At 46.0% G+C, this 288,358-nt stretch overlaps 4 protein-coding genes across 5 annotated transcripts; 2 read left to right on the forward strand and 2 right to left on the reverse strand.

Moving 5' to 3' along the window:
- Positions 1 to 60,282: 60,282 nt before the first annotated feature.
- Positions 60,283 to 202,348, reverse strand: LOC134983512 (oocyte zinc finger protein XlCOF6-like; the record flags this gene model as incomplete). Its single annotated transcript, XM_063949170.1, has 2 exons — positions 60,283 to 63,238; positions 201,281 to 202,348. Coding segments are annotated over 2 exons (2,238 nt in total), but the record flags the coding sequence as incomplete, so codon positions are not given.
- On the reverse strand, positions 63,156 to 96,280 carry LOC134983528 (zinc finger protein 583-like). The gene is made up of 6 exons (XM_063949183.1): positions 95,972 to 96,280; positions 81,565 to 81,748; positions 79,116 to 79,194; positions 78,895 to 78,996; positions 72,936 to 73,418; positions 63,156 to 63,643 (listed from the first exon to the last, which is right to left on the reverse strand). The coding sequence occupies exons 1-6, from the start codon at positions 96,148 to 96,150 to the stop codon at positions 63,243 to 63,245; spliced, it is 1,428 nt and encodes a 475-aa protein (XP_063805253.1). The 5' UTR covers positions 96,151 to 96,280; the 3' UTR covers positions 63,156 to 63,242.
- On the forward strand, positions 145,389 to 151,004 carry LOC134983525 (gastrula zinc finger protein XlCGF26.1-like). Of its 2 annotated transcripts, none has more exons than XM_063949179.1 (2): positions 145,389 to 145,593; positions 148,928 to 151,004. In XM_063949179.1, the coding sequence occupies exon 2, from the start codon at positions 148,969 to 148,971 to the stop codon at positions 150,919 to 150,921; it is 1,953 nt and encodes a 650-aa protein (XP_063805249.1). In that variant the 5' UTR covers positions 145,389 to 145,593; positions 148,928 to 148,968; the 3' UTR covers positions 150,922 to 151,004. The 2 variants fall into 2 exon arrangements, with proteins under 2 accessions (XP_063805249.1, XP_063805250.1); XM_063949180.1 differs by having other exon boundaries at positions 148,931 to 151,004.
- A 47,411-nt stretch (positions 202,349 to 249,759) lies between the features above and the next one.
- Positions 249,760 to 256,568, forward strand: LOC134983513 (oocyte zinc finger protein XlCOF22-like). The gene is made up of 4 exons (XM_063949171.1): positions 249,760 to 249,785; positions 250,805 to 250,892; positions 251,031 to 251,478; positions 255,142 to 256,568. Exons 1-4 carry the CDS (start codon positions 249,760 to 249,762, stop codon positions 256,566 to 256,568), a joined length of 1,989 nt encoding a protein of 662 aa, XP_063805241.1.
- Positions 256,569 to 288,358: the final 31,790 nt, after the last annotated feature.

Raw genomic sequence — 288,358 nt, forward strand, 5'->3', positions numbered from 1 at the left:
GAATGTTAGTAAATATACCCCTAAGTCCTAACCTGACTCCATCCCCTCACATCCTGTAACCCTGAATAACTCTGCTGTTCTATCCTTATATATGTGCAGAAACATGCTATAAACTGCACATAGCAACCAGAATATAGGTCTCAAGTAATTGCACTTCTGGTTACCAAACACTAAGTCCTAACCTTACTCCATCCCCTCACATCCTGTAACCCTGAATAACTCTGCTGTTCTATCCTTATATATGTGCAGAAACATGCTATAAACTGCACATAGCAACCAGAATATAGGTCTCAAGATATTGCACTTCTGGTTACCAAACACTAAGTCCTAACCTTACTCCATCCCCTCACATCCTGTAACCCTGAATAACTCTGCTGTTCTATCCTTATATATGTGCAGAAACATGCTATAAACTGCAATTAGCAACCAGAATATAGGTCTCAAGATATTGCACTTCTGGATACCAAACACTAAGTCCTAACCTTACTCCATCCCCTCACATCCTGTAACCCTGAATAACTCTGCTGTTCTATCCTTATATATGTGCAGAAACATGCTATAAACTGCACATAGCAACCAGAATATAGGTCTCAAAATATTGCACTTCTGGTTACCAAACACTAAGTCCTAACCTTGCTCCATCCCCTCACATCCTGTAACCCTGAATAACTCTGCTGTTATATCCTTATATATGTGCAGAAACATGCTATAAACTGCAATTAGCAACCAGAATATAGGTCTCAAGATATTGCACTTCTGGATACCAAACACTAAGTCCTAACCTTACTCCATCCCCTCACATCCTGTAACCCTGAATAACTCTGCTGTTCTATCCTTATATATGTGCAGAAACATGCTATAAACTGCAATTAGCAACCAGAATATAGGTCTCAAGATATTGCACTTCTGGATACCAAACACTAAGTCCTAACCTTACTCCATCCCCTCACATCCTGTAACCCTGAATAACTCTGCTGTTCTATCCTTATATATGTACAGAAACATGCTATAAACTGCACATCGCAACCAGAATATAGGTCTCAAGATATTGCACTTCTGGTTACCAAACACTAAGTCCTAACCTTACTCCATCCCCTCACATCCTGTAACCCTGAATAACTCTGCTGTTCTATCCTTATATATGTGCAGAAACATGCTATAAACTGCAAATAGCAACCAGAATATAGGTCTCAAGATATTGCACTTCTGGTTACCAAACACTTATTCCTAACCTTACTCCATCCCCTCACATCCTGTATCCCTGAATAACTCTGCTGTTCTATCCTTATATATGTGCAGAAACATGCTATAAACTGCACATAGCAACCAGAATATAGGTCTCAAGATATTGCACTTCTGGTTACCAAACACTAAGTCCTAACCTTGCTCCATCCCCTCACATCCTGTAACCCTGAATAACTCTGCTGTTCTATACTTATATATGTGCAGAAACATGCTATAAACTGCAATTAGCAACCAGAATATAGGTCTCAAGATATTGCACTTCTGGTTACCAAACACTAAGTCCTAACCTTACTCCATCCCCTCACATCCTGTAACCCTGAATAACTCTGCTGTTCTATCCTTATATATGTGCAGAAACATGCTATAAACTGCAAATAGCAACCAGAATATAGGTCTCAAGATATTGCACTTCTGGTTACCAAACACTAAGTCCTAACCTTACTCCATCCCCTCACATCCTGTAACCCTGAATAACTCTGCTGTTCTATCCTTATATATGTGCAGAAACATGCTAGAAACTGCACATAGCAACCAGAATATAGGTCTCAAGATATTGCACTTCTGGTTACCAAGCACTAAGTCCTAACCTTACTCCATCCCCTCACATCCTGTAACCCTGAATAACTCTGCTGTTCTATCCTTATATGTGCAGAAACATGCTATATACTGCAAATAGCAACCAGAATATAGGTCTCAAGATATTGCACTTCTGGATACCAAGCACTAAGTCCTAACCTTACTCCATCTTCTCACATCCTGTAACCCTGAATAACTCTGCTGTTCTATCCTTATATATGTGCAGAAACATGCTATATACTGCAAATAGCAACCAGAATATAGGTCTCAAGATATTGCACTTCTGTATACCAAACACTAAATCCTAACCTTACTCCATCCCCTCACATCCTGTAACCCTGAATAACTCTGCTGTTCTATCCTTATATATGTGCAGAAACATGCTATAAACTGCAAATAGCAACCAGAATATAGGTCTCAAGATATTGCACTTCTGGTTACCAAACACTAAGTCCTAACCTTACTCCATCCCCTCACATCCTGTAACCCTGAATAACTCTGCTGTTCTATCCTTATATATGTGCAGAAACATGCTATATACTGCAAATAGCAACCAGAATATAGGTCTCAAGATATTGCACTTCTGGTTACCAAACACTTATTCCTAGCCTTACTCCATCCCCTCACTTCCTGTAACCCTGAATAACTCTGCTGTTCTATCCTTATATATGTGCAGAAACATGCTATAAACTGCACATAGCAACCAGAATATAGGTCTCAAAATATTGCACTTCTAGATACCAAACACTAACCTAAGTCTTAACCTTACTCCATCCCCTCACATCCTGTAACCCTGAATAACTCTGCTGTTCTATCCTTATATATGTGCAGAAACATGCTATATACTGCAAATATCAACCAGAATATAGGTCTCAAGATATTGCACTTCTAGATACCAAGCACTAAGTCCTAACCTTACTCCATCCCCTCACATCCTATAACCCTGAATAACTCTGCTGTTCTATCCTTATATATGTGCAGAAACATGCTATAAACTGCACATAGCAACCAGAATATAGGTCTCAAGCTATTGCACTTCTGGTTACCAAGCACTAAGTCCTAACCTTACTCCATCCCCTCACATCCTGTAACCCTGAATAACTCTGCTGTTCTATCCTTATATATGTGCAGAAACATGCTATAAACTGCACATAGCAACCAGAATATAGGTCTCAAGATATTGCACTTCTGGTTACCAAACACTAAGTCCTAACCTTACTCCATCCCCTCACATCCTGTAACCCTGAATAACTCTGCTGTTCTATACTTATATATGTGCAGAAACATGCTATATACTGCAAATAGCAACCAGAATATAGGTCTCAAGATATTGCACTTCTGGTTACCAAACACTTATTCCTAACCTTGCTCCATCCCCTCACATCCTGTAACCCTGAATAACTCTGCTGTTCTATCCTTATATATGTGCAGAAACATGCTATAAACTGCAAATAGCAACCAGAATATAGGTCTCAAGATATTGCACTTCTGGTTACCAAACACTAAGTCCTAACCTTACTCCATCCCCTCACATCCTGTAACCCTGAATAACTCTGCTGTTCTATCCTTATATATGTGCAGAAACATGCTATAAACTGCAAATAGCAACCAGAATATAGGTCTCAAGATATTGCACTTCTGGATACCAAGCACTAAGTCCTAACCTTACTCCATCCCCTCACATCCTGTAACCCTGAATAACTCTGCTGTTCTATCCTTATATATGTGCAGAAACATGCTATAAACTGCAAATAGCAACCAGAATATAGGTCTCAAAATATTGCACTTCTAGATACCAAACACTAACCTAAGTCTTAACCTTACTCCATCCCCTCACATCCTGTAACCCTGAATAACTGCTGTTCTATCCTTATATATGTGCAGAAACATGCTATATACTGCAAATAGCAACCAGAATATAGGTCTCAAGATATTGCACTTCTGGTTACCAAACACTAAGTCCTAACCTTACTCCATCCCCTCACATCCTGTAACCCTGAATAACTCTGCTGTTCTATCCTTATATATGTGCAGAAACATGCTATAAACTGCACATAGCAACCAGAATATAGGTCTCAAGATATTGCACTTCTGGTTACCAAATACTTATTCCTAACCTTACTCCATCCCCTCACATCCTGTAACCCTGAATAACTGCTGTTCTATCCTTATATATGTGCAGAAACATGCTATATACTGCAAATAGCAACCAGAATATAGGTCTCAAGATATTGCACTTCTGGTTACCAAACACTTATTCCTAACCTTACTCCATCCCCTCACATCCTGTAACCCTGAATAACTCTGCTGTTCTATCCTTATATATGTGCAGAAACATGCTATAAACTGCACATAGCAACCAGAATATAGGTCTCAAGATATTGCACTTCTGGTTACCAAACACTAAGTCCTAACCTTACTCCATCCCCTCACATCCTGTAACCCTGAATAACTCTGCTGTTCTATCCTTATATATGTGCAGAAACATGCTATAAACTGCAAATAGCAACCAGAATATAGTTCTCAAGATATTGCACTTCTGGATACCAAGCACTAAGTCCTAACCTTACTCCATCCCCTCACATCCTGTAACCCTGAATAACTCTGCTGTTCTATCCTTATATATGTGCAGAAACATGCTATAAACTGCACATAGCAACCAGAATATAGGTCTCAAGATATTGCACTTCTGGTTACCAAACACTTATTCCTAACCTTACTCCATCCCCTCACATCCTGTAACCCTGAATAACTGCTGTTCTATCCTTATATATGTGCAGAAACATGCTATATACTGCAAATAGCAACCAGAATATAGGTCTCAAGATATTGCACTTCTGGTTACCAAACACTTATTCCTAACCTTGCTCCATCCCCTCACATCCTGTAACCCTGAATAACTCTGCTGTTCTATCCTTATATATGTGCAGAAACATGCTATACACTGCAAATAGCAACCAGAATATAAGTCTCAAGATATTGCACTTCTGGTTTCCAAACACTAAGTCCTAACCTTACTCCATCCCCTCACATCCTGTAACCCTGAATAACTCTGCTGTTCTATCCTTATATATGTGCAGAAACATGCTATAAACTGCAAATAGCAACCAGAATATAGGTCTCAAGATATTGCACTTCTGTATACCAAACACTAAGTCCTAACCTTACTCCATCCCCTCACATCCTGTAACCCTGAATAACTCTGCTGTTCTATCCTTATATATGTGCAGAAACATGCTATAAACTGCACATAGCAACCAGAATATAGGTCTCAAGATATTGCACTTCTGTATACCAAACACTAAGTCCTAACCTTACTCCATCCCCTCACATCCTGTAACCCTGAATAACTCTGCTGTTCTATCCTTATATATGTGCAGAAACATGCTATAAACTGCAAATAGCAACCAGAATATAGGTCTCAAGATATTGCACTTCTGGTTACCAAACACTTATTCCTAACCTTACTCCATCCCCTCACATCCTGTAACCCTGAATAACTCTGCTGTTCTATCCTTATATATGTGCAGAAACATGCTATAAACTGCACATAGCAACCAGAATATAGGTCTCAAGATATTGCACTTCTGGTTACCAAACACTAAGTCCTAACCTTACTCCATCCCCTCACATCCTGTAACCCTGAATAACTCTGCTGTTCTATCCTTATATATGTGCAGAAACATGCTATAAACTGCAAATAGCAACCAGAATATAGGTCTCAAGATATTGCACTTCTGGATACCAAGCACTAAGTCCTAACCTTACTCCATCCCCTCACATCCTGTAACCCTGAATAACTCTGCTGTTCTATCCTTATATATGTGCAGAAACATGCTATAAACTGCACATAGCAACCAGAATATAGGTCTCAAGATATTGCACTTCTAGATACCAAACACTAAGTCCTAACCTTACTCCATCCCATCACATCCTGTAACCCTGAATAACTCTGCTGTTCTATCCTTATATATGTGCAGAAACATGCTATATACTGCAAATAGCAACCAGAATATAGGTCTCAAGATATTGCACTTCTGGTTACCAAACACTTATTCCTAACCTTGCTCCATTCCCTCACATCCTGTAACCCTGAATAACTCTGCTGTTCTATCCTTATATATGTGCAGAAACATGCTATATACTGCAAATAGCAACCAGAATATAGGTCTCAAGATATTGCACTTCTGGTTACCAAGCACTAAGTCCTAACCTTACTCCATCCCCTCACATCCTGTAACCCTGAATAACTCTGCTGTTCTATCCTTATATATGTGCAGAAACATGCTATAAACTGCACATAGCAACCAGAATATAGGTCTCAAGATATTGCACTTCTAGATACCAAACACTAAGTCCTAACCTTACTCCATCCCCTCACATCCTGTAACCCTGAATAACTCTGCTGTTCTATCCTTATATATGTGCAGAAACATGCTATAAACTGCACATAGCAACCAGAATATAGGTCTCAAGATATTGCACTTCTAGATACCAAACACTAAGTCCTAACCTTACTCCATCCCCTCACATCCTGTAACCCTGAATAACTCTGCTGTTCTATACTTATATATGTGCAGAAACATGCTATATACTGCAAATAGCAACCAGAATATAGGTCTCAAGATATTGCACTTCTGGTTACCAAACACTTATTCCTAACCTTGCTCCATCCCCTCACATCCTGTAACCCTGAATAACTCTGCTGTTCTATCCTTATATATGTGCAGAAACATGCTATAAACTGCAAATAGCAACCAGAATATAGGTCTCAAGATATTGCACTTCTGGTTACCAAACACTAAGTCCTAACCTTACTCCATCCCCTCACATCCTGTAACCCTGAATAACTCTGCTGTTCTATCCTTATATATGTGCAGAAACATGCTATAAACTGCAAATAGCAACCAGAATATAGGTCTCAAGATATTGCACTTCTGGATACCAAGCACTAAGTCCTAACCTTACTCCATCCCCTCACATCCTGTAACCCTGAATAACTCTGCTGTTCTATCCTTATATATGTGCAGAAACATGCTATAAACTGCAAATAGCAACCAGAATATAGGTCTCAAAATATTGCACTTCTAGATACCAAACACTAACCTAAGTCTTAACCTTACTCCATCCCCTCACATCCTGTAACCCTGAATAACTGCTGTTCTATCCTTATATATGTGCAGAAACATGCTATATACTGCAAATAGCAACCAGAATATAGGTCTCAAGATATTGCACTTCTGGTTACCAAACACTAAGTCCTAACCTTACTCCATCCCCTCACATCCTGTAACCCTGAATAACTCTGCTGTTCTATCCTTATATATGTGCAGAAACATGCTATAAACTGCACATAGCAACCAGAATATAGGTCTCAAGATATTGCACTTCTGGTTACCAAATACTTATTCCTAACCTTACTCCATCCCCTCACATCCTGTAACCCTGAATAACTGCTGTTCTATCCTTATATATGTGCAGAAACATGCTATATACTGCAAATAGCAACCAGAATATAGGTCTCAAGATATTGCACTTCTGGTTACCAAACACTTATTCCTAACCTTACTCCATCCCCTCACATCCTGTAACCCTGAATAACTCTGCTGTTCTATCCTTATATATGTGCAGAAACATGCTATAAACTGCACATAGCAACCAGAATATAGGTCTCAAGATATTGCACTTCTGGTTACCAAACACTAAGTCCTAACCTTACTCCATCCCCTCACATCCTGTAACCCTGAATAACTCTGCTGTTCTATCCTTATATATGTGCAGAAACATGCTATAAACTGCAAATAGCAACCAGAATATAGTTCTCAAGATATTGCACTTCTGGATACCAAGCACTAAGTCCTAACCTTACTCCATCCCCTCACATCCTGTAACCCTGAATAACTCTGCTGTTCTATCCTTATATATGTGCAGAAACATGCTATAAACTGCACATAGCAACCAGAATATAGGTCTCAAGATATTGCACTTCTGGTTACCAAACACTTATTCCTAACCTTACTCCATCCCCTCACATCCTGTAACCCTGAATAACTGCTGTTCTATCCTTATATATGTGCAGAAACATGCTATATACTGCAAATAGCAACCAGAATATAGGTCTCAAGATATTGCACTTCTGGTTACCAAACACTTATTCCTAACCTTGCTCCATCCCCTCACATCCTGTAACCCTGAATAACTCTGCTGTTCTATCCTTATATATGTGCAGAAACATGCTATACACTGCAAATAGCAACCAGAATATAAGTCTCAAGATATTGCACTTCTGGTTTCCAAACACTAAGTCCTAACCTTACTCCATCCCCTCACATCCTGTAACCCTGAATAACTCTGCTGTTCTATCCTTATATATGTGCAGAAACATGCTATAAACTGCAAATAGCAACCAGAATATAGGTCTCAAGATATTGCACTTCTGTATACCAAACACTAAGTCCTAACCTTACTCCATCCCCTCACATCCTGTAACCCTGAATAACTCTGCTGTTCTATCCTTATATATGTGCAGAAACATGCTATAAACTGCACATAGCAACCAGAATATAGGTCTCAAGATATTGCACTTCTAGATACCAAGCACTAAGTCCTAACCTTACTCCATCCCCTCACATCCTGTAACCCTGAATAACTCTGCTGTTCTATCCTTATATATGTGCAGAAACATGCTATATACTGCAAATAGCAACCAGAATATAGGTCTCAAGATATTGCACTTCTGGTTACCAAGCACTAAGTCCTAACCTTACTCCATCCCCTCACATCCTGTAACCCTGAATAACTCTGCTGTTCTATCCTTATATATGTGCAGAAACATGCTATAAACTGCAAATAGCAACCAGAATATAGGTCTCAAGATATTGCACTTCTGGTTACCAAACACTTATTCCTAACCTTACTCCATCCCCTCACATCCTGTAACCCTGAATAACTCTGCTGTTCTATCCTTATATATGTGCAGAAACATGCTATAAACTGCAAATAGCAACCAGAATATAGGTCTCAAGATATTGCACTTCTGGTTAGCAAACACTAAGTCCTAACCTTACTCCATCCCCTCACATCCTGTAACCCTGAATAACTCTGCTGTTCTATCCTTATATATGTGCAGAAACATGCTATAAACTGCACATAGCAACCAGAATATAGGTCTCAAGATATTGCACTTCTGTATACCAAACACTAAGTCCTAACCTTACTCCATCCCCTCACATCCTGTAACCCTGAATAACTCTGCTGTTCTATCCTTATATATGTGCAGAAACATGCTATAAACTGCAAATAGCAACCAGAATATAGGTCTCAAGATATTGCACTTCTGGTTACCAAACACTTATTCCTAACCTTACTCCATCCCCTCACATCCTGTAACCCTGAATAACTCTGCTGTTCTATCCTTATATATGTGCAGAAACATGCTATAAACTGCACATAGCAACCAGAATATAGGTCTCAAGATATTGCACTTCTGGTTACCAAACACTAAGTCCTAACCTTACTCCATCCCCTCACATCCTGTAACCCTGAATAACTCTGCTGTTCTATCCTTATATATGTGCAGAAACATGCTATAAACTGCAAATAGCAACCAGAATATAGGTCTCAAGATATTGCACTTCTGGATACCAAGCACTAAGTCCTAACCTTACTCCATCCCCTCACATCCTGTAACCCTGAATAACTCTGCTGTTCTATCCTTATATATGTGCAGAAACATGCTATAAACTGCACATAGCAACCAGAATATAGGTCTCAAGATATTGCACTTCTAGATACCAAACACTAAGTCCTAACCTTACTCCATCCCATCACATCCTGTAACCCTGAATAACTCTGCTGTTCTATCCTTATATATGTGCAGAAACATGCTATATACTGCAAATAGCAACCAGAATATAGGTCTCAAGATATTGCACTTCTGGTTACCAAACACTTATTCCTAACCTTGCTCCATTCCCTCACATCCTGTAACCCTGAATAACTCTGCTGTTCTATCCTTATATATGTGCAGAAACATGCTATATACTGCAAATAGCAACCAGAATATAGGTCTCAAGATATTGCACTTCTGGTTACCAAGCACTAAGTCCTAACCTTACTCCATCCCCTCACATCCTGTAACCCTGAATAACTCTGCTGTTCTATCCTTATATATGTGCAGAAACATGCTATAAACTGCACATAGCAACCAGAATATAGGTCTCAAGATATTGCACTTCTAGATACCAAACACTAAGTCCTAACCTTACTCCATCCCATCACATCCTGTAACCCTGAATAACTCTGCTGTTCTATCCTTATATATGTGCAGAAACATGCTATAAACTGCAAATAGCAACCAGAATATAGGTCTCAAGATATTGCACTTCTGGTTACCAAACACTAAGTCCTAACCTTACTCCATCCCATCACATCCTGTAACCCTGAATAACTCTGCTGTTCTATCCTTATATATGTGCAGAAACATGCTATATACTGCAAATAGCAACCAGAATATAGGTCTCAAGATATTGCACTTCTGGTTACCAAGCACTAAGTCCTAACCTTACTCCATCCCCTCACATCCTGTAACCCTGAATAACTCTGCTGTTCTATCCTTATATATGTGCAGAAACATGCTATAAACTGCACATAGCAACCAGAATATAGGTCTCAAGATATTGCACTTCTGGTTACCAAACACTAAGTCCTAACCTTACTCCATCCCCTCACATCCTGTAACCCTGAATAACTCTGCTGTTCTATCCTTATATATGTGCAGAAACATGCTATAAACTGCAAATAGCAACCAGAATATAGGTCTCAAGATATTGCACTTCTGGTTACCAAACACTTATTCCTAACCTTACTCCATCCCCTCACATCCTGTAACCCTGAATAACTCTGCTGTTCTATCCTTATATATGTGCAGAAACATGCTATAAACTGCAAATAGCAACCAGAATATAGGTCTCAAGATATTGCACTTCTGGATACCAAGCACTAAGTCCTAACCTTACTCCATCCCCTCACATCCTGTAACCCTGAATAACTCTGCTGTTCTATCCTTATATATGTGCAGAAACATGCTATAAACTGCACATAGCAACCAGAATATAGGTCTCAAGATATTGCACTTCTAGATACCAAACACTAAGTCCTAACCTTACTCCATCCCATCACATCCTGTAACCCTGAATAACTCTGCTGTTCTATCCTTATATATGTGCAGAAACATGCTATATACTGCAAATAGCAACCAGAATATAGGTCTCAAGATATTGCACTTCTGGTTACCAAACACTTATTCCTAACCTTGCTCCATTCCCTCACATCCTGTAACCCTGAATAACTCTGCTGTTCTATCCTTATATATGTGCAGAAACATGCTATATACTGCAAATAGCAACCAGAATATAGGTCTCAAGATATTGCACTTCTGGTTACCAAGCACTAAGTCCTAACCTTACTCCATCCCCTCACATCCTGTAACCCTGAATAACTCTGCTGTTCTATCCTTATATATGTGCAGAAACATGCTATAAACTGCACATAGCAACCAGAATATAGGTCTCAAGATATTGCACTTCTAGATACCAAACACTAAGTCCTAACCTTACTCCATCCCATCACATCCTGTAACCCTGAATAACTCTGCTGTTCTATCCTTATATATGTGCAGAAACATGCTATAAACTGCAAATAGCAACCAGAATATAGGTCTCAAGATATTGCACTTCTGGTTACCAAACACTAAGTCCTAACCTTACTCCATCCCATCACATCCTGTAACCCTGAATAACTCTGCTGTTCTATCCTTATATATGTGCAGAAACATGCTATATACTGCAAATAGCAACCAGAATATAGGTCTCAAGATATTGCACTTCTGGTTACCAAGCACTAAGTCCTAACCTTACTCCATCCCCTCACATCCTGTAACCCTGAATAACTCTGCTGTTCTATCCTTATATATGTGCAGAAACATGCTATAAACTGCACATAGCAACCAGAATATAGGTCTCAAGATATTGCACTTCTGGTTACCAAACACTAAGTCCTAACCTTACTCCATCCCCTCACATCCTGTAACCCTGAATAACTCTGCTGTTCTATCCTTATATATGTGCAGAAACATGCTATATACTGCAAATAGCAACCAGAATATAGGTCTCAAGATATTGCACATCTGGTTACCAAACACTAAGTCCTAACCTTACTCCATCCCCTCACATCCTGTAACCCTGAATAACTCTGCTGTTCTATCCTTATATATGTGCAGAAAAATGCTATATACTGCAAATAGCAACCAGAATATAGGTCTCAAGATATTGCACTTCTGGTTACCAAACACTAAGTCCTAACCTTACTCCATCCCCTCACATCCTGTAACCCTGAATGACTCTGCTGTTCTATCCTTATATATGTGCAGAAACATGCTATATACTGCAAATAGCAACCAGAATATAGGTCTCAAGATATTGCACTTCTGGTTACCAAGCACTAAGTCCTAACCTTACTCCATCCCCTCACATCCTGTATCCCTGAATAACTCTGCTGTTCTATCCTTATATATGTGCAGAAACATGCTATATACTGCACATAGCAACCAGAATATAGGTCTCAAGATATTGCACTTCTGGTTACCAAGCACTAAGTCCTAACCTTACTCCATCCCCTCACATCCTGTAACCCTGAATAACTCTGCTGTTCTATCCTTATATATGTGCAGAAACATGCTATAAACTGCACATAGCAACCAGAATATAGGTCTCAAGATATTGCACTTCTGGTTACCAAACACTTATTCCTAACCTTACTCCATCCCCTCACATCCTGTAACCCTGAATAACTCTGCTGTTCTATCCTTATATATGTGCAGAAACATGCTATAAACTGCAAATAGCAACCAGAATATAGGTCTCAAGATATTGCACTTCTGGTTACCAAACACTAAGTCCTAACCTTACTCCATCCCCTCACATCCTGTAACCCTGAATAACTCTGCTGTTCTATCCTTATATATGTGCAGAAACATGCTATAAACTGCACATAGCAACCAGAATATAGGTCTCAAGATATTGCACTTCTGTATACCAAACACTAAGTCCTAACCTTACTCCATCCCCTCACATCCTGTAACCCTGAATAACTCTGCTGTTCTATCCTTATATATGTGCAGAAACATGCTATAAACTGCAAATAGCAACCAGAATATAGGTCTCAAGATATTGCACTTCTGGTTACCAAACACTTATTCCTAACCTTACTCCATCCCCTCACATCCTGTAACCCTGAATAACTCTGCTGTTCTATCCTTATATATGTGCAGAAACATGCTATAAACTGCAAATAGCAACCAGAATATAGGTCTCAAGATATTGCACTTCTGGATACCAAGCACTAAGTCCTAACCTTACTCCATCCCCTCACATCCTGTAACCCTGAATAACTCTGCTGTTCTATCCTTATATATGTGCAGAAACATGCTATAAACTGCAAATAGCAACCAGAATATAGGTCTCAAGATATTGCACTTCTGGTTACCAAACACTTATTCCTAACCTTACTCCATCCCCTCACATCCTGTAACCCTGAATAACTGCTGTTCTATCCTTATATATGTGCAGAAACATGCTATATACTGCAAATAGCAACCAGAATATAGGTCTCAAGATATTGCACTTCTGGTTACCAAACACTTATTCCTAACCTTGCTCCATCCCCTCACATCCTGTAACCCTGAATAACTCTGCTGTTCTATCCTTATGTATGTGCAGAAACATGCTATATACTGCAAATAGCAACCAGAATATAGGTCTCAAGATATTGCACTTCTGGTTACCAAGCACTAAGTCCTAACCTTACTCCATCCCCTCACATCCTGTAACCCTGAATAACTCTGCTGTTCTATCCTTATATATGTGCAGAAACATGCTATAAACTGCACATAGCAACCAGAATATAGGTCTCAAGATATTGCACTTCTGGATACCAAACACTAAGTCCTACCCTTACTCCATCCCCTCACATCCTGTAACCCTGAATAACTCTGCTGTTCTATCCTTATATATGTGCAGAAACATGCTATAAACTGCACATAGCAACCAGAATATAGGTCTCAAGATATTGCACTTCTAGATACCAAACACTAAGTCCTAACCTTACTCCATCCCATCACATCCTGTAACCCTGAATAACTCTGCTGTTCTATCCTTATATATGTGCAGAAACATGCTATATACTGCAAATAGCAACCAGAATATAGGTCTCAAGATATTGCACTTCTGGTTACCAAACACTTATTCCTAACCTTGCTCCATTCCCTCACATCCTGTAACCCTGAATAACTCTGCTGTTCTATCCTTATATATGTGCAGAAACATGCTATAAACTGCAAATAGCAACCAGAATATAGGTCTCAAGATATTGCACTTCTGGTTACCAAACACTAAGTCCTAACCTCACTCCATCCCCTCACATCCTGTAACCCTGAATAACTCTGCTGTTCTATCCTTATATATGTGCAGAAACATGCTATATACTGCAAATAGCAACCAGAATATAGGTCTCAAGATATTGCACTTCTGGTTACCAAGCACTAAGTCCTAACCTTACTCCATCCCCTCACATCCTGTAACCCTGAATAACTCTGCTGTTCTATCCTTATATATGTGCAGAAACATGCTATAAACTGCACATAGCAACCAGAATATAGGTCTCAAGATATTGCACTTCTAGATACCAAACACTAAGTCCTAACCTTACTCCATCCCATCACATCCTGTAACCCTGAATAACTCTGCTGTTCTATCCTTATATATGTGCAGAAACATGCTATAAACTGCAAATAGCAACCAGAATATAGGTCTCAAGATATTGCACTTCTGGTTACCAAACACAAAGTCCTAACCTTACTCCATCCCATCACATCCTGTAACCCTGAATAACTCTGCTGTTCTATCCTTATATATGTGCAGAAACATGCTATAAACTGCAAATAGCAACCAGAATATAGGTCTCAAGATATTGCACTTCTGGTTACCAAACACTAAGTCCTAACCTTACTCCATCCCCTCACATCCTGTAACCCTGAATAACTCTGCTGTTCTATCCTTATATATGTGCAGAAACATGCTATAAACTGCAAATAGCAACCAGAATATAGGTCTCAAGATATTGCACTTCTGGATACCAAGCACTAAGTCCTAACCTTACTCCATCCCCTCACATCCTGTAACCCTGAATAACTCTGCTGTTCTATCCTTATATATGTGCAGAAACATGCTATAAACTGCAAATAGCAACCAGAATATAGGTCTCAAGATATTGCACTTCTGGTTACCAAACACTTATTCCTAACCTTACTCCATCCCCTCACATCCTGTAACCCTGAATAACTGCTGTTCTATCCTTATATATGTGCAGAAACATGCTATATACTGCAAATAGCAACCAGAATATAGGTCTCAAGATATTGCACTTCTGGTTACCAAACACTTATTCCTAACCTTGCTCCATCCCCTCACATCCTGTAACCCTGAATAACTCTGCTGTTCTATCCTTATATATGTGCAGAAACATGCTATATACTGCAAATAGCAACCAGAATATAGGTCTCAAGATATTGCACTTCTGGTTACCAAACACTTATTCCTAACCTTGCTCCATCCCCTCACATCCTGTAACCCTGAATAACTCTGCTGTTCTATCCTTATATATGTGCAGAAACATGCTATAAACTGCACATAGCAACCAGAATATAGGTCTCAAGATATTGCACGTCTGGTTACCAAACACTAAGTCCTAACCTTACTCCATCCCCTCACATCCTGTAACCCTGAATAACTCTGCTGTTCTATCCTTATATATGTGCAGAAACATGCTATAAACTGCACATAGCAACCAGAATATAGGTCTCAAGATATTGCACTTCTGGTTACCAAGCACTAAGTCCTAACCTTACTCCATCCCATCACATCCTGTAACCCTGAATAACTCTGCTGTTCTATCCTTATATATGTGCAGAAACATGCTATAAACTGCACATAGCAACCAGAATATAGGTCTCAAGATATTGCACTTCTGGTTACCAAACACTAAGTCCTAACCTTACTCCATCCCCTCACATCCTGTAACCCTGAATAACTCTGCTGTTCTATCCTTATATATGTGCAGAAACATGCTATAAACTGCACATAGCAACCAGAATATAGGTCTCAAGATATTGCACTTCTAGATACCAAACACTAAGTCCTAACCTTACTCCATCCCATCACATCCTGTAACCCTGAATAACTCTGCTGTTCTATCCTTATATATGTGCAGAAACATGCTATAAACTGCACATAGCAACCAGAATATATGTCTCAAGATATTGCACTTCTGGTTACCAAGCACTAAGTCCTAACCTTACTCCATCCCATCACATCCTGTAACCCTGAATAACTCTGCTGTTCTATCCTTATATATGTGCAGAAACATGCTATATACTGCAAATAGCAACCAGAATATAGGTCTCAAGATATTGCACTTCTGGTTACCAAACACTTATTCCTAACCTTGCTCCATTCCCTCACATCCTGTAACCCTGAATAACTCTGCTGTTCTATCCTTATATATGTGCAGAAACATGCTATATACTGCAAATAGCAACCAGAATATAGGTCTCAAGATATTGCACTTCTGGTTACCAAACACTTATTCCTAACCTTGCTCCATTCCCTCACATCCTGTAACCCTGAATAACTCTGCTGTTCTATCCTTATATATGTGCAGAAACATGCTATAAACTGCAAATAGCAACCAGAATATAGGTCTCAAGATATTGCACTTCTGGTTACCAAACACTTATTCCTAACCTTACTCCATCCCCTCACATCCTGTAACCCTGAATAACTGCTGTTCTATCCTTATATATGTGCAGAAACATGCTATATACTGCAAATAGCAACCAGAATATAGGTCTCAAGATATTGCACTTCTGGTTACCAAACACTTATTCCTAACCTTGCTCCATCCCCTCACATCCTGTAACCCTGAATAACTCTGCTGTTCTATCCTTATATATGTGCAGAAACATGCTATATACTGCAAATAGCAACCAGAATATAGGTCTCAAGATATTGCACTTCTGGTTACCAAGCACTAAGTCCTAACCTTACTCCATCCCCTCACATCCTGTAACCCTGAATAACTCTGCTGTTCTATCCTTATATATGTGCAGAAACATGCTATAAACTGCACATAGCAACCAGAATATAGGTCTCAAGATATTGCACTTCTAGATACCAAACACTAAGTCCTAACCTTACTCCATCCCATCACATCCTGTAACCCTGAATAACTCTGCTGTTCTATCCTTATATATGTGCAGAAACATGCTATATACTGCAAATAGCAACCAGAATATAGGTCTCAAGATATTGCACTTCTGGTTACCAAACACTTATTCCTAACCTTGCTCCATTCCCTCACATCCTGTAACCCTGAATAACTCTGCTGTTCTATCCTTATATATGTGCAGAAACATGCTATATACTGCAAATAGCAACCAGAATATAGGTCTCAAGATATTGCACTTCTGGTTACCAAGCACTAAGTCCTAACCTTACTCCATCCCCTCACATCCTGTAACCCTGAATAACTCTGCTGTTCTATCCTTATATATGTGCAGAAACATGCTATAAACTGCACATAGCAACCAGAATATAGGTCTCAAGATATTGCACTTCTGGATACCAAACACTAAGTCCTAACCTTACTCCATCCCATCACATCCTGTAACCCTGAATAACTCTTCTGTTCTATCCTTATATATGTGCAGAAACATGCTATAAACTGCAAATAGCAACCAGAATATAGGTCTCAAGATATTGCACTTCTGGTTACCAAACACTTATTCCTAACCTTACTCCATCCCCTCACATCCTGTAACCCTGAATAACTCTGCTGTTCTATCCTTATATATGTGCAGAAACATGCTATAAACTGCACATAGCAACCAGAATATAGGTCTCAAGATATTGCACTTCTGGCTACCAAACACTAAGTCCTAACCTTGCTCCATCCCCTCACATCCTGTAACCCTGAATAACTCTGCTGTTCTATCCTTATATATGTGCAGAAACATGCTATAAACTGCAATTAGCAACCAGAATATAGGTCTCAAGATATTGCACTTCTGGTTACCAAACACTAAGTCCTAACCTTACTCCATCCCCTCACATCCTGTAACCCTGAATAACTCTGCTGTTCTATCCTTATATATGTGCAGAAACATGCTATAAACTGCAATTAGCAACCAGAATATAGGTCTCAAGATATTGCACTTCTGGTTACCAAACACTTATTCCTAACCTTACTCCATCCCCTCACATCCTGTAACCCTGAATAACTCTGCTGTTCTATCCTTATATATGTGCAGAAACATGCTATAAACTGCAAATAGCAACCAGAATATAGGTCTCAAGATATTGCACTTCTGGTTACCAAACACTAAGTCCTAACCTTACTCCATCCCCTCACATCCTGTAACCCTGAATAACTCTGCTGTTCTATCCTTATATATGTGCAGAAACATGCTATACACTGCACATAGCAACCAGAATATAGGTCTCAAGATATTGCACTTCTGGTTACCAAACACTAAGTCCTAACCTTACTCCATCCCCTCACATCCTGTAACCCTGAATAACTCTGCTGTTCTATCCTTATATATGTACAGAAACATGCTATACACTGCAAATAGCAACCAGAATATAGGTCTCAAGATATTGCACTTCTGGTTACCAAACACTAAGTCCTAACCTTACTCCATCCCCTCACATCCTGTAACCCTGAATAACTCTGCTGTTCTATCCTTATATATGTGCAGAAACATGCTATAAACTGCAAATAGCAACCAGAATATAGGTCTCAAGATATTGCACTTCTGGATACCAAGGACTAAGTCCTAACCTTACTCCATCCCCTCACATCCTGTAACCCTGAATAACTCTGCTGTTCTATCCTTATATATGTGCAGAAACATGCTATAAACTGCAAATAGCAACCAGAATATAGGTCTCAAGATATTGCACTTCTGTATACCAAACACTAAGTCCTAACCTTCCTCCATCCCCTCACATCCTGTAACCCTGAATAACTCTGCTGTTCTATCCTTATATATGTGCAGAAACATGCTATATACTGCACATAGCAACCAGAATATAGGTCTCAAGATATTGCACTTCTGTATACCAAACACTAAGTCCTAACCTTACTCCATCCCCTCACATCCTGTAACCCTGAATAACTCTGCTGTTCTATCCTTATATATGTGCAGAAACATGCTATATACTGCACATAGCAACCAGAATATAGGTCTCAAGATATTGCACTTCTGGTTACCAAACACTAAGTCCTAACCTTACTCCATCCCCTCACATCCTGTAACCCTGAATAACTCTGCTGTTCTATCCTTATATATGTGCAGAAACATGCTATAAACTGCAAATAGCAACCAGAATATAGGTCTCAAGATATTGCACTTCTGGATACCAAGCACTAAGTCCTAACCTTACTCCATCCCCTCACATCCTGTAACCCTGAATAACTCTGCTGTTCTATCCTTATATATGTGCAGAAACATGCTATAAACTGCACATAGCAACCAGAATATAGGTCTCAAGATATTGCACTTCTGGATACCAAACACTAAGTCCTAACCTTACTCCATCCCCTCACATCCTGTAACCCTGAATAACTCTGCTGTTCTATCCTTATATATGTGCAGAAACATGCTATAAACTGCACATAGCAACCAGAATATAGGTCTCAAGATATTGCACTTCTGGTTACCAAACACTAAGTCCTAACCTTACTCCATCCCCTCACATCCTGTAACCCTGAATAACTCTGCTGTTCTATCCTTATATATGTGCAGAAACATGCTATAAACTAGAGATGAGCGGGTTCGGTTTCTCTGAATCCGAACCCGCCAGAACTTCATGTTTTTTTTCACGGGTCCGAGCAGACTCGGATCCTCCCGCCTTGCTCGGTTAACCCGAGCGCGCCCGAACGTCATCATGACGCTGTCGGATTCTCGCGAGACTCGGATTCTATATATGGAGCCGCGCGTCGCCGCCATTTTCACACGTGCATTGAGATTGATAGGGAGAGGACGTGGCTGGCGTCCTCTCCATTTAGATTAGGGTTGAGAGAGAGAGAGATTGCTGTGATACTGTAGAAGAGAGTGCAGACAGAGTTTAGTGACTGAAGACCACAGTGACCACCAGAGACAGTGCAGTTGTTTGTTTTATTTAATATATCCGTTCTCTGCCTGAAAAAAAACGATACACACAGTGACTCAGTCACATACCATATCTGTGTGCACTGCTCAGCCCAGTGTGCTGCATCAATGTATATAAAGCTTATAATTGTGGGGGAGACTGGGGAGCACTGCAGTGCCAGTTATAGGTTGTTATAGCAGGAGCCAGGAGTACATAATATTATATTAAAATTAAACAGTGCACACTTTTGCTGCAGGAGTTGCACTGCCAGTGTGACTAGTGACCAGTGACCTGACCACCAGTATATATAATATATTAGTAGTATACTATCTCTTTATCAACCAGTCTATAGCAGCAGACACAGTACAGTGCGGTAGTTCACGGCTGTGGCTACCTCTGTGTATGCACTCGGCAGGCAGTCCGTCCATCCATAATTGTATATACCACCTAACCGTGGTTTTTTTTTTTTCTTTATAGTCGTCATACTAGTTACGAGTATACTACTATCTCTTTATCAACCAGTGTACAGTGCGGTAGTTCACGGCTGTGGCTACCTCTGTGTCGGAACTCGGCAGGCAGTCCGTCCATAATTGTATACTAGTATCCAATCCATCCATCTCCATTGTTTACCTGAGGTGCCTTTTAGTTGTGCCTATTAAAATATGGAGAACAAAAATGTTGAGGTTCCAAAATTAGGGAAAGATCAAGATCCACTTCCACCTCGTGCTGAAGCTGCTGCCACTAGTCATGGCCGAGACGATGAAATGCCAGCAACGTCGTCTGCCAAGGCCGATGCCCAATGTCATAGTACAGAGCATGTCAAATCCAAAACACCAAATATCAGAAAAAAAAGGACTCCAAAAGCTAAAATAAAATTGTCGGAGGAGAAGCGTAAACTTGCCAATATGCCATTTACCACACGGAGTGGCAAGGAACGGCTGAGGCCCTGGCCTATGTTCATGGCTAGTGGTTCAGCTTCACATGAGGATGGAAGCACTCAGCCTCTCGCTAGAAAAATGAAAAGACTCAAGATGGCAAAAGCAGCACAGCAAAGAACTGTGCATTCTTCGAAATCCCAAATCCACAAGGAGAGTCCAATTGTGTCGGTTGCTATGCCTGACCTTCCCAACACTGGACGTGAAGAGCATGCGCCTTCCACCATTTGCACGCCCCCTGCAAGTGATGGAAGGAGCACCCGCAGTCCAGTTCCTGATAGTCAGATTGAAGATGTCAGTGTTGAAGTACACCAGGATGAGGAGGATATGGGTGTTGCTGGCGCTGGGGAGGAAATTGACCAGGAGGATTCTGATGGTGAGGTGGTTTGTTTAAGTCAGGCACCCGGGGAGACACCTGTTGTCCGTGGGAGGAATATGGCCGTTGACATGCCTGGTGAAAATACCAAAAAAATCAGCTCTTCGGTGTGGAAGTATTTCACCAGAAATGCGGACAACAGGTGTCAAGCCGTGTGTTCCCTTTGTCAAGCTGTAATAAGTAGGGGTAAGGACGTTAACCACCTCGGAACATCCTCCCTTATACGTCACCTGCAGCGCATTCATAATAAGTCAGTGACAAGTTCAAAAACTTGGGCCGACAGCGGAAGCAGTCCACTGACCAGTAAATCCCTTCCTCTTGTAACCAAGCTCACGCAAACCACCCCACCAACTCCCTCAGTGTCAATTTCCTCCTTCCCCAGGAATGCCAATAGTCCTGCAGGCCATGTCACTGGCAATTCTGACGATTCCTCTCCTGCCTGGGATTCCTCCGATGCATCCTTGCGTGTAACGCCTACTGCTGCTGGCGCTGCTGTTGTTGCTGCTGGGAGTCGATGGTCATCCCAGAGGGGAAGTCGTAAGCCCGCTTGTACTACTTCCAGTAAGCAATTGACTGTTCAACAGTCCTTTGCGAGGAAGATGAAATATCACAGCAGTCATCCTGCTGCAAAGCGGATAACTGAGGCCTTGACAACTATGTTGGTGTTAGACGTGCGTCCGGTATCCGCCGTTAGTTCACAGGGAACTAGACATTTTATTGAGGCAGTGTGCCCCCGTTACCAAATACCATCTAGGTTCCACTTCTCTAGGCAGGCGATACCGAAAATGTACACGGACCTCAGAAAAAGACTCACCAGTGTCCTAAAAAATTCAGTTGTACCCAATGTCCACTTAACCACGGACATGTGGACAAGTGGAGCAGGGCAGGGTCAGGACTATATGACTGTGACAGCCCACTGGGTAGATGTATGGACTCCCGCCGCAAGAACAGCAGCGGCGGCACCAGTAGCAGCATCTCGCAAACGCCAACTCTTTCCTAGGCAGGCTACGCTTTGTATCACCGGTTTCCAGAATACGCACACAGCTGAAAACCTCTTACGGCAACTGAGGAAGATCATCGCGGAATGGCTTACCCCAATTGGACTCTCCTGTGGATTTGTGGCATCGGACAACGCCAGCAATATTGTGCGTGCATTAAATCTGGGCAAATTCCAGCACGTCCCATGTTTTGCACATACCTTGAATTTGGTGGTGCAGAATTTTAAAAAAAACGACAGGGGCGTGCAAGAGATGCTGTCGGTGGCCAGAAGAATTGCGGGACACTTTCGGCGTACAGGCACCACGTACAGAAGACTGGAGCTCCACCAAAAACGCCTGAACCTGCCCTGCCATCATCTGAAGCAGGAGGTGGTAACGAGGTGGAATTCAACCCTCTATATGCTTCAGAGGTTGGAGGAGCAGCAAAAGGCCATTCAAGCCTATACAACTGAGCACGATATAGGAGGTGGAATGCACCTGTCTCAAGCGCAGTGGAGAATGATTTCAACGTTGTGCAAGGTTCTGCAACCTTTTGAACTTGCCACACGTGAAGTCAGTTCAGACACTGCCAGCCTGAGTCAGGTCATTCCCCTCATCAGGCTTTTGCAGAAGAAGCTGGAGACATTGAAGGAGGAGCTAAGACAGAGCGATTCCGCTAGGCATGTGGGACTTGTGGATGGAGCCCTTAATTCGCTTAACAAGGATTCACGGGTGGTCAATCTGTTGAAATCAGAGCACTACATTTTGGCCACCGTGCTCGATCCTAGATTTAAAGCCTACCTTGGATCTCTCTTTCCGGCGCACACAAGTCTGCTGGGTTTCAAAGACCTGCTGGTGAGAAAATTGTCAAGTCAAGCGGAACGCGACCTGTCAACATCTCCTCCTTCACATTCTCCCGCAACTGGGGGTGCGAGGAAAAGGCTCAGAATTCCGAGCCCACCCGCTGGCGGTGATGCAGGGCAGTCTGGAGCGACTGCTGATGCTGACATCTGGTCCGGACTGAAGGACCTGACAACGATTACGGACATGTCGTCTACTGTCACTGCATATGATTCTCTCACCATTGATAGAATGGTGGAGGATTATATGAGTGACCGCATCCAAGTAGGCACGTCACACAGTCCGTACTTATACTGGCAGGAAAAAGAGGCAATTTGGAGGCCCTTGCACAAACTGGCTTTATTCTACCTAAGTTGCCCTCCCACAAGTGTGTACTCCGAAAGAGTGTTTAGTGCCGCCGCTCACCTTGTCAGCAATCGGCGTACGAGGTTACATCCAGAAAATGTGGAGAAGATGATGTTCATTAAAATGAATTATAATCAATTCCTCCGCAGAGACATTGACCAGCAGCAATTGCCTCCACAAAGTACACAGGGAGCTGACATGGTGGATTCCAGTGGGGACGAATTGATAATCTGTGAGGAGGGGGATGTACACGGTGATATATCGGAGGATGATGATGAGGTGGACATCTTGCCTCTGTAGAGCCAGTTTGTGCAAGGAGAGATTAATTGCTTCTTTTTGGTGGGGGTCCAAACCAACCCGTCATTTCAGTCACAGTCGTGTGGCAGACCCTGTCACTGAAATGATGGGTTGGTTAAAGTGTGCATGTCCTGTTTATACAACATAAGGGTGGGTGGGAGGGCCCAAGGACAATTCCATCTTGCACCTCTTTTTTCTTTTATTTTTCTTTGCGTCATGTGCTGTTTGGGGAGGGTTTTTTGGAAGGGACATCCTGCGTGACACTGCAGTGCCACTCCTAGATGGGCAGGGTGTTTGTGTCGGCCACTAGGGTCGCTTATCTTACTCACACAGTCAGCTACCTCATTGTGCCTCTTTTTTTCTTTGTGTCATGTGCTGTTTGGGGAGGGTTTTTTGGAAGGGACATCCTGCGTGACACTGCAGTGCCACTCCTAGATGGGCACGGTGTTTGTGTCGGCCACTAGGGTCGCTTATCTTACTCACACAGTCAGCTACCTCATTGCGCCTCTTTTTTTCTTTGCGTCATGTGCTGTTTGGGGAGGGTTTTTTGGAAGGGACATCCTGCGTGACACTGCAGTGCCACTCCTAGATGGGCCCGGTGTTTGTGTCGGCCACTAGGGTCGCTTATCTTACTCACACAGTCAGCTACCTCATTGCGCCTCTTTTTTTCTTTGCGTCATGTGCTGTTTGGGGAGGGTTTTTTGGAAGGGACATCCTGCGTGACACTGCAGTGCCACTCCTAGATGGGCCCGGTGTTTGTGTCGGCCACTAGGGTCGCTTATCTTACTCACACAGTCAGCTACCTCATTGCGCCTCTTTTTTTCTTTGCGTCATGTGCTGTTTGGGGAGGGTTTTTTGGAAGGGACATCCTGCGTGACACTGCAGTGCCACTCCTAGATGGGCACGGTGTTTGTGTCGGCCACTAGGGTCGCTTATCTTACTCACACAGTCAGCTACCTCATTGCGCCTCATTTTTTCTTTGCGTCATGTGCTGTTTGGGGAGGGTTTTTTGGAAGGGACATCCTGCGTGACACTGCAGTGCCACTCCTAGATGGGCACGGTGTTTGTGTCGGCCACTAGGGTCGCTTATCTTACTCACACAGTCAGCTACCTCATTGCGCCTCTTTTTTTCTTTGCGTCATGTGCTGTTTGGGGAGGGTTTTTTGGAAGGGACATCCTGCGTGACACTGCAGTGCCACTCCTAGATGGGCACGGTGTTTGTGTCGGCCACTAGGGTCGCTTATCTTACTCACACAGTCAGCTACCTCATTGCGCCTCTTTTTTTCTTTGCGTCATGTGCTGTTTGGGGAGGGTTTTTTGGAAGGGACATCCTGCGTGACACTGCAGTGCCACTCCTAGATGGGCCCGGTGTTTGTGTCGGCCACTAGGGTCGCTTATCTTACTCACACAGTCAGCTACCTCATTGCGCCTCTTTTTTTCTTTGCGTCATGTGCTGTTTGGGGAGGGTTTTTTGGAAGGGACATCCTGCGTGACACTGCAGTGCCACTCCTAGATGGGCACGGTGTTTGTGTCGGCCACTAGGGTCGCTTATCTTACTCACACAGTCAGCTACCTCATTGCGCCTCTTTTTTTCTTTGCGTCATGTGCTGTTTGGGGAGGGTTTTTTGGAAGGGACATCCTGCGTGACACTGCAGTGCCACTCCTAGATGGGCCCGGTGTTTGTGTCGGCCACTAGGGTCGCTTATCTTACTCACACAGTCAGCTACCTCATTGCGCCTCTTTTTTTCTTTGCGTCATGTGCTGTTTGGGGAGGGTTTTTTGGAAGGGACATCCTGCGTGACACTGCAGTGCCACTCCTAGATGGGCACGGTGTTTGTGTCGGCCACTAGGGTCGCTTATCTTACTCACACAGCGACCTCGGTGCAAATTTTAGGACTAAAAATAATATTGTGAGGTGTGAGGTATTCAGAATAGACTGAAAATGAGTGTAAATTATGGTTTTTGAGGTTAATAATACTTTGGGATCAAAATGACCCCCAAATTCTATGATTTAAGCTGTTTTTTAGTGTTTTTTTAAAAAAACCACCCAAATCCAAAACACACCCGAATCCGACAAAAAAAATTCGGTGAGGTTTTGCCAAAAAGCGGTCGAACCCAAAACACGTCCGCGGAACCGAACCCAAAACCAAAACACAAAACCCGAAAAATTTCAGGCGCTCATCTCTACTATAAACTGCAAATAGCAACCAGAATATAGGTCTCAAGATATTGCACTTCTGGTTACCAAACACTAAGTCCTAACCTTACTCCATCCCCTCACATCCTGTAACCCTGAATAACTCTGCTGTTCTATCCTTATATAGGTGCAGAAACATGCTATATACTGCAAATAGCAACCAGAATATAGGTCTCAAGATATTGCACTTCTGGTTACCAAACACTTATTCCTAACCTTACTCCATCCCCTCACATCCTGTAACCCTGAATAACTCTGCTGTTCTATCCTTATATAGGTGCAGAAACATGCTATATACTGCAAATAGCAACCAGAATATAGGTCTCAAGATATTGCACTTCTGGTTACCAAACACTTATTCCTAACCTTACTCCATCCCCTCACATCCTGCAACCCTGAATAACTCTGCTGTTCTATCCTTATATATGTGCAGAAACATGCTATAAACTGCAAATAGCAACCAGAATATAGGTCTCAAGATATTGCACTTCTGGTTACCAAACACTAAGTACTAACCTTACTCCATCCCCTCACATCCTGTATCCCTGAATAACTCTGCTGTTCTATCCTTATATATGTGCAGAAACATGCTATAAACTGCACATAGCAACCAGAATATAGGTCTCAAGATATTGCACTTCTGGTTACCAAACACTAAGTCCTAACCTTACTCCATCCCCTCACATCCTGTAACCCTGAATAACTCTGCTGTTCTATCCTTATATAGGTGCAGAAACATGCTATATACTGCAAATAGCAACCAGAATATAGGTCTCAAGATATTGCACTTTTGGTTACCAAACACTTATTCCTAACCTTACTCCATCCCCTCACATCCTGCAACCCTGAATAACTCTGCTGTTCTATCCTTATATATGTGCAGAAACATGCTATAAACTGCAAATAGCAACCAGAATATAGGTCTCAAGATATTGCACTTCTGGTTACCAAACAATAAGTCCTAACCTTACTCCATCCCCTCACATCCTGTAACCCTGAATAACTCTGCTGTTCTATCCTTATATATGTGCAGAAACATGCTATAAACTGCACATAGCAACCAGAATATAGGTCTCAAGATATTGCACTTCTGGTTACCAAGCACTAAGTCCTAACCTTACTCCATCCCCTCACATCCTGTATCCCTGAATAACTCTGCTGTTCTATCCTTATATATGTGCAGAAACATGCTATATACTGCACATAGCAACCAGAATATAGGTCTCAAGATATTGCACTTCTGGTTACCAAACACTTATTCCTAACCTTACTCCATCCCCTCACATCCTGTAACCCTGAATAACTCTGCTGTTCTATCCTTATATATGTGCAGAAACATGCTATATACTGCACATAGCAACCAGAATATAGGTCTCAAGATATTGCACTTCTGGTTACCAAACACTTATTCCTAACCTTACTCCATCCCCTCACATCCTGTAACCCTGAATAACTCTGCTGTTCTATCATTATATATGTGCAGAAACATGCTATATACTGCACATAGCAACCAGAATATAGGTCTCAAGATATTGCACTTCTGGTTACCAAGCACTAAGTCCTAACCTTACTCCATCCCCTCACATCCTGTAACCCTGAATAACTCTGCTGTTCTATCCTTATATATGTGCAGAAACATGCTATAAACTGCACATAGCAACCAGAATATAGGTCTCAATATACTGCACTTCTAGATACCAAACACTAAGTCCTAACCTTACTCCATCCCCTCACATCCTGTAACCCTGAATAACTCTGCTGTTCTATCCTTATATATGTGCAGAAACAGGCTATAAACTGCACATAGCAACCAGAATATAGGTCTCAAGATATTGCACTTCTGTATACCAAACACTAAGTCCTAACCTTACTCCATCCCCTCACATCCTGTAACCCTGAATAACTCTGCTGTTCTATCCTTATATATGTGCAGAAACAGGCTATAAACTGCACATAGCAACCAGAATATAGGTCTCAAGATATTGCACTTCTGTATACCAAACACTAAGTCCTAACCTTACTCCATCCCCTCACATCCTGTAACCCTGAATAACTCTGCTGTTCTATCCTTATATATGTGCAGAAACATGCTATAAACTGCACATAGCAACCGGAATGTAGATCTCAAGATATTGCACTTCTGGATACCAAACACTAAGTCCTTACCTTACTCCATCCCCTCACATCCTGTAACCCTGAATAACTCTGCTGTTCTATCCTTATATATGTGCAGAAACATGCTATATACTGCACATAGCAACCAGAATATAGGTCTCAAGATATTGCACTTCTGGTTACCAAACACTAAGTCCTAACCTTACTCCATCCCCTCACATCCTGTAACCCTGAATAACTCTGCTGTTCTATCCTTATATATGTGCAGAAACATGCGATAAACTGCAAATAGCAACCAGAATATAGGTCTCAAGATATTGCACTTCTGGTTACCAAACACTTATTCCTAACCTTACTCCATCCCCTCACATCCTGTAACCCTGAATAACTCTGCTGTTCTATACTTATATATGTGCAGAAACATGCTATAAACTGCACATAGCAACCAGAATATAGGTCTCAAGATACTGCACTTCTGGTTACCAAACACTAAGTCCTAACCTTACTCCATCCCCTCACATCCTGTAACCCTGAATAACTCTGCTGTTCTATCCTTATATATGTGCAGAAACATGCTATAAACTGCAAATAGCAACCAGAATATAGGTCTCATGATATTGCACTTCTGGTTACCAAACACTAAGTCCTAACCTTACTCCATCCCCTCACATCCTGTAACCCTGAATAACTCTGCTGTTCTATCCTTATATATGTGCAGAAACATGCTATAAACTGCAAATAGCAACCAGAATATAGGTCTCAAGATATTGCACTTCTGGATACCAAACACTAAGTCCTAACCTTACTCCATCCCCTCACATCCTGTAACCCTGAATAACGCTGCTGTTCTATCCTTATATATGTGCAGAAACATGCTATAAACTGCACATAGCAACCAGAATATAGGTCTCAAGATATTGCACTTCTGTATACCAAGCACTAAGTCCTAACCTTACTCCATCCCCTCACATCCTGTAACCCTGAATAACTCTGCTGTTCTATCCTTATATATGTACAGAAACATGCTATAAACTGCACATAGCAACCAGAATATAGGTCTCAATATACTGCACTTCTAGATACCAAACACTAAGTCCTAACCTTACTCCATCCCCTCACATTCTGTAACCCTGAATAACTCTGCTGTTCTATCCTTATATATGTACAGAAACATGCTATAAACTGCAAATAGCAACCAGAATATAGGTCTCAAGATATTGAACTTCTGGATACCAAACACTAAGTCCTAACCTTACTCCATCCCCTCACATCCTGTAACCCTGAATAACTCTGCTGTTCTATCCTTATATATGTGCAGAAACATGCTATAAACTGCACATAGCAACCAGAATATAGGTCTCAAGATATTGCACTTCTAGATACCAAACACTAAGTCCTAACCTTGCTCCATCCCCTCACATCCTGTAACCCTGAATAACTCTGCTGTTCTATCCTTATATATGTCCAGAACCATGCTATACACTGCAAATAGCAACCAGAATATAGGTCTCAAGATATTCCACTTCTGGTTACCAAACACTAAGTCCTAACCTTACTCCATCCCCTCACATCCTGTAACCCTGAATAACTCTGCTGTTCTATCCTTATATATGTGCAGAAACATGCTATAAACTGCAAATAGCAACCAGAATATAGGTCTCAAGATATTGCACTTCTGGATACCAAACACTAAGTCCTAACCTTACTCCATCCCCTCACATCCTGTAACCCTGAATAACTCTGCTGTTCTATCCTTATATATGTGCAGAATCATGCTATAAACTGCAAATAGCATCCAGAATATAGGTCTCAAGATATTCCACTTCTGGTTACCAAACACTAAGTCCTAACCTTACTCCATCCCCTCACATCCTGTAACCCTGAATAACTCTGTTATTCTATCCTTATATATGTGCAGAAACATGCTATAAACTGCACATAGCAACCAGAATATAGGTCTCAAGATATTGCACTTCTGTATACCAAACACTAAGTCCTAACCTTACTCCATCCCCTCACATTCTGTAACCCTGAATAACTCTGCTGTTCTATCCTTATATATGTACAGAAACATGCTATAAACTGCAAATAGCAACCAGAATATAGGTCTCAAGATATTGAACTTCTGGATACCAAACACTAAGTCCTAACCTTACTCCATCCCCTCACATCCTGTAACCCTGAATAACTCTGCTGTTCTATCCTTATATATGTGCAGAAACATGCTATAAACTGCACATAGCAACCAGAATATAGGTCTCAAGATATTGCACTTCTAGATACCAAACACTAAGTCCTAACCTTGCTCCATCCCCTCACATCCTGTAACCCTGAATAACTCTGCTGTTCTATCCTTATATATGTCCAGAACCATGCTATACACTGCAAATAGCAACCAGAATATAGGTCTCAAGATATTCCACTTCTGGTTACCAAACACTAAGTCCTAACCTTACTCCATCCCCTCACATCCTGTAACCCTGAATAACTCTGCTGTTCTATCCTTATATATGTGCAGAAACATGCTATAAACTGCAAATAGCAACCAGAATATAGGTCTCAAGATATTGCACTTCTGGATACCAAACACTAAGTCCTAACCTTACTCCATCCCCTCACATCCTGTAACCCTGAATAACTCTGCTGTTCTATCCTTATATATGTGCAGAAACATGCTATAAACTGCACATAGCAACCAGAATATAGGTCTCAAGATACTGCACTTCTGGATACCAAACACTAAGTCCTAACCTTACTCCATCCCCTCACATCCTGTAACCCTGAATAACTCTGTTATTCTATCCTTATATATGTGCAGAAACATGCTATAAACTGCACATAGCAACCAGAATATAGGTCTCAAGATATTGCACTTCTAGATACCAAACACTAAGTCCTAACCTTGCTCCATCCCCTCACATCCTGTAACCCTGAATAACTCTGCTGTTCTATCCTTATATATGTGCAGAACCATGCTATAAACTGCAAACAGCAACCAGAATATAGGTCTCAAGATATTCCACTTCTGGTTACCAAACACTAAGTCCTAACCTTACTCCATCCCCTCACATCCTGTAACCCTGAATAACTCTGCTGTTCTATCCTTATATATGTGCAGAACCATGCTATAAACTGCAAATAGCAACCAGAATATAGGTCTCAAGATATTCCACTTCTGGTTACCAAACACTAAGTCCTAACCTTACTCCATCCCCTCACATCCTGTAACCCTGAATAACTCTGCTGTTCTATCCTTATATATGTGCAGAAACATGCTATAAACTGCACATAGCAACCAGAATATAGGTCTCAAGATATTGCACTTCTGGATACCAAACACTAAGTCCTAACCTTACTCCATCCCCTCACATCCTGTAACCCTGAATAACTCTGCTGTTCTATCCTTATATATGTGCAGAAACATGCTATAAACTGCAAATAGCAACCAGAATATAGGTCTCAAGATACTGCACTTCTGGATACCAAACACTAAGTCCTAACCTTACTCCATCCCCTCACATCCTGTAACCCTGAATAACTCTGCTGTTCTATCCTTATATATGTGCAGAAACATGCTATATACTGCAAATAGCAACCAGAATATAGGTCTCAAGATATTCCACTTCTGGTTACCAAACACTAAGTCCTAACCTTACTCCATCCCCTCACATCCTGTAACCCTGAATAACTCTGCTGTTCTATCCTTATATATGTGCAGAAACATGCTATAAACTACAAATAGCAACCAGAATATAGGTCTCAAGATATTGCACTTCTGGTTACCAAACACTAAGACCTAACCTTACTCCATCCCCTCACATCCTGTAACCCTGAATAACTCTGCTGTTCTATCCTTATATATGTGGAGAAACATGCTATAAACTGCACATAGCAACCAGAATATAGGTCTCAAGATATTGCACTTCTGGTTACCAAGCACTAAGTCCTAACCTTACTCCATCCCCTCACATCCTGTAACCCTGAATAACTCTGCTGTTCTATCCTTATATATGTGCAGAAACATGCTATAAACTGCACATAGCAACCAGAATATAGGTCTCAAGATATTGCACTTCTGGTTACCAAACACTAAGTCCTAACCTTACTCCATCCCCTCACATCCTGTAACCCTGAATAACTCTGCTGTTCTATCCTTATATATGTGCAGAAACATGCTATAAACTGCACATAGCAACCAGAATATAGGTCTCAAGATATTGCACTTCTGGTTACCAAGCACTAAGTCCTAACCTTACTCCATCCCCTCACATCCTGTAACCCTGAATAACTCTGCTGTTCTATCCTTATATATGTGCAGAAACATGCTTTAAACTGCAAATAGCAACCAGAATATAGGTCTCAAGATACTGCACTTCTGTATACCAAGCACTAAGTCCTAACCTTACTCCATCCCCTCACACCCTGTAACCCTGAATAACTCTGCTGTTCTATCCTTATATATGTGCAGAAACATGCTATAAACTGCACATAGCAACCAGAATATAGGTCTCAAGATATTGCACTTCTGGTTACCAAACACTAAGTCCTAACCTTACTCCATCCCCTCACATCCTGTAACCCTGAATAACTCTGCTGTTCTATCCTTATATATGTGCAGAAACATGCTATAAACTGCACATAGCAACCAGAATATAGGTCTCAATATACTGCACTTCTAGATACCAAACACTAAGTCCTAACCTTGCTCCATCCCCTCACATCCTGTAACCCTGAATAACTCTGCTGTTCTATCCTTATATATGTGCAGAAACATGCTATAAACTGCACATAGCAACCAGAATATAGGTCTCAATATACTGCACTTCTAGATACCAAACACTAAGTCCTAACCTTGCTCCATCCCCTCACATCCTGTAACCCTGAATAACTCTGCTGTTCTATCCTTATATATGTGCAGAACCATGCTATAAACTGCAAACAGCAACCAGAATATAGGTCTCAAGATATTCCACTTCTGGTTACCAAACACTAAGTCCTAACCTTACTCCATCCCCTCACATCCTGTAACCCTGAATAACTCTGCTGTTCTATCCTTATATATGTGCAGAACCATGCTATAAACTGCAAATAGCAACCAGAATATAGGTCTCAAGATATTCCACTTCTGGTTACCAAACACTAAGTCCTAACCTTACTCCATCCCCTCACATCCTGTAACCCTGAATAACTCTGCTGTTCTATCCTTATATATGTGCAGAAACATGCTATAAACTGCACATAGCAACCAGAATATAGGTCTCAAGATATTGCACTTCTGGATACCAAACACTAAGTCCTAACCTTACTCCATCCCCTCACATCCTGTAACCCTGAATAACTCTGCTGTTCTATCCTTATATATGTGCAGAAACATGCTATAAACTGCAAATAGCAACCAGAATATAGGTCTCAAGATACTGCCCTTCTGGATACCAAACACTAAGTCCTAACCTTACTCCATCCCCTCACATCCTGTAACCCTGAATAACTCTGCTGTTCTATCCTTATATATGTGCAGAAACATGCTATATACTGCAAATAGCAACCAGAATATAGGTCTCAAGATATTCCACTTCTGGTTACCAAACACTAAGTCCTAACCTTACTCCATCCCCTCACATCCTGTAACCCTGAATAACTCTGCTGTTCTATCCTTATATATGTGCAGAAACATGCTATAAACTGCAAATAGCAACCAGAATATAGGTCTCAAGATATTGCACTTCTGGTTACCAAACACTAAGACCTAACCTTACTCCATCCCCTCACATCCTGTAACCCTGAATAACTCTGCTGTTCTATCCTTATATATGTGGAGAAACATGCTATAAACTGCACATAGCAACCAGAATATAGGTCTCAAGATATTGCACTTCTGGTTACCAAGCACTAAGTCCTAACCTTACTCCATCCCCTCACATCCTGTAACCCTGAATAACTCTGCTGTTCTATCCTTATATATGTGCAGAAACATGCTATAAACTGCACATAGCAACCAGAATATAGGTCTCAAGATATTGCACTTCTGGTTACCAAACACTAAGTCCTAACCTTACTCCATCCCCTCACATCCTGTAACCCTGAATAACTCTGCTGTTCTATCCTTATATATGTGCAGAAACATGCTATAAACTGCACATAGCAACCAGAATATAGGTCTCAAGATATTGCACTTCTGGTTACCAAGCACTAAGTCCTAACCTTACTCCATCCCCTCACATCCTGTAACCCTGAATAACTCTGCTGTTCTATCCTTATATATGTGCAGAAACATGCTTTAAACTGCAAATAGCAACCAGAATATAGGTCTCAAGATACTGCACTTCTGTATACCAAGCACTAAGTCCTAACCTTACTCCATCCCCTCACACCCTGTAACCCTGAATAACTCTGCTGTTCTATCCTTATATATGTGCAGAAACATGCTATAAACTGCACATAGCAACCAGAATATAGGTCTCAAGATATTGCACTTCTGGTTACCAAACACTAAGTCCTAACCTTACTCCATCCCCTCACATCCTGTAACCCTGAATAACTCTGCTGTTCTATCCTTATATATGTGCAGAAACATGCTATAAACTGCACATAGCAACCAGAATATAGGTCTCAATATACTGCACTTCTAGATACCAAACACTAAGTCCTAACCTTGCTCCATCCCCTCACATCCTGTAACCCTGAATAACTCTGCTGTTCTATCCTTATATATGTGCAGAAACATGCTATAAACTGCACATAGCAACCAGAATATAGGTCTCAATATACTGCACTTCTAGATACCAAACACTAAGTCCTAACCTTGCTCCATCCCCTCACATCCTGTAACCCTGAATAACTCTGCTGTTCTATCCTTATATATGTGCAGAACCATGCTATAAACTGCAAATAGCAACCAGAATATAGGTCTCAAGATATTCCACTTCTGGTTACCAAACACTAAGTCCTAACCTTACTTCATCCCCTCACATCCTGTAACCCTGAATAACTCTGCTGTTCTATCCTTATATATGTGCAGAATCATGCTATAAACTGCAAATAGCAACCAGAATATAGGTCTCAAGATATTCCACTTCTGGTTACCAAACACTAAGTCCTAACCTTACTCCATCCCCTCACATCCTGTAACCCTGAATAACTCTGCTGTTCTATCCTTATATATGTGCAGAAACATGCTATAAACTGCACATAGCAACCAGAATATAGGTCTCAAGATATTGCACTTCTGGATACCAAACACTAAGTCCTAACCTTACTCCATCCCCTCACATCCTGTAACCCTGAATAACTCTGTTATTCTATCCTTATATATGTGCAGAAACATGCTATAAACTGCACATAGCAACCAGAATATAGGTCTCAAGATATTGCACTTCTGTATACCAAACACTAAGTCCTAACCTTACTCCATCCCCTCACATTCTGTAACCCTGAATAACTCTGCTGTTCTATCCTTATATATGTACAGAAACATGCTATAAACTGCAAATAGCAACCAGAATATAGGTCTCAAGATATTGAACTTCTGGATACCAAACACTAAGTCCTAACCTTACTCCATCCCCTCACATCCTGTAACCCTGAATAACTCTGCTGTTCTATCCTTATATATGTGCAGAAACATGCTATAAACTGCACATAGCAACCAGAATATAGGTCTCAAGATATTGCACTTCTAGATACCAAACACTAAGTCCTAACCTTGCTCCATCCCCTCACATCCTGTAACCCTGAATAACTCTGCTGTTCTATCCTTATATATGTCCAGAACCATGCTATACACTGCAAATAGCAACCAGAATATAGGTCTCAAGATATTCCACTTCTGGTTACCAAACACTAAGTCCTAACCTTACTCCATCCCCTCACATCCTGTAACCCTGAATAACTCTGCTGTTCTATCCTTATATATGTGCAGAAACATGCTATAAACTGCAAATAGCAACCAGAATATAGGTCTCAAGATATTGCACTTCTGGATACCAAACACTAAGTCCTAACCTTACTCCATCCCCTCACATCCTGTAACCCTGAATAACTCTGCTGTTCTATCCTTATATATGTGCAGAAACATGCTATAAACTGCACATAGCAACCAGAATATAGGTCTCAAGATATTGCACTTCTGGTTACCAAGCACTAAGTCCTAACCTTACTCCATCCCCTCACATCCTGTAACCCTGAATAACTCTGCTGTTCTATCCTTATATATGTGCAGAAACATGCTATAAACTGCACATAGCAACCAGAATATAGGTCTCAAGATATTGCACTTCTGGTTACCAAACACTAAGTCCTAACCTTACTCCATCCCCTCACATCCTGTAACCCTGAATAACTCTGCTGTTCTATCCTTATATATGTGCAGAAACATGCTATAAACTGCACATAGCAACCAGAATATAGGTCTCAAGATATTGCACTTCTGGTTACCAAGCACTAAGTCCTAACCTTACTCCATCCCCTCACATCCTGTAACCCTGAATAACTCTGCTGTTCTATCCTTATATATGTGCAGAAACATGCTATAAACTGCACATAGCAACCAGAATATAGGTCTCAAGATATTGCACTTCTGGTTACCAAGCACTAAGTCCTAACCTTACTCCATCCCCTCACATCCTGTAACCCTGAATAACTCTGCTGTTCTATCCTTATATATGTGCAGAAACATGCTTTAAACTGCAAATAGCAACCAGAATATAGGTCTCAAGATACTGCACTTCTGTATACCAAGCACTAAGTCCTAACCTTACTCCATCCCCTCACACCCTGTAACCCTGAATAACTCTGCTGTTCTATCCTTATATATGTGCAGAAACATGCTATAAACTGCACATAGCAACCAGAATATAGGTCTCAAGATATTGCACTTCTGGTTACCAAACACTAAGTCCTAACCTTACTCCATCCCCTCACATCCTGTAACCCTGAATAACTCTGCTGTTCTATCCTTATATATGTGCAGAAACATGCTATAAACTGCACATAGCAACCAGAATATAGGTCTCAATATACTGCACTTCTAGATACCAAACACTAAGTCCTAACCTTGCTCCATCCCCTCACATCCTGTAACCCTGAATAACTCTGCTGTTCTATCCTTATATATGTGCAGAACCATGCTATAAACTGCAAATAGCAACCAGAATATAGGTCTCAAGATATTCCACTTCTGGTTACCAAACACTAAGTCCTAACCTTACTTCATCCCCTCACATCCTGTAACCCTGAATAACTCTGCTGTTCTATCCTTATATATGTGCAGAATCATGCTATAAACTGCAAATAGCAACCAGAATATAGGTCTCAAGATATTCCACTTCTGGTTACCAAACACTAAGTCCTAACCTTACTCCATCCCCTCACATCCTGTAACCCTGAATAACTCTGCTGTTCTATCCTTATATATGTGCAGAAACATGCTATAAACTGCACATAGCAACCAGAATATAGGTCTCAAGATATTGCACTTCTGGATACCAAACACTAAGTCCTAACCTTACTCCATCCCCTCACATCCTGTAACCCTGAATAACTCTGTTATTCTATCCTTATATATGTGCAGAAACATGCTATAAACTGCACATAGCAACCAGAATATAGGTCTCAAGATATTGCACTTCTGTATACCAAACACTAAGTCCTAACCTTACTCCATCCCCTCACATTCTGTAACCCTGAATAACTCTGCTGTTCTATCCTTATATATGTACAGAAAAATGCTATAAACTGCAAATAGCAACCAGAATATAGGTCTCAAGATATTGAACTTCTGGATACCAAACACTAAGTCCTAACCTTACTCCATCCCCTCACATCCTGTAACCCTGAATAACTCTGCTGTTCTATCCTTATATATGTGCAGAAACATGCTATAAACTGCACATAGCAACCAGAATATAGGTCTCAAGATATTGCACTTCTAGATACCAAACACTAAGTCCTAACCTTGCTCCATCCCCTCACATCCTGTAACCCTGAATAACTCTGCTGTTCTATCCTTATATATGTCCAGAACCATGCTATACACTGCAAATAGCAACCAGAATATAGGTCTCAAGATATTCCACTTTTGGTTACCAAACACTAAGTCCTAACCTTACTCCATCCCCTCACATCCTGTAACCCTGAATAACTCTGCTGTTCTATCCTTATATATGTGCAGAAACATGCTATAAACTGCAAATAGCAACCAGAATATAGGTCTCAAGATATTGCACTTCTGGATACCAAACACTAAGTCCTAACCTTACTCCATCCCCTCACATCCTGTAACCCTGAATAACTCTGCTGTTCTATCCTTATATATGTGCAGAAACATGCTATAAACTGCACATAGCAACCAGAATATAGGTCTCAAGATACTGCACTTCTGGATACCAAACACTAAGTCCTAACCTTACTCCATCCCCTCACATCCTGTAACCCTGAATAACTCTGTTATTCTATCCTTATATATGTGCAGAAACATGCTATAAACTGCACATAGCAACCAGAATATAGGTCTCAAGATATTGCACTTCTAGATACCAAACACTAAGTCCTAACCTTGCTCCATCCCCTCACATCCTGTAACCCTGAATAACTCTGCTGTTCTATCCTTATATATGTGCAGAAACATGCTATAAACTGCACATAGCAACCAGAATATAGGTCTCAAGATATTGCACTTCTGGTTACCAAACACTAAGTCCTAACCTTACTCCATCCCCTCACATCCTGTAACCCTGAATAACTCTGCTGTTCTATCCTTATATATGTCCAGAACCATGCTATACACTGCAAATAGCAACCAGAATATAGGTCTCAAGATATTCCACTTCTGGTTACCAAACACTAAGTCCTAACCTTACTCCATCCCCTCACATCCTGTAACCCTGAATAACTCTGCTGTTCTATCCTTATATATGTGCAGAAACATGCTATAAACTGCACATAGCAACCAGAATATAGGTCTCAAGATATTGCACTTCTGGTTACCAAACACTAAGTCCTAACCTTACTGCATCCCCTCACATCCTGTAACCCTGAATAACTCTGCTGTTCTATCCTTATATATGTGCAGAAACATGCTATAAACTGCAAATAGCAACCAGAATATAGGTCTCAAGATACTGCACTTCTGTATACCAAGCACTAAGTCCTAACCTTACTCCATCCCCTCACACCCTGTAACCCTGAATAACTCTGCTGTTCTATCCTTATATATGTGCAGAAACATGCTATAAACTGCACATAGCAACCAGAATATAGGTCTCAAGATATTGCACTTCTGGTTACCAAACACTAAGTCCTAACCTTACTCCATCCCCTCACATCCTGTAACCCTGAATAACTCTGCTGTTCTATCCTTATATATGTGCAGAAACATGCTATAAACTGCACATAGCAACCAGAATATAGGTCTCAAGATATTGCACTTCTGGTTACCAAACACTAAGTCCTAACCTTACTCCATCCCCTCACATCCTGTAACCCTGAATAACTCTGCTGTTCTATCCTTATATATGTGCAGAAACATGCTATAAACTGCAAATAGCAACCAGAATATAGGTCTCAAGATATTGCACTTCTGGTTACCAAGCACTAAGTCCTAACCTTACTCCATCCCCTCACATCCTGTAACCCTGAATAACTCTGCTGTTCTATCCTTATATATGTGCAGAAACATGCTATAAACTGCAAATAGCAACCAGAATATAGGTCTCAAGATATTGCACTTCTGGATACCAAACACTAAGTCCTAACCTTACTCCATCCCCTCACATCCTGTAACCCTGAATAACTCTGCTGTTCTATCCTTATATATGTGCAGAAACATGCTATAAACTGCAAATAGCAACCAGAATATAGGTCTCAAGATATTGCACTTCTGGTTACCAAGCACTATGTCCTAACCTTACTCCATCCCCTCACATTCTGTAACCCTGAATAACTCTGCTGTTCTATCCTTATATATGTACAGAAAAATGCTATAAACTGCAAATAGCAACCAGAATATAGGTCTCAAGATATTGAACTTCTGGATACCAAACACTAAGTCCTAACCTTACTCCATCCCCTCACATCCTGTAACCCTGAATAACTCTGCTGTTCTATCCTTATATATGTGCAGAAACATGCTATAAACTGCACATAGCAACCAGAATATAGGTCTCAAGATATTGCACTTCTAGATACCAAACACTAAGTCCTAACCTTGCTCCATCCCCTCACATCCTGTAACCCTGAATAACTCTGCTGTTCTATCCTTATATATGTCCAGAACCATGCTATACACTGCAAATAGCAACCAGAATATAGGTCTCAAGATATTCCACTTCTGGTTACCAAACACTAAGTCCTAACCTTACTCCATCCCCTCACATCCTGTAACCCTGAATAACTCTGCTGTTCTATCCTTATATATGTGCAGAAACATGCTATAAACTGCAAATAGCAACCAGAATATAGGTCTCAAGATATTGCACTTCTGGATACCAAGCACTAAGTCCTAACCTTACTCCATCCCCTCACATCCTGTAACCCTGAATAACTCTGCTGTTCTATCCTTATATATGTGCAGAAACATGCTATAAACTGCACATAGCAACCAGAATATAGGTCTCAAGATATTGCACTTCTGGTTACCAAACACTAAGTCCTAACCTTACTCCATCCCCTCACATCCTGTAACCCTGAATAACTCTGCTGTTCTATCCTTATATATGTGCAGAAACATGCTATAAACTGCACATAGCAACCAGAATATAGGTCTCAAGATATTGCACTTCTGGTTACCAAGCACTAAGTCCTAACCTTACTCCATCCCCTCACATCCTGTAACCCTGAATAACTCTGCTGTTCTATCCTTATATATGTGCAGAAACATGCTTTAAACTGCAAATAGCAACCAGAATATAGGTCTCAAGATACTGCACTTCTGTATACCAAGCACTAAGTCCTAACCTTACTCCATCCCCTCACACCCTGTAACCCTGAATAACTCTGCTGTTCTATCCTTATATATGTGCAGAAACATGCTATAAACTGCACATAGCAACCAGAATATAGGTCTCAAGATATTGCACTTCTGGTTACCAAACACTAAGTCCTAACCTTACTCCATCCCCTCACATCCTGTAACCCTGAATAACTCTGCTGTTCTATCCTTATATATGTGCAGAAACATGCTATAAACTGCACATAGCAACCAGAATATAGGTCTCAATATACTGCACTTCTAGATACCAAACACTAAGTCCTAACCTTGCTCCATCCCCTCACATCCTGTAACCCTGAATAACTCTGCTGTTCTATCCTTATATATGTGCAGAAACATGCTATAAACTGCACATAGCAACCAGAATATAGGTCTCAATATACTGCACTTCTAGATACCAAACACTAAGTCCTAACCTTGCTCCATCCCCTCACATCCTGTAACCCTGAATAACTCTGCTGTTCTATCCTTATATATGTGCAGAACCATGCTATAAACTGCAAATAGCAACCAGAATATAGGTCTCAAGATATTCCACTTCTGGTTACCAAACACTAAGTCCTAACCTTACTTCATCCCCTCACATCCTGTAACCCTGAATAACTCTGCTGTTCTATCCTTATATATGTGCAGAATCATGCTATAAACTGCAAATAGCAACCAGAATATAGGTCTCAAGATATTCCACTTCTGGTTACCAAACACTAAGTCCTAACCTTACTCCATCCCCTCACATCCTGTAACCCTGAATAACTCTGCTGTTCTATCCTTATATATGTGCAGAAACATGCTATAAACTGCACATAGCAACCAGAATATAGGTCTCAAGATATTGCACTTCTGGATACCAAACACTAAGTCCTAACCTTACTCCATCCCCTCACATCCTGTAACCCTGAATAACTCTGTTATTCTATCCTTATATATGTGCAGAAACATGCTATAAACTGCACATAGCAACCAGAATATAGGTCTCAAGATATTGCACTTCTGTATACCAAACACTAAGTCCTAACCTTACTCCATCCCCTCACATTCTGTAACCCTGAATAACTCTGCTGTTCTATCCTTATATATGTACAGAAACATGCTATAAACTGCAAATAGCAACCAGAATATAGGTCTCAAGATATTGAACTTCTGGATACCAAACACTAAGTCCTAACCTTACTCCATCCCCTCACATCCTGTAACCCTGAATAACTCTGCTGTTCTATCCTTATATATGTGCAGAAACATGCTATAAACTGCACATAGCAACCAGAATATAGGTCTCAAGATATTGCACTTCTAGATACCAAACACTAAGTCCTAACCTTGCTCCATCCCCTCACATCCTGTAACCCTGAATAACTCTGCTGTTCTATCCTTATATATGTCCAGAACCATGCTATACACTGCAAATAGCAACCAGAATATAGGTCTCAAGATATTCCACTTCTGGTTACCAAACACTAAGTCCTAACCTTACTCCATCCCCTCACATCCTGTAACCCTGAATAACTCTGCTGTTCTATCCTTATATATGTGCAGAAACATGCTATAAACTGCAAATAGCAACCAGAATATAGGTCTCAAGATATTGCACTTCTGGATACCAAACACTAAGTCCTAACCTTACTCCATCCCCTCACATCCTGTAACCCTGAATAACTCTGCTGTTCTATCCTTATATATGTGCAGAAACATGCTATAAACTGCACATAGCAACCAGAATATAGGTCTCAAGATATTGCACTTCTGGTTACCAAGCACTAAGTCCTAACCTTACTCCATCCCCTCACATCCTGTAACCCTGAATAACTCTGCTGTTCTATCCTTATATATGTGCAGAAACATGCTATAAACTGCACATAGCAACCAGAATATAGGTCTCAAGATATTGCACTTCTGGTTACCAAACACTAAGTCCTAACCTTACTCCATCCCCTCACATCCTGTAACCCTGAATAACTCTGCTGTTCTATCCTTATATATGTGCAGAAACATGCTATAAACTGCACATAGCAACCAGAATATAGGTCTCAAGATATTGCACTTCTGGTTACCAAGCACTAAGTCCTAACCTTACTCCATCCCCTCACATCCTGTAACCCTGAATAACTCTGCTGTTCTATCCTTATATATGTGCAGAAACATGCTATAAACTGCACATAGCAACCAGAATATAGGTCTCAAGATATTGCACTTCTGGTTACCAAGCACTAAGTCCTAACCTTACTCCATCCCCTCACATCCTGTAACCCTGAATAACTCTGCTGTTCTATCCTTATATATGTGCAGAAACATGCTTTAAACTGCAAATAGCAACCAGAATATAGGTCTCAAGATACTGCACTTCTGTATACCAAGCACTAAGTCCTAACCTTACTCCATCCCCTCACACCCTGTAACCCTGAATAACTCTGCTGTTCTATCCTTATATATGTGCAGAAACATGCTATAAACTGCACATAGCAACCAGAATATAGGTCTCAAGATATTGCACTTCTGGTTACCAAACACTAAGTCCTAACCTTACTCCATCCCCTCACATCCTGTAACCCTGAATAACTCTGCTGTTCTATCCTTATATATGTGCAGAAACATGCTATAAACTGCACATAGCAACCAGAATATAGGTCTCAATATACTGCACTTCTAGATACCAAACACTAAGTCCTAACCTTGCTCCATCCCCTCACATCCTGTAACCCTGAATAACTCTGCTGTTCTATCCTTATATATGTGCAGAACCATGCTATAAACTGCAAATAGCAACCAGAATATAGGTCTCAAGATATTCCACTTCTGGTTACCAAACACTAAGTCCTAACCTTACTTCATCCCCTCACATCCTGTAACCCTGAATAACTCTGCTGTTCTATCCTTATATATGTGCAGAATCATGCTATAAACTGCAAATAGCAACCAGAATATAGGTCTCAAGATATTCCACTTCTGGTTACCAAACACTAAGTCCTAACCTTACTCCATCCCCTCACATCCTGTAACCCTGAATAACTCTGCTGTTCTATCCTTATATATGTGCAGAAACATGCTATAAACTGCACATAGCAACCAGAATATAGGTCTCAAGATATTGCACTTCTGGATACCAAACACTAAGTCCTAACCTTACTCCATCCCCTCACATCCTGTAACCCTGAATAACTCTGTTATTCTATCCTTATATATGTGCAGAAACATGCTATAAACTGCACATAGCAACCAGAATATAGGTCTCAAGATATTGCACTTCTGTATACCAAACACTAAGTCCTAACCTTACTCCATCCCCTCACATTCTGTAACCCTGAATAACTCTGCTGTTCTATCCTTATATATGTACAGAAAAATGCTATAAACTGCAAATAGCAACCAGAATATAGGTCTCAAGATATTGAACTTCTGGATACCAAACACTAAGTCCTAACCTTACTCCATCCCCTCACATCCTGTAACCCTGAATAACTCTGCTGTTCTATCCTTATATATGTGCAGAAACATGCTATAAACTGCACATAGCAACCAGAATATAGGTCTCAAGATATTGCACTTCTAGATACCAAACACTAAGTCCTAACCTTGCTCCATCCCCTCACATCCTGTAACCCTGAATAACTCTGCTGTTCTATCCTTATATATGTCCAGAACCATGCTATACACTGCAAATAGCAACCAGAATATAGGTCTCAAGATATTCCACTTCTGGTTACCAAACACTAAGTCCTAACCTTACTCCATCCCCTCACATCCTGTAACCCTGAATAACTCTGCTGTTCTATCCTTATATATGTGCAGAAACATGCTATAAACTGCAAATAGCAACCAGAATATAGGTCTCAAGATATTGCACTTCTGGATACCAAACACTAAGTCCTAACCTTACTCCATCCCCTCACATCCTGTAACCCTGAATAACTCTGCTGTTCTATCCTTATATATGTGCAGAAACATGCTATAAACTGCACATAGCAACCAGAATATAGGTCTCAAGATACTGCACTTCTGGATACCAAACACTAAGTCCTAACCTTACTCCATCCCCTCACATCCTGTAACCCTGAATAACTCTGTTATTCTATCCTTATATATGTGCAGAAACATGCTATAAACTGCACATAGCAACCAGAATATAGGTCTCAAGATATTGCACTTCTAGATACCAAACACTAAGTCCTAACCTTGCTCCATCCCCTCACATCCTGTAACCCTGAATAACTCTGCTGTTCTATCCTTATATATGTGCAGAAACATGCTATAAACTGCACATAGCAACCAGAATATAGGTCTCAAGATATTGCACTTCTGGTTACCAAACACTAAGTCCTAACCTTACTCCATCCCCTCACATCCTGTAACCCTGAATAACTCTGCTGTTCTATCCTTATATATGTCCAGAACCATGCTATACACTGCAAATAGCAACCAGAATATAGGTCTCAAGATATTCCACTTCTGGTTACCAAACACTAAGTCCTAACCTTACTCCATCCCCTCACATCCTGTAACCCTGAATAACTCTGCTGTTCTATCCTTATATATGTGCAGAAACATGCTATAAACTGCAAATAGCAACCAGAATATAGGTCTCAAGATATTGCACTTCTGGATACCAAACACTAAGTCCTAACCTTACTCCATCCCCTCACATCCTGTAACCCTGAATAACTCTGCTGTTCTATCCTTATATATGTGCAGAAACATGCTATAAACTGCAAATAGCAACCAGAATATAGGTCTCAAGATATTGCACTTCTGGTTACCAAGCACTATGTCCTAACCTTACTCCATCCCCTCACATTCTGTAACCCTGAATAACTCTGCTGTTCTATCCTTATATATGTACAGAAAAATGCTATAAACTGCAAATAGCAACCAGAATATAGGTCTCAAGATATTGAACTTCTGGATACCAAACACTAAGTCCTAACCTTACTCCATCCCCTCACATCCTGTAACCCTGAATAACTCTGCTGTTCTATCCTTATATATGTGCAGAAACATGCTATAAACTGCACATAGCAACCAGAATATAGGTCTCAAGATATTGCACTTCTAGATACCAAACACTAAGTCCTAACCTTGCTCCATCCCCTCACATCCTGTAACCCTGAATAACTCTGCTGTTCTATCCTTATATATGTCCAGAACCATGCTATACACTGCAAATAGCAACCAGAATAAAGGTCTCAAGATATTCCACTTCTGGTTACCAAACACTAAGTCCTAACCTTACTCCATCCCCTCACATCCTGTAACCCTGAATAACTCTGCTGTTCTATCCTTATATATGTGCAGAAACATGCTATAAACTGCAAATAGCAACCAGAATATAGGTCTCAAGATATTGCACTTCTGGATACCAAACACTAAGTCCTAACCTTACTCCATCCCCTCACATCCTGTAACCCTGAATAACTCTGCTGTTCTATCCTTATATATGTGCAGAAACATGCTATAAACTGCACATAGCAACCAGAATATAGGTCTCAAGATACTGCACTTCTGGATACCAAACACTAAGTCCTAACCTTACTCCATCCCCTCACATCCTGTAACCCTGAATAACTCTGTTATTCTATCCTTATATATGTGCAGAAACATGCTATAAACTGCACATAGCAACCAGAATATAGGTCTCAAGATATTGCACTTCTAGATACCAAACACTAAGTCCTAACCTTGCTCCATCCCCTCACATCCTGTAACCCTGAATAACTCTGCTGTTCTATCCTTATATATGTGCAGAAACATGCTATAAACTGCACATAGCAACCAGAATATAGGTCTCAAGATATTGCACTTCTGGTTACCAAACACTAAGTCCTAACCTTACTCCATCCCCTCACATCCTGTAACCCTGAATAACTCTGCTGTTCTATCCTTATATATGTCCAGAACCATGCTATACACTGCAAATAGCAACCAGAATATAGGTCTCAAGATATTCCACTTCTGGTTACCAAACACTAAGTCCTAACCTTACTCCATCCCCTCACATCCTGTAACCCTGAATAACTCTGCTGTTCTATCCTTATATATGTGCAGAAACATGCTATAAACTGCACATAGCAACCAGAATATAGGTCTCAAGATATTGCACTTCTGGTTACCAAACACTAAGTCCTAACCTTACTCCATCCCCTCACATCCTGTAACCCTGAATAACTCTGCTGTTCTATCCTTATATATGTGCAGAAACATGCTATAAACTGCAAATAGCAACCAGAATATAGGTCTCAAGATACTGCACTTCTGTATACCAAGCACTAAGTCCTAACCTTACTCCATCCCCTCACACCCTGTAACCCTGAATAACTCTGCTGTTCTATCCTTATATATGTGCAGAAACATGCTATAAACTGCACATAGCAACCAGAATATAGGTCTCAAGATATTGCACTTCTGGTTACCAAACACTAAGTCCTAACCTTACTCCATCCCCTCACATCCTGTAACCCTGAATAACTCTGCTGTTCTATCCTTATATATGTGCAGAAACATGCTATAAACTGCACATAGCAACCAGAATATAGGTCTCAAGATATTGCACTTCTGGTTACCAAACACTAAGTCCTAACCTTACTCCATCCCCTCACATCCTGTAACCCTGAATAACTCTGCTGTTCTATCCTTATATATGTGCAGAAACATGCTATAAACTGCAAATAGCAACCAGAATATAGGTCTCAAGATATTGCACTTCTGGTTACCAAGCACTAAGTCCTAACCTTACTCCATCCCCTCACATCCTGTAACCCTGAATAACTCTGCTGTTCTATCCTTATATATGTGCAGAAACATGCTATAAACTGCAAATAGCAACCAGAATATAGGTCTCAAGATATTGCACTTCTGGATACCAAACACTAAGTCCTAACCTTACTCCATCCCCTCACATCCTGTAACCCTGAATAACTCTGCTGTTCTATCCTTATATATGTGCAGAAACATGCTATAAACTGCAAATAGCAACCAGAATATAGGTCTCAAGATATTGCACTTCTGGTTACCAAGCACTATGTCCTAACCTTACTCCATCCCCTCACATCCTGTAACCCTGAATAACTCTGCTGTTCTATCCTTATATATGTGCAGAAACATGCTATAAACTGCAAATAGCAACCAGAATATAGGTCTCAAGATATTGCACTTCTGGTTACCAAACACTAAGTCCTAACCTTACTCCATCCCCTCACATCCTGTAACCCTGAATAACTCTGCTGTTCTATCCTTATATATGTGCAGAAACATGCTATAAACTGCAAATAGCAACCAGAATATAGGTCTCAAGATATTGCACTTCTGGATACCAAACACTAAGTCCTAACCTTACTCCATCCCCTCACATCCTGTAACCCTGAATAACTCTGCTGTTCTATCCTTATATATGTGCAGAAACATGCTATAAACTGCACATAGCAACCAGAATATAGGTCTCAAGATACTGCACTTCTGGATACCAAACACTAAGTCCTAACCTTACTCCATCCCCTCACATCCTGTAACCCTGAATAACTCTGTTATTCTATCCTTATATATGTGCAGAAACATGCTATAAACTGCACATAGCAACCAGAATATAGGTCTCAAGATATTGCACTTCTAGATACCAAACACTAAGTCCTAACCTTGCTCCATCCCCTCACATCCTGTAACCCTGAATAACTCTGCTGTTCTATCCTTATATATGTGCAGAAACATGCTATAAACTGCACATAGCAACCAGAATATAGGTCTCAAGATATTGCACTTCTGGTTACCAAACACTAAGTCCTAACCTTACTCCATCCCCTCACATCCTGTAACCCTGAATAACTCTGCTGTTCTATCCTTATATATGTCCAGAACCATGCTATACACTGCAAATAGCAACCAGAATATAGGTCTCAAGATATTCCACTTCTGGTTACCAAACACTAAGTCCTAACCTTACTCCATCCCCTCACATCCTGTAACCCTGAATAACTCTGCTGTTCTATCCTTATATATGTGCAGAAACATGCTATAAACTGCACATAGCAACCAGAATATAGGTCTCAAGATATTGCACTTCTGGTTACCAAACACTAAGTCCTAACCTTACTCCATCCCCTCACATCCTGTAACCCTGAATAACTCTGCTGTTCTATCCTTATATATGTGCAGAAACATGCTATAAACTGCAAATAGCAACCAGAATATAGGTCTCAAGATACTGCACTTCTGTATACCAAGCACTAAGTCCTAACCTTACTCCATCCCCTCACACCCTGTAACCCTGAATAACTCTGCTGTTCTATCCTTATATATGTGCAGAAACATGCTATAAACTGCACATAGCAACCAGAATATAGGTCTCAAGATATTGCACTTCTGGTTACCAAACACTAAGTCCTAACCTTACTCCATCCCCTCACATCCTGTAACCCTGAATAACTCTGCTGTTCTATCCTTATATATGTGCAGAAACATGCTATAAACTGCAAATAGCAACCAGAATATAGGTCTCAAGATATTGCACTTCTGGATACCAAACACTAAGTCCTAACCTTACTCCATCCCCTCACATCCTGTAACCCTAAATAACTCTGCTGTTCTATCCTTATATATGTGCAGAAACATGCTATAAACTGCAAATAGCAACCAGAATATAGGTCTCAAGATATTGCACTTCTGGTTACCAAGCACTATGTCCTAACCTTACTCCATCCCCTCACATCCTGTAACCCTGAATAACTCTGCTGTTCTATCCTTATATATGTGCAGAAACATGCTATAAACTGCAAATAGCAACCAGAATATAGGTCTCAAGATATTGCACTTCTGGTTACCAAGCACTAAGTCCTAACCTTACTCCATCCCCTCACATCCTGTAACCCTGAATAACTCTGCTGTTCTATCCTTATATATGTGCAGAAACATGCTAAAAACTGCACATAGCAACCAGAATATAGGTCTCAAGATATTGCACTTCTGGTTACCAAACACTAAGTCCTAACCTTACTCCATCCCCTCACATCCTGTAACCCTGAATAACTCTGCTGTTCTATCCTTATATATGTGCAGAAACATGCTATAAACTGCAAATAGCAACCAGAATATAGGTCTCAAGATATTGCACTTCTGGTTACCAAGCACTAAGTCCTAACCTTACTCCATCCCCTCACATCCTGTAACCCTGAATAACTCTGCTGTTCTATCCTTATATATGTGCAGAAACATGCTATAAACTGCAAATAGCAACCAGAATATAGGTCTCAAGATATTGCACTTCTGGATACCAAACACTAAGTCCTAACCTTACTCCATCCCCTCACATCCTGTAACCCTGAATAACTCTGCTGTTCTATCCTTATATATGTGCAGAAACATGCTATAAACTGCAAATAGCAACCAGAATATAGGTCTCAAGATATTGCACTTCTGGTTACCAAGCACTATGTCCTAACCTTACTCCATCCCCTCACATCCTGTAACCCTGAATAACTCTGCTGTTCTATCCTTATATATGTGCAGAAACATGCTATAAACTGCAAATAGCAACCAGAATATAGGTCTCAAGATATTGCACTTCTGGTTACCAAACACTAAGTCCTAACCTTACTCCATCCCCTCACATCCTGTAACCCTGAATAACTCTGCTGTTCTATCCTTATATATGTGCAGAAACATGCTATAAACTGCAAATAGCAACCAGAATATAGGTCTCAAGATATTGCACTTCTGGATACCAAACACTAAGTCCTAACCTTACTCCATCCCCTCACATCCTGTAACCCTGAATAACTCTGCTGTTCTATCCTTATATATGTGCAGAAACATGCTATAAACTGCACATAGCAACCAGAATATAGGTCTCAAGATACTGCACTTCTGGATACCAAACACTAAGTCCTAACCTTACTCCATCCCCTCACATCCTGTAACCCTGAATAACTCTGCTGTTCTATCCTTATATATGTGCAGAAACATGCTATAAACTGCACATAGCAACCAGAATATAGGTCTCAAGATATTGCACTTCTAGATACCAAACACTAAGTCCTAACCTTGCTCCATCCCCTCACATCCTGTAACCCTGAATAACTCTGCTGTTCTATCCTTATATATGTGCAGAAACATGCTATAAACTGCACATAGCAACCAGAATATAGGTCTCAAGATATTGCACTTCTGGTTACCAAACACTAAGTCCTAACCTTACTCCATCCCCTCACATCCTGTAACCCTGAATAACTCTGCTGTTCTATCCTTATATATGTCCAGAACCATGCTATACACTGCAAATAGCAACCAGAATATAGGTCTCAAGATATTCCACTTCTGGTTACCAAACACTAAGTCCTAACCTTACTCCATCCCCTCACATCCTGTAACCCTGAATAACTCTGCTGTTCTATCCTTATATATGTGCAGAAACATGCTATAAACTGCACATAGCAACCAGAATATAGGTCTCAAGATATTGCACTTCTGGTTACCAAACACTAAGTCCTAACCTTACTCCATCCCCTCACATCCTGTAACCCTGAATAACTCTGCTGTTCTATCCTTATATATGTGCAGAAACATGCTATAAACTGCAAATAGCAACCAGAATATAGGTCTCAAGATACTGCACTTCTGTATACCAAGCACTAAGTCCTAACCTTACTCCATCCCCTCACACCCTGTAACCCTGAATAACTCTGCTGTTCTATCCTTATATATGTGCAGAAACATGCTATAAACTGCACATAGCAACCAGAATATAGGTCTCAAGATATTGCACTTCTGGTTACCAAACACTAAGTCCTAACCTTACTCCATCCCCTCACATCCTGTAACCCTGAATAACTCTGCTGTTCTATCCTTATATATGTGCAGAAACATGCTATAAACTGCAAATAGCAACCAGAATATAGGTCTCAAGATATTGCACTTCTGGATACCAAACACTAAGTCCTAACCTTACTCCATCCCCTCACATCCTGTAACCCTGAATAACTCTGCTGTTCTATCCTTATATATGTGCAGAAACATGCTATAAACTGCAAATAGCAACCAGAATATAGGTCTCAAGATATTGCACTTCTGGTTACCAAGCACTATGTCCTAACCTTACTCCATCCCCTCACATCCTGTAACCCTGAATAACTCTGCTGTTCTATCCTTATATATGTGCAGAAACATGCTATAAACTGCAAATAGCAACCAGAATATAGGTCTCAAGATATTGCACTTCTGGTTACCAAGCACTAAGTCCTAACCTTACTCCATCCCCTCACATCCTGTAACCCTGAATAACTCTGCTGTTCTATCCTTATATATGTGCAGAAACATGCTAAAAACTGCACATAGCAACCAGAATATAGGTCTCAAGATATTGCACTTCTGGTTACCAAACACTAAGTCCTAACCTTACTCCATCCCCTCACATCCTGTAACCCTGAATAACTCTGCTGTTCTATCCTTATATATGTGCAGAAACATGCTATAAACTGCAAATAGCAACCAGAATATAGGTCTCAAGATATTGCACTTCTGGTTACCAAGCACTAAGTCCTAACCTTACTCCATCCCCTCACATCCTGTAACCCTGAATAACTCTGCTGTTCTATCCTTATATATGTGCAGAAACATGCTATAAACTGCAAATAGCAACCAGAATATAGGTCTCAAGATATTGCACTTCTGGATACCAAACACTAAGTCCTAACCTTACTCCATCCCCTCACATCCTGTAACCCTGAATAACTCTGCTGTTCTATCCTTATATATGTGCAGAAACATGCTATAAACTGCAAATAGCAACCAGAATATAGGTCTCAAGATATTGCACTTCTGGTTACCAAGCACTATGTCCTAACCTTACTCCATCCCCTCACATCCTGTAACCCTGAATAACTCTGCTGTTCTATCCTTATATATGTGCAGAAACATGCTATAAACTGCAAATAGCAACCAGAATATAGGTCTCAAGATATTGCACTTCTGGTTACCAAACACTAAGTCCTAACCTTACTCCATCCCCTCACATCCTGTAACCCTGAATAACTCTGCTGTTCTATCCTTATATATGTGCAGAAACATGCTATAAACTGCAAATAGCAACCAGAATATAGGTCTCAAGATACTGCACTTCTGTATACCAAGCACTAAGTCCTAACCTTACTCCATCCCCTCACACCCTGTAACCCTGAATAACTCTGCTGTTCTATCCTTATATATGTGCAGAAACATGCTATAAACTGCACATAGCAACCAGAATATAGGTCTCAAGATATTGCACTTCTGGTTACCAAACACTAAGTCCTAACCTTACTCCATCCCCTCACATCCTGTAACCCTGAATAACTCTGCTGTTCTATCCTTATATATGTGCAGAAACATGCTATAAACTGCAAATAGCAACCAGAATATAGGTCTCAAGATATTGCACTTCTGGTTACCAAACACTAAGTCCTAACCTTACTCCATCCCCTCACATCCTGTAACCCTGAATAACTCTGCTGTTCTATCCTTATATATGTACAGAAACATGCTATAAACGGCACATAGCAACCAGAATATAGGTCTCAAGATATTGCACTTCTAGATACCAAACACTAAGTCCTAACCTTACTCCATCCCCTCACATCCTGTAACCCTGAATAACTCTGCTGTTCTATCCTTATATATGTGCAGAAACATGCTATAAACTGCAAATAGCAACCAGAATATAGGTCTCAAGATATTGCACTTCTGGATACCAAGCACTAAGTCCTAACCTTACTCCATCCCCTCACATCCTGTAACCCTGAATAACTGCTGTTCTATCCTTATATATGTACAGAAACATGCTATAAACTGCAAATAGCAACCAGAATATAGGTCTCAAGATATTGCACTTCTGGTTACCAAACACTAAGTCCTAACCTTACTCCATCCCCTCACATCCTGTAACCCTGAATAACTCTGCTGTTCTATCCTTATATATGTGCAGAAACATGCTATAAACTGCACATAGCAACCAGAATATAGGTCTCAAGATACTGCACTTCTGGTTACCAAACACTAAGTCCTAACCTTACTCCATCCCCTCACATCCTGTAACCCTGAATAACTCTGCTGTTCTATCCTTATATATGTGCAGAAACATGCTATAAACTGCACATAGCAACCAGAATATAGGTCTCAAGATATTGCACTTCTGGTTACCAAACACTAAGTACTAACCTTACTCCATCCCCTCACATCCTGTAACCCTGAATAACTCTGCTGTTCTATCCTTATATATGTGCAGAAACATGCTATAAACTGCAAATAGCAACCAGAATATAGGTCTCAAGATATTGCACTTCTGGATACCAAACACTAAGTCCTAACCTTACTCCATCCCCTCACATCCTGTAACCCTGAATAACTCTGCTGTTCTATCCTTATATATGTGCAGAAACATGCTATAAACTGCACATAGCAACCAGAATATAGGTCTCAATATACTGCACTTCTGGATACCAAACACTAAGTCCTAACCTTACTCCATCCCCTCACATCCTGTAACCCTGAATAACTCTGCTGTTCTATCCTTATATATGTGCAGAAACATGCTACAAACTGCACATAGCAACCAGAATATAGGTCTCAAGATATTGCACTTCTGGTTACCAAACACTAAGTCCTAACCTTACTCCATCCCCTCACATCCTGTAACCCTGAATAACTCTGCTGTTCTATCCTTATATATGTGCAGAAACATGCTATAAACTGCAAATAGCAACCAGAATATAGGTCTCAAGATATTGCACTTCTGGTTACCAAGCACTAAGTCCTAACCTTACTCCATCCCCTCACATCCTGTAACCCTGAATAACTCTGCTGTTCTATCCTTATATATGTGCAGAAACATGCTATAAACTGCACATAGCAACCAGAATATAGGTCTCAAGATATTGCACTTCTGGATACCAAACACTAAGTACTAACCTTACTCCATCCCCTCACATCCTGTAACCCTGAATAACTCTGCTGTTCTATCCTTATATATGTGCAGAAACATGCTATAAACTGCACATAGCAACCAGAATATAGGTCTCAAGATATTGCACTTCTGGTTACCAAACACTAAGTCCTAACCTTACTCCATCCCCTCACATCCTGTAACCCTGAATAACTCTGCTGTTCTGTCCTTATATATGTGCAGAAACATGCTATAAACTGCAAATAGCAAACAGAATATAGGTCTCAAGATATTGCACTTCTGGTTATCAAACACTAAGTCCTAACCTTACTCCATCCCCTCACATCCTGTAACCCTGAATAACTCTGCTGTTCTATCATTATATATGTGCAGAAACATGCTATAAACTGCACATAGCAACCAGAATATAGGTCTCAAGATATTGCACTTCTGGTTACCAAACACTAAGTACTAACCTTACTCCATCCCCTCACATCCTGTAACCCTGAATAACTCTGCTGTTCTATCCTTATATATGTGCAGAAACATGCTATAAACTGCAAATAGCAACCAGAATATAGGTCTCAAGATATTGCACTTCTGTATACCAAACACTAAGTCCTAACCTGACTCCATCCCCTCACATCCTGTAACCCTGAATAACTCTGCTGTTCTATCCTTATATATGTGCAGAAACATGCTATAAACTGCAAATAGCAACCAGAATATAGGTCTCAAGATATTGCACTTCTGGTTACCAAACACTAAGTACTAACCTTACTCCATCCCCTCACATCCTGTAACCCTGAATAACTCTGCTGTTCTATCCTTATATATGTGCAGAAACATGCTATAAACTGCACATAGCAACCAGAATATAGGTCTCAAGATATTGCACTTCTGGTTACCAAACACTAAGTCCTAACCTTACTCCATCCCCTCACATCCTGTAACCCTGAATAACTCTGCTGTTCTATCCTTATATATGTGCAGAAACATGCTATATACTGCACATAGCAACCAGAATATAGGTCTCAAGATATTGCACTTCTGGTTACCAAACACTAAGTACTAACCTTACTCCATCCCCTCACATCCTGTAACCCTGAATAACTCTGCTGTTCTATCCTTATATATGTGCAGAAACATGCTATAAACTGCACATAGCAACCAGAATATAGGTCTCAATATACTGCACTTCTGGATACCAAACACTAAGTCCTAACCTTACTCCATCCCCTCACATCCTGTAACCCTGAATGACTCTGCTGTTCTATCCTTATATATGTGCAGAAACATGCTATATACTGCACATAGCAACCAGAATATAGGTCTCAAGATATTGCACTTCTGGTTACCAAACACTAAGTACTAACCTTACTCCATCCCCACACATCCTGTAACCCTGAATAACTCTGCTGTTCTATCCTTATATATGTGCAGAAACATGCTATACACTGCACATAGCAACCAGAATATAGGTCTCAAGATATTGCACTTCTGGATACCAAACACTAAGTACTAACCTTACTCCATCCCCTCACATCCTGTAACCCTGAATAACTCTGCTGTTCTATCCTTATATATGTGCAGAAACATGCTATAAACTGCACATAGCAACCAGAATATAGGTCTCAAGATATTGCACTTCTGGATACCAAACACTTATTCCTAACCTTGCTCCATCCCCTCACATCCTGTATCCCTGAATAACTCTGCTGTTCTATCCTTATATATGTGCAGAAACATGCTATAAACTGCACATAGCAACCAGAATATAGGTCTCAAGATATTGCACTTCTGGTTACCAAACACTAAGTACTAACCTTACTCCATCCCCACACATCCTGTAACCCTGAATAACTCTGCTGTTCTATCCTTATATATGTGCAGAAACATGCTATACACTGCACATAGCAACCAGAATATAGGTCTCAAGATATTGCACTTCTGGATACCAAACACTAAGTACTAACCTTACTCCATCCCCTCACATCCTGTAACCCTGAATAACTCTGCTGTTCTATCCTTATATATGTGCAGAAACATGCTATAAACTGCACATAGCAACCAGAATATAGGTCTCAAGATATTGCACTTCTGGATACCAAACACTTATTCCTAACCTTGCTCCATCCCCTCACATCCTGTATCCCTGAATAACTCTGCTGTTCTATCCTTATATATGTGCAGAAACATGCTATAAACTGCACATAGCAACCAGAATATAGGTCTCAAGATATTGCACTTCTGGTTACCAAACACTAAGTCCTAACCTTACTCCATCCCCTCACATCCTGTAACCCTGAATAACTCTGCTGTTCTATCCTTATATATGTGCAGAAACATGCTATAAACTGCAAATAGCAACCAGAATATAGGTCTCAAGATATTGCACTTCTGGTTACCAAGCACTAAGTCCTAACCTTACTCCATCCCCTCACATCCTGTAACCCTGAATAACTCTGCTGTTCTATACTTATATATGTGCAGAAACATGCTATAAACTGCACATAGCAACCAGAATATAGGTCTCAAGATATTGCACTTCTGGTTACCAAGCACTAAGTCCTAACCTTACTCCATCCCCTCACATCCTGTAACCCTGAATAACTCTGCTGTTCTATCCTTATATATGTGCAGAAACATGTTATAAACTGCACATAGCAACCAGAATATAGGTCTCAAGATATTGCACTTCTGGTTACCAAACACTAAGTTCTAACCTTACTCCATCCCCTCACATCCTGTAACCCTGAATAACTCTGCTGTTCTATACTTATATATGTGCAGAAACATGCTATAAACTGCACATAGCAACCAGAATATAGGTCTCAATATACTGCACTTCTGGATACCAAACACTAAGTACTAACCTTACTCCATCCCCTCACATCCTGTAACCCTGAATAACTCTGCTGTTCTATCCTTATATATGTGCAGAAACATGCTATACACTGCACATAGCAACCAGAATATAGGTCTCAAGATATTGCACTTCTGGATACCAAACACTAAGTACTAACCTTACTCCATCCCCTCACATCCTGTAACCCTGAATAACTCTGCTGTTCTATCCTTATATATGTGCAGAAACATGCTATAAACTGCACATAGCAACCAGAATATAGGTCTCAATATACTGCACTTCTGGATACCAAACACTAAGTCCTAACCTTACTCCATCCCCTCACATCCTGTAACCCTGAATAACTCTGCTGTTCTATACTTATATATGTGCAGAAACATGCTATAAACTGCAAATAGCAACCAGAATATAGGTCTCAAGATATTGCACTTCTGGTTACCAAGCACTAAGTCCTAACCTTACTCCATCCCCTCACATCCTGTAACCCTGAATGACTCTGTTATTCTATCCTTTGAGTATATGTAACTTGCTGGAAATGTGTGTGGAGACTATGTGTAAATTATGCACTATATAAATAGAATATTTAATCTGTCTTTGTGGCTTTTCTGTGCGATTGCGTATGCTACCATATATACTCATACCACGTGTCAATACGTGAACCAGTGTACGTAGCGTGCGTGGATGTGTACGCATGGTGACTACGCACACGCAGAGGCCACTCGGTTTGGTGATTGCATGTGGTGTGTATGTAATATTTTTGACTTCGACAATACAACAACCCTAATTCACCTACAAGTAAAAACAACAAAAACTGAACCTTTGAACAGACATCATTTAAAAAAAATAAGATATCTATATACACCCCACTATTCACATGAGCTGTTACACTAAGACATAGCCACAATCACAAGTACATAGTCACTATTGGTGGTTCTGGGCTCCGGCCAGTTCAAGGGAAATCGCATAGTCACAATGGCAACGTGTGTACCCACCTTTACACACCAGACGGGGTATTTATACACAGCAACACTGATATTATGTGGACACAAAAGTAACACTACAAGTGACACATTAACAGGAAATTGTTTCTGTCACCATAGCGACAATTATCTGGAAATAAGATAATACACAGACACATATAATGACTCAACAGAAATCTTTTGTTTTTAAACAACTTTATTTCATATCTTTAATTCACAGATTTTTCTCTATATTTTAAACGTAAAAAATACTTTACTCTGCACAACAGCCTATGGGGGTCATTCAGACCCAGCCGCAATAGCGTCTCGCAACAGTTTGCTGGTGGTGGTAATATATACATGCGCACATTGCGGTCACATCCCTGAGGGGTGAACGCGGGCGAGCCAGGACCATTTTTCAGGGGCTGCATGATGTCACATCTGCGTTCATCTCTGATTAACCCCCTATAAGCTTCCAGAGTGCACCTCATATCTCATCTTTTCCAAGTTACTACAAATGATATGAGATCGGTAGCAGCACTACTTTCAGGATTATTACACAGGACACACATAAAGGCTGACACAGCAAATAACAGTAACACATACAAGGGATTAATTAGAAATAAGGAAGCATAATCATCATTAAGTCTAATTATCAACTGATTCTGTGCGGGACCCATACATCTCTTTACTGCCTCCAGCAGCCCCTGGTACTGCACTGCGGCCATCCGCCCTGTCTCCCCCCCATTACTGCCACTCGCCGTCTCCCCCACTACCACCTGCCCTGTCTCCTCCCACTGCCCCATCTTCTCACACTACTGCCACCGCCTTGTATCCCCCCACTACTGTCACTTTCCCTGTCTACCCCTCTACTGCCACCACCCTGTCTCCTTCCACTACTGCCACCCGCTGTCTCCCTGACACCTTAGCTCTTTTTTGGGACATGATTACCCACATAGACACTACCTCCAGCAGCCCCTGATACCGCACTGCAGCCATCCGCCCTGTCTCCCCTGACACCTCAGTGCTGCTTGGAGACAATATTACCTATGTACACAATGCACTACACAAAATGGAAAGCTGCTCAATCAGATTGTAATGTCACTCAGGTGCTAAAAGGGGAGGGGTAATTCTGTGTAGGAAAAAACTGTGTTCCCTAATGCACACCGAGTGAATAATATTACTACATATAATAGTCAGATAATACGGAGATCTTAGTTGCGTATATCTGCAGATATAGGGTTAATCACCCCTACGCAACTAAGATCTCCATATTATCTGACTATTATGTAGTAATATTTTTCACTCGGTGTGCATTAGGGAACACAGTTTTTTCCTACACAGAATTACCCCTCCCCTTTTAGCACCTGAGTGACATTACAATCTGATTGAGCAGCTTTCCATTTTGTGTATTGTATTTAGAGAGGCATGAATGGGTCAGCATTAGGAGGGATTGCTGACTCCATAGTGCCATAGGGGAAGTCAGGGGTATCCCCAGGTAAGCTGGCTCTCAGATGCTGTAGGAGCCATTACCATGTGGCCTTACACTGGGAATTTAACCCAGACATATTTGTAATTATTTATGGGGTGGGTGTGGGGTGTGGTGGCCCCTGTGTCGGTATGACTGGGCTGCTTCAGGTCGGCACACCCTAACACTTTATTAACACTTCACTTATGATTTTCCCTATCACTTTGTATATATTATTTTAATCACACCACTTACATAGCACTTATGTGCTTCTTATTCATTATTCTCACATGTGTGCTGACCTGGGGTGGCCGACCTGTGCCGCCATTGTGGGGTCCTGCACCCCGGACCCATACCTAGTATTAGGGACCCCCAGTGACGGAGAAGCCTTGTCGATCGGCCTGGGGGCTTAACCCTATATCTGCAGATATACGCAACTAAGATCTCCGTATTATCTATTATGTAGTAATATTTTTCACTCGGTGTGCATTAGGGAACAGTTTTTCCTACACAGATTTACCCCTCCCTTTTAGCACCTGAGTGACATCACTATCTGATTGAGCAGCTTTCCATTATGTACACACTGCTCTGGCAGCCCCCGCTACTGCAAAGGTGCCGCCTACCCTGTGTCACCCGACATCTCAGCACTGCTTGGGGAATTATGATACTGCTGGTAACAGTCCTTCATCTGCAGATGGAACCAAACAGGGCGCTGCTTCTGGTACATGGACCCTGGTCATGTCGGGCTGGGAGAGTCAGTAAGATTATGTAATAGTCACCATCTTACAGGCAGCCTGTGAAGGGAGCAGAGAATGGGTGTTATGTGGCAGGAATGGGCTGGTTAGGTAACAGCCTGGCTGCTGCATTCTGTACAAGCAGTGCAATTCTTTTGCTGGGAGACCAAGGTAGAGGACATTGCAGTAGTCCATGTGTGATGATACAAGTGCATGTATGACTGTAGGTAGATCTTCTGAGGGAAATAAGTGCTGGAGTCTGGCTGTCTTGCTATTGGCAACATCCCATCTTAAATAGAACTCCCATCTTAGTAAATTTACCCCCAAGATTCCGCACATGGGGGGGGAATTCTGAGTTGATCGCAGCAGAAATTCTGTAAGCAACTGGGCAAAACCATGTGCACTGCAGGAGAGGCAGATATAACATGTGCAGAGAGAGTTAGATTTGGGTGTGGTGAGTTCAATCTGCAATCTAATTTGCAGTGTAAAAATAAAGCAGCCAGTATTACCCTGCACAGAAATAAAATAACCCACCCAAATCTAATTCTCTCTGCAAATGTTATATCTGCCTCCCCAACAGTGCACATGGTTTTGCCCAGTTGCTAACAGAATTCCTGTTGCGATCAACTCAGAATTACCCCCATGATCAGCATTTTGTTACTCTGAACCTCCAAGCTTAAGTCTGGTTGGTTTGCAAAGCTGAGCTGTAGCCCTGCCCTTTGTTGGTGAGCTTCTATCAGAAGGACCTGTTGCATGTATATTGCAAAAAGCATAAGAGATAGGACAGAATCTTGAGGAACATTACATGGCAATGATAAGTATACTCCAGAAGATTAAAATGGTTTCTCACCTGAGTGAAGTCTATTGTGTGCAACAAAAGCTTATTTCTCAGAGTATGGAAATGGCCTCTCACCTGTGTGACTTCGCTGATGTGTAACAAGATGTGATTTCTGTGTAAAACATTTCCCGCACTCAGAGCAAGAAAATGGATTCACACCTGTGTGACTTGTTATGTCTAACCAGATCTGATTTGTGTGCAAAACATTTCCCACACTCAAAACATGGAAATGGCTTCTCACCTTTGTGACTTCTCTGATGTATAACAAGAACTGATTTCTGTGCAAAACATTTCCCACACTCAAAACATGTAAATGGCTTCTCACCTTTGTGACTTCTCTGATGTATAAAGAGAACTGATTTCCGTGCAAAACATTTGCCACACTCAAAACATGGAAATGGCTTCTCACCTGTGTGACTTTGCTGATGTCTAACAAGATGTGATTTCTGTGTAAAAAATTTCCCGCACTCAGAGCAAGAAAATGGCTTCTCACCTGTGTGAATTCTCTGATGATTAACAAGATATGATTTCCGTGTAAAACATTTCCCACACTCACAGCAAGAAAATGGCTTCACACCTGTGTGACTTCGCTGATGTGTAACAAGTTGTGATTTCTGTGTAAAATATTTCCCACACTCAGAGCAAGAAAATGGCTTCACACCTGTGTGACTTCTCTGATGTGTAACAAGATGTGATTTACTTAAACAACATTTCCCACACTCAGAGCAAGAAAATTGCTTCCCACCTGTGTGATTTCTCTGATGTCTAACAAGTTCTGATTTCCGTGTAAAACATTTCCCACACTCGGAGCATGAAAATATCTTCTCATCTGTGTGACTTCTTTCATGTTTAGTAAGATTTGATTTGTGTGCAAAACATTTCCCACACTCAGAACATGGAAATGGCTTCTCACCAGTGTGACTTCGCTGATGTGTAATAAGATCTGATTTCCGTGTAAAACATTTCGTACACTCAGAGCAAGAAAACAGATTCTCACCTGTGTGAATTTGCTGATGTGTAACAAGTTGTGATTTCTGTGTAAAACATTTCCCACACTCAGAGCAAGAAAATGGCTTCACACCTGTGTGTCTCCTCTGATGTCTAACAAGATCTGATTTGTGTGCAAAACATTTCCCACACTCAGAACATGGAAACGGCTTCTCACCTGTGTGACTTCGCTGATGTTTAACAAGCTCTGATTTGCGTGTAAAACATTTCCCACACTCAGAACATGGAAACGGCTTCTCACCTGTGTGACTTCTCTGATGCATAACAAGATGTGATTTCCGTGCAAAACATTTCCCACACTCAGAACGTCAGTGGCCTCTCACCTGTGTGACTTCTCTGATGTATAACAAGATGTGATTTGTATGTAAAACATTTCCCACACTCAGAACAGATCAGTGGCCTTTCACTTGCCTTACCTGTCTGTGGGTTAATACGCTTTGTGTTCTGTGTAAAACATTTGGCATCTATAGAACAGGGAAACACTGTATCTACTGTCAGAGCTGTAACAGATGCACCAATATCAGAGTGATCAGGAGAACATTTCCCAGGATCAGGGGGATCAGCTGATAGAGCTGGATGTATAATTGGGGTAATGGGGTTATCTCCTGGAGAATCCTGTCTACTGTCATTATCTTTTATGTCACAATCCGGGGATAACATTAGATGTCCTTCTGAGATATTCCTGCTTGTGTGTCCATCTGCTGGAAATAAAATACATTATGGAAATGTGACATTTTTTGTAACAATATTAATCTTGTAAACAATAGGAGAAGACGACTCTCTGGGACACTTAATTGTAAATGTGTGTGTATAATAAAACATAACTTTTAATGAAGGCTTTATAATACTGTCTCAGACTATCATTGTGTCCACCCTCCTGAGAACACTCACAATAACAAATGTAATATTATAATAAGACTTAGATATACCTCTCTCTTATAACTAACCATGAAACATCAATAGAGATGTAGTCACTCGCCAAGTCCTATGTCAGCACCAATGTAAAACAATAGATGGGGAACATACCGTAGACTCTAGATGAACAATAACATCAGTCATATGAGCTGATAGATCAGAGAAATGTCTCCTAACGTTACTCCTGGAAGCATTGGTAAGGTAGCATTCCTTTATGTGTGTGCTCATACGCTGGTAAGCCTGTACAAGTGTTACTCACCCTTATATAAGGTATATTGCAACAGCAGAGTAGGTGTGGAACAAGGTACTTTACATGCAATACACCATATAATACACTGTAATCATCATCATCTGATAGGTTATAATACACTGTTACACCCCATCATCAGTGTCTTACCTCTATTCTCTCAATAGTAATAAGGATGATGTGTGTATGGTAAGTATGATACAGAGAATTACATATCAGGATCTATACAGCTGCCGCCATACTTCTGCTTCTCATACGTGTGCTACTGGCAGCAGTGAACATCTGAGTGAGAGTGCAGGGAAGACAGCAGAGTCTGATGAGAAAGAGATTGGATCTGCCTTTGCAGGGATGTACCACACCTGTCACCCCTGTTAGTATATAAAATAATAAAAAAGAGGGGTGTGGTCCATCCAGACGTGCTTTATGGAGATCTCCTCACTAAGTGGCTTCTTATCTAACCTACCTGATATCTCTTAGCCGCCGCTGGGACCAAGACCCAATCTATTAAATCCACCACTCCTACTGCCCTAAAGCCGCTCCCTCCGGGCACCGTTCACTGCCGCAGCCTAGTGACGCCGCTGATGCCACAGGCTGTATTCTGGGGCTAAGTGTGCCCAAGTTTTCCTGCACGCTCCTGACACCTGACTTGGAGGCGCTTTTCGCTCAGTCGGGATCACTTGCTCTCCCACTCACACGGGTGCGCAAGTTCTGCTACTGCTGGGGACAGAACGGGCTGCCCATAGTCAGTGGAGCCCAGCGGTGATATTGGGAAGTGAGATGACTGTCATTTTGGATCCTGGTGCCCGGCCATCGCATGCTTTGCCTTTTGCCTTCAATAAGCTGTAAAATTGATATAAGCTGCTAAAAAAGTGTTGTGACGGCTGGACCCGGGTCACTACACTAAATTGAGGCATTTGCCTGGAGGTGAAACTACCTTCTATTTATATGGTACCACTATAATCTACTTCCTCTCAGTCTACATGCAGAGCCCAGTATCAAGTATCGTCTGAGTACAGCTCATTACACTCTGATTACAACCTCACAGTATATTATTTTGTGGATTTATTCACTGAATATATTTTGCCATTTGTGTCTGTCTGTGCTGAGTACTTCACGTCTGTGATCACGCTGACCTCTAGTGGAACTTCTCGGTCATTACTGTGTTATTTGAGTTGCATTACATCATGTTTACTTGAAATTTTGGCTCGGCTACCCCTGTCATCCCGACTAAGGGGTGAATTTACTAAGGTGTGAGATTTTTAGAACTGGTGATGTTGCCCATAGCAACCAATCAGATTATATCTACTGTCTGCTAGAAGCAGCTAGATAATCCTGGCATGTAATAGTTACTGTTTTAGTGTACTGTGTGTGTATATTTACAATAAAGGGCATTTGCCACTTTACTAAACTGTTTACCAGAGTGATCTGAGAATCCGTATCCTCACAATTAGTTACTACTTTTTAGATGCCATTTTGTCCATGTGTATCTCCATTTTGTTTATGTATGTCCTCACTGCTCTATATATGTTCATTTTATTAGGATTAGTGGGTGGAATATACACAGCTTTTAGGCTGGCTGATTATAATAGATATATGTTCCTATTATCAGTATCTCAGATGGAAACTGTCTAGTAAGATGTTTGGAATATTGTATACATAAGTAGGTGAAGGGACAGTTGTCCAGGATAAGATAAATTATGTTATTAAAGGGGGACCCTGAGGGGCGACTGAACTATATTGTTTAAACTACGTAATTGATGACCATCATCTGGGACAGATCATGAAACATCTGAGATAAGAGCTGAGTATTCTAATTTGTTCTTCCTATTACTGTAACTGAGTATAACTTGTTATTTGCCGGTTCTCATTGTTGTAACTTAGAGAAATAAATGCTTATCCTTTATAATATGTCCTGTGTCAGTCTCCATATTTATCACAGTGTATCCCAGAATCTGGTCACTTGAATTTTTCTACCGACAGTAATTTCATGGTCTGATCACACCCCTCTGATAGGGTCCTGGTCGCCTTTTCCCGCTATTAATCCTTTACCACCTTGGAGATTACAGGATTATATATTAATGGATGCTGAAGGCACTAGAATTTTTGCAAGAGGCCCTGTCCTCCTACTTAGATGTGAATGCTCCTAAAGATACTTCCATTAGGAACCATTGGTGTGCCCTTAAGGCCATGGATCAGAAGGCCGTCATCCAAGTGCCAGGGGACAGGTAATCAGCAGGGAATGTGCAGGATTCTGAATGCTGGCTCCCATACACAAGCTCAATAAATGTATTATATACCTAAGGCGGCGGTAGCAAGACTCAGATGCTGCCAACTCAGTAATAGGAGCCGGTCACTAGCCAATTCCCTGAGGCCGGCTGTTACAGGAGCATGTGGATACATGATAGGGCCTGCACCATATATTTCCTAAGCTTTGTATCACGTGGCATGAGGAACCCTGAGCCGGTGCCCTAGCAAGCAGCCGCACCATGCCAGAAATATATGTAGTTATGGTAGACCTACTGTCGTTAACGCTATTTCTCCTAATTCCACAGTATCCACATGATATACATTGGGATATGAGGTCAGCGGATTGGCACCAATGATCAAAAGCTTTTGGCCTCCCAGAATGCAACGGGCCAGTCCTCTATATCCCCGCCTCCTGGCTCAGGAAATTCAGTTGTTTTCCAAAGCTCAAGGCAGGAGCATCATAGAGAGCCCTAATCAGGCGAGAAGAAGACACATGCACACACTTCCGTACAAGAAGGAAGAGGTTAGTAAGTGTAAGGATCCTCAAATCAGGTGTGTCAGGGTGGGATCCCTGTGGATACAGTGGACCAAGGAGAAATAGAGTTATTGACAGTAAGTCTACCATAACTACATAATTCTCCTGTAGGGTCCACAGTAATATCCACAGAATATACATTGGGTGTCCCAAATCAATTTCATGGAGGGGGCGCTCCAGATTGGAAAGGAGAATCCTTTGCCCAAATGCAGCATCCTGAGAGGCAAAGGTATCAAAGGCATAATGTCTAATGAATGTGTTAATGGAAGACCATGTGGCTGCCTTACATATCTGTTCTGCTGAAGCACCACGTTGTGCTGCTCATGACAGACCTACCTTACGAGTAGAGTGAGCAGAGACACTAGCTGGATTAGGGATATCATCTTGAGATTATGCTTCTGAATCGTCATCCGAAGCCACCTCGCCAGTGTTTGCTTGTCAGCAGCCAATCCTCTCGTGAAATCCGTAGAAAATGAAGAGTGTCTGTCTTTCTGATGGCACTGGTACGATCCACGTAGACCCTTAAAGCCCGGACTACGTCCAAAGATGCATCTCCCGCAGAAAGATCTGGCCCTTGGAAGGCTGGGACTACAATTTCTTCGTTAAGGTGGAATTTAGACACCAACTTAGGAAGATAACCAGATTTGGTTCTGAGAACCGCTCTGTCTGGGTGAAATATCAGAAAAAGAGGGCGACAAAACAATGCCCTGAAATCTAAAACTCTTCTAGCTGAGGCAATAGCAGAGTAGAAAGAGAATCTTAGCTGTCAACCATTTAAGATCCACTTACGTCAGTGGTTCAAATGGAGCAATTTGAAGCACCTTTAGGACTATACCTAGATCCCAAGGCGCTGTAGGAGGAACAAATGGAGGTTGGATGTGAAGCATTCCTTGGAAAAAAGTGCAAACATCCTGCAGGTTAGCATTTTTCTTTTGAAACCCTACAGTCAATGCCGACTCCTGAACTCTCAAGGAAGCCACCTGTAGACCTTTATCCATTGCTGCCTGAAGGAATGCTAGGACTCTGGGAACTCTGAAAGACCTAGGGTCAAATTTCCTGGCACTGCACCACTGAATATAAGCATGCCATATTCGATGATAAATGCAAGCTGAGGAAGGTTTCTTTGCTCTAAGCATTGTTTGAATTAACTGTTGTGAAATCCTTTTGCTTTCAGGATGGAAGTCTGAAGAGCCACGCCGTCAAAGACAGCCAATCCAGGTGCTTGTAATAACAAGGACCCTGAGACAGCAGATCTACACGTTGAGGGAGTAGAAACGGAGTATCCACTGACAGCCTCTGTAGATCTGTGTACCAATGTCTTCTGGGAAATCCAGAGCTATTAGTATCATGGCGCCCTTTCCCTGTTTTAGCTTTCGCATCACCCTGGGCAACAGGGCGATCAGTGAAAACATAGTCCAGACGAAAGTCCCATCTTAATGACAGGGCATCCACGAAGGTCGCTTTGGGATCCTTTGTCCTTGACCCGTATTCGGGAACTTTGTTGTTATGACAGGACGCCATGAGATCTATCTCCGGCAAGCCCAACTTGTCTACCAGAGTCTGGAAGACCTTGGGGTGTAAAGCCCATTCGTTTGCATGAATGGCATGTCGACTGAGAAAATCCGCTTCCTAGTGCCACCGTAACGTGTGGCTCACCTCCTTCATTGCCTTTTGGCTGCGAGTTTCTGATGATTGAGGTACGCTACTGGCATTGCATTACCCGAGCGAATTTGAACTGGTTTCTCCCGAAGAAAGTCCTTTGCCTGAATGAGTGCCATATATATGGCCCGAAGTTCCAATATATTTATTAGCAGGCAACTTTCTTCCTTGGTCCACTGCCCCTGGAAGCAACATTTTTCTGACACTGCTCCCCAGCCCTGAAGACTGGCATCCGTTGTCAGAACCTCCCAATCTGAGATCCTAAAGGGTCTTCCTTTGTCCAGATGGGATGTCTGTAGCCTCCAGGCTAATGACCTCCGTACTTACAGAGGAAGTACCATAGTCTGAGTTTTTATTGTCTGATATAACCCATTCCACTTGGAATTTAGCATACTCCACCATGTCGAATGTCGACACCATTGATCCCATCACACGCATAGCTGCGTGAATGGATACCCTTTGACTCTGTAGCAGCTCCCGAATCCTTGACTGTATTGTGGTCATTTTGTTCAAAGGTAAAAACACTCTCTGAAGACCAAAATTCAATACAGCCCCCAAGTGAGTCATACGTTGGAACCAGGGACAACTTTGCCCAATTTATGAGTCAACTGTGACACTGAAGCAATTCCTGAGACTGCACCAGGATTAATAGGTCGTAGAGGTATGGAAAACTCCTTATCCCTTGTCGACGGAGATAAGCCGCCATTACCATCATAATTTTGGTGAACACTCTGGGAGCTGTAGCCAGTCCAAATGGTAGGGCCTGAAAATGAAAGTGTTGCTGGAGGATAGCAAACAGTGCTATAGGAACATGCAGGTAAGCATCCTGGATATCAAGGGATACCATAAAATCCTCCAGCTCCATGGCCAAAATAATGGAAGGTAAAGTCTCCATATGAAACAGAGGCACCCAAATGTACTTGTTCAGCACCTTGAGATTGAGTATCGGCCGGAATGACCAATTTGGCTTCTGAACTAGAAACATGTTGGAATAGAAACCTTGTCCTTGTTGCGCGCGCACAGGGAATTGGAATTATCATCCCAGATTGAAGCAACTTCTGACCTGCCTGTTGTAAGGCCCTGGCCTTCGTTTCTACGGAAGATGGGCTGGTACAAAAGAACCTTTGTGGAGGGTGTTTCTTGCAAGCAAACGCATACCATGAGATACCGCTTCTTGCTCCCAGGCATCTGTGGTGGACTGCTGCCAGATCTGTGCAAAATGATGAAGTCTGCCTCCCACCCTGGGGTCCTCCAGGTGGAGGACCACACCATCAAGCTGATGGCTTATCTTCTGGCTTGGAAGCAGGCCCTCTGCTAATTGCTTTTTAGTCTTACCAGACTTGTCAGATTGGGACTGTTTGCCATAACCCTTCCCTTTTGCTTTTCCCTGGGTCCGAAAAGCTGGAAACCTAGGTTTGGATTTGTGGGTTGAAGGAAACTTCACTTTCTTGGAGTCTGCCTCTGACTCCAAAATACTGTTTAATTCTTTACCAAAAAGAATATCTCCAGTAATAGGCAAAAGACTCTAGAACCTCCTTGGACTCTGAGTCAGCCTTCCATGTACGTAGCCAGACCGCTCTGCGAGCTGCTACTGCTGAGACTGATGCCTGAGAGACAATAGTACCCATATCTAAGGCTGCTTCTTCCATAAACATAGCCGCCTGTTTATTATGTGCAATATGGAATTTTTGCTCTCTAGATGCCAATGAGACATCATCCTCCAATGCATCAGCCGAGGCCGCCACTGCTTTTGCCATCCAGGCTGAAGCTATGGCTGGTCTTACAATTACCCCAGACAATGAGAAAATTGTTTTTAAAAAACCATCTATTTTTCTATCCGTAACAATCACATAATGATGTTGAAGGCAGAGGTAATCTAGATTTTCGAACCAATCGAATGACATGTGTATCTACTTTGGGAGCCACTCCCTTTTTAAACAGTCCCCAGCTGGAAGAGGATAATGGGAATTCCATTTCCATGAAATTCTAAACTTCTTACTGGGTGTGACCAAAGCCTCTTGCATAATCTCCGTCAGCTGTTCTAACCCCGGAAATTCAGTTCTGACTGTTTTGGGATGTTTAAACACAGGATTTTAACAAAGGGCTCTGCTGCCTCCTATAAGGATAGAATGGCTTTCACAGCACTAATTAGCTCAGGTATAACCACTGAGCTGGGACCTTCATCCTCGTCTCTGTATGCAGACCCAGAATGCGAGGAATCCTCATCCTCTGAAGTGTCCCCATCTGAAACATGTGTAGACTGTGAAGATGTAGTTTCATGTTACCTTCCACAGGCCTTTCAGTCCGTTTTAGTTGAAAGGCTGCAGATTTCTGGACTGGATGTGATAAAACCCAGGGGGAATGTTGCATGTAAGGGTTAACAGGGTAACCTATAATTGTTATAGGAGCTGGCATTATGCGCTCAGCTACACCAACTAATGTCTGTGCAAACGTAGCCCATGGGGGTTCCATCTGAACGTGTGCCTGCCTAGGATTATTCAGGAGGCTTTGGTGAAAGCTAAAACAATTTGCACATAATCCATTCTGCACCAGATCCTGAGAGGTTAACTAAGCTTTGCAGGACAAACATGAAATCAGTGTTGGTGCTGCTGTGGAGAGTGTATCCTCCTCACCCTTGCTGCTCTTAGACATGATAAACAAATCACACATTTGTATGGTGTTAACTACACAATTTGTGACTGAAATCAATTAATAGCTTGCTAAAGTGACATGCAATCCGATTCCTCCCTGCCTTGCACCAGCACTGAGGATCTGTATACATGACAGAAATAGTAAAGTCAGCAATCACACTAGCAATCAGTCACAAGTTATACATTAGTATAATAAGCAACATGAGCACATCATCAACTACAGATACATTTCAAGTATGTAGGAGAACCATATTACTGCATTACCTTATATAGGAAACTTAATGTATTCAGTCGCACAGCGAAAGAAACGGCAATAGTTTACAGACTCATATGCATCAGGCACTTATCCAACTACTCGTACCCAATACATTAGTGAACGCTGAGTGGATCCAGACGCAAATAGTGTACACAAACTCCAAGTGCACACAACAGTGAACATAGACGTCCAAGTGAAGACCAATGCACCAGTCACACAGACGCCTATGCTGCGATTGAATCCTTTAGAAACACAGCATCTCAGACGGAAGCAGCAAATCAGTTCATGGCAGGAAACTCTGAGGAAACTGGTCATGAACCGGGGGAGGGGTGACCAGGGGAGCGTCTTACTCCCCACTGCTGACTTCAACCCCAGGGACCCAGGCCTCACACTAATCCCTGGAGTATATGATCCCTGGAACCTAGCACTGGTGTACCGAGGTGGCAGCCGCATCAGCAACTGTTCGGTAGTCTTCCCCCCCCACCACGCTATGCGGAACTGACGCCTTACCTTCTCCCCGTGCTCCGGCCACAGCCTGTTAACGTCAGCTGGACTTGCTAGTACATCCAACACAGACTTCCGCCGAAACAGCACTGTACACATGGGTTAGCGTTGTTGCGACCTGGCGGGGAGTTGTTGGAGTAACTCTTTCTGAGGTGCGTGTAAGATGCTTTTCAGAAAACTCGCTCAAGAAATGTAAGACTATAAAAATAAATGAAATAAGCTTAGGGCTGCCAAAATCAGCAACCCAAAGATCGTTGTCCGGCTCCTGCCACACCAACAAAAAAAACTGAATTGCCTAAGCCAGAAAGCAGGGATATAGGGGACTGGCCCGTTGCATTCTGGGAGGCGGAAAGCTTTTGATCATTGGTGCCAATATGCTGACGTTACCTCATATCCCAATGTATATCCTGTGGATACTGCTGTGAACCCTGCAGGAGAAAAGGAGTTTATATAAAGACCGGCGTGTGCTAATAGTGATACTCTCAGGAAATACCTTGCATGTAATACCATAGGCATAGGTACTGCTAGCAAACAGTATGGCTGCTGGTGACACACAGTGACATGATGTGAAGGGCGAGCAGGAGTATAATAGGGGCTCATGGCTCCTGATGTATGAGATACACCAGAGAGTGTGGTGAGGAGACTGGTCAGATCTCTGGGCTGGTAACACACAGTGACATGATGTGAGGGGGAGAGCAGGAGTATAATAGGGGCTGATGGCTCCTGATGTATGAGATACACCAGAGAGTGTGGGGAGGAGACTGGTCAGATCTCTGGGCTGGTAACACACATTGACATGATGTGAGGGGAGGAGAGCAGGAGTATAATAGGGACTGATGGCTCCTGACTCCCGCACTGGGCAGATACATTTCCCTCATTAGTTTGTACTGACAGAGGAGGGTGTAGGATAAGAGATTGCTGTAGTGACTGAGAAAGGAGAATATGTGACTCTTTTCTGTAATAAGTGTTTATTACTCACCTGTGCTGATATCTGTAGGGATTTCCTCCTCCTTACACTGCTGATCACCCTTCAGATACGTCTGTTCTTCTTCCTCTATATCTTCTGCCTTTATATCAGTCACATACGTCTCTTCTTCACCCTCTGTATCTTCTGCCTTTATAACAGTCACATACGTCTCTTCTTCTCCCTCTATATCTTCTGCCTTTATAACAGTCACATACGTCTCTTCTTCTCCCTCTATATCTTCTGCCTTTATATCAGTCACATACGTCTCTTCTTCTCCCTCTATATCTTCTGCCTTTATATCAGTCACATACGTCTCTTCTTCTCCCTCTATATCTTCTGCCTTTATATCAGTCACATACGTCTCTTCTTTTCCCTCTGTATCTTCTGCCTTTATATCAGTCACATACGTCTCTTCTTCTCCCTCTATATCTTCTTCCTTTATATCAGTCACTTCTTCTTCTTCTATGTCTTCTGTTTTAATATCAGACAGACGTTCTACCTAAAACACAAAAAAAAACCCCACTATAATGATATTTGCATACAGTCAGTTTAAACTGAGGTGAAAAAATAAGAATTTACTCACCGGTAATTCTGTTTCTCGTAGTCCGTAGTGGATGCTGGGTACTCCGTAAGGACCATGGGGTATAGACGGGCTCCGCAGGAGACTGGGCACTCTTAAAAGAAAGATTAGGTACTATATCTGGTGTGCACTGGCTCCTCCCACTATGCCCCTCCTCCAGACTTCAGTTAGGGAAACTGTGCCCGGAAGAGCTGACATAATAAGGAAAGGATTTGGAATCCAGGGTAAAACTCATACCAGCCACACCAATCACACCGTACAACTTGTGATAACTATACCCAGTTAACAGTATGAAACAATAATGAGCCTCATTAACAGATGGCTCATAACAATAACCCTTTAGTTACGCAATAACTATATACATGTATTGCAGAGAGTCCGCACTTGGGACGGGCTCCCAGCATCCACTACGGACTACGAGAAATAGAATTACCGGTGAGTAAATTCTTATTTTCTCTGACGTCCTAGTGGATGCTGGGTACTCCGTAAGGACCATGGGGATTATACCAAAGCTCCCAAACGGGCGGGAGAGTGCGGATGACTCTGCAGCACCGAATGAGCAATTCAAGGTCCTCCTCAGCCAGGGTTTCAAACTTGTAGAATTTTGCCAACGTGTTTGAACCCAACCAAGTAGCAGCTCGGCAAAGTTGTAAAGCCGAGATCCCTCGGGCAGCCACCCAAGAAGAGCCCACCTTCCTTGTGGAATGGGCTTTTACAGATTTAGGATGTGGCAGTCCAGCCGCGGTATGTGCAAGTTGAATCGTGCTACAGATCCAGCGAGCAATAGTCTGCTTCGAAGCAGGAGCACCCAGCTTGTTGGGTGCATGCAGGATTAATAGCGAGTCAGGCTTTCCGACTCCAGCTATCCTGGAAACATAGATTTTCAGGGCCCTGACTACGTCCAGCAACTTGGAATCCTCCAAGTCCCTAGTAGCCGCAGGCACCACAATAGGTTGGTTCAAATGAAACGCTGATACCACCTTAGGGAGAAACTGGGGACGAGTCCTCAGATCTGCCCTGTCCATAGGGAAAATCAGATATGGGCTTTTAAACGACAAAGCCGCCAATTCTGACACCCGCCTGGCCGAAGCTAAGGCCAACAGCATGACCACCCTCCACGTGAGATATTTTAACTTCACGGTCTGAAGTGGCTCAAACCAATGTGATTTCAGGAAATCCAACACCACGTTGAGATCCCAAGGTGCCACTGGAGGCACAAAAGGTGGCTGAATATGCAGCAAACCCTTAACAAACGTCTGAACTTCAGGCAGTGAAGCCAGTTCTTTCTGAAAGAAAATAGGGCCAAAATCTGGACTTTTATGGACCCCAATTTTAGGCCCATAGTCACCCCTGCCTATAGAAAGTTCAGGAATCGACCCAGCCGGAATTCCTCCTCTCTTTCTTACTATCCTTAGTACCCTGGGTATGCGAGGAAGAGGAGGGAACACATAAACCGTCTGGTACACCCACGGTGTCGCCAGAGCGTCCCAGCTATCGCCTGAGGGTCCTTGACCTGGCGCAATATCTTTTTAGCCTTTTATTGAGGCGGGACGCCATCATGTCCACCTGTGGTCGTTCCCACCGGTGTACAATCAGTTTTAAGACTTCTGGATGAAGTCCCCACTCTCCCGGGTGGAGGTCGTGTCTGCTGAGAAAGTCTGCTTCCCAGTTTTCCACTCCCGGAATGAACACTGCTGACAGTGCTATCACGTGATTCTCCGCCCATCGAAGAATCCTTGTGGCTTCTGACATTGCTATCCTGCTTCTTGTGCCGCCCTGTCGATTTACATGGGCGACAGCCGTGATGTTGTCTGACTGAATCAGCACCGGTTGTTTTTGAAGCAGGGATTCTGCTTGACTCAGGGCATTGTAAATGACCCGTAGTTCCAGAATATTTATGTGCAGGGAAGTTTCCTGACTCGACCATTGTCCTTGGACGTTTTCTTCCCTGAGTGACTGCCCCCCACCCTCGGAGGCTTGCATCCGTGGTCACCAGGACCCAGTCCTGTATACCGAATCTGCGGCCTTCGCGAAGATGAGCACTCTGCAGCCACTACGGCAGACACACCCTGGCCCTTGGGTCAAAAGATGCGATTCGGACCACTTGTCCAATAGATCCCACTGGAAGATCCTCGCATGGAACCTGCCAAAGGGAAACGCTTCGTAAGAGCTACCATCTTTCCCAGGATTCGCGTGCAGTGATACACCGACACCTGTTTTGGTTGCAGGAGGTCCCTGACCAGAGATGATAATTCCTGGGCCTTCTCCTCCAGGAGAAACACCTTCTTCTGTTCTGTGTCCAGAATCATACCCAGGAACAGCAGACGCGTCGCGGGAATCAGCTGCGACTGTGGGATATTCAGAATCCAGCCGTGCTGATGTAGCACTTCCTGAGATAGTGCTACGCTGACTAGCAACTGCTCCTTGGACCTCGCCTTTATCAGGAGATCGTCCAAGTACGTGATAATTATAACTCCCTTCTTTCGAAGAAGTATCATCATTTTGGCCATTACCTTGGTAAATACCCTCGGTGCCGTGGACAGACCAAACGGCAATGTCTGGCATTGGTAATGACAGTCCTGTACCACAAACCTAAGGTACTCCTGGTGAGGCGGGTACATGGGGACACCCTCTTCCAGGTTTGCAATAACCGCCCTGAGCGATTCCATCTTGAACTTGAACTTCCTTATATAAGTGTTCAAGGATTTTAAATTTAGGATGGGTCTCACCGAACCGTCTGGTTTCGGTACCACAAACATTGTGGAATAGTAACCCCGCCCCTGTTAAAGGGGGGGTACCTCGATTATCACCTGCTGGAAATACAGCTTGTGAATAGCGTCCAGTACTACCTCCCTTTCTTTGGGAGCAGCTGGCAAGGCAGATTTGAGGTAACGGCGAGGGGGAGTGGCCTCGAACTCCAGCTTGTATCCCTGAGATACCACTTGCAGAATGCAGGGATCTACCTGTGAGCGAACCCACTGGTCGCTGAAGTTCCGGAGACGCGCCCCCACCGCACCTGGCTCCGCCTGTGGAGCCCCAGCGTCATGCGGTGGACTTAGAGGAAGCGGGGGAGGATTTTGGTTCCAGGAAACTGGCTGTCTGGTGCAGCTTTTTCCCTCTTCCCCTGCCTCTGGGCAGAAAGGAAGCGCCTCTGACCCGCTTGCCTTTTTGTGGCCGAAAGGACTGTACCTGATAATACGGTGCTTTCGTAGGCTGTGAGGAAACCTGAGGTAAAAATGTCGACTTCCCAGCTGTCGCTGTGGATACTAGGTCTGACAAACCATCCCCAAACAATTCCTCACGCCTTTTAGAATCAGCATCACCTGTCCACTGCCGAGTCCATAATACTCTTCTGGCAGAAATGGACATTGCATTAACTCTAGATGCCAGCCGGCAAATATCCCTCTGTGCATCTCTCATATATAAGACTACGTCTTTAATATGCTCTATGGTTAGAAAAATAGTATCCCTGTCTAGGGTATCAATATTATCTGACAAGGTATCGGACCAAGCTGCTGCAGCACTACACATCCATGCTGAAGCAATTGCAGGTCTCAGTATAGTACCTGAGTGTGTATATACAGACTTCAGGATAGCCTCCTGCTTTCTATCAGCAGGCTCCTTTAAGGCGGCCGTATCCTGAGACGGCAGTGCCACCTTTTTTGACAAGCGTGTGAGCACCTAATCCACCCTAGGGGATGTCTCCCAACGTAGCCTGTCCTCTGGCGGGAAAGGGTACGCCATCAGTAACTTTTTAGAAATCACTAGTTTCTTATCGGGGGAACCCCACGCTTCTTCACACACTTCATTCAACTCATCTGATGGGGGGAAAAACCACTGGTTGCTTTTTCTCCCCAAACATAAAACCCCTTTTTAGTGGTACCTGGGTTAATGTCAGAAATGTGCAACACATTTTTCATTGCCGTAATCATGCAATGGATGGCCCTTGTGGATTGTACATTAGTCTCGTCCTCGTCGACACTGGAGTCAGACTCCGTGTCGACATCTGTGTCTGCCATCTGAGGTAGCGGGCGTTTTTGAGACCCTGATGGCCTTTGAGACGCCTGGGCAGGCACGGGCTGAGAAGCTGTATTGTCATCGAACCTTTTATGCAAGGAGTTGACACTGTCGGTTAATACCTTCCACATATCCACCCACTCTGGTGTCGACCCCGCAGGGGGTGACATCACACTTATCGGCACCTGTTCCACCTCCACATAAGTTTCCTCATCAAACATGTCGACACAGCCGTACCGACACACCGCACACACACAGGGAATGCTGAGGACAGTACCCCACCAAGTCCTTTGGGGAGACAGAGAGAGAGTATGCCAGCACACACCACAGCGCTATATAATGCAGGGATGCACACTATACAGAGTGATTTTTCCCCTATAGCCGCTTATATACACAGTTATGCGCCTAAATGTATGTGCCCCCCCACTCTTTTTTACCCTAGACGTCTGGAACTGCAGGGGAGAGCCTGGGGAGCGTCCTTACAGCGAAGTTGTGAAGAGAAAATGGCGCCGGTGTGCGGAGAAGCCCCGCCCCTTCATCGGCTGGCTTCTCCCGCGTTTTTTATGTATAATGGCGGGGGTTAATGCACATATGCAGCTTATTAAAACTGTATTATGTGCGGTTTGCCATGTAAGGTACTCTAATTGCTGCCCAGGGCGCGCCCCCCCCCCCCCAGCGCCCTGCACCCATCAGTGACCGGAGTGTGTGGTGTGCAGAGGGAGCAATGGCGCACAGCTGCAGCGCTGTGCGCTACCTTAATGAAGACCGGAGTCTTCAGCCGCCGATTTTCAACTTCGCATTCTGTCTTCTGGCTCTGCAAGGGGGACGGCTGCGCGGCTCCGGGACCGGACGACCGAGGCTGGGCCTGTGTTTGATCCCTCTGGAGCTAATGGTGTCCAGTAGCCTAAGAAGCTCAAGCTAGCTGCAAGCAGGTAGGTTCGCTTCTCTCCCCTCAGTCCCTCGTAGCAGTGAGTCTGTTGCCAGCAGATCTCACTGAAAATAAAAAACCTAACAAATACTTTCTTTTCTAGGAAGCTCAGGAGAGCCCCTAGGGTGCATCCAGCTCTGGCCGGGCACAGATACTAACTGAGGTCTGGAGGAGGGGCATAGAGGGAGGAGCCAGTGCACACCAGATAGTACCTAATCTTTCTTTTAAGAGTGCCCAGTCTCCTGCGGAGCCCGTCTATACCCCGCGGTCATTACGGAGTACTCAGCATCCACTAGGACGTCAGAGAAAACACTATAATGACATTTGCATACAGTCAGATTAAACCGAGGTGAAACAGTATAATATCAGTATATAAGACACACAGCTCCTCTACAGATCATATAGTGACAGTCACTTTGGTATATTGGGGAGACCCTAAATCCCACCTACCTGATCCTCCTGTGGGATACTGTGATTCTCCTCTGTACAGTCCTGGGAATACAGAGGACGGGGACATCTCTCTGGGGTATCTCTGTTACTGGGTCCATCTGTAGGAGACACACAGAGACTGAGTACAGTGTATATATGTGATTATCAGGTGATGTGTGTATATAGGGGGTCCCCATACCTGCTCTCCCCTGTACAATACATGACAGTCTCCTCTTACCCAGTGATGTGAGAGGCCGGTGATTCTCCATCATCACGTCCTTATACAGACCCCTGTGTTCCTCTATATACTCCTCCTCCTGCATGGAGACATAGACAGTGACATCCTGACACCTTATAGGAACCTGACACACACACAGTGATACAGTCATCACCCAGACACGTCCCCTGGTGTTACTGTACAATGCCCCATTCCCAGCAGTCACCTCTCCAGTCATAACCCAAACACGTCCCATGGTGTTACTGTATAATGTACCATTCCCAGCAGTCACCTCTCCAGTCATCACCCAGACACATCCCCTGGTGTTACTGTATAATGCCTCATTCCCAGCAGTCACCTCTCCAGTCATCACCCATACACATCCCCTGGTGTTACTGTATAATGTCCCATTCCCAGTAGTCACCTCTCCAGTCATCACCCAGACACGTCCTCTGGTGTTACTGTATAATGTCCCATTCCCAGCAGTCACCTCTCCAGTCATCACCCAGACACGTTCCCTGGTGTTACTGTATAATGTACCATTCCCAGCAGTCACCTCTCCAGTCATAACCCAAACACGTCCCATGGTGTTACTGTATAATGTACCATTCCCAGCAGTCACCTCTCCAGTCATCACCCAGACACATCCCCTGGTGTTACTGTATAATGTCCCATTCCCAGCAGTCACCTCTCCAGTCATCACCCATACACATCCCCTGGTGTTACTGTATAATGTCCCATTCCCAGTAGTCACCTCTCCAGTCATCACCCAGACACGTCCTCTGGTGTTACTGTATAATGTCCCATTCCCAGCAGTCACCTCTCCAGTCATCACCCAGACACGTTCCCTGGTGTTACTGTATAATGTACCATTCCCAGCAGTCACCTCTCCAGTCATAACCCAAACACGTCCCATGGTGTTACTGTATAATGTACCATTCCCAGCAGTCACCTCTCCAGTCATCACCCAGACACATCCCCTGGTGTTACTGTATAATGTCCCATTCCCAGCAGTCACCTCTCCAGTCATCACCCAGGCACATCCCCTGGTGTTACTGTATAATGCCCTATTCCCGACAGTCACCTCTCCAGTCATCACCCAGACACGTCCAACAGTGTTACTGTATAATGCCTCATTCCCAGCAGTCACCTCTCCAGTCATCACCCAGACACGTCCCCTGGTGTTACTGTATAATGCCCCATTCCCAGCAGTCACCTCTCCATTCATCACCCAGACACATCCCCTGGTGTTACTGTATAATGCCCCATTCCCAGCAGTCACATCTCCAGTCATCACCCAGACACATTCCCTGGTGTTACTGTATAATGTCCCATTCCCAGCAGTCACATCTCCAGTCATCACCCAGACACATTCCCTGGTGTTACTGTATAATGTCCCATTCCCGACAGTCACCTCTCCAGTCATCACCCAGACACGTCCAACAGTGTTACTGTATAATGTCTCATTCCCGGCAGTCACCTCTCCAGTCATCACTCAGACACATCCCTTAGTGTTACTGTATAATGTCCCATTACCAGCAGTCACCTCTCCAGTCATCACCTAGACACGTCCCCTGGTGTCACTGTATAATGTCCCATTCCCAGCAGTCACCTCTCCAGTCAGCACCCAGACACATACACTGGTGTTACTGTATAATATCCCATTCCCAGCAGTCACCTCTCCAGTCATCACCTAGACACGTCCCCTGGTGTTACTGTATAATGTCCCAATCCCAGCAGTCACCTCTCCAGTGATCACCCAGACACATCCCCTGGTGTTACTGTATAATGTCCCATTCCCAGCAGTCAACTCTCCAGCCATCACCCAGACACATCCCGTGGAGTTACTGTATAATGCCCCATTCCCAGCAGTCACTTCTCCAGTCATCACCCAGACACGTCCCCTGGTGTTACTGTATAATGCCCCATTCCCAGCAGTCACCTCTCCAGTCATCACCCAGACACATCCCCTGGTGTTACTGTATAATGCCCCATTCCCAGCAGTCACCTCTCCAGTCATCACCCAGACACATCCCCTAGTGTTACTGTATAATGTACCATTCCTGCAAGTCACCTCTCCAGTCATAACCCAAACACGTCCCATGGTGTTACTGTATATTGTACCATTCCCAGCAGTCACCTCTCCAGTCATCACCCAGACACATCCCCTGGTGTTACTGTATAATGCCCCATTCCCAGCAGTCACCTCTCCAGTCATCACCCAGACACATTCCCTGGTGTTACTGTATAATGCCCCATTCCCAGCAGTCACCTCTCCAGTCATCACCCAGACACGCCCCCTGGTGTTACTGTATAATGTCCTATTCCCAGCAGTCACCTCTCCAGTCATCACCAAGACACGTCGCACAGTGTTACTGTATAATGCCTCATTCCCGGCAGTCACCTCTCCAGTCATCACCCAGACACATCCCTTGGTATTACTGTACAATGTTCCATTTACAGCAGTCACCTCTCCAGTCAGCAGTGGAATGATCTTGTTGGTGAGTTCCTGGATCTTCTGGTCACTGTGTCTCTCATGTATCAGTGAGTGAGGTGGAGGCACCATGATGGTGCTCTGGGACCTGCTCAGTCCTCCTGACACATGAGCATGGCTGCTGGGTGTCTCACGCTCACCAGATGTCTTCTTCACACCTCTGTGAAATGGGGGAGACATAAATATCACTGTAAATATCCCCTCACCTCCACAGTCATGTCCCTGTACTATTACCATAGATAATAAGAATTTACTTACCGATAATTCTATTTCTCGTAGTCCGTAGTGGATGCTGGGAATTCCGTAAGGACCATGGGGATTAGCGGCTCCGCAGGAGACTGGGCACAAAAGTAAAGCTTTAGGTCTACCTGGTGTGCACTGGCTCCTCCCCCTATGACCCTCCTCCAAGCCTCAGTTAGGATACTGTGCCCGGACGAGCGTACACAATAAGGAAGGATTTATGAATCCCGGGTAAGACTCATACCAGCCACACCAATCACACTGTACAACTTGTGATCTGAACCCAGTTAACAGCATGATAACAGAGGAGCCTCTGGATAGATGGCTCACAACAACAATAACCCGATTTAGTTAACAATAACTATGTACTAGTATTGCAGACAATCCGCACTTGGGATGGGCGCCCAGCATCCACTACGGACTACGAGAAATAGAATTATCGGTAAGTAAATTCTTATTTTCTCTGACGTCCTAGTGGATGCTGGGAACTCCGTAAGGACCGTGGGGATTATACCAAAGCTCCCAAACGGGCGGGAGAGTGCGGATGACTCTGCAGCACCGAATGAGAGTACTGCAGGTCCTCCTCAGCCAGGGTATCAAATTTGTAGAATTTTGCAAACGTGTTTGCCCCTGACCAAGTAGCCGCTAGGCAAAGTTGTAAAGCCGAGACCCCTCGGGCAGCCGCCCAAGATGAGCCCACCTTCCTTGTGGAGTGGGCATTTACAGATTTTGGCTGTGGCAGGCCTGCCACAGAATGTGCAAGCTGAATTGTACTACAAATCCAACGAGCAATAGTCTGCTTAGAAGCAGGAGCACCCAGCTTGTTGGGTGCATACAGGATAAACAGCGAGTCAGATTTTCTGACTCCAGCCATCCTGGAAACATATTTTCAGGGCCCTGACAACGTCCAGCAACTTGGAGTCCTCAAAGTCCCTAGTAGCCGCAGGTACCACAATAGGCAGGTTCAGGTGAAACGCTGAAACCACCTTAGGGGAGAAATTGAGGAAGAGTCCTCAATTCTGCCCTGTCCGTATGAAAAATCAGGAAAGGGCTTTTATAAGATAAAGCCGCCAATTCTGACACGCGCCTGGCCGAAGCCAGGGCCAACAGCATGACCACTTTCCATGTGAGATATTTCAAATCCACAGATTTAAGCGGTTCAAACCAATGTGATTTTAGGAACCCCAAAACTACATTGAGATCTCAAGGTGCCACTGGAGGCACAAAAGGAGGCTGTATATGCAGCACCCCCTTGACAAACGTCTGAACTTCAGGAACTGAAGCCAGTTCTTTCTGGAAGAAAATCGACAGGGCCGAAATCTGAACCTTAATGGATCCTAATTTTAGGCCCATAGACACTCCTGTTTGCAGGAAATGCAGGAATCGACCCAGTTGAAATTCCTCCATTGGGGCCTTCCTGGCCTCGCACCACGCAACATATTTTCGCCAAATGCGGTGAAAATGCTTTGCGGTCACATCCTTCCTGGCTTTGATCAGGGTAGGAATGACTTCTTCCGGAATGCCTTTTTCCTTCAGGATATGGCGTTCAACCGCCATGCCGTCAAACGCAGCCGCGGTAAGTCTTGGAACAGACAGGGTCCTTGCTGGAGCAGGTCCCTTCTTAGAGGTAGAGGCCACGGGTCCTCTGTGAGCATCTCTTGAAGTTCCGGGTACCAAATCCTTCTTGGCCAATCCGGAGCCACGAGTATAGTTCTTACTCCTCTCCGTCTTATAATTCTCAGTACCTTGGGTATGAGAGGCAGAGGAGGGAACACATACACTGACTGGTACACCCACGGTGTTACCAGAACGTCCACAGCTATTGCCTGAGGGTCCCTTGACCTGGCGCAATACCTGTCGAGTTTCTTGTTGAGGCGGGACGCCATCATGTCCACCTTTGGTTTTTCCCAACGGTTTACAATCATGTGGAAGACTTCTGGGTGAAGTCCCCACTCTCCCGGGTGGAGGTCGTGCCTGCTGAGGAAGTCTGCTTTCCAGTTGTCCACTCCCAGAATGAACACTGCTGACCGTGCTATCACATGATTTTCCGCCCAGCGAAGAATCCTTGCAGCTTCTGCCATTGCCCTCCTGCTTCTTGTGCCGCCCTGTCTGTTCACGTGGGCGACTGCCATGATGTTGTCCGACTGGATCAGCACCGGCTGACCTTGAAGCAGAGGTCTTGCTTGGCTTAGGGCATTGTAAATGGCCCTTAGCTCCAGGATATTTATGTGAAGTGATGTCTCCAGGCTTGATCACAAGCCCTGGAAATTTCTTCCCTGTGTGACTGCTCCCCAGCCTCGCAGGCTGGCATCCGTGGTCACCAGGACCCAGTCCTGAATGCCGAATCTGCGGCCCTCTAGAAGATGAGCACTCTGCAACCACCACAGGAGAGACACCCTTGTCTTTGGTGACAGGGTTATCCGCTGATGCATCTGAAGATGCGATCCGGACCATTTGTCCAGCAGGTCCCACTGGAAAGTTCTTGCGTGGAATCTGCCGAATGGGATTGCTTCGTAGGAAGCCACCATTTTTCCCAGGACCCTTGTGCATTGATGCACTGACACATGGCCTGGTTTTAGGAGGTTTCTGACTAGTTCGGATAACTCCCTGGCTTTCTCCTCCGGGAGAAACACCTTTTTCTGGACTGTGTCCTGTCCAGGATCATCCCTAGGAATAGAAGACGTGTCGTCGGGATCAGCTGCGATTTTGGAATATTGAGAATCCAACCGTGCTGCCGCAACACTGCTTGAGATAGTGCTACCCCGACTACCAACTGTTCCCTGGATCTTGCCCTTATCAGGAGATCGTCCAAATAAGGGATAACTAAAACTCCCTTCCTTCGAAGGAGTATCATCATTTCGGCCATTACTATGGTAAAGACCCGGGGTGCCGTGGACAAACCAAACGGCAGCGTCTGAAACTGATAGTGACAGTTCTGTACCACAAACCTGAGGTACCCTTGGTGAGAAGGGTAAATTGGGACATGGAGGTAAGCATCCTTGATGTCCAAAGACACCATATAATCCCCTTCTTCCAGGTTCGCAATCACCGCTCTGAGTGACTCCATCTTGAATTTGAACCTTTGTATGTAAGTGTTCAAGGATTTCAGATTTAAAATAGGTCTCACCGAGCCGTCCGGCTTCGGTACCACAAACAGCGTGGAATAATACCCCTTTTCCCTGTTGCAGGAGGGGTACCTTGATTATCACCTGCTGGGAATACAGCTTGTGAATGGCTTCCAATACCGCCTCCCTGTCGGAGGGAGACGTCGGTAAAGCAGACTTTAAGAAACAGCGAGGGGGAGACGTCTCGAATTCCAATTTGTACCCCTGAGATACCATTTGAAGGATCCAGGGGTCCACCTGTGAGTGAGCCCACTGCACGCTGAAATTCTTGAGACTGGCCCCCACCGTGCCTGAGTCCGCTAGTAAAGCCCCAGCGTCATGCTGAGGACTTGGCAGAAACGGGAGAGGGCTTCTGTTCCTGGGAACTGGCTGTTTGCTGCAGCCTTTTTCCTCTCCCTCTGCCACGGGGCAGAAATGAGGAGCCTTTTGCCCGCTTGCCCTTATGGGGCCGAAAGGACTGCGCCTGATAATACAGCGTCTTCTTATGTTGAGAGGCTACCTGGGGTAAAAATGTGGATTTCCCAGCAGTTGCTGTGGCCACCAGGTCTGATAGACCTACCCCAAATAACTCCTCCCCTTTATAAGGCAATACTTCCATATGCCTTTTGGAATCAGCATCACCTGACCACTGCCTCGTCCATAACCCTCTTCTGACAGAAATGGACAGCGCACTTACTCTTGATGCCAGTTGGCAAATATCCCTCTGTGCATCACGCATATATAGAAATGCATCTTTCAAATGCTCTATAGTCAGTAATATACTGTCCCTATCTAGGGTATCAATATTGTCAGTCAGGGAATCCGACCAAGCCACCCCAGCACTGCACATCCAGGCTGAGGCGATTGCTGGTCGCAGTATAACACCCGTGTGAGTGTATATACATTTTAGGATATTCTCCTGCTTTCTGTCAGCAGGTTCCTTAAGGGCGGCCGTATCAGGAGACGGTAGTGCCACCTGTTTAGACAAACGTGTGAGCGCTTTATCCACCCTAGGGGGTGTTTCCCAACGTGCCCTATCCTCTGGCGGGAAGGGGTATGATGCTAATAACCTTTTAGGAATTATCAGTTTTTCATCGGGGGAAACCCACGCTTCATCACACACTTCATTTAATTCCTCAGATGCAGGAAAAACTACAGGCAGTTTTTTCTCACCAAACATAATACCCTTTTTATTGGTACTTGTATTACCAGAAATATGTAAAACATTTTTCATAGCCTCAATCATGTAACGTGTGGCCCTACTGGAAGTCACATTCGTCTCTTCGTCGACACTGGAGTCAGTATCCGTGTCGGCGTCTGTATCTGCCATCTGAGGTAACGGGCGTTTTAGAGCCCCTGATGGCTTTTGAGACGCCTGGACAAGCACAAGCTGAGTAGCCGGCTGTCTCATGTCATCAACCGTCTTTTGTAAAGAGCTGACACTGTCACGTAATTCCTTCCATAAGCTCAGCCACTCAGGTGTCGACTCCCTAGGGGGTGACATCTCCATTACAGGCAATTGCTCCGCCTCCACACCATTTTCCTCATCATACATGTCGACACAATCGTACCGACACACAGCACACACACAGGGAATGCTCTGATAGAGGACAGGACCCCACTAGCCCTTTGGGGAGACAGAGGGAGAGTATGCCAGCACACACCAGAGCGCTATATATACAGGGATAACCTTATAGAAGTGTTTTTCCCCTTATAGCTGCTGTTTATGTTAATACTGCGCCTAATTAGTGCCCCCCTCTCTTGTTTTACCCTTTTCTGTAGTGCAGGACTGCAGGGGAGAGTCAGGGAGACATCCTTCCAGCGGAGCTGTGAGGGAAAATGGCGCCAGTGTGCTGAGGAGATAGGCTCCGCCCCCTTCTCGGCGGACTTTTCTCCCGCTTTTTGCTGTATTCTGACAGGGGTTAAAATACATCCATATAGCCCTGGGGGTTATATGTGATGTATTTTCGCCAGCCAAGGTGTTTATATTGCTGCTCAGGGCGCCCCCCCCCCCCAGCGCCCTGCACCCTCAGTGACCGGAGTGTGAAGTGTGCCTGAGGAGCAATGGCACACAGCTGCAGTGCTGTGCGCTACCTTGGTAAAGACTGATGTCTTCTGCCGCCGATTTTCCGGACCTCTTCTTGCTTCTGGCTCTGTAAGGGGGCCAGCGGCGCGGCTCTGGGACCGGACTCCGAGGCTGGGCCTGTCTTCGGTCCCTCTGGAGCTAATGGTGTCCAGTAGCCAAGAAGCCCAAGCTGGCTGCACGCAGGTGAGTTCGCTTCTTCTCCCCTTAGTCCCTCGATGCAGTGAGCCTGTTGCCAGCAGGTCTCACTGAAAATAAAAAACCTAAAACTAAACTTTTTCTAAGAAACTCAGGAGAGCTCCTAGAATGCACCCTTCTCGGCCGGGCACAAAAATCTAACTGAGGCTTGGAGGAGGGTCATAGGGGGAGGAGCCAGTGCACACCAGGTAGTCCTAAAGCTTTACTTTTGTGCCCAGTCTCCTGCGGAGCCGCTAATCCCCATGGTCCTTACGGAGCTCCCAGCATCCACTAGGACGTCAGAGAAAATAGGATTTTGGTACTTACCAGATAAATTATTTTCTTTGAATCCACAGGGGGCACTGGAGTACTCTTGGGATATGGACGGTGCGATAGCAGGGATAGGCACTTTTAAACATTTAAATGTGTAACCCTCCTTCCCCTTCCATACTCCCAAGGTGCCTTATTGTTTTTTTGCTGAGCCAAATAGGAGCGACAGAGAGGATGAACAACGGAGAATTACATATAACATTATAACATAACGGACAACTATAAAGTTGACACATAACATAACAGACAATTAGAAAGTTGACATGACAATAGATAACAATCACCTTAACATTTGAACAAGTCTGTGAAAATGTGTTACCATAAGAACTATTGAACTTACCACCAGCCAGGCAAAACTGCCCTGGGTGGGTGTCCAGTGCCCCTGTGGGTGCAACGAAAAGTATTTATCTGGTATCAAAATCCTGTTTTCTTTCTAAGCCACTAGGGGTCACTGGAGTACTCTTGGGACGTACCAAAGTTTCCCCCTTGGGCGGAAGAGCTGTCTGATGTGAAAGAAGATACTACCTGTGGTAGAAAAGCAGGATTTGTCCAAAGTTCTGCTCTGTCAGTATGAAATACCAGATACAGTGGCTTGTATGACAAGGCACCCAATTGTGCAACACACCTTGCCGAAGCTAAGGCTAGGAGAAACATGGTTTTCCATGTTATAAACTTACCATTCACGAGTTGCAAGGGTTCAAAACTTGACTGCAAAAACATGCAAAACTACATTCAAGACCCATGGAGCTGTAGGTGGAATGAATGGAAGTTGAACTCTAAGGACACCTTGCAGGAAATTGTGAACTGTTGGCAAAAGAGCGAAACGCCTTTGAAAGAAAACTGACAAGGCAGAGACCTGCACCATTAGTGTCGCGAAACGTAGTCCTTCATCTAACCCCGTCTGTAAAAAGAGCAAAAGATGGGATAACTTGAAAGAATATGTCGGAAACATCCTAGCTTCACACCAACCGCTCGCCAAATCCTGTGATAATGAGCTGCTGAAACTGGCTTCCTAGCACGTAACATGGTTGGTATAACCAACTGTGGAATGCCCTCTCATCTTGAAAGTAGTCTCAACAGCCACCCTGTAAAACGCAGCCACGCTAAATCGGGGTAAAGGAACAACCCCTGCTGTAGTAGGTCTGGACATAGCGGGATCAGCCAGGGATCATCTGCGAGTAGACCATGGAGATCCGAGAACCACACTCTCCGAGGCCAACGAGTCGCCACTAGTATGACGGTCGTGGACTATCGTTTGATCCACTTTAGCAACCGAGGAAGCTGGAGAAATGGAAATAGATACACAAGGCTATACGGCCACGCTATGGTGAGAGCAATCACTGCCACTGTCTTTGGATCTCTTGTTTTGGACACATATCTGTCTGATGATTGTGGCGAGAAGCCATTAGATCCACCTTTGGGTAACTCCACCGTTGGACTAACATCTGGAACACTTCTGGATGTAAGGCCCATTCTCCTGGAGGAAAATCCTGCCGACTGAGATAATCTGCTTCCCAGTTGTGCACTCCTGGAATGAAGACCGCCAACAATATCACGTGGTGATGTTCGGCCCAATTGAGGATTCGAGCAACCTCTCGCATAGCCTTGTGACTTTGAGGCCATCCCCTTTTTGTTGATGTATGCGACTTCTGTTGCGTTGTCTGACTGAACCTGAACAGTCTGAAACAGGAGCAAGTGAACTGCCTGACGCAGAGCGTTGTAAATTGCCCAGAGTTCCAGGACAGTGGTTAACAGTAATCTTTCTCGGTCTGAACATAGACCCTGAAACTGACAATGTTGGACCACTGCTCCCCAACCTTTGAGACTTGCGTCCATCATCAGAATTATCCAATTCCAGACTCCAAACCTTTTTCCTGCACTGAGATTTTGTATGTGGAGCCACAAGAGTAGTGATACATAACGGACAATTAGAAAGTTGACACAACAATAGATAACAATCACCTTCACATTTGAACAGGTCGGTGAAAATGTGTTACCATAAGAACTACTGAACTTACCACCAGCCAGGTGAAACTGCTCTGGGTGGGTGTCCAGTGCCTCTGTGGGTGCAACGAAAAGGATTTATCTGGCATCAAAATCCTGTTTTCTTTCTAATCCACTAGGGGTCACTGGAGTACTCTTGGGACCTACCAAAGTTTCCCTCTTGGGCGGAAGAGCTGTTTGGCACCAGTAACACTAGACGGCCAAAGCTAGAAGCTGATGCCGCAGAATTATCAAACTTGTAAAAGCGCACAAACGTGTGCACTGATGGCCATGTAACTGCACGGCAAGGTTGCGTCATAGAAGCTCTAAGGCCTGCTGCCCATGACGTTCCCATCGACTAGCATGAAAGTGTACCTGACGAATGGTCAGGTTAATCTATCTGGCCAAGGTCTGTTTGGAAGCTGGCCAACTTATATTGACTGCATCACACAAAGAACAAAGTATCCGTTATACGTACAGTTGATGTTCGGGCTACATAAACGCGGAGTGCGCGTACCACATCCAAAGTAGCTGGAGTACCTGAATCTTCTGAAAAACAGGAACTACGATTGGTTGATTGATATGAAAGAAGATATTACCTGTGGTAGAAAAGCGTGATTTGTCCAAAGTTCCGCTCTGTCAGTATGAAATACCAGATACAGTGGCTTGCATGACAAGGCACCCAATTGTGCAACACGCCCTGCCGAAGCTAAGGCTAAGAGAAATACTGTTTTCCAAGTTATACTACAGCAGGGGTCGTTCCTTTACCCCGATTTAGCGTGACTGCGTTTTATGGGGTGGCTGTTGAGACCCCTTTCAAGACGAGAGGGCATTCCACAGTTGGTTATACCAACCATGTTACATGTTAGGAAGCCAGTTTCAGCAGCTCATTATCACAGGATTACTGTCAATCAGTGTCCTGGAACTCAGGGCAATTTACAACACTCTGCGTCAGGCAGTTCACTTGCTCCTGTTTCAGACTGTTCAGGTTCAGTTGGACAACGCAACAGAAGTTGCATACATCAACAAAAAGGGGATGGACTCAAAGTCACATGGCCATGCGAGAGGTTTCTTGAATCCTCAATTGGGCCGGACATCACCACATGATATTGTCCTGGAGACAAGCGAACCATCTGATGAATTTGTAGATGAGAGCTGGATCACTATGCGAGAAGATCCAGTTGAACGGGACATGAGTGAAATCTTCCGAACTGGAGTGTTTTGAAAGATGCCCCCATCTGTCTTAACAGACGAATGCACAAATGCACCGAGACTGTCCGTGGTTTGAGCACTAGCAGCACTAGATGATGAATAGCATGTACTTTCTGTTGTGGCAGGTAAATGCATTGATCCACCGTAATCAGAATCATTCCTAAAACTGAATTCTTTGACAATCCAACCATACTGAACTAGTACACTGTACAACAGTAAGGCATGTTAAAGAATTTGTTGAGACGAAGCCTTGATGAGAAGGTCATCTAAGTATGGAACGATTATCACTCCCAGGGATCTGAGATTAACTATCATCACAGACATCACCTTTGTGAATACCCGAGGCGCTTGTCGTACTGCAAACTTAAGTACGCCTGATGCGGATGCGGTGGGCAAATTGGAATGTGTAAGTACGTATCCTTGAGATCCCGCAAAATCATGAATTGCTGTGGTTCTAAATCTGCAATCACTGACCGTAGGGATTCCATCTTGAATGTGTAGTAAGTGACGTACCGATTGAACCCCTTTAGGTTCCATATCGATTTGACTGAGCCATCCGGCTTTGGTACTACAAAAAGATTGGAATAAAACCCTTGACCTTGTTGGTGTACTGGAACCTGAACCAAAACTGCTGAATGTACGAGAGACTGAACAGCGGTCTGCAGACCTGCCCACTTGTCTGCTGACACAGGCAGACCTGTCTTGAAAAACTGCATCGGTGATAGACAGTCAAACTCATTGAAACCTCTTAAAACAAAACTGCGGATCCACCCATCTGTGATGTCTGAAACTACGCGAAGGGAAACTTCTGAAGGTGTGCTCCCACAACTGAAGAGCCGAGATGGGCTGGAAGCCCGTCATGCCACTGGATTGAGTCCTGACGACGGTCAGTGGTTTGTTGAAAACCACGTCCCTCTGCATGGTTGGCAGGTAAACAGATCTCCCCCCCTCATTTACTGAGAATTCCATTTGTCCAATTCAGGACCATATAACATTAGTAGAAGGCAACGCCTCTATTCCTCGTTTTGATTCTGCCTCGGCCTGTCAAGAACGCAACCACAGCAGCTGTTGGGCTGCAAGCCGAGAACAAACTTGTCCAACGTACAACGAAGCCGTACCTAAATACTCAACCAATTCACAAATGTGATCGGTAAGAAATATAAGCTGATCTGAGGAAAAACCCTGTTGTAGGCCTAACCTGAGCTGTTTCGCCCATGCAACTACAGCCTTGTTAACCCAAACTCCAACTCAAACAGGTGTAAGCATCACCCCTGTTGCTGTATACATGGACTTTAGCATGGCCTCCAGCTTACTCTCCAAGGGGTCTTTAAGCGTAGCTGCTCCTGGGACTGGAATAGTCCATTTTAATGAAAGTTTATATACTGAAGACTCCACCGATGGCGATTTAGTTGTCATAGCCGGTGGGAAAAGATATTTAGACAGAAATCGCGTTGTCCCAGAAAAGTGTTTAACTGGATTTAGCCATGCTTCTATTAAATGCTTATTAAGAGATATGAATAAGAAAAACACACAGTCGCCCATAGTCTGCTAGCAATAAAACCTCATATGTTTCAGTGCAACCTAGCAGCTGGCGTACCGCTCTAATGAGATCATCATAGCTCGGGCTATTAGTGACCTCACTATCTGACTCCTGACCCAATGCTGAGATATCAGATGTGGCACTGAATCATCAGAATGTAATTATGAGACAAACGATGACCATTCTTAGAAATTGAACTATACATGGACTTTGTAACCCAGCAAAGTTCTAGAAACATCCTGAGCCCACATTGGCTGCTCACACGGTATTATCCGTGAATCAGACTCAGCCGCCTCATGGTCTTTTCATGCAGCGGACAACTCTGACTGCAAATCAGACATTCTCACAGTTATCACAGACAAGCTGCTGTTTCTGATATTGTCATGCAGACAGACAATAATACAGTGAGACAACGTCCGCACAACTCAGTGAAAATAACTGTAGTGTCTATAATACCGCGTGCACCGCACTGTCTTATAGAGGAAATCTATGATGGTCACTGTGCCACCTACTAAACACCCCTGCCCCCTCCAGTGGCCGTGTGTTGTAGGACTGACATATTGCTGTAGGAAGAAGCAGGAAGTAGGTGTGTCACCTTTGTGTGAAAACGGCGTCCCAGCATGTGCATCTGACTATAACCTATGTACCCCCAAAAGCACTAATAACCTAGGCTTAATAGCCTGTTATGTCCCTTATAGCCCTGGCCACCATCCCTTATATTTAGGGGGAACCGCTGAACTAGGGACCGCCATGACCTCCCCCAGCAGCTATCCACTGTGGTCTGTGCACTTGTGGCAGCTGGAGAGCGGGGTAGATGTGTAATGTGACGGGCGTCCAGCGGCGGCAGTGTGATCTGTCCGCTGCTGCAAGCCGCACTGCCGGGAGCCACTTCTCTGGAGCTGCCAGGTGTAGCCTGACAGGTGTCCAGCGGCAGCATTATTTGACCTCTGCTGGGAGCCGCTTCCCAGTTGTCTAGAGGGGCAGATTGTAGAGGCCAGCGGCAGCGGTTTGGAGCTGCGCTGCCAGGAGCCGGGGAGTGGGCAGGTGTGGAGCGACGCAGTCGCCCAGTGGCAGTATGTGTCTGACCGCTGGTGGGAGCTGGGAAGCGGGGGAGTTTGAGCCAGTAAAGCTATACCTTAGTAAGCAGCTCGTGCAAAACACTTTCCCCGCACATGGAGGGGCGGCAGCAGGAGCTGACTGCCCCACTATCACAGCAACAAACAGGTCCAATGGAGCGGCAGCAGCATAAGCTGTTCTCACAGTTATCACAGACAAGCTGCTGTTTCTGATTTTGTCATGCAGATAGACAGACAACACTGATGAAGGTCTATGGGGGGCTTCCCTGTCTAAGCACCAATAAGCCTTCGCTGCACAACAGCAGCACACACTCACGGACCCACGCTTTCTAATAAGCTGGGAAGGGAGTGTGATTGATACAAGAAAAAATATTTAGAAAATTTAAAGTAAACCCTGGAATGACTCCAAAATGTGACCTTCCCTAGTGAAGGCACAAAGATCACTGAGGCATCTTGGGAGTATGGAGGGGGGAAAAAGGGTTACACATTTAAATATTTAAATGTGCCTATCCCTGCTATCGCACCGTTCATATCCCAAGAGTACAGTGCCCCCTAGTGGATGAAAAATAAATAAGTGATGTCACCGTGACGCTCCCAGATCCTCTCACTTCCCACTCATGCCCCTGTATTATTACTATAGATATAAGTGATGTTACTGTGATTCTCCCAGATCCCCCTCACCTCCCCAGTCATGTCCCTGTATTATTACTACAAATATAAGTGACGTCACTGTGACGCTCCCAGATCCTCTCACATCCCACTCATGTCCCTGTATTATTACTATTGATATAAGTGATATCACAGTGACACCCCCAGATCCCTCTCACCTCCCCAGTCATGTCCCTGTATTACTATAGATATGTGATGTCACTGTGACGCTCCTAGATCACCTCACCTCCCCAGTCATGTCCCTGTATTATTACTACAAATATAAGTGACGTCACTGTGACACCCCCAGATCGCCCTTACCTCCCCAGTCATGTCCCTGTATTATTACTATAGATATAAGTGATGTCACTGTGACGCCCCGAGATCCTCTCACCTCCCACTCATGTCCCTGTATTATTACTATAGATATAAGTGGTCACTGTGACATCACCACCACTTCCAATGTATAATAATAATAATAATAATAATAATAATAATAATAATAATAATAAATAATACCAGGACACCACAAGCTGCTCCCCCATTCTAATAATAACCATACACAAAAACCTGTTCCCCCTGTATTGTACTAACAACAACAGGACACCCCATATTGCTCTCCCTGTATATTAAACATAAAATGACACCATAGGCTGCTCCCTCTGCAAAAAATAATAATAATAATAGGACACAACAGGCTGTTCCCAATCTATAATAATAATAATAACAACAATAGGACACCACAGGCCGCTCCCTTTTGTATAATAGTAATAATAATAATAATAATGCTTCCCCTGTATAATAATAACAGGACACCACAGGCTGCTCATCCTGTATAAAAACAGGATACCACAGGCTGCTCTTACTGTACAATAATAATAACAGGACACCACAGGCTGCTCCCCCTGTATAATAATAATAATAATAAGACACCACTGGCTGCTCCCCCTGTATTATTATAATAATAATAATAATAATAACTGTACACCACAGGCTGCTCCTCCTGTATAATAATAATAACAAGACGCCACAGGCTGATACTTCTGTATTATTATAATAATAATAACAACAAAAACAACAACAGGACACCACAGGCTGCTTCCCCTGTAGAGTAGGATGCCACAGGCTGCTCCTCCTGTCTATTATGACAACACAGGATACTACCCCTGTATATTATTGCAACACAGGCCGCTCCTCCTGTATACTATGACAGTACAGGAAGCTACCCCTGTATACTATGACAACACAGGCCACTCCCCCTGTATACTATGACAGCACAGGATGCTACCCCTGTATATTATGACAACACAGGCTGCTCCTCCTGTATACATTGACAACACAGGCCGCTCCCCCTGTACAGCACAATGCCACAGGTCACAACACCTGCAATGTCCCGTGTATAGAATTACGGTAACAGTTTGGTCTTGTGCCACCTGTATTACGGTAACGGTGGGGTCTGCGCCACTTGTATTTTGGTAACCACGGGGTCTGCCCCAAATGTATTACCATAACGGTGGGGTCTGTGCCACCTGTATTATGGTAACGGTGGGGTCTGCGCCTCCTGTATTACGGTAATGGCGGAGTCTGCGCCACCTGTATTACGGTAACGGCGCGGTCTGCGCCACTTGTATTTTGGTAACCGCAGTGTCTTGTGCCTGCTGTATTACAGTAATGGCGGGGTCTGCGCCACCTGTATTATGGTAATGGCGGGATCTATGCCACCTGTATTACGGTAACGGCGGGGTCTGCGCCACCTGTATTACGGTAATGGCGGGATCTGCTCCACCCGTATTACGGTAACGGCGGGGTCTGCGCCACCTGTATTACAGTAATGAGACACTAGAGTGTCAGCTACCTGTACAAGGATAATGCAGCACCAGAGACTGCTCCAGCTGCACTATAACAAGGCACCAGAGGCTGCTCCCCCTGTAGTACAGAACCTGACACCAGAGCTGCTCAGCCTATAGAATAATAATAATAATATCATTACCTGCTGCCAGACACAGCAATGGCTGCTCTCTGCTCCTGCTGCCTTGTGGGAATGAGTCTGAGCTCTGATAATGACGTAACAGGGAGCCGGGGACAGAGAGTAGGCGGGGCTAATGATGGCTGAGTGACGGGAGGCTGCGTGCTGTGGGCGGAGCTGGAGATAGTTGAGTGACGGGGCATTGCGGCCTATGAGACGGAGAGAGGGCGGGGCTGGGTGTAACAGTGACTGGAAGCTGCGGCTTATGAGCAGGAGAGTGGGCGTGGCCACGGCCAATGGACAGGGGAGTGATAGAATACGGCGGCCAATGGGCGGGAGAGTGGGCGGGCAGGGAGAGGTTGTTGTGTGACGAGCGCTGCGTCCAATGGGCAATGAGTGGGCGGGGCTGGATGAAAATGAGTGACGGAGCATTGCGGCCTATGAGAGGGAGGAAGGGCGGGGCTGAGTGTGATAGTGACTGGAAGCTGCGGCCTATAAGCAGTGAGTGGGCGGGGCTGCTCCTGGTTGCTGAGTTACCGTGGTAGTCACTACCCATAATCCTATGCGTTATGCTGATCCCACGGAAATTCCGCCCCGCCCACTTCCGGTACACATTTCTCCGTCCAGGCCAGGTTGTGAGCTGCTGCCTTATCCTCCAGGTAATGTCCCCTCATCCCACCTGTCTCCTGCCCCCACCTCTCCTAATACCCCCTCTCCTGCCCCCACCTCTCCTAATACCCCCTCTCCTGCCCCATCCTCTCCTAATACCCCCTCTCCTACCCCCATCCTCTCCTAATACCCCCTCTCCTGCCCCCATCCTCTCCTAATACCCCCTCTCCTGCCCCCACCTCTCCTAATACCCCCTCTCCTGCCCCCACCTCTCCTAATACCCCCTCTCCTGCCCCAACCTCTCCTAATACCCCCTCTCCTGCCCCCATCCTCTCCTAATACCCCCTCTCCTGCCCCCAACCTCTCCTAATACCCCCTCCTCTCCTAATACCCCCTCTCCTGCCCCATCCTCTCCTAATACCCCCTCTCCTGCCCCCATCCTCTCCTAATACCCCCTCTCCTGCCCCCATCCTCTCCTAATACCCCCTCTCCTGCCCCCATCCTCTCCTAATACCCCCTCTCCTGCCTCCATCCTCTCCTAATACCCCCTCTCCTGTCCCCATCCTCTCCTAATACCCCCTCTCCTGCCCCCATCCTCTCCTGCCCCCATCCTCTCCTAATACCCCCTCTCCTGCCCCCACCTCTCCTAATACCCCCTCTCCTGCCCCCACCTCTCCTAATACCCCCTCTCCTGCCCCCAACCTCTCCTAATACCCCCTCTCCTGCCCCCAACCTCTCCTAATACCCCCTCTCCTGCCCCCAACCTCTCCTAATACCCCCTCTCCTGCCACATCCTCTCCTAATACCCCATCTCCTGCCCCCATCCTCTCCTAATACCCCCTCTCCTGCCCCCAACCTCTCCTAATACCCCCTCTCCTACCCCAACCTCTCTTAATACCCCCTATCCTGCTCCAACCTCTCCTAATACCCCCTCTCCCGCCCCCAATCTCTCCTAATGCCCCCTATCCTGCTCCAACCTCTCCTAATGCCCCCTCTCCCGCCCCCATCCTCTCCTAATGCCCCCTCTCCCGTCCCCATCCTCTCCTAATGCCCCCTCTCCCGCCCCCATCCTCTCCTAATGCCCCCTCTCCCGCCCCCATCCTCTCCTAATGCCCCCTCTCCCGCCCCCATCCTCTCCTAATGCCCCCTCTCCCGCCCCCATCCTCTCCTAATGCCCCCTCTCCCGCCCCCATCCTCTCCTAATGCCCCCTCTCCCGCCCCCATCCTCTCCTAATGCCCCCTCTCCCGCCCCCATCCTCTCCTAATGCCCCCTCTCCCGCCCCCATCCTCTCCTAATGCCCCCTCTCCCGCCCCCATCCTCTCCTAATGCCCCCTCTCCCGCCCCCATCCTCTCCTAATGCCCCCTCTCCCGCCCCCATCCTCTCCTAATGCCCCCTCTCCCGCCCCCATCCTCTCCTAATGCCCCCTCTCCCGCCCCCATCCTCTCCTAATGCCCCCTCTCCCGCCCCCATCCTCTCCTAATGCCCCCTCTCCCGCCCCCATCCTCTCCTAATGCCCCCTCTCCCGCCCCCATCCTCTGCTAATGCCCCCTCTCCCGCCCCCATCCTCTCCTAATGCCCCCTCTCCCGCCCCCATCCTCTCCTAATGCCCCCTCTCCCGCCCCCATCCTCTCCTAATGCCCCCTCTCCCGCCCCCATCCTCTCCTAATGCCCCCTCTCCCGCCCCCATCCTCTCCTAATGCCCCCTCTCCCGCCCCCATCCTCTCCTAATGCCCCCTCTCCCGCCCCCATCCTCTCCTAATGCCCCCTCTCCCGCCCCCAACCTCTCCTAATGCCCCCTCTCCAGCCCCAATCTCTCCTAATGCCCCCTCTCCTGCCCCAATCTCTCCTAATACCCCCTCTCCTGCACCCAAACTCTCCTAATACCTCCTCTCCTGCCCCATCATCTCCTAATACCCCCTCTCCTGCCCCAACCTCTCCTAATACCCCCTCTCCTGCCACCTACCTCTCCTAATACCCCCTCTCCTGCCACCTACCTCTCCTAATACCCCATTTCCTGCCCCTGTCCTCTCCTAATACCCCATTTCCTGCCCCTGTCCTCTCCTAATACCCCCTCTCCTGCCCGAACCTCTCCTAATACCCCCTCTCCTTCCCCTGACATTCTACTAATGCCCCCTCACCTAATGCCCTTCTATTGCCCTCTCTCCTGCCTCTGACATTCTCCTAATACCCCCTCACCTGCATTCCCTACAATCTCCTAATGCCCCCTCACCTGCTGCCGCTGACATTGCCCTAATGCCCCCACACCTTCTGCCCCTGACCTTGTCCTAATGCCCTCTCACCTGCTGCCCCTGACCTTGTCCTAATGCCCTCTCACCTGCCGCCCCTGACATTGTCCTAATGCCCCCTCACCTGCCGCCCCTGACATTGTCCTAATGCCCCCTCACCTGCCGCCCCTGACATTGTCCTAATGCCCCCTCACCTGCCGCCCCTGACATTGTCCTAATGCCCCCTCACCTGCCGCCCCTGACATTGTCCTAATGCCCCCTCACCTGCCGCCCCTGACATTGTCCTAATGCCCCCTCACCTGCCGCCCCTGACATTGTCCTAATGCCCCCTCACCTGCCGCCCCTGACATTGTCCTAATGCCCCCTCACCTGCCGCCCCTGACATTGTCCTAATGCCCCCTCACCTGCCGCCCCTGACATTGTCCTAATGCCCCCTCACCTGCCGCCCCTGACATTGTCCTAATGCCCCCTCACCTGCCGCCCCTGACATTGTCCTAATGCCCCCTCACCTGCCGCCCCTGACATTGTCCTAATGCCCCCTCACCTGCCGCCCCTCACATTGTCCTAATGCCCCCTCACCTGCCGCCCCTCACATTGTCCTAATGCCCCCTCACCTGCCGCCCCTCACATTCTCCTAATGCCTGCTGCCCCTGACATTCTCCTAATTAATGCCCCCTCTCCTGCCCCTGACATTGTCCTAATGCCCCATCACCTGCTGCCCCCTGCCTGCACCTTACCACCCCGTCTGTCACCCGCCTCTCCTGCCACCCCCTGCCTCTACCCTGCCACTCCTGCCTGTCACCCACCTCTCATGCCACCCCCTGCCTGTCATCTGTTACTCCTTGTATTTCACCTGCCTCTCCTGACACCCCTGCCTGTCATCTGCCTCCCCCTGCCACTCGCTGCCTGTCACCCACCTTTCCTTCCACTTCCTGCCTGTACCCTGCCACCCACTGCCTGTCACCCACCTTTCCTTCCACTTCCTGCCTGTACCCTGCCACCCACTGCCTGTCACCCACCTTTCCTTCCACCTCCTGCCTGTACCCTGCCACCCGCCTCTCCTGCCGCCCCCAGTCTATACCCTACCACCCCGTCCGGTACCTTACCACCCCCTGTCTGTCACCCACTTCTCATGCCATCCACTGCTTGTCATCTGGCCCTCCCTGTATGTCACCTTCCTCTCCTGCCACCCCCTGCATGTCACCCACCTCTTATGCCATCCCTTGCATGTCATCTGCCACTCCCTGTATGTATCCTGCCACACGCTGCCTCTACCCTGCCACCCGCTGCCTGTCACCCACCTCTCCTGCCACCCCCTGCCTGTACCCTGCCACCCACCGCTCCTGCCACCCCCTGCCTGTACCCTGCCAGCCCGTCTGTCACCCGCCTCTCTTGCCACCACCTGTCGTCCTCAGTCTATACCCTACCACCCTGTCCTGTACCCTGCCAGTCGTCTGCAGCCGCTTGCCAGTTGCCTGACACTCCTGCTGCCCCCTGCCTCTCCTACCACCCCCTGTCTGTCACCTGCCACCACCTGCCTCTCCTACCACCCCCCTGCCCATCACCTGCCACTTTCATGCCTGTAACCTGCCTCTACTACCACCCGCTGTCTTTCACCTGCCACCGCCTGTCTTACCTGTGCCTCTCTGCCTGTACCTTTCCTCCATTGCCTCTTCTACCACCCCCTGCCCGTCATCTTCCACCTCCTGCATCTCCTTCCACCCACATGTCCGTCACCTGCTTGTACCCTGCTGCCTCACCTGCAGCCGCCTACTCATCACCTGCCTCTCCTGCATCTGCCTGGCTGTACCCTGACGCATCTTCCTCTCCTGCCACCCCCTTTTCATCACCTGCCGTCCCCCCTGACTGTCACCTGGCTCCCCCCCCCCCCTTGGCCATCACCTGTCGTTCCCCCACCCCTGGCCGTCACCTGTCGTCGTTCTCCCCCGCCCCCCCCCCCACCTGGCCGTAAACCCCCCCCCCCCCGCCCGTCACCTGTCGTTTCCCCGCCTCCCCCGGCCGTCACCTACCTAGGCAGTGCCCCCCCCTCCACCTACCTTACCCGCACTCACCAAATTTATACTACTCCTCCTGTGTATAATGCCCAAATGTGTGTAAACTGCTGCACCTGTGTATACTGCTGCACCTGTATATAATACCCAAATGTGTATATACTACTGCACCTGTGTATAATATCCACATGTATACACTGCTGCACCTGTGTATAATGCCCAAATGTGTGTAAACTGCTGCACCTGTGCATAATGCCCACATGTATATACCTCTGCACCTGTGTATAGTGCCCACATGTGTATACCTCTGCACCTGTGTATAATGCCCACGTGTGTATACCTCTGCACCTGTGTATAGTGCCCACGTGTGTATACCTCTGCACCTGTGTATAATGCCCACGTGTGTATACCTCTGCACCTGTGTATAATGCCCACGTGTGTATACCTCTGCACCTGTGTATAATGCCCACGTGTGTATACCTCTGCACCTGCGTATAATGCCCACGTGTGTATACCTCTGCACCTGTGTATAATGCCCACGTGTGTATACCTCTGCACCTGCGTATAATGCCCACGTGTGTATACCTCTGCACCTGTGTATAATGCCCACGTGTATATACCTCTGCACCTGTGTATAATGCCCACGTGTATATACCTCTGCACCTGTGTATAATGCCCACGTGTGTATACCGCTGCACCTGTGTATATAGCCCATGTGTGTATACCTCTGCACCTGTGTATAATGCCCACGTGTGTATACCTCTGCACCTGTGTATAATGCCCACGTGTGTATACCTCTGCACCTGTGTCTAATGCCCACGTGTATATACCTCTGCACCTGTGTATAATGCCCACGTGTGTATACCTCTGCACCTGTGTATAATGCCCACGTGTGTATACCTCTGCACCTGTGTCTAATGCCCACGTGTATATACCTCTGCACCTGTGTATAATGCCCACGTGTGTATACCTCTGCACCTGTGTATAATGCCCACGTGTGTATACCTCTGCACCTGTGTCTAATGCCCACGTGTATATACCTCTGCACCTGTGTATAATGCTCACGTGTATATACCTCTGCACCTGTGTCTAATGCCCACGTGTATATACCTCTGCACCTGTGTCTAATGCCCACGTGTATATACCTCTGCACCTGTGTCTAATGCCCACGTGTATATACCTCTGCACCTGTGTCTAATGCCCACGTGTGTATACCTCTGCACCTGTGTATAATGCCCACATGTATATACCTCTGCACCTGTGTCTAATGCCCACGTGTGTATACCTCTGCACCTGTGTCTAATGCCCACGTGTGTATACCTCTGCACCTGTGTATAATGCCCACGTGTATATACCTCTGCACCTGTGTCTAATGCCCACGTGTATATACCTCTGCACCTGTGTATAATGCCCACGTGTATATACCTCTGCACCTGTGTATAATGCTCACGTGTATATACCTCTGCACCTGTGTATAATGCCCACGTGTGTATACCTCTGCACCTGTGTATATAGCCCACGTGTATATACCTCAGCACCTGTGTCTAATGCCCACGTGTGTGTACCTCTGCACCTGTGTATAATGCCCACGTGTGTATACCGCTGCCCCTGTGTATATAGCCCACGTGTATATACCTCTGCACCTGTGTATATAGCCCACGTGTGTATACCTCTGCACCTGTGTATAATGCCCACGTGTATATACCTCTGCACCTGTGTCTAATGCCCACGTGTATATACCTCTGCACCTGTGTATAATGCCCACGTGTGTATACCTCTGCACCTGTGTATAATGCCCACGTGTGTATACCGCTGCCCCTGTGTATATAGCCCACGTGTGTATACCTCTGCACCTGTGTATAATGCCCACGTGTATATACCTCTGCACCTGTGTCTAATGCCCACGTGTATATACCTCTGCACCTGTGTCTAATGCCCACGTGTATATACCTCTGCACCTGTGTATAATGCCCACGTGTGTATACCTCTGCACCTGTGTCTAATGCCCACGTGTGTATACCTCTGCACCTGTGTCTAATGCCCACGTGTGTATACCTCTGCACCTGTGTCTAATGCCCACGTGTGTATACCTCTGCACCTGTCTAATGCCCACGTGTATATGCCTCTGCACCTGTGTCTAATGCCCACGTGTGTATACCTCTGCACCTGTGTATAATGCCCACGTGTGTATACCTCTGCACCTGTGTATAATGCCCACGTGTGTATACCTCTGCACCTGTGTCTAATGCCCACGTGTGTATACCTCTGCACCTGTGTCTAATGCCCACGTGTGTATACCTCTGCACCTGTGTCTAATGCCCACGTGTGTATACCTCTGCACCTGTGTCTAATGCCCACGTGTGTATACCTCTGCACCTGTGTATAATGCCCACGTGTATATACCTCTGCACCTGTGTATAATGCCCACGTGTATATACCACTGCACCTGTGTATATAGCCCACGTGTATATACCTCTGCACCTGTGTCTAATGCCCACGTGTATATACCACTGCACCTGTGTATATAGCCCACGTGTATATACCTCTGCACCTGTGTATAATGCCCACGTGTATATACCTCTGCACCTGTGTCTAATGCCCACGTGTATATACCGCTGCACCTGTGTATAATGCCCACGTGTATATACCTCTGCACCTGTGTACAATGCCCACGTGTGTATACCTCTGCACCTGTGTATAATGCCCACGTGTGTATACCTCTGCACCTGTGTATAATGCCCACGTGTGTATACCTCTGCACCTGTGTATAATGCCCACGTGTGTATACCTCTGCACCTGTGTATAATGCCCACGTGTATATACCTCTGCACCTGTGTATAATGCCCACGTGTATATACCTCTGCACCTGTGTATAATGCCCACGTGTATATACCTCTGCACCTGTGTCTAATGCCCACGTGTATATACCTCTGCACCTGTGTCTAATGCCCACGTGTATATACCTCTGCACCTGTCTAATGCCCACGTGTATATACCTCTGCACCTGTGTCTAATGCCCACGTGTGTATACCTCTGCACCTGTGTCTAATGCCCACGTGTGTATATACCTCTGCACCTGTGTATATAGCCCACGTGTATATACCTCTGCACCTGTGTCTAATGCCCACCGTGTGTATACCTCTGCACCTGTGTATATAGCCCACGTGTGTATACCTCTGCACCTGTGTCTAATGCCCACGTGTATATACCTCTGCACCTGTGTCTAATGCCCACGTGTATATACCTCTGCACCTGTGTCTAATGCCCACGTGTATATACCTCTGCACCTGTGTCTAATGCCCACGTGTGTATACCTCTGCACCTGTGTCTAATGCCCACGTGTGTATATACCTCTGCACCTGTGTATATAGCCCACGTGTATATACCTCTGCACCTGTGTCTAATGCCCACCGTGTATACCTCTGCACCTGTGTCTAATGCCCACCGTGTGTATACCTCTGCACCTGTGTATATAGCCCACGTGTATATACCTCTGCACCTGTGTCTAATGCCCACCGTGTGTATACCTCTGCACCTGTGTCTAATGCCCACCGTGTATACCTCTGCACCTGTGTCTAATGCCCACCGTGTGTATACCTCTGCACCTGTGTATATAGCCCACGTGTGTATACCTCTGCACCTGTGTATATAGCCCACGTGTGTATACCTCTGCACCTGTGTCTAATGCCCACCGTGTGTATACCTCTGCACCTGTGTCTAATGCCCACCGTGTGTATAGCTCTGCACCTGTGTATAATGCCCACGTGTGTATAGCTCTGCACCTGTGTATAATGCCCACGTGTGTATACCTCTGCACCTGTGTATAATGCCCACGTGTGTATACCTCTGCACCTGTGTCTAATGCCCACCGTGTGTATACCTCTGCACCTGTGTCTAATGCCCACGTGTGTATACCTCTGCACCTGTGTCTAATGCCCACCGTGTGTATACCTCTGCACCTGTGTCTAATGCCCACGTGTGTATACCTCTGCACCTGTGTCTAATGCCCACGTGTATATACCTCTGCACCTGTGTCTAATGCCCACCGTGTATACCTCTGCACCTGTGTCTAATGCCCACCGTGTGTATACCTCTGCACCTGTGTATATAGCCCACGTGTGTATACCTCTGCACCTGTGTCTAATGCCCACCGTGTGTATACCTCTGCACCTGTGTCTAATGCCCACCGTGTGTATACCTCTGCACCTGTGTATAATGCCCACGTGTGTATACCTCTGCACCTGTGTATAATGCCCACGTGTGTATACCTCTGCACCTGTGTCTAATGCCCACGTGTGTATACCTCTGCACCTGTGTCTAATGCCCACGTGTGTATACCTCTGCACCTGTGTATAATGCCCACGTGTGTATACCTCTGCACCTGTGTCTAATGCCCACGTGTGTATAGCTCTGCACCTGTGTCTAATGCCCACGTGTGTATAGCTCTGCACCTGTCTAATGCCCACGTGTGTATAGCTCTGCACCTGTGTCTAATGCCCACGTGTGTGTATAGCTCTGCACCTGTGTCTAATGCCCACGTGTGTGTATACCGCTGCACCTGTGTCTAATGCCCACGTGTGTGTATACCGCTGCACCTGTGTATATAGCCCACGTGTGTGTATACCGCTGCACCTGTGTATATAGCCCACGTGTGTGTATACCGCTGCACCTGTGTATATAGCCCACGTGTGTGTATACCGCTGCACCTGTGTATATAGCCCACGTGTGTGTATACCGCTGCACCTGTGTATATAGCCCACGTGTGTATATAGCCCACGTGTGTATACCGCTGCACCTGTGTATATAGCCCACGTGTGTATACCGCTGCACCTGTGTATATAGCCCACGTGTGTATACCGCTGCACCTGTGTATATAGCCCACGTGTGTATACCGCTGCACCTGTGTATACCGCTGCACCTGTGTATATAGCCCACGTGTGTATACCGCTGCACCTGTGTATAATGCCCACGTGTGTATACCGCTGCACCTATGTGTAATCCTTGGGCTCATATATTGTGTGTAAATCTGGCTCTGGTACTAGCCAGTGCCTCCTGATAAATGTACCTCACCGCACGTCCCTGGTGTGTATGTCTGGTAGGTACATTGAGTAGAAAGGAGGTAACCATAATGCAGAGGTAAGTGTGCCCGTTACAGGACAGGTGCACTGTGTGGGTTGGGATGAGTGTGTCTATTGGCACAGTAGTAATAATACAGGGACATGACTGGGGACGTGAGGGGATCTGGGAGTGTCACAGTGACATCACTTATATCTATAGTAATAATACAGGGACATGACTGGGGACGTGAGGGAAACTGGGAGCGTCACAGTGACGATACTTATATCTATAGTAATAATACAGGGACATGACTGGGGAGGTGAGGGGATCTGGGAGCGTCACAGTGACATCACATATCTATATTAATAGTACAGGGACATGACTGGGGAGGTGAGGGGATCTGTGTGTATTTTACAGTGATGTCTCCCCCATTTCTCTGACGTCCTAGAGGATGCTGGGAACTCCGTAAGGACCATGGGGAATAGCGGCTCCGCAGGAGACTGGGCACAAAAGCAAAGCTTTAGGACTACCTGGTGTGCACTGGCTCCTCCCCCTATGACCCTCCTCCAAGCCTCAGTTAGATTTTTGTGCCCGGCCGAGATGGGTGCAATCTAGGAGGCTCTCCTGAGCTTCTTAGCAAAAGTTTAGTTTTTAGGTTTTTTATTTTCAGTGAGACCTGCTGGCAACAGGCTCACTGCATCGAGGGACTAAGGGGAGAAGAAGCGAACCTGCCTGCTTGCAGCCAGCTTGGGCTTCTTAGGCTACTGGACACCATTAGCTCCAGAGGGACCGAACACAGGCCCAGCCTCAGAGTCCGGTCCCAGAGCTGCGCTGCTGGCCCGCTTACAGAGCCAGAAGCAAGAAGAGGTCTGGAAAATCGGCGGCAGAAGACATCCGTCTTCAACAAGGTAGCGCACAGCACTGCAGCTGTGCGCCATTGCTCCTCATGCACACCTCACACTGCGGTCACTGATGGGTGCAGGGCGCTGGGGGGGGGGGGGCGCCGTGAGCAGCAATAAAAACACCTTGGCTGGCAAAAATACATCACATATAGCCCCCAAGGCTATATGGATGTATATTAACCCCTGCCAGATTCCTACAAAAAGCGGGAGAAAAGTCAGCCGAGAAGGGGGCGGAGCCTAGCTCCTCAGCACACTGGTGCCATTTTCCCTCACAGCTCCGCTGGAAGGACGTCTCCCTGACTCTCCCCTGCAGTCCTGCACTACAGAAAAGGGTAAAAAAGAGAGGGGGGGCACTAATTTGGCGCAGTTTGATAATATCAGCAGCTATAAGGGGAAAACACATTATATAGTGGTATCCTTGTTTTTATATATATATATATATATATATATATATATATATATATATATATATTTATATACATATATATACATACATACATACAGCGCTCTGGTGTGTGCTGGCATACTCTCCCTCTGTCTCCCCAAAGGGCTAGTGGGGTCCTGTCCTCTATCAGAGCATTCCCTGTGTGTGTGCTGTGTCTCGGTACGATTGTGTCGACATGTATGAGGAGGAAAATGATGTGGAGGCGGAGCAATTGCCTGTAATGGTGAAGTCGACACCTGAGTGGATGGGCTTATGGAAGGAATTACGTGACAGTGTCAGTGCTTTACAAACGACAGTTGATGACATGAGACAGCCGGCTACTCAGCTTGTGCCTGTCCAGGCGTCTCAAAGGCCATCAGGGGCTCTAAAACGCCCGTTACCTCAGATGGCAGATACAGACGCCGACACGGATACTGACTCCAGTGTCGACGATGAAGAGACAAATGTAACTTCCAGTAGGGCCACACGTTACATGATTGAGGCAATGAAAAATGTTTTACACATTTCTGATAGTAAAAGTACCACTAAAAAGGGTATTATGTTTGGTGAGGAAAAACTACCTGTAGTTTTTCCTGCATCTGAGGAATTAAATGAAGTGTGTGATGAAGCGTGGGTTTCCCCCGATAAAAAACTGATAATTCCTAAAAGGTTATTGGCATCATACCCCTTCCCGCCAGAGGATAGGGCACGTTGGGAAACACCCCCTAGGGTGGATAAAGCGCTCACACGCTTGTCTAAACAGGTGGCTCTACCCTCTCCTGATACGGCCGCCCTTAAGGAACCTGCTGACAGAAAGCAGGAGAATATCCTAAAATGTATATACACTCACACGTGTGTTATACTGCGACCAGCAATCGCCTCAGCCTGGATGTGCAGTGCTGGGGTAGCTTGGTCGGAGTCCCTGACTGACAATATTGATACCTTAGATAGGGACAGTATATTACTGACTATAGAGCATTTAAAAGATGCATTTTTATATATGCGTGATGCACAGAGGGATATTTGCCGACTGGCATCAAGAGTAAGTGCGCTGTCCATTTCTGCCAGACGTTATGGACGCGACAGTGGTCAGGTGATGCGGATTCCAAAAGGCATATGGAAGTATTGCCTTATAAAGGGGAGGAGTTATTTGGGGTCGGTCTATCAGACCTGGTGGCCACGGCAACGGCTGGAAAATCCACATTTTTACCCCAGGTTGCCTCTCAACATAAGAAGACGCCGTATTATCAGGCGCAGTCCTTTCGGCCCCATAAGGGCAAGAGGGCAAAAGGATCCTCATTTCTGCCCCGTGGCAGAGGAAGGGGAAAAAGGCTGCAACAAACAGCCAGTTCCCAGGAACAGAAGCCCTCTCCCGCTTCTGCCAAGTCCTCAGCATGACGCTGGGGCTTTACAAGCGGACTCAGGCACGGTGGGGGCCCGTCTCAAGAATTTCAGCGCGCAGTGGGCTCACTCACAAGTGGACTCCTGGATCCTTCAGGTGGTATCTCAGGGGTACAAATTGGAATTCGAGACGTCCCCCCCTCGTCGTTTCCTAAAGTCTGCTTTACCGACGTCTCCCTCCGACAGGGAGGCGGTATTGGAAGCCATTCATAAGCTGTACTCTCAGCAGGTGATAATCAAGGTACCCCTCCTGCAACAGGGAAAGGGGTATTATTCCACGCTATTTGTGGTACCGAAGCCAGACGGCTCGGTGAGACCTATTTTAAATCTGAAATCCTTGAACACTTACATACAGAGGTTCAAGTTCAAGATGGAGTCACTCAGAGCAGTGATCGCGAACCTGGAAGAAGGGGATTATATGGTGTCTCTGGACATCAAGGATGCTTACCTCCATGTCCCAATTTACCCTTCTCACCAAGGGTACCTCAGGTTTGTGGTACAGAACTGCCACTATCAGTTTCAGACGCTGCCGTTTGGATTGTCCACGGCACCCCATGTCTTTACCAAGGTAATGGCCGAAATGATGATACTTCTTCAAAGAAAAGGAGTTTTAATTATCCCTTACTTGGACGATCTCCTGATAAGGGCAAGATCCAGGGAACAGTTGGTAGTCGGAGTAGCACTATCTCAAGTAGTGCTGCGGCAGCACGGGTGGATTCTCAATATCCCAAAATCGCAGCTGATTCCGACGACACGTCTTCTATTCCTAGGGATGATCCTGGACACAGTCCAGAAAAAGGTGTTTCTCCCGGAAGAGAAAGCCAGGGAGTTATCCGAGCTAGTCAGAAATCTCCTAAAACCAGGCCAAGTCTCAGTGCATCAATGCACAAGGGTCCTGGGAAAAATGGTGGCTTACTACGAAGCAATCCCATTCGGCAGATTCCACGCAAGAACATTCCAGTGGGATCTGCTGGACAAATGGTCCGGATCGCATCTTCAGATGCATCAGCGGATAACCCTGTCCCCAAGGACAAGGGTGTCTCTCCTGTGGTGGTTGCAGAGTGCTCATCTTCTAGAGGGCCGCAGATTCGGCATTCAGGACTGGGTCCTGGTGACCACAGATGCCAGCCTGAGAGGCTGGGGAGCAGTCACACAGGGAAGAAATTTCCAGGGCTTGTGGTCAAGCCTGGAGACATTTCTTCACATAAATATCCTGGAGTTAAGGGCCATTTACAATGCTCTAAATCAAGTAAGACCTCTGCTTCAGGGTCAGCCGGTGCTGGTCCAGTCGGACAACATCACGGCAGTTGCCCACGTCAACAGACAGGGCGGCACAAGAAGCAGGAGGGCAATGGCAGAAGCTGCAAGGATTCTTCGCTGGGCGGAAAATCATGTAATAGCACTGTCAGCAGTGTTCATTCCGGGAGTGGACAACTGGGAAGCAGACTTCCTCAGCAGGCACGACCTCCACCCGGGAGAGGGGGGACTTCACCCAGAAGTCTTCCACATGATTGTAAACCGTTGGGAAAAACCAAAGGTGGACATGATGGCGTCACACCTCAACAAAAAACTGGACAGGTATTGCGCCAGGTCAAGGGACCCTCAGGCAATAGCTGTGGACGCTCTGGTAACACCGTGGGTGTACCAGTCTGTGTATGTGTTCCCTCCTCTGCCTCTCATACCCAAGGTACTGAGAATTATAAGACGGAGAGGAGTAAGAACTATTCTCGTTGCTCCGGATTGGCCAAGAAGGACTTGGTACCCGGAACTTCAAGAGATGCTCACGGAGGACCCGTGGCCTCTACCTCTAAGAAGGGACCTGCTCCAGCAGGGACCCTGTCTGTTCCAAGACTTACCGCGGCTGCGTTTGACGGCATGGCGGTTGAACGCCGAATCCTGAAGGAAAAAGGCATTCCAGAAGAAGTCATCCCTACTTTGATAAAAGCAAGAAAGGATGTAACCGCACAGCATTATCACCGCATTTGGCGAAAATATGTTGCGTGGTGCGAGGCCAGGTCGGCCCCGACGGAGGAATTTCAACTGGGTCGATTCCTGCATTTCCTGCAAACAGGAATGTCTATGGGCCTCAAATTGGGATCCATTAAGGTTCAGATTTCGGCCCTGTCGATTTTCTTCCAGAAAGAACTGGCTTCAGTTCCTGAAGTTCAGACGTTTGTCAAGGGGGGGTGCTGCATATACAGCCTCCTTTTGTGCCTCCAGTGGCAACTTGGGATCTCAATGTAGTTTTGGGGTTCCTAAAATCACATTGGTTTGAACCACTTAAATCTGTGGATTTAAAATATCTCACGTGGAAAGTGGTCATGCTGTTGGCCTTGGCTTCGGCCAGGCGTGTGTCATAATTGGCGACTTTATCCTGTAAAGGCCCTTATCTGATTTTCCATTCGGACAGGGCGGAATTGAGGATTCGTCCTCAGTTTCTCCCTACGGTGGTGTCAGCGTTTCACCTGAACCAGCCTATTGTGGTGCCTGCGGCTACTAGGGACTTGGAGGACTCCAAGTTGCTAGACGTTTTCAGGGCCCTGAAAATATGTTTCCAGGACAGCTGGAGTCAGGAAATCTGACTCGCTGTTTATCCTGTATGCACCCAATAAACTGGGTGCTCCTGCTTCTAAGCAGACCATTGCTCGCTGGATCTGTAATACAATTCAGCTTGCGCATTCTGTGGCAGGCCTGCCACAGCCAAAATCTGTGAATGCCCATTCCACAAGGAAAGTGGGCTCATCCTGGGCGGCTGCCCGAGGGGTCTCGGCATTACAACTTTGCCGAGCTGCTACTTGTCAGGGTCAAATACCTTTGTAAAATTTTACAAATTTGATACTCTGGCTGAGGAGGACCTTGAGTTCTCTCATTCGGTGCTGCAGAGTCATCCGCACTCTCCCGCCCGTTTGGGAGCTTTGGTATAATCCCCATGGTCCTTACGGAGTCCCCAGCATCCACTTAGGACGTCAGAGAAAATAAGATTTTACTTACCGATAATTCTATTTCTCGTAGTCCGTAGTGGATGCTGGGCGCACATCCCAAGTGCGGATTATCTGCAATACTTGTACATAGTTATTGTTAACTAAATCAGGTTATTGTTGTTGTGAGCCATCTATCCAGAGGCTCCTCTGTTATCATGCTGTTAACTGGGTTCAGATCACAGGTTGTACGGTGTGATTGGTGTGGCTGGTATGAGTCTTACCCGGGATTCAAAATCCTTCCTTATTGTGTACGCTCGTCCGGGCACAGTATCCTAACTGAGGCTTGGAGGAGGGTCATAGGGGGAGGAGCCAGTGCACACCAGGTAGTCCTAAAGCTTTACTTTTGTGCCCAGTCTCCTGCGGAGCCGCTATTCCCCATGGTCCTTACGGAGTTCCCAGCATTCACTACGGACTACGAGAAATAGAATTATCGGTAAGTAAATTCTTATTTTCGCAGGGTTACACAGTAGTGAAGAAGACATCCGGTGAGTGTGAGACATCGAGCAGCCATCCCTGTGTGTCAGGAGGACTGCGCAGGACCCAGAGCCCCATCACTGTGCCTCCACCTCACTCACTGACACATGAGACACATTGACCAGAAGATCCTGGAACTCCCTACAAGATCATTCAGCTGCTGACTGGAGAGGTGACTGCTGGGAATGGGACATTATACAGTAACACCGGAGGATCTGTATGGGTGATGACTGGAGAGGTGACTGCTGGGAATAAGGGCATTATATAGTAACACCAGGGGACATGTCTGGGTGGTGACTGGAGAGGTGACTGCTGGGAATGGGACATTATACAGTAACACCGGGGGATGTGTCTGGGGGATGACTGGAGAGGTGACTGCTGGGAATGGGACATTATACAGTAACACCAGGGGATGTGTCTGGGGGATGACTGGAGAGGTGACTGCCGGGAATGGGACATTATACAGTAACACCAGGGGATGTGTCTGGGTGATGACTGGAGAGGTGACTGCTGGGAATGGGACATTATACAGTAACGCCAGGGGATGTGTCTGGGTGATGACTGGAGAGGTGACTGCTGGGAATGGGGCATTATACAGTAACACCAGGGGATGTGTCTGGGTGATGACTGGAGAGGTGACTGCTGGGAATGGGGCATTATACAGTAACACCAGGGTATGCGTCTGGGTGATGACTGGAGAGGTGACTGCCGGGAATCGGGCATTATACAGTAACACCAGGGGACGTGTCTGGGTGATGACTGGAGAGGTGACTGCCGGGAATGGGACATTATACAGTAACACTAGGGGACGTGTCTGGGTGATGACTGGAGAGGTGACTGCCGGGAATGGGACATTATACAGTAACACTAGGGGATGTGTCTGGGTGATGACTGGAGAGGTGACTGCTGGGAATGGGACATTATACAGTAACACCAGGGGATGTGTCTGGGTGATGACTGGAGAGGTGACTGCTGGGAATGGGACATTATACAGTAACACCAGGGGATGTATCTGGGTGATGACTGGAGAGGTGACTGCTGGGAATGGGACATTATAGAGTAACACCAGGGGATGCGTCTGGGTGATGACTGGAGAGGTGACTGCTGGGAATGGGACATTATACAGTAACACCAGGGGATGTGTCTGGGGGATGACTGGAGAGGTGACTGCTGGGAATGGGACATTATACAGTAACGCCAGGGGATGTGTCTGGGTGATGACTGGAGAGGTGACTGCTGGGAATGGGGCATTATACAGTAACACCAGGGGATGTGTCTGGGTGATGACTGGAGAGGTGACTGCTGGGAATGGGGCATTATACAGTAACACCAGGGTATGCGTCTGGGTGATGACTGGAGAGGTGACTGCCGGGAATCGGGCATTATACAGTAACACCAGGGGACGTGTCTGGGTGATGACTGGAGAGGTGACTGCCGGGAATGGGACATTATACAGTAACACTAGGGGACGTGTCTGGGTGATGACTGGAGAGGTGACTGCCGGGAATGGGACATTATACAGTAACACTAGGGGATGTGTCTGGGTGATGACTGGAGAGGTGACTGCTGGGAATGGGACATTATACAGTAACACCAGGGGATGTGTCTGGGTGATGACTGGAGAGGTGACTGCTGGGAATGGGACATTATACAGTAACACCAGGGGATGTATCTGGGTGATGACTGGAGAGGTGACTGCTGGGAATGGGACATTATAGAGTAACACCAGGGGATGCGTCTGGGTGATGACTGGAGAGGTGACTGCTGGGAATGGGACATTATACAGTAACACCAGGGGATGTGTCTGGGGGATGACTGGAGAGGTGACTGCTGGGAATGGGACATTATACAGTAACGCCAGGGGATGTGTCTGGGTGATGACTGGAGAGGTGACTGCTGGGAATGGGGCATTATACAGTAACACCAGGGGATGTGTCTGGGTGATGACTGGAGAGGTGACTGCTGGGAATGGGGCATTATACAGTAACACCAGGGTATGCGTCTGGGTGATGACTGGAGAGGTGACTGCCGGGAATCGGGCATTATACAGTAACACCAGGGGACGTGTCTGGGTGATGACTGGAGAGGTGACTGCCGGGAATGGGACATTATACAGTAACACTAGGGGATGTGTCTGGGTGATGACTGGAGAGGTGACTGCTGGGAATGGGACATTATACAGTAACACCAGGGGATGTGTCTGGGTGATGACTGGAGAGGTGACTGCTGGGAATGGGACATTATACAGTAACACCAGGGGATGTATCTGGGTGATGACTGGAGAGGTGACTGCTGGGAATGGGACATTATAGAGCATGGGTCTTCAACCTGTGGCCCTCCAGCTGCTGTGAAACTACACATCCCAGCATGCCCTGCCACAGTTTTGCTATTAATGTATGCTAAAACTGAGGCAGGGCATGCTGGGATGTGTAGTTCCACAGCAGCTGGAGGGCCACAGGTTGAAGACCCATGTTATAGAGTAACACCAGGGGATGCGTCTGGGTGATGACTGGAGAGGTGACTGCTGGGAATGGGACATTATACAGTAACACCAGGGGATGTGTCTGGGGGATGACTGGAGAGGTGACTGCCGGGAATGGGACATTATACAGTAACACTAGGGGATGTGTCTGGGTGATGACTGGAGAGGTGACTGCTGGGAATGGGACATTATAGAGTAACACCAGGGGATGTGCCTGGGTGATGACTGGAGAGGTGACTGCTGGGAATGGGGCATTATACAGTAACACCAGGGGATGTGTCCGGGTGATGACTGGAGAGGTGACTGCTGGGAATGGGATATTATACAGTAACACCAGGGGATGTGTCTGGGTGATGACTGGAGAGGTGACTGCTGGGAATGGGGCATTATACAGTAACACCAGGGGATGTGTCCGGGTGATGACTGGAGAGGTGACTGCTGGGAATGGAGCATTATACAGTAACTCTGGGGGCCGTGTATGGGTGATGACTGGAGAGGTGACTGCTGGGAATGGGACATTATACAGTAACACCAGGGGATGTGTCTGGGTGATGACTGGAGAGGTGACTGCTGGGAATGGGACATTATACAGTAACACCAGGGGATGTGTCTGGGTGATGACTGGAGAGGTGACTGCTGGGAATGGGACATTATACAGTAACACCGGGGGACGTGTCTGGGTGATGACTGTATCACTGTGTGTGTCAGGTTCCTATAAGGTGTCAGGATGTCACTGTCTGTCTCTCCATGCAGGAGGAGGAGTATATAGAGGAACACAGGGGTCTTTACATGACATGATGATGAAGAATCACCGGCCCCTCACATCACTGGGTAAGAGGAGACTGTCATGTATTGTACAGGGTAGAGCAGGTATGGGGGCCCCTATATACACACATCATCTGATAATCACATATATACACTGTACTCAGTCACTGTGTGTCTCCTACAGATGGGCCCAGTAACAGAGATACCCCAGAGAGATGTCCCCGTCCTCTGTATTCCCAGGATTGTACAGAGGAGAATCACAGGATCCCACAGGAGGATCAGGTAGGTGGGATTTAGGGTCTCCCCAATATACCAAAGTGACTGTCACTATATGGTCTGTAGAGAAGCTGTGTGTCTTATACACTGATATTATACTGTTTCACCTCAGTTAAGTCTGACTGTGCAAATGTTTGTGTTTTTAGGTAGAACGTCTGTCTGATATTAAAACAGAAGATATAGAGGGAGAAGAAGAGACGTATGTGACTGATATAAAGGTAGAAGATATAGAGGGAGAAGAAGAGACGTATGTGACTGATATGAAGGCAGAAGATATAGAGGGAGAAGAAGAGACGTATGTGACTGATATGAAGGCAGAAGATATAGAGGGAGAAGAGGAGACGTATGTGACTGATATGAAGGCAGAAGATATAGAGGGAGAAGAAGAGACGTATGTGACTGATATGAAGGCAGAAGATATAGAGGGAGAAGAAGAGACGTATGTGACTGATATGAAGGCAGAAGATATAGAGGGAGAAGAAGAGACGTATGTGACTGATATAAAGACAGAAGATATAGAGGGAGAAGAAGAGACGTATGTGAGGGGTGATCAGCAGTGTAAGGAGGAGGAGATCCCTACAGATATCAGCACAGGTGAGTAATAAACACATATTCTCCTTACTCAGTGACTACAGCAATCTCTTATCCTACATCCTCCTCTGTCAGTACAAACTAATGAATGTGTATTTTTCCAGTGGGGGAGTCAGGAGCCATCAGCATTGTGACCTGACGGTTCCGTAAGAGGGCCCTCGCCACCTCGAGTCCCGCCTCCAGTCACAGAATGGATGTTTAGGTGACACAGTACCTGGCCAGATAAGGGATTCCCACTTACCGTCAGTAATCGCATGTTACCGACTATGATGCCACCACCAGACTCCTACCCTGCCGTGGTGCCTGGAACCACGGTTCTGCTCTGTATGCGTCGACACATTGTCTTACCACACCTGTGTGGTGCTGACTATTCCCCACTTGTCGCTTGTCTAGACCTCTGCGCGGTAGCTGGCGGAAGGCGGAGTTTGGGGACACTGAGTGTACCCTGGACAGCCGGAAAACTGAGCTAGGTTTCGCCTAGCCCTGCAGGTCGCAAGATGAAGCGGTCATCTTGAGGCAGAAGATGTTTATTTGCCCAAAATAGTCTTAAAAAAGACTCTGCAATACTGCAGATGTTTACAGCAGAACGCAAATGGTATAACACACTCTGGAGGCTCGCAGGCCTCCTTTTTATGTCCATGTTCCACACCGTACCATAGGGTGTAACCAATCACTATTTACTCATGAGCTGTGCAAACATTGGCCACATGCACAGCTTCCATTGTCCTCTATGGACAGTGGGGAGTGGTCACTCTTCTTTGACCGTCCCATCCTGGAGGGTTGGGATCCACCCTGGTGATGATCAGTCTGGGCTGGGGGAAAGTTTTCCTGCTGAAACTTACTTCCAGGAATCTGCCCGGGACCTAGCTCACCAGCTGCTTCCTGAATTCGGGCTCCAGAGATGGGCAGCCTAGATCCTCTGTCAGGGTTTTCTGTTCACCGAGGGTGATCTCTATGGAGCTCAAGAAAACCACTCAGCTTGTTGGGAAGCTGAGCTTTTCCTCTCTCACCCCATGATACTTTTATGTGGGAGGCTAGAGAGGAAGGGATTAAGTTTTTGGGGAAAAGGTCTGGAGGAATCCATCAGCCTGCCCAGTAATGGATTCCCCCCTCCTGGGACACACAACCAAGTAAGTGCATTTCACTTAAAATACAATTCAAATACACTATACACATTGTTGCCTATTTATACACTGAGCCAGTGCCCTGCACAGGCTCCACATACCCAGGCACTGCAGTGCCTCACCATACTATATATATTAAATACATTTCAATACATTATTAGGTTTGTTTGTACTGTGCTCAGCTTCCCTAGCTCTGCAGCCTGACTGCAAGGCCTCTCCCCAGGGGTCGGCAGGGTGCACTGAGTGGGGGGCTGTCTGTAGCAGGGGCTAACTTACCTGCCCCGCTGCTGCCCCCCACCACCACCCAGTGTGGCCAAAATCTGTTGCCTCGCCGCAGCCCCCAGATCTGAGGCTGCGGCGCACCCCCCTATCTGATAGCCCGGCATCTCGGGACGCTCGTCCCGGCCACCGCGGCTCTGTGCCTTTAGCTCCCATAACTCAGTGCATATCGCTCTATGTGCCCCCCGCCGCTAGGGAGACGGCTAGCCCGGTCCCCTGTGAGTGGCGCACCAATGGCGTCAGTGTCTGCTCCCTCCTGGAGCCCGGCAGCCCATGACGCTCGTCCTGGCCGCCGCGGCCCTGTCCCTGTGCAATGTTGAGGCGCAGGGAGCCCAGCTCCTGGACCTCAGCACCTGTCTCCTCCCGCCGCACAGTGAGCCGGCTAGCCTGGTCCCCCATCTGTGGCGCAATCTGGTCATCTGTGGCTCCTTTCTCCGGCGCATACACCGGGAGCCGGAGGTCCTGGTCTCCCAGCTGCGGCGCCTTGCAGCACTCTCTCCTCTGGCGCTGGTGTGTGTACGCGCCGGGGGTTTACCATTTCACTGCCACTGGAGAGGATCCGGGCCGCAGCAGCGCGCCATCGATGATTTTTTTACATTTCAATACCTGGTGCCTAGCATCAGTGCATTTTAAAAGTGGCGCCAAGCGCCTATTGTCCTGTAAATGGCGCCGGACACTTAGTGTTAACCCCTTCAGTGCCACGGCTGCTATTAACCATGTGGCCGCCAGGGTCTCCGGCAGCAAGCACCAATTATACTCCTGCTCTCCCCCTCACATCATGTCACAGTTTCCAGCCCAGAGATCTGACCAGTCTCCTCCCCACACTATCTGGTGTATCTCATACATCAGGAGCCATCAGCCCCTATTATACTCCTGCTCTCCCCCTCACATCATGTCACTGTGTTACCAGCCCAGAGATCTGACCAGTCTCCTCTCCACACTCTCTGGTGTATCTCATACATCAGGAGCCATCAGCCCCTATTATACTCCTGCTCTCCCCTCACATCATGTCACTGTGTGTTACCAGCCCAGAGATCTGACCAGTCTCCTCCTCACACTCTCTGGTGTATCTCATACATCAGGAGCCATCAGCCCCTATTATACTCCTGCTCTCCCCTCACATCATGTCACTTTCACCAGCAGCCCTACTGTGTGCTAGCAGTACCTCAGCCTATGGTATTAGATGCCCTGAGTGTCTCTATTAGCACACGCCGGTCTATACATAAACCATATAGGCCGGCGTGTGCTAATAGATATATTAATATATCTATAATATATAAGCCAGATTAGTAAAATGTGCCCTCAGGAGAGGATGCCACTCTGGAGCTCCAGAGGATTTTTTCTTCAGTTTATTTTAAACTTTGTTATTGTCGGTATACTGTTGCCCATACAGCATAACAGTAGACCTGCACTGAGGGAGTTGGGGGGGGGGGGGGGTTACCGGTCTCTTCAGGCATCAGAGCCGCTTCCCCGCTGCAGGATCACCGTTGTTGGTACCGCAGGGCACTGCGCCTTACCAAACGCAATCTCAGCATGCCGCACACACCTAGCAATGCCGGGAGGTGAGAAGAGAGGTGAGTACAAACCAGGGGACCCACAAGAGGGTCCCCCGGCTATTGGTGCGGCACGATTACAGGGGACGCTCCACGGAGGAATCCGCTATAGTTCCCTGTGTACACTGGCAGCGGTGGTAGAAACAGGCATTCATGTTACGTTTTACACCTGTTAGGAGACATTGCCAGTATAAATATATGCTTATCTCTGGCGCCATTATAGGGGGCGGAGATACCTAAAGCGGGTGCAGCGGCGTTTTGGCGCCTTCCCCTGCTTACAGCTGCAGCAGCAAGGACAGACGGGTCCTCCAGACACTCGGGACACACAGGAAACTGGTACAGGGGTGTAAATATGGGGGAGAGCCGCTATTATACACACTATAGTGTCCTAAAAAGGACAATACTCCGGTGTTATACCGAGTCTGACAGGTTTGGGTGTGCTGTTCCTCTCTCTGTGTCTCCTTCTCACATACAGTAAGGGCAGGCTTGCTATATATACACGTGTGTATACTGTAAACATGGTAAAACACCAATTATGCAGTGTATGTCACACCAGATTCTCCCTCTGCGGATGGTTCCCTCTCATGTGAACAATGCAGCCAATCCTTCCAAGTTAGTGAGGAGGCTGGGGAAGGGGGGGAGGGTCAGGAGCACCCTGGCTCAGTGCCATAAAAACCATGATGGCAGCCATGTCATCCCAGCTCACTGCTAATAATCAAAAGACACAACAACTGCAGCAGGCTGTAGCAGACCTAGCTGGAAGGGCAGATGATAAACAGCCCCCCCTCCCTAGTTCAGGGCCACATAAGCGTGGGCTGCCTGATTTACTCTCAGAATCTGAGGACGAGGTACAGGAGGAATTGAATCCTATTACAGAGGATTAACCACCTGCACAGAGTATCAAGCCCCTCATACTTGCTATCAGGGATGTGATAAAAGTCCCTTTGGAAGACGCTGCAGTACAGAAAAAAGTGTCCCTTTCCCTGATTCCAATGCTGGGTACACACTGGCAGATATATTGGCCAATCAGTTGGTTGTCCAATATATCTTTTGCTGATCTGCAGGTGTGTACAAGCAATATGTCTGTGAAAGACACAGCAGCTGCAATATATCTGCAGATATATTAGTGCATCTTTCAGTGTGTATGAACAATCCCCATCTGCATATATAGCTGCAGATCGATTGGACAGCAGATATATCTGCCAGTGTGTACCCAGCTTAAGGAACTAGATGACATGTTTTAGTTAACCTGGAAAAATCCTGATAAAAAAAATACCAGGTGACAAAACGGTTTATGCACACTTTCCCATTTACTCCAGAAGGCAGGAAACACTGGGGAGAGCCCCCGGCAGTAGACGTATCAGTCTCTCGCCTATCAAAGAAAGTGCTATTACCAGTCCCTGGCTCCTCTGCATTAAAGGACCCTGGGGATAGTAAAATAGAGACTACACTAAAGTCTATTTACACAGCGGCTGGTGTATCACAAAGACCTGTGATAGCGGGTTGCCGGATGACACATGCCATTCATACATGGGTGGCCCAAATTCAAGAAAGCCTTGTGGGAGATACGTCCCTGGTGACTCTTATAAAACACATTCAGGACACTGCACGCCTCCTGTGTGACTCTCTGAAGGGGATAGGCGCTATTAACGCTAGGTCTACTGCCATGGCAGTGTCGGTGCGCAGAACTTTGTGGCTGGGTCGGTGTATAGCGACGCAGATTCCAAGCGCAGAGTGTGGAGTCTCTTCCTTTCTCAGGGGAGTGGCTATTTGGGGTTGAGTTGGATACATGGATTTCAAAGGTTACTGCAGGTAAATCCACGTTTCTCCCCTCTGGGGCCCAGCTGGCTAGGCGTTCCTACCCAAGGAGGTCTACCCAGTCCTTTCGGACTACCAGGTTCAGATCAAGAGCCGGAGGCACCTGAAATGCGGCGAGAGGCACCAGAGACAAGATAAGAAAACCAGCCACCACAGGTTCTCGGGAACAAAGCACCAGTTCAGCTTCCACTAGGGCCTTGGCATGATGGTGCCCCCCACCCTGAGGGAATCTCAAGGTGGTATCTCGGCTGCGTGGTCACGATCGGTGGAGATTGGCAATCGAGCTTGAGCTGGGAGGACAGCTGATTGTGTAGGAAGTAGACGAGAAGGTTGAATGAAGTTCTTCCTCATGAGGTGGAGGCCTAGTGGGTGTTAGAGTTGGCTGGAGGGCATAAAAAGAATGAGAACTCTGTAGAAGGATAACGGTGTTTTTAATGAAGAAACAACTGTACACCCGATACTTGAGGAATTGAAAGACACGGAATAATGAACTGAAGTCTATGATTAAACGAGTTGAGAAATGGAGCTGAAGATCACCAGTATTTGAGGAACTGAAAGACTGTGGTTTGTGGTTGGTAGACAAGGCTGAAGGAGACTGGGTTTTTCAAGAACTGAAAGTCTGTGGCTTGTGACTGGTAGACGAGGCTGAGAAACTCTGACTTTGAAGAAATGAAGACTATGGCTTGCGAGACGCTCGCAGGAACCAGTGTTTACCACCAGAAGCCCCGTAACGACCGGGATCCCAGTGAGCGCCTCCATGAGTGGCGACGGGTTAAGTGACGACTGCAGCAGTGATAAGTCATGGACAGATTATAGCAACCGAAACTGGGGAACCAGGAGCAGCCTGGGAGCACAGAACTGGAGCACCTTTCACAGGAAAGTAACTTGAAGCACTGGCATTCTCTCTCCCTGAGCCAGCCTCCCTTTTATAAGGGAAGACTACACTGGATTGGCTGGATACAGAGTGTGGATTTCATTGGCAGATCTCAGGTCTCCAACATGGCCACCCCCAGCACTGGGGACATTCTCAGCTGCAGCACTTTAGCTAACCCAGCTCCGGCCCCGACTTCCTGAGACTGAGTCACAGATACAGGGCTCTGCTGCAGCAACTACCCACCGCAGCACCCGGCCCCCGACCTCTGGAAGCCACACGCGCGCCCAAGGACCCACTGAAAGCAGCTCCCCTCCGCCGCAACTAAAGTAAGCCCAGTCCCAAGTCATTGTTCCAGTGCCACTACAACAACAGGGAAAGGGTTACTACTCCATCCTGTTTGTGGTACCAAAACCAGACGGTTCAGTAAAACCCATTTTGAAACTAAAATCCTTGAATCCTTTAAGGAAAGGTTTTCAAGTTCAAGATGGAATCCTTGTGAGCAGTGATTGCGGGTCTGGAAGAACGGGAGTTCATGGTCTTGCTGGATATAAAGGATGATCATCTCCATATCCCGATTTGGCCACCCCATCAGGCCTACCTGCGTTTTTTTCCTAAAATCCTTTTTCATTAAGGTTTTTTAAATATTTTATTCATCATATATTGTTACTCCCATATGGATGTTATATTGATTTTATTATGTATTAAATATGTTGTTTGATATACTTATCTCATCTATGACCCACTAGCGCTATTAATTTTTATTACCTACCTGCGGTTTGCCCTGCTGAATGATCACTACCAGTTCCAGGGGCTACCCTTCGGCCTGGCCACAGCTCCAAGGGTCTTCACAAAGGTGATGGCGGAGATGATGTTCCAGCTCCGAGTCCAGGGGATCAATATTGTCCCTTACCTAGACGAGCTCTTGATAAAGGTGAGGTCCAGGGAGCTTCTATTGCTCAATATAGGCCGCACTATTCAGCTTCTGTCACATCATAGGTGGATCCTCAATTTACAGAAGTCCCTACTTCTGAGAAACATTCCCAGGAACAGGAGCCTACTCAGTGGCTGTTTCTGGATACAGTGGCTCAGAAAGTGTTTCTCCCAGAGGACAAGGCAAGGACGCTCCAGAATGTGGTCCGAGTGGTTTTACGACCAGGCGCTCTAGTACGGAAGGTTCCATGCCAAAACATTTCAATTGGATCTCCTGAGGTAGTGGTCCGGTTCACATCTTCAGATGCACCGGATCATACACTACCGTTCAAAAGTTTGTGGTCACTTAGAAATTTCCTTTTTTTTTATTTTTTTTTTATTTTATTTTTTTGAAGGAAAAGCACTTTTTTTTTTCAATGAAGGTAACATTAAATTAATCAGAAATACACTCTATACATTGTTAATGTGGTAAATGACTATATTAGCTGCAAACGTCTGGTTTTTAATGGAATATCTACAGAGTTGTATAGAGGCCCATTTCCAGCAACCATCTCTCCAGTGTTCTAATGGTACATTGTGTTTTCTAATCCCGGTAGAAGACTAATGGATGTTTAGAAAATCCTTTAAAACCCTTGTGCAATCATGTTAGCACAGCTGAAAACGGGTTTGCTCGTTAGAGAAGCTATAACACTGGCCTTCATTTAAGCTAGTTGAGTATCTGGAACATCAAATTCGTGGGTTTGATTATACTCTCAAAATAGCAAGAAAAAGAGAACTTTCATGTGAAACTCGACAGTCTATTATTGTTCTTATAAATGAAGACTATTTCTATGCAAGAAATTGCCAAGAAACTGAACATTTCCTACAACGGTCTGTACTACTCCCTTCTGTTAGGTTCCTGGTGCTCAGAACAAGGGAGATGTTGCGTAGTGAGTCCTGAGCACCAGAACGGGACGCTGAAATAAGGTGTGGTATGGAAATAGCCCCTAGCACCCTACCTCCATTGTTTTACCCGTGTGGTCAGTTCACGCCTGAGTGACTGGTTTCTTGGGCCCACGGCAGCCGCGTTTGAAGGGCAGATTATGTCTGCCCAACTCCAGTGCCCCCAGGTCTTAGCGTGAGACAAGGCGTGAACCGAGACAGGATTATAACAAGGGGACCTCTAACTAAAACAACAGAAAGCTAGGGGCTACTAACTACCCTAAAACTAAATATATGTGCAGCACGCTGCCTAAGGAAAAGAACAACAAAGGAAATGTTGTTCACACGCCGACACAATACTGTTGTGTACCGGCGGCGACAGCATAAGCAGAACCCTCTGCAAAACACCAGTAACTAAATTTCTCTGACGTCCTAAGTGGATGCTGGGAACTCCGTAAGGACCATGGGGAATAGCGGCTCCGCAGGAGACTGGGCACAAAAGTAAAGCTTTAGGACTAGCTGGTGTGCACTGGCTCCTCCCCCTATGACCCTCCTCCAAGCCTCAGTTAGATTTTTGTGCCCGAACGAGAAGGGTGCACACTAGGTGGCTCTCCTGAGCTGCTTAGTGAAAAGTTTAGTTTTAGGTTTTTTATTTTCAGTGAGACCTGCTGGCAACAGGCTCACTGCATCGAGGGACTAAGGGGAGAAGAAGCGAACTCACCTGCGTGCAGGATGGATTGGGCTTCTTAGGCTACTGGACACCATTAGCTCCAGAGGGATCGAACACAGGCCCAGCCTCGGAGTCCGGTCCCAGAGCCGCGCCGCCGCCCCCCTTACAGAGCCAGAAGCAAGAAGAGGTCTGGAAAATCGGCGGCAGAAGACATCCTGTCTTCACCAAGGTAGCGCACAGCACCGCAGCTGTGCGCCATTGCTCCTCAGCACACTTCACACTGCGGTCACTGAGGGTGCAGGGCGCTGGGGGGGGGGCGCCCTGAGCAGCAATAAAAACACCTTGGCTGGCGAAAATACATCACATATAGCCCCCAGGGCTATATGGATGAATTTTAACCCCTGCCAGATTACTCATAAAAGCGGGAGAAAAGGCCGCCGAGAAGGGGGCGGAGCCTATCTCCTCAGCACACAGGCGCCATTTTCCCTCACAGCTCCGCTGGAAGGACGTCTCCCTGACTCTCCCCTGCAGTCCTGCACTACAGAAACAGGGTAAAAAAGAGAGGGGGGCACTAATTGGCGATATTTGAACATATAGCAGCTATATAAGGGAAAAACACATATAAGGTTATTCCTGTATATTAATATAGCGCTCTGGTGTGTGCTGGCATACTCTCCCTCTGTCTCCCCAAAGGGCTAGTGGGGTCCTGTCCTCTGTCAGAGCATTCCCTGTGTGTGTGCTGTGTGTCGGTACGTTGTGTCGACATATATGAGGAGGAAAATTATGTGGAGGCGGAGCAATTGCCTATAATAGAGATGTCACCTCCTAGAGAGTCGACACCTGAGTGGATGAGATGCTGGAAGGAATTACGTGACAGTGTCAGTTCTTTACAAAAGACAGTTGACGACATGAGACAGCCGGCTACTCAGCGTGTGCCTGTCCAGGCATCTCAAAAGCCATCAGGGGCTCTAAAACGCCCATTACCTCAGATGGTAGATACAGACGTCGACACGGATACTGACTCCAGTGTAGACGGTGAAGAGACGAATGTGACTTCCAGTAGGGCCACACGTTATGATTGAGGCAATGAAAAATGTTTTACATATTTCTGATAATACCACTACCACTAAAAGGGGTATTATGTTCGGTGAGAAAAAACTACCTGTAGTTTTTCCCGAATCTGAGGAATTAAATGAAGTGTGTGATGAAGCGTGGGTTTCCCTCGATAAAAAACAGATAATTTCTAAAAAATTATTGGCATTCTATCCTTTCCCGCCAGAGGTTAGGGTACGTTGGGAAACACCCCCTAGGGTGGATAAAGCGCTCACACGCTTATCAAAACAGGTGGCTCTACCCTCTTCTGAGACGGCCGCCCTTAAGGATCCTGCTGATACATTTTAGGATACCCTCCTGCTTTCTATTTACACACATACGGGTGTTATACTGCGACCAGCAATCGCCTCAGCCTGGATGTGCAGTGCTGGGGTAGCGTGGTCGGATTCCCTGACTGAAAATATTGACACCCTAGACAGGGACAGTATTTTACTGACTATAGAACATTTAAAAGATGCATTTCTATATATGCGTGATGCACAGCGGGATATTTGCCGACTGGCATCAAGAATAAGTGCGCTGTCCATTTCTGCCAGAAGAGGGTTATGGACTCGACAGTGGTCAGGTGATGCAGATTCCAAACGACATATGGAAGTGCTGCCTTATAAAGGGGAGGAGTTATTTGGTGTAGGTCTTTCAGACTTGGTGGCCACGGCAACGGCTGGGAAATCCACATTTTTATCCTAGGTCGCCTCTCAAAATAAGAAGACGCCGTATTATCAGGCACAATCCTTTCGTTCCAATAAAGGAAAGCGAGCGAAAGGCTCCTCATTTCTGGCCCGGGGCAGAGGGAGGGGAAAAAGACTGCAGCAAGCAGCCAGTTCCCAGGATCAGAAGCCCTCTTCCGCTTCTGCTAAGCCCTCAGCATGACGCTGGGGCTTTACAAGCGGACTTAGGCTCGGTGGGGGCACGTCTCAAGAATTTCAGCGCGCAGTGGGCTCACTCGCAAGTAGACCCCTGGGTCCTTCAGGTGGTATCTCAGGGGTATAGATTGCAATTCAAGACATCTCCCCCTCGCCGTTTCCTAAAGTCTGCTTTACCGACGTCTCCCTCCGACAGGGAGGCGGTATTGGAAGCCATTCACAAGCTGTATTCCCAGCAGGTGATAATCAAGGTACCCCTCCTACAACAGGGAAAGGGGTATTATTCCACCCTGTTTGTGGTACCGAAGCCGGACGGCTCCGTGAGACCTATTTTAAATCTGAAATCCTTGAACACTTACATACAAAGGTTCAAGTTCAAGATGGAGTCACTCAGAGCAGTGATAGCGAACCTGGAAGAAGGGGACTATATGGTGTCTCTGGACATCAAGGATGCTTACCTCCATGTCCCAATTTGCCCTTCTCACCAAGGGTACCTCAGGTTTGTGGTACAGAACTGTCATTATCAGTTTCAGACGCTGCCGTTTGGATTGTCCACGGCACCCCGGGTCTTTACCAAGGTAATGGGCGAAATGATGATACTTCTTCGAAGAAAAGGCGTATTAATTATCCCTTACTTGGACGATCTCCTGATAAGGGCAAGGTCCAGGGAACAGTTAGTAGTCGGAGTAGCACTATCTCAAGTAGTGTTACGGCAGCACGGGTGGATTCTAAATATCCCAAAATCGCAGCTGATTCCGACGACACGTCTGCTGTTCCTAGGGATGATTCTGGACACAGTCCAGAAAAAGGTGTTTCTCCCGGAGGAGAAAGCCAGGGAGTTATCCGAGCTAGTCAGGAACCTCCTAAAACCAGGCCAAGTGTCAGTGCATCAATGCACAAGGGTCCTGGGGAAAATGGTGGCTTGTTACGAAGCGATTCCATTCGGCAGATTCCACGCAAGAACCTTTCAGTGGGATCTGCTGGACAAATGGTCCGGATCGCATCTTCACATGCATCAGCGGATAACCCTGTCACCAAAGACAAGGGTGTCTCTCCTGTGGTGGTTACAGAGTGCTCATCTTCTAGAGGGCCGCAGATTCGGCATTCAGGACTGGGTCTTGGTGACCACGGATGCCAGCCTGAGAGGCTGGGGAGCAGTCACACAGGGAAAAAATTTCCAGGGCTTGTGGTCAAGTCTGGAAACGTCACTTCACATAAATATCCTGGAACTAAGGGCCATTTACAATGCCCTAAGTCAAGCAAGGCCTCTGCTTCAGGGTCAGCCGGTGTTGATCCAGTCGGACAACATCACGGCAGTCGCCCACGTAAACAGACAGGGCGGCACAAGAAGCAGGAGGGCGATGGCAGAAGCTGCAAAGATTCTTCGCTGGGCGGAAAATCATGTGATAGCACTGTCAGCGGTGTTCATTCCGGGAGTGGACAACTGGGAAGCAGACTTTCTCAGCAGACACGATCTCCACCCGGGAGAGTGGGGACTTCATCCAGAAGTCTTCCACATGATTGTAAACCGTTGGGAAAAACCAAAGGTGGACATGATGGCGTCCCGCCTCAACAAAAAACTAGAAAAGTATTGCGCCAGGTCAAGGGACCCTCAAGCAATAGCGGTGGACGCTCTGGTAACACCGTGGGTGTACCAGTCAGTGTATGTGTTCCCTCCTCTGCCTCTCATTTCCAAGGTACTGAGAATTATAAGACGGAGAGGAGTAAGGACTATACTCGTGTCTCCGGATTGGCCAAGAAGAACTTGGTACCCGGAACTTCAAGAGATGCTCACGGAGGACCCGTGGCCTCTACCTCTAAGAAGGGACCTGCTCCAGCAAGGACGCTGTCTGTTCCAAGACTTACCGCGGCTGCGTTTGACGGCATGGCGGTTGAACGCCGGATCCTTAAGGAAAAAGGCATTCCGGATGAAGTCATCCCTACCCTGATCAAAACCAGGAAGGATGTAACCGCACATCATTATCACCGTATTTGGCGGAAATATGTTGCGTGGTGCGAGGCCAGGAAGGCCCCTACAGAGGAATTTCAACTAGGTCGTTTCCTGCATTTCCTGCAAACAGGACTGTCCATGGGCCTAAAATTAGGGTCCATTAAGGTTCAAAATTCGGCCTTGTCGATTTTCTTCCAGAAAGAATTGGCTTCAGTTCCTGAAGTTCAGACGTTTGTCAAGGGGGTACTGCATATACAGCCTCCTTTTGTGCCTCCAGTGGCACCCTGGGATCTCAATGTGGTTTTGAGATTCCTAAAATCACATTGGTTTGAACCGCTTACCACTGTGGACTTAAAATATCTCACATGGAAAGTGGTAATGCTGTTGGCCCTGGCTTCAGCCAGGCGCGTATCAGAATTGGCGGCTTTGTCCTATAAAAGCCCTTACCTGATATTTCATACGGATAGGGCGGAATTGAGGACTCGTCCTCAATTTCTCCCTAAGATGGTTTCAGCGTTTCACCTGAACCAGCCTATTGTGGTACCTGCGGCTACTAGGGACTTGGAGGACTCCAAGTTGCTGGACGTAGTCAGGGCCCTGAAAATATATATTTCCAGGACGGCTGGAGTCAGAAAATCTGACTCTCTGTTTATCCTGTATGCACCCAACAAGCTGGGTGCTACTGCTTCTAAGCAGACTATTGCTCGTTGGATGTGTAGTACAATTCAGCTTGCACATTCTGTGGCAGGCCTGCCACAGGCAAAATCTGTAAATGCCCACTCCACGAGGAAGGTGGGCTCATCTTGGGCGGCTGCCCGAGGGGTCTCTGCTTTACAACTTTGCCGAGCAGCTACTTGGTCAGGGGCAAACACGTTTGCTAAATTCTACAAATTTGATACCCTGGCTGAGGAGGACCTGGAGTTCTCTCATTCGGTGCTGCAGAGTCATCCGCACTCTCCCGCCCGTTTGGGAGCTTTGGTATAATCCCCATGGTCCTTATGGAGTTCCCAGCATCCACTAGGACGTCAGAGAAAATAAGAATTTACTCACCGGTAATTCTATTTCTCGTAGTCCGTAGTGGATGCTGGGCGCCCATCCCAAGTGCGGATTGTCTGCAATACTTGTACATAGTTATTGTTAACTAAATCGGGTTATTGTTGTTGTGAGCCATCCTTTGAGAGGCTCCTCTGTTATCATACTGTTAACTGGGTTCAGATCACGAGTTGTACGGTGTGATTGTTGTGGCTGGTATGAGTCTTACCCGGAATTCATAAATCCTTCCTTATTGTGTACGCTCGTCCGGGCACAGTATCCTAACTGAGGCTTGGAGGAGGGTCATAGGGGGAGGAGCCAGTGCACACCAGCTAGTCCTAAAGCTTTACTTTTGTGCCTAGTCTCCTGCGGAGCCGCTATTCCCCATGGTCCTTACGGAGTTCCCAGCATCCACTACGGACTACGAGAAATAGAATTACCGGTGAGTAAATTCTTATTATAACCAAAGAATACTGCGGCCTAGGCCAACGGATGCGGCAAAGCCGCTACTCACGGAACCGTTACAAATACTGGCAAACGTACAGGAACCCCCAATGTAGCCGACACAGACTCTCAGAAATGGAGGACAGGCAGAATCCCAAACAGACCGGTGGACGCCAAGAAGCCAGATATTCGACCAGGCACAAACAAAACCACAGGACTTTTGGACAGGAATGCTTCATGGCAGGACACGGAATCAGACACAGGAACTGACACTGGAAGCAGCTAGACTGACACTGCTAGACAGGAGCTCAGGAACTGGCAGGGACTAGCTCAGAACTCAAGAACTCTGGAACCCTTGAAATATCACCAGTGTCTGTGAATTGCACTGAGCCAGAATATAACAGAGTTAATTAATTGTCGTGTAGCTGCCCTGCTGCACAACTGAGAGGTGCAATCAACAGACAGGTGAGGCTGAACACATGGGAACAAGCTGCAATTACACAGACTCACCACTGGCAGCAAACAAGAATCTTCTTAAACCAGAGCAACGGGAAATCCTGGCCTGCAAGACAACTATAAACCTAAAATAGGGAAAACAGGAATGAACCACTACCTGTGGTTCATAACAGTACCCTCTCCTTAAGGGTGAGCTCCGAACACCCCATGACACCCACCAGGAACATAAACAGAAGTATAACATAAAATACATAACCAAAATGCAAAACGGGAATGAGCCACAGCCGTCGCTCATAACATTACCCCCACCTTGAGGAGGAGCCAAAGGACCCCAAAATTCAGACTTTCTAAAACAAGGTATACATTAATAAACCTGACACTGGAACAAACAGACAAAGACAAGAAACAGAAACAAGGGGGTCAATTTACTAAGGTGGGAGATTTTACCAACTGGTGATGTTACCTATAGCAACCAATCAGATTATATCTACTATCTGCTAGAAGCAGCTTGATAAATGGTAAATAGAATTTGATTGGTTGCCATGGGCAACATCACCAGTTCTAAAAATCTCCCAACTTTAGTAAATTTACCCCAAGCTGTGGCAACAGCTTGTAACAGTGCCCCCCTCTTGACGGTGGCCACTGGACACAAGACGAGGAAAAAAATGTTGTTTTTTTTTTTCTTTTTTTTTTAATATACACCACAAGGCAAGAGTCAGCAATAAGAGGATTTTGGTACTTACCGATAAATCCATTTCTCTGAATCCTCTAGGGGACACTGGAGTCCTATACAATAGGGGTGTGAAGCTTGCAACCGGAGGTGTGGCACAGTCTAAAATTAGCATTGTCTGCACAGCCGGTTCCTCCCCCTTCACATCCCTCCTTCCTCAGTTTGGAAAATTTGACCGAGAGAATAGGACATGATACTAGAGCCCATAGCGAGGAACCGAACCGTACAACAAAGCAAACAGCAACCAATAACTCTTTTGACAGAAAAACTAACGCTGTTTGCACAAACTGTTTTAACAAGAACTTTTGAACACAGCAGGTCGACCGCACCGAGGCGGGCGTCCAGTGTCCCCTAGAGGATTCAGAGAAATGGATTTATCGGTAAGTACCAAAATCCTCTCTTCTCTTTCATCCACTAGGGGACGCTAGAGTCCTATACAATAGGGGACGTCCCAAAGTTATCTTCCAGGGAGGGAGTGCTGTCGGTGGTCTGCAAAACCAAACGTCCGAACGTAGAGTCTCCGGACGCAAAGGCATCAAACTTGCAAAATTTCGCGAACGTGTGGGCTGAGGACCACAATGCCGCTCTGCAAGTTGAGTAGTGTAAACACCTCTGGCAGCCGCCCCTGAGGCACCCACTGAGCGGGTAGTATGAGCACCCATCTGAACCGGAACCTGTTTCCCACAGGCAATATAAGCTTGCCGAAATGGCAAGTCTAATCTATTTAGACAAAGACTATTTAGATGCTGGTCAACCCTTCGTTGGCCCATCCTTAAGACAAACAGCCTGAATATCTGAAAGACGACGTAACCTGTACGTTTACCCGTAAAGCTCGGGCCACATCCCAGGACACGTCCCCAACTGCGAGATCCTGGAAAGATGGACCCACAAGTGACTGTTTTACGTGAGACCCCGAAACAACCTGAGGAAGGAAATCTGCTCTTGTACGGAGTTCTGCCCTATCCTCATGAAAAATGTAAAAAGGGGCCTTTACACGATAAGGCTCCCAACCCAGAAACCCGCCCGGCCGAAGCTAAGGCAAGCAGTAATGCGAACATCCAAGAGTAGATATGTCAGGACCGTTCTTCCTATAGGCTCAAAAGTTGGTGGTCACAAAAATTCCAACACCAAATTTACATCCCAAGGTGCAGTGGGAGGACGAAAAAGGGGGGTGGATCCTCTGAACACCCTGTAAAAAGGTTTGAACCTCTGGCAAGGATGCTAACCGTTCTTGAAATAGGATGGAGAGAACCGAAACTTGAGCCTTCAGATAGCCCAGCCTCAGTCCTACCTCCAGACCGGCCGAAAGGAAAAGTAGAAGTCTGGAAAAGTGGAAGTTCGTCGAATTCCACCCACATTCTTGACACCAGTCCATGGTTTCAATAGCCATGCCGTTAAACGTAACCTGTTCAGGTCTGGGTGTTGGAACGGTCCCTGAGATAGGAGGTCCTCTCTCTGAGGTATCCGTCAAGGATCTTCCGCTAGTAACCCTCGCAGGTTTGAGTACCCACTCCTGCGGGGCCAATCTGGTGCGGTTAGAACCGACCACACTCGCTCTCGTTTTAACGTCTTCAGAAAACCTGGGTACGAGTTGGAAAAGTGGAAAAATGTAAAACCTTCCTGTAACACCAAGGAAGTGTGAATGCGTCAACTCCATGTGCTGCTGGATCTTTTGTCCTGGACACATATCTGGGCAGCAGATTGTATTGTCGTACGCCATTAGGTCGACTTTAGGTAGACCCCATCTCTTCACCACCATGTATAAAAAATAAAATTCAGTGGATGTAGGCACCACTGTCATGCATGTCCTGGTGATTGAGATAGTCTGCTTCCTAGTTCTCCACACCTTGAATGAACACTGCAGAGAGGAGGATGATTCGCTTTTCTGTCCACAAGATCTGTGTGGCTTCTTTTAACGCCACCCTGCACCGTGTTCCACCTTGACGGTTTATGCATGTCGTCGTCGTGACCTTGACCGACTGCATCCTTATGTGTTGGCCCATGACTTGGTCTTCGGCTAAGAAAAGTGCATTTTAAACTGCTCTTAGTTCGAGAATGTTTACGGGTAAGTCTGCTCTCCAGTAGCAATCTCTAAGACGGCACCCCAACCTCTGAGACTGGCGTCTGTTGTCAGGATCCTCCAATCCCAAATGCCGAATCTCTTGCCTTGGAAGTCGTATTCTTTGATGTGGAAGCCGGTGCAACCCTGCTCCCTGAGCAATGAGGTTCATCTGTAATGGTCGGGAATGAAGTCTGTCGTACAGGAGAGCTTAGACAGACGTCACCATCATCCCGAGAAGTTGCACCCAGAGGTGTAGAGAAACCGTTTGTGACCTCAGTACCGGAGCCACTAATCTCTATAGGTCCTGGACCTTATTCTCTGGTAGGAATACGCTTAATTGTACCGTGTCCAAGATGAGACCGAGGAATTGAATCCGTTGAGTTGGCATGAGGTAGGATTTCTGGAAATCCACAATTCATCCATGTTGAATGAGAAATTGATGAGATGTCTGAACATCCTTGATCAACTGTTCCCGAGAGGATGCCTTGATTAGTACATCGTCTAGATAAGGACTAAACGTAACCCTCAATAGTCCCGATTCTGAAACCATGATTGCCATGATCTTCGTACAGAGTCTTGGGGCCGATGATAGACTGAACGGCAAGGCCCTGAATTGGTAGGGATCCGTCACCCGTGCGACCCTTATGTAAGCCTGGTGAAGGGCCCGGATTGGGATATGCAGCCTTTATGTCCATGGATACCATGAACTCGTCTTGTTCTAAGCCTGCAATGACCGACTGGAGTGGTTCTATCTGGAATCTGTAGACCCTTAGAAACTGGTCTAAAACTTTTAAATAGAGTCCCATCTGGCTTTGGCATGACAAAAAATTGAAATAGAGACCCGTACCTCTCAGAGGCGGGAAACGGAATAATGACCTCTGACCGCAGCAATGTTTGATGCAGGCAGTCGTGCTTTTGCTTACTGAGGACACAGAGGCAATCCTTGTAAAAAAAAAAAACCTGACTGTGAGGCCTCTGTGGGAAAACACGGGTTGTACCCCTGGGAGATTAGGTAATTTATCCAAAATTCTGGTGCGGTGTTGGCCCAGATGTTCCGAAACCGTCCAGATGTGCACCATCAAGGGGGATCTCAGGTGAGCCGGGAGACCGTCCTGCCCTGGTCTCGTCTCGTCAGCAGGTTTATCTTTTTGGCTGCTGCCTGTGAGCGGCCTCTATCTCTGCCCCCACGTACTTGTGTACCGAAGCCTCTTCCTCTGGCTCGCAAGGACGGCGATCTAAATGAATTAAACGCTGTTCCCGAATAACCTCTCCTAACTTGTGGAGTGGCTCTTGTATAAGGAGTAGGCAGAAAAGAGGACTTCCCTGCTGTAGCTTGCAAAATCCACTTGTCCAACTCTGGACCTAAAAGTATCTCACCCCCAAAGGGGATGGATTCTACCGCCCTCTTGGTGTCAGTCTTCTCACCATTCTCCGTCCGTCTAGCCGATTATGGCTGATGCAGAGACGCGCGATGCTAGCCTGCGAATATCTTTAGAGGCTTGACGCAAGTATGAAGCGGATTCTTGAATGTGTTCCGCAAGTTGGGTAATTTCTGCCAAGCAATTTTTTTCTTCAATAGCCTGTACAATACGTCCAGACCATGTGCCCCTGGCCATGGTAACCCAAGCGTAGACGACAGTAGGTCTCAGTTTCTGCTACAAAAATTTACTTTAAAGCTGTGTCAACCTTGTGAAGTCGTTACATTAGGTAACGGTAAGATTGTCATCTTTGACAACCTTCCTAGGGAAACGTCCACTACCGGTGGAGTCTCCCACTTATCCATTACACCACTAGGTGGGGGATAAGTTACTTGAAACACTGTTCAAAAATTGAAAACGTTTGTCAGGCTGTCTCCATTTAGCCTCCTCCATTTGAGATTGGAGGGATTTAAAAATAGGAAACGCTGCTGAACGCGGTTTGTGGGATTCGAACCATTTGAATTCTTCTGGCTCCTTTTACTTCTGCTACCTTAAAGTTTAGGATCGCCTTCACCGCTTCGCTTAAAGAATCAATACCTGAAATTGCCGTGTCCTCTTCTGGAAAATCGGCAGCTAGGTTAGATTCAATGAACTCATCTCCTCTGTATCAATGAGAAGACCCTTTTCTCCTCTGCTTCTGGTACAAGAGGATTAGGCCTTTTAACTGCCCTGCATACATTTGTTACGGCTTGTGCGGGCGGCGTTAACCTGATGAGAACGTGTTCCATCGTCTTTGAGAATCCTGCAGCCTTTGATTGTTGCGTGCGGGAGTCCGCCATCTCATTGGAGATTTTATCTGCAAGGTTATTTTTCCATGACCTAGCCGGAGCACTGCTCTCAGGTGGAATGTCCTTGTCTAAGCAGGAATCGCACACCTCGGAGCTGCCATCCGCATGCTCATTCCGTTACATGCAAACATAAAAGGTCTTGGATGTCTTGGTTGGTGTTTTAGACATGTTGACCAAACCCCTTACCAGACCGCGTCGCAGCGCTTTCACCCTTTAAACTAGGAAGAGAAAGACTGTAATATATGACGGAAGCAAAAGGTATTGAGTTGCCTGGCTGGAAATATCTCTATATTGTAGAGAAGAAAATATAAATAAAAAATAAATTAAAAATATTTAATTTCTTTTGTCTTTACACCAGCCGACTTGCAACCGCCTCACACCCAACTGTACGTCAGCTACGGTGTTAGAGTTGGCTTCACTTGCTTCTACGTATTTTCTGTAGGCTCTTTGTAATAGAGTTCCTTTGAAAAGACCTCATAATCCCATTATATTCTTCAGGAGATTCTCATATAACATTTCACCAGCAGGGTGTGCTGTGTTACAATTAATCTATAATAGGAGGAGGTGCACTCCATGCTTGCATGATTTTTAAGATGGCCGACAATTAAAAATTTTGGACACTTTATTTAGAAGGGGGATCTTCCACTGGTGAGCCCCCCTGCTTACACTCTATGGCCGTGTCTTCACGCGGCTGAGGAATTCTCCTCAGCTTCGTGCTCACTGTAGCGTCTCCTCCCCGCCTCCGGCGGCTGAGGTTAAGTGCTCCACCGCGCTGTAATACAAATCTCCCGCTGGCCGTCGCGCGCCGGGACCGCTCTCACAGCTCCCGTAGCGGCGTCTTTCTCTGGCAGGGAAGACTTAAAGTGCGCTATCTACTGTGCGCTCCCCGCTGGCCTCCCCCACACGTGGCTGAAGGATCTCAACCACGCAGCACTATGTTTTAGACGGCATGCACCGGGACCGCTCTCCTCCTCCTCTCCCCGGGTCCCGTAGCGGCACCTGCTGACATGGGATCCCGCCCCACACTGACCGCTGTCCGGCGCGCCTGCAATAAAACAACCAGTACTCACAGTTGTATGTTGAGAGAGATGCAGACCCCTTTAGAAGGAATCCTTGTCTCTCAATCCTGAACCTTGTCCTCCTTTTATTAGGGGGACGCAGCTTTCACTTCTGGTAAAGCCTGCACCCCCTTTCATTTAGGTGGGATAGGGCATTTACCATCTTGTCTTTTAAGACCTGCTCCCTCCCTTTAGTTAGGAGGGATTGGGCCAGTCATAAAGGATTAAAAATAAATAAATACATAAACAAAACTTCATGGAGCAGGAGCTCTCTTCAGTGCCTGTTACCTCCTCGGCACAATTTTCTAAACTGTGGGAGGAGGGATGTGAAGGGGGAGGAACCGGCTGTGCAGGCAATGCTAATTTTAGATTGTACCACACCTCCGGTTGCAAGCTTCACACCCCTATTGTATAGGACTCCAGTGTCCCCTAGTGGATGAAAGAGAAATTTATTTTTCTTTTTTACCCTGTGCTTGCTTGGCGACACCAGGAAAGGAAGAAATCTCTGGCTCATAACATTCTTCAAAACATATAGGTCGAGCAATCAGATGCTTCTTCCGTCTCCTACCAGAGTGCCCCGGCATATAAGAAACCTTATCAGTTTCGGAATCTGAGAGCAGACCATAGATTGGTTGCATTCCCCTAGGTACCGAAACTTTAGAAGATGACAGAAAAGCACATCCTGTAGTCAAAGCAATGGGCTGAGACTCTTTCTGAACCCCACCCGGGGCAGTGACTTTCTGAACCCCACCCGGGGCAGTGACTTTCTGAACCCCACCCGGGGCAGTGACTTTCTGAACCCCACCCGGGGCAGTGGCCTTCGGGAACCCCGCTGGGGCAGTGGCCTTCGGGAACCCCGCTGGGGCAGTGGCCTTCGGGAACCCCGCTGGGGCAGTGGCCTTCGGGAACCCCGCTGGGGCAGTGGCCTTCGGGAACCCCGCTGCGTCAGTGGCCTTCGGGAACCCCGCTGCAGTCAGCACCTCGGATTCTTTTACTGGGACCGGGCCGTCGGTTCCAGTAAAAACTTCTCTCGGGACTATGACTTCCGGGACTTTTGCTGAAGCTATAACCTTCAGAACCTCCACTAACGCTATGCCTCTTAAGTGCTTTCCTGGGGAAGCGACCTCTAGACCCTTCTTAGGGGCTGCGTCTCTCGAGACCCCACTTGGGGATATTACTTCAAAGATCCCTTCTGGAGTTTTGCTTCTCGAGTTCCCTTCTGGAACTATATGGTTTTAGATACCCTTTCTGGGGTTGCTCTTTTCAAGTCCTTACCTGGGGTAACAGCTTCTGAGACCCCTTCTGGTATTGACACCTGAGCTATAATATTCGATGTCCCTCTATAACCTAGAGCACCGGGTACTCTGGGCACCGGGCACGGCTCCAGGACTCTGGGCACCGGGCACGGCTCCAGGACTCTGGGCACCGGGCACGGCTCCAGGACTCTGGGCTCCGGGCATGGCTCCAGGACTCTGGGCACCGGGCACGGCTCCAGGACTCTGGGCTCCGGGCACGGCTCCAGGACTCTGGGCTCCGGGCACGGCTCCAGGACTCTGGGCACCGGGCACGACTCTGGGCACCGGGCACGGCTCCAGGACTCTGGGCATTGGGCACGGCTCCAGGACTCTGGGCATTGGGCACGGCTCCAGGACTCTGGGCATTGGGCACGGCTCCAGGACTCTGGGCATTGGGCACGGCTCCAGGACTCTGGGCATTGGGCACGGCTCCAGGACTCTGGGCATTGGGCACGGCTCCAGGACTCTGGGCATTGGGCACGGCTCCAGGACTCTGGGCATCGGGCCCGGCTCCAGGGGTTTGCAACTCTGCTTCCACAGGAAAATCAAGAGAGGAGAGAAACATTCTCCTTTGGTTCCTGAATCTATAATGGGGCTCCCTAGCCCAAAAACCCCAATTATAGGACAGAGAGCTTTTTAGTGTGGGTTGTGTGACAAGCACCTCTGCCACAGTTGACAGGAGTAGGTCATGTATCCTGACTCAACTTGGCCAGAGGGCATGACTTGTCGCCACACTTTGGCTTGCTCAACTCACAGGTCTGCAAATAGTGGCCTAAACCCCCACAATATAGGCATAAATCTAAGATTCTGCGATGCAGACGCTCCTATTGAGAGCCTGGGCCGCGGAAAACTTTTAAACCTTTTCTCTTTAACTAAACCTGATGATTCACTTGTCACCATACTGTGAGCAAGAGTCTCTTTATAGGATGAACTCTCAACAACTTCTGGCAAAGTAAGCAAAATTTTGGTCAGATAGTTTTGCAGTTGCCTTAAGGATTGCTGCAAAACTTCCAGCCGCTCAGGTTTCAAAGCACTGAAAGCAGAGTTCAGGGCTGAGAGAGATGCTTGCAGGGCTTGCATAGTAGGCATAGGAGGATTTCAAAAAAGACAAGACTAGACACGATTGTTGTTAGACACGATTGTTGTTAGACACGACAAGACTAGACTTTTAAACTAGACAAGACTGGATTTTTAAACAGCGGACTGGATTCTGCACACTGAGTTTTAGACAGGGCTGGATTCTAGACTAGCCTGGGCCGTGGAAAACTTTTAAACCTTTTCTCTTTAATTAAACCTGAGGATTCACTTGTCACCATACTGTGAGCAAGAGTCTCTTTATAGGATGAACTCTCAACAACTTCTGGCAAAATAAGCAAAAATTTGGTCAGAAGGTTTGCAGTTGCCTTAAGGATTGCTGCAAAACTTCCAGCCACTCAGGTTTCAAAGCACTGAAAGCAGAGCTCAGGGCTGAGAGATGCTTGCAGGGCTTGCATAGGAGGATTTCAAACTAGACAAGACAAGATTGTAAGACAAGATTGTAAGACAAGATTAGACTGGACTTTTAAACAAGACAAGACTGGGCTGGATTTTTAAACACCGGACTGGATTCTGCACACTGAGTTTTAGACAGGACTGAATTCTAAACACCGGACTGGATTCTGCACACTGAGTTTTAGACAGGACTGGATTTTTGACAAGACTGGATTCTAGACTAGACACTGGACTGGGCCAAAAAAAGTTTTTTTTTTTTTCTTTTTTGTGGTATGGCTGGTGATAATGTTAGGTTCCTGGTGCTCAGAACAAGGGAGATGTTGCGTAGTGAGTCCTGAGCACCAGAACGTGACGTTGAAATAAGGTGTGGTGTGGAAATAGCCACTAGCACCCTACCTCCGTTGTTTTACCCTTGTGGTCAGTTCACGCCTGAGTAACTATGGGTTCTTGGGCCCATGGCAGCCGCATTTGAAGGGCGAATTATGTCTGCCCAACTCCGATGCCCCCAGGTCTTGGTGTGAGACAAGGCGTGAATAGAGACAGGATAATAAAAAGCGGACCTCTAACTAAAACAGAAAGCTAGGGGCTACTAACTACCCTAAAACTAAATATATGTGCGGCACGCCGCCAAAGGAAAAGAACAACAAAGGAAATGTTGTCCACACGACGACACAATACTTTTGCATACCGGCGGTGACAGCATAAGCAGAACCCTCTGCAAAACACCAGTAACTAAATATAACTAAAGAATACTGCGGCCTAGGCCGACGGATGCAGCAAAGCCGCTACTCACGGAACCGGTACAAATACTGGCAAACGGACAGGAACCCCCAATGTAGCCGACACAGACTCTCAGAACTGGAGAACAGGCAGAGTCCCAAACGACAGACTGGTGGACAACAAGAAGCCAGATATTCGACCAGGCACAGACAAAGCCACAGGACTTCTGGACAGGAATGCTTCATGGCAGGACACGGAATCAGACACAGGAACTGACACTCAGGAACTGACACTGGAAGCAGCTAGACAGACACTGCTAGACAGGAGCTCAGGAACTGGCAGGGACTAGCTCAGAACTCTGGAACCCTGGAAATATCACCAGCGTCTGTGAATTGCACTGAGCCAAAATATAACAGAGAGTCTTAATTAATTATGTCGTGCAGCTGCCCTGCTGCACAACTGAGAGGTGCAATCAACAGACAGGTGAGGCTGAACACATGGGAACGAGCTGCAATTACACAGACTCACCACTGGCAGCAAACAAGAATCTTCTTAAACCAGAGCAACGGGAAATCCTGGCCTGCAAGACAACTATAAACATAAAATACGGAAAACAGGAATGAACCACTACCTGTGGTTCATAACACCTTCAGAGAACAGCACAAACAGGCTCTAACCAGAGCAGAAGGAGAAGTGGGAGGCCCTGGTGCACAACTGAGCAAGAAGACAAGTACATTAGAGTCTCTAGTTTGAGAAATAGATGCCTCACAGGTCCTCAACTGGCAGCTTCATTAAATGGTACCCGCAAAACGCCAGTGTCAACGTCTACAGTGAAGAGGCGACTCCGGGATGCTGGCCGTCTAGGCAGAGTGGCAAAGAAAACGCCAATAAAAGGAAAAGATTCATATGGGCCAAATAACACAGACATTGGACAGAGGATGATTGGAGAAAAGTGTTATGGACAGATGAATCGAAGTTTGAGGTGTTTGGATCACACAGAAGAACATTTGTGAGACTCGGAACAAGTGAAAAGATGCTGGAAGAGTGCCTGACGTCATCTGTCAAGCATGGTGGAGGTAATGTGATGGTCTGGAGCTGCTTTGGTGCTGGTAAAGTGGGAGATTTGTACAAGGTAAAAGGGATTTCCTCCTACAACAGGACAATGACCCAAAGCACACCTCCAAATTATACAAGACCTATTTATGGAAGAAGCCGGCAACTGGTATTCTGTCTGTATCGGAGTGGCCAGCGCAGTCACCAGATCTCAACCCCACTGAGCTGTTGTGGGAGCAGCTTGACCGTATGATACGCAAGAAGTGCCCATCAAGCCAATCCAACTTGTGGGAGGAGCTTCAGGAAGCGTAGGGTGAAATTTCTTCAGATACCTCAACAAATGAACAGCTAGAATGCCAAAGGTCTGCAATGCTGTAATTGCTGCAGAGGGAGCATTCTTTGACGAACGCAAAGTCTGAAGGAGAAAATTATTATTTCAAATAAAAATCATTATTTCTAACCTTGGCAATGTCCTGACTATATGTTCTATTCATTGTGCAACTCATTTGATAAATAACTGAGTTTTCATGGAAAACACGAAATTGTCTTGGTGGCCCCAAACTTTTGAACGGTGGTGTATACTGGCGCTAGGTGACATCTTTAAAATGTATGGACCTCTCCGGCTACCGCGGCAGTGAGGGAACCCCCCCCGGTGTGCTGGGGAAGAGCGGAACCACTGCAGCCAGGAGATCAGCTCCTGTGGCAGCGCTGTGTGTGCCGTTGTGAGCGGAGCACTACAGAGGTGGCTAGCCACGGCAGCCGGTACGAGCGCCCCAAGCTGCAGGAGTGTGCGCCACTCACGGGGGATCGTAGGGCGCTGGGGTCTGGGAGCTATGCTCCCGGCACCTCAGCACTCCAGGGAGTGATCGCGATGATCCCAAAAAAAAGTGGGTCCCAGGGACCCCTCACTTTTCAAAATTGGGGTCCTACCTGTGCTTTTCTGGGTTCCATCGGAATTAAGGTTCTTATTAATGATTTAAATATAAAAACTCAGCCTTGATTTGGACACTACAAAAGTGCTGCGAGGGGGGAGGGAGGGGGGGTGACAGTGCTGCTGGGCTGTGTAGCTATTCCGGACACTCTGCACCAGAGATGGAACTAGACAATTTGGCAGAAAGTGAATTGGTGCTCCCCCTCCCATATTGTAAAGCAAAGTCAGTGTGCGCCCATCAAAAATGTAGGGGCATCGCTTTGTGGAGAAGGGGCGTGGCCACATCATAGTATCAATTCACATTGCACCACTGCGTTCCAACGGCGGGGGACCCAGACAGGCAGGGTGGTGGATACGATCATCGGGGGGAGGGGGGGCGGTGGTGGAGATCACAGGTGCGGCAGGTAAGCGCCAGTAGGTGTGCTTAAATAGAGCACACAAGTGAGCTTGGTTTTGGCACTTTATACAGGCATTTTTTGCACAAGGCACTATGGCACTTTTGATGACTGTTCCCCTGATGATGGATTAAGTCCGAAAACAGCTGTTCGGGAGGTCTATTGTGTTTCCCTGTGCTTGCTAACGATGAGTATATGCTGAGCCATGTATCTTTATTCACACATATGGAGTAAATACTGCATTTTGACTAGACTACAGTGTGCTGGCCTGTCTATACTAGTGACTTTGTTGCGGGATGGACATGTGATGCTATATATATATATATATATATATATATATATATATATATTAAATAAATGAGTCTGCAGCACTCAAGGTCTTATCAAAAAGCTGATTGTTATTGAAACATCAAACATCCCTGTTTTGATGTTTCAATAACAATCAGCTTTTTGATAAGACCTTGAGTGCCGCAGACTCCTTTATTTACTATTGATTTCCACACTGGAGGCAACGGGGCTAAATCTGGACTACAAACAGAGTGCCGGGCTTATCTTTCAATATATATATATATATATATATATATATATATATATATATATATATATATATATATATATATATATATATATATATTAGTGCTGGGCACGATAACGCGTTATTAACGCGTTAACGCCGTAAGGCAATAACGGGCGATAATATTGTTAACGCCGTTAATGCAGCTGCGCCGGAAGAAGCGGCCGGAAGCACTTATTCATCTGACCCCCTTGATGGAGAAGCCGCTGGATGCCGCCGGAGAAGAGGAAGCCACCGGATGCCGCCGGAGAGGAGGAAGCCGCCAACCGCCATAACCTCTTGAGACATCTTCACAATATCTCTGTGAGTACTCTAAGAGTTCTGAGCTAGAACACAAGTGGTGGGACTGGGTGAGTGGGATCGCGTATCGCGCGCTGGCCGGAACTGGGTAACTTACTTACGCGGCTGGGTTGCAGCGAGCAGGGCAGCCCTTCTCTTCTCTGGCGGGTGCCGCTGTGGGACTGGATGAGAATGGTTTATGACATAAACGTACATTGGGGCTTATATTGCTTATATTAACAGGTTAGTTAGTGGAAGTTTGGGCCTCCTTCGTTCATTAAGGTCTCCTTGCTGAGCTATTATACTCCCTTTTATTGCTGGGGTGCCTAATCAATAAACAAAAAATACAGGTTTTTTTTATTTTTTATAAAATTTATTTTATTTATTTAAAAATGTTTTCACAGAAAATGGAGAAAGGAACCGAAATCTTACATGGACATTTTCATTTTAAATCTCTACCAGATGGCACAGTTGATAAAACCAAAGTTATTTGTAAACACTGCAAAGCTGAATTTTCTTATCACCGGAGTACTTCGAGTCTGAAGTATCACTTAAATGCAATACACACCCTTGATGCCAGCAACTCACCCACTCAAACAAACAGTGGAGGGAAGCTTCGGCAGACTACATTGGATACAGCGTATGGGAGAAGTATAGATAAACAAAAGCAAGAAAAGCTAACAAATAACATAGCGAAGTGGATAGCTACAAACTGCAGGCCAATTAGTATTGTCGAAGATGTCGGTCTGAGGAATGTTCTTAGGATCGCAACGAATGACAGCACGTATGAGCCTCCCTCAAGACGCACCATCACAAGAAGAATACATGACTTGTATGAAAAGGAGAGGACTACAAAAGCGATGGCGTTACAATGTGCACCACATGTTGCTCTCACTGGAGATTACTGGACATCGCTGGGTAACCATAATTACCTCGGAGTTACAGTGCATTATATTGATGAACTCTGGGAGCTACATTCACATGCTCTGACTGTAATGAAAACAGAAGAGAGACATTTTGCTGAAACGTGCGCTGAACATTTTATTCATGTTGCACAGGAGTGGAACATTTCAGATAAAGTCGGCACACTTAGCACAGATAGTGCAAGAAATATGATTGCTGCTGCAAGACACCTGCCTTTTGAACATGTCCCCTGCACTGCGCACAGTCTCCAGCGTTCTGTCACAGTATCTCTGCAGAACAGTGCGTTTGACAATGTCCTGGCCAAATGCAGAAAAGTTGTAGGCCACTTTAAACACAGTCCAGCAAGTGCTGCAGAATTACAAAAACAACAATTTCAACATAGACAAAATAAGGAGTCACTTATACAAGATATTCCAACCAGATGGAATTCGACTCTGGACATGATAAAAAGTGTCAGTAGAAATGAACAGCCACTGAGGGATGTCCTCACCACACACAACACCAAGATTGCCATGCCAACTACAGCTGAAATGGACAAACTGCAGAGGTTGGAAACGCTACTGGAGCCCTGCAGGTATATTTTACATACTTCATATATTTCATTTTTCCACTGTCCTGTCTGTAAAAAATATAGCATGAATGGGATGTAGTTAGGTAGGTTTAGGCACTTACTGGTGGTGGGTAGGAAGCAGGGAGGGTTAGGGTTAGTAGGGAGCAGGGAGGGTTAGGGTTAGTAGGGAGCAGGGAGGGTTAGGGTTAGTAGGGAGCAGGGAGGGTTAGTATACTTACCGGGGACTTTTGGGTATCTGGATTCCAGGATGCCGCTGTCGGTCTTCTGACCACCAGCATTCTCCCGTACACAAAGAAATGGGTTTGATATTTTTTTATTGTTGCAGGTATGTGACTGAACTTCTGGGAGGAGAAAAGTATGTTTCATGCTCTGTGGTTCTGCCTGCTTTTTGCCATCTCTCTCGGGTCATGGAGAGTTCAGATGATGACCCAGCCTACGTGGTCAAATTTAAGTCTACATTCAGAACAGACCTGGAGACACGCAAAGAAAATGCCAACATTGCATATCTGAAGATTGCTACCGCATTGGACCCTAGATTCAAGGACCTCAAGTGTATACCCAGAGCTGAGAGGGGTGAGGTGTGGGCCTTAGTCACCAACTTACTAAAGGAACAGAGGTTTGTTGCAGAGAAACCTGTGGAAGCAACAACATCAGAGCCACCAAATAAAAAGTTAGCCCTATTGGCTGCTTCATCAGAGTCTGATTCTGAACAGGAGGAAGATTCAGTTGAGAACAGTGTGCGTCGATTCAGAGCGGAGCCCACCATCAGTACAGAGTCCTGTCCATTAGAGTGGTGGTCCAAACATGCAGGCTCACACAGCAGGCTGGCCTCCATTGCACAGAAGTACTTGGCCACACCTGCAACATCAGTACCCTGTGAAAGGTTGTTTTCTCTTGCTGGTCATATTGTACAGAAGAAGAGAGTTTCTTTATCATCTGAAAATGTAAATAACCTTGTGTGTCTTAGCAACTGGCTTGGTGCAGAGGAGTAAATAGGTTACACACCTAAAATATATCTGTCCAATCTGGTGGGAAGAAAAATCTGGGTAAGAAAACAGATTTAGATTCTCAGAAAACATATTTTATTTTTTTATTTTTATTTTTAACGTTTTTTAAATGCTACTGTGTTAAGGGAAAATTGCAAACCACATGTTTTTGCAGTGTTGTTTAATGTTATTGCACTGCTGTTCATATAGAAGTAGTAAAAGTGCGCAATACACCACTTTTGAATTCATTATTGACTTTAGTCGGCTAACAATACGATTAATCGCTATTAATCGCATGAAATCCTGCGATTAATTGCGATTAAAAATTTTAATCGTTGCCCAGCCCTAATATATATATATATAATATATAATATATATATGTGTATATATATATATATATATATATATATATGTCCAAACGTGGAAAAAAAGGCACTCCAGAGGCACATGAAATAAGCAAACTTGTATTGAAAGTGTGACGTTTCGGGGATAACCCCTTCCTCAAGATATATGGTTATGTCTTGAGGAAGGGGTTATCCCCGAAACGTCACACTTTCAATACAAGTTTGCTTATTTCATGTGCCTCTGGAGTGCCTTTTTTTCCACGTTTGGACCTATATGCATTTATTTGGACTACGGCACCGGGGCAAGCTGCTTAATAGACGAGTGAGTGCCGGCTGATTTGTACCTCTATATATATATATATATATCTATATCTATATCTATATCTATATCTATATCTATATCTATAATCTCTAAGCACTTGGTTGTGTGTTCCAGGAGGGGTGAAACCATAACTGTGTAGGCCAGGCATGTCCAAACTGCTGCCCTCCAGCTGTTGAGAAACTACACATCCCAGCATGCCCTGAAACAGCTTTAGAATTCTCTGACAGCAAAACTGTGTCAGGGCATGCTGGGATATGTAGTTTCACAGCAGCTGGAGGGCAGCAGTTTGGACATGCCTGGTGTAGGCTGTTGGATTCCCCCAGTACTTTCCCCCCAAAATGGAATGCCTTCCTCTCTAGCCTCCCACATGGAAGTATCATGGGGAGAAAGAGGAGCAGCTCAGCTTTAAAACAAGCTGAGTGGTTTTCTGGAGCTCCATAGGGATCACCTTCGGTGGGCAGGAAACCCTGACCGGGGTTCTAGGCTGCCCATCTCTGGAGCCCAATTTTAGGCTGGAGATGGTGAGCTGGGTACCCGGGCAGATTCCTGGAAGTAGTTTAGATGGGAAAACTTCCCCCAGCCTAGACTGAGCGTCACCAGGGCGGATACTAACCCTCCAGGATGGGACGGTCAAAGGAGAGTAACTACTCCCCACCGTCAATAGAGGACAATGGTAGCTGTGCATGTGGCCAAGGCATGCACATCACATGGATAAACAATGGTTGAGAATAGCATGGTGGACTTACCCCCTGTGGTATGTATATTAGAGTAAGATAAAAAGAGGAGGCCTATGAGCATCCAAAGGTATTATACCATTTTCACTCTGCTGTAAACATCTTGCTGTATTCTTGTTGCCCCTAGCAATAGGGAAGTCTTTTTTAAGACTGGGTGAATAAACATCTGCCTCAAGACGACAGCTTCATCTTGTGATCTGCAGAGCTATACCAAACATAGTTCTGTTTTCTGGCTGTCCAGGGTGCACTCAGCGTCTCCAAGCTCTGCCTCCCGCCAGCTACCGTGCAGAGTCCTAGTCCAGCCACTAGTGATTCGTCAACACCACACAGGTGTGGTTAGCGTGTCGATGCATACAGAGCAGTACCATGGTTCCAGACTCCATGGCAACAAGGAGTTTAGTGGTAACAGTGTAGTACCCGCCCACTGCGCAGTGGGTGGTGTCAGTAGTAGGCGGTTACCGACAGTAAGTGGGAATCCCCTAATTGGCCAGATCCCCTGTGACCTAAACATCCATTCTGTGACTGGGGCGGGACGCGAGGTAGGGCGAGGGTTTTCATAGAGAACCATCCGGTCACAGAAATTGCTAGCATAGCGGTGGGATAATCCTAGGTGGCTTTTCGGTCACCTGATTGGAGAAGCCAAGTTAATAGAGGAGTAACTGCAGCGCAGGAGAAAGCACAAGATGGTGGATTTCAGCGGAATGTCTAAGGACGATCTGTAGATCGTGTATCAGGAGAAGGGTGTGGATATCCCTTTCAACGCATCCAGAAGCATCATGAGGGCGGCACTTGTGAGCTTGGAGATGTCCCTCTGGGCGGAGGTAGAGTGCTAAGGGCGTTGGCATTGAAGATGATGGCCTACCAGTAGACATTCGTACAGAACCGGTGAGCCCCACAAGCCCCACCCTCTCTCCTAGCAGCAGCTATGTTTCATACCTAGCAGGGCCAGAGGTCCAACAGCTCCGGGGTAGGGGGTTCGACACGGATATCTTAGCAGATCGGCTAGTGGAATTTGGAGAAAGAGCAACGGAGCAAGAGTGCTTGATCATCACCTCACTTTCCAATACACTGCCGGGCTCCGGTGACTGTGCGCAGCCCGTTCTGCCCCCAGCAGTAGCGGAAGAGCCAGTGCTCCCACCTGAGGCAAAAGCGCCTCCAAGTCAGGTCTCTGGAGCGTGCAGGAAAGACTGGGCACACGTAGTCCCAGAATACAGCCCGTGGCTTCAGCTGCGTCACTAGGCTGCAGCAGTGAACGGTGCCCAGACTGAGCGGAGTGAGCGGCTTTAGGGCAGGAGGAGTGGGGGACTTAATAGATTGGGTCTTGGTCCCAGCGGTGGCTGAGAGCTTTTAGGTAGGGTAGATAAGAAGCCACTTAGTGAGGAGAGCTCCAGAAAGCACGTCTGGATAGTCCACGCCCCTCTTATTTATTATATTATATAATAACCGGGGTGACAGGTGTGGTACATCCCTGCAAAGGCAGATCCAATCTCTTTCTCATCAGACTCTGCTGTCTTCCCTGCACTCTCACTCAGATGTTCACTGCTGCCAATAGCACACATATGAGAAGCAGAAGTATGGCGGCAGCTGTATAGATTCTGATATGTTATTATCTATATCATACCGTACACACATCTTCCTTATTACTATTGAGAGTAGAGGTACAGTAAGACACTGATGATGGGGGTGTAACAATGGATTATAACCTAGCAGATGATGATTGCAGTGTATTATATGGTGTATTGCATGTAAAATACCTTGTTCCACACCTACTCTGCTGTAGCAATATACCTTATATAAGGGTGAGTAACACATGTACAGGTTTACCAATGCTTCCAGGAGTAACGTTAGGAGACATTATTATAAAGCCTTCATTAAATGTTATGTTTTAATACACACATTTACTATTAAGTGTCCCAAAATGTAATTTTCTATTGTTTACAAGATTAATATTGTTACAGAAAATGTCACATTCCCATAATGTATTTTATTTCCAGCAGATGGACCCACAAGCAGGAATATCTCAGAAGGACATCTAATGTTATCCCCGGATTGTGACATAAAAGATAATGACAGCAGACAGGATTCTCCAGGAGATAATCCCATTACCCCAATTATACATCCAGCTCTATCAGCTGATCCCTCTGATCCTGGGAAATGTTCTCCTGATCACTCTGATATTGGTGCATCTGTTACAGCTCTGAGAGTAGATACAGTGTTTCCCTGTTCTATAGATGCCAAATGTTTTACACAGAACACAAAGCTTATTACCCATCTGGCAGCTAAGGCAGGTGAGAAGCCACTGATATGTTCTGAGTGTGGGAAATGTTTTACCTGCAAATCACAACTTGTTTCACATCAGTGCAGTCACAAAGGTCAGAAGCCATTTCCATGTTCTGAGTGTGGGAAATGTTTTACAGAGAAATCACATCTTGTTACACATCAGAGACGTCACACAGGTGAGAACCTATTACCATGTTCTGAGTGTGGGAAATGTTTTACACTGAAATCACATCTTGTTACACATCAGCGAAGTCACACAGGTGAGACTCCATTTCCATGTTCTGAGTGTGGGAAATGTTTTACATACAAATCACTTCTTGTAATACATAAGAGAATACATACAGGTGAGAAACCATATTCCTGTTCTGAGTGTGGGAAATGTTTTACATACAAATCAACTCTTGATGCACATAAGAGAAGTCACACAGGTATATCACCATTTCCATGTTCTGAGTGTGGGAAATATTTTGCACAGAAATCACAACTTGCTAGACATCAAAGAATTCACACAGGTGAGAGGCCATTTCCATGTTCTGACTGTGGAAAATGTTTTGCACAGAAATCACATCTTTTTGCACATCAGCAAAGTCACACAGCTGAGAAGCCATTTCCATGTCATGAGTGTGGGAAATGTTTTACACACAAATCAGATCTGGTTAGTCATAACAAAAGTCACACAGGTGAGAAGGCATTTTCTTGCTCTGAGTGTGGGAAATGTTTTGCCCGGAAATCAGAACTTGTTAGACATCAGCGAAGTCACACAGGTGAGAAGCCATTTTCTTGCTCGGAGTGTGGGAAATGTTTTGCCCAGAAATCAAATCTTGTTATACATCAGCGAAGTCACACAGGTGAGAGGCCATTTCCATGTCCTGAGTGTGGGAAATGTTTTGCACACAAATCAGAGCTTGTTAGTCATAACAGAAGTCACACGGGTGAGAATCCAATTTCTTGCACTGAGTGTGGGAAATGTTTTACACGGAAATCACAACTTGTTAAACATCAGAGAAGTCACACAGGTGAGAAGCCATTTGCATGTTCTGAGTGTGGGAAATGTTTTACAGAGAAATCACATCTTGTTACACATCAGAGACGTCACACAGGTGAGAACCTATTACCATGTTCTGAGTGTGGGAAATGTTTTACACTGAAATCACATCTTGTTACACATCAGCGAAATCACACTGGTGAAAAGCCATTTCCATGTTCTGAGTGCGGGAAATGTTTCACCCGGAAATCACAACTTGTTAAACATCAGCGAAGTCACACAGGTGAGACTCCATTTCCATGTTCTGAGTGTGGGAAATGTTTTACATACAAATCACTTCTTGTAATACATAAGAGAATACATACAGGTGAGAAACCATATTCCTGTTCTGAGTGTGGGAAATGTTTTACATACAAATCAACTCTTGATGCACATAAGAGAAGTCACACAGGTATATCACCATTTCCATGTTCTGAGTGTGGGAAATATTTTGCACAGAAATCACAACTTGCTAGACATCAAAGAATTCACACAGGTGAGAGGCCATTTCCATGTTCTGACTGTGGAAAATGTTTTGCACAGAAATCACATCTTTTTGCACATCAGCAAAGTCACACAGCTGAGAAGCTATTTCCATGTCATGAGTGTGGGAAATGTTTTACACACAAATCAGATCTGGTTAGTCATAACAAAAGTCACACAGGTGAGAAGAGATCTGGTTAGTCATAACAAAAGTCACACAGGTGAGAAGGCATTTTCTTGCACTGAGTGTGGGAAATGTTTTACACGGAAATCACAACTTGTTAAACATCAGAGAAGTCACACAGGTGAGAAGCCATTTGCATGTTCTGAGTGTGAGAAATGTTTTGCACACAAATCAGATCTTGTTATACATCACAGAAGTCACACAGGTGAGAAGCCATTTTTTTGCTCTGAGTGTGGGAAATGTTTTACACAGAAATCACATCTTGTTAGACATCAGCAAAGTCACACAGGTGAGAATCCATTTCCATGCTCTGAGTGTGGGAAAGGTTTTGCACACAAATCAGCTCTTGTTATACATCACAGAAGTCACACAGGTGAGAAGCCATTTCCATGTTCTGAGTGTGGGAAATGTTTTGCAGACAACTCAGCTCTTGTTATACATCACAGAAATCACACAGGTGAGAAGCCATTTCAATGTTCTGAGTGTGGGAAATGTTTTACACAGAAATCACAACTTGTTACACACCAGAGAAGACACACAGGTGAGAAGCCATTTTAATCTTCTGGAGTATACTTATCATTGCCATGTGTTGTTCTTCAAGGTTCTTATCATCTCCTATACTTTTTGCAATACACATGTTACCACAGTGTGAAATAATCAGGTGTCATGCCCTCATCTACCACTGCTATGCAGATGACCTGTCTTTTGCTCTGGGTACTGAGAACCCAGCACCAATCCTAAATGTCTAGCTGAGCTCCAGGTGTGGGTGATGCCAGTTCGCTGTGACTCAGTCCTGGTGAAACAGGTCCTTATGATAGAAGCTCACCAACAAAGGGCAGGGCTACAGCTCAGCTTTGCTACCAGCCAGACTTACGCTTGGGGGTTCAGAATTACAAAATGCTGGTCATGTGCAGAATATTAGTGTCCTGGATGGTGGAGTGACACCATTAGACATCCGGTATCAGCCAGAATCAGATCCTCATATGTGGACCATAGCCAGACTCCAGCACTTAATTCTCTACCTGATGTCGTACATGCACTTGTATCATCTCATATAGACTACTGCAATGTCATCTACCTGGGTCTCCCAGGAAAAGAATTGCACCAGTTGTAGCATGTACAGAATACAGCAGTCAGGCTGTTACCTAACTAGCCCGTTCCTGCCACATAACACCCATTCTCTGGTCCCTGCACCGGCTGCCTGTAAGATGGTGACTGGGCCTAATTCAGGTTGGATCGCAGTGTGTGATCCAAATGGAATTATTCTGAAAAAGTTGCGGGCGCATCCACTGCACCCATCCTGTGCATGCGCCCGCATTTTCTGCGGAGGGGCCACAGAAAATGTGATTGCCTGTCAGGCAGAGGCGGTCACGAGGGTTGGTGGGCAATGCTCCATTTCCAGGGAGGTGCGAATCGGTGCGGGGGCAGTGTAGCGCGAACAGAGGGCAAAGGCGGACAAACGGACATCATCATGGTGGCTTTGTGACATGCAGCCGCTGTATTCGAGAAGAATGCGTCGGGCCTCCTGCGGGCGCAACTGAGCTGCAGCAGGAGGCTTCACTAACTTCTACGATGAAGCAGAAATTGTGAGGCAATCGCATTTTCTGCTTCATCAGGGGGGAGGCGGCGGTCAGCATGCTGGGTGGCCTTGCCCTGTGATGGGCGGCCCCTAGCGCGCTAGGAAAAGGATTGCTATTTCTGCTAATTAGTAGCATCTGCAATCCTTACTGAATTAGACCAGCTATTAAATAATCTTACTGACTCTCCCAGCCTTGCATGACCACGGTACCAGAAGCATCTTCTGCCTCCGTACTGCCCAAGCTTCTTCCATCTGTTGATGAAGGACTTAGCAGTACCATAGATTCCCAAGCAGTGCTTAGATGTCGGGGAGACAGGGTGGGTGGCAGTAGTGCAGTAGCGGGGGCTGCTGTAGGCAGTATCTATGTGGGTAAACGTCCCCAAGCAGCGCTGAAGTGTCAGAGCAGGGAGACAGGGTGGGTGGTAGTGGAGTCATGGGGTGGATGGCAGTAGTGGGGGGAGGCAAGGGGTGAATGGCAGTAGTGGGGGTAGACACGGGGTGGATGGCAGTAGTGGGGGGAGACACGGGGTGGATGGCAGTAGGGGGGAGACAGGATGGGTGGCAGTAGGTAGGGAGACAAGTTGGGTAGCAGTAGTGGGGGGAGACAGGGTGGGTGGCAGTGGTGGGGGAGACACAGGGTGGATGGCAGTACTGGGGGGAGACAAGGTGGGTAGCAGTAGTGGGGGGGAGACAGGATAGTGGCAGTAGTGGGTGGTAGACAGGGCAGGTGGCTGCAGTGTAGTACTAGGGGCTGCTGGAGACAGTAAAGAGGTGTATGGGTCCCGCACAGAACCAGTTGATAATTAGACTTAATGATGATCATGCTTCCTTATTTCTAGTTAATCCCTTATATGTGTTACTGTTATTTGCTGTGTCAGCCTCTGTGTGTTCTGTGTAATAATCCTGAAAGTAGTGCTGCTACCGATCTCATATCATTTGTAGTAACTTGGAAAAGATGAGATATGAGGTACACTCTAGAAGCTTATAGGGGGTTAATCAGAGATGAACACAGATGTGACACCACGCAGCCCCCCCAGAAAATCGTCCCACCCTGCCCGCGTTCACCCCTCAGGGATGCGACCACAATGTGTGTGTCTGTGTGGCCGCTGTGCATGTGCATTTTGCCACCACCGGGTAAACTGCTGCGGGCCACTATTGCGGCTGGGTCTGAATGACCCCCATAGGCTGTTGTGCAGAGTAAAGTATTTTTTAAGTTTAAAATATAGACAAAAATATGTGTATTAAAGATTTGAAATAAAGTTGTTTAAAAGCAAAATATTTCCAGTTTAATTTTGGCTATGTCTGATTTTGACAGCTCATTTGAATAGTTGGATGATATTACGGGGGAAGGGGGGGGGGTCTCTCTGTGTAATTAAATAGTTTTATCATTTGTTGGTTTTAAATAAATTATGTCTATTCAAATGTACTGTTGTTTTTTTTAACTTTGTGATAAACTGTTTTTAAAATAAACCGATGGACGATAAGTCAGTTGCGCAGTTTCCTCAATGTTACGCTATGTGTAGCACCACTTAGCGTACCTTTTGAGCGGTGTGACGCTCTCGTAACACCTTCGTGAATATATATGGCTACAGCAATATAACACACTTAGACCTTAGTATAGTGTCGGAAGTGTCCCTGACGCTTCGCCAGATTAACAAAATAACTTAGTGGAGACAGATGAGTAAATTAGGATTAGAGGTCCAACCCAATAACTATATATATTAGTCCCTAGCGGACACAAAGGGATAACAATGCTGCACTGTAGCAACACAATACAATTCAAAGATACAGTAATACGTACAATAATATACAACAGACACAGGAAATAAATGCGAGTACAATTAGCAATACAACTATACCAATACAATAGGATCAGTTACCTTCATACATACGCTGCGCCACCGGATTCCAGGCCTCAGTCTTACAAGATGACCTCTGAGAAAGGTGACTGAAACCTGGCCCAGGTGCGTCCTTTTATACAATGTTCCAATAACAGTATAATGGGGAATGTAAGATCTTCCATTGGTCCAGGGGCGGGACATATTCAGTACACCGTGGGTCATTGGTCAGCTGGAACACTGAGCGACACCTAATCTTGTGATGTGATTACAGGTTACTTCTGGGCTCCCACCTAAAGACCAGTTCAAACCGACCACAGTATCATACAGTAATATACATGAATCTGGTATTGCTAATAACTTGTTGCCGTAATATGTGACAATATCCTCGCAACCACCGAATTATTACTTATGTGACCCTGAACAATTTGATCCCACACACGGTATCCATACATGGTGTCCTTAATATTTAATGGAACAATACCTATATACATATATATATATACACACACACACACACACAGTTAACCAGTTGTGTAAAGGCTATGTATAACTCATTGTGTAGGAGACAGGTCAGTGCTGTGTAAACCATAAAGCCAGAATACATAATACATATGACATATCACTCTTAATACAAGTATCAATATCTGGTCTGTATTTTATTGAATATAAATACACAGGATTCTGGTGTGCATGAATGTGTGTTAAGCACACGATCAAGAATCTGCGTATCTTTAGCTATTGTTTCGTATCTGGCTTCTTGTTTGTTAGAGCAACACGGGACCAAGACGCAATTGTTCGTGTTAGCAATTGGGGCAAACAACGGTATTTACACATTCACTCAGTCCAAGGTCTATCTTCCATGGAAACAATGGCTGTTTGGACAGAGCAATCTGATACTGTATGTTACACACTATAGGAATTTATATTTCTGGCTGTAATACATTTGAGTGTATGTAAGAAATATTTGCTATTTTGTTACAGTATATTTATTAACAAATGCATCTTCTACCGTAATGCGCACAGTAACTTGCCGTTACAGTCATTCGCAGCCCCTACCGTATTAGCCATTAGCATGCGTATTTGACGCATGCATCGTGGACACATCCATTGGTAAATTCCATAGTGTATTCTAAATATCGAAATGTGCAATTTTACTTTGACAACTTGTAGGTGAATTAGGGTTGTTGTTTAAAAAAAAAAACTTACCTGACCCTTGCCTGGAAATGTCCATGTATGAAGGTATGGGAGATACCTGCTTCAGTTCCTTCTACTTACATTTGGGAGGTCCGGTTGTTTTTGGGGGAATGAGAAGCAAATAGTAAATGATACATTGGCTCCATAACGTCTCGCTAACCCTGTGATTTTTTTCAAAAATATGTTACACAAAATGACATTTGCATTAACAGCCATTAATTAAACAAGAAAAACACAACACAAGTAAAAAAAATAAAAAAAACTTTATATATAAAAAATAGAAGAAAATCACCAATTCTGGTCTGGATTCATTGACTCTATCAGGAGAACAAGAGCCTTTGTAGCAAGGACTATACCAACAGTAACCAGTAGAGGAATCAGGCGTATCCCACAGAATATCAGCGCTGCCACCATACATTGGGGAGAGAAGATGAAGTGCAGATTTCTGAACAATGCTTTTAGAAGGAACATAAGAAGTGCATAGATCACAATGATCAGAAGTCCAGGACAATGAGGTGAAGAAACCAACGCTGTTGTACTAATGACCTCAATACAGATCACTTGGAGGAAGAGACTAGGGTAAGGGCAACAACTATTTTTCAAACAGCTAAAAAAAAGTTTGAATTTTTTTTTATTATAAATGTAAAAAAAGAGTATCGTCCAGTACAGAGGACTGTGGGGGTCATTCCGAGTTGTTCGCTCGCTAGCAGTTTTAAGCAGCCGTGCAAACGCTAAGCCGCCTCCCACTGGAAGTGTATTTTAGATTAGCAGAAGTGCGAACGAAAGGATCACAGAGCGGCTGCAAAATAATTTTGTGCAGTTTCAGAGTAGCTCCAGACCTACTCAGCGCTTGTGATCACTTCAGACTGTTCTGTTCCTGATTTGCCATCACAAACACGCCCTGCGTTCAGCCAGCCACGCCTGCGTTTTTCCTGGCACGCCTGCATTTTTGCGAACACTCCATGAAAATGGTCAGTTGACACCCAGAAACACCCACTTAATGTCAATCACTATGTTAATGACTAATTATTTTAAAAGAATTGGGGAGTCTCCATTGTGATAATATTCAGCATATAGAATTTATTATCAAAGAAGAGGCCACGCCTATATTTTTCTGCGCAGAGACGTGACCCTACACAGACTTCATCAATGATGTCCGTCCCTTCAGGGGATTTCAGACTTACATATATAGTACATAATTATACAATAATTCATAATTGATTAATCAATGGGGCGAATATTCAGTTAACAAGGGGATTATAGATTGGTTGTTGGTCACCAACAGGAAATCTCAAATATGGTCAGCTGGGCTAGATGAAATGGCTGATCTTCTGAAGATGGCAGACTGGTTCCATGAGTCTTGGATCTCCCATTCACATCAATAGAGTCGCTCAATAAGCTTCGTCAGCAAAGAGGTTATTCCTGTTCCTATGTCATGGTGCTCTTTTCAGAGCTGAAGGTTCATCTGATATTTATTTATCAAACCCCATAAAATGTCATTAAGTTCTTGTTATCTAAATACAAGGCTCTCTATTTAGACACGTACAGTCTTAGTCACAAGCTAGGACAAAGGATGACAGAAAACTCCACTGTAAGAAAGACTGACCATTATGGGAATTAAAGTGGCAATTACAGATATATAACTGTAAGGGGCCCTACACACTGGCCGACCCGCCGCCGAGCTGCCGGACGGCGGATACGTCCGACGAGCGACCCGGCGGCAGGGGGGCAGTAACGGGGGGAGTGAAAATCGGCCAGTGTGTAGGGCCTATAAGTCTGAAAGCACAATTTCTGAGGCAATACAGATGTATATTTGATTTTTCCTCCCATCATTCCTGTCTTTTGTTTAATCTCTAAACACAACATATAGTAAATCAAATATTCATTATATTAAAATTAATTTTCAAATGAGTGTGAGATATGAGCTAGGAAAAGGAAAATCCGTTCTCTGGATGCAATCGCCAGCACGAGTCCATTGAGTATCGATGCGAAAAGTCTCAACCCTCCAGAAAACTTGGACAGATAAGAGAAATGAAAGAGGTAGCGACAGAATGTGTTCTTTTCTTCTTCAACCTGGCTATAGGTGGAGGCTCCTTCTTACTAAGTGTACATATATGAAGCATGAGCGTGTAAGTACCTATTAGGGTATATTTCTGATAATCTGACTGTGTGTGATAATACTACTGATTCACTGTGTGTGATAATACTACTGATTCACTGTGTGTGATAATACTACTGATTCACTGTGTGTGATAATACTACTATATTACTATGTGTGATAATACTACTGATTCACTGTGTGTGGCTACTGCAGTGTAGGTAACGGGAGTCATTACCATAAGCTTGGTTCTTGGCTTCCTTTCAGGCCGTGTGAATACTTTCCCACACGATCGTCCAAGGACAGGCAGGCATTTGATTGTTACATAACTTATACAAATTATAAGTAGTATCATAACATAATGTAGCATGTGGTAAAGCCATTTTGAAATTCCGGCTCCCATCCATCTGAAGTGTAGTATGTGGTAAAGCCATTTTGAGATTCCGGCTCCCATCCATCCGAAGGGGTCCCAATCAGCAGATTGGGCCATATGTTCTTGTATATTCTGCAACAACTTAACCTTCTGTTCAATGGGGTTATAATTATCTCAGATGTTAAAACAACACATTCCTTTAAATTGTTCACAACCACTCAATGGCTACCCTATTTTGTATTATACCATCTCTTACTTATCTAAGTTCTTCATTTATAAGAGCAATAGCCGTACTGATGGCATTTATGGTTTTAGCCAATCCGCAGGCTATGCTATTTATCACCCTTGTGTTATACAGGCTAAGTCCTGGGGCTCCTATGAGTGAAAAGGCTAATGCTGAGTATTGTGCCTTGCTAAGTAATGGTAAGTCTGACTGGCAATCAGGATCTAAAGACCTTTTTTCTTTACTGTGAGAGTCCAAAGTAGTTATGTTTGCGTGAGCTGCTACAAAAGTGAGTCTGCCTAAATAACAAATACCCATGTGATCTGCTGGGTAATAAGAATATGCAATATCTCCACATACTAAAGCCCCTGGGCATGTATATATCAATTCTAGGGCTGCTTATTGTTACCAAGTGCATTTTGGGGTAACCCCTAAAGACTCAAACTGTGGCTTACCACCAATAATATACCAACAGTTCTTTTCAGATATACTAGGCTGGATCTCCAGCTTATACCTAGAGGTGTGATACTGCCCAATTTTATCTTCCGGGTTGTTGGTCCCTAATGTTTCCATGTTAATGTCTATAAAGGTGATATTTTTCCTGGTAGCAATTCTATCTTCTGCATTTCTTCTATTGTTATTGGAATACATATAAAGCAGGTCTTATAAGCTTCTCCCACATGTTTGGGTGGTACTACACAGAAAGCATTACTATGGGCGGCAGCTGGGGCCAGTTCTACAAAGGTGTTCCTCTCATATACCCTAGCTTTTTCCACTGGGCCCTCATAGGGGTTTTCATCTGTCTTTTTGTGTTTTTATTCTTATTTTCCCTTTCCTCCGGGAGCCATTCCTGATTATTCCTGATTCCCCCATGGATTGTATGGTGTGTGTCTGAGTGTTGTGTCTGATTCCTCTCCTCACCTTCATAACACCGTACTATACAATCATTCTGGGAGATTCTCCCACAGTGTACACAGATACATCTATACATATTTACCATCTTGTGGCACTCGGTCTGTTCTATGGGGGCCCTGACTGTGCGTGCACCTCCAAAAGGCAGTGGATCATCGTGGCACCAATCTATCCATCTTTGTTCAGGGTTTCGTCCGCAATATTTACAAATACATCTGGCTATCAGTGGTAGCTGTTGACATCTGTTTGGGTACTCTTGTTTTTCCTCTTTTCTTTTGTTTCTTGTGTCTAGGGGTGTGATGAGAGGTACATGACTAGGATAGGGATGTATTACATCCTCAAAGGTCATCCGAGACATACCCTCTGGGGAAGCCACCTCATCAGACTGCCCCTGCCTTGGACCCTCAGTCATCCTAGTTAGTAAGTAGTAAGTCAACAATCCCCCCATCCATATTATTACTCCCAGGCTTAGAACCAATACTCCAATTTCGGTAGCCATTCTGAATCTTTTCTGCACCTGGTTGGGGTTTAGCAACACGGATTGTCCCATATCATTTTCAACATACATCTTACCAAACCAGGCCATTTTATCTCTTAGTCTCTGGTTACTGGGGTTCCTCAAAAAGAGCCTGCAAGTTAAATGTTTCTGCAGCTTCTTCCTCTGGTGGGCTTTTCTGGGACTCTTTGCTCTTTCCGTCCTCAGTCACTTTCTTGCAATGCAATGCATGTATCCAAGCCGATTTCTCTGCCACCTTTATAGCCGTGGGCATGGTCAACAGTACTTGGTATGGTCCCTCCCACCTGTCTACAAATGAACCAGAGCGTAAGAAATTTCTAACCATCACATTTCTCCTGGTTTCACATCATGGCATTTTAAGTCACTTTGATTAGCAGCTTTAGAGAGAATTAGTCCCTTGTGTATCTGTTTGAATTGTTCATGCAAGTCTAGGACATATTTTGTGGTTAGATCGTGTAGAGTGGAGTGGCTTTCTTCTGGGCCTATCATCAGGTTGGGATGTTTTCCGAATAACACCTCATAAGGGGACAGACTGAGAGGTTTGGGAGTCACTCTAATGCTGTGTAGTACGATGGGCAGTGCCTCTACCCAGTTTAGGCCTGTCTCTTCTATGACCTTGGAAAGTTTGTTCTTTATAGTATAATTAACTCTTTATACGAGGCCTGCCGCTTGAGGTCTATAAGGACAATAAAGTTTGGACTCTATACCCATTATCCTACACATCTCTTGGAAAACCATACTTGTGAAGTGTGTGCCTTGATCGGACTCAATGATCTCTGGAATACCATATCTAGATACAAATTCTTGTACTAGCTTCTTAGCTGTAAAATGTGCTGTGCAGGCTACCGCTGGGTATATATTTCTAACATTTATACCAACTCACAATATGCATATTGTGAGTCGGTATAAATGTTAGCAATGGAGGTATGCCGCACAGGCTAGATATAATGTTAGATTCTAAGTACCAAGCTAAAGTAATGGAGTCTGAGAAAATAATATTTTCTATCCAGATCTACATTGGGTGGTGCACCCTGAGTCAGTATAAAGCTTTGCAGACACAGAGGGAGAAGAAAAAGACTCTTTTGTGGGTGCACTCTTTGTATCATAGGAAAGTCAATAGAAGTAATGAATCATGAAAATATTAAATTAATTTAGTTTTATTAAATTCCTAGTAAAATATATCAGTAGTTTGATTGATTATTTAAAGATAACAAAATTAATGATAACAAAAATAACAATAAAGATTGGTGATAATTTACTAATTACTACTGTCTGCCATGCTTTGGTAGTTAATTGAGGATTATCCTGCATATGGTAGGTTCACAGATTGATCACAGTACATAATTTAATCAAATTTGATGATAAAAGGGATATATAACACACCTAAGCCTATGCAATAATTTCAAGACATCTGTTCGGTCAGACAATGAGAGCTGCCAAAACAAGGTGATGAGTGAGTAAAATTAAGAGTAGAAAAGTGTGAATCTGCTGTCAGTGTTAAACACTGGACATGGTAATTGTGCTCTACTAAACTGGATCTTCCTCAGGAGTCTCCTACCTGAGTTCTGATTCAGCCCGACACTGATTAGCTTCCAAGATGGGATGGATTCGGGCATTTCCAGTGTGGTATGATAGTAGAGTGGTACATAGATGATTTTTGTCACTCTGGAGTCACTGATGAGAGTTCACAAAAAAATGTAAAAAGGTGGCAACAGAAAAGTAAAGTGGAAAGAAAATAGATGGATCTGCTGCCAGCGTTACAGATGGGAGACTGAATCGTTGGTGAGAGTCCAGAAAGATAGAAAAGACATGAAAGAAAGTAATGTTGACATGGGAATCTGAAACTGGTGCTAAAAAAGGTCCTGATATTGGCAAACAAAGAATACTGTAAATAGTACCAGTATGGATGAACACACAAAAACAACTTGCTGGGTTATCAGGTAATACTGTGGTAAAAATTAAGAAAATAAGGGAGATGCTTACTTAACAATTAGTGGCTATAAGGACTATAGCTGATAAAGAAAGGGCTAAATGAATCACGAGCAGAAAGATGGGGTGTGAATGATCCATATAACACTCAATGAACTGCTAATGTTGCACAAAAATATTGTATCAATTGGTCCAGAAAACAAAGAGAAAAGAAGAAAAAAGATTTTATAGTATAACAAATGTCATTTGAAACTGCATTGAAATATTGTTGCAAAATACTAGAGATAAGCTAGGAGAACATATGTCTACTCAAAATGTGAATATTGTTGCCACAGGTTGATCCTGCGACAGGCTTACTATATATGTAAATAAGCTCGTTTGGATCACTTTCATCAATATAAAAGAGACGTGGTTCCCCGCTGGTAGATAATTTCCAAATAATATATAAGTATTGATCTCCCGTAGCGGTGTTCTCTGATGTAAAATGCAGAAAAGTTTTGATTACCAATGAAATAGTGTGCCGCTGCGGAGGCTGGAATCCAGCGCAATGCAGACTCCTGTTTCCCTGGAGAGTATGACCCTGTGGAACGGCTCGGAGGAGTCGGCTGCGGAAGACGGCAAGAGAATCAGTCCGTTTAGGCAGACAGCAGGGCAGGTGAGCGGGACAGAAGACGGCTCAAACAGGTCGGCTGCGGAAGATGGCAGGAAGATCAGTCCGTTTCGGTAGACGCCGGTAAATATACAGCAGCCTCTGCTAGAGCTTTTTAGCTCACTTCTCTCCTTTATTGTAGAGATGAGCGCCTGAGATTTTTCGGGTTTTGTGTTTTGGTTTTGGGTTCGGTTCCGCGGCCGTGTTTTGGGTTCGACCGCGTTTTGGCAAAACCTCACCGAATTTTTTTTGTCGGATTCGGGTGTGTTTTGGATTCGGGTGTTTTTTTCAAAAAACCCTAAAAAACAGCTTAAATCATAGAATTTGGGGGTCATTTTGATCCCATATTATTATTAACCTCAAAAACCATAATTTCCACTCATTTTCAGTCTATTCTGAATACCTCACACCTCACAATATTATTTTTAGTCCTAAAATTTGCACCGAGGTCGCTGGATGACTAAGCTAAGCGACCCTAGTGGCCGACACAAACACCTGGCCCATCTAGGAGTGGCACTGCAGTGTCACGCAGGATGTCCCTTCCAAAAAACCCTCCCCAAACAGCACATGACGCAAAGAAAAAAAGAGGCGCAATGAGGTAGCTGACTGTGTGAGTAAGATAAGCGACCCTAGTGGCCGACACAAACACCGGGCCCATTTAGGAGTGGCACTGCAGTGTCACGCAGGATGTCCCTTCCAAAAAACCCTCCCCAAACAGCACATGACGCAAAGAAAAAAAGAGGCGCAATGAGGTAGCTGACTGTGTGAGTAAGATAAGCGACCCTAGTGGCCGACACAAACACCGGGCCCATTTAGGAGTGGCACTGCAGTGTCACGCAGGATGTCCCTTCCAAAAAACCCTCCCCAATCAGCACATGACGCAAAGAAAAAAAGAGGCGCAATGAGGTAGCTGACTGTGTGAGTAAGATAAGCGACCCTAGTGGCCGACACAAACACTGGGCCCATTTAGGAGTGGCACTGCAGTGTCACGCAGGATGTCCCTTCCAAAAAACCCTCCCCAATCAGCACATGACGCAAAGAAAAAAAGAGGCGCAATGAGGTAGCTGACTGTGTGAGTAAGATTAGCGACACTAGTGGCCGACACAAACACCGGGCCCATTTAGGAGTGGCACTGCAGTGTCACGCAGGATGTCCCTTCCAAAAAACCCTCCCCAATAAGCACATGACGCAAAGAAAAAAAGAGGCGCAATGAGGTAGCTGACTGTGTGAGTAAGATTAGCGACCCTAGTGGCCGACACAAACACCGGGCCCATTTAGGAGTGGCACTGCAGTGTCACGCAGGATGTCCCTTCCAAAAAACCCTCCCCAAACAGCACATGACGCAAAGAAAAATAAAAGAAAAAAGAGGTGCAAGATGGAATTGTCCTTGGGCCCTCCCACCCACCCTTATGTTGTATAAACAAAACAGGACATGCACACTTTAACCAACCCATCATTTCAGTGACAGGGTCTGCCACACGACTGTGACTGATATGACGGGTTGGTTTGGACCCCCCCCAAAAAAGAAGCAATTAATCTCTCCTTGCACAAACTGGCTCTACAGAGGCAAGATGTCCACCTCATCATCACCCTCCGATATATCACCGTGTACATCCCCCTCCTCACAGATTATCAATTCGTCCCCACTGGAATCCACCATCTCAGCTCCCTGTGTACTTTGTGGAGGCAATTGCTGCTGGTCAATATCTCCGCGGAGGAATTGATTATAATTCATTTTAATGAACATCATCTTCTCCACATTTTCTGGATGTAACCTCGTACGCCGATTGCTGACAAGGTGAGCGGCGGCACTAAACACTCTTTCGGAGTACACACTTGAGGGAGGGCAACTTAGGTAGAATAAAGCCAGTTTGTGCAATGGCCTCCAAATTGCCTCTTTTTCCTGCCAGTATAAGTATGGACTGTGTGACGTGCCTACTTGGATGCGGTCACTCATATAATCCTCCACCATTCTTTCAATGGTGAGAGAATCATATGCAGTGACAGTAGACGACATGTCCGTAATCATTGTCAGGTCCTTCAGTCCGGACCAGATGTCAGCATCAGCAGTCGCTCCAGACTGCCCTGCATCACTGCCAGCGGGTGGGCTCGGAATTCTGAGCCTTTTCCTCGCACCCCCAGTTGCGGGAGAATGTGAAGGAGGAGATGTTGACAGGTCGCGTTCCGCTTGACTTGACAATTTTCTCACCAGCAGGTCTTTCAACCCCAGCAGACTTGTGTCTGCCGGAAAGAGAGATCCAAGGTAGGCTTTAAATCTAGGATCGAGCACGGTGGCCAAAATGTAGTGCTCTGATTTCAACAGATTGACCACCTGTGAATCCTTGTTAAGCGAATTAAGGGCTCCATCCACAAGTCCCACATGCCTAGCAGAATCGCTCCGTGTTAGCTCCTCCTTCAATGTCTCCAGCTTCTTCTGCAAAAGCCTGATGAGGGGAATGACCTGACTCAGGCTGGCAGTGTCTGAACTGACTTCACGTGTGGCAAGTTCAAAGGGCATCAGAACCTTGCACAACGTTGAAATCATTCTCCACTGCGCTTGAGACAGGTGCATTCCACCTCCTATATCGTGCTCAATTGTATAGGCTTGAATGGCCTTTTGCTGCTCCTCCAACCTCTGAAGCATATAGAGGGTTGAATTCCACCTCGTTACCACTTCTTGCTTCAGATGATGGCAGGGCAGGTTCAGTAGTTTTTGGTGGTGCTCCAGTCTTCTGTACGTGGTGCCTGTACGCCGAAAGTGTCCCGCAATTCTTCTGGCCACCGACAGCATCTCTTGCACGCCCCTGTCGTTTTTTAAATAATTCTGCACCACCAAATTCAAGGTATGTGCAAAACATGGGACGTGCTGGAATTTGCCCAGATTTAATGCACACACAATATTGCTGGCGTTGTCCGATGCCACAAATCCACAGGAGAGTCCAATTGGGGTAAGCCATTCCGCGATGATCTTCCTCAGTTGCCGTAAGAGGTTTTCAGCTGTGTGCGTATTCTGGAAACCGGTGATACAAAGCGTAGCCTGCCTAGGAAAGAGTTGGCGTTTGCGAGATGCTGCTACTGGTGCCGCCGCTGCTGTTCTTGCGGCTAGAGTCCATACATCTACCCAGTGGGCTGTCACAGTCATATAGTCCTGACCCTGCCCTGCTCCACTTGTCCACATGTCCGTGGTTAAGTGGACATTGGGTACAGCTGCATTTTTTAGGACACTGGTGACTCTTTTTCTGAGTTCTGTGTAAATTTTCGGTATCGCCTGCCTAGAGAAATGGAACCTAGATGGTATTTGGTACCGGGGACACAGTACTTCCAACAAGTCTCTAGTTGGCTCTGCAGTAATGATGGATACCGGAACCACGGTTCTCACCACCCAGGATGCCAAGGCCTCAGTTATCCGCTTTGCAGTAGGATGACTGCTGTGATATTTCATCTTCCTCGCAAAGGACTGTTGGACAGTCAATTGCTTGGTGGAAGTAGTAAAAGTGGTCTTACGACTTCCCCTCTGGGATGACCATCGACTCCCAGCAGCAACAACAGCAGCGCCAGCAGCAGTAGGCGTTACACGCAAGGATGCATCGGAGGAATCCCAGGCAGGAGAGGAATCGTCAGAATTGCCAGTGACATGGCCTGCAGGACTATTGGCATTCCTGGGGAAGGAGGAAATTGACACTGAGGGAGTTGGTGGGGTGGTTTGCGTGAGCTTGGTTACAAGAGGAAGGGATTTACTGGTCAGTGGACTGCTTCCGCTGTCGGCCCAAGTTTTTGAACTTGTCACTGACTTATTATGAATGCGCTGCAGGTGACGTATAAGGGAGGATGTTCCGAGGTGGTTAACGTCCTTACCCCTACTTATTACAGCTTGACAAAGGGAACACACGGCTTGACACCTGTTGTCCGCATTTCTGTTGAAATACCTCCACACCGAAGAGCTGATTTTTTTGGTATTTTCACCTAGCATGTCAACGGCCATATTCCTCCCACCGACAACAGGTGTCTCCCCGGGTGCCTGACTTAAACAAACCACCTCACCATCAGAATCCTCCTGGTCAATTTCCTCCCCAGCGCCAGCAACACCCATATCCTCCTCATCCTGGTGTACTTCAACACTGACATCTTCAATCTGACTATCAGGAACTGGACTGCGGGTGCTCCTTCCAGCACTTGCAGGGGGCGTGCAAATGGTGGAAGGCGCATGCTCTTCACGTCCAGTGTTGGGAAGGTCAGGCATCGCAACCGACACAATTGGACTCTCCTTGTGGATTTGGGATTTCGAAGAACGCACAGTTCTTTGCTGTGCTTTTGCCAGCTTGAGTCTTTTCATTTTTCTAGCGAGAGGCTGAGTGCTTCCATCCTCATGTGAAGCTGAACCACTAGCCATGAACATAGGCCAGGGCCTCAGCCGTTCCTTGCCACTCCGTGTGGTAAATGGCATATTGGCAAGTTTACGCTTCTCCTCCGACAATTTTATTTTAGGTTTTGGAGTCCTTTTTTTACTGATATTTGGTGTTTTGGATTTGACATGCTCTGTACTATGACATTGGGCATCGGCCTTGGCAGACGACGTTGCTGGCATTTCATCGTCTCGGCCATGACTAGTGGCAGCAGCTTCAGCACGAGGTGGAAGTGGATCTTGATCTTTCCCTAATTTTGGAACCTCAACATTTTTGTTCTCCATATTTTAATAGGCACAACTAAAAGGCACCTCAGGTAAACAATGGAGATGGATGGATACTAGTATACAATTATGGACGGACTGCCGAGTGCCGACACAGAGGTAGCCACAGCCGTGAACTACCGTACTGTACTGTGTCTGCTGCTAATATAGACTGGTTGATAAAGAGATGGCGTAGTATGTATGTATGAAGAAGAAAGAAAAAAAAACCACGGTTAGGTGGTATACAATTATGGACGGACTGCCGAGTGCCGACACAGAGGTAGCCACAGCCGTGAACTACCGTACTGTACTGTGTCTGCTGCTAATATAGACTGGTTGATAAAGAGATGTCGTAGTATGTATGTATGAAGAAGAAAGAAAAAAAAACCACGGTTAGGTGGTATACAATTATGGACGGACTGCCGAGTGCCGACACAGAGGTAGCCACAGCCGTGAACTACCGTACTGTACTGTGTCTGCTGCTAATATAGACTGGTTGATAAAGAGATGTCGTAGTATGTATGTATGAAGAAGAAAGAAAAAAAAAACACGGTTAGGTGGTATACAATTATGGACGGACTGCCGAGTGCCGACACAGAGGTAGCCACAGCCGTGAACTACCGTACTGTACTGTGTCTGCTGCTAATATAGACTGGTTGATAAAGAGATGTCGTAGTATGTATGTATAAAGAAAAAAGAAAAAAAAAACACGGTTAGGTGGTATACAATTATGGACGGACTGCCGAGTGCCGACACAGAGGTAGCCACAGCCGTGAACTACCGTACTGTACTGTGTCTGCTGCTAATATAGACTGGTTGATAAAGAGATGTCGTAGTATGTATGTATAAAGAAGAAAGAAAAAAAAACCACGGTTAGGTGGTATACAATTATGGACGGACTGCCGAGTGCCGACACAGAGGTAGCCACAGCCGTGAACTACCGTACTGTACTGTGTCTGCTGCTAATATAGACTGGTTGATAAAGAGATGTCGTAGTATGTATGTATAAAGAAGAAAGAAAAAAAAACACGGTTAGGTGGTATACAATTATGGATGGACTGCCGAGTGCCGACACAGAGGTAGCCACAGCCGTGAACTACCGTACTGTACTGTGTCTGCTGCTAATATAGACTGGTTGATAAAGAGATGTCGTAGTATGTATGTATGAAGAAGAAAGAAAAAAAAAACACGGTTAGGTGGTATACAATTATGGACGGACTGCCGAGTGCCGACACAGAGGTAGCCACAGCCGTGAACTACCGTACTGTACTGTGTCTGCTGCTAATATAGACTGGTTGATAAAGAGATGTCGTAGTATGTATGTATAAAGAAGAAAGAAAAAAAAAACCACGGTTAGGTGGTATACAATTATGGACGGACTGCCGAGTGCCGACACAGAGGTAGCCACAGCCGTGAACTACCGTACTGTACTGTGTCTGCTGCTAATATAGACTGGTTGATAAAGAGATGTCGTAGTATGTATGTATGAAGAAGAAAGAAAAAAAAACCACGGTTAGGTGGTATACAATTATGGACGGACTGCCGAGTGCCGACACAGAGGTAGCCACAGCAGTGAACTACCGTACTGTACTGTGTCTGCTGCTAATATAGACTGGTTGATAAAGAGATGTCGTAGTATGTATGTATAAAGAAGAAAGAAAAAAAAACCACGGTTAGGTGGTATACAATTATGGACGGACTGCCGAGTGCCGACACAGAGGTAGCCACAGCCGTGAACTACCGTACTGTACTGTGTCTGCTGCTAATATAGACTGGTTGATAAAGAGATGTCGTAGTATGTATGTATGAAGAAGAAAGAAAAAAAAACCACGGTTAGGTGGTATACAATTATGGACGGACTGCCGAGTGCCGACACAGAGGTAGCCACAGCCGTGAACTACCGTACTGTACTGTGTCTGCTGCTAATATAGACTGGTTGATAAAGAGATGTCGTAGTATGTATGTATAAAGAAGAAAGAAAAAAAAACCACGGTTAGGTGGTATACAATTATGGACGGACTGCCGAGTGCCGACACAGAGGTAGCCACAGCCGTGAACTACCGTACTGTACTGTGTCTGCTGCTAATATAGACAGGTTGATAAAGAGATGTCGTAGTATGTATGTATGAAGAAGAAAGAAAAAAAAACCACGGTTAGGTGGTATACAATTATGGACGGACTGCCGAGTGCCGACACAGAGGTAGCCACAGCCGTGAACTACCGTACTGTACTGTGTCTGCTGCTAATATAGACTGGTTGATAAAGAGATGTCGTAGTATGTATGTATAAAGAAGAAAGAAAAAAAAACCACGGTTAGGTGGTATACAATTATGGACGGACTGCCGAGTGCCGACACAGAGGTAGCCACAGCCGTGAACTACCGTACTGTACTGTGTCTGCTGCTAATATAGACTGGTTGATAAAGAGATGTCGTAGTATGTATGTATGAAGAAGAAAGAAAAAAAAACCACGGTTAGGTGGTATACAATTATGGATGGACTGCCGAGTGCCGACACAGAGGTAGCCACAGCCGTGAACTACTGTACTGTACTGTGCCTGCTGCTAATATAGACTGGTTGATAAAGAGATGTCGTAGTATGTATGTATAAAGAAGAAAGAAAAAAAAACCACGGTTAGGTGGTATACAATTATGGACGGACTGCCGAGTGCCGACACAGAGGTAGCCACAGCCGTGAACTACCGTACTGTACTGTGTCTGCTGCTAATATAGACTGGTTGATAAAGAGATGTCGTAGTATGTAAGTATGAAGAAGAAAGAAAAAAAAACCACGGTTAGGTGGTATACAATTATGGACGGACTGCCGAGTGCCGACACAGAGGTAGCCACAGCCGTGAACTACCGTACTGTACTGTGTCTGCTGCTAATATAGACTGGTTGATAAAGAGATGTCGTAGTATGTATGTATAAAGAAGAAAGAAAAAAAAACCACGGTTAGGTGGTATACAATTATGGACGGACTGCCGAGTGCCGACACAGTGGTAGCCACAGCCGTGAACTACCGTACTGTACTGTGTCTGCTGCTAATATAGACTGGTTGATAAAGAGATGGCGTAGTATGTATGTATGAAGAAGAAAGAAAAAAAAACCACGGTTAGGTGGTATACAATTATGGACGGACTGCCGAGTGCCGACACAGAGGTAGCCACAGCCGTGAACTACCGTACTGTACTGTGTCTGCTGCTAATATAGACTGGTTGATAAAGAGATGTCGTAGTATGTATGTATAAAGAAGAAGAAAAAAAAACACGGTTAGGTGGTATACAATTATGGACGGACTGCCGAGTGCCGACACAGAGGTAGCCACAGCCGTGAACTACCGTACTGTACTGTGTCTGCTGCTAATATAGACTGGTTGATAAAGAGATGTCGTAGTATGTATGTATAAAGAAGAAAGAAAAAAAAAACACGGTTAGGTGGTATACAATTATGGACGGACTGCCGAGTGCCGACACAGAGGTAGCCACAGCCGTGAACTACCATACTGTACTGTGTCTGCTGCTAATATAGACTGGTTGATAAAGAGATGTCGTAGTATGTATGTATGAAGAAGAAAGAAAAAAAAACCACGGTTAGGTGGTATACAATTATGGACGGACTGCCGAGTGCCGACACAGAGGTAGCCACAGCCGTGAACTACCGTACTGTACTGTGTCTGCTGCTAATATAGACTGGTTGATAAAGAGATGTCGTAGTATGTATGTATAAAGAAGAAAGAAAAAAAAAACACGGTTAGGTGGTATACAATTATGGACGGACTGCCGAGTGCCGACACAGAGGTAGCCACAGCCACGAACTACCGTACTGTACTGTGTCTGCTGCTAATATAGACTGGTTGATAAAGAGATGTCGTAGTATGTATGTATGAAGAAGAAAGAAAAAAAAAACACGGTTAGGTGGTATACAATTATGGACGGACTGCCGAGTGCCGACACAGAGGTAGCCACAGCCGTGAACTACCGTACTGTACTGTGTCTGCTGCTAATATAGACTGGTTGATAAAGAGATGTCGTAGTATGTATGTATAAAGAAGAAAGAAAAAAAAACCACGGTTAGGTGGTATACAATTATGGACGGACTGCCGAGTGCCGACACAGAGGTAGCCACAGCCGTGAACTACCGTACTGTACTGTGTCTGCTGCTAATATAGACTGGTTGATAAAGAGATGTCGTAGTATGTATGTATGAAGAAGAAAGAAAAAAAAACCACGGTTAGGTGGTATACAATTATGGACGGACTGCCGAGTGCCGACACAGAGGTAGCCACAGCCGTGAACTACCGTACTGTACTGTGTCTGCTGCTAATATAGACTGGTTGATAAAGAGATGTCGTAGTATGTATGTATAAAGAAGAAAGAAAGAAAAACCACGGTTAGGTGGTATACAATTATGGACGGACTGCCGAGTGCCGACACAGAGGTAGCCACAGCCGTGAACTACCGTACTGTACTGTGTCTGCTGCTAATATAGACTGGTTGATAAAGAGATGTCGTAGTATGTATGTATAAAGAAGAAAGAAAGAAAAACCACGGTTAGGTGGTATACAATTATGGACGGACTGCCGAGTGCCGACACAGAGGTAGCCACAGCCGTGAACTACCGTACTGTACTGTGTCTGCTGCTAATATAGACTGGTTGATAAAGAGATGTCGTAGTATGTATGTATGAAGAAGAAAGAAAAAAAAACCACGGGTAGGTGGTATACAATTATGGACGGACTGCCGAGTGCCGACACAGAGGTAGCTACAGCCGTGAACTACCGTACTGTGTCTGCTGCGACTGGATGATAAATAATGATATAAAAAATATATATATATCACTACTGCAGCCGGACAGGTATATATATTATATAATGACGGACCTGCTGGACACTGTCTGTCAGCAGAATGAGTTTTATTTTTATAGAATAAAAAAAAAAACACCACACAAGTGAAGTCACACGACGAGTGTTTAACTTTTTCAGGCAATCACAATATAAGTATACTACTAACTATACTGGTGGTCAGTGTGGTCAGGTCACTGGTCAGTCACACTGGCAGTGGCACTCCTGCAGCAAAAGTGTGCACTGTTTAATTTTAATATAATATTATGTACTCCTGGCTCCTGCTATAACCTATAACTGGCACTGCAGTGCTCCCCAGTCTCCCCCACAATTATAAGCTGTGTGAGCTGAGCACAGTCAGATATATAATATATACATAGATGATGCAGCACACTGGGCTGAGCAGTGCACACAGATATGGTATGTGACTGAGTCACTGTGTGTATCGCTTTTTTCAGGCAGAGAACGGATATATTAAATAAACTGCACTGTCTGGTGGTCACTCACTAGTAAACTCTCTGCACTCTCTACACTTCTACAGTACTCCTCCTAGTCCTAAGCTCCAGTAAATCTCTCTCTCTTCTAATCTAAATGGAGAGGACGCCAGCCACGTCCTCTCCCTATCAATCTCAATGCACGTGTGAAAATGGCGGCGACGCGCGGCTCCTTATATAGAATCCGAGTCTCGCGAGAATCCGACAGCGTCATGATGACGTTCGGGCGCGCTCGGGTTAACCGAGCAAGGCGGGAGGATCCGAGTCTGCTCGGACCCGTGAAAAAAAACATGAAGTTCGTGCGGGTTCGGATTCAGAGGAACCGAACCCGCTCATCTCTACTAACTACTATATAATTTATGATACACTAATATGGCTGGTTCAGTGTACACATGAATAGCTACGGGTACAGAATAATGGTTCCAATATATACCCTCATATCAGTTGTCTGACATTGCAATATGCCCTCCTATAATTTGGTCACATAACATCAATCAATCTATAGGGAACCCTAGAGAGTAAGAATAAACATCCAGTAGTCAACCACTTATCTGAGGTTGGTTCCATGAAGCGTTCACACACATATAAGAATATACAAATTTAATAAAGAGTGACACATAAGTGAATCCATTTTTATTGATATCAGTAATTTTACTCATTGTGTATTGTTTATAATTTTTGTCTTGTAATTTTTCACATCATCAGGCAATTCTAATTATATGGCATTAAAAATTAAATTTTAAATATACTTACCTTCTTTCTCTGACGTCCTAAGTGGATGCTGGGACTCCGTAAGGACCATGGGGAATAGCGGCTCCGCAGGAGACTGGGCACAAAGTAAAAGCTTTAGGACTAGCTGGTGTGCACTGGCTCCTCCCCCTATGACCCTCCTCCAAGCCTCAGTTAAGATTTTGTGCCCGGCCGAGAAGGGTGCAATCTAGGTGGCTCTCCTGAGCTGCTTAGAATAAAAGTTTAGACTTAGGTTTTTTATTTTCAGTGAGTCCTGCTGGCAACAGGCTCACTGCAGCGCGGGACTAAGGGGAGAAGAAGCGAACTCACCTGCGTGCAGAGTGGATTGGGCTTCTTGGCTACTGGACATTAGCTCCAGAGGGACGATCACAGGTTCAGCCTGGATGGGTCCTGGAGCCGCGCCGCCGGCCCCCTTACAGAGCCAGAAGAGCGAAGAGGTCCGGAGAAAAGCGGCGGCAGAAGACGTTCCTGTCTTCAGATAAGGTAGCGCACAGCACTGCAGCTGTGCGCCATTGCTCTCAGCACACTTCACACTCCGGTCACTGAGGGTGCAGGGCGCTGGGGGGGGAGCGCCCTGAGACGCAATAAGACTTGATAAAAACCTTGTGTGGCAAAAGAAATGCATCACATATAGCTCCTGGGCTATATGGATGCATTTAACCCCTGCCAGTTTTCCAGAAAAAAGCGGGAGATAAGGCCGCCAAGAAGGGGGCGGAGCCTATCTCCTCAGCACACAAGCGCCATTTTCTTTCACAGCTCCGCTGGAAGGACGGCTCCCTGACTCTCCCCTGCAGACTACACTACAGAAACAGGGTAAAACAAGAGAGGGGGGGGGGGGGCACTATTGGCAGCTAATATATAATACAGCAGCTATAAAGGGAGTAACACTTATATAAGGTTATCCCTGAATATATATATAGCGCTCTGGTGTGTGCTGGCAAACTCTCCCTCTGTCTCCCCAAAGGGCTAGTGGGGTCCTATCCTCTGTCAGAGCATTCCCTGTGTGTGTGCTGGGTGTCGGTACGATTGTGTCGACATGTATGAGGAGGAAAATGATGTGGAAGCAGAGCAGTTGCCTGTGTTAGTGATGTCACCCCCTAGGGAGTCGACACCTGACTGGATGGTCGTATTTAATTACGTGACAATGTCAGCACTTTGCAAAAAACTGTTGACGACATGAGACAGCCGGCAAATCAGTTAGTGCCTGTTCAGGCGTCTCAGACACCGTCAGGGGCGCTAAAACGCCCGTTACCTCAGATGGTCGACACAGACCCAGACACGGATACCGAATCCAGTGTCGACGGTGAGGAGACAAACGTAATGTCCAGTAGGGCCACACGTTATATGATCACGACGATGAAGGAGGCATTGAACATTTCTGACACTACAAGTACCACAAAAAAGGGTATTATGTGGGGTGTGAAAAAACTACCCGTAGTTTTTCCTGAGTCAGATGAATTAAATGAGGTGTGTGATAAAGCGTGGGTTTCCCCCGATAAAAAACTGCTGATTTCTAACAAATTATTGGCACTATACCCTTTCCCGCCAGAGGTTAGGGCACGTTGGGAAACACCCCCTAGGGTAGATAAGGTGCTCACACGCTTATCAAAACAAGTGGCGTTACCGTCTCCTGATACGGCCGCCCTCAAGGAACCAGCTGATAGAAGGCTGGAAAATATCCTAAAAGGTATATACACACATACTGGTGTTATACTGCGACCAGCAATCGCCTCAGCCTGGATGTGCAGCGCTGGAGTGGCTTGGTCGGATTCCCTGACTGAAAATATTGATACCCTGGATAGGGACAGTATATTATTAACTATAGAGCATTTAAAGGATGCATTACTATATATGCGTGATGCACAGAGGGATATTTGCACACTGGCATCAAGAGTGAGTGCGATGTCCATTTCGGCCAGAAGGGCGTTATGGACGCGACAGTGGTCAGGTGATGCTGATTCCAAACGACATATGGAAGTATTGCCGTATAAAGGGGAGGAGTTATTTGGGGTCGGTCTATCAGACCTGGTGGCCACGGCAACGGCTGGAAAGTCCACCTTTTTACCCCAGGTCACCTCTCAGCAGAAAAAGACACCGTCTTTTCAAACTCAGTCCTTTCGTTCCCATAAGAACAAGCAGGCAAAAGGCCACTCATTTCTGCCCCGGGGCAGAGGAAGAGGAAAAAGACTGCACCAGGCAGCCTCTTCCCAGGAGCAGAAGCCCTCCCCCGCTTCTGCCAAGTCTTCAGCATGACGCTGGGGCTTTACAAGCGGACTCAGGCACGGTGGGGGCCCGTCTCAAAAATTTCAACGCGCAGTGGGCTCACTCGCAAGTGGACCCCTGGATCCTGCAGGTAGTATCACAGGGGTACAAATTGGAATTCGAGACGTCTCCCCCTCGAAGATTCCTGAAGTCTGCTCTACCAACGTCTCCCTCCGACAGGGAGGCAGTATTGGAAGCTATTCACAAGCTGTATTCCCAGCAGGTGATAATCAAGGTACCCCTCCTACAACAGGGAAAGGGGTATTATTCCACGCTGTTTGTGGTACCGAAGCCGGACGGCTCGGTGAGACCAATTTTAAATCTAAAATCCTTGAACACTTACATAAAAAGGTTCAAGTTCAAGATGGAATCACTCAGAGCGGTGATAGCGAATCTGGAAGAAGGGGACTATATGGTATCTCTGGACATCAAAGATGCTTATCTCCATGTCCCAATCTACCCTTCTCACCAAGGGTACCTCAGGTTTGTGGTACAAAACTGTCATTATCAGTTTCAGACGCTGCCGTTTGGATTGTCCACGGCACCCCGGGTCTTTACCAAGGTAATGGCCGAAATGATGATTCTTCTTCGAAGAAAAGGCGTCTTAATTATCCCTTACTTGGACGATCTCCTGATAAGGGCAAGGTCCAGGGAACAGTTAGAGGTCGGAGTAGCACTGTCTCAGGTAGTGTTACGTCAGCACGGGTGGATTCTAAATATCCCAAAATCACAGCTGATTCCAACAACACGTCTACTGTTCCTGGGGATGATTCTGGACACAGTCCAGAAAAAGGTGTTTCTCCCGGAGGAGAAGGCCAGGGAGTTATCCGAGCTGGTCAGGAACCTCCTAAAACCAGGCCAAGTGTCAGTGCATCAATGCACGAGAGTCCTGGGAAAAATGGTGGCTTCTTACGAAGCGATTCCATTCGGAAGATTCCATGCAAGAACGTTTCAGTAGGATCTGCTGGACAAATGGTCCGGATCGCATCTTCAGATGCATCAGCGGATTACCCTATCTCCAAGGACAATGGTGTCTCTTCTGTGGTGGTTACAGAGTGCTCATCTTCTAGAGGGCCGCAGATTCGGCATTCAGGATTGGATGCTGGTGACCACGGATGCCAGCCTGAGAGGCTGGGGAGCAGTCACACAGGGAAGAAACTTCCAGGGCTTGTGGTCAAGCATGGAAACGTCTCTTCACATAAATATTCTGGAACTAAGGGCCATTTACAATGCCCTAAGTCAAGCAAGGCCTCTTCTTCAGGGTCAGTCGGTATTGATCCAATCGGACAACATCACGGAAGTCGCCCACGTCAACAGACAGGGCGGCACAAGAAGCAGGAGGGCAATGGCAGAAGCTGCAAGGATCCTCCGCTGGGCGGAAAATCATGTGGTAGCACTGTCAGCAGTGTTCATTCCGGGAGTGGACAACTGGGAAGCAGACTTCCTCAGCAGACACGACCTCCACACGGGGGAGTGGGGACTTCACCCAGAAGTCTTCCAACTGATTGTAAACCGTTGGGAAAAACCAAAAGGTAGACATGATGGCGTCCCGTCTCAACAAAAAACTGGACAGATATTGCGCAAGGTCAAGGGACCCTCAGGCAATAGCGGTGGACGCTCTGGTAACACCGTGGGTGTACCAGTCGGTGTATGTGTTCCCTCCTCTGCCTCTCATACCAAAAGTACTGAGAATCATAAGAAAGAGAGGAGTAAGAACTATACTCGTGGCTCCGGATTGGCCAAGAAGAACTTGGTACCCGGAACTGCAAGAGATGCGCACAGATGATCCGTGTCCTCTACCTCTAAGAAAGGTCATCCCTACCCTGATCAAAGCCAGGAAGGATGTAACCCGCAAAACATTATCACCGCATTTGGCGAAAATATGTTGCGTGGTGTGAGGCCAAGAAGGCCCCCACAGAGGAATTTCAACTGGGTCGTTTCTTACATTTCCTGCAAGCAGGACTGTCTATGGGCCTAAAATTAGGATCCATTAAGGTTCAAATTTCGGCCCTGTCGATCTTCTTCCAGAAAGAACTGGCTTCAGTGCCTGAAGTTCAGACGTTCGTCAAGGGGGTACTGCATATACAGCCTCCTTTTGTGCCACCAGTGGCACCTTGGGATCTCAATGTAGTTTTGGGGTTCCTAAAATCACATTGGTTTGAACCACTCACCACTGTGGACTTGAAATATCTCACATGGAAAGTGGTCATGCTGTTAGCCCTGGCTTCAGCCAGGCGTGTCTCAGAATTGGCGGCTTTATCATATAAAAGCCCTTACTTAATTTTTCATTCAGACAGGGCAGAATTGAGGACTCGTCCTCAATTTCTCCCTAAGGTGGTTTCAGGTTTTCACATGAACCAACCTATTGTGGTACCTGCGGCTACTAGGGACTTGGAGGACTCCAAGTTACTGGACGTAGTCAGGGCCCTGAAAATATATGTTTCCAGGACGGCTGGAGTCAGAAAATCTGACTCGCTGTTTATCCTGTATGCACCCAACAAGCTGGGTGCTCCTGCTTCTAAGCAGACGATTGCTCGTTGGATTTGTAGTACAATTCAGCTTGCACATTCTGTGGCAGGACTGCCACAGCCAAAATCTGTTAAAGCCCATTCCACAAGGAAAGTGGGCTCATCTTGGGCGGCTGCCCGAGGGGTCTCGGCATTACAACTTTGCCGAGCAGCTACGTGGTCAGGGGCAAACACGTTTGCTAAATTTTACAAATTCGATACCCTGGCTGAGGAGGACCTGGAGTTCTCTCATTCGGTGCTGCAGAGTCATCCGCACTCTCCAGCCCGTTTGGGAGCTTTGGTATAATCCCCATGGTCCTTACGGAGTCCCAGCATCCACTTAGGACGTCAGAGAAAATAAGAATTTACTTACCGATAATTCTATTTCTCGTAGTCCGTAGTGGATGCTGGGCGCCCATCCCTAGTGCGGATTGTCTGCAATACTTGTATATAGTTATTGTTACAAAAAAATCGGGTTGTTTATTGTTGTGAGCCATCTTTTTAGAGGCTCCTAAGGTTATCATACTGTTAACTGGGTTCAGATCACAGGCTGTACAGTGTGATTGGTGTGGCTGGTATGAGTCTTACCCGGGATTCGAAATCCTTCCTTTATTATGTACGCTCGTCCGGGCACAGTATCCTAACTGAGGCTTGGAGGAGGGTCATAGGGGGAGGAGCCAGTGCACACCAGCTAGTCCTAAAGCTTTTACTTTGTGCCCAGTCTCCTGTGGAGCCGCTATTCCCCATGGTCCTTACGGAGTCCCAGCATCCACTACGGACTACGAGAAATAGAATTATCGGTAAGTAAATTCTTATTTTCTAAAGTGCACCAACAAAGAGACACTCCTTTTCTTTCCAGTGTTCTCCTCCTGAGGATAAGAAGAAATGGGAAAAATCCACCGATAGTGGATGCATCAGAAAAAGAGTGCACCACACATTAAGGCTTCTTTAGATATAAGTTCACTAGTGTTTTTTCTAAACCCCCTAACCAGTCATTGCAATTTGCTTAATGGCGCACCTCCAACCAGATTAGCTAATCTTTGGTATTAACACTTTCGGATTGTTCCCTCTATCGGTTGGTTCATACATAGAAGGATCATATAACAATTATCATTTGGGCCTGCGCATAGTCCCTCGGACTTAACGTCTTCCCTGGAAATACTTGTGGATGGAGCCCTTCATTCGCTTTGCCGGGATTCAATGGTGGTCAATCTGTTGAAATCAGAGCACTACATTTTGGCCACATGCTCGTTATTAGGTGTAAAGCCTACATTGTATCTCTCTTTCCGGACACAAGTCTGCATAGGTGGAAAGACCTGCTGGTGAGAAAATTGTCAACTCAAGTGGAACGTGACCCGTCAACAGCTCCTCCTTCATTTTCTCCAGCAACTGGGGCTGCGAGGAAAAGGATAACATTTCCGAGCCCACCTTAACATTTCCAAGCTCATGGCTTAATCTTTGAGACAAGCATACGCTACTGGCAGGATCAACCATTAACAGTAATAATACGAGTCACACATTAACAGGAAATTGTTTCTGTCACCATAGCGACAATTATCTGGAAATAAGATAATACACAGACACATAAAAAGACTCAAAGGAAATCTTTTGGTTTTAAACGTATCTTTAATAATCTCTGATTAACCCCCTATAAGCTTCCAGAGTGCACCTCATATCTCATCTTTTCCAAGTTACTACAAATGATATGAGATCGGTAGCAGCACTACTTTCAGGATTATTACACAGAACACACATAAAGGCTGACACAGCAAATAACAGTAACACATACAAGGGATTTATTGGAAATACGGAAGCATAATCATCATTAAGTCTAATTATCAACTGGTTCTGTGAGTGACCTATACACCTCTTTACTGCCTCCAGCAGCCCCCGGTACTGCACTGCGGCCCTCCGCCCTGTCTCCCTCAAACTACTGCCACCCACCCTGTCTCCCCCTACTACTGCCACCGCCCTGTCTCCCCCCACTACTGCCACCTTCCTTGTCCTCCCCCACTACTGCCATTGCCCTGTCTCCCCCCCGACAACTGCACCCGCCCTGTCTCCCCCTCTGACACCTCAGCGCTGCTTGGGGACAATATTACCCACAGACAGTGCCTCCGGCAGCCCCCGCTCCAGCAGGGACCGTGTCTGTTCCAAGACTTACCGCGGCTGCGTTTGACGGCATGGCGGTTGAACGCCGGATCCTGATGGAAAAAGGCATTCCAGATGAAGTCATCCCTACCCTGATCAAAGCCAGGAAGGATGTAACCCGCAAAACATTATCACCGCATTTGGCGAAAATATGTTGCGTGGTGTGAGGCCAAGAAGGCCCCCACAGAGGAATTTCAACTGGGTCGTTTCTTACATTTCCTGCAAGCAGGACTGTCTATGGGCCTAAAATTAGGATCCATTAAGGTTCAAATTTCGGCCCTGTCGATCTTCTTCCAGAAAGAACTGGCTTCAGTGCCTGAAGTTCAGACGTTCGTCAAGGGGGTACTGCATATACAGCCTCCTTTTGTGCCACCAGTGGCACCTTGGGATCTCAATGTAGTTTTGGGGTTCCTAAAATCACATTGGTTTGAACCACTCACCACTGTGGACTTGAAATATCTCACATGGAAAGTGGTCATGCTGTTAGCCCTGGCTTCAGCCAGGCGTGTCTCAGAATTGGCGGCTTTATCATATAAAAGCCCTTACTTAATTTTTCATTCAGACAGGGCAGAATTGAGGACTCGTCCTCAATTTCTCCCTAAGGTGGTTTCAGGTTTTCACATGAACCAACCTATTGTGGTACCTGCGGCTACTAGGGACTTGGAGGACTCCAAGTTACTGGACGTAGTCAGGGCCCTGAAAATATATGTTTCCAGGACGGCTGGAGTCAGAAAATCTGACTCGCTGTTTATCCTGTATGCACCCAACAAGCTGGGTGCTCCTGCTTCTAAGCAGACGATTGCTCGTTGGATTTGTAGTACAATTCAGCTTGCACATTCTGTGGCAGGACTGCCACAGCCAAAATCTGTTAAAGCCCATTCCACAAGGAAAGTGGGCTCATCTTGGGCGGCTGCCCGAGGGGTCTCGGCATTACAACTTTGCCGAGCAGCTACGTGGTCAGGGGCAAACACGTTTGCTAAATTTTACAAATTCGATACCCTGGCTGAGGAGGACCTGGAGTTCTCTCATTCGGTGCTGCAGAGTCATCCGCACTCTCCAGCCCGTTTGGGAGCTTTGGTATAATCCCCATGGTCCTTACGGAGTCCCAGCATCCACTTAGGACGTCAGAGAAAATAAGAATTTACTTACCGATAATTCTATTTCTCGTAGTCCGTAGTGGATGCTGGGCGCCCATCCCTAGTGCGGATTGTCTGCAATACTTGTATATAGTTATTGTTACAAAAAAATCGGGTTGTTTATTGTTGTGAGCCATCTTTTTAGAGGCTCCTAAGGTTATCATACTGTTAACTGGGTTCAGATCACAGGCTGTACAGTGTGATTGGTGTGGCTGGTATGAGTCTTACCCGGGATTCGAAATCCTTCCTTTATTATGTACGCTCGTCCGGGCACAGTATCCTAACTGAGGCTTGGAGGAGGGTCATAGGGGGAGGAGCCAGTGCACACCAGCTAGTCCTAAAGCTTTTACTTTGTGCCCAGTCTCCTGTGGAGCCGCTATTCCCCATGGTCCTTACGGAGTCCCAGCATCCACTACGGACTACGAGAAATAGAATTATCGGTAAGTAAATTCTTATTTTCTAAAGTGCACCAACAAAGAGACACTCCTTTTCTTTCCAGTGTTCTCCTCCTGAGGATAAGAAGAAATGGGAAAAATCCACCGATAGTGGATGCATCAGAAAAAGAGTGCACCACACATTAAGGCTTCTTTAGATATAAGTTCACTAGTGTTTTTTCTAAACCCCCTAACCAGTCATTGCAATTTGCTTAATGGCGCACCTCCAACCAGATTAGCTAATCTTTGGTATTAACACTTTCGGATTGTTCCCTCTATCGGTTGGTTCATACATAGAAGGATCATATAACAATTATCATTTGGGCCTGCGCATAGTCCCTCGGACTTAACGTCTTCCCTGGAAATACTTGTGGATGGAGCCCTTCATTCGCTTTGCCGGGATTCAATGGTGGTCAATCTGTTGAAATCAGAGCACTACATTTTGGCCACATGCTCGTTATTAGGTGTAAAGCCTACATTGTATCTCTCTTTCCGGACACAAGTCTGCATAGGTGGAAAGACCTGCTGGTGAGAAAATTGTCAACTCAAGTGGAACGTGACCCGTCAACAGCTCCTCCTTCATTTTCTCCAGCAACTGGGGCTGCGAGGAAAAGGATAACATTTCCGAGCCCACCTTAACATTTCCAAGCTCATGGCTTAATCTTTGAGACAAGCATACGCTACTGGCAGGATCAACCATTAACAGTAATAATACGAGTCACACATTAACAGGAAATTGTTTCTGTCACCATAGCGACAATTATCTGGAAATAAGATAATACACAGACACATAAAAAGACTCAAAGGAAATCTTTTGGTTTTAAACGTATCTTTAATAATCTCTGATTAACCCCCTATAAGCTTCCAGAGTGCACCTCATATCTCATCTTTTCCAAGTTACTACAAATGATATGAGATCGGTAGCAGCACTACTTTCAGGATTATTACACAGAACACACATAAAGGCTGACACAGCAAATAACAGTAACACATACAAGGGATTTATTGGAAATACGGAAGCATAATCATCATTAAGTCTAATTATCAACTGGTTCTGTGAGTGACCTATACACCTCTTTACTGCCTCCAGCAGCCCCCGGTACTGCACTGCGGCCCTCCGCCCTGTCTCCCTCAAACTACTGCCACCCACCCTGTCTCCCCCTACTACTGCCACCGCCCTGTCTCCCCCCACTACTGCCACCTTCCTTGTCCTCCCCCACTACTGCCATTGCCCTGTCTCCCCCCCGACAACTGCACCCGCCCTGTCTCCCCCTCTGACACCTCAGCGCTGCTTGGGGACAATATTACCCACAGACAGTGCCTCCGGCAGCCCCCGCTCCAGCAGGGACCTTGTCTGTTCCAAGACTTACCGCGGCTGCGTTTGACGGCATGGCGGTTGAACGCCGGATCCTGATGGAAAAAGGCATTCCAGATGAAGTCATCCCTACCCTGATCAAAGCCAGGAAGGATGTAACCCGCAAAACATTATCACCGCATTTGGCGAAAATATGTTGCGTGGTGTGAGGCCAAGAAGGCCCCCACAGAGGAATTTCAACTGGGTCGTTTCTTACATTTCCTGCAAGCAGGACTGTCTATGGGCCTAAAATTAGGATCCATTAAGGTTCAAATTTCGGCCCTGTCGATCTTCTTCCAGAAAGAACTGGCTTCAGTGCCTGAAGTTCAGACGTTCGTCAAGGGGGTACTGCATATACAGCCTCCTTTTGTGCCACCAGTGGCACCTTGGGATCTCAATGTAGTTTTGGGGTTCCTAAAATCACATTGGTTTGAACCACTCAACACTGTGGACTTGAAATATCTCACATGGAAAGTGGTCATGCTGTTAGCCCTGGCTTCAGCCAGGCGTGTCTCAGAATTGGCGGCTTTATCATATAAAAGCCCTTACTTAATTTTTCATTCAGACAGGGCAGAATTGAGGACTCGTCCTCAATTTCTCCCTAAGGTGGTTTCAGGTTTTCACATGAACCAACCTATTGTGGTACCTGCGGCTACTAGGGACTTGGAGGACTCCAAGTTACTGGACGTAGTCAGGGCCCTGAAAATATATGTTTCCAGGACGGCTGGAGTCAGAAAATCTGACTCGCTGTTTATCCTGTATGCACCCAACAAGCTGGGTGCTCCTGCTTCTAAGCAGACGATTGCTCGTTGGATTTGTAGTACAATTCAGCTTGCACATTCTGTGGCAGGACTGCCACAGCCAAAATCTGTTAAAGCCCATTCCACAAGGAAAGTGGGCTCATCTTGGGCGGCTGCCCGAGGGGTCTCGGCATTACAACTTTGCCGAGCAGCTACGTGGTCAGGGGCAAACACGTTTGCTAAATTTTACAAATTCGATACCCTGGCTGAGGAGGACCTGGAGTTCTCTCATTCGGTGCTGCAGAGTCATCCGCACTCTCCAGCCCGTTTGGGAGCTTTGGTATAATCCCCATGGTCCTTACGGAGTCCCAGCATCCACTTAGGACGTCAGAGAAAATAAGAATTTACTTACCGATAATTCTATTTCTCGTAGTCCGTAGTGGATGCTGGGCGCCCATCCCTAGTGCGGATTGTCTGCAATACTTGTATATAGTTATTGTTACAAAAAAATCGGGTTGTTTATTGTTGTGAGCCATCTTTTTAGAGGCTCCTAAGGTTATCATACTGTTAACTGGGTTCAGATCACAGGCTGTACAGTGTGATTGGTGTGGCTGGTATGAGTCTTACCCGGGATTCAAAATCCTTCCTTTATTATGTACGCTCGTCCGGGCACAGTATCCTAACTGAGGCTTGGAGGAGGGTCATAGGGGGAGGAGCCAGTGCACACCAGCTAGTCCTAAAGCTTTTACTTTGTGCCCAGTCTCCTGCGGAGCCGCTATTCCCCATGGTCCTTACGGAGTCCCAGCATCCACTACGGACTACGAGAAATAGAATTATCGGTAAGTAAATTCTTATTTTCTAAAGTGCACCAACAAAGAGACACTCCTTTTCTTTCCAGTGTTCTCCTCCTGAGGATAAGAAGAAATGGGAAAAATCCACCGATAGTGGATGCATCAGAAAAAGAGTGCACCACACATTAAGGCTTCTTTAGATATAAGTTCACTAGTGTTTTTTCTAAACCCCCTAACCAGTCATTGCAATTTGCTTAATGGCGCACCTCCAACCAGATTAGCTAATCTTTGGTATTAACACTTTCGGATTGTTCCCTCTATCGGTTGGTTCATACATAGAAGGATCATATAACAATTATCATTTGGGCCTGCGCATAGTCCCTCGGACTTAACGTCTTCCCTGGAAATACTTGTGGATGGAGCCCTTCATTCGCTTTGCCGGGATTCAATGGTGGTCAATCTGTTGAAATCAGAGCACTACATTTTGGCCACATGCTCGTTATTAGGTGTAAAGCCTACATTGTATCTCTCTTTCCGGACACAAGTCTGCATAGGTGGAAAGACCTGCTGGTGAGAAAATTGTCAACTCAAGTGGAACGTGACCCGTCAACAGCTCCTCCTTCATTTTCTCCAGCAACTGGGGCTGCGAGGAAAAGGATAACATTTCCGAGCCCACCTTAACATTTCCAAGCTCATGGCTTAATCTTTGAGACAAGCATACGCTACTGGCAGGATCAACCATTAACAGTAATAATACGAGTCACACATTAACAGGAAATTGTTTCTGTCACCATAGCGACAATTATCTGGAAATAAGATAATACACAGACACATAAAAAGACTCAAAGGAAATCTTTTGGTTTTAAACGTATCTTTAATAATCTCTGATTAACCCCCTATAAGCTTCCAGAGTGCACCTCATATCTCATCTTTTCCAAGTTACTACAAATGATATGAGATCGGTAGCAGCACTACTTTCAGGATTATTACACAGAACACACATAAAGGCTGACACAGCAAATAACAGTAACACATACAAGGGATTTATTGGAAATACGGAAGCATAATCATCATTAAGTCTAATTATCAACTGGTTCTGTGAGTGACCTATACACCTCTTTACTGCCTCCAGCAGCCCCCGGTACTGCACTGCGGCCCTCCGCCCTGTCTCCCTCAAACTACTGCCACCCACCCTGTCTCCCCCTACTACTGCCACCGCCCTGTCTCCCCCCACTACTGCCACCTTCCTTGTCCTCCCCCACTACTGCCATTGCCCTGTCTCCCCCCCGACAACTGCACCCGCCCTGTCTCCCCCTCTGACACCTCAGCGCAGCTTGGGGACAATATTACCCACAGACAGTGCCTCCGGCAGCCCCCGCTCCAGCAGGGACCTTGTCTGTTCCAAGACTTACCGCGGCTGCGTTTGACGGCATGGCGGTTGAACGCCGGATCCTGATGGAAAAAGGCATTCCAGATGAAGTCATCCCTACCCTGATCAAAGCCAGGAAGGATGTAACCCGCAAAACATTATCACCGCATTTGGCGAAAATATGTTGCGTGGTGTGAGGCCAAGAAGGCCCCCACAGAGGAATTTCAACTGGGTCGTTTCTTACATTTCCTGCAAGCAGGACTGTCTATGGGCCTAAAATTAGGATCCATTAAGGTTCAAATTTCGGCCCTGTCGATCTTCTTCCAGAAAGAACTGGCTTCAGTGCCTGAAGTTCAGACGTTCGTCAAGGGGGTACTGCATATACAGCCTCCTTTTGTGCCACCAGTGGCACCTTGGGATCTCAATGTAGTTTTGGGGTTCCTAAAATCACATTGGTTTGAACCACTCAACACTGTGGACTTGAAATATCTCACATGGAAAGTGGTCATGCTGTTAGCCCTGGCTTCAGCCAGGCGTGTCTCAGAATTGGCGGCTTTATCATATAAAAGCCCTTACTTAATTTTTCATTCAGACAGGGCAGAATTGAGGACTCGTCCTCAATTTCTCCCTAAGGTGGTTTCAGGTTTTCACATGAACCAACCTATTGTGGTACCTGCGGCTACTAGGGACTTGGAGGACTCCAAGTTACTGGACGTAGTCAGGGCCCTGAAAATATATGTTTCCAGGACGGCTGGAGTCAGAAAATCTGACTCGCTGTTTATCCTGTATGCACCCAACAAGCTGGGTGCTCCTGCTTCTAAGCAGACGATTGCTCGTTGGATTTGTAGTACAATTCAGCTTGCACATTCTGTGGCAGGACTGCCACAGCCAAAATCTGTTAAAGCCCATTCCACAAGGAAAGTGGGCTCATCTTGGGCGGCTGCCCGAGGGGTCTCGGCATTACAACTTTGCCGAGCAGCTACGTGGTCAGGGGCAAACACGTTTGCTAAATTTTACAAATTCGATACCCTGGCTGAGGAGGACCTGGAGTTCTCTCATTCGGTGCTGCAGAGTCATCCGCACTCTCCAGCCCGTTTGGGAGCTTTGGTATAATCCCCATGGTCCTTACGGAGTCCCAGCATCCACTTAGGACGTCAGAGAAAATAAGAATTTACTTACCGATAATTCTATTTCTCGTAGTCCGTAGTGGATGCTGGGCGCCCATCCCTAGTGCGGATTGTCTGCAATACTTGTATATAGTTATTGTTACAAAAAAATCGGGTTGTTTATTGTTGTGAGCCATCTTTTTAGAGGCTCCTAAGGTTATCATACTGTTAACTGGGTTCAGATCACAGGCTGTACAGTGTGATTGGTGTGGCTGGTATGAGTCTTACCCGGGATTCAAAATCCTTCCTTTATTATGTACGCTCGTCCGGGCACAGTATCCTAACTGAGGCTTGGAGGAGGGTCATAGGGGGAGGAGCCAGTGCACACCAGCTAGTCCTAAAGCTTTTACTTTGTGCCCAGTCTCCTGCGGAGCCGCTATTCCCCATGGTCCTTACGGAGTCCCAGCATCCACTACGGACTACGAGAAATAGAATTATCGGTAAGTAAATTCTTATTTTCTAAAGTGCACCAACAAAGAGACACTCCTTTTCTTTCCAGTGTTCTCCTCCTGAGGATAAGAAGAAATGGGAAAAATCCACCGATAGTGGATGCATCAGAAAAAGAGTGCACCACACATTAAGGCTTCTTTAGATATAAGTTCACTAGTGTTTTTTCTAAACCCCCTAACCAGTCATTGCAATTTGCTTAATGGCGCACCTCCAACCAGATTAGCTAATCTTTGGTATTAACACTTTCGGATTGTTCCCTCTATCGGTTGGTTCATACATAGAAGGATCATATAACAATTATCATTTGGGCCTGCGCATAGTCCCTCGGACTTAACGTCTTCCCTGGAAATACTTGTGGATGGAGCCCTTCATTCGCTTTGCCGGGATTCAATGGTGGTCAATCTGTTGAAATCAGAGCACTACATTTTGGCCACATGCTCGTTATTAGGTGTAAAGCCTACATTGTATCTCTCTTTCCGGACACAAGTCTGCATAGGTGGAAAGACCTGCTGGTGAGAAAATTGTCAACTCAAGTGGAACGTGACCCGTCAACAGCTCCTCCTTCATTTTCTCCAGCAACTGGGGCTGCGAGGAAAAGGATAACATTTCCGAGCCCACCTTAACATTTCCAAGCTCATGGCTTAATCTTTGAGACAAGCATACGCTACTGGCAGGATCAACCATTAACAGTAATAATACGAGTCACACATTAACAGGAAATTGTTTCTGTCACCATAGCGACAATTATCTGGAAATAAGATAATACACAGACACATAAAAAGACTCAACGGAAATCTTTTGGTTTTAAACGTATCTTTAATAATCTCTGATTAACCCCCTATAAGCTTCCAGAGTGCACCTCATATCTCATCTTTTCCAAGTTACTACAAATGATATGAGATCGGTAGCAGCACTACATTCAGGATTATTACACAGAACACACATAAAGGCTGACACAGCAAATAACAGTAACACATACAAGGGATTTATTGGAAATACGGAAGCATAATCATCATTAAGTCTAATTATCAACTGGTTCTGTGAGTGACCTATACACCTCTTTACTGCCTCCAGCAGCCCCCGGTACTGCACTGCGGCCCTCCGCCCTGTCTCCCTCAAACTACTGCCACCCACCCTGTCTCCCCCTACTACTGCCACCGCCCTGTCTCCCCCCACTACTGCCACCTTCCTTGTCCTCCCCCACTACTGCCATTGCCCTGTCTCCCCCCCGACAACTGCACCCGCCCTGTCTCCCCCTCTGACACCTCAGCGCAGCTTGGGGACAATATTACCCACAGACAGTGCCTCCGGCAGCCCCCGCTCCAGCAGGGACCTTGTCTGTTCCAAGACTTACCGCGGCTGCGTTTGACGGCATGGCGGTTGAACGCCGGATCCTGATGGAAAAAGGCATTCCAGATGAAGTCATCCCTACCCTGATCAAAGCCAGGAAGGATGTAACCCGCAAAACATTATCACCGCATTTGGCGAAAATATGTTGCGTGGTGTGAGGCCAAGAAGGCCCCCACAGAGGAATTTCAACTGGGTCGTTTCTTACATTTCCTGCAAGCAGGACTGTCTATGGGCCTAAAATTAGGATCCATTAAGGTTCAAATTTCGGCCCTGTCGATCTTCTTCCAGAAAGAACTGGCTTCAGTGCCTGAAGTTCAGACGTTCGTCAAGGGGGTACTGCATATACAGCCTCCTTTTGTGCCACCAGTGGCACCTTGGGATCTCAATGTAGTTTTGGGGTTCCTAAAATCACATTGGTTTGAACCACTCACCACTGTGGACTTGAAATATCTCACATGGAAAGTGGTCATGCTGTTAGCCCTGGCTTCAGCCAGGCGTGTCTCAGAATTGGCGGCTTTATCATATAAAAGCCCTTACTTAATTTTTCATTCAGACAGGGCAGAATTGAGGACTCGTCCTCAATTTCTCCCTAAGGTGGTTTCAGGTTTTCACATGAACCAACCTATTGTGGTACCTGCGGCTACTAGGGACTTGGAGGACTCCAAGTTACTGGACGTAGTCAGGGCCCTGAAAATATATGTTTCCAGGACGGCTGGAGTCAGAAAATCTGACTCGCTGTTTATCCTGTATGCACCCAACAAGCTGGGTGCTCCTGCTTCTAAGCAGACGATTGCTCGTTGGATTTGTAGTACAATTCAGCTTGCACATTCTGTGGCAGGACTGCCACAGCCAAAATCTGTTAAAGCCCATTCCACAAGGAAAGTGGGCTCATCTTGGGCGGCTGCCCGAGGGGTCTCGGCATTACAACTTTGCCGAGCAGCTACGTGGTCAGGGGCAAACACGTTTGCTAAATTTTACAAATTCGATACCCTGGCTGAGGAGGACCTGGAGTTCTCTCATTCGGTGCTGCAGAGTCATCCACACTCTCCAGCCCGTTTGGGAGCTTTGGTATAATCCCCATGGTCCTTACGGAGTCCCAGCATCCACTTAGGACGTCAGAGAAAATAAGAATTTACTTACCGATAATTATATTTCTCGTAGTCCGTAGTGGATGCTGGGCGCCCATCCCTAGTGCGGATTGTCTGCAATACTTGTATATAGTTATTGTTACAAAAAAATCGGGTTGTTTATTGTTGTGAGCCATCTTTTTAGAGGCTCCTAAGGTTATCATACTGTTAACTGGGTTCAGATCACAGGCTGTACAGTGTGATTGGTGTGGCTGGTATGAGTCTTACCCGGGATTCGAAATCCTTCCTTCATTATGTACGCTCGTCCGGGCACAGTATCCTAACTGAGGCTTGGAGGAGGGTCATAGGGGGAGGAGCCAGTGCACACCAGCTAGTCCTAAAGCTTTTACTTTGTGCCCAGTCTCCTGCGGAGCCGCTATTCCCCATGGTCCTTACGGAGTCCCAGCATCCACTACGGACTACGAGAAATAGAATTATCGGTAAGTAAATTCTTATTTTCTAAAGTGCACCAACAAAGAGACACTCCTTTTCTTTCCAGTGTTCTCCTCCTGAGGATAAGAAGAAATGGGAAAAATCCACCGATAGTGGATGCATCAGAAAAAGAGTGCACCACACATTAAGGCTTCTTTAGATATAAGTTCACTAGTGTTTTTTCTAAACCCCCTAACCAGTCATTGCAATTTGCTTAATGGCGCACCTCCAACCAGATTAGCTAATCTTTGGTATTAACACTTTCGGATTGTTCCCTCTATCGGTTGGTTCATACATAGAAGGATCATATAACAATTATCATTTGGGCCTGCGCATAGTCCCTCGGACTTAACGTCTTCCCTGGAAATACTTGTGGATGGAGCCCTTCATTCGCTTTGCCGGGATTCAATGGTGGTCAATCTGTTGAAATCAGAGCACTACATTTTGGCCACATGCTCGTTATTAGGTGTAAAGCCTACATTGTATCTCTCTTTCCGGACACAAGTCTGCATAGGTGGAAAGACCTGCTGGTGAGAAAATTGTCAACTCAAGTGGAACGTGACCCGTCAACAGCTCCTCCTTCATTTTCTCCAGCAACTGGGGCTGCGAGGAAAAGGATAACATTTCCGAGCCCACCTTAACATTTCCAAGCTCATGGCTTAATCTTTGAGACAAGCATACGCTACTGGCAGGATCAACCATTAACAGTAATAATACGAGTCACACATTAACAGGAAATTGTTTCTGTCACCATAGCGACAATTATCTGGAAATAAGATAATACACAGACACATAAAAAGACTCAACGGAAATCTTTTGGTTTTAAACGTATCTTTAATAATCTCTGATTAACCCCCTATAAGCTTCCAGAGTGCACCTCATATCTCATCTTTTCCAAGTTACTACAAATGATATGAGATCGGTAGCAGCACTACATTCAGGATTATTACACAGAACACACATAAAGGCTGACACAGCAAATAACAGTAACACATACAAGGGATTTATTGGAAATACGGAAGCATAATCATCATTAAGTCTAATTATCAACTGGTTCTGTGAGTGACCTATACACCTCTTTACTGCCTCCAGCAGCCCCCGGTACTGCACTGCGGCCCTCCGCCCTGTCTCCCTCAAACTACTGCCACCCACCCTGTCTCCCCCTACTACTGCCACCGCCCTGTCTCCCCCCACTACTGCCACCTTCCTTGTCCTCCCCCACTACTGCCATTGCCCTGTCTCCCCCCCGACAACTGCACCCGCCCTGTCTCCCCCTCTGACACCTCAGCGCAGCTTGGGGACAATATTACCCACAGACAGTGCCTCCGGCAGCCCCCGCTCCAGCAGGGACCTTGTCTGTTCCAAGACTTACCGCGGCTGCGTTTGACGGCATGGCGGTTGAACGCCGGATCCTGATGGAAAAAGGCATTCCAGATGAAGTCATCCCTACCCTGATCAAAGCCAGGAAGGATGTAACCCGCAAAACATTATCACCGCATTTGGCGAAAATATGTTGCGTGGTGTGAGGCCAAGAAGGCCCCCACAGAGGAATTTCAACTGGGTCGTTTCTTACATTTCCTGCAAGCAGGACTGTCTATGGGCCTAAAATTAGGATCCATTAAGGTTCAAATTTCGGCCCTGTCGATCTTCTTCCAGAAAGAACTGGCTTCAGTGCCTGAAGTTCAGACGTTCGTCAAGGGGGTACTGCATATACAGCCTCCTTTTGTGCCACCAGTGGCACCTTGGGATCTCAATGTAGTTTTGGGGTTCCTAAAATCACATTGGTTTGAACCACTCACCACTGTGGACTTGAAATATCTCACATGGAAAGTGGTCATGCTGTTAGCCCTGGCTTCAGCCAGGCGTGTCTCAGAATTGGCGGCTTTATCATATAAAAGCCCTTACTTAATTTTTCATTCAGACAGGGCAGAATTGAGGACTCGTCCTCAATTTCTCCCTAAGGTGGTTTCAGGTTTTCACATGAACCAACCTATTGTGGTACCTGCGGCTACTAGGGACTTGGAGGACTCCAAGTTACTGGACGTAGTCAGGGCCCTGAAAATATATGTTTCCAGGACGGCTGGAGTCAGAAAATCTGACTCGCTGTTTATCCTGTATGCACCCAACAAGCTGGGTGCTCCTGCTTCTAAGCAGACGATTGCTCGTTGGATTTGTAGTACAATTCAGCTTGCACATTCTGTGGCAGGACTGCCACAGCCAAAATCTGTTAAAGCCCATTCCACAAGGAAAGTGGGCTCATCTTGGGCGGCTGCCCGAGGGGTCTCGGCATTACAACTTTGCCGAGCAGCTACGTGGTCAGGGGCAAACACGTTTGCTAAATTTTACAAATTCGATACCCTGGCTGAGGAGGACCTGGAGTTCTCTCATTCGGTGCTGCAGAGTCATCCACACTCTCCAGCCCGTTTGGGAGCTTTGGTATAATCCCCATGGTCCTTACGGAGTCCCAGCATCCACTTAGGACGTCAGAGAAAATAAGAATTTACTTACCGATAATTATATTTCTCGTAGTCCGTAGTGGATGCTGGGCGCCCATCCCTAGTGCGGATTGTCTGCAATACTTGTATATAGTTATTGTTACAAAAAAATCGGGTTGTTTATTGTTGTGAGCCATCTTTTTAGAGGCTCCTAAGGTTATCATACTGTTAACTGGGTTCAGATCACAGGCTGTACAGTGTGATTGGTGTGGCTGGTATGAGTCTTACCCGGGATTCGAAATCCTTCCTTCATTATGTACGCTCGTCCGGGCACAGTATCCTAACTGAGGCTTGGAGGAGGGTCATAGGGGGAGGAGCCAGTGCACACCAGCTAGTCCTAAAGCTTTTACTTTGTGCCCAGTCTCCTGCGGAGCCGCTATTCCCCATGGTCCTTACGGAGTCCCAGCATCCACTACGGACTACGAGAAATAGAATTATCGGTAAGTAAATTCTTATTTTCTAAAGTGCACCAACAAAGAGACACTCCTTTTCTTTCCAGTGTTCTCCTCCTGAGGATAAGAAGAAATGGGAAAAATCCACCGATAGTGGATGCATCAGAAAAAGAGTGCACCACACATTAAGGCTTCTTTAGATATAAGTTCACTAGTGTTTTTTCTAAACCCCCTAACCAGTCATTGCAATTTGCTTAATGGCGCACCTCCAACCAGATTAGCTAATCTTTGGTATTAACACTTTCGGATTGTTCCCTCTATCGGTTGGTTCATACATAGAAGGATCATATAACAATTATCATTTGGGCCTGCGCATAGTCCCTCGGACTTAACGTCTTCCCTGGAAATACTTGTGGATGGAGCCCTTCATTCGCTTTGCCGGGATTCAATGGTGGTCAATCTGTTGAAATCAGAGCACTACATTTTGGCCACATGCTCGTTATTAGGTGTAAAGCCTACATTGTATCTCTCTTTCCGGACACAAGTCTGCATAGGTGGAAAGACCTGCTGGTGAGAAAATTGTCAACTCAAGTGGAACGTGACCCGTCAACAGCTCCTCCTTCATTTTCTCCAGCAACTGGGGCTGCGAGGAAAAGGATAACATTTCCGAGCCCACCTTAACATTTCCAAGCTCATGGCTTAATCTTTGAGACAAGCATACGCTACTGGCAGGATCAACCATTAACAGTAATAATACGAGTCACACATTAACAGGAAATTGTTTCTGTCACCATAGCGACAATTATCTGGAAATAAGATAATACACAGACACATAAAAAGACTCAAAGGAAATCTTTTGGTTTTAAACGTATCTTTAATAATCTCTGATTAACCCCCTATAAGCTTCCAGAGTGCACCTCATATCTCATCTTTTCCAAGTTACTACAAATGATATGAGATCGGTAGCAGCACTACTTTCAGGATTATTACACAGAACACACATAAAGGCTGACACAGCAAATAACAGTAACACATACAAGGGATTTATTGGAAATACGGAAGCATAATCATCATTAAGTCTAATTATCAACTGGTTCTGTGAGTGACCTATACACCTCTTTACTGCCTCCAGCAGCCCCCGGTACTGCACTGCGGCCCTCCGCCCTGTCTCCCTCAAACTACTGCCACCCACCCTGTCTCCCCCTACTACTGCCACCGCCCTGTCTCCCCCCACTACTGCCACCTTCCTTGTCCTCCCCCACTACTGCCATTGCCCTGTCTCCCCCCCCGACAACTGCACCCGCCCTGTCTCCCCCTCTGACACCTCAGCGCTGCTTGGGGACAATATTACCCACAGACAGTGCCTCCGGCAGCCCCCGCTCCAGCAGGGACCTTGTCTGTTCCAAGACTTACCGCGGCTGCGTTTGACGGCATGGCGGTTGAACGCCGGATCCTGATGGAAAAAGGCATTCCAGATGAAGTCATCCCTACCCTGATCAAAGCCAGGAAGGATGTAACCCGCAAAACATTATCACCGCATTTGGCGAAAATATGTTGCGTGGTGTGAGGCCAAGAAGGCCCCCACAGAGGAATTTCAACTGGGTCGTTTCTTACATTTCCTGCAAGCAGGACTGTCTATGGGCCTAAAATTAGGATCCATTAAGGTTCAAATTTCGGCCCTGTCGATCTTCTTCCAGAAAGAACTGGCTTCAGTGCCTGAAGTTCAGACGTTCGTCAAGGGGGTACTGCATATACAGCCTCCTTTTGTGCCACCAGTGGCACCTTGGGATCTCAATGTAGTTTTGGGGTTCCTAAAATCACATTGGTTTGAACCACTCACCACTGTGGACTTGAAATATCTCACATGGAAAGTGGTCATGCTGTTAGCCCTGGCTTCAGCCAGGCGTGTCTCAGAATTGGCGGCTTTATCATATAAAAGCCCTTACTTAATTTTTCATTCAGACAGGGCAGAATTGAGGACTCGTCCTCAATTTCTCCCTAAGGTGGTTTCAGGTTTTCACATGAACCAACCTATTGTGGTACCTGCGGCTACTAGGGACTTGGAGGACTCCAAGTTACTGGACGTAGTCAGGGCCCTGAAAATATATGTTTCCAGGACGGCTGGAGTCAGAAAATCTGACTCGCTGTTTATCCTGTATGCACCCAACAAGCTGGGTGCTCCTGCTTCTAAGCAGACGATTGCTCGTTGGATTTGTAGTACAATTCAGCTTGCACTTTCTGTGGCAGGACTGCCACAGCCAAAATCTGTTAAAGCCCATTCCACAAGGAAAGTGGGCTCATCTTGGGCGGCTGCCCGAGGGGTCTCGGCATTACAACTTTGCCGAGCAGCTACGTGGTCAGGGGCAAACACGTTTGCTAAATTTTACAAATTCGATACCCTGGCTGAGGAGGACCTGGAGTTCTCTCATTCGGTGCTGCAGAGTCATCCACACTCTCCAGCCCGTTTGGGAGCTTTGGTATAATCCCCATGGTCCTTACGGAGTCCCAGCATCCACTTAGGACGTCAGAGAAAATAAGAATTTACTTACCGATAATTATATTTCTCGTAGTCCGTAGTGGATGCTGGGCGCCCATCCCTAGTGCGGATTGTCTGCAATACTTGTATATAGTTATTGTTACAAAAAAATCGGGTTGTTTATTGTTGTGAGCCATCTTTTTAGAGGCTCCTAAGGTTATCATACTGTTAACTGGGTTCAGATCACAGGCTGTACAGTGTGATTGGTGTGGCTGGTATGAGTCTTACCCGGGATTCGAAATCCTTCCTTCATTATGTACGCTCGTCCGGGCACAGTATCCTAACTGAGGCTTGGAGGAGGGTCATAGGGGGAGGAGCCAGTGCACACCAGCTAGTCCTAAAGCTTTTACTTTGTGCCCAGTCTCCTGCGGAGCCGCTATTCCCCATGGTCCTTACGGAGTCCCAGCATCCACTACGGACTACGAGAAATAGAATTATCGGTAAGTAAATTCTTATTTTCTAAAGTGCACCAACAAAGAGACACTCCTTTTCTTTCCAGTGTTCTCCTCCTGAGGATAAGAAGAAATGGGAAAAATCCACCGATAGTGGATGCATCAGAAAAAGAGTGCACCACACATTAAGGCTTCTTTAGATATAAGTTCACTAGTGTTTTTTCTAAACCCCCTAACCAGTCATTGCAATTTGCTTAATGGCGCACCTCCAACCAGATTAGCTAATCTTTGGTATTAACACTTTCGGATTGTTCCCTCTATCGGTTGGTTCATACATAGAAGGATCATATAACAATTATCATTTGGGCCTGCGCATAGTCCCTCGGACTTAACGTCTTCCCTGGAAATACTTGTGGATGGAGCCCTTCATTCGCTTTGCCGGGATTCAATGGTGGTCAATCTGTTGAAATCAGAGCACTACATTTTGGCCACATGCTCGTTATTAGGTGTAAAGCCTACATTGTATCTCTCTTTCCGGACACAAGTCTGCATAGGTGGAAAGACCTGCTGGTGAGAAAATTGTCAACTCAAGTGGAACGTGACCCGTCAACAGCTCCTCCTTCATTTTCTCCAGCAACTGGGGCTGCGAGGAAAAGGATAACATTTCCGAGCCCACCTTAACATTTCCAAGCTCATGGCTTAATCTTTGAGACAAGCATACGCTACTGGCAGGATCAACCATTAACAGTAATAATACGAGTCACACATTAACAGGAAATTGTTTCTGTCACCATAGCGACAATTATCTGGAAATAAGATAATACACAGACACATAAAAAGACTCAACGGAAATCTTTTGGTTTTAAACGTATCTTTAATAATCTCTGATTAACCCCCTATAAGCTTCCAGAGTGCACCTCATATCTCATCTTTTCCAAGTTACTACAAATGATATGAGATCGGTAGCAGCACTACTTTCAGGATTATTACACAGAACACACATAAAGGCTGACACAGCAAATAACAGTAACACATACAAGGGATTTATTGGAAATACGGAAGCATAATCATCATTAAGTCTAATTATCAACTGGTTCTGTGAGTGACCTATACACCTCTTTACTGCCTCCAGCAGCCCCCGGTACTGCACTGCGGCCCTCCGCCCTGTCTCCCTCAAACTACTGCCACCCACCCTGTCTCCCCCTACTACTGCCACCGCCCTGTCTCCCCCCACTACTGCCACCTTCCTTGTCCTCCCCCACTACTGCCATTGCCCTGTCTCCCCCCCCGACAACTGCACCCGCCCTGTCTCCCCCTCTGACACCTCAGCGCTGCTTGGGGACAATATTACCCACAGACAGTGCCTCCGGCAGCCCCCGCTCCAGCAGGGACCTTGTCTGTTCCAAGACTTACCGCGGCTGCGTTTGACGGCATGGCGGTTGAACGCCGGATCCTGATGGAAAAAGGCATTCCAGATGAAGTCATCCCTACCCTGATCAAAGCCAGGAAGGATGTAACCCGCAAAACATTATCACCGCATTTGGCGAAAATATGTTGCGTGGTGTGAGGCCAAGAAGGCCCCCACAGAGGAATTTCAACTGGGTCGTTTCTTACATTTCCTGCAAGCAGGACTGTCTATGGGCCTAAAATTAGGATCCATTAAGGTTCAAATTTCGGCCCTGTCGATCTTCTTCCAGAAAGAACTGGCTTCAGTGCCTGAAGTTCAGACGTTCGTCAAGGGGGTACTGCATATACAGCCTCCTTTTGTGCCACCAGTGGCACCTTGGGATCTCAATGTAGTTTTGGGGTTCCTAAAATCACATTGGTTTGAACCACTCACCACTGTGGACTTGAAATATCTCACATGGAAAGTGGTCATGCTGTTAGCCCTGGCTTCAGCCAGGCGTGTCTCAGAATTGGCGGCTTTATCATATAAAAGCCCTTACTTAATTTTTCATTCAGACAGGGCAGAATTGAGGACTCGTCCTCAATTTCTCCCTAAGGTGGTTTCAGGTTTTCACATGAACCAACCTATTGTGGTACCTGCGGCTACTAGGGACTTGGAGGATTCCAAGTTACTGGACGTAGTCAGGGCCCTGAAAATATATGTTTCCAGGACGGCTGGAGTCAGAAAATCTGACTCGCTGTTTATCCTGTATGCACCCAACAAGCTGGGTGCTCCTGCTTCTAAGCAGACGATTGCTCGTTGGATTTGTAGTACAATTCAGCTTGCACATTCTGTGGCAGGACTGCCACAGCCAAAATCTGTTAAAGCCCATTCCACAAGGAAAGTGGGCTCATCTTGGGCGGCTGCCCGAGGGGTCTCGGCATTACAACTTTGCCGAGCAGCTACGTGGTCAGGGGCAAACACGTTTGCTAAATTTTACAAATTCGATACCCTGGCTGAGGAGGACCTGGAGTTCTCTCATTCGGTGCTGCAGAGTCATCCGCACTCTCCAGCCCGTTTGGGAGCTTTGGTATAATCCCCATGGTCCTTACGGAGTCCCAGCATCCACTTAGGACGTCAGAGAAAATAAGAATTTACTTACCGATAATTCTATTTCTCGTAGTCCGTAGTGGATGCTGGGCGCCCATCCCTAGTGCGGATTGTCTGCAATACTTGTATATAGTTATTGTTACAAAAAAATCGGGTTGTTTATTGTTGTGAGCCATCTTTTTAGAGGCTCCTAAGGTTATCATACTGTTAACTGGGTTCAGATCACAGGCTGTACAGTGTGATTGGTGTGGCTGGTATGAGTCTTACCCGGGATTCAAAATCCTTCCTTTATTATGTACGCTCGTCCGGGCACAGTATCCTAACTGAGGCTTGGAGGAGGGTCATAGGGGGAGGAGCCAGTGCACACCAGCTAGTCCTAAAGCTTTTACTTTGTGCCCAGTCTCCTGCGGAGCCGCTATTCCCCATGGTCCTTACGGAGTCCCAGCATCCACTACGGACTACGAGAAATAGAATTATCGGTAAGTAAATTCTTATTTTCTAAAGTGCACCAACAAAGAGACACTCCTTTTCTTTCCAGTGTTCTCCTCCTGAGGATAAGAAGAAATGGGAAAAATCCACCGATAGTGGATGCATCAGAAAAAGAGTGCACCACACATTAAGGCTTCTTTAGATATAAGTTCACTAGTGTTTTTTCTAAACCCCCTAACCAGTCATTGCAATTTGCTTAATGGCGCACCTCCAACCAGATTAGCTAATCTTTGGTATTAACACTTTCGGATTGTTCCCTCTATCGGTTGGTTCATACATAGAAGGATCATATAACAATTATCATTTGGGCCTGCGCATAGTCCCTCGGACTTAACGTCTTCCCTGGAAATACTTGTGGATGGAGCCCTTCATTCGCTTTGCCGGGATTCAATGGTGGTCAATCTGTTGAAATCAGAGCACTACATTTTGGCCACATGCTCGTTATTAGGTGTAAAGCCTACGTTGTATCTCTCTTTCCGGACACAAGTCTGCATAGGTGGAAAGACCTGCTGGTGAGAAAATTGTCAACTCAAGTGGAACGTGACCCGTCAACAGCTCCTCCTTCATTTTCTCCAGCAACTGGGGCTGCGAGGAAAAGGATAACATTTCCGAGCCCACCTTAACATTTCCAAGCTCATGGCTTAATCTTTGAGACAAGCATACGCTACTGGCAGGATCAACCATTAACAGTAATAATACGAGTCACACATTAACAGGAAATTTTTTCTGTCACCATAGCGACAATTATCTGGAAATAAGATAATACACAGACACATAAAAAGACTCAACGGAAATCTTTTGGTTTTAAACGTATCTTTAATAATCTCTGATTAACCCCCTATAAGCTTCCAGAGTGCACCTCATATCTCATCTTTTCCAAGTTACTACAAATGATATGAGATCGGTAGCAGCACTACTTTCAGGATTATTACACAGAACACACATAAAGGCTGACACAGCAAATAACAGTAACACATACAAGGGATTTATTGGAAATACGGAAGCATAATCATCATTAAGTCTAATTATCAACTGGTTCTGTGAGTGACCTATACACCTCTTTACTGCCTCCAGCAGCCCCCGGTACTGCACTGCGGCCCTCCGCCCTGTCTCCCTCAAACTACTGCCACCCACCCTGTCTCCCCCTACTACTGCCACCGCCCTGTCTCCCCCCACTACTGCCACCTTCCTTGTCCTCCCCCACTACTGCCATTGCCCTGTCTCCCCCCCGACAACTGCACCCGCCCTGTCTCCCCCTCTGACACCTCAGCGCTGCTTGGGGACAATATTACCCACAGACAGTGCCTCCGGCAGCCCCCACTACAGCACTAGTGCCACCATCCTGTCTCACACCTGACATCTCAGCAGTGCTTTGGGATTTTTGGTACTACTGGTAACAGTCCTTCATCTGCAGATGGAAGTAAGCAAGCAGGGCAGTAAGGAGGCAGAAGCTGCTTCTGGTACCATGGACCCTGGTCATGTAGGGTTGGGAGAGTCAGTGAGATTATGTAAGAGTAACCATCTTACAGACAGCCGGAGAAGGGAGCAGAGAATGGGTGTTATGTGGCAGGAACAGGCTGGTTAGGTAACAGCCTGGCTGCTGCATTCTGTACAAGCTACTAGCGGTGCAATTCTTTTGCTGGGAGACCCAGGTAGAGGACATTGCAGTTGTCTATGTGTGATGATACAAGTACATGTATGACTGTAGGTAGATCTTCTGAGGGAAATAAGTGCTGGAGTCTGGCTATGTTCCTCAGATGAGGATCTGATTGTGGCAGATACCGATGTCTAAGTGTCACTCCACCATCCAGGACACCAAGTTTCCGCACAGGATCAGCATTTTGTAATTCTGAACCCCCAAGCGTAAGTCTGGTTGGTAGGCAAAGCTGAGCTGTAGCCCTGCCCTTTGTTGGTGAGCTTCTACCATATGGACCTGTTTCACCAGGACTGAGTCACAGCCAACTGACATCACCCACACCTGGAGCTCAGCTAGACAACCATTAAGTATTGTTACTGGGTTCTCAGTACCTGGAGCAAAAGACAGGTGTCTGTATAGCAGTGGCAGATTAGGGCATGACATCTGATTATTTCCCCCAGTGGTAGCATGTATATTGCAAAAAGCATAGGAGATAGGATAAGAACCTTAAAGAACAACGCATGGCAATGATGAGTATACTCCAGAAGATTAAAATGGTTCCTCACCTGAGTGATGTCTATTGTGTGCAATATGAGATTATTTATTTCTCAGAGTATAGAAATGGCTTCTCATCTGTGTGAGTTCGCTGATGTCTAACAAGATGTGATTTTTGTGTATAACATTTCCCACACTCAGAGCAAGAAAATGGCTTCTCACCTGTGTGACTTCTGTGATGTTTAACAAGATGTGATTTGTGTGCAAAACCTTTCCCACACTCAGAACATGGAAATGGGTTTTCACCTGTGTGAGTTCGCTGATGTGTAACAAGATATGATTTCTGTGTAAAACATTTCCCACAATCAGAACATGGAAATGGGTTCTCACCTGTGTGACTTCTGTGATGTATAACAAGATGTGGTTTTTGTGTAAAACATTTCCCACACTCAGAGCAAGAAAACAGCTTCTCACCTGTGTGACTTCTGTGATGTATAACAAGATTTGATTTGTTTGCAAAACATTTCCCACACTCAGAGCATAGAAATGGCTTCTCACCTGTGTGAGTTTGCTGATGTGTAACAAGATATGATTTCCGTGTAAAACATTTCCCACACTCAGAACATGGAAATGGCTTCTCACCTGTGTGACTTCTCTGATGTTTAACAAGATCTGATTTGTTTGCAAAACCTTTCCCACACTCAGAGCATAGAAATGGCTTCTCACCTGTGTGAGTTCGCTGATGTGTAACAAGATATGATTTCCGTGTAAAACATTTCCCACACTCAGAACATGAAAATGGCTTCTCACCTGTGTGACTTCTCTGATGTTTAATAAGATCTGATTTGTTTGAAAAACATTTTCCACACTCAGAACATGGAAATGGTTTCTCACCTGTGTGACTTCTCTGATGTATAACAAGATCTGATTTGTATGTAAAACATTTCCCACACTCAGAACATATAAGTGGCCTTTCACCTGCCTTAACTGTGTGCGGGTTAATAGGTTTTGTGTTCTGTGTAAAACATTTGGCATCTATAGAACATGGAAACACTGTATCTACTTTCAGAGCTGTAACAGATGCACCAATATCAGAGTGATCAGGAGAACATTTCCCAGGATCAGAGGGATCAGCTGATAGACCTGGATGTATAATTGGGGTAATGGGGTTAGCTCCTGGAGAATCCTGTCTACTGGCGTCATCTTTTATTTCACAATCCAGGGATAACATTAGATGTCCTTCTGAGATATTCCTGCTTGTGTATCCATCTGCTGGAAATAACATACATTATGGAAATGTGAAATTTTCTGTAACAATATTAATCTTGTAAACAATAGGAGAAGACGACTCTCTGGGACACTTAATTGTAAATGTGTGTGTATAATAAAACATAACTTTTAATGAAGGCTTTATAATATTGTGTCTCAGACTATCATTGTGTCCACCCTCCTGAGAACACTCACAATAATAAATGTAATATTAAAACAGTAAGCGCAAACCTAGATCAGGGTAAAGACGTGGATGTAATCTTTTTAGACTTTGCCAAAGCGTTCGATACTGTACCACACATGAGACTTATCTACAAGCTACAAGAATCAGGGCTAGGAAGCACAATATGCACTTGGGTCAAAAACTGGTTAGATAATAGGAAGCAGCGCGTTGTGGTTAATGGATCTTTTTCAACTTGGACTTAAGTGCTAAGTGGTATGCCGCAAGGCTCAGTATTAGGACCGCTATTGTTCAATATTTTCATTAACGACCTAACAGAAGGTCTAGAGAGCATGGTGTCAATTTTTTGCAGATGATACCAAATTGTGTAAGGCTAAATACAGAGGAGAATGCCGAGTCTCTTCAGAATGACTTAGTTAAATTAGAAGCATGGGCAGCCAAATGGAGAATGCGCTTCTACACAGACAAGTGTAAGGTAATGCACTGTGGTAACAAGAACAAAAATTACACCTACCTACTAAATGGGGTAAAATTAGGGGATTCTGTACTGGAAAAGGACTTAGGTGTCCTCATAGATAGCAAACGAAGCAGTAGTACCCAAAGTAGGACTGCAGCAAAGAAGGCTAATAAGATATTAGCATGCATAAAACGGGGTATTGATGCTAGGGACGAGAGTATTATACTCCCGTTATATAAATCACTAGTGAGGTCACACCTTGAATACTGTGTACAATTCTGGGCACCGTACTACAAAAAGGATATCCTGGAGCTTGAAAAGGTACAGAGGAGGGCGACCAAACTAATTATGGGCATGGAGACGATGGAATACAAGGAAAGGCTTGAAAGACTAGACATGTTTACATTGGAAAAGCGGAGACTAAGAGGGGATATGATCAACATCTACAAATATATAAGGGGACAATACACAGAGCTTGCGCGGGACCTGTTTTTGGTTAGATCAACACAGAGGACTCGTGGACACTCGCTCAGGTTAGAGGAGAGGAGATTCCGCACAATACGGCGTAAAGGCTTTTTCACGGTAAGGACAATACGTGTTTGGAATTCCCTGCCCGAGGGAGTTGTAATGGCGGAATCTGTCAACACCTTTAAGAATGGGTTAGATAAATTCCTAATGGATAAGGATATCCAGGGGTATGGTGCATAGTCACGCATTATAGTTACTATAAATAGGGATAAAATGCAATGGCTGACAGTAGCATCAGTCAGAAATTTTAGTCAAATCATCATGCATAGGAGACCACAAATAGGTTGAACTCGATGGACAATTGTCTTTTTTCAACCTCAGATACTATGTTACTATGTTATAATAAGACTTAGATATCTCACTCTCTCTTGTACTGGTAACTAACCATGAAGTATAAATGGAAATGTAGTCACTCACCAAGTCCTATGTCAGCACCAATGTAAAACAATGGATGGGGAACATATCATATGAATTGGAGATTCTAGATGAACAATAACATCAGTCATATGAGCTGATGGATCAGAGAAATGTCTCCTAACGTTACTCCTGGAAGCATTGGTAAGGTAGCATTCCTTTATGTGTGTGCTCATCAGGGCCGGTGCAAGGTTTCTCAGCACCCTAGGCAAATAGTCAGCAGCCCCCCCCTCTGCCAAAATACTGAGCCCGCAGGTAAAATTTAGGGATAGGATATTAGGGTTGTTTTAGCAGTTTGTGTTAAGGCAGAGGTTCCCAAACATGGTTCTCAAGGCACCCCAACAGTCCAGGATTTAGGTATATCCATGGCTCGGCACAGATGGTTAAATCAAATTGACTAAGGAGCTAATTAAGTCACCTCTGGCCAAACATGGATACATTTAAAACGTGTGTGTGTGTGTGTGTGTGTGTGTGTGTGTGTGTGTGTGTGTGTGTGTGTGGTCGAAGTGGAAATTTTGAAGTGGAGGTATGGAAAAGGGCGCTTCTTTGAAAAAGGGTGTGTGGCCACTTCAGTGTAGTTTACTACCCCTTATACACATTTTGCACCACAATAGTAGGATCCCTTATACTTTCTAGTACTGGTGCCCTTTTCACATTATACCACACACTTTGAGCCAAAAATCACATTATACCACACAGTATAAGCCAAAAATCACATTATAGCACATGGTATGAGCCAAAAATCACATTATAGTACACGGTATGAGCCGAAAATCACATTATAGCACATGGTATGAGCCGAAATTCACATTATAGCACATGGTATGAGCCGAAAATCACATTATAACACATGGTATGAGCCGAAATTCACATTATAGCACATGGTATGAGCCGAAAATCACATTATAGCACATGGTATGAGCCGAAAATCACATTATAGCACACGGTATGAGCCGAAATTCACATTATAGCACATGGTATGAGCCGAAAATCACATTATAGCACATGGTATGAGCCGAAATTCACATTATAGCACATGGTATGAGCCGAAAATCACATTATAGCACATGGTATGAGCCGAAAATCACATTATAGCACACGGTATGAGCCGAAATTCACATTATAGCACATGGTATGAGCCGAAAATCACATTATAGCACACTGTATGAGCCGAAATTCACATTATAGCACATGGTATGAGCCGAAAATCACATTATAGCACACGGTATGAACCGAAATTCACATTATAGCACACGGAATGAGCCGAAATTCACATTAGAACACACGGTATGAGCCAAAATTTACATTATGCCACACACATAGCCACATATCTACATACTCACAGCCACATACAGTATACACACACGCATATATATATTTACACACACAGCCACATTTACACACATACACTGTCCCTACCCTGACACTCTCCCCCATCAGTTACCCTCTGCTCACCAGTTGCCGGGTAGCCAGGGGTGTCAGCATACGGAAGCCAGGCAGCTGTGCTGTGGAGCGGGAGCCGGCCACCGGAGTTGTTATCAAAGAAAGAGAAAGCCGGGCAGCAGAGCTGTCAGGGGGGCAGGAGCCGGAGCCTTGGCGTAATCATGCTGCATGCGGGAGCCGAACCTTGCAGCCGCACTTGTCAGGGCTCAGGGACGGGTGCCGGGCACTGTACTATTTCAAATCTGCCGCGGACCGGCAGCAAATCAGGAGCTGCTGCTACTGATTGGCTGCCGGTCTGCGGCAGATTTGAAATAGTAGCGCCGCGGTCAGCTTGCTGCGGCGGGGGACAGTGCTCGAAGAAGTGCCGGTATACCATACCATAGTATACCGGCCCACTTCAGGCACTGTAATATATATATATATATATATATATATATATAAAGAGCAAGTTCAGGCGGCACTCCACGGATTTTCAAAACCAAATTAAACAGCTACACAGGCTTGATTGTCAACGTTTCAGGTGCTGTTTAATCACACCTTTCGTCAGGTAAATATATATTAAACAGCACCTGAAACGTTGACAATCAAGCCTGTGTAGCTGTCTCATTTGGTTTTGAAAATCCGTGGAGTGCCGCCTGAACTTGCTCTTTGTATCTGCTCTGTTTGGACCGTGGGAGGGCACCCAGGTATTTAACAAGTTGTTTGGAGTGCTGGTCATATTGGAACTATATATATATATATATATATATATATATAGAACAGAATTGATACTGCGGCACTCGGAGTCGTTTAAAACGAGCAAAGTGTAGTCAAAAAAATGTACATCACACAGTCCAATGTTTTGGGGTGTCTAACCCCTTTGTCACACCTTGACAAAGGGGTTAGTCACCCCGAAATGTTGGACTGTGTGATGTACATTTTTTTGACTATACTTGGCTCGTTTTAAACGACTCCGAGTGCCGCAGTATCAATTCAATATACTATCTTCCTCACTGAGGGCACCGGGGCCAATCAACATCTAAACCGGAGTGCCGGGCTGATTGTAATATATATATATATATATATATATATATACACAAAAGAGGGTCCTGTACTCGCATCCAATTTTTCAGAGTGGGTGCTATCCCAACAGAACAAAGTCCGCTGAATATATTGGTATCCACACAGGTGGCGGGTGCACTCTCACAAATGTACTCGGATTCTGTAGTTGATATCAGTTGTTCTTTATTATAGCCTCATGTATCGACGTTTCGACCCTTCCACAGGGTCTTTTTCAAGAAAGGCGGTATGATATCTTTATTTCATTATGTGCGAAGTTTAAACAATGCCTAAAGAGAATACAAAAATGAAAAAAGACTCAGCCTCCCAGGCCCCTGTACATTGGCAGAAAGACCAATACGAACTGGGCTAAAAATACCCTGTTCATATGGTATGTATGGTGTAAGATAGAATAAAATTCCAAACAAAAACACCTGCAACCAAGGTGTCATATATCACCAAAAAGTGTTCAAAGGCGTCACCTTAATCCCCACACCGAGAGAAATAACACTTATCCACCAAAGATTGCCTTGTTTCACCCTTTTATCCACACATGGGAACCAATTGGGTATATATTTCTCATGAACAGTAACACAAAAAGCTCACTTACACATGTTCTTAAAAGCGGGATCGCAATGTGCATAGCCTGTAGATTGTCAACATTGCATAAGGTCCTATGGTAGCTGTATAAAACATTAATTGACTGTTAAACAACAGGATAGAACACTCTCTACCATTCCAGACAGGATGATATTTATACACAATCTGCCGTTACCTATAGCAATAGCTGTAAGGATATGAGGCATCCCGGGATCATAATTTTCACTGCAGCAACTTAAACAGACCTAATAAGACAAAGTCAACTCTTCAAAATATGCAAGTCTCACGACTTCGCTCAGCAAATCCTAACAAACAGTGCTTACCGTGTATTCAAGCCTGCCATGTGTTCCCAGGACGCTTGCTGGGACCTGCCTGATCACGGAGGTATTTATACCCCCAGACCGGAAGTACATCCTTATGCGTGAATCACTCAATGACCAAAAGCACCAGCTCTAAGTGTGAAAGGTCTCTTCATGCTACACACACCTGCTACATGCTGACTCACACACCGGCGAGCACCGATCCCTGCGGGTCCTCTAGCTCAAAGCCCGCATCCTCGATCGCGTCTTGCGTTCCACAGTACCGGAAGCAAGACGCTATGCGTTCCACAGCTCCGGAAATGCATGCCGTGTATCTCTAATGGGGCGGACACTCCTCTATCCTTCATACCCGCCCTACTACTCCAGTCAGCGGCTGTGTCGTGCGTTCCACTCAACATATCCATAATCCTCTATACAAGGCTCATCAGCAAAAGACTCTCTATACATATATCTAGCAACATCTAGATTCTCTTATAAAAAAATATATATATCTCAGGTGTGTAGTACTCAGCCCGCTGGACTGCTACAAAATTCAGTGACGCAGAATAAGTCCCGATCTTTTGACATCATGACCCCACATTTAATCCGGATTAATAGTTAGAATTCATGCCATCAGGGACCTGGGAGGATGGGCTAACATATATTATACATACAACAAATGACTATATACAAATACCACACAATCTCTATAAAAACACCCCATAGGGGTTGTTTTCATTTAATCCTCGCGGGGACACCGTGTCCAAGTGGCTAATCCAGAAGCATTCCCTCTGTTTCAGCCTCTTGGTCCGATCTCCACCAGTAACACTCGGGGGCACCCAATCTATGATTTTACATTTTAGACTAGCTACCTGATGTCGAGCCTCAATAAAATGTCGAGCCACCAGTTTGTCAGATTTGCCGCTATTTAATGCGACATGTATAGATGAGCGGTGGTTCGCCATTCGATCCCTGAAGTTGCGGGTTGTTAGCCCAACATAGAATAATCCACAGGGACATTTTAGGATATAGATGACAAAATCTAATCTGCAATGCAGATGATATTTGAGTTTAATGATGGAACCAGTATGTGGATGGGAAAATGTCGGGCCCACCATCATTGAACGACAGGTGGTGCAGCTCCCACAGGAGAAACAACCCGGTTTTTGCTGCAACAACTGAGTAGTAGACATCGGAGCATTGGGATATAGTATGGGTCTCATAAGCATTTGCTTTAAATTCGGTCCCCTCCGGTAAGCTAACATAGGAGTATCCATACGTGCAAAAGGTAATGCTGGATCGGTACTGACAATTGGCCAATGTTTCTTAAGTACCTTGTTGAGATGCCCCGAATGGTTATCATACCGTGTCGCAAAAACTAGACGGTTGTCTAATTTATCTTTATTTTTGGGCTGTCTCCCTGCTACAATATCACGGGCTTTGGACAAACAGTGGGAAAGTGTTTTATGTGTGTATCCACGTTCTAAGAAACGTTCTTTGACCTCTACGAGTTGAGTTTCAATGTTCTGTTGGTCTGAATTGATTCTTAACACTCTTAAAAATTGAGACACAGGCAGGTTTTCTTTTAATGCAGGGGGATGATGACTTGTCGCATGCAGCGTCAAATTTCTGTTAGTAGGTTTCCTATAGACCGAAGTGACAAAAGAATCCCCAACCTTACTGATGTGTACATCTAAGAAATTAATTTCAGAACTCGAGATACTTGCAGTAAACTTAATAGGGCTGTCCAGCAGATTGAGGTTATTGACCATTGAATGGAAAGATGACTCTGAACCATGCCACAACAAAAAAACGTCATCGATGAATCGACGAAAAAATAAAATTTGGTGGCCATATTGTGGGAAAATATGGGTAGTCTCGTAATGGGTCATATATAAATTAGCGTACGACGGGGCCAAGTTCGACCCCATCGCTGTCCCCGCTAATTGTATAAAGTATTTATCTTTATACAAAAAATTATTCAAGCGTAAAACCATTTCAGTGAGTTCAATGATACATTCAGTTGGTACAACACCTGAGGGATGTAACATCAGTGCTGCTCGCACTGTTTCCAATCCACCATCATGTGGAATAACTGTATACAATGAATTAACGTCCATTGTGGCTAACAGGCAAGGTGTCTGTGTACACTCAACTTTTTTCAACTGTGACAGGAAATCACCCGTATCTTTTATATAGCTCGAGCTTTTAATCACAATGGGCTGGAGGATGCTATCCACAAATTTAGCCAACGGTTGTAACAGGGAACCTTCCGCCGCTATAATCGGTCGTCCAGGTGGTTGGATCAAGGTTTTATGCACCTTCGGTAGAGTATATAATATCGGACACCGGGGGTGCTCAACCGTTAAAAAGAAGAATAAATCATCCTCAAACCAGCCATTGTTTCGCCCTCGTCTGAGACACTCATCTATGGTGCGTTTAATCCCAGGAACAGGGTTAGAATCAACTTGTTTGTAGGTCTCTAGATCGGATAACTGGCGCATGATCTCTCGATCATAGTCCTGCCAGTCTTGAATGACCACTGCCCCGCCTTTATCCGCGGGGCGTATAACAATGTTGTGATCAGCTCGCAATTTGGTGAGGGATTTCCTTTCAAGAGGAGATAAGTTATCAAATTGTCTGGGTGGGGAAAAATTACTGGTATCCCTCTGGACCACCCTTAGAAATGTTTTAAGGCTGGCATTTTGTGTAGGTGGATCAAATGTAGAGCTTTTTTTAAAAGGGGTTGGCACATTCCTACTGGTTTTATCTGAGAAGAACTCTTTAAGTCGTAATTGCCGACCGAATTTAAATTGGTCAATACTACTCTCAAAGCGATTATGATGGCACGTGGGGACAAAGGACAAACCATGTGTTAAAAGCGACATATCAGCTTCATCTAGTTGAGTACTCGATAGATTGAAGACAACATTCATGTCTTTTTTGGCCTTCCTCTTCTTCGAGTACCAACTTCGTCTGGGATGTGGTCTACACTGCCTTTTTTGTTTCCCGCCATTGCTGTAGACTCGAGGCCCTGGTCCAAAAAACGTCTCTGTTGGCTACCCTCATTAGGATCAGTGTCGGACGTTGAATTTGAGGAGACGAGCTCCCTGGTGTATCTAGGTGCTCGTCTTCTTCTTGGGAACCTACCCGTCTGGTTGCTCGGATTTTGGGTGTTACCTAATAGCCATCTGTACACCAAGTGATTTTTATAATCACTGGTGACGATGGCTAATTTTTTACGTTTGAAAGAGACGAGGTCTCGGTGATAATTATCGATCTGTGTTTGAAGCTTGTCAATCCATTTTTGGGATTTATCCTCTGTTAATAATGGTATTGCTGTTGTATTGGCAGCTTCAATTTCGATCTTGATGGTTTTTAACTCAAACCCTACTTCCTCTATGACTAAAGCCATGAGATCGAAGGAACATTTGTTTAGGATTCCGCACCACCGACTACAAAATTTAGGATTACTCCTTCCTAATGTAGGTGTGTTGGTGATGCGGAATCCTCTGGGGATCTGTCGTCGTCGATGATATTCCGAAAGAAATTGGCCATGCAGTTTTAAATCAACTTCTTTTTGGCGTTGTTTAATGAGTTTATAGAAAACATCGACTGGTGTGTCTGCTGGCAGTGACTCAAAGTCAATTTTTTCAAAGAGAAACTTTTCCACCTCCTCATCAGTAAATGAGATGGTTCCCTGTTCTGCCAGAGACAATAACCCATCATCTAATAGATATGCTCCTTCTTGCGTCATACTGAGGGAATTAGATCACTTCTATAGTGTTACTCTAGATATACCAAATCAATCGTATCACCGTCTCTCTAAACACATAAAATAAAATGAATAAACAAATACATAAAAAAATGAATGAATAAATAAATAAATGAATGAATAAATAAACAAAACAAGCACAACTTAGCCCATATACAGTCAATGATCACATGTATACTAATTAGCGCGGATGGGTATCAGGAAACCAGAGAAAAATCCCCAGCATTATGTACACAAAAGAGGGTCCTGTACTCGCATCCAATTTTTCAGAGTGGGTGCTATCCCAACAGAACAAAGTCCGCTGAATATATTGGTATCCACACAGGTGGCGGGTGCACTCTCACAAATGTACTCGGATTCTGTAGTTGATATCAGTTGTTCTTTATTATAGCCTCATGTATCGACGTTTCGACCCTTCCACAGGGTCTTTTTCAAGAAAGGCGGTATGATATCTTTATTTCATTATGTGCGAAGTTTAAACAATGCCTAAAGAGAATACAAAAATGAAAAAAGACTCAGCCTCCCAGGCCCCTGTACATTGGCAGAAAGACCAATACGAACTGGGCTAAAAATACCCTGTTCATATGGTATGTATGGTGTAAGATAGAATAAAATTCCAAACAAAAACACCTGCAACCAAGGTGTCATATATCACCAAAAAGTGTTCAAAGGCGTCACCTTAATCCCCACACCGAGAGAAATAACACTTATCCACCAAAGATTGCCTTGTTTCACCCTTTTATCCACACATGGGAACCAATTGGGTATATATTTCTCATGAACAGTAACACAAAAAGCTCACACATGTTCTTAAAAGCGGGATCGCAATGTGCATAGCCTGTAGATTGTCAACATTGCATAAGGTCCTATGGTAGCTGTATAAAACATTAATTGACTGTTAAACAACAGGATAGAACACTCATACCATATGAACATATACATACCATATGAACAGGGTATTTTTAGCCCAGTTCGTATTGGTTTTTCTGCCAATGTACAGGGGCCTGGGAGGCTGAGTCTTTTTTCATTTTTGTATTCTCTTTAGGCATTGTTTAAACTTCGCACATAATGAAATAAAGATATCATACCGCCTTTCTTGAAAAAGACCCTGTGGAAGGGTCGAAACGTCGATACATGAGGCTATAATAAAGAACAACTGATATCAACTACAGAATCCGAGTACATTTGTGAGAGTGCACCCGCCACCTGTGTGGATACCAATATATATATATATATATTTCTCTGACGTCCTAGTGGATGCTGGGAACTCCGTAAGGACCATGGGGAATAGCGGGCTCCGAAGGAGGCTGGGCACTCTAGAAAGATCTTAGACTACCTGGTGTGCACTGGCTCCTCCCACTATGACCCTCCTCCAAGCCTCAGTTAGATTTCGTGCCCGGCCGAGGTTGGATGCACACTAGGGGCTCTCCTGAGCTCTTAGAAAGTTATAGTCTTAGGTTTTTTATTTTCAGTGAGACCTGCTGGCAACAGGCTCACTGCAGCGAGGGACTAAGGGGAGAAGAAGCGAACTCGCCTGCTTGCAGCCGGATTGGGCTTCTTGGCTACTGGACACCATTAGCTCCAGAGGGATCGACCGCAGGCCCAGCCTTGATGTTCGGTCCCGGAGCCGCGCCGCCGTCCCCCTTACAGAGCCAGAAGCAAGAAGATGGTCCGGAAAATCGGCGGCATGAAGACTCTGTCTTCACCAAGGTAGCGCACAGCACTGCAGCTGTGCACCATTGCTCCTCTCACACACTTCACACTGCGGTCACTGGGGGTGCAGGGCGCTGGGGGGGGGGGGGCGCCCTGAGGCAGCAATAAAAACACCTTGGCTGGCTAAAATACCTCAATATATAGCCCCTGGGGCTATATATGAGGTAAATACCCCTGCCAGAATTCCATAAAAAGCGGGAGAAAAGGCTGCGAAAAAGGGGCGGAGCCTACCTCCTCAGCACACTGGCGCCATTTTTCCCTCACAGCTCCGTTGGAGGGAAGCTCCCTGGCTCTCCCCTGCAGTCTACACTACAGAAAAGGGTTAAAAAAGAGAGGGGGGGGGGCACTAAAATTAGGCGCAGTATACATTATATATAAAAACAGCAGCTATAGGGGACATAACTCAGTTAGTCCCTGCATTATATAGCGCTCTGGTGTGTGCTGGCATACTCTCACTCTGTCCCCCCAAAGGGCTTTTGTGGGTCCTGTCCTCGTTTAGAGCATTCCCTGTGTGTCTGCGGTGTGTCGGTACGGCTGTGTCGACATGTTTGATGAGGAGGCTTATGTGGTGACGAAGCAGAGGCCGATATATGTGATGTCGCCCCCTGTGGGGCCAACACCAGAGTGGATGGATAGGTGGAAGGTATTAACCGACAGTGTCAACTCCTTACATAAAAGGGTGGATGACGTAACAGCTATGGGACAGCCGGCTTCTCAGCCCGCGCCTGCCCAGGCGTCTCAAAGGCCATCAGGGGCTCAAAAACGCCCGCTCTCTCAGATGGCAGACACAGATGTCGACACGGAGTTTGACTCCAGTGTCGACAAGGTTGAGACACAATCCACTAGGAACATCCGTGACTTGATCCCGGCAATAAAAAATGTGTTATACATTTCTGACATTAACCCAAGCACCTCTAAAAATGGGTTTTAGGTTTGGGGAGAAAAAACAGGAAGTGTTTTGTTCCACCATCAGATAAATAAATGAAGTGTGTGAAAAGCGTGGGTTCCCCCGTTAAGAAACTGGTAATTTATAAAAGTTACTGATGGCGTACCCTTTCCCGCCAGGAGGATAAGTTACGCTGGGAGATATCCCCTAGGGTGGATAAGGCGCTCACACGGTTGTCAAAAAAGGTGGCACTGCCGTTTTAGGAACGGCCACTTTGAAGGTACCTGTTGATAAAAAGCAGGAGGCTATCCTGAAGTCTGTATTTACACACTCAGGTACTAGACTGAGACCTGCAGATCGTGCTGCTGCAGCGTGGTCGGTGACCCTGTCAAACATACTATTTTGCTAATAGGAGAACATATTAAAGACGTTGTCTTATATATGAGGGATGCACAGAGGGATATTTTGCCGGCTGGCATCCAAAATGAATGTAATGTCCATTCTGTCAGGAGGGTATTAGAGACCTGTCACTGGACAGGTGATGCTGACTTAAAAAGCGCATAGAGATTCTGCCTTATAAGGGTGAGGAATTATTTGGGGATGGTCTCTGGGACCTCGTATCCACAGCAACTGCTGGGAAGAAATATTTTTACCTCAGGTTTCCTCACAGACAAAGGTACAGTCCTTTCGGCTTCAGAAAAGCAAGCGGGTCAAATGGCGCTTCCTTTCTGTACAGAGACAAGGGAAGAGGGAAAAAGCTGCACCAGTCAGCCTGTTCCCAGAATCAAAATTCTTCCCCCGCTTCCTGTGAGTCCACAGCTTGACGCGGGTGCTCCACAGGTGTAGCCAGGTACGGTGGGCGGCCGTCTCAAAAATTTCAGCAATTAGCGGGCTCGCTCACAGGTGGATCCCTGTTTCTTTCAAGTAGTATTTCAGGGGTACAAGCTGGAATTCGAGATGTCTCCCCCCAGCCGTTTCCTAAAATATGCCTTGCTGACAACTTACTCAGGCAGGGAGGCTGTGCTAGAGGCAATTAATAAGCGGTATTCCCGGCAGGTAATACTCAAGGTGCCCCTACTTCAACAAGGACGGGGTTACTATTCCACACGGTTTGGGGTACCGAAACCGCATGGTTCGGTGTGACCCATTTTATATATATTAAAATCCTTGAACACATACATAAAAAATTCAAGTTCAAGATGGAATCGCTCAGGGCGGTTATTGCAAGCCTGGACGAGGGGGATTACATGGTATCCCGGGACATCAAGGATGCTTACCTGCATGTCCCCATTTACCATCCTCGCCAGGAGTACCTCAGATTTGTGGTACAGGATTACCATTACCAAGTCCAGACACTGCTGTTTGGACTGTACATGGCACCGAGGGTGTTTTATCAAGGTAATGGCCAAAATGATGATACTCCTTCGTAAAAAGGGAGTTTTAATTATCCCGTACTTGGACAATCTCTTTATAAGGGCGACGTCCAAGGAGCAGTTGGTAGTCGGGGTAGCACTATTTTGGAAAGTGCTACAACAGCACGGTTGGATTCTAAACAGTCCATTGTCACAGCTGGTTCCTATGACACGTCTACTGTTCCTGGGAATGGTTCTGGACATAAACCAGAAATAGTGTTTCTCCCGGAGGAGAAAGCCAAGGAGTTGTCATCTCTAGTCAGAGACCTCCTGAAGCCAAAACAGGTAGCGGTGCATCATTGCATGCGAGTCCTGGGAAAAATGGTAGCTTCCTACGAAGCAATCCCATTAGGCAGGTTCCATACAAGAACTTTTCAGAGGGACCTGTTGGACAAGTGGTCCGGATCGCATCTTCCGATGCATAGGCTGATAACCCTGTCTCCGAGGACCATGGTATCTCTACTGTGGTGGCTGCAGAGTGCCCATCTTCAAGAGGGCCGCAGGTTCGGCATACAGGACTAGGTCCTAGTGACCATGGTTGCCAGCCTTTGAGGCTGGGGGGCAGTCACACAGGGAAGAAACTTCCAGGGACTTTGGTCAAGTCAGGTGATTTCCCTACACATAAATATTCTGGACCTGAGGGCCATTTACAATGCCCTGAGGCCGGCAAGGCCTCTGCTTCAAAACCAGCCGGTACTGATCCAATCAGACAACATCACGGCAGTCGCCCATGTAAACCAACAGGACGGCACAAGAAGCAGGATGGCGATGGCAGAAGCCACAAGGATTCTCCGATAGGTGGAAAATCATGTGTTAGCACTGTCAGCAGTGTTCATTCCTGGAGTGGACAACTGGGAAGCAGATCTTCTCAACAGACACGACCTCCACCCGGGAGAGTGGGGACTTCCTCCAGAAGTCTTCCAAAGGATTGTACACCATTGGGAAAGGCCACAGGTGGACATGATGGCGTCCCGCCTCAACAAAAAGCTATAAAAGATATTGCGCCAGGTCAAGAGACCCTCAGGCGATAGCTGTGGACGCTCTGGTAACACCGTGGGTGTACCAGTCGGTTTATGTGTTCTCCCCTCTGCCTCTCATACCAAAGGTACTGAGAATAATAAGAAGGCGAGGAGTAAGAACGATACTCGTGGTTCCGGACTGGCCAAGAAAAGCTTGGTACCCAGAACTTCAAGAATTTATATCAGAGGACCCATGGCCTCTGCCACTCAGACAGGACCTGCGGCAGCAGGGGCCCTGTCTGTTCCAAGACTTACCGCGGATCCTGAAGGAAAAGGGCATTCCGGAGGAAGTCATTCCTACGCTTACTAAAGCCAGGAAAGAGATTACAGCAAATCATTATCACCGCATATGGCGGAAATATGTTGCATGGTGTGAGGCCGAAAGGGCCCCAACAGAGGAATTTCAACTAGGTCGATTTCTGCATTTCCTGCAAGCAGGAGTGACTATGGGCCTTAAATTAGGTTCCATTAAGGTACAGATCTCGGCTCTGTCGATTTTCTTTCAAAAAGAACTAGCTTCAGTACCTGAAGTTCAGACATTTGTAAAGGGAGTGCTGCATATTCAGCCCCCGTTTGTGCCTCCTGTGGCACCTTGGGATCTCAACGTGGTGTTGAGTTTCTTAAAATCACATTGGTTTGAACCGCTAAAAACCGTGGATCTGAAATCTCTCACGTGGAAGGTGGTTATGTTATTGGCCTTGGCTTCTGCCAGGCGAGTATCAGAATTGGCGGCTTTGTCTTGTAAAAGCCCTTATCTGATTTTCCATATGGATAGGGCAAAATTGAGGACTTGTCCCCAGTTTCTCCCTAAGGTGGTGTCAGCGTTTCACCTGAATCAGGATATTGTAGTGCCTGCGGCTACTAGGGACTTGGAGGACTCCAAGTTGTTAGACGTGGTCAGGGCCCTGAAAATATATGTTTCCAGAACGGCTGGAGTCAGAAAATCTGACTCGTTGTTTATCCTATATGCGCCCAACAAGCTATATGCGCCCAACAAGCTGGGTGCTTCTGCTCGTTGGATTTGTAGTACAATTCAGCTTGCACATTCTGTGGCAGGCCTGCCACAGCCAAAATCTGCCAATGCCCATTCCACAAGGAAGGTGGGCTCATCTTGGGCGGCTGCCCGAGGGGTCTCGGCTTTACAACTTTGCCGAGCTGCTACTTGGTCAGGGGCAAACACGTTTGCAAAATTCTATAAATTTGATACCCTGGCTGAGGAGGACCGGGAGTTCTCTCATTCAGTGTTGCAGAGTCATCCACACTCTCCCGCCCGTTTGGGAGCTTTGGTATAATCCCCATGGTCCTTACGGAGTTCCCAGCATCCACTAGGACGTCAGAGAAAATAAGAATTTACTCACCGGTAATTCTATTTCTCGTAGTCCGTAGTGGATGCTGGGCGCCCATCCCAAGTGTGGTTTATCTGCAATACTTGTACATAGTTATTGTTAACTAAATTGGGTTATTGGTGAGCCATCTGTTGAGAGGCTCAGTTGTTTTCATACTGTTAACTGGGTTTCATATCACGAGTTATACGGTGTGATTGGTGTGGCTGGTATGAGTCTTACCCAGGATTCAAAATCCTTCCTTATTGTGTACGCTCGTCCGGGCACGGTGTCCTAACTGAGGCTTGGAGGAGGGTCATAGTGGGAGGAGCCAGTGCACACCAGGTAGTCTAAGATCTTTCTAGAGTGCCCAGCCTCCTTCGGAGCCCGCTATTCCCCATGGTCCTTACGGAGTTCCCAGCATCCACTACGGACTACGAGAAATAGAATTACCGGTGAGTAAATTCTTATTTTAGAAAATATGGAATACATATATCTTGGTGCTTAGGATGCCAAAATACCGACAGCGGCATCCCAGAGATTAAAATCCTGACACTTACTAATTAAGTAAACTAACCCTGATCCCTAACCCCCCCAAACCCTAATACATCTTTCCCGCAGCCTGACCCTAATTGTCCCCCCTCCCCCCCAGCTTACCCCTAACCCTAACCGCCCCCTTCCAGCAGCCTAAACCTCCCCAGGTGTGCCTAACCCTCCCTCCACCACAGACTACACCTAACCTAAACGTCCCACACAGCGGTCACGGTGTAGGAGGGTATGGCTCAATCCCGGCTGCACGGAGGACACAGGTGCAGGTCAGGGAGAGCGGACGCGGACGCTGCCAGGAAGCAATGTATGGCACGGCGATTGGCCGCCCTCCCTGCACTGCTACTCACTTCTCGGCAGCATGAGGATGAGTTGCGAAGTAAGGACAGGCGGAGGGAGGCGGGCGGGGGCAGAGGTGGGGAAGCCCTCTCCACGTCGGGTGTAGGTACCGCTGAACGCCCCCACCCCCGGCTCAAAAAGCTTTTTTGTCTCCGGCGCCAGAGGGGAAGGTGGGAATAGCTTATTTCATATTAGAGATCGCATTCTAGAGACTGCTTGGCTGGATAATCTGCAGACATTTTCAGATATTTCTCCTGTGATACTGGATAAAAGACGTCTATTCCACCTAAGGAAATGTACAATACAAATGTGAAACGGCGCCTTCGCAGTGATACCTTCAACCGAGGATGGCCCTGCTATTCTGAAAACATAGGATTTTAATACCTACCGGAAAATCATTTTCTCGTAGTCTGTAGGGAATACTGGGATGGTCTTAGTACCATGGGGTATAGATGGGGTCCATTGGAGCCTGGCACTTTAAAACTTCTTCAGAGTGCGCTGGCTCCTCCCCTCTATGCCCCTTCTGTAGACTCAGTCTAGGAAAACGGTGCCCGAGGAGACGGACATACTTTGAAAGGAGGAAAAGAGACAAGAAAGTGGTGAGAGAACGAACCAGCACACAACATAACAAGAGGATAGCAACACTAAACACAACTTGAAAATAGGGACAGCAAAAGCAGACCCAAACTACAACACACAAGAACAACTCTTGCTGGAAAATATCAAAGCACAGAGGCGGATGCCCAGTATCCCCTATGGACTACGAGAAAAGGATTTACCAGTAGGTATTAAAATACTATTTTCTCTAATGTCCAAGAGGATACAGGGATGGTCTTAGTACAATGGGGAAGATACAAAACTATAAACCGGAGAGTGCTGAGACCCCATCAAAACTGATTGACCAAACTGAAGGTCCTCAGTAGCCATGGTGTTGAACCTTTAAAACTTTACAGCGTGTTCGAACCCAAACAAGTAGCTGTCCAACATAACTGCAAAGCCAAGACACCCCGGGCAGCCACCTAGGAAGAACCCACTGACCGTGTGGAGTGGGCCTGAAAAGACCTCGGCGGCAGCAAAGCCGTCGAAGAGTGAGCCTGTTGCTTCGAAGCAGGACAACCAATCTTTGAACAATTATAGAGAACAAAAAGCGAGTCTAATTTTCTGAGACGAGCTGGCCTCCAGGCATAAATCTCCAAAGCCCGAACCACGTCCAAGGATATTGGTGTAACAGACGTGCCAGTGACAACCAGAACCACCATCGGCCAATTGATATGAAATGCTGACACCACCTTAGGCAAGAATGTCTAGCGAGTTTTAAGCACCGCTCTGTCCTCATGAAACACCACAGAAGGACTCTTACAGGATAAGGCCCCTAATTCCAAAACACGCCTGACTGAGGCCAAGGCCAACAACATGATAGCCTGCCATGTCAAATACTCCATGTCCACCTTGTGGAAAGGTTCAATCAAATTGAGGACTCACGGCGCTGTGGGAGGCACAAAGGGTGGTCGAATATGAAGGACACCTAAGATCTGGACCACTGGGAGAACAGCCAATTGTTACCTGGAAGAAAAAGACAAGGCTGAGATTTGGACTTTTATGGAGCCTAAACGTAGGCCCACATCCACAACAGCCTGCAGGAAGTGCATGAAATGTCTCAGATGAAAATCCACAGCAGAATACTGTTGACCCTCACACCAAGAGACACATTTCTTCCATATGCGATGGTAATGTTTCGATGCGACCATCTGGCCGGCTTTCAGCATAGTCGAGATAACCTTGCCCGGAATCTCTTTTCTGGCAAAAGTCCTCCCAATATACTTCCATTGCATCAAACGTAGCCGTGGTAAGTCTGGATAGACAAATGGCCCTTGTGTAAGACGATCATCCTGAATTGGCAGAGGCCAGGGGCCTACGAGTAATAAGGCTAGAATGTCTACATACCAGGCCCTGTGGGGTCAGTCTGGGGCAATCAGAATTGCCTGAACCCTGTCCCTTTAAGTCCATTGAGAACTCTTGGAATTAGAGGAACTGGAGGGAACAAGTACACCAACCGGTAAATCCACGGTGTTGCCAAAGTGTCCATTGCTGTAGCCTGTGGATCCCTCGTACCAGAATAGTAATGCAGAAGCTTCTTGGTGAGCTGAGAAACCAACAAGTCGATTTGCGGGTAGCCCCACCTATTAAATATCTGCTGAAACACTTGCTGGTAGAGGCCCCATTCCCCCAGGTGCAGCTTGTGTCTACTTAGGAAGTCTGCTCCCTAATTGTCTACTCCAGGAATTAATATGGCGGAAATGGCCTTGGGATTCCGCTCCACCCAGAGGAGTATCTGTGACACCTCCCTCATTGCAGCTCTGCTGTTTGGACCTCCTTGTTGGTTTATGTACACCACAGTTGGTGCATTTTCCGGCCATACCTGTATGGCCTGATACTGAAGGATATAAAGAGTTCAGCAGAAGGGCATTGTAGATCGCCCTGAGTTTCAAAACAGTTATCGGAAGGGAAGCCTCTTGATCAGACCACCTACATTGGAACCGAACCCCAACCATGGAGGCTTGCATCCGTTGTCAACAGAATCCAATCCTGAATTCCGAAGTGTCGACCCTCCAGGAGGGAGATCAGCAACCACCATAAGAGGGAAATCCTGGCGTTTGGTGAAAGGCATATCATCTGGCGCATGTGCAGATGTCACCAAGACCATTTGTCTAGCAGATCCAGCTGGAATGGTCATGCATGAAATCTTTTGTACCGAATTGCGTCATAGGAGGCCATCATCTTTCCCAGTAAGCGTATGTAAAGATGTACCGAGATTTTGTTCAGCTTCAAAATGGAACATACCATCGTCTGAATTATCTTTGCCTTGTCCATAGGAAGGAACACCTTCTGAGACACCGTGTCCAGTATCATTACCAGGAACTGAAGCCTCTGTGTAGGTTCTAGGTGGGATTTCTGCAGATTGAGAATCCACCCATGATCCGTGAGTAGTTGTGTTTGAAGGCTGATCTTTTCCATCAACTGTGCTCTGAATATAGCCATTATGAGGAGATCGTCCAAGTATGGAACGATGTTCACTTCCTGCTTGCGGAGTTGTAGCAACATCTCTGCCATCACCCCTGATAACAACCTCAGTGCCATTGAGAGACCGCAAGGCAAGGCCTGGACCTGGTAGTGACTGTCCTGTAGTGCAAAACTGAGGTAAGCCTGAAGAGGCGGCCATATTGGGATGTGAAGATACGCATCCTTAATAGCCAGAGAAACCAGGAATTCCCCTTCTTCCATGTCACGCTTGGCTTGAGTTGGGGATCTGACGACTGATAATTGACTGAGGGAGCAGCTATCGGCAAAGGAAGGAAACGAGGTGGCTGAATGTAGTTCTTACTCATGGATTGAAGTCTTAGGCCCAAAGATGTAGAGGGGTAGGGAATGAGGACAATGACCATGAATGATACACCGAAGAAAGAGGAATTCAGTTTTAATGAGACCTCATCATACACAACGACTAGGAGGTAGGTCTGAATGAATTCTGAAAGATGGAAGGTTAGTGACTTGTAAACGATGCTGAAGAAAACTGAATGAAGAGATGACTTGTGATTTGTAAACAATGCTGAAGAGAGGATCGCTGTGAGCACCATCAGCAAACGTAGACCTCTACCAGATAGAGGGCCCAGTGGTTAAACCACAAGAGCAGGTGGACTGGGAGCAAAGGACTGCAATAACAGAACTGACCACCAGGCGGCTACAACAGAACCAGGATACCAGGGGTTAACCTGGGAGCGCAGGGCACCTTACAGCAAGTAACTTGAAGTACTGGCAACATAGCTAAGCATCAACCCCTTTTTATAAGGGAAGCCTGTACCGGATTGGCTGGATGCGGATTGGATACCTATTGTCATGGATTGGTCTCCAACATGGTGGCTACCTGCACAGAGGACACATGTGGAACCAGCACACAGCCACTACCTCTGGCCTCAGCCTCCCAGACGCCGCACTCCAGCAACAGGACACTTGGAAACAGACACCTCCAGCTGCCATGCTCCGCTACCCTGGACCCGGACCTCGGCCTCCAGACACCTGGCAGCCGCACCAGAGGACCTTGCTGCTGTAGCTCCTATCCACCACAGCGACAATAGTCAGCTAAGAGGAAGGCCACAGGGACCAGAGCCGGAGGTAAGACTCCGGATGCTGACAGTATCCCCCTTTTTAAGGTGGTCCCCGAACACCCACGCTGCTTAGTGGGATTCATGGCATGAAAGGCACAACTCAGTCTTGGAGCATGAACATCCTCTGCAGCCACCCAAGATCTTTCCTCCGGACCATATCCTCTACAATCTATGAGATACTGGAGATGACCATACCTCTTGCGGAAGTCAAGAAACTTATGAACCACCAATTCCTAATTTTGAGCAGCTTGAACCTTCGGAGGTTTAGGCAAAGCTGCCCGAAAATGATTTAGTACAAGAGGCTTTAGCAGAGAAATGTGAAAGGCATTGGGAATTTTCAAATAGGGAGGCAGTTTCACCCTGTAAGAAATAGGATTCAACACTCTTTTAATAGGATACGGACCAATAAATCTAGGAGCAAACTTTTTGGTAGGAACTTTGAGTCTGAAGTTTCTGGTGGATATCCAAATACGATCTCCCACTTTGAGACTAGGAACAGCCCTATGTTTCCGATCAGCGTAGGTCTTTTATTTCTGGGAAGTCTTAAGTAGCGCCTTATGAATATGTCTCCAAATCTTAGTGAACTGACGAAGAGCGGATTCAGCAACAGGAACCTCAAAATGTGGGAGAGATTAGAAGGAAGGAACTCGTGGATGAAAACTATAGTTAATTAAGAAAGGAGTGGAATTGGTAGATGAATGGTACAGGTTATTGTATGCAAACTCAGCAAATGGGAGTTAATCAATCCAGTCTTCCTGAGCAGGGGACATGAACGTCCGTAAGAAAGTTTCCAGATCTTGGTCGACTCTTTCAGTCTGTCCGTCAGTCTGGGGATGGTAGGCTGACGAAAAGTTCATCTTGATTCCTAGGACAGAGCTGAGAGCTTTCCAGAACTTGGTGACGAATTGAGGACCCTGATCAGAAACTATTTCCTGTGGAAGGCCATGCAAATTAAAAATCTATGAGAAAAACAATTTGGATAGCTGAGGAGCAGAGGGAAGACCGGTGAGGTGCATGAAGTGAGCCATCTTCGAAAATCATTACTCAAATGACCCAAATGGTGTTGTGCCCCCTGGAGACTGGCAAATCGGTTATGAAATCCATAGAGATGCGAGTCCAAGGCTTTTGAGGTATTGGAAGTGGATGAAGAAGACACGAGGGAGATGTTTGTGGACTTTCATGTTGAACACACTTGGAACAGGCTGCTACAAATTCAAAGACATCCGTTTTAAGATGAGGCCACAAGCAGAATCGCTGAATTAACTTGAGAGTCTTAAGACCACCGGCATGACCCATGAAAGATGAAGAATGAGCCAACGTAAGCAATTTCCTGCAAAATTTTGGTGCTACAAAAGTTCTCCCCAGAGGAGGTAGAGGAACAGTATGAGTTGAAGCAAATGAAGATGGATTCAGAATAAATTGTTTCTCAGTGGAGTTGAGTGAATCATCCATTTGAAAAGAATGAGAAAATGCATCTGCTCTTCGATTTAAGGTTCCTGGGCGGTTAAAGAGTTTGAAAGAGAACCGAGAGAAGAAGAGAGCCCACCTGGCTTGCCCTGGGTTTAAACAACGAGTTTAAACAATGGGTTTAAGCCATCATGGAAGGACTTGGAGAAGACGGGATGGGAGAAGATTCTAAATGATCAGGACTGGGACTCAATGTTAGTTGATTAGGAAGAAGAAAAGGTCTCAAGTCAGTTTGAGAGGTTTCCTGTTGAGGACGAGGTTTAGCTTTCTTATGAGATAATTTTCCAGTTCTGCCCATTCTTCAGCATAACATTACGGAGATTAGAGAACAAGGTCAGGAGACCAGTAGTGACATAGCAGAAGTATTGAAGTGTGGAAATAGGGAGACATCAGTGAGCATAGACCACCAGTGGCCATCGGTTACAGAAACATTCTGAGGTCAGTTGTTTATGGGTAATAGCAAGAAGATGACATCCATGAGCGGTCAAGTAATTTATAGGAGCCAGCAACTGGAGCCTGCTACTGTCCTGGACACATGGACTGTTACGCCGTAGCTATACTGATGCCCCAAGAGCTCTAATTGGATTTTGCTGGGATTGAGGGGAGCAGGAGGGGAAAAAACCCAGCAGCAGTCCAACAGTACGGAGGATGTAGTCAGCACAGTCTGCCACCAGAGGGAGTCGACAGAGCAGGAGTGGAAGCCAGGCAATAATAATAATAAAAGCAGTTCAGGCGACCACTTACTGCCCAGGTAGGGCCGCAGCGGCAGAAGTCCCTGCCAGAAATCACTGAGGCTGTAGTGAAGGGCACTGATCATGGGCTGGCAGTGTCTGTAGCTCCCAGAGAAGCGGCTGGTTTCAGGAGGGCATGTGGTTATATTGCCAGTTTTCAAGGTGGCCACTTCTGGCAGGGAAGCCCATATCAGAAGAAACTGGCTGGCTATGGTGGGTGAACCAGGTCAGTAATAAGGCAGGAGAGGAGGGGGTACTAGGATGCAGTGGCACAGGGTAGCGTATCTGGCTGCATAGCAACCCCACGTGTATGTCCTCTATAATTCACAGCTCCACCAGATTTCCCCCGTAGCACCATGGGTTAGGAGGAGAGGAGGAGATGCCGGGACACTGCTGGAGTGATGACAGGCAAGTGCTCCATGCATTCCCCGCTGCCACGACTCAGGGCTTCAACGGCCGGACAGTAGGAGAAGGCAGGCTGCGGGTGGGTGAGCTGACTAACCTGACGCGTCCCTGCTGAGGCCACCAATCCCCATAGTATGCACCGCATCAGATGCTGGGAGAGCAGCTCCTCTCCGTGTCTCCTGCCGATCCCCAGTCAGCCTCTCCACACGACTCCAACAGCACGGCTAGGCACAAGTGTGGATAGGGCGCACAGCCCACAGTGAGTAGCAGCGCTACCTCGCTGAGGTCCGGTCCGCAGTGGGATCACTGCATAACTTCAGTCCGCGGCTTCAGAGAAGGGTGTAGGCCGCAACCTGCAAAAGCCAAATGAATGGCTCCCCGGCTCCGCATCCTAGAAAACACACAGAGGGGCAAGAAAGGGCCCAAAAGAACCCGTAGGACAGCTGTAAAAGGCAGAAAGGACCTATATAAGCAGGAGCTCCTTTATCCTGCTTCCTGCTGCCTTTCCAGTCAGGACACACCCCGTGACATCATTTATTGATGTTGAAAACAAAAGTAATGTAGATTTTCACACCAATCTAAGACCTGCGAATCTACTTTGGGACCCACCTCTCTTTTTTTTTAAACAGTCCCCAGCTGGACGAGGATAATTGGAATTCCATCTCTTGGAATTCTAACTTCCTACTGGGCATAACCCAAAATTTCCATCAGCTGTTTTGGGATGTTTAAGCACAGTTGCCTTAGTTTTTAACACAGGCTCTGCTGCCTCTTCTAAGGATAGAATGGCTTACGTAGAACTAATTAGCTCAGATGATATGTTCACTGAGCTGAGACCTTCGGAAGTGCAATGAGTCCTCATCCTCCAATGAATCCTCATCTAAAACATGTGTAGACGTTGTATCATGTCTATGTGATTTACTTACCACCAGCCTTTCAGCCTGCTTTTTTGAGAGGCTGACAATTCCCTAGGTGTATAAACCTCAGAATGAATGTTGCATGTAAGCGTTAATAGGGAAACCTATTACTGGTATAGGAGCTGGTATAAACTGCTCAGTTACATTGGATAATGGTGGTCATTCCGAGTTGTTCGCTCGTTGCCATTTTTCGCAGCACAGCGGATCAAGTGAAAAATTGGCAATTATGCGCATGCGCTAAGTACTTTCACATAAAACTTTGTAGTTTTACCCAAGCTCCAGTGACGTTTTTCAGTCGCTCAAGTGTTCGTAGTTTGATTGACAGGAAGTGGGTATTTCTGGGCGGCAACTGAGCGTTTTCAGGGAGCGTGTTAAAAAAAACGCAGGCGTGCCAGGGTAAAACGCAGGAGTGGCTGGCCGAACGCAGGGCGTTTGTGACATCAAACCAGGAACTAAACGGACTGAGATGATCGCAATCTAGGAGTAGGTCTGGAGCTACTCAGAAACTGCATTAATTTTTTTAGTAGCAATTTTGCTACTCTTTGTTCGCAATTCTGCTAAGCTAAGATACACTCCCAGAGGGCGGCAGCCTAGCGTTTGCAGTGGTGCTAAAAGCAGCTAGCGAGCGAACAACTCGGAATGACCACCAATGTCTGTGCAAAGTAGCCCATGAAGGTTTACCAGAACCTATGCCTGCCTCACTGTACACATGGGTAAGCGTTTTCGTGACCCGGCGGCGTGTTGTTGGAGCGACTCTAAGGTGCGTATAAGATGCTTTTTTAGAAAGATAACTCAAAACAAATAGTAATACTATAAAAATAAAATAAGAAAACTTACGGCTGCTAAAAAACAGCAGCCCTCTGACCATGGTCCGGCTCCTGCCGCACCAAACAAAAAACTGATTTGCCTGAGCCAGGAGGCGGGAATATATGGACAGGCCCGTTGCATTCTGGGATGCCGAAAGCTTTGACCGTTTGTTGCAAATTCGCTGTCACGTCATCATATCCCAATGTTATCCTGTGGATAACCTGTGGACCCTGCCGGAGAAAGATATATATATCTAAGAGGATAGAATTTGATTGGTGTTGTAACACTGTTTGTTGGCAGGTTACTTGATACTTTTGTCCTCATTGGTTACTATAGGTCAAGTGGAGGAGGTTCTCTCCGTGTCCCCGGACGTAGCGTGTGTCATATGATGTCACTTTGATGCGCTGGAGCACACGACGGACAGCGGCAGGGACGGTTCTACTGGGTATATTAATGACACGGGACGTGCACATGCGTGTATATGGTGACACTAAAACTACTGGATGATCATTCTGAATGTCTGAGGTATTGATACAATGCAAATTTGTTGAGATATTGTTTCTTTTTCAGATGGAGCAATGGGTTGTGCACGTGATGCGACTGGTAAAAGGAAGCCATTGGTTTTGGCAGAAACCGGCATTTGTTTGTTGGTGATCCCTTGTAGACAGTGAGTATTATCCATCTACAGTGAAAGAAGCATGGACACCAAGAATCTCAGCGGCAGAACAGTGGTCGTGAAAGTAGATCACGACCACAGGCATTTAGGGCACCTAGCAACCACCAATCATTCCAAACGCATCAGGAACTGCTCCAACAGTACAATGCCGGACCTAGCCAAACAGTCCCAGATCTGGTGAATTGGAGGGCCACGTGAGATGTGGTGGCAAGTCAGACTGGTACTCATAAAACCAATCCAAGTCTTTCGGCCACTGTTCCACTGCTGAGAGTATACCTAAAGTTTATGTTATGCACACCAGTGCCTGCAGGAATGTACTGGTGTCTGAACTGTTATGCACACCAGTGCCTGCAGGAATGTACTGGTGTCTGAACGGAGAGGGATGCAAAACAAATGAACTCACAGACAGACTGGGGAATATGACATTACGTACACAGAAGGTGATAGGGTAACAAAATAAACACAAAGTGAACAGAGAAGCCCAGAGGCTAAGAAACTGGGTGTCTCCCTAGTATTAGGAATGCTCAGATGGAAAAAGCAAGATGTTGTGTTTTAATATGTAGAGAACCCGAAACGTTGTTGCTAAGGGCAACAGCAAACCCCTAAAGGGTTACCAACGGGTGTGGTAGTAAACTCCTTGGTCAGAGATGGAATGATAGACACAAGGAGAGTCTCCACAATCCTAATCCTCACTTGCAGTGCACAGGTTCAGCTTTCTGCCACTAAACTGACACCTGAACACCTTGCACAGTGAGAAAGGATTTTGGCAGGCAAGTCTTAGAATACAGCCGCAAACTTGCTAAGTTCACAGAGTAGCAAAAGAACCCCAGCAAGTTAAACAACTGACTCCAGTCTTACTGCTAGGTCTGGATTGGCAGAGTGTAGTACCAAATCCCCAGGCCTATTTGCAGTAAGCAACAACAAATACAAAGCTACACAGTACTGGCTAATTTTCAGGAACTGATTAACCAACAAAGATTCAGCAGCATCTGCTTAACCTGAGAAGAGGGTTTATAAAGCAGGTGCTGTCCACGCCCCACTCAGACCTCACAGACTGTGAGCACAAAAACCAGCACCGGATCCCCTGCCGTGCACAGAGCCTGTAACCACTGCACAGCAAAAGACCCGAACCGGAGTATCAGCTGCGCTCAGGTTACTCCGCTAGCACTTGTCTCCCGGTTGCCATGACGACGTGGCAGCACAGGGCAGGAGACCCTAACAGTTTAACACTAATGTGATAGCTATTTTTATGGTAATTATTTTTAGCAATAGAGTAGGACCTGCAGTATAGTGGAGTCACTTGTCGGGGGCTGCAGGCTTAAATTCACTGAGCAATACATGAACTAAAACTCCATTGTTTATTATTGTTAGTTAATATAGTGAGTGCAAGACACATTTATGTATGTAGTAAGGCTACTGGGAGACCTTAGATTGAGCATTATTGGATCTGTCCATTACATTCCCTAAAGTCATAACCTCAGAACTGCACAGAGCAGGAACCATTATTCACAAGTAATTAGGATAGTGTTCATCATGAGCAAGTCCACAATTACCGTCTGAAGGTTACACAATTATTTCAGGGATACACAATTGGTATTTGAGGATAAAGTCTTTAACAGAAAACACCCCTGAAGAAGTCACTATTGACGAAACGCGTTGGGTTACACACAATTTGGATTTAGAGTGAATTGGAGTGGATAAGAACAAGGTCGTCCATGCAAGGGTGACAACAAGTGCAAAACGCTTGTCTTATGATTATACAGATATGTACTTGTGATAAGCTTTTAACCTGTTTTACTTGAAGTTCTAGATTCAAATTTAATTTTATTTCTGAATCTTATGCGAATTGTATTTGGTGAGCTCAGGTCTACTGTATAGCAGGAAATATTTCATACCTGCATCATCTAACAAAATGCATATAGATTAGGCACTCCACAAAAAAACAATACTAATTATATTATATACATACATACATACACATTTATATATAATCACTAATAATAAACTTCTGCTTGTTACTTTTAATAACATTATAGTGTTGTGGTTAATAACTCTCTACATGTGATATTTGTCATGGATAGCCTTGTGTTAGAAACACCCAACTGAGAACAGGGCTGATGGCGGAGGAGGGTGTAGGATAAGAGATTGCTGTAGTGACTGAGCAAGGAGAATATGTGACTTCTGTAATAAGTGTTTATTACTCACCTGTGCTGATATCTGTAGGGATCTCCTCCTCCTTACACTGCTGATCACCCCTCACATACGTCTCTTCTTCTCCCGCTATATCTTCTGCCTTCATATCCGTCACATACGTCTCTTCTTCTCCCTCTATATCTTCTGCCTTTATATCAGTCACATACGTCTCTTCTTCTCCCTCTATATCTTCTGTCTTTATATCAGTCACATACGTCTCTTCTTCTCCCTCTGTATCTTCTGCCTTTATATCAGTCACATACGTCTCTTCTCCCTCTATATCTTCTGCCTTTATATCAGTCACATACGTCTCTTCTTCTCCCTCTGTATCTTCTGCCTTTATATCAGTCACATACGTCTCTTCTTCTCCCTGTATATCTTCTGCCTTTATATCAGTCACATACGTCTCTTCTTCTCCCTCTGTATCTTCTGCCTTTAACTCAGTCACATACGTCTCTTCTTCACCCTCTATATCTTCTGCCTTTATATCAGTCACATACGTCTCTTCTCCCTCTGTATCATTTGCCTTTATATCAGTCACATACGTCACTTCTTCTCCATCTATATCTTCTGCCTTCATATCAGTCACATACGTCTCTTCTTCACCCTCTATATCTTCTGCCTTTATATCAGTCACATACGTCTCTTCTTCTCCCTCTATATCTTCTGTTTTAATATCAGACAGACGTTCTACCTAAAAAAAACAGAAAAAACCACTATAATGACATTTGCATACAGGCAGATTAAACTGAGGTGAAACAGTATAATATCAGTGTATAATACAGGTTGAGTATCCCATATCCAAATATTACGGAATATTCAGAAATACGGACTTTTTTGAGTGAGAGTGATATAGTGAAACCTTTGTTTTTTGATGGCTCAATGTACACAAACTTTGTTTAATGCACAAAGTTATTAAAATATTGTATTAAATGACCTTCAGGCTGTGTGAATAAGGTGTATATGAAACATAAATGCAATCTGTGCTTAGATTTCTGTCCCATCACCATGATATCTCATTATGGTATGCAATTATTCCAAAATACGGAAAAATCCGATATCCAAAATACCTCTGGTCCCAAGCATTTTGGATAAGGGAGACTCAACCTGTACACAGCTTCTTTACAGATCATATAGTGACAGTCACTTTGGTATATTGGGGAGACCCTACATCCCACCTACCCGATCCTCCTGTGGGATCCTGTGATTCTCCTCTGTACAATCCTGGGAATACAGAGGACGGGGACATCTCTCTGGGGTATCTCTGTTACTGGGCCCATCTGTAGGAGACACACAGTGACTGAGTACAGTGTATATATGTGATTATCAGATGATGTGTGTATATAGGGTGCCCCCATACCTGCTCTCCCCTGTACAATACATGACAGTCTCCTCTTACCCAGTGATGTGAGGGGCCGGTGATTCTCCATCATCACGTCCTTGTACAGACCCCTGTGTTCCTCTATATACTCCCCCTCCTGCATGGAGACATAGACAGTGACATCCTGACACCTTATAGCAGGGCTGGCCAAACCGGTCCTCGAGATCTACCAACAGTACATGTTTTCCAGGCCTCCTGGAGATCTGTAGAATTGTCAGTTAGGAATGAATGCAGCACATCTTAATTAGTAATGACTACACCTGTGTACTAGCTAGGTGGTCTGGAAAATGTGAACTGTTGGTAGATCTCGAGGACTGGTTTGGCCAGCCCTGCCTTATAGGAACCTGACACAAACAGTGATACAGTCATCACCCTGAAACATCCCCCGGTATTACTGTATAATATCCCATTCCCAGCAGTCACCTCTCCAGTCATCACCCAGACACATCCCCCGGTGTTACTGTATAATGCCCCATACCCAGCAGTCACCTCTCCATTCATCACCCAGACGCATCCCCTGGTGTTACTGTATAATGTCCCATTCCCAGCAGTCACCTCTCCAGTCTCAGCCGGACACATCCCCTGGTGTTACTGTATAATGCCCCAATCCCAGCAGTCACCTCTCCAGTCATCACCCAGACACATCCCAGGGTGTTACTGTATAATGTCCCATTCCCAGCAGTCACCTCTCCAGTCTCAGCCGGACACATCCCCTGGTGTTACTGTATAATGCCCCAATCCCAGCAGTCACCTCTCCAGTCATCACCCAGACACATCCCCTGGTGTTACTGTATAATGTCCCATTCCCAGCAGTCACCTCTCCAGTCATCAGCCAGACACATCCCCTAGTGTTACTGTATAATGTCCCAGTCCCAGCAGTCACCTCTCCAGTCATCACCCAGACACATCCCCTGGTGTTACTGTATAATGTCTCATTCCCAACAGTCACTTCTCCAGTCATCACCCAGACACGTCCCCTGTTACTACTGTATAATGTCCCATTCCCAGCAGTCACCTCTCCAGTCATCACCCAGACACATCCCCTGGTGTTATTGTATAATACCACATTCCCAGCAGTCACCTCTCCAATCAGCAGCTGAATGATCTTGTTGGTGAGTTCCAGAATCTTCTAGTCATTGTGTCTCTCATGTATCAGTGAGTGAGGTGGAGGCACTGTGACGGGGCTCTATGTCCTGCTTAGTCCTCCTGACACACGAGGGGGGCTGTTGGGTGTCTCATACTCACAGAATGTCTTCTTCACTACTGTGTAACCCTGCGAAATGGAGAAGACATCAATATCTCTGTAAAAACTCCCAGATACCCACACCTACCCGGTCATGTTCCTGTATTATTCCTATAGATATAAGTGACGTCACTGTGACACTCCCAGATCACCTCTCCAGTCATGTCCCTGTATTATTACTATAGATATAGGTCATAATATTATTATAGCTATATGTGATGTCACTATCATGCTCTTAGACCAGCTCACCTCCCCAGTCATGTCCCTGTATTATTACTATAGATATGTGATGTCAAAGTGACACACCCAGAGTCCTCACCTCCCCAGTCATGTCCCTGTATTACTATAGATATAATTGATGTCACTGTGACACCCTCAGATACCCTCACCTCCCCAGTCATGTCCCTGTCTTATTACTATAGATATAAGTGATGTCACTGTGACACTCCCAGATCTCATCACCTGCCCAGTGCTGTCACTGTGACATTCCCAGGTGTGTGATATACATTTGCTTCATACTGCTCCAATTATCATCTGTTACACATGACAGGGATATTATGAGAAGAAGAAGAAGAAGAAGAAGAAGAAGAAGAAGAAGAAGAAGAAGAAGAAGAAGAAGAAGAAGAAGAAGAAGAAGAAGAAGAAGAAGAAGAAGAAGAAGAAGAAGAAGAAGAAGAAGAAGAAGAAGAAGAAGAAGAAGAAGAAGAAGAATCTTTATTAACAGGACACCACAGATTGCTCCTCCTGTGTCAGATTGGGTTTGGTCTGTGTCCCCGGAGGGGGCGCTAGTGGGTCAGTGGAGGTGGAAGGAAGGAAACGAGGAGGTTGAATAACGTTCCTGCGCATGAGCGCAAAGGTATTTTTATTATGCAGATGTATAACAGTTATTGCAGCAGAAATAATAATAACAGGTGAAAAAAGTCAATCACTCAGTAATGAATCTGAAAGTCTATGGCAAATGAATGATAAATGAATTTGAGAAATAATATCCAGAATATAAATCAGAAGAGCAGAATGTCTTATGGAATGGTTCTGGCTTGGAAACCAGTGCAGGGTTAAAACGGAAACTAGGCAGTAGATGGAATGGCAAACCTGAGCATAAGCAGGAGACCGACTCACAGTGCAGGTGATGGGCACTGGCAGCAGCAAGCTGTGTCACAGGTGGAGGAATGAACGCACCTGGAGTTTGTCTTCAACTGCAGGCTGAAGCACACAAGGTGGTGATGAGTGTGAAGCCTTATGCAGGTTGCAGGTGTTGCTGAGCCTTGAGGTTCCACGGAAGAATGCAGAGTAACCAGGAGTATAATGTTCTTAGCAGAGAACCAGGAACTCAGGAGAGACAGGAACCGATCCTTTCATGTAGGTCGCAGATAGACACAAAGTCCAGGATGCCTGTGAGCTGTAACTGTAGCCTCCTATATACCCCATGGTACGCAGGGATTGGATGAGTGCAGGAAAGGTGGGTGCGGCCACGCACCGGATTGGCCGCAGCATACAGGCTATTGCAGACTGTCATGGCGACGCCCACGCCGCGGCCCAGCGGGGACGCGGCGCGCTACACGCCTGCTGTCCCAGTAGTGCCCCCAGGATCCAGATGATGCCCCATGGCAGGGGCATAGGTGACAGGTGACCGCAGGGAGCCAGGACGGAGTCCGCAGCGGCGGACGGATGTCAGCCTGGTAAGTCGATTCCTGACATCCTGTATAATAACAACAACAACAACAACAAGATACCACAGGCTGCTCCAACTGTAAAATAATATTAATAATAACAGGACACCACAGGCTGTTCCCTGTGTAGTAGTAATAATAATAAAAGGACACCAAAAGCTACTCCCCCTGAATAATAATAATGAGTGAAAATATACAGATTTTCAAACTAGCGCCCCAACACAACAGTGCTGCTAAAGTGGTCACCCCCACTTTAAACAGTCCACAATACAATTTCAATTTGCAGAAGTGCGCACCCTATGAGGTATATACGAATCCACAGTCTTAATATCCTGTTTTTTTCTGTTGAATGTTCAGTAATTATCCCACTTTCTCCTTAGGAGCCAAATGGACAACCTCTTCTTCCCTCAAAAATAAACCGGGATAAAGGAATATAGTGAAGTACAGTTTTTTATTTTTGTATACAACAACTAAAATTCATAAAATAAACTCCACCAACATTAGTGGGATAATTCTGCGTACCGGAATGAGTGGTGCAACCAGCGAAGGCTACCCTGAAGCGCTTAAGAGTACACAGGTACCTCCCGGGTAATCAGCACCGTATTCCCTATGGCACCAGGCTTCCTGGATGCTTCCACGGATTCTTTGGTTGCTGCAGTCCGTCCCCAAAACAGGAGGAAGTGGGATAATTACTGAACATTCAACAGAAAAAAACAGGATATTAAGACTGTGGATTCGTATATACCTCATAGGGTGCGCACTACTGCAAATTGAAATTGTATAATAATAATAATAATAATAAAAACAGGACACCACAGAATGCTCCTCCTGTATAATAATAATAAAAATAATAATAATAAAATAACAGGACACGCAGGCTGCTCCTCCTGTATAATAATGATAATAATAATAATAAAATAACTGGACACCACAGGCTACTCCACCTGTATAATAATAACAGGACACCACAGGCTACTCCACCTGTATAACAATAATAACAGAACACCACAGGCTACTCCACCTGTATAACAATAATAACAGGACACCACAGGCTACTCCACCTGTATAACAATAATAACAGGACACCACAGGCTGCTCCCCCTGTATAATAATAACAGGACACCACAGGCTGCTCCCCCTGTATAGTAAGACGCCATTACCTGATCTCCACGGACAATAGGAGGCTGCAGCAGTCGATGAAAACTCACTTCCTGTATGTGGACCGCACAGTCCGGAAGTATGGCGGAACGCACAGACCGGAAGTAGGGTATGATTGGCAACGGCTGTTACCTGGTTACTGGCCCCTCCCCTCCTCCACCCCGCCCACAGCCCGCCCTCTGTAATAATGAATACCATATATATCCTCAGTGCAGGAGGCCGGCGGCCATTTTCTTGTAGACCAGTCCGGCAGCAGCAATAGGTTTCCTGGCCGTGTACTGACGTCAGGAGCGGCGGCCATTTTCCCCTGGTCTGAGCTCCGCCTTCCTTCTATCATTCCCACAAGGCAGCAGGAGCAGAGAGCAGCCATTGCTGTGTCTGGCAGCAGGTAATGATATTATTATTATTATTCTATAGGCTGAGCAGCTCTGGTGTCAGGTTCTGTACTACAGGGGGAGCAGCCTCTGGTGCCTTGTTATAGTGCAGCTGGAGCAGCCTCTGGTGCTACATTATCCCTGTACAGGTGGCTGACACTCTAGTGTCCTATTACTGTAATACAGGTGGCACAGACCCCGCCGTTACCGTAATACAGGTGGCGCAGACCCCGCCGTTACCGTAATACAGGTGGCGCAGACCCCGCCGTTCCCGTAATACAGGTGGAGCAGAGCTCGCCGTTACAGTAATACAGGTGGCGCAGACCCCGCCGCTGCCGTAATACAGGTGGCGCAGACCCCGCCGATCCCGTGATGAAGGTGGCGCAGACCCCGCCGTTACCGTAATACAGGTGGCGCAAGATCCAGCCGTTACCGTAATACAAGTGGCGCAGACCCCGTCGTTACCGTAATACAGGTGGCACAAGACCCAGCCGTTACCTTAATACAAGTGGCACAAGACCACACTGTTACCGTAATACAAGTGGCGCAGACCCCGTCGTTACCTTAATACAGGTGGCGCAGACCCCGTCGTTAACGTAATACAGGAGGCGCAGACCCCGTTGTTACCGTAATACAGGTGGCGCAAGATCCAGCCGTTACCGTAATACAGGTGGCGCAAGATCCAGCCGTTACTGTAATACAAGTGGCGCAGAACCCGTCGTTACCGTAATACAGGTGGCGCAGACCCCGACGTTACCGTAATACAGGTGGCACAAGACCCAGCCGTTACCTTAATACAAGTGGCACAAGACCACACTGTTACGTAATACAAGTTTCGCAGACCCCGTTTTTACCTTAATACAGGTGGTGCAGACCCCGCTGTTACCGTAATACAGGTGACGCAGACCCCGCTGTTACCATAATACAGGTGACGCAGACCCCGATGTTACCGTAATACAGGTGATGCAGACCCCGCTGTTACCGTAATACAGGTGACGCAGATCCCAGCGTTACAGTAATTCTATATACGGGACATCACAGGTGTTGTATCCTGTGGCATTGTGCTGTACAGGGGGAGCGGCCTGTGTTGTCATAGTATACGGGGCTAGCATCCTGTGCTGTCATAGTATACAGGGGGAGCGGCCTGTGTTGTCATAATATACAGGGATAACATCTTGTCTTGTCATAGTATACAGGAGGAGCAGACTGTGTTGGAAGAATATACAGGGGTAGCATTCTGTGTTGTCATAATGGACAGGAGGAACAGCCTGTGGCATCCTACTCTACAGGGGGAGCAGCCTGTGGTGTCCTGTTGTTGTTATTATTATTATTATACAGGAGGAGCAGCCTGTGGTGTCCTGTTATTATACAGGAGGAGCAGCCAGTGGTGTCCTGTTATTATTATACAGGGGAAGCATTATTATTATTATTATTATACAGGGGGAGTAGCCTGTGGTGTGCAGTTATTGTTATTATTATTATTATTATTATTATACAGGAGGAGCAGCCTTTGTTGTCATATTATTAATATTATAAAGAAGGAGTAGCTAGTCGTGTCCACTTATTATACAGAGGCAGCAGCCTGTGGTGTTTTGTCGTTATTATTATTATTATACAGAAGGGAGCGGCCTGTTGTGTCCTATTATTATTATTTTTTTGCAGATGGAGCAGCCTGTGGTGTCATTTTATTATTACTTTAAAGGAAGAGCAGAAGGGGGTTTTCTGTTGTTATTAGTATAATACAGTTTTTTTTGTATGGTTATTATTATACAGGGACAGCAGCTTGTGGTGTCCTGGTATTATTATTATTATTATTATTATACATTGGGAGTAGTGGTGATATCACAGTGACATCACTTATATCTATAGTAATAATACAGGGACATGACTGGGAAGGTGAGGGGATCTGGGAGCATCACAGTGACATCACTTATATCTCTAGTAATAATACAGGGGCATGACTGGGGGGTGAGGGAGATCTGGGAGCGTCACAGGGACATTACTAATATCTCTACTAATAATACAGGGACGTGACTGGAGAGGTGAGGGGATCTGGGAGCGTCACAGTGACATCACTTATATCTATAATAATAATACAGGGACATGACTGGGGAAGTGAGGGGATCTGGGAGTCTCATAGCGACATCACTAATATCTATAGTAATAATACAGGGACATGACTGTGGAGGTGAGGGGATCTGGGAGTGTCACAGTGACGTCACTTATATCTGTAGTAATAATACAGAGACATGACTGGGTAGGTGAGGGGGATCTGGGAGCGTCACAGTAACATCACTTACATCTATAGTAATAATTCAGGGATGTGAGTAGGAGGTGAGGATCTGGGAGCGTCACAGTGACATTACTTATATCTATAGAAATACAGGGACATGACTGGGGAGGTTAGGGGATCTGGGAGTGTCACAGTGACATCACTTATTTATTTTTCATTCACTAGGGGGCACTGTAGTACTTTTGGGATATGGACGGTGTGTTAGCAGGGATAGGCACATTTAAACATCGGAGCCTCCCCATTACACTGAGGAAAGGAGCGGGCGGTCAGCTTATGCCGCCGCCGCTTCATTGGGCCAGTTTGTTGCTGTGATAGTGGGGTAGTCAGCTCCTGCTGCCGCCCCTCCATGTGTGGGGAACGTGTTTTGCATGAGCTGCTTACTAAGGTATAGCTTTACTGGCTCAAACTCCCCTGCTTCCCGGCTCCCACTAGTGGTCAGACATATACTGCCACTGGGCACCTGTGTCGCTTCACACCTGCCTGCTCCCCGGCACCCGACAGCGCAGCCGCTGCCCTCTACAATCTGCCCCTCTAGACAACTGGGAAGCTGCTCCCAGCAGCGGTCACATAATGCTGCCGCTGGGCACCTGTCAGGCTACATCTCACTGCTCCAGAGAAGCGTCTCCCGGCAGCGCGGCTCCCAGCAGCGGACAGATCACACTGCCGCCGCTGGACGCCCATAACACCACACATCTACCCCGCTCTCCAGCTTCCACAAGCGACCATGGTGGGTAGCTGCTGCAGGGCGCTGTCACTCAGAGCCGGTGCTTGGTATACAATGCGGGGGGTGTGGGTGGAAGAAGCTAGGTGCGGCTCACTGCTTTAAGCATTGGGGGAGGTCATGGCGGTCCCTAGTTCAGCGGTTCCCCTAAATATAAGGGATGGTGGCCAGGGCTATAGGGGACATAACAGGCTATTGCCTAGGTTATGAGTGCTTTTGGGGGTACATAGGTTTTACATCTAGGGTATAGTCAGATGTCTATATGTTTAAAAAACAAACACATGCTGGGATGCCATTTTCACACAAAGGTTACACACCTACTTCTTCCTACAGCAATATGTCAGTCCTACAACACACGGCCACTAGAGGGGGCAGGGGTGTTTAGTAGGTGGCACAGTGACCATCATAGATTTCCTCTATGACACAGTGCGGTGTACGTGGTATTATAGACACTACAGTTATTTTCACTGAGTTGTGCGGACGTTGTCTCACTGTATTATTGTCTGTCTGTCTGTCTGCATGACAATATGAGAAACAGCAGCTTGTCTGTGATAACTGTGAGAATGCCTGATTTGCAGTCAGAGTTGTCCTCTGCACGCAAAAGACCATGAGGCGGCTAAGTCTGATTCACGGGTAATACCGCGTGAGCAGCCAATGTGGGCTCAGGATGTTTCTAGAACTTTGCTGGGTTACAAAGTCCATGTATAATTCAATTTCTAAGAATGGTCATCGTTTGTCTCATAATTACATTCTGATGGTGCAATGCCACATCTGATATCTCAGCATTGGGTCAGGAGTCAGATGGTGAGGTCACTAATAGCCCGAGCTATGATGATCTCATTAGAGCGGTACGCCAGCTGCTAGGTTGCACTGAAACATATGAGGTTTTATTGCTAGCAGACTATGGGCGACTGTGTGTTTTTCTTATTCATATCTCTTAATAGGCAGTTAATAGAAGCATGGCTAAATCCAGTTAAACACTTTTCTGGGACAACACGATTTCTGTCTAAATATCTTTTCCCACAGGTTATGACAACTAAATCGCCATCGGTGGAGTCTTCAGTTTCTAAACTTTCACTAAAATTGACTATTCCAGTCCTAGGTGCAGCTACGCTTAAAGACCCCTCGGAGAGGAAGCTGGAGGCCATGCTAAAGTCCATGTATACAGCAACAGGGGTGATGCTTACACCTGTTTGAGTTGGAATTTGGGTTAACAAGGCTGTAGTTGCATGGGCGAAACAGCTCAGGTTAGGCCTACAACAGGGTTCTTATATTTCTTACCGATCACATTTGTGAATTGGTTGAGTATTTAGGTATGGCTTCGTTGGATGTGGGACAAGTTTATTCTTGGCTTGCGGCCCAACAGCCGCTGTGGTTGCGTTCTTGACAGGCCGAGGTAGATTCCAAACGAGGAATAGAGGCGTGGCCTTCTACTGATGTTATTTGGTCCTGAATAGGACAAATGGAATTCTCAGTCAACGGTGTTGATGGGGGGATCTGTTTTCCTGCCTTTGCCTGCACCAGTTCCTTAAAGGAAATACACTGGACCAGCGTTCAAATCTATTAGACCGCAGTCCTTTCGAGGCTGGGCTAGAGGAACAACCATGCAGAGGGACGTGGTTTTCAACAAACCACTAACTGTCGTCAGGACACAAAGGTCGCTGACAAGCCAGTGGCATGACGGGCTTCCAGCCCATCTCGGCTCTTCAGTTGTGGGAGCACGCCTTCAGAAGTTTCCCTTCATGTGGTTTCAGCCATCAAAGATGGGTGGATCCGCAATTTTGTTTTCAAAGGTTTCAATGAGTTTGATTGTCTACCACCAATGCGGTTTTTCAAGACAGGTCTGCCTGTTTCAGCAGACAAGTGAGCAGGTCTGTAGACCGCTATTCAGTCTCTTGTACATTCAGCAGTTTTGGTTCAGGTTCCAGTACACCAACAAGGTCAAGGGTTTTATTCCAATCTGTTTGTAGTACCAAAGCCGGATGGCTCAGTCACACAGATATGGAACCTAAAGGGGTTCAATCGGTACGTCACTTACTACACATTCAAGATGGAATCCCTACGGTCAGTGATTGCAGGTTTAGAACCACAGCAATTCATGATTTTGCGGTATCTCAAGGATGCGTACTTACACATTCCAATTTGGCACCACATCAGGCGTACTTAAGTTTGCAGCACAACAAGCGCCTCGGGTATTCACAAAGGTGATGTCTGTGATGATAGTTCATCTCAGATCCCTGGGAGTGATAATCGTTCCGTACTTAGATGACCTTCTCATCAAGGCTTCGTCTCAACAAATACTTCATAAACATGCCTTACTGTTGTACAGTGTACTAGTTCAGTACGGTTGGATTGTCAACTTTAAAAAAAAATCAAGTCATGTCCCGTGTCAAAGAATTCAGTTTTAGGAATGATTCTGATTGCGGTGGATCAACGCATTTACCTGCCACAACAGAAGGTACATGCTATTCATCATCTAGTACTGCTAGTGCTCAAACCACGGACAGTCTTGGTGAATTTGTGCATTCGACTGGTAAGACAGATGGGGGCATCTTTCAAAACACTCCAGTTCGGAAGATTTCCACTTCAGGTCCCTTTCAACTGGATCTTCTCGCATAGTGATCCGGCTCTCGTCTACAAATACATCAGATGGTGCGCTTGTCTCCAGGGCCAGAGTATCAATACTCTTGTGGCTCCACATACACAATCTCACTGCGGGAAAAAGGTTCGGAGTCTGGAATTGGATAATTCTGATGACGGACGCAAGTCTCAAAGGTTGGGGAGCAGTGGTCCAACATTGTCAGTTTCAGGGTCTATGTTCAGACCGAGAAAGATTACTGTCAATCAGTGTCCTGGAACTCAGGGCAATTTACAACGCTCTGCGTCAGGCAGTTCACTTGCTCCTGTCTCAGACTGTTCAGGTTCAGTCGGACAACGTGACGGAAGTCGCATACATCAACAAACCAGGAGGGACTCAAAGTCACATGGCCATGCGAGAAGTTGCTCAAATCCTCAATTGGGCTGAACATCACCACGTGATATTGTTGGCGGTCTTCATTCCAGGACTGCACAACTGGAAAGCAGATTATCTCAGTCGTCAGGATTTTCCTCCAGCTGATTCCGCTATGTCCAGACCTACTACAGCAGGGGTCATTCCTTTACCCCAATTTAGCGTGGCTGCGTTTATCGGGGTGGTTGTTGAGACCACTCTCAAGACGAGAGAGCATTCCACAGTTGGTTATACCAACCATATTACGTGCTAGGAAGCCAGTTTCAGCAGCTCATTATCACAGGATTTGGCTAGCTTATATAGGTTGGTGTGAAGCTAGGATGTTTCCGAATCTTTTGATCTTTTACAGACGTGGTTAGATGGAGGACTGCGTTTAGCGACACTAACGGTGCAGGTCTCTGCCTTGTCAGTTTTCTTTCAAAGGCGTTTGGCACTTTTGCCAACTGTTCACAACTTCCTGCAAGGTGTCCTTAGAGTTCAACCTCCATTCATTCCACCTACAGCTCCATGGGACTTGAATCTAGTTTTGTATGTTTTTTCAGTCAAGTTTTGAACCCTTGCAAAAGTGCATGTTAAGTTTATAACTTGGAAAACCGTGTTTCTCTTACGTCCTAGAGGATGCTGGTGTCCACATGAGTACCATGGGGTATAGACAGGTCCACTAGGAACCATTGGCACTTTAAGAGTTTAATAGTGTGGGCTAGCTCCTCCCTCTATGCCCCTCCTACCAGACTCAGTTTAGAAAATGTGCCCGGAGGAGCCGGTCACAGCTAGGGGAGCTCTGAGAGCTTCTTTAGTTTTATTGTTTTCTTGAAGTAATTTAGGCACAGGGAGGCTGTTGGCAACAGCCTCCCTGCTTCGTGGGACTTAGAGGGCGAGTAGTGTCCGCCCTGCGGGGTCTGAGCCACTATCTCCGATCGTTAGCTGCCCCAGGCGACCGCACTCTCCCGCAGTATGCCGCCACCCCCTAACAGACCCAGAATTCCGGTGGTGAGTCAGTCACCGCCTCCCCAGACGCAGCGCTGAACGCAGGAAGATTGACAGTGGAGAGGCGGTCCGGGGCGGATACTCACGGTTGGATGCCATTTTCTGGGAGTGGTCATCCGAACAGAGGTGTTTCCAGGCAAACGGAGGGCGGATGTCTGACGTCAAAGCCGGGAGGAACATCGCTGGATCTGTCGCACAAGCTACTTGAGAGGCTTGCCTACACTCGCCTTACACACTTTCTTAACTCGCACAACTTATTGGACCCACTTCAGTCAGGCTTTCATGCCCAACACTCCAGAGAGACGGCACTGACCAAAGTAGTGAATGATCTAGTCGATTGTTTCCCAACCACGGTCCTCAAGGCACACCAACAGTGCAGGTTTTAGCGATATCCAGGCTTTAGCACAGGTGACTTAATTAGTAGCTCAGTTATTTTGATTTAACCATCTGTGCTGAAGCCTGGATGTCACTAAAACCTGCACTGTTGGTGTGCCTTGAGGACCGCGGTTGGGAATGCCTGATCTAGTCACTGCTAGATCTAAAGCCCATTACACACTACTCATTCTTCTAGATCTCTCTGCTGCTTTTGACACTGTTGACCACTCTCTGTTCAAACAAATACTACAATCCCTAGGTCTTCAGGACACAGCCCTCTCCTGGTTCTCATCCTACCTATCTAATCGCTCTTTCAGTGTTCACTTCTCTGATTCTACCTCCTCTTCTCTACCTCTATCAGTTGGAGTACCGCAAGGATCAGTCTTAGGTCCTCTGCTTTTCTCAATCTTTACCTCCTCTCTTGGTAAACTAATCAGCTCCTTTGGATTTCAGTATCATTTGTACGCTGATGATACTCAAATCTACCTATCCTCCCCAGATTTGTCACCACCAGTATTGGCTCGTGTCACTGGATGCCTGTCTGCCATTTCATCTTGGATGTCATCTCGCCACCTCAAACTCAACATTTCCAATACCGAATTAATTATTTTCCCACCAGCTAAGAGTAGTTACCAACCTGATATCTCTATAACTGTTGACAATGCAACTATCCACCCTACCCCACAAGCTCGCTGCCTAGGTGTCAACCTTGACTCTGAACTGTCCTTTGTTCCACACATTCAATCTGTCTCTAAATCATGTTACATTCACCTTAAAAACATTCAAAATATGCCATTATCTTACACAAGATACTGCAAAAACTCTAATCCATGCACTCATCATCTCCCGCATTGATTATTGTAATAGTCTCCTTACTGGTCTTCCCAAACATAGGCTATCACCACTTTAATCCATTTTAAATGCAGCTGCGAGGCTAATCTTCCTCGCCAGATGTTCTTCGTCTGCTGATCCGCTCTGTCAGTCCCTCCATTGGTTACCGGTATTCTACCGTATTAAATATAAAATACTTTTACTTACATACAAGGCTATTAACCAAACTGCACCATCATACGTCTCCTCACTCATCTCAAAATATCTCCCTACCAGACCTCTCCGCTCTGCACAAGATCTGCGTCTCTCATCCACATGTATTACCTGTTCCCACTCAAAATTACAGGACTTTACCCGGGCTTCACCCACTCTGTGGAATGCACTCCCACGCACAATAAGACTCGCCTCTAGTCTCCAAACCTTTAAACGTTCTCTGAGAACTCATCTCTTCAGACAAGCCTACCAAATTTCAGTCCCACACACAAAACCTTCAATGCTTCTCTATCCAGTTACATCCCCTCTGTACAGTCCACATAACCTCACATTTTGTCTTCCAACATTGCTGGGTGATCATATATACAACCCATTAAGAACCTAGCAACCTGGGGAACCATTATGTGACAGGTAGCATCTATCCTTGTGTATCAATGCCTATTTCCCTATAGGTTGTAAGCTTGCAAGCAGGGCCTTCCTACCTCTGTCTGTCTGTCTATCTGCTTTGCCCAGTTTTGTTCTATAATTGTTGTTCTAATTATAAAGCGCAATGGAATATGCTGCGCTATATAAGAAACTGCTAATAAATAATAAATAAGTAGATCCAGCCTTACTCCTAGGTTGCTGGAAACTTTTTTAGCTTAGCAGGGGTGCACAAGTGAACGCAGCCCTGCTAAGCTAAAATACACTCCCCCATAGGCGTGGATTAGTTGATCGCACCAGCAGCAAAAAATTGCTGGCTGCAATCAACTCGGAATGACCCCCATTGTCTCTACCTAGGGAAGCGCTGCGTGTGCGCTGGTTCCAAGCTCTGTGCTTCTCTGAAGGATTTGGGGGGAAACTGTGTCTGACATTTTCCTGTGTGAGTGTGGGTTTATGTTTCTCACATAACCATGTCCAGGGATTCTGTGTCTTATGCTACAGAGGACGCTTCTTCTCCAGAAGAGTCCATTTCCTGTTCCCAGGAATGTAATGTTTTGTCTCAGATTCCTTTCGGGCTGCTAAGACTAAAAAGTCCAAACCTCCTACCACCTTCTTTAGAGGAGGTCGTGCAAAATCCAAAAAACCTACACCTGCAGGTTTCCATGAGCAGAAGCCGGCTTCTGGTACATCAAAATCTTCAGCATGACGGTGGACCGCGCAGCCTGGAGGATGGACGGGTGGGAGCGAGACTCGTCTGGGTGTCGTCCAGCCTGGATCCCAGGGTGCAGGATATTGTGTCCCAGGGGTACAAGCTGGAATTTCAAGATCTCCCACCTCACCGATTCTTCAAATCAGGCTTGCCAGCTTTACTGACAGACAGGGCTATTCTACAGGAAGCCGTCTAAAAATTGGAAAAGTCAGAGGTTATTGTTCCAGTTCCACCTCATCAGCAAAACAAGGGTTACTATTCGAACCTTTTCGTGGTACCGAAACCGGATGGTTCGGTCAGGCCAATTTTGAACTTGAACTTCAAAATGGAGTCTCTGAGGGCAGTGACCTCAGGTCTGGAGGAGGGGGAGTTTCTGGTGTCCATAGATATCAAGGATGCGTACCATCACATTCCCATTTGGCCGCTGCATCAGGCTTATCTCAGGTTTGCACTGTTAGACAATCACTATCAGTTCCAGGCACTGCCATTCGGTCTCTCCACGGCACGAGGGTCTTCACCAAGGAGATGGCAGAGATGATGGTTCTCCGAGAGACAGGGAGTGAACATAATTCCATATCTGGATGATCTGCTGATAAAGGCATCGTCCAGGGAGAAGTTGTTACAGTCCATTGCTCTCATGAGTCATCTGGTCAGGGAGCACGGTTGGATCCTGAACCTTCTAAAGTCCCATTTGGAGCCGACAAGGAGATTGTCTTTCCTGGGGATGATCCTCGACACGGAGGTGCAAAGGGTGTTTCTACCGGTGGAGAAGGCGTTGGTGATACAGTCCATGGTCTGGGATGTCTTGAAGCCTGCCCGGATATCGGTCCATCAGTGCATTCGCCTTCTGGGGAAAATGGTTGCCTCTTACGAGGCTCTACAGTACGGAAAATGTCATGCTCGGTCATTCCAACTGGATCTCCTAGACCAGTGATTGGGATCTCACCTACTCATGCACCAGAGGATACGTCTGTCGCCGAAAGCAAGGATTTCACTCCTCTGGTGGCTGCAACTGCCTCACCTTCTGGAGGGCCGCAAGTTTGGGGTTCAGAACTGGATCTTCTAACCACTGATGCAAGTCTCAGAGGTTGCAGAGCAGTCACCCAAGGGGAAACTGTCCAAGGAAGGTGGTCAAGTCAGGAATCCCTTCTTCCAATAAACATCCTGGAGCTAAGAGGCGTGTTCTACAAGCAGCACAGCTTCTGCAAGATCAGACCTTTCAAATGCAGTCGGACAATGTAACGACGATGTTCTACTTAAACCGGCAGGGCGGAACGAAGAGCAGAGCTGCAATGTCAGAAGTGACAAAAATCCTCCTCTGGGCAGAAAGGCATGCAGTAGCGCTGTCAGCAATCTTCATTCCGGGAGTGGACAACTGGGAAGCGGATTAACTCAGCAGACACGATCTCCATCCAGGAGAGTGGGGCCTCCACCCGTAGGTGTTCGAGGAGGTAAGAATTCGTTGGGGTGTACCTCAAATAGACATGATGGCCTCCCGCCTCAACAAGAAGCTTCAGAGGTACTGTTCCAGGTACAGTACCTGTACAGTACAGAGAGACCGACAAGCAGTGGCAGTGGATGCCCTGGTAACGCAGCGGGTGTTCAAGTCAGTGTATGTGTTCCCTCCACTTCCACTCATTCCAAGAATTCTAAAGCTTGTAAAAAGAACAAGGGTTCAGGCGATCCTCATTGCTCCAGACTGGCCAAGGATGGATTGGTACGCGGATCTGCTGGAAGATCCAAGGCCTCTTCCTCTTCGGGAGGATCTTCTGCAACATGTGCCGTTTGCTTATCAAGACTTACCCTGGCTACATTTGACGGCATGGAGGTTGAATGCCAGCTCTTAGCTCGGAAGGGTATTCCGAGCGTGGTTATTCCTATCCTGATAAAGGCTAGGAAGGGAGTAACGTCTAAACATTACCATCGAATTTGGAAAAAGTATGTGTCTTGGTGTAAATCCAATAAATTTCCTGTGGTGGAGTTTCAACATGGACGGTTTCTCCTTTTCCTGCAAGCAGGTGTGGATATGGTCCTGAGGTTGGGATCCCTAAAGGTTCAGAGTTCGATTTTATCCATTTTCTTCCAGAAACAATTGGCTGTCCTCCCTGAGCTTCAGACCTTTTTTTAAAGGGGTTCTGCACATCCAGCCTCCCTTTGTGGCGCTGACGGCACCATGGAATCTTGACGTGGTGTTGCATTTCCTGCAGTCGGATTGATTTGAGCCTTTACAGGAGGTTGAGGTCAAGTTTCTCACGTGGAAGGCTGTCACGTTGTTGGCCTTGGCTTCTGCACAACGTGTGTCGGAATTGGGGGCTTTGTCCTGTAAAAGCCCCTATTTGGTCTTCCATGAAGATAGGGCGGAACTCAGGACGCGTCAACAGTTCCTTCCCAAGGTTGTGTCGGCTTTTCATATCAACCAACCTATTGTGGTGCCAGTGGCTACTAACTCCTAAATTGCTTCAAAGTCCTTGTATGTTGTTAGGGCTTTGAAGATCTATGTGACGAGGACTGCTCATCACAGAAAATCGGACTCTGTGTTTGTCCTGCATGATCCCAAGAAAATTGGGTGTCCTGCTTCTAAGTAGACAATTTCTCGCTGTATCAGGTTCACTATCCAGCATGCTTATTCTATGGCAGGCTTGCCGTGCCCAAAATCTGTTAAAGCCCACTCTACTCGTAGGGTGGGTACTTCCTGACCGGCTGCCTGGGGTGTCTCGGCTTTGCAGCTTTGCTGAGCAGTTACTTGGTCTGGGTCGAACACGTTTGCCAAGTTCTACAAGTTCGATACTTTGGCCTCTGAGGACCTCAAGTTTGGTCAAGCAGTTCTGCAGGAGCCTGCACGTTCTCCCTCCCATTCTGGGAGCTTTGGTACATCCCCATGGTTCTAATGTAGACCCCAGCATCCTCTAGGATGTAAGAGAAAATAGGATTTTAATTACCTACCAGTAAATTATTTTCTCGTAGTCCGTAGAGGATGCTGGGCACCCGCCCAGCGCTTCGTTATCCTGCAGTGGTTCTATGGTTCAGTACTGCTTTGTTCTTAGGTAAGTACTTTGTTTCTTTACTGATTTCAGTAATGTTTTAGCTGTTACTGAGTTTTCAGGCTTGTTTGCCTTGTATGTGTGAGCTGGTGTGAATCTCGCCACTATCTGTGTAACATCCTTCTCTCGAAGTTGTCTGTCTCCTCGGGCACAGTTTCTAGACTGAGTCTGGTAGAAGGGGCATATGAGAAAAGGATTTACCGCAATGTAATTAAATTCCTATTTTCTCCTAGCCTTAGCTTCGGCAAGGCGTGTTGCACAATTAGGTTCCTTGTCATGCAAGACACCATATCTGGTACTTCATACTGACAGAGCGGAACTTTGGACAAATCCCGCTTTTCTACCACAGGTAGTATCTTCTTTCACATCAAGCAACCAATCGTAGTCTCTGTTTTTCAGAAGATTCAGGTACTCCAGCTACTTCGGATGTGGTACGCGCACTCCGCGTTTATGTAGCCCGAACATCAACAGTACATAAAACGGATACTTTGTTTGTTCTCTATGATACAGTCAAGATAGGTTGTCCAGCTTCCAATCAATTCTTGGCCAGATAGATTAACCTGACCATTCGTCAGGTGTACTTTCATGCTAGTCTAACACCACCTGCATCTGTTTCAGCACATGCCATGTGTTCTGTGGGAACGTCATGGGCAGCAGGTCGTGGAGCTTCTACGACGCAACGTTGCTGTACGGCTACATGGTCATCAGTGCACACATTTGTGCGTTTTTACAAGTTTGAGAATTCTGCGGCATCAGCTTCTAGCTTTGGCCGTCTACTGTTACAGGTACCAAACAGTTCTCCCGCCCAAGGGGGAAACTTTGGTACGTCCCAAGAGTACTCCAGTGACCCCTAGTGGATGAAAAAGAAAACAGGATTTTGGTACTTGCCAGATAAATTATTTTCTTTGCATCCACAGGGGGCACTGCACACCCACCCAGAGCAGTTTCACCTGTCTGGTAGTAAGTTCAATAGTTCACATTTTCACCGACTTGAAATGTTAAAGTGATTGTTATCTATTGTCGTGTCAACTTCTAGTTGTCCGTTATGTTATAATGTTATATGTAATTCTCCGTTGTTCATCCTCTCTGTCGCTCCTATTTGGCTAGGCAAAAAACACTAAGGCATTTTGGGAATATGGAGGGGGAAGGAGGGTTAAACATTAAAAATTTTAAATGTGCCTATCCCTGCTATCGCACCGTCCATATCCCAAGAGTACTCCAGTGCCCCCTAGTGGATTCAAAGAAAGGTATTTATCTGGTAAGTACCAAAATCCTATTATCTATAGTAATAATACAGGGACTTCACTGGAGGTGAGGGGATCTGGGCGTATTTACAGTGATATTTATGTCGTCTCCATTTCAAAGAGGTGTGAAGAAGACATCTGGTGAGCGTGAGACAACCAGCAGCCATCCTTGTGTATCAGGAGGATTGAGCAGGTCCCAGAGAACCATCACGGTGCCTCCACCTCACTCACTGATACATGAGAGACACAGTGACCAGAAGATCCTGGAACTCAGCAACAAGACCATTCAGCTGCTGACTGGATAGTTGACTGCTGGGAATGGGACATTATATAGTAACACCAGGGCACGTGTCTGGGTGATGACTGGAGAGGTGACTGCTGGGAATGGAACATTATACAGTAACACCGGGGGACGTGTCTGGGTGATGACTGGAGAGGTGACTGCTGGGAATGAGACATTATACAGTAACACCAGGGGATGTGTCTGGGTGATGACTGGAGAGGTGACTGCTGGGAATGGGACATTATACAGTAACACCAGGGGACGTGTCTGGGTGATGACTGGAGAGGTGACTGCTGGGAATGGGACATTATACAGTAACACCAGGGGACGTGTCTGGGTGATGACTGGAGAGGTGACTGCTGGGAATTGGACATTATACAGTAACACCAGGGGATGTGTCTGGGTGATGACTGAAGATGTGACTGCTGGGAATGGGGAATTATACAGTAACACCAGGGGATGTGTATGGGAGATGGCTGGAGAGGTGACTGCTGGGAATGGGACATTATACAGTAACACCAGGGGATGTGTATGGGTGATGACTGGAGAGGTGACTGCCGGGAATGGGACATTATACAGTAACACTGGGGGACGTGTCCGGGTGATGACTAGAGAGGTGACTGCTGGAAAAGGGACATTATACAGTAACACCAGGGGATGTGTATGGGTGATGACTGGAGAGGAGACTGCTGGGAATGGGGCATTATACAGTAACACCAGGGGACGTGTCTGGTTGATGACTGGAGAGGTGACTGCTGGGAATGGGACATTATACAGTAACACCAGGGGATGTGTCTGGGTGATGACTGTATCACTGTGTGTGTCAGGTTCCTATAAGGTGTCAGGATGTCACTGTCTATGTCTCCATGCAGGAGGGGGAGTATATAGAGGAACACAGGGGTCTGTACAAGGACGTGATGATGGAGAATCACCGGCCCCTCACATCACTGGGTAAGAGGAGACTGTCATGTATTGTACAGGGGAGAGCAGGTATGGGGACCCCCTATATACACACATCATCTGATAATCACATATATACACTGTACTCAGTCACTGTGTGTCTCCTACAGATGGACCCAGTAACAGAGATACCCCAGAGAGATGTCTCCGTCCTCTGTATTCCCAGGATTGTACAGAGGAGAATCACAGGATCCCACAGGAGGATCAGGTAGGTGGGATTTAGGGTCTCGCCCATATACCAAAGTGACTGTCACTATATAATGTGTAGAGCAGCTGTGTGTGTCTTATACACTATTATACTATTAATATACTATTATTAATGTATATTGTTTTGTGGGCTATTTAGGATGAATGTCTCACTGACATTAAGATAGAAGATACAGAGGAAGAAAAAGAGACGTATGTGACGGATATAAAGGCAGAAGATTTAGAGGGAGAAGAAGAGACGTATGTGACTGATATAAAGGCAGAAGATATACAGGGAGAAGAAGAGACGTATGTGACTGATATAAAGGCAGAAGATATAGAGGGAGAAGAAGAGACGTATGTGACTGATATAAAGGCAGAAGATATAGAGGGAGAAAAAGAGACGTATGTGACTGATATAAAGGCAGAAGATATAGAGGGAGAAGAAGAGACGTATGTGACTGATATAAAGGCAGAAGATATAGAGGGAGAAGAAGAGACGTATGTGACTGATATAAAGGCAGAAGATATAGAGGGAGAAGAAGAGACGTATGTGAGGGGTGATCAGCAGTCTAAGAAGGAGGACATCCCTACAGATATCAGCACAGGTGAGTAATAAACACTAATTACAGAAAAGAGTCACAGTTTCTCCTTGCTCAGTCACTACAGCAATCTCTTATCCTACACCCTCCTCTGTCGGTACAAACTAATGAGGAATATATATTTTCCCAGTGAGGGAGTCAAGAGCCATCACCCCTATTATACTCCTGCTCTCCCCTCACATCATGTCACTGTGTGTTACCAGCCCAGATATCTGACCAGTCTCCTCCCAACACTCTCTGGTGTATCTCATACATCAGGAGCCTTCAGCCCATATTATACTCCTACTCCTCCTCACATCATGTCACTGTGTGTCACCAGCCCAGAGCTCTGACCAGTCTCCCCACACTCTCTGGTATATCTCATACATCAGGAGCCATCAGCCCCTATTATACTCCTGGTCTCCTCACATCATGTCCCTGTGTGTTACCAGCCCAGAGATCTGACCAGTCTCCTCCCCACACTCTATGGTGTATCTCATACATCAGGAGCCATCAGCCCCTATTATACACCTGCTCTCCTCCTCACATCATGTCACTGTGTGTTACCAGCCCAGAGATCTGACCAGTCTCCTCCCCAGACTCTCTGGTGTATCTTATACATCAGGAGCCATCAACCCCTATTATACTCCTGCTCTCCCCCCTCATTCAGAATCCTGCACATTCCCGGCTGATTACCTGTCCCCTGGTACTTGGATGACGGCCTTCTCTCTCTAAGTAATCGGGGCTGTCTGGCATTAGGGGCATAGAGAGAAGTGAGGGTGACATATTTATAATTAATTTTCCCAACTAGAATCTAAAATCTACCATTGCAATCCACCCACTTGCTGCCCAGGTGAAAGGGGCAGGATCTATGGGAAAGGATGTCTACACCACAGGAGATAGAGCATGTTGGGTAGTTATTGGTAAATTGAGGGGGAGAGTGCAATGGAATATGTGATTCCTGAGTGGCTACCACCGCCGCCTTTTGGCCAGCGTCACAGGAGAAATATCTGGAAATATCTGCAGATTATCCAGGCACTCAGCTGTGGATGAGGAATACAAAGCAGCCTGTAGAATGTGTTCTTTAATATAAAAAAAAGTGGACCCTGGGCAGAGTGTCCCTCAGAGCTTGGATTGGGGCCTGTTTGGACTTTGGGAGTCTATGGAACCGATCAATAAGAAGGTCCACGGCAGAAGCCTTCGGTGGAAGTTTCTAAAAAGAGAACCGTGGCATAATCCTAAAGCTCAGCATTTATAAGAGATTCTGGAACGCCATTATTCTGATATTATTTCTCAGAGACCTGTCTTCTAAATCAGTGATTTTATCACGAATAGAGACCATGGGATAAATTTACTAAGATGGGAGTTCTATTTAAGATGGGATGTTGCCCATAGCAACCAATCAGAATCTAGTTCTCTTTTATCTAGCACCTTCTAGAACATAATACTTGGAATCTGATTGGTTGCTATGGCAACATCACATCTTAAATAGAACTCCCATCTTAGTAAATTTACCCCCATGTCTTCCTGAAGGGTGTCATGTGCTGAAATCAGATCTTTGTGAGACGCAACAATCTCTTTCATCTTAGTCTGTACGAGTGCCAATCTCACTGATATCGGACCTCAAAGCTTGAATATTAGAGTTAAGTTCTGAGGTTATTTCAGTCCTTAAATGTAGATACCATAGAATGTATAGAGCGTAGAGTAACAGAACTATCTAGAGTGTCTTAAGACGTCTTCAGCCATTACAGCTGGGCTGTGCATCTGACAAGAAGAAGCAGATGATGTTGTAGCGGTCTCTGAAGGACCACCTGAATTTGAGGTACCAAAGAGATAGACAGGTGGGGCTGATGTACCTTTTAACCTTTTTTGGAGGCATGGTAAGCTGACTACAAAGAGACTGACCTCTCAGAGATAGGAAAATACAAACAATCTATAAATAAAAGGAGCAGTAGTACGCTGTCAGGAGGTTACATCAAGATGACTCGGTTCAAAATGACATTCTTAGTCGGGGTGACGGGGGTATCCGAGCCAAAATTTCAAGTAAACATGATGTAATGCAACTCAAATAACACAGTAATGACCAATAAATTCCACTAGATGTCAGCGTGATCACAGATGTAAAGTACTCAGCACAGAGAGACACAAATGGCAAAATATATTCAGTGGATAAATCCACAAAATAATATACTGTGAGGTCGTAATCAGAGTGTAATGAGCTGTGCTCAGACGATACTTGATACTGGGATCTGCATGTAGACTGAGAGGAAGTAGATTATAGTGGTACCATATAAATAGAAGGCAGTTTCACCTCCAGGCAAATGCTTCAGTTTAGTGTAGTAACCCCGGTCTAGCCGTCAGGACAATTATTTAGCAGCTTATAACAATTTTACACCTTATTGAAGGCAAAGCATGCGATGGCCGGGCACCAGGATCCAAAATAGCAGCCATGTCACTTCCCAATATCACTCCCGGTCTCCGGTGACTGTGGGCAGCCCGTTCTGGCCCCAGCAGTAGTGAGCGGGAGAGCAAGCGCTCCCACCTGAGTCAAAAGCGACTCCAAGTCAGGTGGCCAGAGCATGTGGGAAAGACTGGGCGCACTTAGCTCCAAAATTTAGCATGTGGCTTCAGCGGCGGCGCTAGGCTGCAGCAGTGAACAGTGCCCGGAGTGAGCAGAGTGTGCGGCTTTAGGGCAGGAGGAGTGAAGGACTTAATAGATTGGGTCTTGGTCCCAGCAGCGGCTGAGAGCTATCAGGTAGATAAGAAGCCACTTAGTGAGGAGAACTCCAGAAAGTACGTCTGGATGGACTCAGGCCACGCCCCTTTTATTTATTTTATATACTAACAGGGGTGACAGGTGTGGTACATTCCTACAAAGGCAGATCCAATCTCTTTCTCATCAGACTCTGCTGTCTTCCCTGCACTCTCACTCAGATGTTCACTGCTGCCAGTAGCACATGTATGAGAAGCAGAAGTATGGCAGCAGCTGTATAGATCCTGATATGTAATTCTCTATATCATACTTACCGTACACACATCATCCTTATTACTATTGAGAGAATAGAGGTAAGACACTGATGATGGGTGTGTAAGAGTGGATTATAACCTAGCAGATGATGATTGCAGTGTATTATATGGTGTATTGCATGTAAAGTACCTTGTGCCACACCTACTCTGCTGTAGCAATATACCTTATATAAGGGTGAGTAACACATGTACAGGCTTACCAGCGTATGAGCACACACATAAAGGAATACTGCCTTACCAATGCTTCCAGGAGTAACGTTAGGAGACATTTCTCTGATCCATCAGCTCATATGACTGATATTATTGTTCATCTAGAATCTCCAATTCATACGATATGTTCCCCATCCATTGTTTTACATTGGTGCTGACATAGGACTTGGCGAGTGACTACATTTCCATTTATACTTCATGGTTAGTTACCAGTACAAGATAGAGATATATCTAAGTCTTATTATAATATTACATTTGTTATTGTTAGTGTTCTCAGGAGGGTGGACACAATGATTGTCTGAGACACAATATTATAAAGCCTTCAGTAAAAGTTATGTTTTATTATACACACATTTACAATTAAGTGCCCCAGAGAGTCGTCTTCTCCTATTGTTTACAAGATTAATATTGTTACAGAAAATGTCACATTTCCATAATGTGTTTTATTTCCAGCAGATGGACACACAAGCAGGAATATCTCAGAAGGACATCTAATGTTATCCCCGGATTGTGACATAAAAGATAATGACAGTAGACAGGATTCTCCAGGAGATAACCCCATTACCCCAATTATACATCCAGCTCTATCAACTGGTCCCTCTGATCCTGGGAAATGTTTTCCTGATCACCCTGATATTGGTGCATCTGTTACAGCTCTGAGAGTAGATACAGTGTTTCCCTGTTCTATAGATGCCAAATGTTTTACACAGAACACAAAGCTTATTACCCATCAGACAGGTAAGGCAGGTGAGAGGCCATTTCCATGCTCTGAGTGTGGGAAATATTTTACCTGGAAATCACAACTTGTTACACATCAGCGAAGTCACACAGGTGAGAAGTCATTTCCATGTTCTGAGTGTGGTAAATGTTTTGCACACAAATCTGATCTTATTAGACATAACAGAAGTCACACAGGTGAGAAGCCATTTTCTTGCTCTGAGTGCGGGAAATGTTTTATCCGGAAATCACAACTTGTTGCACATCAGCGAAGTCACACAGGTGAGAGGCCATTTCCATGTTCTGAGTGTGGAAAATATTTTACCTGGAAATCACAACTAGTTACACATCAGCGAAGTCACACAGGTGAGAAGTCATTTCCATGTTCTAAGTGTGGGAAATGTTTTGCACACAAATCAGATCTTATTAGACATAACATAAGTCACACAGGTGAGAAGCCATTTTCTTGCTCTGAGTGCAGGAAATGTTTTATCCGGAAATCCCAACTTGTTACACATCAGAGAAGGCATACAGGTGAGAGGCCATTTCCATGTTCTGAGTGTGGGAAATGTTTTGCATGCAAATCAGACCTTGTTATACATCACAGAAGTCACACAGGTGAGAAGCCATTTTCTTGCTCTGAGTGCGGGAAATGTTTTATCCGGAAATCAAAACTTGTTACACATCAGAGAAGGCATACAGGTGAGAGGCCATTTCCATGTTCTGAGTGTGGGAAATGTTTTATATGCAAATCAGATCTTGTTATACATCAGAGAAGTCACACAGGTGAGAAGCCATTTTCTTGCACTGAATGTGGGAAATGTTTTACACAGAAATCACAACTTGTTACACATCAGCGAAGTCATACAGGTCAGAGGCCATTTCCATGTTCTGAGTGTGAGAAATGTTTTGCACACAAATCAGTTCTTGTTAAACATCAGAGAAGTCACACAGGTGAGAAACCATTTCCATGTTCTGAGTGTGAGAAATGTTTTGCACACAATTCAGCTCTTGTTTTACACCACAGAAGTCACACAGGTGAGAAACCATTTTCTTGCTCTGAGTGTGGAAAATGTTTTACACAAAAATCACAACTTGTTACACATCAGCGAAGTCACACAGGTGAGAAAAAAAGGGGACGGCACCTGGGCGCAAATAATTAAAAGATCTGGGATGTTATTATCAATACACCTGATCAAGGATTGCTGCTTCACTTAAGAGGTCACTGTTACCTCCCAAAAATGCAGAAACAACAAAAGATAAAATTAAGCGCTGTCCTGATCAGTATAACTTAAAACATATAACATTTATTAGACATTACACAGACAACATTAATAACACGGCTGGTATATTAAAAAATACTTTTAAAATATAATTAACCCCGTGGCCACTTATCAGTTGATCAACTTATTTACTGCAGTAATAATCAGTGAAGTTCCACACATTTGTATTTGCAAACAGAGCAAAGCTTGGAGGTGTTAAAAGCTGCTACTTAATCTTAGAGCAATAATTAACTGCCAGTTCGTAACTTTTGCCAGATGGAAACAAGCTCAAAGATGTTAAAGATGCTCACTTAGTATCATGCAACAATCTTCAACTGTTCATAACTTATGAGATGATTTAGATTCAAAGCATGCATGCAGATGGTTAATGGAAAAACTGATTAGTAATTAATACTCAGGGATTTCTGTCCAGAGAATATTTCAACTCCACAGTCCAGCGTGGCCACGCTATATAATTAAAACCCAGCACAACGTGTCTTCAGACCAGGCAACCAATTTAGGGAGTGACGTCTCACTCTTAATAGTTACCACTCCGGTCCTCACGTACAAGTGCTGGATGCAACAGATCAACGCCGTGAATGGCACTCCTCTTACGCGTTTCTCCGCCTGTGTGCAGATCGGCGGCTTCTTCCAAAGAATAATGAATGAATAATGGAAGAAGCCGCCGATCTGCACACAGGCGGAGAAACGCGTAAGAGGAGTGCCATTCACGGCGTTGATCTGTTGCATCCAGCACTTGTACGTGAGGACCGGAGTGGTAACTATTAAGAGTGAGACGTCACTCCCTAAATTGGTTGCCTGGTCTGAAGACACGTTGTGCTGGGTTTTAATTATATAGCGTGGCCACTCTGGACTGTGGAGTTGAAATATTCTCTGGACAGAAATCCCTGAGTATTAATTACTAATCAGTTTTTCCATTAACCATCTGCATGCATGCTTTGAATCTAAATCATCTCATAAGTTATGAACTAACAGTTGAACACAGGTGAGAAGCCATTTCCATGTTCTGAGAAATAAATCCGCTCTTGTTACACGCAATAAACATCACTGAGGTGAGGAACCATTTTAGTCTTCTGCAGTATACTACTTATTGCTATGCATTGTTCTTAAAGGTTCTTATCCTATCTCCTATGCTTTTTGCAATGTACATGCTATCACTGGGTATAATAATCAGATGTCATGTCCTCATCTGCCACTGCTATACAGATGACCTGTCTTTTGCTCCGGGTACTGAGAACCCAGTACCAATCCTAAATGGTTGTCTAGCTGAGCTCCAGGTATGGGTGATGCCAGTTGGCTGTGACTCAGTCCTGGCGACACAGATTCATATGATAGAAGCTCACCAACAAAGGACAGGACTACAGCTCAGCTTTGTTACCAACCAGACATACGCTTGTGGGTTCAGAGTTACAAAATGCTGATCATGTGCGGAATCTTGGTGTCCTGGATGGTGGAGTGACACGGAGACATCAGGTATCAGCCACAATCAGATCCTCATTTGAGGAACATAGCCAGACTCCAGCACTTATTTCCCTCAGAAGATCTACCTACAGTCTTACATGCACTTGTATCATCACGCAAAGACTACTGCAATGTCCTCTACCTGGGTCTCCCAGCAAAAGAATTGCACCGCTTGTAGCTTGTACAAAATGCAGCAGCCAGGCTGTTACCTAACCAGCCCGTTCCTGCCACATAACACCCATTCTCTGCTCCCTTCACCGGCTGCCTGTAATATGGTGATCTGTTACATAATCTTACTGACTCTCCCAGCCCTACATGACCAGGGTCCATGTACCAGAAGCAGCTTCTGCCTCCTTACCGCCCTGGTTACTTCCACCTGTTGATGAAGGACTGTTAGTAGTACCATAAATCCCCAACTAGTGATTGGATGTCGGATGACAGGTGGGTGTCAGTGGGGAGAGTCAGGGCGGTGGCAGTAGTAGGGGAGAGATGGTGGGTTGCAGTGGAGGGGAGGCAGGGCGGGTGGCAATAATGGAGGGAGATAGAGCAAGTGGCAATAGTGGGGGGGGAGACAGGGCAGTGGCAGTAATGGAGGGTGCCGGGGCGGGTGGCAGTAATGGAGGCAGATGGGGTGGATGGCAGTAGGGTGGAGACAAGGTGGGTGGCAGTAGTGGGGGAGAGACAGGGTGGGTGGCAGTAGTGAGGGGAGACAGGGCAGATGGCAGTAGTGGGGGAAGACAGGGTGGGTGGAAGTAGTGGGGGGAGACGGTGGTGGCAGTAGTGGAAGGAGACGGGGCGGGTGGCAGTAGTGGAAGGAGACGGGGCGGTGGCAGTAGTGGAAGGAGACGGGCGGTGGCAGTAGTGGGGGGAGACGGGGTGGGTGGCAGTAGAGGGAGACGGGCGGATGGCAGTAGTGGGGGGAGACGGGGCGGTGGCAGTAGAGGGAGACAGGGCGGTGGCAGTAGAGGGGGAAGACAGGGTGGATGACCGCAGTGCAGTATCAGGGGCTGCCTTTATGTGTGTTCTGTGTAATAATCCTGAAAGTAGTGCTGCTACCGATCTCATCATTTGTAGTAATTTGGAAAATATGAGATATGAGGTGCACTCTGGAAGCTTATAGGGGGTTAATCAGAGATGAACGCAGATGTGACATCACACAGCCCACCGGAGAATGGTCCCGGCCCACTCGCTTTCGCCCCTCAGGCATGTGACCGCAATGTGTGTCCACGCGGCCGCTGCGCATGTGCATTTTGCCACCACCAGCAACTGCTGAGTGAAGTATTTTTAAGTTTAAAATATAGATAGACAAAAATAAGTGAATTAAAGATATGAATTAAAGTAGTTTGAAATCAAAAGATTTCCGGTGTGATTTTGGCTGTGTCCGATTTTGACAAATAATTTGAATAGTGGGATGATATTACGGGGGGGGGGGGTCTCTCTGTGTAAAGAAATAGTTTTATTTGTTGGTTTTAAATAATTTATGTCTGTTCAAATGTTTTTTACTTGTAAGTAAATTATGGTTGTTGTATTTGAAAAAAACCAACTTACCTGACCCTTGCCTGGAAATGTCCATGTATGAAGGTATGGGAGATACCTGCTGCAGTCCCTTTTACTTACATTTGGGAGGTCCGGTTGTTTTGGGGGAATTAGTAGCAAATATCAAATGATACATTGGCTCCATAACGTCTCTCTGACCCTCTGATTCTTATAAACATTTGTCACACAAAATGACATTTGCATTAACAACTATTAATTAAACAAGAAATTTTTATTTTTCAAAAAAAACTTTATATATATAAAAAAATAGAAGAAAATCACCAATTCTGGTCTGGATTCAGTGACTCTATCATGAGAACAAGAGACTTTTTAGCAAGGACTATGCCAACAGTAACCAGTAGAGGAATCAGGCGTATCCCACAGAATATCAGCGCTGCCACCATACATGGGGGAGAGAAGATAAAGTGCAGATTTCTGAACAGTGCTTTTAGAAGGAACATAAGTGCATAGATCACAATGATCAGAAGTCCGGGACAATGAGGTCAAGAAACGAACACTGTGGTACTAATGACATATTTACATATTCATCACAGATAACGAAATACATACTAACACGTTCAACAAACCAGTGGACGTCCGTAGCTTCATGCTAACCTCCAGCTGCCACCACCCAAACTGGTTGAACAGTATCCCAGTAGGACAATTCAAAATACTCAGGAGGAACTGCTCCCGAGTCAGCGATTATGAGACACAAGGACAAGAACGAAGTTTAAAATTTAGAGAGAAACAGTATAATACAGAAAAGGTACAGACGGCATATACCATGGGTAAGGGAAATGATAGACCTCCCCTCCTACAATACAAAAAGAGACCAGAACAGAAAATAGAAGAGATCCTTTTCATAACACAATACATAAAACAAGCAAATCATATTAAAAAGATAAACACTTGCCGATACTTCAAGATGACACACTAGCAGATATCATACCTCCAAAAGTAGTGTTCCTGAAAGCACCAGACATTAAGAAGAAGCCGGTACACAGCCGCGTACCACCAAAAACAAAACACAAACTACTATAGACGGAACACATAAAAAGGGGTCTTCTACCACTATGGGAACTGCATGGGAGCAAGACAACAAAAGCTAGAAGCACCACACCTACCCAAACAGTAATGTCTGTTTCTCTTTCATCCTCTAGGGGACACTGGAACAGCATTATACAGTAGGGTGTGAAGCTTGCAACCGGAGGTGTGGCACAATCTAAAAATTAGCATTGTCTGCACATCTGGCTCCTCCCCCTTCACGCCCCACATCCCTCAGAAAAATTGTGCTAGGAGGAAAGAAGCACAGAAGGAAGCTACTGCTCCATAAAGATTTTTATTTTTTTAAGATTGCCCCAATCCCACCTACATAAAAGGAGGGTGCAGGTTTTTCTGAGGGAAGACAGGACCAATCCCTCCTAAATCAGAGGCTGGTGCAGTCTATACTGAGGGAAGACAGGACCAATCCCTCCTAAATCAGAGGCTGGTGCAGTCTATACTGAGGGAAGACAGGACCAATCCCTCCTAAATCAGAGGCTGGTGCAGTCTATACTGAGGGAAGACAGGACCAATCCCTCCTAAATCATAGGCTGGTGCAGGCTATACTGAGGGAAGACAGGACCAATCCCTCCTAAATCATAGGCGGGTGCAGTCTATACTGAGGGAAGACAGGACCAATCCCTCCTAAATCATAGGCTGGTGCAGGCTATACTGAGGGAAGACAGGACCAATCCCTCCTAAATCATAGGCTGGTGCAGTCTATACTGAGGGAAGACAGGACCAATCCCTCCTAAATCATAGGCTGGTGCAGTCTATACTGAGGGAAGACAGGACCAATCCCTCCTAAATCAGAGGCTGGTGCAGTCTATACTGAGTTAAGACAGGACCAATCCCTCCTAAATCATAGGCGGGTGCAGGCTATACTGAGGGAAGACAGGACCAATCCCTCCTAAATAAGAGGCTGGTGCAGGCTATACTGAGGGAAGACAGGACCAATCCCTCCTAAATCATAGGCTGGTGCAGGCTATACTGAGGGAAGACAGGACCAATCCCTCCTAAATCATAGGCTGGTGCAGGCTATACTGAGGGAAGACAGGACCAATCCCTCCTAAATCATAGGCTGGTGCAGTCTATACTGAGGGAAGACAGGACCAATCCCTCCTAAATCATAGGCTGGTGCAGTCTATACTGAGGGAAGACAGGACCAATCCCTCCTAAATCATAGGCTGGTGCAGTCTATACTGAGGGAAGACAGGACCAATCCCTCCTAAATCAGAGGCTGGTGCAGTCTATACTGAGGGAAGACAGGACCAATCCCTCCTAAATCAGAGGCTGGTGCAGGCTTTACTGAGGGAAGACAGGACCAATCCCTCCTAAATCATAGGCTGGTGCAGGCTATACTGAGGGAAGACAGGACCAATCCCTCCTAAATCATAGGCTGGTGCAGTCTATACTGAGGGAAGACAGGACCAATCCCTCCTAAATCATAGGCTGGTGCAGGCTATACTGAGGGAAGACAGGACCAATCCCTCCTAAATCAGAGGCTGGTGCAGGCTATACTGAGGGAAGACAGGACCAATCCCTCCTAAATCATAGGCTGGTGCAGTCTATACTGAGGGAAGACAGGACCAATCCCTCCTAAATCATAGGCTGGTGCAGGCTATACTGAGGGAAGACAGGACCAATCCCTCCTAAATCATAGGCTGGTGCAGGCTATACTGAGGGAAGACAGGACCAATCCCTCCTAAATCATAGGCTGGTGCAGGATATACTGAGGGAAGACAGGACCAATCCCTCCTAAATCATAGGCTGGTGCAGGCTTTACTGAGGGAAGACAGGACCAATCCCTCCTAAATCATAGGCTGGTGCAGTCTATACTGAGGGAAGACAGGACCAATCCCTCCTAAATCATAGGCTGGTGCAGTCTATACTGAGGGAAGACAGGACCAATCCCTCCTAAATCAGAGGCTGGTGCAGTCTATACTGAGGGAAGACAGGACCAATCCCTCCTAAATCAGAGGCTGGTGCAGTCTATACTGAGGGAAGACAGGACCAATCCCTCCTAAATCATAGGCTGGTGCAGTCTATACTGAGGGAAGACAGGACCAATCCCTCCTAAATCATAGGCTGGTGCAGGCTATACTGAGGGAAGACAGGACCAATCCCTCCTAAATCATAGGCTGGTGCAGGCTATACTGAGGGAAGACAGGACCAATCCCTCCTAAATCATAGGCTGGTGCAGGCTTTACTGAGGGAAGACAGGACCAATCCCTCCTAAATCAGAGGCGGGTGCAGGCTTTACTGAGGGAAGACAGGACCAATCCCTCCTAAATCATAGGCTGGTGCAGTCTATACCGAGGGAAGACAGGACCAATCCCTCCTAAATCATAGGCTGGTGCAGGCTTTACCGAGGGAAGACAGGACCAATCCCTCCTAAATCATAGGCTGGTGCAGGCTATACTGAGGGAAGACAGGACCAATCCCTCCTAAATCATAGGCTGGTGCAGTCTATACTGAGGGAAGACAGGACCAATCCCTCCTAAATCATAGGCTGGTGCAGGCTATACTGAGGGAAGACAGGACCAATCCCTCCTAAATCATAGGCTGGTGCAGTCTATACCGAGGGAAGACAGGACCAATCCCTCCTAAATCAGAGGCTGGTGCAGGCTATACCGAGGGAAGACAGGACCAATCCCTCCTAAATCATAGGCTGGTGCAGTCTATACCGAGGGAAGACAGGACCAATCCCTCCTAAATCAGAGGCTGGTGCAGTCTATACCGAGGGAAGACAGGACCAATCCCTCCTAAATCAGAGGCGGGTGCAGGCTATACTGAGGGAAGACAGGACCAATCCCTCCTAAATCATAGGCTGGTGCAGTCTATACTGAGGGAAGACAGGACCAATCCCTCCTAAATCATAGGCTGGTGCAGTCTATACTGAGGGAAGACAGGACCAATCCCTCCTAAATCAGAGGCTGGTGCAGGCTATACTGAGGGAAGACAGGACCAATCCCTCCTAAATCATAGGCTGGTGCAGGCTATACTGAGGGAAGACAGGACCAATGCCTCCTAAATCAGAGGAGGGTGCAGGCTATACTGAGGGAAGACAGGACCAATCCCTCCTAAATCAGAGGCGGGTGCAGGCTATACTGAGGGAAGCCAGGACCAATCCCTCCTAAATCAGAGGCGGGTGCAGGCTATACTGAGGGAAGACAGGACCAATCCCTCCTAAATCATAGGCTGGTGCAGGCTATACTGAGGGAAGACAGGACCAATCCCTCCTAAATCATAGGCTGGTGCAGGCTATACTGAGGGAAGACAGGACCAATCCCTCCTAAATCATAGGCTGGTGCAGGCTTTACTGAGGGAAGACAGGACCAATCCCTCCTAAATCAGAGGCGGGTGCAGGCTTTACTGAGGGAAGACAGGACCAATCCCTCCTAAATCATAGGCTGGTGCAGTCTATACCGAGGGAAGACAGGACCAATCCCTCCTAAATCATAGGCTGGTGCAGGCTTTACTGAGGGAAGACAGGACCAATCCCTCCTAAATCATAGGCTGGTGCAGGCTATACTGAGGGAAGACAGGACCAATCCCTCCTAAATCATAGGCTGGTGCAGTCTATACTGAGGGAAGACAGGACCAATCCCTCCTAAATCATAGGCTGGTGCAGGCTATACTGAGGGAAGACAGGACCAATCCCTCCTAAATCATAGGCTGGTGCAGTCTATACCGAGGGAAGACAGGACCAATCCCTCCTAAATCAGAGGCTGGTGCAGGCTATACCGAGGGAAGACAGGACCAATCCCTCCTAAATCATAGGCTGGTGCAGTCTATACTGAGGGAAGCCAGGACCAATCCCTCCTAAATCATAGGCTGGTGCAGTCTATACTGAGGGAAGACAGGACCAATCCCTCCTAAATCAGAGGCGGGTGCAGGCTATACTGAGGGAAGACAGGACCAATCCCTCCTAAATCATAGGCTGGTGCAGTCTATACTGAGGGAAGACAGGACCAATCCCTCCTAAATCATAGGCTGGTGCAGTCTATACTGAGGGAAGACAGGACCAATCCCTCCTAAATCATAGGCTGGTGCAGGCTATACTGAGGGAAGACAGGACCAATCCCTCCTAAATCATAGGCTGGTGCAGGCTATACTGAGGGAAGACAGGACCAATCCCTCCTAAATCAGAGGCGGGTGCAGGCTATACTGAGGGAAGACAGGACCAATCCCTCCTAAATCAGAGGCGGGTGCAGGCTATACTGGGGGAAGCCAGGACCAATCCCTCCTAAATCAGAGGCGGGTGCAGGCTATACTGAGGGAAGACAGGACCAATCCCTCCTAAATCATAGGCTGGTGCAGTCTATACTGAGGGAAGACAGGACCAATCCCTCCTAAATCATAGGCTGGTGCAGTCTATACTGAGGGAAGACAGGACCAATCCCTCCTAAATCATAGGCTGGTGCAGTCTATACTGAGGGAAGACAGGACCAATCCCTCCTAAATCATAGGCTGGTGCAGGCTATACTGAGGGAAGACAGGACCAATCCCTCCTAAATCATAGGCTGGTGCAGGCTATACTTAGGGAAGACAGGACCAATCCCTCCTAAATCATAGGCTGGTGCAGGCTATACTGAGGGAAGCCAGGACCAATCCCTCCTAAATCATAGGCTGGTGCAGGCTATACTGAGGGAAGCCAGGACCAATCCCTCCTAAATCAGAGGCTGGTGCAGTCTATACTGAGGGAAGACAGGACCAATCCCTCCTAAATCATAGGCTGGTGCAGGCTATACTGAGGGAAGACAGGACCAATCCCTCCTAAATCATAGGCTGGTGCAGGCTTTACTGAGGGAAGACAGGACCAGTCCCTCCTAAATCATAGGCTGGTGCAGGCTTTACTGAGGGAAGACAGGACCAATCCCTCCTAAATCATAGGCTGGTGCAGGCTATACTGAGGGAAGACAGGACCAATCCCTCCTAAATCATAGGCTGGTGCAGTCTATACTGAGGGAAGACAGGACCAATCCCTCCTAAATCATAGGCTGGTGCAGTCTATACTGAGGGAAGACAGGACCAATCCCTCCTAAATCATAGGCTGGTGCAGTCTATACTGAGGGAAGACAGGACCAATCCCTCCTAAATCATAGGCTGGTGCAGGCTATACTGAGGGAAGCCAGGACCAATCCCTCCTAAATCAGAGGCTGGTGCAGTCTATACTGAGGGAAGACAGGACCAATCCCTCCTAAATCATAGGCTGGTGCAGTCTATACTGAGGGAAGACAGGACCAATACCTCCTAAATCATAGGCTGGTGCAGTCTATACTGAGGGAAGACAGGACCAATCCCTCCTAAATCATAGGCTGGTGCAGGCTATACTGAGGGAAGCCAGGACCAATCCCTCCTAAATCATAGGCTGGTGCAGGCTATACTGAGGGAAGCCAGGACCAATCCCTCCTAAATCAGAGGCTGGTGCAGTCTATACTGAGGGAAGACAGGACCAATCCCTCCTAAATCATAGGCTGGTGCAGGCTATACTGAGGGAAGACAGGACCAATCCCTCCTAAATCATAGGCTGGTGCAGGCTTTACTGAGGGAAGACAGGACCAGTCCCTCCTAAATCATAGGCTGGTGCAGGCTTTACTGAGGGAAGACAGGACCAATCCCTCCTAAATCATAGGCTGGTGCAGGCTATACTGAGGGAAGACAGGACCAATACCTCCTAAATCATAGGCTGGTGCAGTCTATACTGAGGGAAGACAGGACCAATCCCTCCTAAATCATAGGCTGGTGCAGTCTATACTGAGGGAAGACAGGACCAATCCCTCCTAAATCATAGGCTGGTGCAGTCTATACTGAGGGAAGACAGGACCAATCCCTCCTAAATCATAGGCTGGTGCAGTCTATACTGAGGGAAGACAGGACCAATCCCTCCTAAATCATAGGCTGGTGCAGTCTATACTGAGGGAAGACAGGACCAATCCCTCCTAAATCATAGGCTGGTGCAGGCTATACTGAGGGAAGCCAGGACCAATCCCTCCTAAATCAGAGGCTGGTGCAGGCTATACTGAGGGAAGACAGGACCAATCCCTCCTAAATCATAGGCTGGTGCAGTCTATACTGAGGGAAGACAGGACCAATCCCTCCTAAATCATAGGCTGGTGCAGGCTTTACTGAGGGAAGACAGGACCAATCCCTCCTAAATCATAGGCTGGTGCAGGCTTTACTGAGGGAAGACAGGACCAATCCCTCCTAAATCATAGGCTGGTGCAGGCTATACTGAGGGAAGACAGGACCAATCCCTCCTAAATCATAGGCTGGTGCAGTCTATACTGAGGGAAGACAGGACCAATCCCTCCTAAATCATAGGCTGGTGCAGTCTATACTGAGGGAAGACAGGACCAATCCCTCCTAAATCATAGGCTGGTGCAGGCTATACTGAGGGAAGACAGGACCAATCCCTCCTAAATCAGAGGCGGGTGCAGGCTTTACTGAGGGAAGACAGGACCAATCCCTCCTAAATCATAGGCTGGTGCAGGCTATACTGAGGGAAGACAGGACCAATCCCTCCTAAATCAGAGGCTGGAGCAGGCTTTACTGAGGGAAGACAGGACCAATCCCTCCTAAATCATAGGCTGGTGCAGTCTATACTGAGGGTAGACAGGACCAATCCCTCCTAAATCATAGGCTGGTGCAGGCTATACTGAGGGAAGACAGGACCAACCCCTCCTAAATCAGAGGCTGGTGCAGGCTATACTGAGGGAAGACAGGACCAATCCCTCCTAAATCATAGGCGGGTGCAGTCTATACTGAGGGAAGACAGGACCAATCCCTCCTAAATCATAGGCTGGTGCAGTCTATACTGAGGGAAGACAGGACCAATCCCTCCTAAATCATAGGCTGGTGCAGTCTATACTGAGGGAAGACAGGACCAATCCCTCCTAAATCATAGGCTGGTGCAGGCTATACTGAGGGAAGACAGGACCAATCCCTCCTAAATCATAGGCTGGTGCAGGCTATACTGAGGGAAGACAGGACCAATCCCTCCTAAATCATAGGCTGGTGCAGTCTATACTGAGGGAAGACAGGACCAATCCCTCCTAAATCATAGGCTGGTGCAGGCTATACTGAGGGAAGCCAGGACCAATCCCTCCTAAATCAGAGGCTGGTGCAGTCTATACTGAGGGAAGACAGGACCAATCCCTCCTAAATCATAGGCTGGTGCAGTCTATACTGAGGGAAGACAGGACCAATCCCTCCTAAATCATAGGCTGGTGCAGTCTATACTGAGGGAAGACAGGACCAATCCCTCCTAAATCATAGGCTGGTGCAGGCTATACTGAGGGAAGACAGGATCAATCCCTCCTAAATTAGAGGCTGGTGCAGGCTATACTGAGGGAAGACAGGATCAATCCCTCCTAAATCATAGGCTGGTGCAGGCTATACTGAGGGAAGACAGGACCAATCCCTCCTAAATCATAGGCTGGTGCAGGCTATACTGAGGGAAGACAGGACCAATCCCTCCTAAATCAGAGGCGGGTGCAGGCTTTACTGAGGGAAGACAGGACCAATCCCTCCTAAATCAGAGGCTGGTGCAGTCTATACCGAGGGAAGACAGGACCAATCCCTCCTAAATCATAGGCTGGTGCAGGCTATACTGAGGGAAGACAGGATCAATCCCTCCTAAATCATAGGCTGGTGCAGGCTATACTGAGGGAAGACAGGACCAATCCCTCCTAAATCATAGGCTGGTGCAGGCTATACTGAGGGAAGACAGGATCAATCCCTCCTAAATCATAGGCTGGTGCAGGCTATACTGAGGGAAGACAGGACCAATCCCTCCTAAATCATAGGCTGGTGCAGGCTATACTGAGGGAAGACAGGACCAATCCCTCCTAAATCAGAGGCGGGTGCAGGCTATACTGAGGGAAGACAGGACCAATCCCTCCTAAATCAGAGGCGGGTGCAGGCTATACTGAGGGAAGCCAGGACCAATCCCTCCTAAATCAGAGGCGGGTGCAGGCTATACTGAGGGAAGACAGGACCAATCCCTCCTAAATCATAGGCTGGTGCAGTCTATACTGAGGGAAGACAGGACCAATCCCTCCTAAATCATAGGCTGGTGCAGTCTATACTGAGGGAAGACAGGACCAATCCCTCCTAAATCATAGGCTGGTGCAGGCTATACTGAGGGAAGACAGGACCAATCCCTCCTAAATCATAGGCTGGTGCAGGCTATACTGAGGGAAGACAGGACCAATCCCTCCTAAATCATAGGCTGGTGCAGGCTATACTGAGGGAAGCCAGGACCAATCCCTCCTAAATCATAGGCTGGTGCAGGCTATACTGAGGGAAGCCAGGACCAATCCCTCCTAAATCAGAGGCTGGTGCAGTCTATACTGAGGGAAGACAGGACCAATCCCTCCTAAATCATAGGCTGGTGCAGGCTATACTGAGGGAAGACAGGACCAATCCCTCCTAAATCATAGGCTGGTGCAGGCTTTACTGAGGGAAGACAGGACCAGTCCCTCCTAAATCATAGGCTGGTGCAGGCTTTACTGAGGGAAGACAGGACCAATTTCTCCTAAATCATAGGCTGGTGCAGGCTATACTGAGGGAAGACAGGACCAATCCCTCCTAAATCATAGGCTGGTGCAGTCTATACCGAGGGAAGACAGGACCAATCCCTCCTAAATCATAGGCTGGTGCAGTCTATACTGAGGGAAGACAGGACCAATCCCTCCTAAATCATAGGCTGGTGCAGTCTATACTGAGGGAAGACAGGACCAATCCCTCCTAAATCATAGGCTGGTGCAGGCTATACTGAGGGAAGCCAGGACCAATCCCTCCTAAATCAGAGGCTGGTGCAGTCTATACTGAGGGAAGACAGGACCAATCCCTCCTAAATCATAGGCTGGTGCAGTCTATACTGAGGGAAGACAGGACCAATCCCTCCTAAATCATAGGCTGGTGCAGTCTATACTGAGGGAAGACAGGACCAATCCCTCCTAAATCATAGGCTGGTGCAGGCTATACTGAGGGAAGCCAGGACCAATCCCTCCTAAATCATAGGCTGGTGCAGGCTATACTGAGGGAAGCCAGGACCAATCCCTCCTAAATCAGAGGCTGGTGCAGTCTATACTGAGGGAAGACAGGACCAATCCCTCCTAAATCATAGGCTGGTGCAGGCTATACTGAGGGAAGACAGGACCAATCCCTCCTAAATCATAGGCTGGTGCAGGCTTTACTGAGGGAAGACAGGACCAGTCCCTCCTAAATCATAGGCTGGTGCAGGCTTTACTGAGGGAAGACAGGACCAATCCCTCCTAAATCATAGGCTGGTGCAGGCTATACTGAGGGAAGACAGGACCAATACCTCCTAAATCATAGGCTGGTGCAGTCTATACTGAGGGAAGACAGGACCAATCCCTCCTAAATCATAGGCTGGTGCAGTCTATACTGAGGGAAGACAGGACCAATCCCTCCTAAATCATAGGCTGGTGCAGTCTATACTGAGGGAAGACAGGACCAATCCCTCCTAAATCATAGGCTGGTGCAGTCTATACTGAGGGTAGACAGGACCAATCAATCCTAAATCATAGGCTGGTGCAGGCTATACTGAGGGAAGCCAGGACCAATCCCTCCTAAATCAGAGGCTGGTGCAGGCTATACTGAGGGAAGACAGGACCAATCCCTCCTAAATCAGAGGCTGGTGCAGTCTATACTGAGGGAAGACAGGACCAATCCCTCCTAAATCATAGGCTGGTGCAGGCTTTACTGAGGGAAGACAGGACCAATCCCTCCTAAATCATAGGCTGGTGCAGGCTTTACTGAGGGAAGACAGGACCAATCCCTCCTAAATCATAGGCTGGTGCAGGCTATACTGAGGGAAGACAGGACCAATCCCTCCTAAATCATAGGCTGGTGCAGTCTATACTGAGGGAAGACAGGACCAATCCCTCCTAAATCATAGGCTGGTGCAGTCTATACTGAGGGAAGACAGGACCAATCCCTCCTAAATCATAGGCTGGTGCAGGCTATACTGAGGGAAGACAGGACCAATCCCTCCTAAATCAGAGGCGGGTGCAGGCTTTACTGAGGGAAGACAGGACCAATCCCTCCTAAATCATAGGCTGGTGCAGGCTATACTGAGGGAAGACAGGACCAATCCCTCCTAAATCAGAGGCTGGAGCAGGCTTTACTGAGGGAAGACAGGACCAATCCCTCCTAAATCATAGGCTGGTGCAGTCTATACTGAGGGAAGACAGGACCAATCCCTCCTAAATCATAGGCTGGTGCAGGCTATACTGAGGGAAGACAGGACCAACCCCTCCTAAATCAGAGGCTGGTGCAGGCTATACTGAGGGAAGACAGGACCAATCCCTCCTAAATCATAGGCGGGTGCAGTCTATACTGAGGGAAGATAGGACCAATCCCTCCTAAATCATAGGCTGGTGCAGTCTATACTGAGGGAAGACAGGACCAATCCCTCCTAAATCATAGGCTGGTGCAGTCTATACTGAGGGAAGACAGGACCAATCCCTCCTAAATCATAGGCTGGTGCAGGCTATACTGAGGGAAGACAGGACCAATCCCTCCTAAATCATAGGCTGGTGCAGGCTATACTGAGGGAAGACAGGACCAATCCCTCCTAAATCATAGGCTGGTGCAGTCTATACTGAGGGAAGACAGGACCAATCCCTCCTAAATCATAGGCTGGTGCAGGCTATACTGAGGGAAGCCAGGACCAATCCCTCCTAAATCAGAGGCTGGTGCAGTCTATACTGAGGGAAGACAGGACCAATCCCTCCTAAATCATAGGCTGGTGCAGTCTATACTGAGGGAAGACAGGACCAATCCCTCCTAAATCATAGGCTGGTGCAGGCTATACTGAGGGAAGACAGGATCAATCCCTCCTAAATTAGAGGCTGGTGCAGGCTATACTGAGGGAAGACAGGATCAATCCCTCCTAAATCATAGGCTGGTGCAGGCTATACTGAGGGAAGACAGGACCAATCCCTCCTAAATCATAGGCTGGTGCCGGCTATACTGAGGGAAGACAGGACCAATCCCTCCTAAATCAGAGGCGGGTGCAGGCTTTACTGAGGGAAGACAGGACCAATCCCTCCTAAATCAGAGGCTGGTGCAGTCTATACCGAGGGAAGACAGGACCAATCCCTCCTAAATCATAGGCTGGTGCAGTCTATACTGAGGGAAGACAGGACCAATCCCTCCTAAATCATAGGCTGGTGCAGTCTATACTGAGGGAAGACAGGACCAATCCCTCCTAAATCATAGGCTGGTGCAGTCTATACTGAGGGAAGACAGGACCAATCCCTCCTAAATCATAGGCTGGTGCAGGCTATACTGAGGGAAGACAGGACCAATCCCTCCTAAATCAGAGGCTGGTGCAGTCTATACCGAGGGAAGACAGGACCAATCCCTCCTAAATCATAGGCTGGTGCAGTCTATACTGAGGGAAGACAGGACCAATCCCTCCTAAATCATAGGCTGGTGCAGGCTATACTGAGGGAAGACAGGACCAATCCCTCCTAAATCATAGGCTGGTGCAGGCTATACTGAGGGAAGACAGGACCAATCCCTCCTAAATCAGAGGCTGGTGCAGTCTATACTGAGGGAAGACAGGACCAATCCCTCCTAAATCATAGGCTGGTGCAGGCTATACTGAGCGAAGACAGGACCAATCCCTCCTAAATCATAGGCGGGTGCAGTCTATACTGAGGGAAGACAGGACCAATCCCTCCTAAATCATAGGCTGGTGCAGGCTATACTGAGGGAAGACAGGACCAATCCCTCCTAAATCATAGGCTGGTGCAGTCTATACTGAGGGAAGACAGGACCAATCCCTCCTAAATCATAGGCTGGTGCAGGCTTTACTGAGGGAAGACAGGACCAATCCCTCCTAAATCAGAGGCTGGTGCAGTCTATACTGAGGGAAGACAGGACCAATCCCTCCTAAATCATAGGCGGGTGCAGGCTATACTGAGGGAAGACAGGACCAATCCCTCCTAAATAAGAGGCTGGTGCAGGCTATACTGAGGGAAGACAGGACCAATCCCTCCTAAATCATAGGCTGGTGCAGGCTATACTGAGGGAAGACAGGACCAATCCCTCCTAAATCATAGGCTGGTGCAGGCTATACTGAGGGAAGACAGGACCAATCCCTCCTAAATCATAGGCTGGTGCAGTCTATACTGAGGGAAGACAGGACCAATCCCTCCTAAATCATAGGCTGGTGCAGTCTATACTGAGGGAAGACAGGACCAATCCCTCCTAAATCATAGGCTGGTGCAGTCTATACTGAGGGAAGACAGGACCAATCCCTCCTAAATCAGAGGCTGGTGCAGTCTATACTGAGGGAAGACAGGACCAATCCCTCCTAAATCAGAGGCTGGTGCAGGCTTTACTGAGGGAAGACAGGACCAATCCCTCCTAAATCATAGGCTGGTGCAGGCTATACTGAGGGAAGACAGGACCAATCCCTCCTAAATCATAGGCTGGTGCAGTCTATACTGAGGGAAGACAGGACCAATCCCTCCTAAATCATAGGCTGGTGCAGGCTATACTGAGGGAAGACAGGACCAATCCCTCCTAAATCAGAGGCTGGTGCAGGCTATACTGAGGGAAGACAGGACCAATCCCTCCTAAATCATAGGCTGGTGCAGTCTATACTGAGGGAAGACAGGACCAATCCCTCCTAAATCATAGGCTGGTGCAGGCTATACTGAGGGAAGACAGGACCAATCCCTCCTAAATCATAGGCTGGTGCAGGCTATACTGAGGGAAGACAGGACCAATCCCTCCTAAATCATAGGCTGGTGCAGGCTATACTGAGGGAAGACAGGACCAATCCCTCCTAAATCATAGGCTGGTGCAGGCTTTACTGAGGGAAGACAGGACCAATCCCTCCTAAATCATAGGCTGGTGCAGTCTATACTGAGGGAAGACAGGACCAATCCCTCCTAAATCATAGGCTGGTGCAGTCTATACTGAGGGAAGACAGGACCAATCCCTCCTAAATCATAGGCTGGTGCAGTCTATACTGAGGGAAGACAGGACCAATCCCTCCTAAATCATAGGCTGGTGCAGTCTATACTGAGGGAAGACAGGACCAATCCCTCCTAAATCATAGGCTGGTGCAGTCTATACTGAGGGAAGACAGGACCAATCCCTCCTAAATCAGAGGCGGGTGCAGTCTATACTGAGGGAAGACAGGACCAATCCCTCCTAAATCATAGGCTGGTGCAGGCTATACTGAGGGAAGACAGGACCAATCCCTCCTAAATCATAGGCTGGTGCAGGCTATACTGAGGGAAGACAGGACCAATCCCTCCTAAATCATAGGCTGGTGCAGGCTTTACTGAGGGAAGACAGGACCAATCCCTCCTAAATCAGAGGCGGGTGCAGGCTTTACTGAGGGAAGACAGGACCAATCCCTCCTAAATCATAGGCTGGTGCAGTCTATACCGAGGGAAGACAGGACCAATCCCTCCTAAATCATAGGCTGGTGCAGGCTTTACTGAGGGAAGACAGGACCAATCCCTCCTAAATCATAGGCTGGTGCAGGCTATACTGAGGGAAGACAGGACCAATCCCTCCTAAATCATAGGCTGGTGCAGTCTATACCGAGGGAAGACAGGACCAATCCCTCCTAAATCAGAGGCTGGTGCAGGCTATACCGAGGGAAGACAGGACCAATCCCTCCTAAATCATAGGCTGGTGCAGTCTATACTGAGGGAACACAGGACCAATCCCTCCTAAATCAGAGGCTGGTGCAGTCTATACTGAGGGAAGACAGGACCAATCCCTCCTAAATCAGAGGCGGGTGCAGGCTATACTGAGGGAAGACAGGACCAATCCCTCCTAAATCATAGGCTGGTGCAGTCTATACTGAGGGAAGACAGGACCAATCCCTCCTAAATCATAGGCTGGTGCAGGCTATACTGAGGGAAGACAGGACCAATCCCTCCTAAATCAGAGGCGGGTGCAGGCTATACTGAGGGAAGACAGGACCAATCCCTCCTAAATCAGAGGCGGCTGCAGGCTATACTGAGGGAAGCCAGGACCAATCCCTCCTAAATCAGAGGCGGGTGCAGGCTATACTGAGGGAAGACAGGACCAATCCCTCCTAAATCATAGGCTGGTGCAGGCTATACTGAGGGAAGACAGGACCAATCCCTCCTAAATCATAGGCTGGTGCAGGCTATACTGAGAGAAGACAGGACCAATCCCTCCTAAATCATAGGCTGGTGCAGGCTTTACTGAGGGAAGACAGGACCAATCCCTCCTAAATCAGAGGCGGGTGCAGGCTTTACTGAGGGGAGACAGGACCAATCCCTCCTAAATCATAGGCTGGTGCAGTCTATACCGAGGGAAGACAGGACCAATCCCTCCTAAATCATAGGCTGGTGCAGGCTTTACTGAGGGAAGACAGGACCAATCCCTCCTAAATCATAGGCTGGTGCAGGCTATACTGAGGGAAGACAGGACCAATCCCTCCTAAATCATAGGCTGGTGCAGTCTATACTGAGGGAAGACAGGACCAATCCCTCCTAAATCATAGGCTGGTGCAGGCTATACTGAGGGAAGACAGGACCAATCCCTCCTAAATCATAGGCTGGTGCAGTCTATACCGAGGGAAGACAGGACCAATCCCTCCTAAATCAGAGGCTGGTGCAGGCTATACCGAGGGAAGACAGGACCAATCCCTCCTAAATCATAGGCTGGTGCAGTCTATACTGAGGGAAGACAGGACCAATCCCTCCTAAATCAGAGGCTGGTGCAGTCTATACCGAGGGAAGACAGGACCAATCCCTCCTAAATCAGAGGCGGGTGCAGGCTATACTGAGGGAAGACAGGACCAATCCCTCCTAAATCAGAGGCGGGTGCAGGCTTTACTGAGGGAAGACAGGACCAATCCCTCCTAAATCAGAGGCGGGTGCAGGCTTTACTGAGGGAAGACAGGACCAATCCCTCCTAAATCATAGGCTGGTGCAGTCTATACCGAGGGAAGACAGGACCAATCCCTCCTAAATCATAGGCTGGTGCAGGCTTTACTGAGGGAAGACAGGACCAATCCCTCCTAAATCATAGGCTGGTGCAGGCTATACTGAGGGAAGACAGGACCAATCCCTCCTAAATCATAGGCTGGTGCAGTCTATACTGAGGGAAGACAGGACCAATCCCTCCTAAATCATAGGCTGGTGCAGGCTATACTGAGGGAAGACAGGACCAATCCCTCCTAAATCATAGGCTGGTGCAGTCTATACCGAGGGAAGACAGGACCAATCCCTCCTAAATCAGAGGCTGGTGCAGGCTATACCGAGGGAAGATAGGACCAATCCCTCCTAAATCATAGGCTGGTGCAGTCTATACTGAGGGAAGACAGGACCAATCCCTCCTAAATCAGAGGCTGGTGCAGTCTATACCGAGGGAAGACAGGACCAATCCCTCCTAAATCAGAGGCGGGTGCAGGCTATACTGAGGGAAGACAGGACCAATCCCTCCTAAATCATAGGCTGGTGCAGTCTATACTGAGGGAAGACAGGACCAATCCCTCCTAAATCATAGGCTGGTGCAGTCTATACTGAGGGAAGACAGGACCAATCCCTCCTAAATCATAGGCTGGTGCAGGCTATACTGAGGGAAGACAGGACCAATCCCTCCTAAATCATAGGCTGGTGCAGTCTATACTGAGGGAAGACAGGACCAATCCCTCCTAAATCAGAGGCGGGTGCAGGCTATACTGAGGGAAGACAGGACCAATCCCTCCTAAATCAGAGGCGGGTGCAGGCTATACTGAGGGAAGCCAGGACCAATCCCTCCTAAATCAGAGGCGGGTGCAGGCTATACTGAGGGAAGACAGGACCAATCCCTCCTAAATCATAGGCTGGTGCAGTCTATACTGAGGGAAGACAGGACCAATCCCTCCTAAATCATAGGCTGGTGCAGTCTATACTGAGGGAAGACAGGACCAATCCCTCCTAAATCATAGGCTGGTGCAGGCTATACTGAGGGAAGACAGGACCAATCCCTCCTAAATCATAGGCTGGTGCAGGCTATACTGAGGGAAGACAGGACCAATCCCTCCTAAATCATAGGCTGGTGCAGGCTATACTGAGGGAAGCCAGGACCAATCCCTCCTAAATCATAGGCTGGTGCAGGCTATACTGAGGGAAGCCAGGACCAATCCCTCCTAAATCAGAGGCTGGTGCAGTCTATACTGAGGGAAGACAGGACCAATCCCTCCTAAATCATAGGCTGGTGCAGGCTATACTGAGGGAAGACAGGACCAATCCCTCCTAAATCATAGGCTGGTGCAGGCTTTACTGAGGGAAGACAGGACCAGTCCCTCCTAAATCATAGGCTGGTGCAGGCTATACTGAGGGAAGACAGGACCAATCCCTCCTAAATCATAGGCTGGTGCAGTCTATACTGAGGGAAGACAGGACCAATCCCTCCTAAATCATAGGCTGGTGCAGTCTATACTGAGGGAAGACAGGACCAATCCCTCCTAAATCATAGGCTGGTGCAGTCTATACTGAGGGAAGACAGGACCAATCCCTCCTAAATCATAGGCTGGTGCAGGCTATACTGAGGGAAGCCAGGACCAATCCCTCCTAAATCAGAGGCTGGTGCAGTCTATACTGAGGGAAGACAGGACCAATCCCTCCTAAATCATAGGCTGGTGCAGTTTATACTGAGGGAAGACAGGACCAATCCCTCCTAAATCATAGGCTGGTGCAGTCTATACTGAGGGAAGACAGGACCAATCCCTCCTAAATCATAGGCTGGTGCAGGCTATACTGAGGGAAGCCAGGACCAATCCCTCCTAAATCATAGGCTGGTGCAGGCTATACTGAGGGAAGCCAGGACCAATCCCTCCTAAATCAGAGGCTGGTGCAGTCTATACTGAGGGAAGACAGGACCAATCCCTCCTAAATCATAGGCTGGTGCAGGCTATACTGAGGGAAGACAGGACCAATCCCTCCTAAATCATAGGCTGGTGCAGGCTTTACTGAGGGAAGACAGGACCAGTCCCTCCTAAATCATAGGCTGGTGCAGGCTTTACTGAGGGAAGACAGGACCAATCCCTCCTAAATCATAGGCTGGTGCAGGCTATACTGAGGGAAGACAGGACCAATCCCTCCTAAATCATAGGCTGGTGCAGTCTATACTGAGGGAAGACAGGACCAATCCCTCCTAAATCATAGGCTGGTGCAGTCTATACTGAGGGAAGACAGGACCAATCCCTCCTAAATCATAGGCTGGTGCAGTCTATACTGAGGGAAGACAGGACCAATCCCTCCTAAATCATAGGCTGGTGCAGTCTATACTGAGGGAAGACAGGACCAATCCCTCCTAAATCATAGGCTGGTGCAGGCTATACTGAGGGAAGCCAGGACCAATCCCTCCTAAATCAGAGGCTGGTGCAGGCTATACTGAGGGAAGACAGGACCAATCCCTCCTAAATCATAGGCTGGTGCAGTCTATACTGAGGGAAGACAGGACCAATCCCTCCTAAATCATAGGCTGGTGCAGGCTTTACTGAGGGAAGACAGGACCAATCCCTCCTAAATCATAGGCTGGTGCAGGCTTTACTGAGGGAAGACAGGACCAATCCCTCCTAAATCATAGGCTGGTGCAGGCTATACTGAGGGAAGACAGGACCAATCCCTCCTAAATCATAGGCTGGTGCAGTCTATACTGAGGGAAGACAGGACCAATCCCTCCTAAATCATAGGCTGGTGCAGTCTATACTGAGGGAAGACAGGACCAATCCCTCCTAAATCATAGGCTGGTGCAGGCTATACTGAGGGAAGACAGGACCAATCCCTCCTAAATCAGAGGCGGGTGCAGGCTTTACTGAGGGAAGACAGGACCAATCCCTCCTAAATCATAGGCTGGTGCAGGCTATACTGAGGGAAGACAGGACCAATCCCTCCTAAATCAGAGGCTGGAGCAGGCTTTACTGAGGGAAGACAGGACCAATCCCTCCTAAATCATAGGCTGGTGCAGTCTATACTGAGGGAAGACAGGACCAATCCCTCCTAAATCATAGGCTGGTGCAGGCTATACTGAGGGAAGACAGGACCAACCCCTCCTAAATCAGAGGCTGGTGCAGGCTATACTGAGGGAAGACAGGACCAATCCCTCCTAAATCATAGGCGGGTGCAGTCTATACTGAGGGAAGACAGGACCAATCCCTCCTAAATCATAGGCTGGTGCAGTCTATACTGAGGGAAGACAGGACCAATCCCTCCTAAATCATAGGCTGGTGCAGTCTATACTGAGGGAAGACAGGACCAATCCCTCCTAAATCATAGGCTGGTGCAGGCTATACTGAGGGAAGACAGGACCAATCCCTCCTAAATCATAGGCTGGTGCAGGCTATACTGAGGGAAGACAGGACCAATCCCTCCTAAATCATAGGCTGGTGCAGTCTATACTGAGGGAAGACAGGACCAATCCCTCCTAAATCATAGGCTGGTGCAGGCTATACTGAGGGAAGCCAGGACCAATCCCTCCTAAATCAGAGGCTGGTGCAGTCTATACTGAGGGAAGACAGGACCAATCCCTCCTAAATCATAGGCTGGTGCAGTCTATACTGAGGGAAGACAGGACCAATCCCTCCTAAATCATAGGCTGGTGCAGTCTATACTGAGGGAAGACAGTACCAATCCCTCCTAAATCATAGGCTGGTGCAGGCTATACTGAGGGAAGACAGGATCAATCCCTCCTAAATGAGAGGCTGGTGCAGGCTATACTGAGGGAAGACAGGATCAATCCCTCCTAAATCATAGGCTGGTGCAGGCTATACTGAGGGAAGACAGGACCAATCCCTCCTAAATCATAGGCTGGTGCAGGCTATACTGAGGGAAGACAGGACCAATCCCTCCTAAATCAGAGGCGGGTGCAGGCTTTACTGAGGGAAGACAGGACCAATCCCTCCTAAATCAGAGGCTGGTGCAGTCTATACCGAGGGAAGACAGGACCAATCCCTCCTAAATCATAGGCTGGTGCAGTCTATACTGAGGGAAGACAGGACCAATCCCTCCTAAATCATAGGCTGGTGCAGTCTATACTGAGGGAAGACAGGACCAATCCCTCCTAAATCATAGGCTGGTGCAGTCTATACTGAGGGAAGACAGGACCAATCCCTCCTAAATCATAGGCTGGTGCAGGCTATACTGAGGGAAGACAGGACCAATCCCTCCTAAATCATAGGCTGGTGCAGGCTATACTGAGGGAAGACAGGACCAATCCCTCCTAAATCAGAGGCTGGTGCAGTCTATACTGAGGGAAGACAGGACCAATCCCTCCTAAATCAGAGGCTGGTGCAGTCTATACTGAGGGAAGACAGGACCAATCCCTCCTAAGTCAGAGGCTGGTGCAGTCTATACCGAGGGAAGACAGGACCAATCCCTCCTAAATCATAGGCTGGTGCAGTCTATACTGAGGGAAGACAGGACCAATCCCTCCTAAATCATAGGCTGGTGCAGTCTATACTGAGGGAAGACAGGACCAATCCCTCCTAAATCATAGGCTGGTGCAGTCTATACTGAGGGAAGACAGGACCAATCCCTCCTAAATCATAGGCTGGTGCAGTCTATACTGAGGGAAGACAGGACCAATCCCTCCTAAATCATAGGCTGGTGCAGGCTATACTGAGGGAAGACAGGACCAATCCCTCCTAAATCATAGGCTGGTGCAGTCTATACTGAGGGAAGACAGGACCAATCCCTCCTAAATCATAGGCTGGTGCAGTCTATACTGAGGGAAGACAGGACCAATCCCTCCTAAATCAGAGGCTGGTGCAGGCTATACTGAGGGAAGACAGGACCAATCCCTCCTAAATCATAGGCTGGTGCAGGCTTTACTGAGGGAAGACAGGACCAATCCCTCCTAAATCATAGGCTGGTGCAGTCTATACTGAGGGAAGACAGGACCAATCCCTCCTAAATCCATAGGCTGGTGCAGGCTATACTGAGGGAAGACAGGACCAATCCCTCCTAAATCATAGGCTGGTGCAGTCTATACTGAGGGAAGACAGGACCAATCCCTCCTAAATCATAGGCTGGTGCAGTCTATACTGAGGGAAGACAGGACCAATCCCTCCTAAATCATAGGCTGGTGCAGGCTATACTGAGGGAAGACAGGACCAATCCCTCCTAAATCATAGGCTGGTGCAGGCTATACTGAGGGAAGACAGGACCAGTCCCTCCTAAATCATAGGCTGGTGCAGTCTATACTGAGGGAAGACAGGACCAATCCCTCCTAAATTAGAGGCTGGTGCAGGCTTTCCCAGAAGAAGAAAGACAGGCTGCATCCACCTAACAAAAGAGGGACAAGAGTCTTAAGTATAGAGAGACAAGGATCCCTGCTAAAGGGATCTATCTCCACAGGAAGAATCCGACGCATCATTACTATGAGTAGATAGTTTGTATATCTGAAGGAAACGTTATACAGAAGTTGCGCTGCTGCCTATGACTCTTAACTTTTTATAGCCAGGCAGACTAGCAGCGCAGCATCCACCACTACCCCTACCTCCTCCAGATCCGGACAGGCTAGCATGGCGGCGTCCCCCACTCCTACTCTCCACCCTCCGGCTCTGTGTCAGACTGGTATAGGTATGCTGCGGCTGCCAGCTGCAGCACCCACAGTTTCTTGCTAAGCCGCTCGAACAGTGCATGGCTGGATCTCTTCACAGCTCTGCTTACTTCCACCGGCAGTCACGTGGAGGGTCCGGGAAGAGGTGGTGGGGAACCCGGCTTGAGGGGCAATACGCGGTTGGGAGCGGAGAGCCTGAGCGCTGACAGGTATGCTCAGTGGCTCAAGTGTAGATTGACTGCATATATGGACCCAGGTGTGTGTCTCCAGTGCTCCAATGTTATTTAAGGAGTCTGGGGCCAGGACAGGAAGGCGCTGGGGGTTAAATGTAATGATCTGTATGTAATATTTCAGTGGTCGCAATCTTTAAAAAAAGCTAAGAGGCGCCAAGATGCAAAACAGGGGAAGCTATGCGCCCCCCATAGTGGAGCCATATTTCTTGACCGGTTAGAATAGGGGGAGGGGTCAGTATAGAAATACACCTCCTCTTATGGTTGCTTGTAGATAGGTGTGTGATGCAGAGGATTTCCATGTCATTTTAAATCAAGCATGTTTATACTTTATATATTTCCAAAGGACTTCTAACACAAAGATCCTGGGAAAATACAGGGAACGGCTGGATATCAGCCCCGACCTCAGATCTGAACCACAGCTGGGCGTGCGGGGGTTGCAATGAGGCTGTTGTCTAACATAACTGTTTTTGGTTTTCTCTCTTTCTTGCTATCTCTCAGGGAATCCAGCCAGATGAATCATCTGGACGTTTGTTCCCGTCATCTACAACGTATTCCGTTGCCTATTATAAAGATGACAGGCAAGGTATTGTGTGGAAGGTGCATTTTCAGCATCCAATGCACAAACCAAGAACGCTAAGATTTACTACCAGCAGGGTAACTCCAGTTACCTTTGTGTCCATCTAATTATATGTTCGTGTATGTGTACATATATATATGTATTTATGTGTGTGTGGGTGTATATGTATAATACCTCCAATGGACACTGATGACAGGTCTGGAGGAGAAGGGAGCGTTTGATATTGTCACCCAGTACAACTCTATCTGTACAACAGTTGGCGGTCTTGTGGGTGACAGTTGAATGAGTATTTATATTAATTATTTATTTTATACCAGAAATAAAAAAAGATTTCTCGCTGTTTGAAAATATTGTTCAACGCTCCAAATATTTCTACAGTCTTTCTTCGCCTTTTCTAATAGGTAAAGATCGGCTGAGCGCTTTGTATATGTTTATTTAAGGTAAATAAGACCACAAGGATTGCTTTGGTTGCTTAAATAAATTAGCACTAAAGTTAACAGCCATGGGGTGTGCGACAGCTCACTATGGACACACAACCGGGGGCAGTGACCCGTCAGGGTTAGGAAAACAAGACCTGACATGTATTTCAACATTTGAGTATGGCTGCGAGCCCATCTGAAGCAATGAGGAAGGAGGAATTCATAAATAAAATGACTCCATCACTCGGGTATAACAAAATGGCAGAAACCTATAATAACACCCCTTCCTACCCTAGAGTAGGAGTGGAACAAGGGGCTGTCTCTCATACCGAAGAGGGTACCGATACTAGCGTAAATAAATACAGGCAGTAAATGCTTCCACAAATACAGATTGTGCCTAGCACAGCATATCTGAGAGTTAACAAACCGAATTTTGGATTCCACAGAAGGGGAAAGGATCCCATAACGAGGGTGGCCTCACCCCTGCCTATTCTGTTCACGGGACTTTCTTAAATTATTGCAGTCCCACTGAAAAAGACGGGTCGTATGTAGGTTGGAATTGACATGGGAATCCAACTTCTGTTTGCAAGGCCTTCTCACATGGACCTAGGTAGTTTGTGTTTCTGTACAGAGGCTATAGTTACCGGGCTGGAAAGTGATTTCCCTGGGAGGGGAAACTTTTCTTGGTCAAATGAAATTCAGAAGAATCAGATCTTCTGCCTACCAAGTATCATAGAACTATACCAACAGTGGAAGTCACTCTGGTCCATGATTCTACTAGTCTGACGCTCAATGTTATGCTGAAGGAGTCTCGGATAACGACTGTTCCCAACAGCCAGTAATCTGGTCTCTACACATTTCACCTTGGACCTCCTATGGGGGGTAAGGGTTGGAACGGCTAAGGGAGACCGGGTCCGAGACTTGAAAAGAGAATTTTGTATCAACAGGGTTTATCTCCCTAGATTAAAAGTAGATCTTGACAACACACAAGCGGTCATGCCATTCACACGAAAATGCATTGCTGACAGTAAATTCAGTCATTGTTACACACATCCCTACTCTCAAGGGAGGAACAGACTAATACTCAATTTTAATATTTTTTTTTTTAACCAGTTTCTAACGGCCTACAGATCCAAGGTGGAATCAATCCAATCGGTCATTGCAGGCGTAGACCCGGAGGAGTTCAGGGTGTCTATAGACATAAGGGATGCGTTCCTTTTTATCCTGATTTGGACTCCACACCAAGCTAACTTACCATTCATACTGGTGAAAGGTCATTACCAGTTGGGGCCTCACCATTCCATGCATCATCAGTCCCGAGAAGTTTTTACAAAGATCAGGGTGATAACGGTTGCAAATATAAGACTGTTAGAGGTCACAATCATACCTTATCTAGATGATCTGCTGATCTAGGCCAGCTCTCAAACATCACTCCCGGCCATTCCAGATGACTCTCATTGCTCAAGGAGCAGGTGTCAGAACTGAGGGCTGGGGACCGTGACTGGGAGCCTCAGTTGTAGGGGCTGACGGGTACTTAAATTTAGGAGGAGCTATGTGACTCCTGGACATACGTATTGACAGCAGCAAAGAATGCCCGAGGGCGTGATCACGACAACTGGGAATTCCTTAAGTGCTTTTATTAAATAAAAAGTCAAATAACGTGCAAAAGAATAATATAAAGTCACACGTGATAATTAGGTTCACAATCGGTAAAGGCCAGTAACCTGGAATATGGAAGAAAGTCCTGTAAACAATAAGTGAGGCTGGGGTTCGCTGGAAGATGAGGAATGAAGCTGTGGTTCGCTGGAAGATGAGGAATGAAACTGGAGTGCGTAGGAACTGAAGAATGAAGGATGATTACTGCAAAGCAAAAAGTTCAAACACAGGAATCCAAAGTAGGCTGTAGGGGGTTAACACTGGAGAGTCGGGTTACACTGCAGAGTGTAATCACCAGGGAAGTCAGGCTGATCTGCAGAATGGAATTGCAGGAGAAAATCTGTAGTGAAGCTTGTAGGCTGGAAACACTGTTGACAATGAAAGCACTGACAATCTTTTGGGAGCTGGGACCGGATATTTATACCTACTGCATAGCAGGGATTGGCTGAGCAATTATGACAAGGCTCCAGCACCGTGGATAGGAGGAATAATGTCATGTGACTGGAGTCTAACATGGCTGCGCCCATGAACAAACAAAGAAGGGGAATTAAGTACTATAGGAAAGGTGCAACACTTGCGATGTAGGCCGCAGTAGCAGAATAACATGTGCCCAGCGAGACAGGAGTGGCAGCAGAGGCCCATGGAGGACGTACATCCAGAAGAGAAATGGTGTCTCAGTATCCGGATCGTGACAGTACCCCCCCTTTTAGGAGTGGCCCCAGGACACTTCTTAAGTTTACCTGGCCATCTGGAATGGAACTTCTGGATGAAGACTTGTACCAACTTGGAAGTGGGGAATCCATGACAGAATCCATCGAGGGATGAGACCACGGACGATGAGGATCAGACAAGGAAACCAGTTGCCTAGTGGGTAACTGGTGGGATACTTTGTGCCAGGCACATTTCGGGCAGGAGGCCACAAATTCAGCAATGTCCTTCTTTAGGGTCGGCCACCAATTTGACCTGGAGCCGAATTTTAAGGTCTTGCGTATGCCCACGTGTCCGGCAAAGCGAGAGGAATGAGCCCGATGCAAGAGCTTCCTCCTGAAAGCCGGCTTCACAAAATTTTTCCCTGGCGGGGGCATAGAGTCCATACTCACTGCGGAGAACGCCACTGGATCAACAATACAATGCTTGTCAGTAGACTCAGACTCATTTTCTTGCTCCCGAGAGCGGGAAAGAGCATCAGCCTTGTGATTCGGTGACCCTGGACAAAACTGTAGCTTGGAGTCTTGGCACAGAGGAGACGGGACATCAGAAGACTTGTAGGAGGATATGCGAACTGGAAGCTCTTTTTGGATACAGGTCTCTGAACAGGAAGGACCCCATGCCAGGATACGGGTCGACTTCCAATCAACTTGAGGATTATGCAGACGTAGCCATGGAAGGCCTAGGACCACAGGATGGGTGGCCCTGGGGATAACCTGGAAAGAAATCAACTCTGTATGCTGGTCCCCTACCTTCAGACGGATAGGTAGGGTCTTGGAGGTAATCACCGCCTCAGGAATCCTACTGCCATCCACGGCAGTTAGAGATATCGGTGATGACAGTCTCTCAGTGGGAAGAGACCACTGCTTAACGAACCTCTCTGTAATAAAGTTTCCGGCTGCTCCAGAATCCAATAAGGCAGTGAGATTCTTTGTACGCGGAGCCACCTGCAGAGAAACTGAGAGATTGCAGTTACTTGGAAATGGAGAGAAATTCGTCACTCCTAGCTGACCTTCTCGTTGGTGGGCTAGGACTTGAGGTTGTCCCGGACGCTTGGGACAGGACTTGATAACGTGAAAAGATTCGGCACAATACAAACAGAGACGCTCAGCGAGACGTCTACTACGCTCTGCCTGAGATAAACGAGAGTAACCTATCTGCATAGGTTCCTCCCGAGACGGAGATGGCTGACGAGGAATGGAAACCGTAGGAATCCTGGGAAATGTGGATCTTCCTCGTTCAACAGCCCTTTCACGGAACCGTAAATCGACCTTAGTGCATAGGGAAATGAGCTCGTTTAAAGTTAAAGGCAAGTCTCTAGCAGCGAGCTCATCTTTGATAAGCTCGGATAGCCCTCCCCAAAAGGCTGCATAAAGAGCGTCATCATTCCAGGAGACTTCAGATGCCAAGGTCTGGAATTGCACCAAATACTGACCGACAGTTCGCGTCCCCTGACGCAGTCGAAGGATCTCTGAGGAAGCTGATGTCACTCGACCTGGCTCATCGAAAATTCGTCTGAACGTTGCCACAAAGTTGGCATAGGATGACAACAAGACATCAGACCTTTCCCATATAGGTGAGGCCCAGTCTAGAGCGGCACCAGTGAGTAGAGAAATAAGGTATGCCACCTTAATGCGGTCAGTAGGGAAACTGCTGGGTTGCAATTCAAATTGGATCTCGCACTGGATTAGGAAACCCCTGCAGGCTTTAGGGGATCCATCATATTTAGCAGGAGTTGGCAAGTGAAGATAGGGAGCAGGAACAGGTATGGTGGGTGGGGACACCACCAGAGGCGCTGGAGTCGACACACTGGACGCCCCTAATCCACGGAGGGCCGCTTGAATTTCATCCAGCCGGGAGGAGAGGTCCTGGAGACAGTGACCAACATGGCCTACAGCAGCCTCCTGACGTTCAAGGCGTGTTGCCAGTTCTTGTATCAGCCTAAGCGCTTGAGCCTGGTCTCCGGCTGGATCCATTAGGTCAGTGCTTACTGTCACAACTGAGGGCTGGGGACCGTGACTGGGAGCCTCAGTTGTAGGGGCTGACGGGTACTTAAATTTAGGAGGAGCTATGTGACTCCTGGACATGCGTATTGACAGCAGCAAAGAATGCCCGAGGGCGTGACCACGACAACTGGGAATTCCTTAAGTGCTTTTATTAAATAAAAAGTCAAATAACGTGCAAAAGAATAATATAAAGTCACCGGTAAAGGCCAGTAACCTGGAATATGGAAGAAAGTCCTGTAAACAATAAGTGAGGCTGGGGTTCGCTGGAAGATGAGGAATGAAGCTGTGGTTCGCTGGAAGATGAGGAATGAAACTGGAGTGCGTAGGAACTGAAGAATGAAGGATGATTACTGCAAAGCAAAAAGTTCAAACACAGGAATCCAAAGTAGGCTGTAGGGGGTTAACACTGGAGAGTCGGGTTACACTGCAGAGTGTAATCACCAGGGAAGTCAGGCTGATCTGCAGAATGGAATTGCAGGAGAAAATCTGTAGTGAAGCTTGTAGGCTGGAAACACTGTTGACAATGAAAGCACTGACAATCTTTTGGGAGCTGGGACCGGATATTTATACCTGCTGCATAGCAGGGATTGGCTGAGCAATTATGACAAGGCTCCAGCACCGTGGATAGGAGGAATAATGTCATGTGACTGGAGTCTAACATGGCTGCGCCCATGAACAAACAAAGAAGGGGAATTAAGTACTATAGGAAAGGTGCAACACTTGCGATGTAGGCCGCAATAGCAGAATAACATGCGCCCAGCGAGACAGGAGTGGCAGCAGAGGCCCATGGAGGACGTACATCCAGAAGGGAAATGGTGTCTCAGTATCCGGATCGTGACAGCAGGTTCGCACTGGTTTCTATATCGCAGCTGACACGACTCATAAATGTCTCACTCAGCATAGGTGGATTGTAAATTTCAAGAAATCCGACCTAAGGCTAACTCAAAAGATTCAATTTCTAGGCCTCATCTTGAACACAGTAGCAAGATCCAGGACATACACAGGTTGGTGGCTCCGGTACTACAGGCACAGAAGGTTTCCTACACCGCTGTGTACAACTTCTCCGGAGAATGGTGCTGTCTTTGGAGGCTTTACAGTGCAGCAGACCCTAATAGTGGTGGTAGTTGTAGATAAATTTCGCAGCAAGTAACAGATTCGGCAATTGGGAATGGAAGATCCTCACAACAGATGCCAGTCTCAGATATGGGCGTGCTGCCCTAGAGGAACATTAGTTTCAGGACAAGATGAATGTCACAAGAGCAGTCTACCCATAGACTTTCTCAAGCTGAGTGCAGTTACAATGCAACTTCTCTTAGCCGAAGACCTAGTGATGGGCCGTCACTTGAAGATGCAGTCAGATAATTTCACAATGACGGTGTACATAAGTCATCAAGACGGAACAAGGAGCAAGATGGCATTAGAAGTAGCCACAAAGATCTCATTG

Source organism: Pseudophryne corroboree (assembly GCF_028390025.1).
Source record: "Pseudophryne corroboree isolate aPseCor3 chromosome 3 unlocalized genomic scaffold, aPseCor3.hap2 SUPER_3_unloc_17, whole genome shotgun sequence".
Lineage (NCBI taxonomy): Eukaryota > Metazoa > Chordata > Amphibia > Anura > Myobatrachidae > Pseudophryne > Pseudophryne corroboree.

Coding starts and splice junctions, on each gene's coding strand:
- LOC134983525 (XM_063949179.1), top strand. CDS start 148,969: ATGTTATCCCCGGATTGTGACATAAAAGATAATGACAGCAGACAGGAT.
- LOC134983513 (XM_063949171.1), top strand. CDS start 249,760: ATGGGACATTATATAGTAACACCAGG. Junction 249,786..250,804: donor CATTATATAGTAACACCAGG/GCACGTGTCTGG, acceptor AGATGGACCCAG/TAACAGAGATACCCCAGAGA. Junction 250,893..251,030: donor GGATCCCACAGGAGGATCAG/GTAGGTGGGATT, acceptor TGGGCTATTTAG/GATGAATGTCTCACTGACAT.
- LOC134983528 (XM_063949183.1), bottom strand. CDS start 96,150: ATGCCCCGTCACTCAACTATCTCCAGCTCCGCCCACAGCACGCAGCCT. Junction 81,749..95,971: donor ATTGCTGTGTCTGGCAGCAG/GTAATGATATTA, acceptor CCCATTTCACAG/AGGTGTGAAGAAGACATCTG. Junction 73,419..78,894: donor CCCACAGGAGGATCAGGTAG/GTGGGATTTAGG, acceptor TGTTTTAGGTAG/AACGTCTGTCTGATATTAAA.